Source organism: Mesoplodon densirostris, chromosome 6 (assembly GCF_025265405.1).
Source record: "Mesoplodon densirostris isolate mMesDen1 chromosome 6, mMesDen1 primary haplotype, whole genome shotgun sequence".
Taxonomy (NCBI): Eukaryota; Metazoa; Chordata; class Mammalia; order Artiodactyla; family Ziphiidae; genus Mesoplodon; species Mesoplodon densirostris.
The window spans coordinates 73,993,104-74,281,461 of NC_082666.1; the positions used below are offsets into that span (position 1 = coordinate 73,993,104).

Here is a 288,358-nt window from a genome sequence, read left to right on the forward strand (position 1 = left end):
ATGTTTTAAGCTTGGGGCCACTTTGATTTCACTTTCCTTATTTTGTTAGTTTCTTTCACCCTGGTCTACATTCTGGAGCATTCATGCTTTCATTTATCTCTAGGAACCCACTGCATGTTTCTCAGTCTTATCCAAATCATCATCATCATCAAATAGTTAAAGACCTTCAATATCTCCTCTTGCAGATCTATTTCCATGGGCCCTATGTCAGCCTGAAGAAGGCAATGAGTAATGACTATTTCCAATGTCCTTTCGAGACAGTGAAATGGGCATTAAACTTTGATCACTGAGTGAGCTCTGGGCAAGTAAAAGAAGCTCCAGGGCAGACATTTCTTGTAAATTGTTTGAAATCTGCACATTTTAGCACACTTCCAATGGAAGATGGTGAGTGGCTTTTCCACGGTGTACCCAGATTAAAATGCCAGGAGCAGTTTGACCTGTCCCGTGTCTCACCCTCCGTTCAGTCTCAAACCTGATTTCACATCCTCTACAAAACCTTCAAGTTTTCTCCATAGCGCTTGGCTCTCAGCCTTCTCATAGCATTCATCATTTTTGGCAACAATGAAGAAACACAGACTAGAAACCACCAGAATGTTCCATTAATATGGAACTGCTTAGATAAGTTACGATAACAACATAATGGAATACGTGCAGTGGTTAGGAAGAATGAGGCAGCTCTTTATGCCCTGATATGAATGTTCTTCAAGATAAATTAAGTGAAAAACATGTAGAAGACTTTATATCACTTTGCTACATACAATGCGTGTTAAGAAAAAAATACACAATATTTGAATGACTCTAAGACACCATCCATTGTACATGTATTATTTTATTTATCATTAAGAAAAATTGTTGCCAATCAAAATTATGACAGCGTAGATTAAAAGACATTGTGTCTTTCAAAGATGAAAAAAATGTACGTTTTAGAATTGATAAAATATGACATATTTGTATTGACTTTGCATGTACATGGAATATCTCTCGTTATTATCACATCCTATAGAATTTTGGGGACTGGAGCTGCTCTGCTCAGTGGGCTCCTCTCTATCTAGGCTGTGTTGACCCTAGAACTTTGGATACATGCCCGTGAGCCACTGAAGGAGGCCATAGAGTGGTGTGTTCATGTGCTGGTATCTTTACCTGCTGTGTTGATTTACTTGTCTCTATCTGGTATACCTCCTTTGCACTGATTGCTTGCTGGTTTGGGAGTAAGCAGTGAAACAACTTAGAACCGAGTCCAAGGGTGGAAACAAGAAGAGATACTGTTTTTCACTTGCTCAGCCTTATTAAAAAGGCCAAAGAGTTTGGCACTCAGTGGGTGGTGCGACACCACTTGCTGGAGTGTTCAGCTGGATTGTCTCCTTTTAATAAGATCCCCTGGCGATGGAGGAAGGAGTAGGGGTGGTGGAGTGGGCAGAGAAGGTGCCTGGTTCTAGGGCGGATGCAAACAGGTACTGGGCTTTACTCTCCTTGGTATTTTCCCTTGCAGTAAGCATACGACCCGGTGTGGAATACCCTCAGTATGTTGTGTATAAAATAAAATCATCAAAGGAGAGTTACAGGCTGAAAAGTGGGAATAGACTGAAAGCAATGGAAACTGGCGTTTGACGCCAGGGAAACTCTCCCTATTTTTGGCTGCTTATTAAGGACTCAGATCCTTAGGAAATGTTCCTAGGAAGTCTGGAGAAATTCTGTAGGGTCATATGGGATGATTGAAACTGAAGGAAACTGTGTTCAGAATTAGACATCTCAAGTACACCATGCCCTGCAAATATGGTACAATCCCTTGCTAACACTGTTCTAGGATAAAGAAACCACATTGTGCCTTCTGATGTTCTACTAGGCTAGTCCTTTTCTGGAAGTACACATTTTCCTCAGCTTGCAGTGGGGTTATGTCCTGATAAACCCATTGTAAGCTGAAAATATCATAAGTCGAAAATGCATTTAATACACCTATCCTACTGCACATCCTAGTTTAGCTTAGCCTACCTTAAATGTGCTCAGAACCCTTACATTAGCCTATAGTTAGGCAAAATCATCTAACTAAAGCCTATTTTATAATAAAGTATTGAATAGCTCATGTAATCTATTAAGTACTATACCGAAGGTGGAAAAGAGACTGCTTGTATGGGTACAGAATAATTGTAAGTGTATCAGTTTTTTTGTTTTGTTTTGTTTTTTAGTTTTTTTTTTTTTTTAGTGTATCAGTTTTTACTCTTATGATCTCATGGCTGTCTGGGAGCTATGCTCGCTGCCACTGCCCAGCATCACGAGAGAATCATACCATTTATCACTAGCCTGGGAAAAGATCAAAATTCAAAATTCGAAGTATGGTTTTTACTGAATGCGTATCATTCTCACACTACTGTAAAGATGAAAAATGTTTAAGTCGAACCATCCTAAGTTGGGACCATCTGTAGTATTTATTTATATATGGGGCCCATGCTTGAATCAGTGTGGTATTAAAAGCTCTTAAATGGAGTTCTATTGTTTCTCCAAATAAGCCAGCTTTAAAAATGCTAGAATAAATACAAGTTCTCTGGAATTATTTAAATGTGAGTTATTACTATCAAGGTGTCCCTTTCTGGTGGCTTTTACCCTTGGGGTCACACTCACTCCAAGTGTTCCACATGACAAACCTGATCAACAAGAGTGAAACTGTGGTTTTTCTATTAAACCTCAGTAAACAATCAACTCATAACCTCATCACAGAGAGGCAGTTTATAGCTAGTATCACCTTTATGAGCCAACTTCCACAAGAGCTACCAGGCTTAGAAAATTCTTTAGGAGCCTGGGGTGGAGGATAGTCTTGTGTTGAGATTCTTGCCAGCTTAGGGCAAAGAACTAGGTCTCAGGGCCCTGCAATTCCCAAACTTTGCCTTCTTGGAACATCAAGAGCAATCCTGACTGTATTACAAAGTTCAGTGACAGGGAGAAATATGGGTACTTGGTTTTCTGAAGAAGCCCTTTTCACATGCAATTAAATTAAGGAGCATAAGCATCTCCTTTAAATTCAGAATCTCCTTTAAAAAGGGCTCAAGGGAAAAAAAGGGCAAGATAAAGTAATTTTGTAGGGCCCTTTTTTTTTTTTTTTTGCTGTACGCGGGCCTCTCCCCGTTGTGGCCTCTCCCATTGCGGAGCACAGGCTCCAGACGCGCAGGCTCAGCGGCCATGGCTCACGGGCCCAGCCGCTCCACGGCACGTGGGATCCTCCCGGATCGGGGCACAAACCCGTGTCCCCTGCATCGGCAGGCAGACTCTCAACCACTGTGCCACCAGGGAAGCCCTGCAGGGCCCTTTTTAAAAGGAGAGGATGGAAGTGTTACGAAAATAAGTGCCTAGAAGGCTTAACTGATCAAGCATAAATATGACTGAGAAAGAAAAGCAATCACCTTGAGTTTTTTTAAATTAAAATCCAATATAAATGGAAGGGAAATGTTTTTAGCCGTGACGTAAAGGTAATTCTGCTAATTTGTTTTTAAAAACAGACAAAAAGTGTAAAGTGGGTTTAATGACTTTCTAGAATTATTTATAATGGCATAAAAATCCCAACTGGTATCAACTCAAATATCCATTAGAAGAGCAAATGCAATCTAAATTATGACACACACATACATGGAAACATCATATAGTTACTGGGACGAAGTGAGAGAGTGGCATGGACATATATACACTACCAAATGTAAAATAGCTAGCTAGTGGAAAGCAGCCGCATAGCACAGGGAGATCAGCTCGGTGCTTTGTGACCACCTAGAGGGGTGGGATAGGGAGGGAGACGCAAGAGGGAGGGGATATGGGGATGTATGTATATGTATAGCTGATTCCCTTGGTTATACAGCAGAAACTAACACACCATTGTAAAGCAATTATACTCCAATAAAGATGGTAAAAAAAATGAGTTTCAAAGTGATTATACCATTTTGAATTCCCCCCAGCAAGGTGTGAGTTCTGGTTGCTCCATATCCTTGTTAACACTTCCCATTGTCAATTTTAAAAAGTTTTAGCTATTCTAGTGGGTGTGTAGTGGTATTTCATTGTAGTTTTATTTTGCTTTTCTTTGATGATGAAGAAAATTGAGCACTTTTCATGTGCTTATTGGCCATATATTTTCTTTTGTGGAGAGCCTGTTCAAATCTTTTGCCTAGTTTTTTATTGGACAGTGTCCTTTTAGTGAATTGTAAGAGATCTTTATATATATTCTGGGAACAAGCTCTTTTTCAGATACCTGCTTGCAAATATTTTCTCCTACTCTGTGGCTTGCCTTGTCATTTTCTTAACTATGTTTTTCAAAGAGCAAAGGTTTTTAATTTTAAAGAAATCCATTTTATCAATATTTTCTTTTATGGTTCATGCTTTTTGTGCCCTAAGAAATCTTTGTCTAACCCAAGATCATAAAGATTTTCTCCTATGTTTTCTTTTAGAAATATATTTTAAGTTTGAGATCCATTTCGATTCATTTTGAGTTAACTTTTGTGTATGATATGAGGCAAGGGGTGAGGTTCTTTTTTTTCCCCACAAAGATATCCAGTTGCTATTATTTTCTAAAGTTAAATCCTTACCATATAACCCAGCAATTTCATTCCTCAGTATTCAACTAAGAGGACTGAAAGCATATTCACACAAAATTGTACATCAGTGTTTATAGCAGGCTTATTTATAATACCCAAGAACTAAACAACTCAAATGTCCATCAATTAGTGAACAGATAAATAAACTGTGGGATAGCCATATTATGGACTACTACTCAGTAATGAAAAGTCACAGACTACATATGCAACATGAATAAACCTCAAAAATATTGTAGTACTTGAAAGCAAGCAAACACAAAAGGTTACATAATGTATAATTCCATTTATATGAGATTCTAACAAAGGCAACATGATAGGGACAGAAAGCAGATCAATGGTTGTCCTGAAGCTGGCAGTCAGGGTAAGAAACTGACCGAAAAAGGGTGTGAGAAAACTGTTTAGGGTAAGGAAAATGCTCTATGTCTTGACTGTGGAGTTGTCTACATTACTGTATATAATTGCCAAAACTCTGTGTTTAAAGTGGGAAAATGTTACCGTGTGTTAATCAATCTATGAACAGGAGAAAATGGAAAGGAAGTAAGTTAAAATCTTAAGAGCGATTCTCTCTGGAGAATTGATATTTTTAGCATTCTGTAATGACCTTCTTTAAAAATATCACCTCAGATGCACAGTTCATTGAGCTCTATGACCCTGTTATTTACTGTACAGGAGACATTGATGTGGTGGTGAGCTCTTGGGGCAGGGGAACTGTTCTGCAGTCCTGTGATTTGGTTGCAGTGTTTTAGTGAACCCCTGGGGCTATGACCTTCACGAGTGCTTCTCAGATTTGTTTTTTTCCCCCCTTAAGAGAGACAGGAAGGCTAGTGGGTACTGGAGTTGGGTATTGCCCTTCTTCCACATTGGCAAAATAGTTTCTATTAAGGGCAGGCCTTGTTAAGAAGGCATATTTAGGGGGCTTCCCTGGTGGCGCAGTGGTTGAGAGTCCGCCTGCCAATGCAGGGGACATGGGTTCGTGCCCCGGTCCGGGAAGATCCCACATGCCGCGGAGCAGCTAGGCCCGTGAGCCATGGCCGCTGAGCCTGCGCGTCCGGAGCCTGTGCTCCGCAATGGGGGAGGTCACGGCAGTGGGAGGCCCGCATATCGCAAAAGAAAAAAAAAAAAGGCATATTTAAATATGACTACTTTTCCACTCCCTCCTCTCACAAAGTGAGGGGGAATTTTTCTCCTGTCTGACCAGTGAGAACGTAATAGGATTCCCGGAGGGAAATCTCATGAAAGTGTGGAGGCCCTCCTAAGACTGGACGCCTCTGGCATTTTTAATTCACAAACTTGTCCACACTGAGGCCTCTAGCAATTCGTTAATTACAGACTAGTTTTTCCTAGCCTGGTGGTGGTTACCAAGAGTTTTTTGCTGCTGGCCTTCTGCTCCAGTAGGTCGTGATTCTCTGTATCTGCCCGTCTGTCTCTTCAGTTTGGGGGGCAGCAGTTTACCCTATGACCTCAGGTCTCGGGTGGATCTAGGAAGAGTTGTTGATTTTCAGTTTGTTCAGCTTTTTTCTTGTTGTGTTAATGGGAGAGCTGACTTCCAAGCTCCTTAAATGCTAGACAAGACATTCGAAATCTCAAGCGCTTCTTTCTGCGTGGTGATAGTATCAGTGTTTTTTTGTTTTTTGTTTTTTCTTTCTCTGTACTTTTTGTACCTTTGTACTTTTCTTACTTTCCACATTTTCTACAATGTGCCTATGTTCATTTTGTAAGAAAAATGAAAATAAATGTTCTCCTAACAGAAAAAAATTTAAATGAGTTTAACCTCTGTTGCCTTGGAGGAAAATAAGGCAAGTTGCAGAGAACAGTACAGTACTTAGAAAAGAAAAAAAACAAACTTTCAACCCCTACACAGCTTACTATCTATTGTACGTTAACATGACTTTACAATGCCATTGGCATCATTAGCACGACTTAAATATTACAGGAGAGTCTTGCCCAGGCAAATAACTATTTTTCATTACATGAGCTTCCTGTTCAGACACATCAGCTCTTCCGTAGAAAGCAACACAATTGATAGTTATGCCCTAAGACTCTGATTTCCCCCTCAAAATCCTTTCCTTACTTCTTTCCTAAACTATTATATCATGATCATTACCCTGTCCTAATCAAATTCCCACACTGAAAGACACTTTAAACCTAATTTCAATAAAATCCAACCTTGACTTTCCCTCTCAAATAAACTACCAAAGCTCCATCAAGGTGGTGGTGGTCTCCCTTACCACAGTAAGCAATAAATTCAGCTTCATCTTATTACCAGGTTACACTGTGGGTAGCTGGGGAACTGACATTTGACAGTGTATATCATTCTATGTGAACAGGAAGAAACAGGCAGAAGTAACCACACCAGGCTTTTAAAGCCGATTGCCTGGTAGGGGTGAATTCTAAACTAATTTTTTGTGTGTTATTTCACTGGTTGTGGTGAATACATGTCTATTTTATAATCTTGGAAGAGGAATTTAATTAAGTTTTTACAAGAGAATTAAAAAATGCATATATATGCTGGGGGGACTATGAGTCCATTCTCTTTGAGGTTTATAATCCCACAGGGAGCCTTGCTTCATAACAGTTCTTGGGTTCACAAAGAGGCCTCTTTCAAATGGATAAACAACAGGTCCTACTGTATAGCACAGGGAACTATATTCACTATCCTGTGATAAACCATAATGGAAAAGGATTTGAAAAAGAATGTGTGGGCCTCCCTGGTGGCGCAGTGGTTGAGAGTCCGCCTGCCGATGCAGGGGATACGGGTTCGTGCCCCGATCTGGGAGGATCCCATATGCCGCGGAGCGGCTGGGCCCGTGAGCCATGGCCGCTGGGCCTGCGCGTCCGGAGCCTGTGCTCCGCAACGGGAGAGGCCACAGCAGTGAGAGGCCCGCATACCGCAAAAAGAAAAAGAATGTGTGTGTGTGTGTGTGTGTGTGTGTGTGTATATTACTGTACAGTAGAAACTAACACTACATTGTAAATCAACTATACTTCAATAAAATAAATTAAAACTAAAAAGACAAAGAGACCTCTTTCTAGTTTATATGTTAAAAAAGAAACCAGTGTTTATAAACAGGAAAGTGGTTTTCCCTTAGTCTTGACTTAGTTTTCTTGCTTTATTCAACTTGGAAAATCCTTACTGAAAATGATGCAGAATACAGATACTTTTTTTTTTTTTAAAGAAGATGTTGGGGGTAGGAGTTTATTAACTTATTTATTTTTGCTGTGTTGGGTCTTCGTTTCTGTGCCAGGGCTTTCTCTAGTTGTGGCAAGTGGGGGCCCCTCTTCATCGCGGTGCGCGGGCCTCTCACTATCGTGGCCTCTCGTTTGCGGAGCACAGGCTCCAGATGCGCAAGCTCAGTAGTTGTGGCTCACAGGCCTAGCTGCTCCGTGGCATGTGGGATCCTCCCAGACCAGGGCTCGAACCCATGTCCCCTGCATTAGCAGGCAGATTCTCAACCACTGCGCCACCAGGGAAGCCTCTACAGATACCTTTTGCATAAAGGGCTTAGTCATTTTGAACATATCACTTCCACCCTCTATGAAGCTCAATGTCCTAAACCACACCAATGATGAATACAGCTCACCTGGACATAGATCTAGCAATTCTAGACCTATCGGTCACTGTTTCTCACCCTGCGCCTCATCATTTTTGCTGACCTCTCCCTAAGTACAACAGAGATTGAAACCCTGAGATTTGTAGGACAGTATAAATGAATAAGGACAGAAAATTTACTTTATCTGGTTTGACACAGCTCTTATTTAGTAAATTTTAAGAAGGGGAATATACTTGGCCATTCCTCCAAGATAGCTGTATAGTGAGATTGACTGTTACTATAAAATTTTCATGGGAACTACGTTTATTCATAAGGGGAGAATATGTCTCTACCCTTCTGCTAAGGAGACCAAAAATATTTCCCCCAAGTATTATATACTTATCAGTCTGAATGAAGTTCAAGTTAAGCACAATTGAAGCTTCCTTCCTGGTAACATATATGACAGAAAAGCTGTCTCAGAGAGAAAAAATATTCATCCTTTTCAGTTATCCCCGTTTATGTTGGTTTCACTAGAGTGACAATTGTGTGATGGATGTATTTGCCTGTACCAGTGATCTAAATCAGGATTAGGATCACCGTGGCCTCATACTGTTCCCCAGGAGTGAAATAATGGGGATTAAGAGTCTGATGGGTTTAGCAGGGCTCCTTCAATTTGATCACACATCAGAATCACCTGGAGGGCATTAGTGCTATTCAAGTCAGCTGGATCTCAGTAGCCTTTAGGGTCCAATGACAGCTGAATATAAAGACAAGGTCTTGGTCTTTGTGGAGTGGCTTGTCACCAAGATGAAAGAAGCAGGGTAGCGGAGGAGCCCAGCCAAGAAAACTGGGTCTTAAAGTTCCATTCTCAGCCCCAGAAACCAGAGACCTAAGCCAAGACTCGCTTGTAAGCCTGGCTGGGTCAGCAAGTGCCAAGCAAATGGGTGCCTGGGACTTATCAATAAGATCAGTTCCAGGCCTCACTCACTGGGGAGGTAGGGAGGCTGCATGGAATATGGTTTTTTTGTATGTATGTATGTATTTATGGCTGTGTTGGGTCTTCGTTGCTGCACGTGGGCTTTCTCTAGTTGCGGCGAGTGGGGGCTGCTCTTTGTTGAGGTGCGTGAGCTTCTCGTTGCGGTGGCTTCTCTTGTTGCAAGGCACGGGCTCTAGGCAAGCAGGCTCTAGAGCACAGGCTCCGTAGTTGTGGCTCACGGACTTAGCTGCTCCGTGGCATGTGGGATCTTCCCGGACCAGGGCTCGAACCCATGTCCCCTGAACTGGCAGGTGGATTTTTAACCACTGTGCCCAAGGGAAGCCCCAGAATATGGGTTTTAGAGGCAAAGAAATCTTACTTTCAAATTCTGCTTTGGTACACTGGCCACAGCTATTCAGTCTCTCATTTGCATCATCCTTATTTGTAAAAAGGGAATAAGAACTATACCTTCTTCCCAGGTTTCTTGTAATTAAATATCAGTACATCACCTGATACTCGTAGCTTCCTTCCTCCGTTCCTAGAAAACTGTTGCTCTGGGAAAGGACTAAGCCTACCAGTGGGCTCAGCTACTGGAAATGGACAAGGCAGCTGCCATGACCAGGTTAAAAATAGGCAGATGTGCAGACGCAGGATGGCCTGCTTCTTGCTCACACATGATCACGCTCCCTGCCAGCTCACCACTGTTGTGCAAGCCACCTTCCTGCCTTTCCTTTCTACTAAGGCCAGGGAGAACAACATACCAAAGACAGAGGAAGAGAAATTAGAGAACATCCTTCACACAATAGACATCCTACACCATAAGGACAATGGTTTGGATGGCTTTAGAACAGCAATACCTCTAAGGCTGAGAAGAGATTCCAAGGAGTACATAAAGTATATACAAAATATACAAAAGTAAATACAAAATACAAAAATGGAAGCAGTGAAATAAGACTGTTTCTTTGAACTGATAGCAAGTTATCTCAGTAAGAAAAACTAATGTGGTTTATTCTTCATGGGAGTCTAGAATCCTACTGTGGTCAGCAAACTGTAAACAAACAAGAAGGGAAACTCAACACATTCTGTAATGCTCAGACTAACTGGAAACTCAGACCTGAATTTTTAGGACAAAAGTTTCTCAGGAGGATTGCACACAAAAATTTGTATGGGTCAAATTTCCTTCAAGACTCAAAGAAAGATACACTGGCAATTCCTCTTATTATGAAAGTAAGAATCCCAGAGTTGTCCTTAGACAATTCTAAGAAATGAAGTTTTCACCAATCCATTAGAGATGAGTGAATACTCTTGCATTTTGGTCCATGTCGTCGTCGGGTCCATAAGAAAGAATGTGCCAAGCTTTGGCTAGGCTTCTTTGTAAACTTTTAAAAACAAATGCAAGACAATTTGGGGACAACTGAGGAAATGTGACTATGGATCGTATGTGAGATGCTAGGGAACTATTGTTAATTCCCTTTGGTATGAAAGTAGGACTGTGGTTAGCCAGGAGATGCATTTATTCTTAGGAGATTTGTGCTGAAGTATTTAGGGGTAAAGCGTTAGGATGGTTGTGACTTACTTTCAGATGGTTTAGTTAAGAAACAAGCGGTGGTGCTTTGTGACCACCTAGAGGGGTGGGATAGGGAGGGTGGGAGGGAGAGAGACGCAAGAGGGAAGGGATATGGGAACAGATGTATATGTATAACTGACTCACTTTATTATAAAGCAGAAACTGACACACCATTGGAAAGCAATTATACTCCAATAAAGATGTTAAAAAAAAAAAGTGGGTGGGGTGGGAGGTAGGGAGATTAGTCGTTGTGAATCTTAGTAGGAGGGTATATGGGTATTTACGGAACCAGTCTTTCAACTGAGCACTTTTCAGATCTTTCTAAATCGATATGAACATAGATTTATTCCATGCTAAACAACAGTATAAATCTATATTACCATACATAGGCATACCTCATCTTACTGCGCTTTGCTTTACTGTGCTACTTTGTAGTTACTGTATTTTTCACAAATTGAAGGTCTGTGGCAACCCTGACTCCAGCAAGTATATTGGTGCCATTTTCCAATAGCAGTGGCTCACTTCATGCTTATCATGTTTTGGGTGATGATTGTGATACTTTTTCATTATTATATTTGTTTTGGTGATCTGTGATCTTTGATATTACTACCATGACTCACTGAAGGCTCAGACGATGGTCAGCATTTTTAGTGATAAGGTATATTTTAATGAAGGTATGTACATTGTTTTTTCAGACATAATGCTATTGCACATTTAATAGACTACAGTAGAGTGCAAACCTAACAACTTTACATGCACCGAGAAGCCAAAAAACTCGTGTGACTCACTCTGTTGTGACATTCACTTTGCGGGGCTAGAACTGACCCTGCAATATCTCTGAGGTATACCTGTAGATTTTCTGGCAAGTAAATAGAATTTAAGCCACTAGAAAAGGTTGAGCAGGGGCTTAGTGTGACTCGGTCCATGGCAGCATCTCTCCTGTTGTATAAGTTTAAAAGTCACAAAAGCAATAGACTCCTCTCCCTTGCGACACACCTGCTTCATCTCAGGGGATTCTCTCCGAGTCTTCTTAAATTTTTTTCCTACCACGTGCGCTGCAGCAAGAGCTTGCCCGGCTCTCGGCAGGAGACTGTGACTCAGGCACCAGGGTTTCAGTCCTTTAGAACTCAAAAACCAGAGGCAGTGTTTGTTGAGCTCAGCTGTTATCTCTTTATTAGGAAAGCACCAACACCACATTCTTGGAAATTACTGGAATTTTATTTGCCTCAGGCTTATGACTTGCAACCAAAGACATTGTGCAAAGAAAGCAAAGATTAAGTACACTTGAGGGAGAAGGAGACAATACACATGGGTAACACAGGAGATCAGGTTGACAAAGGAAGCCATCCATTACACTATATAGATTGCAATATTCAATAGCGATTTCAACAAAACTTTTCTTTTAAAATCAAGAGCAAAAAATTAAGCAATGTTTACAGTAGACATAAATCTTATACAATTCAAAAAGCGTTTTTTTCAGATCATAGAGCATAAAATGGAAAAATGTCTATGTAGGTGAAGTCTAACTACTGTACATTTATCGCCTATTAAAGTTGCTTATATGTACCACAGTGTAAAAAAAAAAAAAAAAAAACAATACCGAACAAATAAAAACCTTGAAAATTGCCTGATGAAAAATAAAATAACCAGTGGCTTTTAATGGCTTCTCCTGGTTATCAGTGCTACAAAAAGACAAAAATCTTCTCATCTGAACAGGTGATAAAACCAGGCACAATCAAACCGTTACCAAGACCCACCCATAGAAATATACTATCCACCCACATATTTTCCATCAAAAGCTTTTTTGTTTGTTTTAATCTTTGAGGCCCATTTGGTCACAATATGTTACAAAGATTTGTGTATGAGTGTGTGTTTCTTTACACCATGATATCATATGTTTGTCTGGCACTATCCTAAAGCTAGCTTATAGATGATAATGATATAGAAACAACCCAGTGCCCATATGACAAATGAACTCACTGAGTGGAGATGAGAGAGGGGAGAAGGAGTTCAGTTCTACCAAGAAAAAAATGTCCATACTGATCACTCATCATCAGTCCCACTTGCTTCTGACTGTTCCTAAAAGTAAAAAGATAAAAAAGACAATAAGCCATCAAGAGGTAATGTAGAAAAGAAATGACATTTTGGAAACAGTTAACCCTCCCAGTAAAGAGGCATCAACAGCCTCGATGCTGAAAAGGGGAGCTCCTACTTGGAAATCCCAAAGCCATGCCCGCTGTCTGTGCCAGTGTTTTGCTCTATTGCACTTGGGCGTGGAAAGTTCATGGCTATTGATTTCTAATTTTAGCACTACGTTTTTAGAAAATTCATGGGAGAAAAAAATTCCATGCATTTGCTGTCTACTTAAAGAAAACATAGGATTTTATTTTATTTATTTATTTTAGATGTTGCGGGGTAGGAGTTTGTTCATTTATTTTGCTGTGTTGGGTCTTCGTTTCTGTGCAAGGGCTTTCTCTAGTTGTGGCAAGCGGGGACCACTCTTCATCGTGGTGCGTGGGCCTCTCACACTATCGCGGCCTCTCTTGTTGCAAAGCACAGGCTCCAGACGTGCAGGCTCAGTAGTTGTGGCTCACGGGCCTAGTTGCTCCGCGGCATGTGGGATCTTCCCAGACCAGGGCTCGAACCCGTGTCCCCTGCATTAGCAGGCAGATTCTCAACCACTGCGCCACCAGGGAAGCCCAAAACAAACATAGGATTTTAAATGTATTTGAAGATGCTTGTGTCGAGGGTTAAAGGCTGGGTGGGATAAGAATGCTCAACCTTTTCAACAGACCCAGATAGCAGTATGTTGAAGGAAAATCAAAGTAGCATAAATGCTAACATGGAAAATTAACCTTCCAGAAAGAAAAAAGAAAGGGGTGTGTGGTAGGGAACCTGAGGTCCTCCAGAAAGTGAAAGAAATAGAGGGCCCTTTAAAAGGCACTGTATTAGAAGCTTGTGCCAGCACTGCTACCTTGTGGACCACAGAGTCAGGGACAGTGCACCAGACTGAGTTAATGCTCTCTGGGTCTGAATTCAGCCTCTGCTATTTACTTCCATGACCTGCAGCAAAACACACATAACCTAAGCACTGATTTCTGTAATATGTTGAGAGTGACGTCTGTCTTAGGATGCTAATAGTAATAGGCACTGAACAGGGTACCATCTGGAAAGGTCCTTATGTCAGGGCCTGGCTCCATCAGGGCTCCCTGAATTTTTCAAATATTAAAAATAACACCTCTAAGTACTTAAAGATGCATCTGGGTTTTCCACACGGCACCTGAAATAGCAACTCAAACCCCAAACTAACTGACATCATCCCACTTTTTGTCAGTCTCCCATGGAATCATTATTTCCTCTATATATTGCTGTACCCTAGGCACTGTGCTGGGTGTTATGGATATAAAATATTAAGCAGCCATGGAGAAAACTCCACTGGGAAGGTAAGAAAGGGGAAAAGGAAACTTGATTGAGTAGTTTTTCACTTTTGGAGACTATTAAAAAGGCAATAAACAAAACCCCAAATTCTTTGTTTTAAATCATGCAGCTCAGTTCACATCCCTCAACACCAAATCTTTACATTTTCATTTCTGGGTAATAAAGCAGAGAGTTTGGAACGGACCTGGGAGTATGAGAGGGAAACGGAAGTGGGGAGAGCTTCCCGACTTCAGGCAAGGCAGCCGCACTTACATTTTCATCCTGCTCTTCATCACTGTCAAAATCGCTCACCACAGGTTTGGCTTTTCCTCGATTTGGCCTTTTCTTGCCTTTTCCTTTGTCCCGGCCTTTCTCATCTTTTTTATTGAGCTTGATTTTCACCTTAACAGATTTTGCTACAACAAAACCAAAACACAGAGCCATGAGGAATCACAGGGAAATCTTTTTACAGGTAGAAAAATGATCGCCTACCTGCAGATGACAAACCCAACATCCCGGAGTACCCTGAACATTCTCCACTGATTCAAGCCTTTTCTCCATTGTCCCATCTAGTTATAGGTAGCACCCCTTTCACTTGCAATGTCAATGTCACATGTCTAAGTTTGCACGATAAGCTACACAGTCACCCTAAATGGGCAACAAGAAGGAATGAGGTCCCAGAGGGAAGCTGGGCTGGGTCCTTTCCAGGTCTCCTAATGGATGAACAGGGATCTTCCTAACCAGGACAGTGAGGGCAGCCTTACCTACTGCGTGGAGGGGTGTGGGCATTTTAAAATTTTCACTAAAAGAATATCTTTTTATAATTAATTTTTATTGGAATACAGTTGCTTTACAGTGTTATGTTAGTTTCTACTGTGCAAAGTGAATCAGCTATATGTATACATACACCGCCTCTTTTCTGGATTTCCTTCCCATTTAGGTCACCACAGAGCACTGAGTAGAGTTCTCTGAGCTATACAGTATATACTTTATACATAGTATCAATAGTGTATATATATATCAATCCCAATCTCCCAGTTCATCCCAGCCCCCCCTTCCCCACCTTGGTGTCCATACGTTTGTTCTCTACATCTGTGTCTCTATTTCTGTTTTGCAAATAGGATCATCTATACCATTTTTCTAGATTCCATATATATGTGTTAATATATGATATTTGTTTTTCTCTTTCTGACTTACTTCACTCTGTATGACAGTCTCTAGGTCCATCCACATCTCGCAAATGACCCAATTTCATTCCTTTTTATGACTGAGTAATATTCCATTGAATGGCCATCATTTAAAAAATCTACAAACAATAAATCCTGGAGAGCATGTGGAGAAAAGGGAACCCTCTTGCACTGTTGCTGGGAATGTAAATTGATACAGCCACTATGGAGAACAGTATGGAGGTTCCTTCAAAAACTAAAAATAGAACTACCATATGACCCAGCAGTCCCACTGCTGGGCATATACCCAGAGAAAACCATAATTCCAAAAGACACATGCACCCCAATGTTCACTGCAGCACTATTTACAATAGCCAGGTCACAGAAGCAATGTAAATGTCCATCAACAGAGGAATGGGCATTTTTTTAAACAGAACTTTGACATTAAAAAGTATACATAAGTGTAAAAGGTTAAAAAAAAGCCAATGATTTTACTGTGTAAATAACTTCAGTTGACTTAAAAAGAAAATTCATAGGTGAATATTTTTAACAGTACAGAAAGGTACAAAATGGAAAGTAAAAACAAAACAAATGAATTTGAAAGGTTTCTTTCCCCATCTCTAGTCTCTCACCCTACTGTTCTCTTTCTGGTGATTATTTCCAGAAAAAGAAGTATACCTCCATATTTGAAAATATATGCATCCCTGTGTGTGTATGATTCTCTATTAATAGATGACATAAAATTCCATATATTTCTGTATAGAGAGACATAAAGAATTCAAGTATATACACATACAGAAAGATGGCACCCACTTCCACTCTCACAGGGCTATTCTGAGGATAGAAATAAAAACACATGGAAGAAAAAAGTCAAAGTGTTATACCATAGTTATAGGTGCACCTCCCAAGGTTCACAGAAAATCTGTTCCCTGGCATTGTTCTGGGACAGGTGTCCACAGAACAGCATTTTTAGGGATGGATGATGAAGTGACTGAGAATGAAAGTCTCTCATTCCAACCAGTTTTGTTAGAATATTATGTTTGGTGGGTCTCAAGGAACCTAGAAATAGATATTGTCATGGAGAGAATCAGCTCCAGAAGGAATCTTAGAGATGAGAAATTTCCAGACTTCTTTTGTGAAGGGGAAGGACCCACAAAATGTTTCCAGAAATGAAGTCTTCCATGGAAGTACAGGCTAACAAAAAAGATGAGAGCAGAGATGTTCTGAACTGAAGTGCAGGGGGCAGCATATGCCCTTCCCCCATCCCAAACAGGGCAAAAGGCTGGCAAATCCTAGTGCTCCAAACAGTATTCCTAGTCCAGGCTTCCATATGTCATACCCAAATGTCTACTGCTTAATAAGCTATAAGGTGGGGACTTGAAGAAAAGACTGGGGATGCAAAAGTCTACCTATTAATGGAAATGCATGAAGGTGTGAAAACTTTAAAAATTTAAAAAGTAATTTGGAAAGAAAAAGTGAAATATCTTTATCTTCACAGGTGTGGCTCTTCCTGACACGGGAGTACAGGAAATCCATGGGAGGTGCGAAAGGGCAGAAGGCTGTCAGTAAAGGTAAGAAAATACATCCTCAAGAACATAATCTAAATACTCACTGGAGTGTGAGACGCTCAAAAGCTATCAGGCTTTGTGAGTCAGTGGATATGTCCCTCCAAAAAACCCACCTGAAAGGCTGCCATGGGCAACTAGGCTAATAAACTGGACCATCAGATGGGCCCTTTAAACAGCATCCTAAGGCTTTATGACACCATTACACAGACCTTTGACAAGTTCCAGTTAACCAGGGTGGCAGGCAGAATAGTGATGGCGCCCAGAGAAGTCCATGTCCTAATCCCCAGAACTTGTGAAAATGTTACTTTGCATGGCAAAAGGGATTCCACTGACCTTGAGATGGGGAGATTATCCTAGACTAACCAGGTAGGCTAGGCCCAATCTCATCACACGAGTCCTTCAAAGTGGAAGAAGATGAGGTTCTGATTTAAGAAGGTGACACAAGACCCTGAACTTACCTCTTCCCATGGACACACCGAATCTAAGGTATGTATGGAACAACCTCTGAAAAAGACCTAAAAACTAGCTCAGTGACGCCTACACATTGGACAAATGTGGAAAAACCCACACTGAAGCAAGTAAGAAAGGCAGAAAGGCTGATACATAATCTCATGATAAATGCCATCCTTGGTGCAGTGACCCACAACTGGAAAGGAACTGAAAACCGGAAGCTTTCTCTAGAAGGACTGAAGGTTTGAACCCCACATCAGGCACCCCAACTTTTAAGACTTGCACCTGAGGGATGCCCCCAAAACATCTAGCTTTGAAAACCAACAGGGCTTGTGTCCACAAGACCCACAGGGCTACAGCCAGTTCAGAAATGGCTCGTAAAACTCTCATGCGCAGACTCTCCTGCCCCAGGACCCAGCTGAAAGTCAGCTGATTGAGAGGCACCCAGACTTTACATAAAAGAGGCTTATTTGCTTATCTTAAAGCATCGGCCTATATTTAACCCGTATCTAAGGGCTGACCGTCATCCCTTCCAGAGAACTTGGCAGAGGGGGGATGCTATCTTTGCACTCTCCCTCTGCCATACTCCAGAGCACTAGTGTCTCTTGGAGGGGAGCTTTTACACACGCCCGGTGCCATGGTTTGTGCGAGGGCTGCCCAGGGGATACCTTCAGATTGCCTGGTTCTGGTGGTCAGTGGGACTTAGGCCTGTGGTCCCACTGGACTGTATATTTGCATCCTTTAAAAAGCTGCTGCCTGAGGATCTGGCTTCCCATCAGCCTGAATTTAGGTGTTGAGATCCTCCCTTCTAAGACATGGACTGACAGGTCTTGGTACACCCTCAACTATTGGGAGCCACTCAATGTAGGCTGCTTGGACAATCACAAAGGTGTGAGAGACAAGGAAGAATTAGGGTGTAGGTTGAATGATAAAGTTTTTGTCTCCTACCTGAGGCCACTCCTTCAAGACTGGAAGAGATGGCTGTTTTATCAAATGAGAGAGTCAAGGAAAATAAAGAGAGGAATATGTTCCAAATGAAAGAACAAGATAAAACCTCAGAAAAAAAAGTCTTTAATAAAACCAAGATGAATGGCTTAGCTGATGGACAGAATTAAAAATAATGGTCATAAAGATGCTCACTGAACTTGGGATAAGAATGAATGAAAACACTGAGAACTTCAAAGAGAAAACACAATTAACCCTTGAACAACATGGGGGTTAGGGGCGCCAACCCTCTGTGCAGTCAAAAATCTGTGTGTAACTTTACAGTTGGCCTTCCGTATCTGGGGTTCTGCATCCACAGATTCAACCAACTGCAGATTGTATAGTACTGCTGTATGTATTTATTGAAAAACAGTCTTCCTCCAAGTGGACCCATGCAGTTCAAACCTGTGTTGTTCAATGGCCAACTTTATAAGCAAGTACCAAATAGAAGTCACAGAGCTGAAGAATATGATAACTGAACTGAAAAGTACACTAGAGGGGTACAACAACAGACAAGAGGAAGCAGAAGAAAGATCAGTAAAATCAAAGACAGGGCAGTGAAACTCATCCAATCAGAGCAGCAAAAGAAGGGACTTATGGGACGACATAAAGTGGATCAATATTCACACTGTAGGGCTCCCAGAAAGAGAAGAGAGAGAGAAAGGGGCATAAGACTTATTTGAAGAAATAATGGCTGAAAACTTCCCTCATCTGCAGAAGGAAATACATCCAGATCCAGGAAGAGTCCCAAATAAGAGGGACCCAAAGAGACCTACACTTAGACATACTACAATTAAAATGTCAAAACTTAAAACACAAGAAGAGCACTGTAAAAGCAGCAAAAGAAAAACAAACAACTTGTTACATACAAGGGCAACCCCCCAGAAGACTAGGGGTAGATTTTTAAGCAGAGACTTTGCAGTCCAGAAGTGAGTGGCACAAAACAGTCAAAATACTGAAAGAAGAAAACTTCCAACCAAGAATATTCTACCTGGCAAACATATCATTCAGAATTGAAGGAGACATAAAGAGTTTTCCAGATAACTAAAAGCTAAAGGAGTTCATCAAGAACTCCTGAATTTACAAGAAATGTTAAAGGGACTTACTTCAGTTAAAAAGAAAGGGTACTGGGCTTCCCTGGTGGTGCAGTGGTTGAGAATCTGCCTGCCAATGCAGGGGACACGGGTTCAAGCCCTGGTCTGGGAAGATCCCATGGTCTGGGAAGATCCCATATGCTGCGGAGCAACTAGGCCCGTGAGCCACAATTACTGAGCCTGCGCGTCTGGAGCCTGTGCTCCGCAACAAGAGAGGCCGCAATAGTGAGTGGCCCGCTCACCGCGATGAAGAGTGGCCCCCACTTGCCGCAAATGGAGAAAGCCCTCGCACAGAAACAAGGACCCAACACAGCCATAAATAAATAAATAAATAAATTAATTAATTAAAAAAAAAAAAAAAGAAAAGAAAGGGTACTGATTAGCCGCAAGAAAACACATAAAAGTATAAACCTCACTGGTAAAGTAAATATATATCTAGTGGATTAGTCACTTCTAGAGCCAGACATAAGTAATATAGTTCTTTTTACTACTTTTATCTTTTACTTTAATAATTAGTTAGAGGATACACAAGTATATTCACAAGATAAAAAAATGTAAAATGTGTCATCCAAAACATAAAACAGAGGGAAGGAGTACCAACAAACATAGAGCTTTAGAATACATTCAAACTTAAGTTGTTATCAACTTGAAATAGACTCTTCTAAATATAAGTTATAACATGTAAGCCTCGTGATAACCACAAACCTATAGTAGATACACAAAAGATAAAAAGAAGGGAGTCGAAGTAAACTACTAAAAGAAGGTCATCAAATGACAAAGGAAGATAATAAAAGAAGAAAAACAACTACAAAACAGCCAGAAAACAATGAACAAAATGGCAATAAGTACATATCTATCAATTATTACTTTAAATGTAAATGGACTGAATTCTCCAGTCAACAGACAAAGTGGCTGAATGGTTAAAAAAACAAGACTTATCTATATGCTGCCTACAAGAGACTCATTTCAGCTTTAAAGACACACACACTGCAAGCGAACAGATGCAAAAAGGCAGTCCATGCAAACGGAAACCAAAAGAAAGCTGGGGCAGCTATACTTGCATCAGACAAAAGAGACTTTAAAGACTGTAATAAGAGACAAGGGCATTACATAATAGCAAAGAGTCAATACAAAAAGAGGACCTAACATTTATTAACAACATAGAGGGAGAAATAGACAGCAATACAATAATATTAGGGGACTTTAATACCTTTCTTTCATTAATGGACAGATCATCTAGACAGAAAATCCATATGAAAACACTGGCCTTAAATGACACACTAGACCAGAAGAACTTCATAGTTATATATGGAAGGTTCCATTCAAAAGCAACAGAATACACATTCTTCTCAAGTGCACATGAAACATTCTCCAGGATAGATCATATGTGATGCCTCAAAACCAGGCTTGATAAATTTAAGCAGATTGAACTATCAATAAGCCTTCTCAACCATAATGACATGAAACTAATCAATTACAGGAGGAAAACTGGAAAATTCACACTTAATGTGGAGATTAAACAACGTGCTACTGACCCACCAATGGCTCAACAAGGAAACCAAAAGAGTAAATTAAAAGATACCTTCAGACAAATGAAAATGGAAATCAAACATGCCAAAATTTACAGGATGCAGAAAAGTAACCCTAGAAGTGAAGTTCAGTGATAAATGCCTACATCAAGAAACAAAAATCTCCAATAAAACACCCTAACTTTAGGGCCTCCCTGGTGGCGCAAGTGGTTGAGAGTCCGCCTGCCGATGCAGGGGATACGGGTTCGTGCCCCGGTCTGGGAGGATCCCATATGCCGCGGAGCGGCTGGGCCCGTGAGCCATGGCCGCTGAGCCTGCGCGTCCGGAGCCTGCGCGTCCGGAGCCTGTGCTCCGCAACGGGGGAGGCCACAACAGTGAGAGGCCCGCATACCGCAAAAAAAAAAAAAAAAAAAAAAAAAAACACCCTAACTTTATACTTCAAGGAACTACAAAAAGAAGAACAAATGAAGTCCAAACTTAGTAGATGGAAGGAAACAGCAAAGATCAAACTGGAAACAAACACGCAACCACAAAAAAATAGAGAGTAAAAAGACAATAGAAAAGATCAATGAAACTAAGGGCCGGTTCTTTGAAAATTTTAAAAAGTGGACAAATCTTTAGCTACACTCACCAAGAAGAAAAGAGAGGGGACTCAAATAAAATCACTAATGATAGAGGGGATGTTACAACTGTTATCAGAGAAATGCAAAGAATCACGAGAGACTACTATGAACGATTATGTGCCAACAAATCATACAACCTAGAAAAAAACGGATAAATTTGTAGAACCAGTCAACCTACCAGGACTGCATCACAAAGAAAATAGAAAAAGACCAATTACTAGTAAGGAAATTGAGTCCACAGTCAAAAACCTCCCATTAAACAAAAGTCCAAGACCAGATGGCATCACTGGTGAATTCTGCCAAACATTTAAAGATGAATTAGAATGAATACCTATCCTTTTCAAATTTTTGTCAAAAAACCCCCAAAACCAAACAAAACTGAAGAGGAGGGGACACTTCCAAACTCATTTTACGAGGCTAGCATTATGCTGGTACCAAAACTAGACCAGAAGACTGCAAGCAAAGAAAATTATAGGCCAATATCCCTGATGAACGTAGATGCAAAAATCCGCAACAAAATATTAGCAAACTGAATCCAACAATACATTAAAAGAATCATATACCATGATTAAGTGGGATTTCTTCCAGGGATGCAAGTTGGTTCAACATCAATATATCAATCAATATGATACAACACATTAACAGAATGAAGGCTAAAACTTATAATGATCATCTAAAATGGAACATATGAACTTATTTACAAAACAGAAATAGAGTCACAGATGTAGAAAACAAACGTATGGTTACCAGCGGGGAAAGGGGGTGGAGGGATAAACTGGGAGACTGGGATTGACATATACATGCCATATGATCCAGCAATCCCACTCCTGGGCACATATCTGGAGAAAACCGTAATTATTTGAAAATACACATGTACCCCAATGTTCACTGCAGCACTACTTACAGTAGCCAGGACATGGAAGCAACCTAAATGTCCATCCACAGAGGAATGGATAAAGAAGATGGGGTACATATACACAATGGAATATTACGCAGCCATAAAAAGAATAGAATAATGCCATTTGCAGTGACATGGATGGACCTAGAGATTATCATACTAAGTGAAGTAAGTCAGACAAAGACAAATATCATGATATCGCTTATATGTGGAATCTAAAAAAGGGATACAAATGAACTTATTTACAAAACAGAAACAGACCCACAGACTTAGAAGACAAACTTACAGATACCAAAGAAGAAAAGTGGCAGGGCCGGGGGGTGGGGGCAGTGGGTGGGAAATTAGGAGTTTGGGATTAACACATACACACTACTGTATATAAAACAGATAATCAACAAGGACCTACTGTACAGCACAGGAAGCTCTACTCAGTATTCTGTAATAACCTATATGGGAAAAGAATCTAAAACAATGGATACACTTATAACTGAATCACTTCACTTTACGCATGAAACGAACACAACATTGTAAATCGACTATACTCCAATACAAAATAAACATTTTTAAAAATTAAAAAAAAGGACATTTGCGACAACATGGATGGACCATGAGGGCTTTTATGCTAAGTGAAATAAGTCAGTGAAAGACAGATACTGTATGATCTCACTTATATGTGAAATTAAAAAAGAAAACCACTGAACTCACAGATACAGAAAACAGATAGGGTGGCTGCCAGAGGTGGGGTGGGAAATGGGTGCAGGGAATCCAAAGGTATAAATATCCAGTTATAAAATAAATAAGTCGTGGGGTTTAAGGTACAGCATGGTGAGTATAATTAATAACGCTGTAGTGCATATTTGAAAGTTGCCAAGAGAGTAGATCTTCAAAGTTCCCATCACAGGAAAAAATTTTTTTCTGTGTGTGGTGATGGGTGTTAAGTAGATTGAGGTGTGATCATTTCACAATATAGACATATATCGCATCATTATGCTGTATAACCTAGTATATTATTATATGTCAATTATACCTCAACAACAACAGCAAAAAAATGTGGATGAAGTGGAGGCCGAAGAGAGGGTCAATGAGATGCAACATGAGAAAGAGACACAAGGAAATGGATTCTCCCCTGGAGCCCCGACAAAGGAAGGCAGGCTGGTGACACCTTGGTTTTGGCCCAGAGAGACCCACAGTAAACCCGTGACCTACAGGGCTGTGAGATAATAAATGTAAGTTGTATTGAGGCACTAAGTTTGTGGTAATTTGTTAGAGTGGCTACAGGCTACAGAAAGTTAACATACCAAGTCTCAGGAGAGATTAGAGCAAACGTATCTCAACCGATAGCTGGGATAAGAAGGTAGCTATTTGAAAACAGATTCGAAATCTCGCTCTAAACCAAGGCAACGTTTAGCTAAAATTGTTTTGTAGACTTAAACATCAAATGCTATGATATTAAAACTAGGGAGTAACCATATGAAACTGAAAAAAGTTAAATTAATACTTAAAAGGCAGAATCACTAAAAAGAATAATACTGAGAACAGATGAGGGTATGGGGAAACAGACACGTACGTACACCGCTGACAAAGAAATCAACTCCATTCTGTGCAGCAATATGTATGCGTCAGATTTACAGTGTGTGCAGCAGTGGTTTATGGGTCAGAATTTTCAGGAGAGCATTATTTGGGCTGAGATTACTATGTTTTGGTACACTCATTTAATGGATGTTAATATATGTATTGCTGTATAAAAACAGTCATTGCTATGGGAAAATATTTGTAATAGAAGAACCATGCTACAAAACAGTGTGCTATACTTTTATAAACAAAATATTTATGTATATAAAAAGACTGGAAGGCAACTGGAGTTAAATGTATATTGGATGATGGAATTATACAATTTTCCTTTCTTAAAAATATTTTCCAAGCTGTCTGTACTAAGTATGTAATTAGAAACAAATCTAATAAAAAATGTTAAAGCATATCTAAACTGTTTTACATAGAAGACTAAAAACTACTAGGATTTATTACTTTACGAGGAGGTATGGGGTGAAAACTTAATTAGGTAAGAAGAAATTTTAGACTTTTCAAGGCAGCTGTAACCTTTGATATGATATTTGCCTTGGGTGCAAAGTTTAAGAGGGCACCAAAACTCGGTAATCAAGATAAATACTATTCAGTGCAATGTTTTAAAAACTCAAAACTCACGCCAAACAGAGCCATAATGAATAAAATACCAAGATAAAGACAGGATCAGTATCTGATCCATGATGGACAAAATGGACCACAGTTTGACAATTATCTTCTAAAGCAGTGATTCTCAAAGTGTGGGCCCGGGTCCAGTCACATCAGCATCCCCTGTGAACCTGTTAGAGAGGCTGACTCTCAGACCCTTCCGCAGGCTACTGAATCAGAAACTCAGTGGTGGAGGCCAGCAATCACCCAGGTTAGAGAACCACTGTGCTAGGTTAACAGATAGGTGGTATCAACAGCCATGCTGGTAGAAAATGTGTATTACACTGATTTCCAAAGGCAACGTTCCATATTTGCTGTGAGCCTGGCCATGTGCTAAGTAAGCTCTTCGCATGACTGGGGGCACATTTAGTACTTCAGTTTCACAGAGGAGGAGACTGAGCTCAAGCGGGGTTAAGTATATGACCTGGGGTTGCCCAGCTAGGACACAGAACACTGCAAGACCTGGAGTCCAGATGTGCCTGACTCCAACGTCTGCTCTGTTGGCATCTGTGGAAACAGCGATGCAGGTGGCCAGGGCCAAACCAGTGGAGAAACCACATAGACTCACCCTCTGACTCTGACTCGTCTTCCTCTTCCTCTTCCTCCTCTTCGTTGCTCTCGTCCTCACTCTCTTCTTCTTTGGCGATTTTCTGCCGAGCACTCTTGAACACTGACTGTAAGACGATGGAGTCTTCGTAGATCTAAAGGGTCAAAGTGGCACCTATTAAAAAACCTCAAGTTGAGGGCCCGAGACTCACCGTCGCAGCATGCTCTTTTCTTCCCTGTGCCACACGCCAGCATTATCTTACATGAATGTTAGTAGAAACATCAACGTTATTGTCTATGCCTGCAGGAAAATACCAAACTCAAATCTACAGACATAGTCTTACAGGAAAAGTCCACATGCAGTTGAAATAATTTCAGAGACTGTGTGTGTGTGTTGTGTGTGTGCATGCTTGGGAGGGAAGGGAGGGCTTCAATACGATGCCCTCTCATTTTTGACAGCAAGACCAGTATTTAAAAAAACTATTTCTTATTTAAGTTGTTCCATCAAACACTGTGGTAAAGCAACCTTTTTTAAAAAATGCAATTCTCCTAACAAAATGGAGGCTATTATTTGTTACTGAGTTTATCAGTACCAGCCACTACTTATTGCAATCAGTGCTTTCTCGCTAGTGTATGCACCTATCTGAGCACAGCCCTGTGTAGTTGCTGAGAGAGAGATAAAGTTACAAAATGGTCCGTTTTCTCAAAACACTAAAAATAGAAGTACCACATGATCCAGCAATGCCAATTCTAGATATATACCCAAAGGAACTGAAAGCAGGGTCTTGAAGAGGTACATGCACACCCATGTTTACAGCAGCACTATTCACAGTAGCCAAGAGGTAGAAGCACACCCAATGTCCATCGATAGAGGGATGAAGAAACAAAACGAGGTCTATCCAAACCATGAAGTATTATTCAGCCTTAAAAAGGAAAGAAATCCTGTCGCAGCCTACACTACATGGATGAAATTTGAGGACATGATCCTAGGTGAAATGATAAGCCATTCACAAAAAGACAAACACTGAGTGATTTGCTTCTATGAGCTATCTAGAGGAGTCAAATTCGTACAAATAGAACGTAGAATGGTGTCTGGCAGAATGATTACAGAGTTTTAGTTTTACAGGATGAAAGTGTTGTGGAGATCTGTTGCAGAATAATGAAAATATACTTCACACTACTGAGCTGTACACTTAAAAATGGTGAAGATGATACACTGGGATGGGGCCACTGGGGCAGAATCTGCCAGGGACACTAGAGTTGAGCTGGATCTTTAGGGTGAGGGGGATCGCACCAGGGATCATGAGAAAGGAGATGGCCTTTTCAGAAAAGGAGAGGAGGAGAAAGGTAGGGAGGCAAAAGTAAGAAAGATGCATCCGGGATGGTGCCATTGCCAATTTCCTGGTTATGACACGGGACGACGATGTTACTATCGTGTGACGACGTCAAGGCTCTCTCTGTATTCATGTTCTTTCCTACAACTCTATGTGTATCTGGGGAAGCCGGTGTCATGGACCATGAACCGTTACTGGACCATGAACTGTTTAGGTTGAGGAACAGCAAGAAATGAGGCCAAATAGTTAGTATATGACTTTAGAAAGCAAACTACAGCGACTAAGTTCATTCTAGAATTTAACAGTACATGGGGAAGCTCGAAGCTTGGTGGGCAGTAGATGCACAGGATAAAAAGGTGGTTACACACACACACACACACACAAAAAAAAAGGTGGTTACAGAAAGATAGGCCAGCATCCAGGAGGGCCTTGGAGGGAAGCCAGTCAAGAGGCCATTTGTCACCCCAGTTCAGGGGTGTCGGCAGACAGGGAGGCTGTCTGGGACGGGGTGTATATCACAATGTTGCCACAGTCCTATAAAGAACCCCCAAATCTATCCACAAACTGTAAGTGGTCATTCATAAAAGACTTCCTTGTTGATGCTTATATTTACTCTCTGCATCCTAGTTTTCATCTTAAATTTCTTTGAAAAAGGCTTCTTTCACGACCTATTGTGTTTTGGTCAAAATAATATTTCTATTAACTCCCATTAACTGGAAAGGTATGGTCTGTTCAAGGCACATTCTGAGGAGTCCCATATTCTCCAATTTAGTGACTGGAATTGACATGAAGATAAAAACAAGTCCGATCCGGAAAGAGGCTTGACTCTGCACTGGCTGGGGGACACACTGACCTCTCTTCTTGTTCTTTCTGCCTCAGGGGTATGAGAGCATAGATAGGAAAAGGGGAGTCCTACAAAAGGTGAGTGGAATTGATGTGTAATTAAAGTGAAATTGTCCTCTGCCAACTTAGTTATTTTAATAGTGTCACTTACTTAGACTCTTACACTTGTTAACTACAGAGGAGCAAAGAGAATTGCAAGTGACCTGATGAAAAGCATTTTTGTAACAATTGGAGGCCATGGTTATTTTTTCTATATGTTTTTGGTTTTAAAACAAAACAGCAGTTTCGGCGCCTGATGCAAAGTTTACAATCAGAAAACCCAAGGTAAATAGAACCAAATACACCATCTCTGTAAAGGCAAAAACTGTACCCCTAGCTTTTAAGCATTACATTGTTATTAACTTAAATTCCTCCTCTGATTAAAAGCCAAGCCTTTAAGGGAAGCACAAGTAGGAACTAGCATAGCTATGGTACAAAGGAGCTGGCATTAATTTGAAAATGCCAAAGCCTCAACTGCTTTACACAGGTAGCATGGAAATATAGGCTTTTATTTTTCCTTTTCTTCTGCAGGATAGTAGCGACGGTAGCAAATGAAAAAATTTACTTAAAAGAACAAAGCATGTTTAAGGTTAAACATGTCTCACCTGGGATCCTTCCAAGTTGTACGTCTGAGCATTGTGACAGAGAAGCATGACGTCTTTCTCCAGGTCACCCAGGCTTCGGTACTTATGATTACGGATTCTTTCCTGATGCACATTTTGGATAAAACAGAGGAAAGTGGGGGAGGGTGGTGGTGGAAATACAACAATCATTACTTGGTTAACAAAGCCTGATTTTCCATGTGTCTTCCCAGTAGACAGTCCTGCCAGGGAGGTGGGACTACACAACTCCAGGGGGTGTCATAAACAGTGACCACCCTCCCACGTGTATTCCTTCTTTTAAGGGGGAGTAAGGAGCGTATGATGGGAACCAGGAAGAGCAGTGGGATCGAGGAAGGAGTCTGAAACATTTCAAATAAAATGCAATACAATCAATATGAGCTCTCAGTATATTGATTTCATAACATACATTTAAAGGCACAAGAACATCCCGACCTTTTTAGTGCCAAGCCCTGGATGGGTGTCAGTGGCAGTCAGATAGGTTACCACTGTCAAGTCCTAACTGTAATCATTTCAATGAATTTACACTTCTACTTTATTTACTTAAAAAATAAAGTTCATAAACAAAAGATCTACCTTTATTTTTTTGAAATCCACCGGTTTCCTAATTAATTCATAGTATTCTGGTAATTCTTTTCTTGAAGGTAACTGAATGAAGACTTCACTGAGCTGTCGCCCTGAACTGTAGGGGGGCAGGGAAGAAACGAACAAAAACATAACAGATCATGCACTACAGAGAAGAACTTGTATTTTATTTCAGAAAAATGTCAAAAAAGCAAATGACATCCCATGCATATAAACATGGGGCTCTTCAAATCAAAGAAAATACTACAACTGTATGGGAGATTAATGCCCCCAGTGCTAACTTCAAAATGACATTAGAATACCAGTAGATCTCCACTTCTGTCATACATATGGGAAGGCCACTGTGGATTTCTCTTTCAGAGTGAACCTCTCTTCAGTTTGATACAAATGTTTAAAGTGTCCCATTCCACCCAAAATTCCATTTCTAAATGAGTAGTAATTGAGTTGGTTAAAAAAATACACTGACTTTATTTCCATATCCCTTTGTTTTCAAATCCACTTTATATTCAGAAAATAATGTTAGAATATACTCTGGAAACTCAAATGAAAAGCTTTCGTATGTACCAGGGACTGTCTATCTTTTCAGTCTTACTCCTCTTGGGGCATTTTTCCACACTGTGAACTACACAAACCTTTATGATTATTTGCCAGTGGAACCCCTTCATCTTGCCTAACTTCATTTTGTGTGTATGGAGTCATTTGTGCTGAAAAGAACAAACATATTTAGCAAGTGTGGCTGCCTCACGTTTCTGGGGTCAGTGCTATACCCTCCCCGCAAATTCATGGTAGCTTTACTTGAAAGCACATTTAATAGCAACGAACGCTTAGCATTTTGTAACTTTGAGAAACAGACTATAAAGCAATGTAAGCATTTAACATCACTTAATGTTAGAAGCAGACATGGTCAAAGGAACCAGATATTCATAATTTAGGTTCAGGACCCTAATATCTGACTCAGCCTATCCAGATCAATAACAGCTCGGGAGATACAGTACAGTCATTTTTCACAAAAATCTCCTTCCCCTTATGATGTCATCTCTACTTCCTTTGTGAAGGCAGAAATATTAAAAACAAAACAAAACAAAAAAACCCCCCATAAATCGCTGCCAGGTAAATTCTGGAAGGTGATTCTAGGAGTGTGTGAGAATGCTAGAAGCAGCGGCAGAGGATGAGTGACAATATGCTGTTTTAATCTGTAGTCCCAGTCATATAATTAAAAAATAATCATAATGACACTTATCATAAAAAAGGCATGCGCAGTAACTCAAATGGTTGCCTAGCAACCAGTGGGGAAAATGCTGAAGTGCAAAGGGGCCTGCATAAATTAACCAAAAACCCTGTCAAAGGGATGGGCCAGTTTTTCTGTGATGCTGGGTCAGTGTTTTGTTTTATTTTATTTTTTAATGCATATATGGGCCTCATGAATACTAAAACCAGGGGCCAACACAAGAGGCATAAGAAGACTGCAGTTTAATAGGAAACTGGATTTTAAGATTATCATGGCAAGAACCAAGGTGTTCTCTTCCCCTCTGCCACCCCTACCACCCCACCCCTTCCAGGTTGAGAAATGCATTTATACCGCCATAAACTCTACCATACAGTAATGACAAAAACTGTTTCATCTGCTATCACCTTCAACATAGGGCCACAATCTCTGGTCTGTTTTTCTTTCTCCCATTCTGAGACTTAAATACACAAACATTTCACCAGTCTGTAAATGAATCTCTGAAAGGCCATAAGAGGAATTTATAGACATTCATTTTTCTATTTGTATCAGTGACTTCTTTATAATTAGCATTCTTTATACCCTAGCAACAGAGAGTCAGACCTCTTTGTGATCCTGGATTTAACACCTGACCCTCAATGACATCTTCAGTGTCATTTTCTGCATTGCCAACAGATGGTGTCATTTTTCTATTGACGGATCACAAGTACATCTTCGCTTTGTACACCTGTGATGGACCTACTCTTCATTTCATCTGTGCTACTGGTGAAATAAGAAATAAGCAGTTTGCACTGAGAATGTGATAGAGCTCTTTCCAACGGGGGCAAAATGGCTGAAAACAGTCTTGGTCTGATGTCCTGTTCTTAGGACATAGAAATTCTAGACCCTATAAGGAGACAAGTCCAGAGTTATCTGTGCTCACATAGGAGAGAGCTGAATGTTCTGAGACTCAGGGCCAATACTGTAAAATGACATAAATTTATTCGGTTTTAAAAATAAAGGCTCCGTGGCTTCATATTCCCATCTCACTTCCTTTATTCCCCCTGCTAAGAACCAATGGCCTGAGCTGAAGGAGGACTTGGATGCCACGTAAGGAAGTCTTCTAGTGGTTCCACTGGAACTATCTCCATTCAAACACCTCGGTCTGGATTTCGAAACCTTCCTTGGCTCCTCCTCTCTAAACCCTGACTGTACTGCTGACTTGACTCTTCTGGTCGGAATAGTCTCTCGCCTGTGTACCCCCAAGTACCATGGCCAATCTCCCCTTTATCACAAATTCCAAGTCTCCATGCTTGACCCACCTCTCACTCCACAGTTAGAATGTTCTCTATACTTTTCTCCCTTCAAATATTCCATTATCCACTCAGGATCAAGAACCCTTCCTCCAAAAAAAAAAAAAAAAAAAAAATGGAAGAAGTTTTCCTCAATATTAAACCAACTTTCCTCAATATTAAACAACTCCTGGTACCTGGCTGCTCAGAACTTAATTCTATGCATGCTGTTTTCTTTTTTTCTCTCCTCCACAGAGTGTGGGAACACTTTACATGCAGTCAAAACCCCTCCCCCATCTCTGTCAGAGGGGATAGTTCTGATGGCGACCCTGGGCAGGAAAAGTCAGGTGGTCCTGGAGGACATCCAGCTTTTTTATATAAGCTACAGAATGCGCTGAGGTAGCGGGACCACTTGCTAATGTTGCTACAGTAACTTATTTTTTCCCTAAATTAAAGGTTTAAAAAAAAAGGTAAATAAGAAAAAGGAAGTGAAGCAGCCTGACAGAGATTTGAATTCTTGGCATTTCTTTCTCAAACTTAAGCTGCACAAATGCTTTTTCATTATACCTTTTCAAATACTTGTTTTTCACTGCCAGGAAGTTTTTTTTTTTTTTTTTTTTTTTTAAAGTACAGAACAATGGGCTAATTGTACAATGGTTTGCCAAAGGTGTTCCGTTTCTGTTGAAATGCTTATCCTTACCCCCAAGGTATTTTCCATTATGTCATTTTACACATTTAAGGCCTAAGTATAAATTGTTATTTCAAAGTGTGCTGTCTGCCATGACAAAAGTGATACCTGTCCCCCTCCTCCAAAATGGTCTGATTTCAGACCTATTTCATACAACGATCTATCACAATGAGAAACGTGACCCTGATAAGATGTAGGGTGTTGGGGCCGAGGAGAATAACCTACAATACAAATATACAGGAACCCACTGCACTTAATAGAGTTTACAGGTGCTGGTGGGCAAACACATTTCCTCTCCACAGAGACGAAAGGGCAAAGGGACACCTGGCTATGCTGTCATGGTGTATGTGATGGAAAAGCCCTACATGCCACTACGTTAATGGTGGTTTGCAAACCCTGCATGTCGAGCTTACACACACACACACACACACACGAAATCTGCTTTGCTATGCTTCATCTGGGAACCAATTTTTCTCCCATTACCTCCACAAAACGAATGGCAAGAATTTCACATCTATACTACTGTGACTTTAAAATGATGACTACAGACATTATAAATATCACATAAGTATCAGCTCTACCTTTGATTACAGTTCAGGTAAAGCTGGAAGAGTGCATAAAACTGTAATAGTAGCTTAGAAACCTATTCCTTTAAAATGCTGGCCAGTATGTCTTTCATAATATTGGTTGAGAGTCCTTTTTTGTTGTTGTTTTTTGGCTGCTTTATGATTTGTCTTTTTTACCTGCCAAAGCTGATCTGTTGACAAGAACTCCTAATGGATACTCCTGGAAAAGTGATCTTAACTCAAGCTGACATGGGTTTTGTTTATGTTAGTTAATGAATATAAAAATGTGGTTATCTTGCCTCCTTAAGGAAATGACGTCATGATTTAGAATACCCATTTGTAGTTGGAAACGTTTTACAGAAAATTATTACAGTCCTAAAGGAATCAAACATAGGACATCATTTTGGGGAAAAAACCCCATAAAAATTGGGTCAGCACTGGAGGGCAGTAGGTGAATACGTGTCTTTTTTTCAGGGTCAGATTCCTATAGGGTTTAAAAAATACCATTTCAAGATGCACTTAGACCTGAGTAGCACCCTGCATATCTAGAAAGCCCCCAGAAACCTGAGCCAGTCACAGAATAGGTGTCAGAGTACCCGCACTCTGCATTCTCTGCGGAGGTCTCTCATCTGAGTCTTACTGAGTATTGACTGACAATCCTGACACCTCCTAACAAGCCTGGAAATCTGACTCCCAACTTCTTGAAGCATTAGGATGTAACAGCAGAACAGAATGGGATGTGGGTTGACTTGCTTTTGATATGGGATGGAGAGCTGTAAAAATCACCCCAAGGGTTGTGTTAGGGACTAGGTATCTAATGTGCCTGAGTTACCAACCAAAATGAGGTTACATCAGGTTTATGCAAGGTAAATGCCCCCACGTTAGGAGGCTTAAAGGGCTTGCTCAGCTCAATAAGAAAAGCAGCAAGGCTTTAACAACCGTCCTGAATGTAATCACACTCTGATGTATGGTTTTGCTGTTGGTAATCTACTCTAGGCTGGAATATGGATAAAGATATATATATATTGTATATGGACATGTAAAGATGTTCATCACAGCATTATTTAAAATAATTTAAGGCAGCCAAAATGTTAAACAATGGGGGGAAGAAAATAAGTAATGGAAGGCTAGAATCTAAAATTATGTATTTTTAAAGTATGTGCCTTAAAAAACAGAAAAAAATGCTCATTATGACATTCAATGGGGAAAAAAAAAACCCCGCAGGATATCAAATTGTAAATGCAATACACATTCAACTAGGTTTTTAAAAGGGCAAGAACTAAGGACCAGGAGGAGAAATGCCAGAGAATAAACATTAATAATAAGGTACTCTTGTTCAACAAAATGAAGATTTACAATCTAATGTAATTTGGAACCATACTGTCATCCATAAATAAAGTAGGCCTCAAACACTCTTATGGGTTACCTTCTTTGAAAACATGCTGTAAGTCAAAAATCTAATTTGATTTTTCCCAGAAAAATGTCGTCTGAGGGGCATATGACCGACCTTTATTTACATCACCATAAACAGCACAGTTCATCCACTGGCACCTTTTAACTCTCCCATATAAAGCCAAATAAATAGAATAATAGAACAATAATTCCACAAATTTTTTGTTTACTATATTACAACCAACAGAATCTACTGTATGAAGTTCCTATTTATTCCTTCAGAATTCTCTCACTGAACTTATGACTGCAAATCAGAGGTGATCACCTGGACATGAGATTCAGAGAGTACTGTTATTTACTTGTTTATTTAGACAAGCATTTTGAGGAGATGACTGAGAAGACATCACCTATCACTTGACTTTTTGGAAATACTGACTAGGGAAACCTAGATTCTTCTCTTTTTCTCACTCGACACTTCATCATAGCAGGTAGAGGTACAGAATCCTAACTGTCCACCTGTCTCAATGTGATAGACACATTGGTCACGCCATTTCATCAGCTTTTGTCACCTCATCTTGGAGACCCGGAAGTGACTCAGAGGATGCCTTCCTTTCAAAAGGTAAGGACACACCTTCCCTTCCACTGAATGTTCTGTCCTTTGGTCTTTCCCTGGGTGTCTAACTTCGTAATGTTAAAAAAAGGCTTCAGAGCTTTTGGCTGAATCGTGATCAAACTCAAAATCACAAAGCTTTTGCAGGTAAACAAAATCAAATGTCTCTCCACCTGAGCTGCAAATCCCAAATGCCACTTGGTCAAAGGGGTGTGTGTGTCGTAGCAGGCACCCTGAGTGCTGCTTTTTCCTATAATGGCCGTTTTAGGAAATTCTTAAGGAAGACATATGAGGTGTGATTCTAAAGGAACAAGGCAGATATTTTCCCCATGAATACACAAGAACATTTATGCCCAAATAACTGCCCTCTTTCAGAGCAATCCATTTCTAAATCAAAAGACAGAGAGTGGTTATGAAGAGTTTTTATCAGCCCTGTAAGAAAATCAGTTTTGCTGTTTCCAGCTGGGACTGCTTCCCCTCCCTCAGAGAGAGGTCATTTATGCTGCTTGTCCTGAAGCTTTGAGAGGCAGAGACCCTGGGCTCCTGGGCCAGGCTGATGCTGGAAGCCTCGGGGAGGCTTCCTGGGCCTCAGAAAGCAGATGGACCACATTTATTTGTGGGCTGCCCACCTGCTGTATGTGGGTAAAACTGGCTGAGCATCATTAGTGTGAAGTCACTAGGAGCCAAAGCAGCTTATTCCAGTACACATCTGAAAGTATCAATACTTTTAGGAAGGACAAAATAAAGTTCTAGAATCCACACTTCCCTGAGCTGATTCTCTCTGGACTAAGTGCAACTTCTGAGCTCTTAAGTCAGCATTTCCCAATATGTGCTCCAGGAAACATGAGCTTAATGGATTTTTTAATTAATAGTGTTCCCTGGAAAGGGGGCTTCACTGGTCAGATGAGTTTGGGGAATGCTGGGTTAGACGAAGTTCAGCAAGCTACTTTACACAAAGCTTCCCAGAGCCTCTAACCACGCTGGGACTTCTCCAAGAAGCTCCAGGACGAGAGTTTGAGGACCACACTCTGGGGAAGCGTCACCCTGGACATCAAGTGAGGTTCTGACTTCCCCACGCTGCTAGTACACAAGACAGACTGCCAACCCTGTCGCTGAGCCCTAAGTATCCAAACAGAATCAATGAAGAAAGGCTCTTCGCCTAGAACTAAGATTCTCTAAGTGTATCCACTTGGTCACACTTGTATTTCATGGCAATTTCTCTGTAATCTAATTAAATGCAAAGGGGCTTGAGCCTGAGATCTGGTCACAGCCTCCCTCCTCCACTTAAAGAAATGCCGATTGGGGGCTTCCCTGGTGGCGCAGTGGTTGAGAGTCTGCCTGCCGATGCAGGAGACACGGGTTCGTGCCCTGGTCCGGGAAGATCCCACATGCCGCAGAGCGGCTGGGCCCGTGAGCCATGGCCGCTGAGCCTGCGCGTCCGGAGCCTGTGCTCCGCAGCGGGAGAGGCCACAACAGTGAGAGGCCCACGTACCTCAAAAAAAAAAAAAAAAAAGAAATGCCGAATGTCTGGTGCCGATGTTGCTAAAACTAAAATTTGACTATAAGAGCTTCTTAGCCGGTCCTGAAGGGACAGTCAATACTAACAACATAATCATGACATTAAGGGCTGTTAATAGCCATGGAGGGAATTTAGATTTCCTGGGATGGAGTATGTAGGGCTGGGTACCACATGCCCTTTCTTTTCAGCCACATTTCTGTAAATGTAAATTTCACTTACCACTCAGGACAGAGAACCAGGAGTTATCCTTCAAAAGTTCTCCTCCGTCTCTCACATCTGGTCTGCCCTAAGTCCTGTCAGTCACACCTCTCTCTGAGTACGTGTTCTCTTGCCTTCACCCCCATCGCCATGTCCGATGCTATGCACCTGAGGATCCAGTCGTACTGAGAGACGTGTGGTCTCTAGAAGGGGTGCTGCTCTTCCATACCTCCTCCCTGGCCGCCTACACACATGGGTCTCGGCACCTTGGCTGCCTCCGCCCACCCCCCCAGCTGCTTGGGGGATTTCTACTCCTCCCACAAGCCACCGACCGACTTTGCTTTCCCCCTTCCTACCCTCCCACCTGGCACGTGCACTTGATTCATACCGTAGATGCGCGTTATTGCTTTATGTAACTCTTTCCAACTACGCTTTAAGGCATGTTCCATTTTACTCCCCCCCCCACCCGCCCCCCATTCTCAATACTTACACAGAGACGGACACATAGAAAATCTCAGTGCTTTTGAACATATGGAGGGATTTTTTTTTTAAGAATGTTTAAAAATTAATCATAAGGCAGGCTCTGAACAACGTGTCTTAAACTCGGGTTTCTGGGGAGAAGAAGCGTATGTGACAGTATGGGACCAGACAGACTCCGCAGAGTCCTGAGGAAGCAAACATCAAGCCCCTTCTATGCCTCTGGAAATTGCAGTTTAAATGTGTCTTCGGTAGAAGGATTTACCTGGATCCTAACTACATATGGTCATATCGTCTCCTCAGAAAGCCAAGGCACGACACTGGGGGCTCTTAACACCCTTTAAAGTTATTAATCCACTTTTCACGGTCACATGATTATTCTGATGGAAGAGGGGATATGGGGTGAAGGAGCTTATGCCTGTCCTTGTTCACTGCACTGGGCGTTTAGCCTGTATCGTGCCTTTTAGACCATATCATGCCTTTTAGACCATAAAGCCTCCTTTCTACATGGTTGAGTTGGAAAGACTGACCCTGTTAGTTCATTATTTCAAGCCCCCAAAAGTTAAGTGTTTCTTGTTTCAGTTCCGAAATTCGAATCCAGACTGAGTTCTTTCTTGTAATGGCAAAAACAGAACACCATTCCTGATGACTCTTAGTACACAGCATGGTTTGTGTGTCTGGCTTCCAGGATTGCTCACTGTTTACAATAAGAAATACCCAAAACTGACAGTCCTACCCACCAGTTTCACCTCTGCACAGATATGGGTGGGTACAAATCACCCCACGTTTAATCTCCCTATATAAAAGGGAAGGCCACAACTGGTGATGGTATTTATTCTGAAATACAGGACACAGCTTCAATTCTTTTGCCTCCTGGCCCTAGATTGGATCCTATACTAGTGGGGAAAGAAGTGCCACAAAGGACGTCATTAAGTCAATTGACAAAAGTGGAATATGGATGGCAAAGTACTGTATCGATATTTTTTTTAAAGTACAGGCTGACCAAAAGGGGGAAAGAAATGTTATTCTCAGTATACTACTAACAACGCCTAACCCTGACAAAGCACGCACATCCCTCTTTCCGTCTCAACTATCATCATCTCAGTGTCGCAAAATCTCTAGGAAAAAAACACTTCTGCTTCCCACTCGACAGAAGCAGAGGCACACAAAGGTTAAACAAGCTGCCCGAGGATGCTTAAGACTGTACAGGACAGGTAAGCCCAGAAGTCATGCCTTGAACCCCACCTGGTGCGCAGACCCTCCGCACATGTGACTGACTCCACAACGTCAGACAGGGCAGGCACGCGCACGCGGCACCCCAGGTGCTTCTCAGTAAGCTTCAGAACCAAGAAAGCACGGAGTTAAGTGGCCCGTGGGACGTAAGACAGAAGCTGCGCTGGAAGTGGCGGGGGAAAGCAACAGAAACCCATGGCTGAGTGATGCTGGGGGTACCGTCCTGCTCAGTGGCGGCTCCTGATGCCTTTGTAAGGAGTGCAGTTACAGGATGGACACGCCCAAATTAAAACACAGCACAAAAAACTTCAAAAGCCACGAGACAGGTGTTTGAGAATATCTGTGCCTCCATCTCCCACTCCAAGCAGGGGTGGTCAGGAGGCCACTGGAGAAATTTGCTTCCAAAGGCCGAGTCTTTAGGAATCACTCTGTTTGGTGGACCAAGGGATACCTGTATTTAGAGACCCGGGAATACAAGACAGATCCTGACCTGTTTCCTTCTATTTCCAACTGAGAATTACTGGGCACCTTCTCCACGTTACACCTGTGGTAGAGTAGAAAGAACACTAGAGTCAGAAGACCTGGGTCCTCGTCCCAGCCCGGCTCCTTCCTCTTAGGCTGGTGACCTCGGGTAATTCATCTCACGCTCCAAGCTTCAAGTCTCCTCACCTACCTGCCTTGCCAACCTCGGGGGATTGTTGGGAAGATTACTGGGGACGTTTCCTGCTTCTCCTGAATGCGTAAATACCTGTTACTCTGGTCTCATTTCCCTCCACACGTTTCCACCCGTTGTTCTAGAAGCAGTGGAGGACAGGCAGCGTTTGCTTGCCGGGGGTAGGGGTTGACCTTAGGAATGGAGTAGCTTCAGCCTATGCGAGTCTAGCTTCTCACTTGTGAAATGGGAAAAGTGGTCCCATTCTGAGATGATACTTACCTCGGAAAATGGCTGTGAACCCTAAACGGGATACTGTACTTGGTTACAGCAGCCAGCACACAGAGGGTGCACCGAACCACAGCCTAACTTGGTTTCTGCACACCATCTAGGTAGTCAGCTCTCCTTCCCAGACCTCCATTCTTTTCCAACACATCACCAAGTTAATGATCTTCAACTGGAAATGACAACCGCCACGTGAGGTCTCTGGCCCTTCCTTCTCCAGGCCTCTAGGGAAGCCTCTTCCATTGAGGATTTTGCAACCGCACCGCTGGCGTTCCTTTGCGTGGTGGCAGAGAAGCAGTTGAGACGGGTGTCGCGCCCTGGGAAATCCCTCCACCCCCTCTAGGTCTTACTCCAGGCAAAGACGGTGCCATTGGCATACACAGCCCACGTCTGGCCACTTACACATCCCCCCTCAGAGACCTTACCCACTGTGCCCTGGGAGAGCGGGAGACACTACAGAAGGCGCAAAGCGTAAATCCAGGAGTGGCGAGGTGAAAAGTACAGGCGATATTGGAAAAGCAGAGAATCGGGTGGAACGTCTGACATACAAGGGAGAGTTGCACGTTGGAAGATGAAGTTGGGAAGGTTCTAGGGCCAGGTTGTGGAAGACTATCTTTCCCACGGTAAGAAGTCTGGTCGCTATCGGGTAGGCAATAAGAAGCTACTGAAAGTTCTTAAGTAACCACTGACAAGAGGGGATCCATGAATCAGAGGCAGGAGGAGGAGCAGACAGCATGCAGCCGTCCAAGCATGGCCGGCGATGATGGTAAAGGACCTGACGCAGACAGTGGGTGAGGACACTGAAGCGGTGGGGGGCCTGGGAGAAATGCTGAGGGAAACTCTGTATGTAAGGGTGTGTTAGGAATAAGGCACAGAATTGGGACCACTTTTCTCCCAACACACTGGGGACCCTGAGTTGATGACGGTGTTAACCAAAGGGATACCATAGCTGAAATAGACCGTGTTGTCTCAGAATGTGTAATTGTGAAGACCATTCTGTAGACACGTTACGGGACACACTGCAAATACTTTGGAGAGAGAGGTGGGCATGGTTCTATGATCTGACACTAACAGAGATTACACCTCATCGGGGAAGGAAGGCTCTGATCAAAGGAAATTCCCACAGAATGCTTTCCAACGATTCTGATAAGGAGTATGTGGGGACAGACCTACATGGGTCAGCAATCTGACTGAAAAAAAAAAGTACAAACACAACAAAAAAGCATATTAAAGGATGGTATGGATTTGCCTTTCAAAACGTATGTTACTACAAATCAATTTTAAAAAGACAGTGTGAACACTGGTGTGATTAGTCCATCTTGGATGGAAGACTCAGGATGATGATCACTGAGGGAAAGCCTTCGACATCACAAATACCTAAATACGCTTCAGATACAGCACTTTGGGGAGATAATATTGGCATAAGAAAAGGCAGCTTTTTAAAGTAACAGCCCATCCCTTCTGGAATATGGGTTGACTATATGTGGGCCTTTAAGACAGTACCTCAGCCTTACTCGAAACGAGGGGAATGCTACAAATGACTTTCCATCTGTATATAGGAATTTGTGTACACGAATTAAACAAGTACACTTAGTCCTTAGGTTTGCAGTATGCCCAAGTCCTTAGAAAGGTACTATAATGTAACGGGGTAAAATGCCAGCTCACTTTTCCCAGGTAAATGCAGTGATAGTGATATATATATATATCATATATATATATAAATATATATATATGATATATATCATATATATATATCATATATATAAATATATCTTATATATAAATATATAATAAATAAATAAATAAATAAATATAGATTTCCCCCCCCCAAAAGAGACCATAAACTCAAGATAATGTTATTATATTCTTATATAAGGGGCTCAGGTGACCCCGCCTTCCCTGAATCTCCCAGGCCACCTGCCTGTTCAGTACTATCCGCGCTATCTCCTCTACCACATGGCGAGCTAGTGGAGGTAAGTACCGTGAGTCTTTTTTCACCCTCTGGCCCTCAGGGCTGGAAAGAAGGGGGGAATCATGCAGTGAATATTTCCAGGACCAATGAATGATTTTCTACAATGTGGGGAGAGCTAAGATTCAGAAGATGCGGAGACCTTCCACCATTCCTAGGGAAGTCATCAGTGTGTCTCTTAAAATGAGGGGCAAGAAGAAGACAGCCTAGCCTCCGGGAAGACAGCAGAGCCTGAAAGGCATCAGGTATCAGGGAGGGAGGAGCCGTCTGGCCACCCCGGCCGCCCCACTGTGTGCCAGGGTCAGGCAGGTATCTCCCGCCTCCCCGCTGCTTCCCTTGTCCATCCTCAGAGCTGCACCTGAAGTCCAGACCCTCTGCAGACAGCGGGGCCCATCCGCGCAGGACACTCCTGCTGGTCTTCACACAGCTATCAGAGGGGGAGGAGGTGACGATAACCTCCTCATATTCTGTTTCCAGACACTTCGGGAACATGAACAGACGCTCAGATTTGAAAAGCAAGGCATAATAAATGTTGAACAAAAGCTACTGATAGGAGAGTCGATAGAGCGTATCAAGAAGCTTCAGATGAGTTCAAGTGTCCAGTCGCAAACTAATTACATCCTGAAAGAGTGTGTAGATTGCTTTTGCTAATGATGTTTTAAGAAATCACAGAGAATAGAAATGGAATCAGAAGACTGAATGTCCCACTTTCAAAAGGAGAAGGGAAACTCCAGACGGCTGTGCTTGATGTGGACCCTTGGTCAAAATTTAGAGGCAATTATTCAGATGCCACAGGGCTACAGAGAGAAGATAAATAACATCATTAAGTACCGGTAGGGGGTCCCTTAGAAAAAGCCATGGCAAGCTAACCTCATTTCATCCTTTCGGCAGGGTTTCTAGGTTGATGGATTAGAGAGGCCACAAACACGGTATATCTTGGTTTTAGCTTTTTTTGATAACCTTGAGAAAGGATAGATGAATGTGGGTGACATGATAGCATGGTCATGTGAGTTCACAGACGGTTCATCAACTTTAAAGATTACTGATTAATAAATGCACGTCAACCTTAAGTGATTTTCAGGGGCATGTTAGAGAAGACCTGTCCTTTGCCCTTTAGAAGTTTCTTTGCAATAGCTTATAGAAAATCTTCAGGTGACAACAACTTAGGAAAACAAGTAAACGTGGTTTCGTTTTGTTTTTTAAAAAAAGGCATAAAGTAATCAGTGTTACATCAATAGGCTAGAATGGTGGTACAAAAATCAGTAAGATGAAACTATATAAGAGTAAGTCGATACAGGATAAAAAGAAATCAGAGGTTTAGCTGAAGGCTAACCTTGGCAGCATTCACGTGAGAAAAGAACTGTGTGTATGTTTTGCGGGAGAGGGAGTTTTTCAAGAAGTCGTGTTTTCTACGTGGGTTGACTCTGAGTCAAGGATGGTGAAAAAAGTTAACACGCTCCTGAGTTATGTTAACAGAATTTTGGTGTCCAGAACAGGAGGCTAACCGTCCTGCAATTAGCCGCCATCAGAATACCTCTGGAGTTCTGGGTGCTATGTTTTCAATGGGACACTAAGAAAGTAAAATGTGTCTAAGGGCGGGGCGGGGTTGGGGGGGACCGGGATGGCTGGAAGTCCAGGCATCACTCAGATAGCAAAGTGAGGTGTTACAACCCGAAGGAGAATGTCTTGAGGCAGATACGTTTATGAATATTTTAAAGGACATTTCTCGGAATGAGAACAGATTGACTCTGAAGTTCCAAGCAGAACAAAAGCTAGAAGTCAGAGGGCTGAGTCTGTTTTCATATAGGAAATGCCTGTCGTGTTTAGAGCTGTCCTTTGGTGTCACGAACAGCTTCCTGACACGGTGAGCTAACGCTGGGCATGTTCGCACAAGGTTACATGATGGTCTGCTAGAGGCGATGCAGGGGGACACATCTGGGAAGCTGGACCAGGTAGAGCTAAAACCCCTTCTAACACTAAGAATTCCCGCTAGGAATCTCCCTCCTTATCCAAGTAACTATATATAAGCCATGTCTCTAGACTTGGAATAGCTCCACCAAACCCAGACCCTGCTTTTTCACCATCACCATCTCTTCACAGGGGCAATTTTAAAGGGTCCAGATGCAAATTAGGATGAATCCCTTTTCCAAGAAAAAAAAGATCTTAGGTTAAATATTATATAAAGGGAGAATATAATTTTAAAAGCCTTCTACATAAGCATGCTTAACAAATCAAAACAAAGCCTTCCAATAATACTTCATATCAAGTTTTCTATTTGGAGAAATAAAATGGTGGGAACAGTAACGACAGATCAGTGCTACCTCTAGTAGAGATGACCGCAGAAAAATTTTACATTTGTGAATCACACAGAATTATTGCCTCTAGGAGGGGAGAGGGGGGTCACATTTTTTAAAAGCATCCCCCTAAAAAAATTAAGACTGGCACTGAAAACAAAGGCAATAAATAGACACAAATTATCCTAGTTCTTTTTAAACAATAAAAATACATCTGTCCCAGAATCATGCAAGAACTTTGAGAAAAAAATAAAAACGGTCTCATAAGAGCTAATTAATTCTTATGGATCAGTTAAATATAGATGGCAGTTCTTAATACGCTGCTAATGTACATGACTGTCAGAGCTGTAACATTTGACTGAGGTGATGGGAAGGAGGTTAGTCCAGGTGGTACTTCTTTCACAGGTAGGTTGAGTTACTATATTAGTCACTGACTTTACTGGTGCAAAAATCTCAACACATGGCGAAGTACATTTCTCAGCAGCAATTTCTAAAACCAACCCAAAATATGATGTATCTAATTAAGGCCCTCCTAATTTGAGTACCTCCTACTTGAGCACCAAATTTGGTAAGAGACATAAAAAACATAAACTGAGTAAGTGCTTTTTTTCTAGAGGATCGCTAACACGAAATATACATGAAACATGTAGCAGTGGAGAATTTAGAACATACTTCCCAGAAGTACCTAAACGTGGGCAGTAATAGAATGGGCCTTACCAGGGTACTTTCAGGAAAAGTAAAACAAATAAATAAAACCAGAGAAAGGGGGAAAACAAACAAACGATTCAGTGTCTGCAGGTTGAAATATTTAAATAGTCTCTCCCTATAGTACAAGCAAAGACATGCTCAGTCATCATTCCCAGTGAAGCTGTGTTTTCTGGTTTTGGAAATAACAGTATGAAAGCCGTATGAGCAAGGACATTTTCTTTACAGTGCTCAGAGCTCCATTCACCTACCTGATTTGCTATAAATTGTCTGAAAGGCTGATTATTAATAATTAAACTGTTCAAAGAGCTGTATTAACTCATCAAATCTTCCTAACGCCTCTAGAGGCAGGTACAGTAATCATTCCATTTTGTGGACTAGGAAAACTGAGGATCAGGGAGTTTAAGTAAATTGCCCAGCTGCTCCACAGGTAGTAAATGGTAGAGATAGGATTCAAATGCAGGTAGTTAAACCAAGACAAGAGCTTCAACTACTGTGCTATGCTTAGCTGAGGTTAAAGAGACCTAACTTCATACTACTCTGTATTGGGGGGTGGGTTCTGGAAAAGTCATCAGCCCATAGCCCTGTGCGTCAGGAAATCACAAACCTAAAAGGCTACGGAGCCAGCAGGTGATATAAAGGAGTGAAGTGGGCCAGGTGCGAAAAACACAATGATAAATGGCAACTGACACTCCATATTGGGGGGACGGTAGTGAGCGATGGGGATGGTGGCCGCCTAGAGCAGACAGTCTGCAACGGGTTGGGGTGTGGGTTCCACTCCTACTGTTACTTTAGGGAAGGCTAGGTAGAGTGCTGCCAGATTTTTAGGTTTTTCCAAAAAAGGGGGAAGGGGGGAAACCCTGACGTTTTTATAAGAACTCTCTCCAGCTTTGATGTTTGCTTAAAAAAAAAAAAAAAAAAGGAAAAAAGAAAGAGAAACATGAAATAAAACCATCTGTTGGCAGTACGTGGTCCACTGGCTGGTGACTTCTTTTACACCATTAAAGGAGGAGACAGCCATCACCTGGCATAAGAGGCCTCGCTTCCAAATCTCCAAGGACTTTCTTGGCTCTTCTCAATGTTACAGCAGCCCTAGGCCCACTCAGCAGGTAATGAACACAATGCCTGTTAGATATCAAGGCACACCTGGTCAAAGCCACAGGCATTTTCACTCTCCTGGGACAAAGGCAAAAAGTTAGAGGTATGTGCAGAGTGATACTCTCTGCTTATTTTTCTCTACACCAGGGGCTGATAAAATAAGGTGTTAACTGTCCAACCTGGCTTCCTGGCAACTACTCCTTCTTCCAGCCAATCTACCAGTACAGCTGGGGAGGAACAGAAACGTGACAGAGAGAATTACTGACTCCGGGTTTACAAGGAAGTTTGCGTGTTCACCTGGGCAAAGAATGATCTCATGGCCAAATTTTCCTTCCTAGATTACTATCATTCCCCTGTGCCAATGAACAGCTTATCCAAACCTAATGTAATGGGGATGCCCTTTGTGGCCACTTTAGAATGCTCAAAAAGAATGACTTAAAAAAAAAAAAAAGGAAAATAATAGTGAAAATAGTAAGCAGGGAACCTGAGAGACCTGGTAGGTAGAGAGGAGCAAGAAATTCTGACCCTTCCACACGCATCTGCTCCTATGTCCCTTTCACCATTTCTGAAAAGTCTTTATATTTTCTCTAAGGAGCTATCAGTAAAACCCCATTAAAAGTTTCTTGCTTTTTATACTACTTAATCTTCATGATGAGGTTTTCTTCCTCGTATGAAGACATGCAACTAAAATTACCATGAAGAACTAAAAGCACAACTTATCTGTAGTAAACAATTCCAGTTATATAGAGCAACACCAGTTAATGTCAAGAATTTTTGGTAACGAAAAATTGATTCATGCCACTATGTAACTTAGAGGAAAAAAAATTTCAATTTTTCAACTGAAATGAGATGTCATCTTCCTATTAAAACTGCATCACATGATTACTGAGTAGAATTCAAATCAACCGACCAAAATGTAGCCTAACTAGTTTATCAACTATATAGGGCTGCCTGACACCCTAGAACATCTTTACTTTGGTTTTCAAATAATTGTGTATTGTTTAAAAATGGCCTGGGGATAGTGTCCAGTACAGATTTCTCAAAGTTCACATTGAAAAGTTCCATGAAAAAGAGGGAAATCTGCTGAAAAACCATCCTGTCTAGGTAGGGTTATGAGAAAGAGGGAGATGGCTCGAACAAGTGCTCAGAAATTCAAGTGTCTTGGAAGGAAAGAAGGAACGGTATTTTTGATGGAAGCATCGGTTTGGCTTAAAACAAAGTCCTAGCATGAACATTTACCTTAAATATGTGATACGACTCTTTTTCTCCTCTAACACCTCAATCCAAAGGTATAATTTCACTCTCTTTCCAATCCTTCCACATCAGTGATGGTATTTTGGAAATCCTTAAGAACGCTTCTCCAGCTTAGCTTTTTTTTCCTTTAATTTTGTCATCTAAACGCCTATTTCCAAATACCTTAAATAACACCTGGTAAAATATCACACAAAATATCAAGAGCAGCCTCTCTGAATAGAGTACAAGTTTACTGATACCTCTGGAGCAAAAACCATCAAACAGGAGGTAGAAAGGGCCCGGAACCCAGTGTACACCTTAATAAATCTTGCTCTGCAGGCAGCGTTACCTGTGGTCTTGATGAAGATGATGGAGGTGAAGGAATGAAACGCTCACCTGTCTTTGTAGTTTATCACAGTATCAATGATAGCGTTCATCTGCTTTGTCAGTTTAGGGGGATTTGGTGACAGTTTCTCAGCTGGAGGGCGACCTCTCCTCTTCTTGGCCTTTTCCACATCTTCTTTTGCAGGATCTTTATCCACATTTCTTCGTCTTTTTCGCTTCTTAAGCCGTACTTCCTCTTCCATTTCTTCCAAATTGCCGTCTTCAATGGCCTGTTAATAGGGAACGAAGGAGAAAAATTCAAGACAAGAGAATACGGAAAAGAAAACAATTTACATAAGTAGAATAAAATGAAACTAACAACAACAACAAAAAAGTAAAAGTTAACAGTAATCAGTGAAGTAAGAATTAAAAATAGAAGACCACCATATTGGATAAATGCATCTTTAACCCAAGTCTGTTTCAGGAGCAAAATATGTGAAGGCCCGAAACACTAATAGCAAAGAATGTGACAAATATGAAAAGATCTATATATTTAAGTGTTTGAAGATAACTAAAACCAAATGACATTTCAGCTCAATATAAGAAAAAGACCTTTATTGTCTCATTACTGTAGAAGGTAAAAGGTAAACCAAAAAAAGGGGAGTGAAGAAGAAATTTCCCTAAGACTACATCCTTACAATCATATAAGCTTCGATCTTCTCTTCTTTGAGGTTTAACATCAATTTATTTGTGATTCACAACATAAAATCAAAATTCCATCCAGATTTTCTTCTAAGGTAGCAATTAGTAAACAAGGAAACAGGAAGTACAAAGCCACATTCCTGGGTAAACGCACTTAAATCATCCAGATCAAGAACACACACACAAACAAAAAACACTTTTTTCCAATTACCTGCAAACGCTTGCTTTAAACCAGAGCCAGCAGCACTAATGCAGAGAGATAATAAAATAGCTATAAAAACAACCAGGTATAAAAAGAAACCTGTTCATAAATGGCTAAAAGATCCATGTGACAGACCCAGAAGTTTAAACTTTTTTCCCCCTAGTAAATCTCAAAACTTAAGAAGAATAAAGGGAAAAAAACCCAAAAACAAAAACTGCAAGGAAAAAAACAACAATAGATAAGAGAAAATTTGATCATGGAAAGGAAGATTTTTAAAAAGACCTTGAAATTACATTTTGAGATTGGTTTCTTACACAAAATAACTGATGTTATTTCTTCCTCCTGCCCCTCAATATTGCCTCCAGTATGTCTCGTGGCTGAAAAGAGCTCTAATCATCAGGCAATTACCTTCATTTCTCCACAGCACCAAACATGGCTAATATTTATGATCATGTGAGTATAACAATCAATATAAAGAGTGATTACAGCTCAGACATAATTTCTTTCACTTATGTACAATGCCTTCTGAAAAAGAAAGGTTTTGTGAAGAAAACCTGGTGCAGAACACAAAACAACCTGGCATGTTAAAAATGCCAGTGGGATTAAAAAAAAAAAAAAAAAAAAAAAAAAGGTTTTCTATGCATCTTCCAACGTGCAACCCCAGAGAAGCAACATGCACACAGACAGAATCCTAAAGGGACAGTCTGAGCCTAGGCCTTAATAATCAAAAGACAATTTCCATCACGATCCTACAGTGTTCAGATGATAACCACTATGAAGGAGGCAAGGTCTGATGGGTTATGAGGAAAAAGAAAAAAGAAAAAGAAAAAAAAAAGCTCCACGTTATTTCATTAATATTCATTTGCCTAAAAGCAGGACACCCACTATACAGCTAAACACACTGCAGCTAAAGCGAAAATCAAGAAAAGGAAATTGTCCCGCAAATCTTGGAGGCTGAACATGCTAATAATAAATACAGCATGCAAGGCTGTCAACAGTTAATGGTACTGCTCTCCTCAAGCACCCAGTTACACACAGAAATACGGAGAACACCGGCTTTTGATGTGTTACACACCTACACATGCCTGGGATGTAGTTCTACTGAATCTTCAAGACGGCAACGAAAAAGGATATTTACCTTACCACTATCAGCAGGCCGGCTATCGGAAATCACAGTTAGTGGGGATAAAATTAACAAGCCAGCAAAGCAGCGAGCTGCTAGTCTCTTCATCAGCTGATCAGGAAAAAAAAGAGAGCTGGGGAAAGGCTATGTTTTCATATACAAGTAATTTTATTTTACTGAAAATTTAATACTGAAAGGATTGTGGATACTCAAATCTGCTGTTTCATTCTACCCACTACAAGGCCCGAAGCCTTCCTCCTTCAGCCTGTTTTAATATTGACAACTACTTATCATATTTTTTCCCCCTTATTATTCCAGGCAGCAGAATTAGAGATTTTAGCTCAGGTGGTTTCTGATTCTTACTTGCATTTGAACAATTAAGCCAATAAGAAAACAAATTAATATTCAAATTTATTTTTAAAAAATTAAAACCAGGTATGCTTTTATTTATTTTTTATTTTTGTATTTTAAAGCTCATTTTAGTGCCTTGAAAAAACAGGCTGCATGGTTTTGGAGCAGTCTAAGATGCATTTTTTTTTTTCTTGGATAAAAGACTTTTTCATTAAATGCATGTAAGTAAAAGCAATGTGCATGTTCTCAAATATTTTAATACAGTATGTTATTCTCTTTAAAGAAAATCCCGAACAACTGTGACACTTCACTTTCAGTTTCATGCTGTAAAATTTTTCATTGTTTTTCTTTTCTGTGGGATAAATGATGAGGGGGAAGTTGTGAAAAGAATATTTCTACTTTACCTCCTCCCCCCCTTAATTTTGCAAAAAAGGAACAAAGCATAAGCTTGTGATATTTGGACTTTTCAATCTCTAAATCTGGGAGTAGCTAAGAAGCAAAAACAAATTAAACTGCAAAAAGAACCAGTGAAACGATTTTTATTACAATTGCTAATACGTGCAGATTCTTAGTAAATTTAGGTTTTGGAATCATAAGGAAACACACAAAGTACTGACCATTATTCCCCTTAAATTAAGGTTTTATGCAGGAATGCAGAGAACTACAAAACATCTTCCCTCCTCCCCAAAGACCCCAAACACATCCATATGCAGTGCTTTATGTTCAGGGATTTCTAAGGGTCTTTTTCTAATGGAAATCAATTCACTAAATATTTCCCCGTGCTTTCGCACTTCGAGTGGAGTAAGATTACTCCTGCCTGTAAGTAAAATTATGCATGGAAAATTTTAAACTATTCTCCTCTTTAAAAAATTATTTATTCAACTGGCTTCACTGACACCACTCAGGGCTAGGGGCGAGTGACACACACACAAAACTTGCTACACAATGCTCAAGTACTACCCCACAAAGAATTCCCTTCCAAACCTTTTACCAGCACAATATTGAAATAAATCACAGAAGCAAACCCCCAGTTTCCGACTGGTGACGTGTTGCGCAAGAGTGCGAGCCCTAATTCAACATACAGACGGCTCCCATGCTGAACTGCCTCTAGATTTAATGAAGTGAATAGGAAGGAAGTCGGGGGAAAAAAAGTGTACAAATAAGAAATTAACACTTTCCTTCCCTACCCAAACGGTGAGACACAACTACAGCGAAGTTTGGTGAGGCACTTCTTCCCTTAAAGGCACATGGCACCCATTTGGCTCCCGATGCCACTAAGGAAAAAACCCTTCTGGTGATAAAAATCCCCAGCCAAGTTAAAATAGTTAAGCATATTTCAGCCTGCGTTTTTTCCTGAATGAAGCTGGGAATTACTCCTTCCTCCACTGGATGGCAACCTTCTCCACCCCCACCCCCCTTTTTCTCTTTCTCTTTCAATTTTTTTTTTTTTTTTTTTAAAGAATACATGATCATGACACAGGATGTGCAAGGATGAGATACAGAGTGGCTCTTTCCCCAATGAGTTAAGAAAGCAGCGTGTGTGTGTGTGTGTGTGTGTGTGTGTGTGTGTGTGTGTGTGTAGGTTCTGATAATAAAATGCAGGAGACGGTCGTGCAGGATTAGCTGTTTTAAAGGAAACACTTTGCAGCTCACAGAGCACACAGCAGACCCGGGAATCAGCTGCACGTGGGTCCAGCCGTGCCCCTCTGTCATCCTGACACACACTACATCTTTTAGTGAAAGATGAACAGTCCAGAAAGTGTGCATTATCTTTGCTCTTCTCAACCTGTAGTATAGTGGGGTGCTATTGTATGTAACTCCACAATACCAGGCAGCAGCAGAATGGATCCATGACTATGAATAGGTAAACAGGGACAAGCAAACAAAAGCCACAAGCCAACTCCGGGCGCATTGTTTCACTGTGGTTGTCTTTTCCACTCAGCATCTCCAAATCCACCAAGCAGTGCGGCACAGCCTTTACAGTGGAACAGATCATCTTAAGAAAAAATGAAAGGAGCAATTCGAGAGCAATTCTAGACAATGCATGGGGTATCTCTTGGATATGAAATGTGAAATTTAGTATTCTAAATTTAAATATCTGCCCCCGGACAAGGTCTCTCTTTCCCTCTCACCTCCCCCCGCCCCTCTGGGGGTCCTCCTCCCTTAGGACTCTAATTGGACTCCAGAAGAAGACTAGGGTGCTGCTGGGGGTGAGGGTTACAGAACTGAGGGCTAAGCAGTAAAGACAGGATTGTTGCTAATTACATGTCAATTCCAGTGCTTCCTGCGGACCACTAAACTTGATTTCAGTATTCAGGGAGATTAAACCTCCCTCAAGCCCTGCTAAGACCTGGAAGCAAATAATACAGGTAATGAACCTCCAAACAATCAGAGCAATAGCAGCAGCAACAACAACCAATAAGTGGAATTTTTAAGAAAAATTTAAGATTTCTTGTATGAGAAACTTTCTTATAATAGGAATATTTAACAACAACAAAAAATTGAACGTGGAGCTCTTGATCAAAACGCCACATTATTTTAGTCACTCGGTTTAATAAAGACTGTAGCACTTCCGGATGCAGAATTTCAGACCCACAGCTGAAACTGGACAATTGTTAAGTTTTTGATTATCATGTGAAAATAAAGGGAAGCCTCATGAAAATGGAGTCAGGAGGCCACAAGGGGGAGCCCTCACAAAGCCCCACTCCACAGTCAATTACAGGAAGAACTGTCAATTACAGAGCCCAAGAGAAGAATCATCAACAGGACAGAATCACCAGTTACAGGACCCAACCAGAACAGATGTATGGTTGACCCTTGAACAACATATGGGTTTGAACTGCACGGGTCCACTTACACACTGATTGTTTTCAATAGTAAATATTGTACTACAGCACTACATGATTTGCAGCTGGTTGAATCCCAAGTTGGGTGTAGAGGACCTGCAGGTGCAGAGGGCCGACTATAAATTATACACAGATTTTTTTTTTTTTTTTTTTTTTTTTGCGGTACGCGGGCCTCTCACCGCTGTGGCCTCTCCCGTTGCGGAGCACAGGCTCCGGACGCGCAGGCTCAGCGGCCATGGCTCACGGGCCCAGCCGCTCCGCGCGGCATGTGGGATCTTCCCGGACCAGCGCACGAACCCGCGTCCCCTGCATCGGCAGGCGGACTCTCAACCACTGCACCACCAGGGAAGCCCTATACACAGATTTTTGACTGCTGGTATGGTCAGTGCTCCTAACCCCGGCGTTGCTCAAGGGTCAACTGTACATTGCATCTCCTATAAGGAATCTACTAACCCAGCAACACAGCCAGTGAGAAAACATTATCACTCTGAACTTTCCCTTTTCTCCATGGGAATTTTATTCAAAACAACCCCTCCCAACTTCCTCCTTTTTCTCCATAAAATAACATTCCTCTCCTTTGTTTGTTGGACTTGCCTATGGTTTTTGGTACAGCATGCTTGTCCTGGATAACAATTCTCTGCTATTCCCGAACAAGCTCATTTTTGCTGGTAAAATAATTGTTTTATTTTTGAGGTCAACAATTATCACCCCTCAAAGCAATCTGTTAAACAAGTATGCATAAAATCAAATTTCCAGAGGTGAAATAAGCAGGACATAAAAAGACAAATATTGTACAATTCCATTTACATGAGAAAGGAGAACAGTGGTCCCCAGGGAACAAGTGAATAGGGGTACAGGGAGTGGCTGATTTATGAGTACAGAACTTCAGTTGGAGATGATGAAAAAGTTCTGGAGTGGAGAATGGTGATGGGTGCACAACAATGAGCTTAAATATAAACTTAGAATGGTTAAAATAGTAAATTTTACGTTATGTGTTTTTTACCCCAATAAAAGAGTCCCCGAGAAAGAAACCAAATTCAATATTAAGGAAAAATCCCCAACAACTGCAGGTTCATACACATCCTAACACCTCAACACACAATGCTAGTGAAATCTTGCTAGCTTTCCTTCCAAACTCAAACCTTACAGTATTTCAACAAGAAGCACGTTTGGTCTTGTCCTGGCCAATGACTAGAAGCCTTTTCAAAAATCCTCAATTATTCACTCATTCAATGTTATTAACAAAATATCCATGATGTAAGGAAATACCTGTACACAGACTTTATTCTGTTGTTAACAAATGCCTCAAATACTCAAGAAATGAAACAGCTTAATCTGAAGGCTAAGGATTTTAGCATAGTTAAAAAATTTTTTTTTTTCTTCTGGGGTGCAATTAACTGATGATCATTTGAAAGACCCTCATTTCTTATTTCACTCATTTGTCAGGCAACTGGGATACCAGCTCTCCCTGAGTTGGGGACTGAAATGTACAATGCTGGTCATTAAGGGAAAGCAGATGGAGCCTCAGTTTTACTGAATTTCTGGTACTGAGAGCTTTTCAGTCTCTTGTTTGACAACTTTAGATACTTTTGCAAAAATGACCCAAGGCTCTTTCTTTCCCCACTAATGACATAAGGAAGCCACATAAGGACACCTGGAGGAGGAGGGGAAAAGGGGGACCACACTTTATACAGATGAGACAAAGTAGATTAGCACATATTTCAGGTAAAAGAAATTTGGGGTTGGGAAGAGGAAAAAGTATAGGGACTATAAAAACTATTTCAGCCACAAGACCAACTATGGACCTTTGGGGCAGTATTAAACATAATACTCTATCCAGAGAATGACTTAGATTTAGTGGAGGGAGGCCCCCCAAAACCTTTGGTCCCGTAGACCCTACCACATTACAAACCTAATGTATTAACACCTTTGTTCTTGCGAGTTAGGCACGTGCTATGCTCCAGCCCCCTTGGTGGAATCAACCACAGAACCCAAGAGAGAACTTGGGAGCCTGCAAGAGGTTTAGAGCAACAATGGAGAATTAAAAGAAATACACTTCTGCTTTCTTACCCTGAGACCATACATCCAGTTACTATCAAGTCCTAAGAGCCAGAACTCCACCTGCTTGTTTCTAGATCAGGGCTTCTCTGGGGGGCCTGGGCCACCTGTGTACTTTGAGGTCCTCAGGATACTAAAAAAATGAAGACATGCCAAAAGAAGGTAACAGATTGCAGTATAATGTGAATGCTTACAAACAATAACTTAATGCTCTGAGACAGATAGGTAAAACACAATGATTAGGAGTATAACCTCATTTAGAGATGATGACAAATGCCGAAGCACAAGTCCTGGAGCCAAATAAACAGTGCTCTTCTGGGCTTCCCCGTGACAGGCCGTCCAGGAGGAATGGAGCCCTCACCCAGGCTTACAGGCCACCAGCACAAGACCAATTCTCTCATCTGTAAACCCACCATGGTTAAAGCATTAAATTCAAATGAGACAGGGGTTAAGAGTAGGGTGCTTGTTCTGCTCGAGGCAGATGTCAAGAAGGCCTCCAAGAGCCAGGTTACAAGGGAGGAGGCCACGTAAGTAAAGCAACACAAGAAATCAAGAGCACAGTAGTTTGAGGCCATTTCGTAGAGGAAGGAAAGCACATCAATTTCAATACATGTTAAGATACATGGCATCCTGAATCCTTCTACTATTACCACCATCACCACTGACAGCAAGAGTAGCAGCTAGCACACTGTTCACCGCGTTGCCAGGCACTCCGTGCTCTATACACATTTGCTCATTCGATCCTCACAACACTATGAGATCCTGTTATCCTCCTCATTTTACAGATGAGGGAACTGAGGCACAGAGAGACCAAGCGTACAGGATTCAGAGATACAAACTACTCTGTATAAAATAGGTAAGCAACAAGGATACACTACATACCACAGGGAATTACAGCCATTATCTTGTAGTAACTTTTAGTGGCATACAATCTGTAAAAATACCGAATCACTATGCCGTACACCTGAAATTAATGTAAGATTGTAAATCAACTATACTTCAAATAAAAAATTAAATCAGTCACAGACCCAGGACGTGAAATCTGGAAGTTTGGCTGCATAAACCACACTCTAACTTGGAGGTTATTCTACTTTACAGCACAAAGGATGACTCTGAATCATCAGGAAAAGGCTACATTATGCTTAGGCTTAGGTGAATAACACAAATAAAAACATAACATGGCACATCTCAGGAAGACTTCCAGCAAAGACAGACAGACACACATAACACGCACATGTGCGTGCACACACACACACACACGTATGCAGTCCTTGTTTTGTGTGGAAGTGAGGGACCATACAAATGACCATGCAAGTAGAAACCCAACAAAGTCATTCCGATAATCAATGGGAAAATTATGATCATTCCATGACACTGACAAACTTGTATCAAAGCATTGAGAACTCTTGCTGTGGGTTATGCATGTACAGGGAAATGAAAAACTGTAAAATGAGTATTTAGAACACTAATTCAAAACATTAGAAATATGACATTAAAATGGTAGAAAATGTATCAAGAATATCTGGATAGCACTTGGCTTCTTTTTCTTCTCATCAAATAGCTTAGGATACAGAGCAAGTCTTTTCTAAGCCTTGGCAAATTGCCAGGGATCAGCTTTCACCATTTTATCCTTTGCCCTTTCAATGTCTTGAAATCTCTCAGGTTCCCTTAATGTGAAGTTCTCTCTTTTTTTTGGCTGGTGTCACTTCCTCTGGGACATCTTCATCTTTTTCATCACAACCATTTTCTTCATTATGTCGGTAAGTTCGCCTTCACTAAGTTCTTCTGGCTGAATATCTAGATTCCACTCCAAAGGCCACTTTGTGATCCTACATCTTTCTTCACTTAAGCTCTTGATATGGTTGTCTTCCAAAAAAGATCTGTCTCATCAGCAGTAAACATTTGTGATCATCACAACCTCCTGCCTTAACTCATCTTTGGAACCTGGGTGCAGATTTCACAGTCATGCCCTTATGTGCCCTGGCAGCACCACCAAGCCCACTCAACAATAATCAATTCATGCCCATTTCTGAAACGATGAAAACAGCCTTTACCAGCAGTAGTATGTTCTTCTCCAGTTTCCTTGTAATTACCATTTTCTTTCAATGTGGCAACTAAATTCAACACTTCGGCCTGAGCACTAAGCAAACTGATAGGATTTTTTTATTATTATTGTTATAGTCTTCAATCCAAAGTAAATACTCAAATTCAACCATAAGTGGCTTCATGTTCCTAGTGCAATTTACACTAAAATACGTTAAGGTGACTTTAGCTTGCTTTTTATATTCATGGGGCTTTTCCAGTATGATTTGTATTGCAGTTTCATGAGGACTCCTATGTTCAGCTTGATGTTGCCCTTTTCAAATCTTCTACACACATCCAATTTCACTTCCTGTGTTGTTACTTTCTGCCTCTTTGCTCCACTTCCACATCTGGTGATCAGTTTCCTCTCCTGATTATTTTTGTGGGTTTATCACTGGGACATGAGGAGCCACCACAACCGCATGCTTTGCTGTCTGTAAATGGACTGAACAACAGATGCTCAGTGACCAATCACCAGCACACTTTGGAAAAAGTGATGTGATTGGTCACTGATCCTGATATGCATCTGTTATTTATATAGTGATTTGTGGACTGAAGAGCTAGCAGCAAAGCTTATCATTTACACAGTTAGTATTCCACGGTGTTAGGGGTTGAACTGTGTCCCCCTGCAAAATTCTTATGTTGAGGTCCTAATCCCAAGTACCTCAGAATGTGACTGTATTTGCAGATGGGGCCTTTAAAGAGGTTAACTAAGGTAAAATGAAGTCATCAGGGCAGACCCTAATCCATTCTGACCGGTGTTCTTCTAAGAGGAGTTTAGGACACAGACACACAACCCTGACAATACCTTGATCTCAGACTTATTGCCTCCAGAACTACGAGAAGAGCAATTTCTGTTGTTTAAGCCAACCAGTCTGCGGTCCTTTGTTATGGTAGCCCAAGCAAACTAATACATATGATAACCGAACTTTGTTGTTGGGGGACTGATTTTCTTAACTCTATCACAGTAATGGAAATTTGTACGTGTTGCAATGGGGCAAAGAAAAGATTGCTTGTATGTATATAAAACATCCCTTTGAATAACTGATGGCAGCCTTTATCTTTCATGCCATCCTAGAGTGTAAGGGAAACTATCCTGCCCTCAGCACCTCCTGCCTGGCATTTACGTTCCAAATTAGGCAACTCCTCCCTGCCCTGGTCTCACCCTGTGGGACTGGGAATGGGCCCCTGTTCTCAGGATGGGCTGTCTTTAGGCTTGTGCAGGGCCTGGCTTGAGGGTCTCTGCATAAATGCAAGTGAGAGTGACTGGCTGAGTTAGTTCACTTCCCTTAGGAATTTGAACTACAAATGTGGAAGAGCATTCCACATTGGTGTGAGAGTTGAAGCTGAATGAAGGTCATGAGGTAGCATGTAGGCCTGAGATGTTATTACTATAAACCATGAACAAACAGTAAACAAAAAAGGATAACAGGAAACAAACAGGATATGCAAAGAGTATACTGTGTGAAGGAGAAAGAGTAGCTGGTCCCAAAGAGGCCACAATTCCATAAACACAACGTACACAAGTATCTGGTTAGGCTATATAGATACATGCATATGAACACACATACAGATATGTACACACACATACACATGCACACACACACACATTATGAGAGTGTCAGTAGAGGAATGTCTGGTTCCAGTTAAAGTTGAGAAGCCAACTGGGAGATGTACAATAATTTCAGATTTAGATTTGCTCACGTTGTATCTGTATGGTACTTCTAAGTATACACAAGGCTATTTGTCAAATATGACTGTCCTGCTTTGTTTAATGCCAAGTCAATAAAGCTAAAAATAAAGCTAAAACAGAATTTTGAGACCCAGTTAGCTAAGCAATATACATATGTTGCAAACACAATTGGCAATGCAATAAACTTGAAAATGAATCTCTAGTTTTAAAGCACAAACAAACAAGTACAGAGGTAAATATGACCAGGGTTTACTAGTAAGCACACTTAGCACTATTCTGGCCTTGCGCTGTTTCCATACCTTTGTGGTATCCTAAGCCAGGACTAGCAGTTTTGCTGGGAATCCCCAGCTGAAATCAACATGGGCACAATCAGAGATCCTGACAACAAACACATGGTCAGCAATTTGCATGGGGCAGACAAACACAGGGACGGGTTCTAATGCGCAGTGGCATTCCTATGTAAAAGACATGCCCTAAAATGCATTCCAGAAATAAAGCATCTAGAGAAATTTTACAGGGTGCACACCTGAGTAAATCTGAGGGAAGGGACTTCCCTGGTGGCACAGTGGTTAAGAATCCGCCTGCTAATGCAGGGGACAGGGGTTCGAGCCCTGGTCCGGGAAGATCCCACATGCCGTGGAGCAACTAAGCCCGTGCGCCACAACTACTGAGCTTGCGCTCTAGAGCCCGCGAGCCACAGCTACTGAAGACCATGCGCCTACAGCCCGTGCTCTGCAACAGAGAAGCCACCGCAATGAGAAGCCCGCGCACCGCAATGAAGAGCAGCCCCCACTCGCTGCAACTAGAGAAAGCCGGCACGCAGCAACGAACACCCAACGCCGTCAAAAATAAATAAATAATTGTATAATTATATATAACTACAATTAAAAAAAAAGAAAACCTGGGCTTCCCAGGTTTTGCAGTGGTTGGGAGTCCGCCTGCCGATGCAGGGGATATGTGCCCCGGTCCCGGAGGATCCCACGTGCCGCGGAGCGGCTGGGCCCGTGAACCATGGCCACTGAGCCTGCGCGTCCGGAGCGCTCCGCGGCGGGAGAGGCCGCGGCGGTGAGAGGCCCGCGTACTGCAAAAAAACAGCAACGACAACAAAAAAGAAAATCTGAGGGAAGCCAGAAGGCCCCCTCAATGGACCTCCACTCAAGACTCTACCCACAGCATGGACCTCTGCTCTCTCCACCTGCCTCTGTACCAACACCCAACTGTGTTGCCCAGCATCTTGATGCCAGTTATGCTTGTTATTGGAACTACATAATTCAATTAGATGTTACATAAAATTAAATATAGTTGTGAAAAGAAATAGGGTTCTTATTTCTATAAACAGTGAGTACAATCGAAGATATAAAAGACCAGTTGCTTAAAAACAAATCAAAATACTGCGGAATGTGGCAAGGACTAGACTCCTATAATTTGGGAAGAGCCTGCCCTCAGTTTGCTTTGTTAGTCCTCGGATTCTCCCTCAGGTGAAGGATGGGTTAATTAACTAAACGAGGGGCATCCTTCCATAATGCAAACATGTATCTAATCAGCACAACGTATAACTGACATCTTACAGTTTTGTCATGTATACTGCAATAAAGCTAAAAGTTCTTTTTTTAAAGATTCTCACTCTTGGGCTTCCCTGGTGGCGCAGTGGTTGAGAGTCCGCCTGCCGATACAGGGGACATGGGTTCATGCCCCGCTCCGGGAAGATCCCACATGCCGCGGAGCGGCTGGGCCCGTGAGCCATGGCCGCTGAGCCTGCGCGTCCGGAGCCTGTGCTCCGCAACGGGAGAGGCCACAACAGTGAGAGGCCCGCGTACCACAAAAAAAAAAAAAAAAGATTCTCACTCTTAAAAACAGCAATACTGGAAATCCTAAGTGATACGTAATGTGTGGCACTTATGCAAGATAGACCACCGTATTCTAGTAAGCAGGCTCAGAGGAAACCCCAGCCTTACATAAAAAATGTGGCAAACAGATATACCTTACGTTTTTCATTAAAGTTTTCATCTACATACAAGTGATGTGTCATTTTCTCACCTTAACCAATATTTTCATTGACAGACCGGCTACTGGTTCCGATTATTTCAGTCAAGGCAGCTTCTGCTGTTTTTTTTCCTTTTTGGAATACGGGTCACAAGGAATGTCCTATTAGCTTGCTTGTTCTTTTTCTGGTCATCCAGTCCTTTTCTCCCCTGCACTGAGACGCCACAGCTCCGTTCTGAGTACTTCCTACGTCGTTATGGGCTACACCCCATTGGTCAGATCTTAAATACCCCTTACATCACGTGACCGCCCTATTGCCGTTCTTAAGTTTTCCTCAGTGAATCAATTCAAGTCTCATGCCTAGAGCCTTGGGATCACCAGGCCCTGATCTTCCCCCTGCTGACCTGCCTTCTTTCCTGGTATGGGAACACAGGCAGAACAAGGATCACAAGCCCGGTCCCTCCTCAGAGCATGCTATGCTTCTTCCCGTCTTTGTGATTTCTCACGCTCTGCACCTGGAGTGTCTTTCTCAAACCCTCGTATTCATGATTGTGGTCCCTGCTTCAGTGATCCACTCTCTACTCAGATCTTCTCCAGCTGTGAAAGGTCTTTTTTTTTTTTCCCCCTTAGAGACTATGACTTATTTTTCTCAGTTCCCCTACAGTACTGGGAAGGAAAATTTAGGGAGTATAAGTACAGTCGAACACAAACTCAGCGTTTAGACAGGGTTCCCTGGGAAAACTGCTCCTAGGTATCTACCAGCTTAGTGAATACTACGATTGAGTTCAAGTGTTATTTGTTCTAGATGTTTCTCTGTTAACCCTCAAATACAAAGTTATCAACTCTAGCATCAAACCCTATCTTCCCTACATCCCTCTCTAGTCCTCATCCCACTTCTCACCTTCCCTTTACTATCAACTTCTACAGTCGTCGATACTGACGACTCTCCTTCCTGACCACACAGTAAAATTCCTTTGGCAACCAGGACACTGATATTTTTCAAAAGTTGCCCAAAGTTTCCTGCATCCCATATCCATTAATCTCCTCTAAAGCCTATTTTATTTCTCTTCCATTGCTCCTTACTTAAAATCTCTTTTTCCTTTAAACGCTCCGGTCTTGGGATTTCCTACCTTTTTTCACCACATTTTCCTTCCCTTAAGTAAAGATTCCCCAAGTTTTCCTCAGGCCCTCTTTTTTTTTTTTTTTCATTCTCACTGATTGTAAATAGGCAGTCAGCTGTGGTCAGTCACCCCTTCTGAGTACACAGCAGGCATCACTAATAGGTCTGATGTCCTCATCAGCAACAGGTGAGATGTCTCTTAACGAGCCTGGGAGGACTTGCTGCTGGGGAACTTCCAAACCGCTCTCCTAGAGGGGCTCTGAGACACACCCTGTGAAGGCTCCTAGACGGGGGTGCCTTCTGCCGAGCAGGCTGGACACAGACTCACAATTCTCCGTGTGCCGGGTGCTCTCTGAGCAGCCCCTCACTATTGATGGCCGGTACCTGTGAGGAGGCCCATCCCGTATTCTGGACGTAGAATCTTCCGTGGAGATCCAAACTGCCCCTGGCTTCAAGTGGGACCTCAAGGCACTCAGTTTCAAAAATTCTCTCTCTAGCCTGGCCTTCTCTTTGGAGTAGCCAGCCAGGATTTCCAATATCCTACCCAAAGTCCCAAATTAAATCCGTCACTTTTCTTCCAACAGAACGAATGTTTCATTTCTGGATCCTTCTGTTTCATTGAAGAGCAGTAGCATTCCCTACCCCCACCCCCAATTATCCTGAATTTCTATTTAAAATCTTTAAAATCATCAGTTTCCCTTCTTATAGGCCACGTCCTGTCAGTCACTGCAGTTACCTCTAAAATAGTTCATCAACAGTCATCTCCTTGCCCTTGGTCTCATTTTCCCTTCACAGGGTCAAATATTGTATAACGGCCTCCCTTAAGGGATCTTCCTCATCCTCTCCCTTGGGCCCTTTAAATTCATCCTTTATAATGCAAATGGTTATCTGTTCTCCATTTAAATGGAGGGACACATCACTCATTCTCAGATTTCAGAAATGTTCAGGCTTGCCATCCTTTCTGTGGAAGACAATAAAGCCCAGATTCTTTGGTCATGCAGAGCCTCCACCCTAGTTTTTCTTTTCCACTCCAGTCTCTATAAAAACTCTCAGCTCCCGGGCTTCCCTGGTGGCGCAGTGGTTGAGAGTCCGCCTGCCGATGCAGGGGACACGGGTTCGTGCCCTGGTCCGGGAAGATCCCACATGCCGCGGAGCGGCTGGGCCCGTGAGCCATGGCCGCTGAGCCTGCGCGTCCGGAGCCTGTGCTCCGCAACGGGAGAGGCTGCAGCGGTGAGAGGCCCGCGTGCGGCAAACAAAAAACTCTCAGCTCCCAACACAGGGGCACAGTAGCATGAGTCACATTTCCATGTCTCTTTGTGGCTCCCTTAGCCTGGCACCCTGACCCTCCTGACCCCTCATTCCTATCCAAATCTTGCTCATCTCTTTTCAGAAATGGCTAAAATGCCATTTCATTCATAATACTGTACTTAATCTCTTTCCCCTGTAATTTCACAGTATATTACAGGTACTTTTATTCACTATTTATTTAAATCTGCTTGGTATGAGTTTTGGCTTTGTCTTAAAATATGTCTGAATCTCCTATCGGTCTGAAATCTCTTTTGAAATTTTTTAAAAAGTCATTTAAATAAAAATAGCCTCCCAAGGCATTTAGATTGATGCCTTGCTTACCAGTGGGACCCCAAAATCTTGCTGAAATAAAATTAAGTCTTTACTGTTTACTCTTTTTCCTTCTCAAAATGACAGGGTTTACCAGGGAAGTACATTCTAAGGTCTGGCTTAAAAGATCACCGTTCAGGGAAAGGCTACAGGATTATACAGCGAATTAAACTAAGCCAGATAAATGGGGCAAAATGAAGATTTTTGCGTTTTGTTTGCCCTGCTGCAGCTCACCTCTTTAAACTGCCTCTATTTTAACTGGTAATTATACAATCTTCTGCCTTGATCCAGCTTTGGGTGTTAAATGGTTTAAATAAGATATCCAACCCCACTGGCAGAAAGGACCCTCTAAGCGGGACAAGCCACGAAGATCAACACAACTCACTTAGCTCAGAGGCAGAGCTGTGTGGGCAACTCAAGTGAACAGGTAAAGAAGAGAAAGGGAGGGGCCCTGGGCCCCCTAGAAAAAGGCAACAAGAAGGGTAGAGAAACTGACCTGAGTCCCCAAAAGCCCCGAGCCTGCTGCTGGGTAGAAGGAAGCCCACAAAGGAGGCCTTTTCTCGAGGAGCGGTGGGGCTAACAGCCTTCACGAGGTGCGTCTTACCTCCCGTCCTGGAGGCTGTCTCAACATTCTCCAGCAGCGGGCCCTCCCAGGGTCATCAAGAGATTCACCTGTTGCTGATCTGACTTGAGCTCCTGCACCTTTTCAAGCAGCGGCCGAAATAGCAGGCCAGGAGGAGGTAGATTGAGTGGGTAAAAGGGGCTGTGAACTGGGATGTGATTTGTCTTTTACCAAGCCCCATACTCCCACAGACTTGCCCTGATGTGCATTTTCAAAATCTAAAAGGCAATACATTCAACATTCAATATTAAAAAACAAACTAAATGCTAAATCCCAAAACCATCTTCCAGGCCTATGAGGCTTAGTGCCTCATCTGTAAAATGGGAGAAATAATACCCAGTCCAAGTCTGTAAGGGTATTAAGGTGCGATGTGTATTTACAGCACTCAGCCTAGCACTGTCTGGTACAGAGAAGGGAGAGGATGTACAGGAGCTGAGAGAGAAAGGGTCTGATTTGGCTCAAGAAAAGTCCTGAAAATTCTATGGGAATAAACTTGGATTAAGAACTCAGTCCTAGGGAGGGGTATGGTGTGATGTGAACTGACTTAATGACAGTAAAAAAAAAAAAAAAAAAACAACACCAACTGTGTAACAGGAGAGAGGTGAAAAGTTATCTTTATTTCTTAAAAATTTTTTTTATTGAGGTACAGTTGACATATAACATTATATAGGTTTCAGGTGTACAACATGATGATCCAGCATCTTTATACCTTGCAAAAGGATCACCGCCAATAAGTCCCGTTACCATCCATCACCACACAATGTGAACTTTTAGGGTTTACTCTCTTGGCAACTTTCGAGTGTGCTCTACAGTATTACTGACTATAAGTCACCGTGCTGTATATTCCATCTCCATGACTTAGTTATTTTATAACTGGAAGTTTGTACCTCTTGACTCCCTTCACCCATTTTCACCTACTCCCTAACCTTCCTCCCCTCTGGCAAACATCATTCTGTTCTCGTTTGTTCATTTGTTTTGTTTTTAATTTCCACATATAAATGAAATCTATGGTATGTTTTTCTCTGTATGACTTCTTTCACTTAGCGTAATCCCCTCAAGGTCCATCCATGTTGCTGAAAATGGCAAGATTTCTTTGTTCTTTTTTACAGCTGAGTAGAATTCCATTGCATATACACACCACATTTTCTTTATCCATTCATCCACTGATGGACACTTGGGTTGTTCCCATATCTTGTCTATTGTAAGTAATGCTGCAGTGAACATGGGGGTGCATATTATCTTTTCAAGGTAGTGATTTTGCTTCCTTTGGATAAATACCCAGAAGTGGAGTGGCTAGGTCAAATGGTAGTTTTATTTTGAATTTCCTGAGGAACCTCCATACTGTTTTCCATAGTGGCTGCACCAGTTAACGTTCCCACCAGCAGGAAGGTCCCCTCTTCTCCAAATAACACTTGTTATTTCTTGTCTTTTTGAGAATAGCCATTCTAACAGGTAGAAGTGATGTCACTGTGGTTTTGATTTGCATTTCCTTTATGATGAGACATCTTTTCATATGCCTGTTGGCAATCTGTATGTCTTTTTTGGAAAAATGTCTATTCAGATCGTCTGCCCATTTCTTAATCAGATTTTTTTTGCTATTTTTATAAGTTCTTTATATATTTTGGATATTGACCCCCTGTTGGGTATATAATTTGCAAATATTTTCTCCTATTTAGTAGGTCGTCTTTTCATTCTGTTGATGGTTTCCTTTGCTGTGCAGAAGCTTCTTAGTTCCATGTAGTCCCACTTGTTTATTTTTGTTTTTACTGACTTTTCTTTTGGAGTCAGATACAAAATTCATCACCGATACTGATGTCAGGTAGCTTACTGCCTACGGTTTTTTCTAGGAGTTTTATTGTTTCAGATCTTACATTCAAGTCTTTGATCCATTTGGAGTTAATTTTTTGTGTATGGTATAAGACAGTGGTCTTGTTTTATCCTTCTGCTGTCCAGTTTTCACAACACCATTTATTGAAGAGACCTTCCTTTCTCCATTGTATATTCTTGCCTCCATAGTCATAAATTAATTGGCCATATATACATGGGTTTACTTCTGGGCTCTTTATTCTGTTTCACCGATCTGTGTATCTGTTTTTATGCCAATACCATAACATTTTGATTACTACAGCTTTGTGATACAGTTTGAAATTAGGGAGAGTGATGCCTCCAGATCTGTTCTTCTTTCTCAAGATTACTTTGGCTATTCAGGGTCTTTTATGGTTCCATAAATATTTTAGGATCGTTTGTTCTATTTCTGTGAAAAATGTCATTGGGGGACTTCCCTGGCAGTCCAGTGGTTACGACTCCACGCTTCCAATGCTGGGGGTGCAGGTTCAATCCCTGGTCGGGGAACTAAGATCCCACATGTCGTGTGGCACAGCCAAAAAATAAACAATAACAACAATGTGATTAAACCAGCCAAGATAACTAAATATAATACCACAAAAACTCAAAAAAAAGTCATTGGAATTAATAAGGATTGCACTGAATCTATATATTGCTTTCGGTAATATGGACATTTTAACATGACTAACTCTTCCAATCCATGAGCATGAAATAGAAATTTCCATTTCTTTGTGTCTTCTTCAATTTATTTCACCAGTGACACAGTTTTCAGTGTACAGGTCTTTTACCTCTTTGGTTAAATTTATTCCTATGTATTTTATCATTTTTGATACAATTCTAAGGGGGACTGTTTTCTTAATTTTTCTCTCTGATAATTTGTTGTTGGTGTATAGAAACACAACTGACTTTTGCATACTGTTTTTTTGGTACCCTGTCACTTTACTGAATTCATTTATTACTGCGTTCTCACAGTTTTTTGGTGGAATCGGAAAGCTGTCTTTAAAAGAGAGGGGAAAACAGCCTGTGAAACTTGAAGTGGAGACATAAAAGCCCTGTTTATGAGAAGAAGCAAAAATCGCTATTCTAGTGTGGGAAGGCAAGCCCCCACATGTGCTTTAATGGTCCTACAAAAGAAGTCAGTCCCTTGGCAGTGGGTGCCCAGGAAAACAGGGTGTTCTTAAGACTGAGTGGAAGGACATGCAAATACTACCAACAACAGGCAGGGGCCTGATGGTCATCATGGCTTGGGATTTATTGAAACTCTACAGAAGAGCCAAGCCTCATAACAGGTTAAAAATAATCCTGAACGTAAGGGCACCAAAGTAATCCCTGTCTGTGATTTTACTTGGCTCCTTTTCCAACCTGGGTGTGAAGGTCAATGAGATCACAGGTGATTCTGTTTTCTTTCCCTCCATCTTCCATATTTCTCATTATGCTTTTATGATGGAGAAAATCCCTTCAAATAAACTTTATTTTAAACTTTACTTTTCTTAAAAAATATTAAGCTCCAGGTGTTCTGGGTGCTGACTATAAAAACGCAGAAAGATACAATTCATAAAACTACTAATAAAGTCATTCATTAGATTTATGTAACACGATAAAATGGTGGCAAATAAAACCCCTAAACTGGGTTTGTTAATTCTTTTGCAAAAACACATGTTCATGCCAGGGATTCCCGTGGAATGTTAACAGTGTAATCTGTTAGATGCCATAATATCCTTCCCAGACCTTCCAATAATGTCCCATGACATTAGTGTATTTTTTTTTAATTAAAGTAAATGCAAACAGATTTGGTCTTGATACTTGGGCGAGGAGAGTTGATATGTTTCAATGAACAAAACAGATCCATTTTTAGCAGCTGTTTTGTACTCTGCTTGGTACAAGGGATTAAAAAAAAATGGCAAGGTGGGTAGTTTCTTACTGATGGCAAAGAACTAGAAAATTCTTGGTCTTGGTCTGTACAGAATTGCTGAAGCCCCCAGCTACCTGAGTAGAGAAAGCAGCCCCCGCTGGCAGGTAGGTATTCCCTTCACTGGCTCTACCACGCTGGTATCCTGTCCATCATATACTGTCAGCACACAGGACTCAGCTCAACTATCCAAACGTTACCAACAACCAGTTAGTCCTGTACACTAGATCAGGTACTGAGTCCACCAACATGCTACAGAACCCCTTGTCAGGCTGCATTTTTGAGAGAAAGCCTGGCTAAGAACAAGGAGAAAAATCTCACCCACACCCCTCTGAGTTTTAGTTCCTGGCAGTCGAGTGTCAGTTGGATCCAGACCAGGGCAAACCCACAGAGTCCTTTCTAGGGCCATCAAAGACAAAGCCAAAGGAAAGAAGGGCAGGCAGGAGAGACGGGCTGTGCTCTCTTCCTCACCCCCATCTCTTACTTCATGACTCCAATGTATTGACAAGAAAACAGGCCCAGGGAGGTGAACTGACTTATCCAAGATGTCACACAACCAAACAATAATACATCTGGAACCAGAGCCCTGATATCCTGATGCTCTGAGGCCTGGCATTCCACTAAGTTAGGAGAGGCAAACTATGGAAGAGAACAGAACCACTGGCAGCCTCGGTAAAGCTGAAGTTTTGAGGATATCATTTTAAATAATCTTTGGAAAATATTCTACAAGGCCCAAGGGAAAGATATTTTTAAAAAACGGTGTCGTGCATTAGGAATATACTTTTTACGATGGACTACAACCATAGAGATCTTAAATATTGGATTTCAGTAGGAGTGGCAGAACAAGAATCCAGCTTTGCCTGCAGCAAAGTTTCATGGTCCTGTCTACAATTTCTCATGATTCCGACAGTTCAACATTCTTTAATAGAAAATAAGAAAGGAAGCCACATAAAAGGTACATGGTCTTATACTTAAAATCAGCATTCTCCGTTGGAGGCTCTCTTGTACAAAAATAGAAATGAAAACCCAATTAATTTAGTACTTTCTTTTTCGCCTTTTCATTTTGAGTTAGATTAGATATATTAATCTGGTTTTTGTTGAAAAAGAAATGAGGGTTTAAGCTGGAAGACAGCTGTTGTAAAATCTAGGAGAATTTCCAAGGAATAGCTGGGTTGAAGCAATGGTTGTATTTTTTATGCGTATTTAAACAATCTTCATCAGTGTGTTCTGAAATTAGAACAGAGCCTTCAAACTCTTGAAAAGCTCAAGAGCACTTATGTCAAAACTGCATGCCTTTAGCATTCTTTTAGGTAGGAAATCTTTACATGAAGACACAGATTGTGAATCTAATGGGAAAGAATGCCAGTAATTTCTACCTTGATCCACACTGGTAAACAACAACACAGGATTCTACTGACTTAACCAAAAGGACATGGAGTGCAACCAAACCTTCTCTCCTAGCCCTCGTCTCTGGCTGGTACATTCACTTATTCACAACTATTTATGGAGTGCTTACTATGCATGAGGTACTGTCCCAGTGCTGGGATATGGCAGTGGACTAGACAGGAGAGGTCCCTGGCTTTCCTGGAGCTTAGTACCGATGGAAGAAGCCAATGAGATAACCTTTAGATGGTGGCGAGGGCGATAGAGAAATTAACATAGGTTATGTGACACTTACCGGCAGGGCCTGGCTCTTTCAGCTAGGGTAGTCAGGGAGGGTCTGTCTGGAAAGCGACCATTAGGACAAGGAGACAACCATGGACAATCTGGGAAGGAGCCTTCCTGGAAGTGCACAGGATCACAAAGACAGCCCAGTGCGGCAGCCACCCAGAGAGCAAGAGAAGATGAGATTCGAGGGCCAGGCAGAGGCCAGATGGCCATGGCCTTGGAGACCGTGTTAAAGTGCTTGGATTCAATTATACTTGAGGGAGGCTGCCGGAGGGGTTAATGTGGGGAGCGGCGCTGGGGGTAGGGGGTCATCAGAGATGCTATGTGCTTTGGAAAGTGTCCTCTGACCTCTCTGAATAGCCACCTGAACTGTCCTGAACAAAGAGGAAAGTTATTCTCTAAAACACCAGCAATCTGCAAATGTCACATGCTTCATTCAACTCATCGTTTTGGTACCTAAATCCCCCAATCCCTTTTTCTTTTGTCAAGGTGGATGGGGGATACACTATGCCGTATTTCTCCTCCACTGGAGGCCAAGCAGGGTGGCGAGAAAGCCCGAGGAGTACAGGTGTGGCTGTTAGGGAGGCTCGGGTCTCCCAGAAATAGCCAGGAGATGAACGCCATTGCCGACTGTGTTTGGAGGCCACACCATGTGCCAAAGAGCAGCAGCCCTTCCGTCCTCCAGAGTCTGAGGGTGGGAGGAGGGAAACTCATCAATAACATCCCTGGAGACATGACACTAAAAGTCGAACATGAAGGAGGATGCATGTTGTTTAAACTCTGCTGATTCCTGAACAGTTAAAAGCCCTACCAAAGTTAGTTCATCTCACAATCTTTTAATCTCTATTAACTCCCATCTGCGTACACCTAGAGACCTGCTCTTGACAAGCTCTTTAAGGTGGCTAAGTGTGCAATGTTATCTCTAATAGCATTTCTCAAATCTGGCTCTTAATCGCACTAATAAGGCAGGCCAGCCACGGTGAGGAACACGAGCTTGACAACTAACACCACTCTCCCCATGCATGCACCGCAATGTTCAATAAATGGGCGTTGAATGGAATGTGCTTTTTAACAGCCTCCATCAATGGACCCACTGATCAGAAAGCAGGGGATGATCATTACTAAAAGCACACACAGTAAGAAGGAAAAAGAAACCAGCTTCATGTGATTTCAGAGGTTGTCTTTAGGTAGGTGGAGGAGACCCAGCACGTTAAAGAGAACGCACCTCCACCCCGGATCAAGAGGCCTGACCAAGATCACACACCTAGCTGGCAGCAGGGCAGGGACCCACATACCAGCTTCATGACCGCTAGCCCTGTGCTCCTCCGGCAGCCACGGAGGAGTAGAAAACCAGAATGCAAGGAGTTTATAGCTGAGTGAGTACAGGTTGGAGGGCTTGAGGTGAATAAGCCTGTGGGCATGTCCCATAACATACTCAGCAAAGAAACGTGTCACCCTCCTTAATCCCACTTATGAATGAGGATGGGGGCCTCTTTCTCCACCCCTTTTACTTTTCTTCTGTTGCCCCAAACCTTGCATTTGAGACACACAACAGAACTGTTTTATTTCTTCTTTTCTTATCACCTAGGTTTTTCTCTGAAATAATACTTTTCCCTTACTAGCTATTTTTTGGGTAATCTTTATATACCCAGTTCTGTGTTACACATTTAAACTTCAGAAAATTCTACGAGGAATGAGCTAGTATTTCCCCCATTCTACAAGGAAGCTACGAGAGGTTACACTAGGTACCCAAGGTCACAGGGCAAAATAGGTGGAGCTGGGATTTGAACCCTGGTTCATCAGATTCTAAGGTTTTAATCTCTTATCCACAATCCTAAACTCCCTTGAGAGGTAGACATCAAAGACATAGTTCTGACACCCACCCAGACATGAGCACAGTAACAGTAAAGTCCCCTGCCCTGTCTTTAACTTCTTTAAAAAACTGTACCTTCCCCAAGCCTCACTGGGAGAATGAAGTCATTTCACAATGTAGACCTATATCATAACATCACATGATACACCTTATGTACATACACCTTTTATTTGTCAAAAATAAATAAACTAAAAAAAAAGATTTAATAGCTTTATTGATTAAAAAAAAAAAGGGCTTCTCTGGTGGCACAGTGGTTGAGAGTCCACCTGCCGATGCAGGGGACATGGGTTCGTGCCCCGGTCCGGGAGGATCCCACATGCCGTGGAGCGGCTGGGACCATGAGCCATGGCCACTGAGCCTGCGCGTCTGGAGCCTGTGCTCCGCAACGGGAGAGGCCACAACAGTGAGAGGCCCGCGTACAGCAAAAAAAAAAAAAAAAAAAAAAAAAAGTAAAAAAGTAAAAAAGAACAGAACAGAAAACAAATCTTGATTCAGAAAAGCAGCCACATATATTTCTAAAACCATCTATTTCTATGCAGTGCTTAAAGATAATGTGAACTTATTTGGGCTCCTTAGAATCTGTAAGCCAGATCCATGGTTACTTTAAATGTCTGAGTTAGATTTCAGAGCTGAACCCCAATTTCAAATGGTTAAAAATTTGAGACTAGAATTTCCAGGCATCACTGTTTTAAAAATCAATTGAAACAGGTCTCTCTCCCTTCTCGCCTTTAATATATTTAGTATTTTAGTTGGCCCTCTGAGGATACTTTCTTCTATTCAACTGACCCTACTGAATTTTGACCAAAGGGAACATATCAGGTCCAATCACTGTGAAAACAATCTAGCCAATGGACTTAAGAATAAAATAAAAATTATAGAAAGTTATCGAAATTCTTCTACTACCATCAAATGTTTTTCCCCCAGACAATTCACAACTCTGACCACCGTTAATTAGTTCAATACTTCCTTCCTGAAGTGCTGAAGGACCTTGAATTTGGCAAAACCCAAATCCATTTTCTAGGGCCTTAGCTCTCCCTTGTGTATAAAAACGGAAATGCAGCTTGCTAGCCATTTTGCCCCAGTAAATCTGATGACCCAGGGTGAAGAGCTAAAAAATGCCATTTGGTCAAAGGAAAAGAAAATGAATTTTTATGTCTTTTAACAAAAAGCAAGGAAAGATGATATAAAGTGACAAAGCAAAATACTAAAGGTATTATGCACATTATATTTTAGATAAAGGATCCCCCAAACCCTTGCCCGTATAAAGTGAGGTCTTTTGGGAGAAAAGGACATCTCGAAGAATCACTGATGCTCTCAGCTGTGATTACGGCTAGGAGATTCCAGCCCCTGTCTGGTTTCAGGCTGGATCCAGCCCAAACAGAGGAGACATTATCCCGTTTCAAAGATTTCTAGAGAGAGAAAAATCCTCTTCGTATAGATGAGGAAATATTTTGTTATTTCTCATTGTGCATTTCAACAGAATTTCAAATATTTTGTTTGAAATCCCAACTTCTTTAAACTTTCTCGGTACTTTTTCCAGTTCTTTGTGACTACCTTTCCTTGGATTTCTCTGCCTTTTTCCCTGCGTAGGTTTTAGCACAGGCTGGTGGTAGTGGAAAGCTGACTACGGGACCTCATCCTGTATTTCCAACCTGGTGTTAGGTAGCTTTTCAAGACACACAGGTAAACTCCTGCGTGTTACTCCTGTTACATGTTACTTTACTGATTCCCTCTATTATTATATGGTTCAGGAGTCTCTTACTCTGTTCTCTCCACTTTGAGCTGTGGGAAGGGGAAACCCCAAAAATCCGTTTAGGGGTCAGTAGACCTAACTATGGAGATGTCATTCAGGCACCGAGATTGTGGAAAACTCAGGCTCTTATCTGGTGACAGACTGGTTGAAGGGAAAAACGATGTTCTGTGCTGCCTTTCCTCAAGGTCCCTCTGGAAATCCTGGGGCTTCTAAAACTAGCTGTGTCTATCATGAGATTTAAAGATCTGAGGAAGTGGGTCTTACCCCCATCATTTACATAACATGGTTTGGGACCCAACAGTACAGGGCACTGTAGAAACAGAGCTTATACCATCACCAGGGACTTATAAAGTATACAAAAAGAAGCATCCTCACACTCATACATAAGGACCGCAGTGAGAGACACCAGCAAACAAGAACCTTTCCAAATTACAGTTCTGAGACATCAGATCGACTTTGAAACAAAAGCATATTCCAAAGTTGGTTCCCTCCGTCAGGCTGGCAGTTAAATATTGTACAGAGCACATAATTTAGATTGCATTCCAATTATCTTCAAGTGCTGAAGGGCACGAATCAATCACTTGGCAATTAAATGCTGGGATGTCACTAAATGTTTAGGAAGGGAAGGATTCTGAAGTTGGCAGAAGGACCAAGGACAGGAAGAACAGAAAAACCAGGCATTCCGGAATTCACCCTCCCACTGTTTAGCCTTACAGACGCCCCAGTTTTCCAGAGCTCCTGCCCCAATCATGACTACAATACTAGCAACATCACAGCCCGTGCACACCTGGCTGAAGTTAAACCGAAAACACCTGACCCCTTGGGCTCATCAGATGCCTGCCAATTTAGCTCTACTAATGCTTGCCCTCACACATAAATAAAGATGTTTTTCCAAGAAATTATCAACATGAGCCAATTACTGGTTATGTGCAAATGCACGCACACACACACACACACACACACACACACACACACACACAATACGTAACAGAGCACTGTTAGCACCTTGGGTACCCCATGGGAAACTATAAAATGGTAATGGACATAATACTTTTAAAACCACATTAGTATTCTCTTCCACACTTTCTGAAGGGACCATTCCCTGTTCAGGGGAGTCACCTATTGCCTTGAGGAGGATGAAGATAAAGTGGTAAACAAAGACGACCCCAAAAAGACAAAATGGCAACACTGACTTCCAAAAGAGGATCTGCGAGTCTACCATCAGACAGCAGTCTCAATCAGGCTTCCTTGATGGAGAGGAGTTCCCTCAATTCCAAAGGCTCCTTGGAATCAGGAGGTAAGCCAGGTGGACAGGGATCCCCAGAACTGCTCTAGAAGCCACAGTGAAGAGCACCATGGCTGGGCCACGTGTGTATGGGAAGTTGTTATAAGACAGGAAGGCGAGATAGAGAGCCTTCTGCCCTGGGAGAAAAGGAGTTGAGAGGGAGAGCGGTGAGAGATCAGCCCTGAGGATATTGCTACCTGCAGTATTTGTCAGCCATTGAGCCAGCCCCTCCCATGCAGATGAGACCCCAGTAATAACTCTGCTCAGTGGAGCTTCCTGGTTGGTGAGCACACTGATGTGCCCGGGGGCGGGGTGCCCCCCAATTCCATGAGGAGATGGCAGGGAAACTGTGTGCCCTCCCAGAGATCATCCTATGTCCCTCTTCATTTGGCTGGTCCTCCTGATTTGTATCTTTCATAATAAAACTGTAACCACCAGCAGTGCTTTCCTGACCTTGTGATTCACTGTAGCGAATTCCTGAACCTGAGAGGGTCATGAGAACCCCTGAATTTAGAGCCCATCAATCAGCAGTGCAGGTGGTGCAGGGACGCCCAAAGTGTGGCTGGCATCGGAAGTGAGCCCAGTCTTGTTGGGGAAACTGAGCCCTTTAACTTGTGGGGTCTAACTCTGGGTAGTTCATGCCAGGACTGAATTGCAGTACACCTAGCTGGGGTTGAAATGAATACTCACCCTTCAGGCTCCAAGTCTGGTATATTTGGGGGGGTTGGTGCAGGGAGCAAGAGGTATGAGGCTCTAAAAATATCCAGAGGCACATTTACTATGAAGGCATTAATGAAACATGAGCTTTAGGACTCTCACTTTACAAGCTCCTCCCGAGGCTCTGGGAGGGTCCCTCACTGTGCATGCATATGGTCAGATACTTTGACAGAACTTGCAAAAGTAAGATGTTTCTGTATTGCTTGTTTTAAAGAGCTCCCTGACCCATCCAACCATCATATTCTAGAGGCTTCGCGCTTGACAACCCCCTGCTGGTGAGGCAGCGATTTTTGCAAAAAGGGGCTGAACTCTCTTGCCTGTTCTAGCACAGTGGGTAGAAAGCAACCAAGAGTTTGAAGATTCCCAATGAGGGCACAAAAGAGCTGAGAGCACTGCAAGACCGGAGAGGCTGATAGTCTTCATGGGACTTCAGACTGCAGGGAAGCTGACCACTGGAGACTCGGGCCGGCACCCCAGCACATGTCATCAAAGACGCCAAAAGAATAAGGTGGGACCAGCTGCACGTCAAGACCTCCAGGGACAGAACAGACCAGTAGTCCTGCATTGAGCCCATCAGAGATCCACAGGACAGGATGCCTGCCCCAATGCCATGATGAAACCCTAGCTTCTCCCTCTATCCAGATGCCACCTTGGGGAGGAAGATGGGAAGGAGCTCCGAGGAGAGGAGAGAAGAAGCGCATACAGGGCATGGATGTTGAACTGACTATTCCCAAAAGATGAAGTTCAGGGCTTCCCTGGTGGCGCAGTGGTTGAGAGTCCACCTGCCGATGCAGGGGACACGGGTTCGTGCCCTGGTCCGGGAAGATCCCACATGCTGTGGAGCGGCTGGGCCTGTGAGCCATGGCCGCTGAGCCTGCGTGTCTGGAGCCTGTGCTCCGTAATGGGAGAGGCCACAACAGTGAGAGGCCCACGTACCGCAAAAAAAAAAAAAAAGACGAAGTTCACTTGAGACTGGCGAACACCAAAGAAATTTAGGTTTCCTCAATGGAAACTGGGATTTCAAAACAATTTTTAAAAACCTTAAACAAACAAACAAACTGAGCTGTGTTTAAAATTGTGATCCTCTTCATCTAAAATAACATGAATACAGAACAATTTTTTAAAATCTTCCAACTAAACTGATTGTCTAAAGGACACTGTGGGAATTTTTAGCATACTATGATTATATAATAAAACCTGTTTGTGATGAAACCATAATAAAATTTTCACAGAAAGTGGCCATAGCACTTCAATTCAAGCTAAGTGTTCTGAGGCAGAGACTGCAGCCTCATCACCCAAATCTTACCTTCCTGGGCCCACAGACAGACCACATCTCTCACTCCCCCTTATAGCTAATGTGGCCACATGCCTGAGTTCTAGCCAACGGGATGCGAGCGGAAGTGACAGCGATCCAGGCAGGCCTGGTCCTTAGAACTCAACACGCACCACTCCATGCTGTGCTCCCCACTTCCAGCTCACAGGCACAGGGATGACTAAGCTGGACAGAGACTCTTCAGCCTGGATCCCTGAATGGCCACGTGGAGAACAGTTGCCCCCGCCAGCCAGAAACACCCACCTTGGACTCCTATGTGCGAAACAGAATTCTACTTTTTTGGACAGGCCCACGAATAGGGCGTGTTTAGGTCCATCTGTTGCAGAAGTGAACATTATCCGAGGCTATACTCTTATACATCAATCCAGGGCTATTTCAATCTGGCAGTCGATGGGCACTGACTATTTGCACACAGAAGTCCTAACAAGATCCAGCTTATCAACGCATCAGGAAAGCAAGTATGTTGGCAACTACCAAGAATGCTAGGAAGTTGGATTTGAGCCGTGACAGAAGAACAGGCCAAGAAATTCAAGAGCCCGGGGAAAATGCAATTAGTATTTACTTGTGAAGGCATCACAGAAGTGGGAGCATTTGAGTTGGGCCCTGAAGGATGAGGTGAGTTCCAAAGAAAGAGGAGGGGAGGGGACTTCATTCGAACTGCAAATGAGTCCTCGAACGTTTTATCCAGTGGGAGGTGATGCTAAAGACAGACAAAATATTGTTCTGTTCACCCCAGGGAACAGGATCAGGACCAGAGAGAAGCAGCTACCAGGAAAGAGGATTCGTTCACAGCTGGGGCTGACCATGGAGGGGTCAAAATGCAGACAAAATGCAGTGTCTCCTCTACTGATGGCCAGCCTCTTGGCAGGGGTGCTGCAGAGAATGTGATCTAAGCACGGGGTGGGGAGCTGTTCCATTCAGCTGCCTCCAGCTCTGGGGTTCTATGGGTCTGCGATGCCTCTACCAAGCCAGCTTGGTACAACACTGCCAGGAGAAAGGAGAGAGACTGCAGCCCTGCTACAGCATTTCTCACAGAAGAGTCTGGGCCAACTTCCCTATCAAGGCTGCATTGCCTAGGTTCGCCCACTGTGTTCAGTCATCGGCCGGTGGAGACTATCTCTGCACATCCAGGCCCATGAGAAACCCTTGAATAAAATTTTATTACCACAAAAAGCTTAACAGGCTAGTATTAAACAGGATTTCTGCTGGTGAACAAGAAAGCAAACGACTGCAAGCATCTATTTTGAATGCTTAGGCCAGGAGGCATTCTGCATTAATTGCATGGCCTGGTTAACAGCAAGTTACCAGCTCATACCAAATATGGATGCACATTTTCCAGAAGATTGGATTACAAAAAGCTGTATTACAGTAAAGCTGTACTGAGAACAGTTTCGTCCTTCTTGGGTGACCTGGTATCTTGCAAGGCACCTTAAGGTGAAAACTATGAACATCAATTTCATGGTGTAGTTTTGTAAAATAAACTAGTTTTCCATTTTGATGTGCATGTTATAGACAAAAGGATGTGAATCCAGTGAAGAAACACCACATAGAAAAGAAAGGAAGTCTACTAGATACACAGATACTATCCTAACATGACTGGTAAATTAGAAACTTTCCACTTTCCTCTTATAAGGTTATCATTTCATCTTCACAAGCATTCACTGAGTTTCTACTGTGTGTTAGCATGGTGCTAATCATCAGTGATATAAACTGAATGAAGAAGAGAAAAAATGAGGTATTCTGATCTTGAAAACTTCCTAAGATTCAAAACGTTATTTTTTGAAGAGCATTTGCCACTGATTATTGAAAAAATGATAAATTCAGCTACCTTCTTGCCCAATAAACGAGATTATTTTGCTTGTAGTGTCTGGAGATTATACTTATATAAAGACTGGCTTTAGAATGTTGGCCTAGGTTGTTGTCTCATCTCCTGTAATATTCCAGGTATTCAAATGACTGCTTACATAAAAGAGAAAGGGAAAAGAATTTTCCCAAGCTCATAAATGAATATTAAAGTAAATCTCTTCCCATTACAGAATGGATCTTAACTATACAACTACAACCTCACAACAGTGAAACAAAAGAAATCCATAAAACCATATTCTGAGGCCACTGGAATATCTGGATGCGACAGGAAAACAGTCACACAAAAGTCACATTTCATATTCCATTGCTCAACCATAAGTATGAGCAATGCTTTCTTAGTCTCTTTCTTTTCAGGATACCACAGGCTTCAATCTTTTCGAAATTTAGGTCATGCCTCTCTCATCATACAACATCCTGAGTAAGTCACATCTCAAATGGTGCCAAGACCTGTCCACCTTTGATATCCAATCTCAGAATACTTCCCCCATCGCTTTTTGACCCACCTACCTACTTACAGCCCAGGTCCTAAAATCCATGTTTTACAAAGGTTGCGAACTATATTCCCTTTCAATAAAATGAACAACTCACAAAAACAGCTTCTATTTTGTTTGGTTTTCACCCAACCACACTTATTATTTCCAGCACGCATTTACCGGCGCTGCCTGGAGCGCACATCCCTGATTGTTCTGTCTAACTTGGTACTAAGTCTGCTCCCAATAATGGAAATTACGGCTAAACCTTCAAAGGGAAGATTCACACTGGCCTCAGCACTCACACACGTGGCTCCTAGGAGCATTTTGATATTTCTGTGCTCGAACAGTAGGAGATAACATTCCTCAGTCAAAATGAGAAACTGACATTTTCCAAAGCAGAGAAAACAAAAAACAAAACCCCCAAACTACAGAATACTGTTTCCAAGTGTCAGTAATCCGAGTCCCAGGCCCTAGTCTGCGCTGGCGATGGTCAGATCAGATTGAGCTGACATCGAGCCCCCAAATGCATCAGCGCTCACCGATTCTGTTATTTCTAGCCAGCTGTGTGATCCTGCGGAATCACCTAACCTCTTGGGGCCTCGACTGCTTCGTCTGTAAAACCAAGAGAGTACAAGGGCACCTTCCAGCGCTAATGTTCTTCGGGTCTAGGAAATAACGCAGGTAGAAGAGGCCGCTGTCCTGAATGCTCTCTCTGCGAGACTTGCAAAAGTGAAACTCCGATTACAGACCATGAAATGAGGGGGGGCAATTCAAAAGTCCTCTAAGGCCCCCTTCCACATTTTGATTCTAACTCCGAGAGAGTGAGGCATGGCAAGGCAATCGGTCATAAAACATTAGTGGGTCTCATAGCTCTCATAACCCTGTGTTTCCAAAGGCCAATTCTGCTCTGGCAAAACAATACTTCATTATCCTCCAAGGCCCTGCCTTGACATGCAGAATGACTCCACTGCAAGAGCAGAATGACTTTATCTATGTTCAAGAGGCCCTTCCCCTTCTATGGGCAACTGGTCCCTCTCAAAGAGTTCCAGCCTCAGGCCCCTGGTTTCTCTGAGCCAACAACACTCCACGTAGCAAGAATTCGAGAAAAAGCCACACCTACCCTCAGCCACTGCTTCTCTGTGAGGGCGTCACTGTAGTCCACGTCCCGGCGCTGGCGAGACCCCCTCCCGAAGATCTTCTCCTCCTCTTCTTCACACGTCAGCCGTTCCACCTCGGCGTCATCTTTAATAATCCAGGAGGGCAGCTCATCTTCCTCCATCAAGCGGGGCTTGCGTTTTGGGTTCCGGGCATCCTCCCTCCGCCGGTCCATGTCCATGCGCTGGAGGGATGAACAGAAGTGTCATCAAAGGGAAAGGGGATTCGGTACAGTGTAGACTTGCAGCGCATAAGTCTTCACAAGTCACCTCCTATGGCTGCAGGGTCCCTTCAGCTTCTCCCATGGAGCCTCTGTATCCTGGCTGACTTGTTCTAGCTCATCCCTAAGGCCCAAATCTCTTCCCTTCCCCTGTACCCATCTTTGAAATTTACTTATGCACTTAAAAAAAAACTCTTTAAAAAATTCCTTTTCTTAGTCTATGTGCATGCAAAAGCTTCCCCTTAAGTAATAGTGAGAAAATTCAAATTGGGGATGTATTTTAAAAATGATTACAGCAGGGCTTCCCTGGTGGCGCAGTGGTTGAGAGTCCGCCTGCCGATGCAGGGGTCACGGGTTCGTGCCCCGGTTCGGGAAGATCCCACATGCCGCGGAGCGGCTGGGCCCGTGAGCCATGGCCACTGAGACTGCGCGTCCGGAGCCTGTGCTCCGCAATGGGAGAGGCCACAACAGTGAGAGGCCTGCGTACAGCAAAAATAAATAAATAAATAAATAAATAAATAAAAATAAAAATGATTACAGCAGAAATTGATAGAACACTGTAAATCAACTGTACCGCAATGAAAAAAAATGAGTTAAAAAAAATGAGCCCTGGTGATACAACTCATTGCTGCACTGGCATAGTATTCTTCAAGTATATAAAAGAGAAAGTTCATTAAGAAAATTTCCTGGGCTTCCCTGGTGGCGCAGTGGTTGAGAGTTCGCCTGCCGATGCAGGGGACATGGGTTCGTGCCCCGGTCTGGGAAGATCCCACATGCCGCAGAGCGGCTGGGCCCGTGAGCCATAGCCGCTGAGCCTGCATGTCTGGAGCCTGTGCTCCGCAACGGGAGAGGCCACAACAGTGTGAGGCCCATGTACCGCAAAAAAAAAAAAGAAAATTTCCTTTACCTCAATAGGGTTCATGCTTTTAATTAAAGAGCCAGGAAAAAAAAATCAGCCACCCATTGTCACTATAAAATAGCCACCCTCGGTTGGACTCAAGACATGTGGGCACATAACTGGTTTATTCATCAGTTGGCCATGAATGCACTGAATTTTTAGTGCACCCTGGGCTCTGGGAGAGGAATGTCCCTCAATTCTTTAGCTTTCAAAAAGCTTAGCTCTTATGAAAGTATCATGCCACAGAGTGACAGACCTCAAAGGTAATCTCATCTCAACTGATGTAAGTGAAATGGCTTCCTTTCAACAGCCTTCAAAGTGCCTATTTCCCCACCTCCTGCTTTCTTTTTTTAAAATCCAGTGCGCTAGTAAATAAATTAAGTGCCACATATTTGCCTTTAACCTATAACTAAACAATTTGATGGTTAAAGAAAAACAAATAAAACCTCCACTGAATTGTTATATACATTAGTTATATGTAAATATCACTGGCTAGACCATTTCTACAAGCGAATAGACCATTAACCATCAAATGATTTACCTTTTCCCTCTTTCTTCCTTCAGTTCTACCGTACTGAAACAGGGATTCAACATTAATTTTTTCTTAAGAGCTGAGAGTGGTAACAAAATGTAAATGAAATTTCTATTTAAATCCAAATTCGACCTCTAGAATCTATTTAAAGTTCAAAGTTACTTAAACTATGCTTCAACATTTTTGGAAATCATTGTATTCCCAAGATGGGGTAGGCTTGGAGCATGGTGGAGTCCTATTGGTAGATAAATGTGGCCGCTCTGTTCTGTCATATGCTATAGTTAGCTGGAGAGGCTGCTCTTAATCTTGTCTTCTAATGCTCTGGATTCAGAAATTGGATCCACAAAACCGTCGTAATTAGCTCACAGAGGATGCCTTGTTAACAGCACAATCTAAAGAGGGGCTTCTCAAGGTAACCTCCTAATAGTTATTAGATAGCTATCAAGAAAAATCATTTTTTTGTTACGGCACTACACAGAGATGACAAAATATTGCCATTTCAATTTTTGGTTATACGATTACCATTTCCTATACCGAGGACTTGTAAAATAACTTATGCCATGCATTAGTCCACAATTGAGAAAATAAATCTCTTCTAATACAAAAGAAAATAAATTGCACTTGCTTTTTGTTTTTTCTTTGAGAAAAGACCCCCAAAATTTTTTTGATGCAATTTTTAATAAGCTTGAAGTTCTCATGACTGTATCTCTTCCCAGAGATTGCTGCTTGCAGAAGACCAGTACAAAATTTGAAGTTGATATTCAACTAAGCCTAATTAATTATTCAGATACTACATGAATATGTTTGTCTTAAGACCCAATAACCTTATGCTAACAAGTACGATTACTTTTAAAAGTACTAGTTGCCTTTGTAGGGAGCAGAGCAGCTTGAAAGCTTCACGTCTGTATGTCAGCAAAATGTCTCAGGTATGTATCCTGACCTGTCAAAGATCTCTTTTAGGTAGAATTCATAGGTAATCAGTATAAGAGATAACTTTCTGAAGTCATTTTTTTTTTTTTTTTTTTTGTGGTACGCGGGCCTCTCACCATTGTGGCCTCTCCCATTGCGGAGCACAGGCTCCGGACGCGCAGGCCCAGCGGCCATGGCTCACGGGCCCAGCCGCTCTGCGGCATGTGGGATCCTCCCGGACCAGCGCATGAACCCGTGTCCCCCGCATGGGCAGGCAGACCCTCAACCACTGTGCCACCAGGGAAGCCCTGAAGTCACATTTTTTAAAAGGAGAAAACAAGAAAAATGTTCGAAAGAAAGGTTTTATTTTATTTTATTTTTTTTCCTTTTTGCGGTATGTGGGCCTCTCACTGTTGTGGCCTCTCCCGTTGCGGAGCACAGGCTCCGGATGCGCAGGCCCAGCGGCCATGGCTCACGGGCCCAGCCGCTCCGCGGCATATGGGATCCTCCCAGACCGGGGCACGAACCCGTATCCCCTGCATCGGCAGGCGGACCTTAACCACTTGCGCCACCAGGGAGGCCCGAAAGGTTTTATTTTAAAGAGACTATCTGCTTAATGTGTGTTATTTAACTACAGTGCCTATGATATAAAATCAAATAATACGTCTGTATTACTTTTATATAGGGAGCTAACTTTTTGTTTTTATAACAGTGGATAAAGAGTTTAAATATTCAAACTCCAAATCTAGCTCACATTCCATTCTTGTTTCTCACTACAGTTTTTAATCTGAGTGAACTGGCAAGGATTCAATTTGATTTCCTGCCCCCTGGTGGAGGTGCTAATGAATAGTGAATTGGCCAAAGGCAGCCGGCTGATTAGAAGATTTTAAACAACCGACACAAAGCAAACCAAACCAAAGTGAACTGAAAATCTGTATTATCCAGAAATGAGAAGCCAACCTTTAAGAAACAAGCACAACACTCACAAGATCAAAACGCCTACAGAGAAGTATTCCCTAACCAGCTTCACCTATTCCAAGCCTGATATTCCCAAATTAAAAGAAGGCTGTGCCTTGGCCAGACATCCAATTTTTTTCCCTGAGGCTTTCAATTTCTACAAATACCCAGCCGGAAAGGCAAAAAGGAGAAGTACTCTTTTTCTCTTATTTCAGGACTGCTGATGGAAATCTCCATCTCTGGGCCTAATCTAATTTGTATAATGGCAGACAGCTTATCCCTTCCAAGGGCCTCAAGAGTATCTGAGGCTACAGCAGTGCTGAATTCTTGCCAATCAGTGACCAGCCAAGGAAGCTGAGGGCCTCTTGCCTCGGTGTTCCCTAGTAATCTACATTTTAATAAGTTCCTCAAAGAGAGAAAAGATGTCTATTTCCTACATGTATCTCTAATCTCCCCAAACAGAGAATAATCTATAAAGGTGGTGACGGCGGTATGAGTTAAGAAATTTAGGTTTTATGAACACCTTATGTTGAACATGCTGGTAAAGTCGTTTTTCTGTCATTTCTCTTCAAAATGGCCTTAGCTGGGTAGGAGGGGAAAAAAGTGCACATCCCAGGGTAGGACTTACTCCCATGGCTACCTAAAAGTTTCCAGAGAAAGAATTAAATGTCCTTTATCTTGAACCACTGTGTGTGAGCACAATCATCGTTCCCAAAAGTCACAAAACCACAAAAATAACGTCAGCCTCCATGCAGCTGGGGTTCCCTTCTCAGACTGCCTAGGCTAAAGAGGTGGAAAATGCAAACCCTGTGGGTCCTATTTGGCCCAAAGTCGTATTTTATTTGGCTTGAAGTGTTAAATACTAATAAAAAACTGAATTTAGTTGCAAACATTTTGAAATCCGGAGACCGAATATAAAAACCTCACTTTCTAGCTTCTCTTGAAAATTTGGAATTTCTGGTTACATGGGGCTTGCAGCTCTGTCCCCCACCAAGACAAAGCAACTCCCATTCACTGTTCACCACCATCCACTCACCCCTGTCCACTTGCTTTGCTCGTGCAAATCACCTGTCTGAGACCTGGGGGCTTCAAATTTGGGACCTCTGATTTGGGGGCTCCGCAGCATTCGACCACCAGAGTTACAGTTCACATTTATTTACTCACGCCACGGTCAGGCTAAATGTTCGAAAGATCAGAATGACTGAAGGTACTGGGGGGAGCCTTGCAACTTTATACATCCTGACCTATGCTGACATCCTCACAAGGCCCGAAATTTTGCAAATGCCACCATTCGTTCAATAAATATTTATTAAGCAACAACTACGTACCAGAAACTGTTCTGAGTGCTGCGCACACAGAGATAAATAAATAGCTATAGCAAATGCCTTAAGAACACAGTCAAATGTGACTTCTGAGGGCCTCCCTCACCAGCCAAGGGGGTTGCTCCCTTCCCTACTGACCTTGCGGCAGGCCACACACATAATCAAATTGGGGTTTCAGCAAAATTGCAGATGACTACGTATCTTGGAACGTCAAGGTAGAAACCATGGATGTTCAACGGTCAAATGTCAAGGTTTGGAGACTTCCGGGGAAGATGGCGGAAGAGTAAGACGTGGAGATCACCTTCCTCCCCACAGATACACCAGAAATACAGCTACACGTGGAACAACTACTACAGAACACCCACTGAACGCTGGCAGAAAACCTCAGACCTCCCAAAAGGCAAGAAACTCCCCACGTACCTGGGTAGGGCAAAAGAAAAAAGAATAAACACAGACAAAAAGATAGGGACAGGACCTGCACCAGTGGGAGGGAGCCGTGAAGGAGGAAATGTTTTCACACACTAGAAGCCCCTTCGCGGGCGGAGACTGCAGGCGGCGGAGGGGGGAAAGCTTCCGAGTCTCAAAGGAGAGCACAGCAACAGGGGTGCGGAGGGCAAAGCGGAGAGATTCCCGCACAGAGGATCGGTGCCGACCAACACTCACCAGGCCAAGAGGCTTGTCTGCTCGGCCCCTGGGGCGGGCGGGGCTGGGAGCTGAGGCTCGGGCTTCGGTCGTATTGCAGTGAGAGGACTGGGGATGGCGGCGTGAACACAGCCTGAAGGGGCTAATGCGCCACAGCTAGCCGGAAGGGACTCCGGGAAAAAGTCTGGACCTGCTGAAGAGGCAAGAGACTTTTTCTTCCCTCTTTGTTTCCTGGTGCGCGAGGAGAGGGGATTAAGAGCGCTGCTTAAAGAACCTCCGGAGACGGGCGCAGGCCGCAGCTGAAAGCGCGGACCCCAGAGACAGGCGTGGGACGCTGGGGCTGCTGCTGCTGCCACCAAGAAGCCTGTGTGCGAGCACAGGTCACTCTCCACACCTCCCCTCCCGGGAGCCTGTGCAGCCCGCCACTGCTGGGGTCCCGGGATCCAGGGATGGCTTCCCTGGGAGAACGCACAGCGCGCCTCGGGCTGGTGCAACGTCACGACGCTCTCTGCCGCCGCAGGCTCGCCCCGCGCTCCGTGCCCCTCCCTCCACCCCGGCCTGAGTGAGCCTGTCTCTGAAGCGGCTGCTCCTTTAACCCTGTCCTGTCTGAGCGAAGAACAGACGCCCTCCGGCGACCTACACGCAGAGGCGGGGCCAAATCCAAAGCTGAGACCCGGGAACTGTAAGAACAAAGAAGAGAAAGGGAAATCTCTCCCAGCAGCCTCAGAAGCAGCGGATTAAAGCTCCACAATCAACTTGATGTACCCTGCATCTGTGGAATACATGAATAGACAACGAATCATCCCAAATTGAGGAGACGTGTGGATGAAAGGTTCTTGGTGCTGCAGCCAGGAGTCAGTGCTGTGCCTCTGAGGTGGGAGAGCCAACTTCAGGACACTGGTCCACAAGACACCTCCCACCTCCACATAATATCAAACGGCGAAAATCTTCCAGAGATCTCCATCTCAACACCAGCACCCAGCTTCACTCAACGACCAGCAAGCTACAGTGCTGGACACCCTATGCCAAACAACTAGCAAGACAGGAACACAACCCCGCCCATTAGCAGAGAGGCTGCCTAAAATCATAAAAAGTCCACAGACACCCCAAAACACACCACCAGACGTGGACCTGCCCACAAGAAAGACAAGATCCAGCCACATCCACCAGAACACAGGTACTAGTCCCCTCCACCAGGAAGCCTACACAACCCACTGAACCAACCTTAAGCCACTGGGGACAGACACAAAAAACAACGGGAACTACAAACCTGCAGCCTGCAAAAAGGAGACCCCAAACACAGTAAGATAAGCAAAATGAGAAGACAGAAAAACACACAGCAGGAGAAGGAGCAAGATAAAAACCCACCAGACCTAACAAATGAAGAGGAAATAGGCAGTCTACCTGAAACAGAATTCAGAATAATGACAGTAAACATGATCCAAAATCTTGGAAATAGAATAGACAAAATGCAAGAAATAGTTAACAAGGACCTAGAAGAACTAAAGATGAATCAAGCAACGATTAGAACCACAATAAATGAAATTAAAAATACTCTAGATGGGATCAATAGCAGAATAACTGAGGCAGAAGAATGGATAAGTGACCTGGAAGATAAAATAGTAGAAATAACTACTGCAGAGCAAAATAAAGAAAAAAGATGAAAAGAACAGAGGACAGTCTCAGAGACCTCTGGGACAACATTAAACATTCGAATTATAGGGGTTCCAGAGGAAGCAGAGAAAAAGAAAGGGACTGAGAAATTATTTGAAGAGATGATAGTTGAAAACTTCCCTAATATGGGAAAGGAAATAGTTAATCAAGTCCAGGAGGCACAGAGAGTCCCATACAGAATAAATCCAAGGAGAAATACACCAAGACACATATTAATCAAACTGTCAAAAATTAAATACAAAGAAAACATATTAAAAGCAGCAAGGGAAAAACAACAAATAACACACAAGGGAATCCCCATAAGGTTGACAGCTGATCTTTCAGCAGAAACTCTGCAAGCCAGAAGGGACTGGCAGGACATATTTAAAGTGATGAAGGAGAAAAACCTGCAACCAAGATTACTCTACCCAGCAAGGATCTCATTCAGATTTGATGGAGAAATTAAAACTTTTACAGACAAGCAAAAGCTGAGAGAGTTCAGCACCACCAAACCAGCTTTACAACAAATGCTAAAGGAACTTCTCTAGGCAAGAAACACAACAGAAGGAAAAGACCTACAATAACGAACCCAAAACAATTAAGAAAATGGGAATAGGAACATACATATCGATACTTACCTTAAATGTAAATGGACTAAATGCTCCCACCAAAAGACACAGATTGGCTGAATGGATACAAAAACAAGACCCATATATATGCTGTCTACAAGAGACCCACTTCAGACCTAGAGACACATACAGACTGAAAGTAAGGGGATGCAAAAAGATACTCCATGCAAACGGAAACCAAAAGAAAGCTGGAGTAGCAATTCTCATATCAGACAAAACAGACTTTAAAATAAAGACTACTAGAAGAGACAAAGAAGGACACTACATAATGATCAAGGGATCGATCCAAGAAGAAGATATAACAACTGTAAATATTTATGCACCCAACATAGGAGCACCTCAATACATAAGGATAATACTAACAGCCATAAAAGGGGAAATCGACAGGAACACATTCATAGTAGGGGACTTTAACACCCCACTTTCACCAATGGACAGATCATCCAAAATGAAAATAAATAAGGAAACACAAGCTTTAAATGATACATTAAACACGATGGACTTAATTGATACTTATAGGACATTCCATCCAAAAACAACAGAATACACATTTTTCTCAAGTGCTCATGGAACATTCTCCAGGATAGATCATATCTTGGGTCACAAATCAAGCCTTGGTAAATTTAAGAGAATTGAAATTGTATCAAGTATCTTTTCCGACCACAATGCTATGAGACTAGATATCAATTACAGGAAAAGAGCTGTAAAAAATACAAACACATGGAGGCTAAACAATACAGTACTTAATAACAAAGTGATCACTGAAGAAATCAAAGAGGAAATCAAAAAATACCTAGAAACAAATGACAATGGAGACACGACGACCCAAAACCTATGGGATGTAGCAAAAGCAGTTCTAAGAGGGAAGTTTATAGCAATACAATCCCACCTTAAGAAACAGGAAACATCTCGAATAAACAACCTAACCTTGCACCTAAAGCAATTGAAAGAAGAACAAAAACACCCCAAAGTTAGCAGAAGGAAAGAAATCATAAAAATCAGATCAGGAATAAATGAAAAAGAAATGAAGGAAATGATAGCAAAGATCAATAAAACTAAAAGCTGGTTCTTTGAGAAGATAAACAAAATTGATAAACCATTAGCCAGACTCATCAAGAAAAAAAGGGAGAAGACTCAAATCAATAGAATTAGAAATGAAAAAGGAGAAGTAATAACTGACACTGCAGAAATACAAAAGATCATGAGAGATTACTACAAGCAACTCTATGCCAATAAAATGGACAACCTGGAAGAAATGGACAAATTTTTAGAAATGCACAACCTGCCAAGACTGAATCAGGAAGAAATAGAAAATATGAACAGACCAATCACAAGCACTGAAATTGAAAGTGTGATAAAAAATCTTCCAACAAACAAAAGCCCAGGACCAGATGGCTTCACAGGCGAATTCTATCAAGCATTTAGAGAAGAGCTAACACCTATCCTCCTCAAACTCTTCCAAAATATAGCAGAGGGAGGAACACTCCCAAACTCATTCTACGAGGCCACCATCACCTTGATACCAAAACCAGACAAGGATGTCACAAAGAAAGAAAACTACAGGCCAATATTACTGATGAACATAGATGCAAAAATCCCCAACAAAATACTAGCAAACAGAATCCAACAGCACATTAGAAGGATCACACACCATGATCAAGTGGGGTTTCTTCCAGGAATGCAGGATTCTTCAATATAAGCAAATCAATCAACGTGATACACCATATTAACAAATTGAAGAAGAAAAACCATATGATCATCTCAATAGATGCAGAGAAAGCTTTTGACAAAATTCAACAACCATCTATGATAAAAACCCTGCAGGAAGTAGGCATAGAGGGAACTTTCCTCAACATAATAAAGGCCATATATGACAAACCCACAGCCAACATCGTCCTCAATGGTGAAAAACTGAAACCATTTCCACTAAGATCAGGAACAAGACAAGGTTGCCCACTCTAGCCACTCTTATTCAACATAGTTTTGGAAGTTTTAGCCACAGCAATCAGAGAAGAAAAGGAAATGAAAGGAATCCAAATTGGAAAAGAAGAAGTAAAGCTGTCACTGTTTGCAGATGACATGATACTATACATAGAGAATCCTAGAGATGCTACCAGAAAACTACTAGAGCTAATCAATGAATTTGGTAAAGTAGCAGGATACAAAATTAATGCACAGAAATCTCTGGCATTCCTATACACTAATGATGAAAAATCTGAAAGTGAAATCAAGAAAACACTCCCATTTACCATTGCAACAAAAAGAATAAAATATCTAGGAATACACCTACCTAAGGAGACAAAAGACCTGTATGCAGAAAATTATAAGACACTGATGAAAGAAATTAAAGATGATAGAAATAGATGGAGAGATATACCATGTTCTTGGATTGGAAGAATCAACATTGTGAAAATGACTCTACTACCCAAAGCAATCTACAGATTCAATGCAATCCCTATCAAAGTACCACTGGCATTTTTCACAGAACTAGAACAAAAAATTTCACAATTTGTATGGAAACACAAAGGACCCCGAATAGCCAAAGCAATCTTGAGAACGAAAAATGGAGCTGGAGGAATCAGGCTCCCTGACTTCAGACTATACTACAAAGATACAGTAATCAAGACAGTATGGTACTGGCACAAAAACAGAAAGATAGATCAATGGAACAGGATAGAAAGCCCAGAGATAAACCCAAGCACATATGGTCACCTTATCTTTGATAAAGGAGGCAGGAATGTACAGTGGAGAAAGGACAGCCTCTTCAATAAGTGGTGCTGGGAAAACTGGACAGGGACATGTAAAAGTATGAGATTAGATCACTCCCTAACACCATACACAAAAATAAGCTCAAAATGGATTAAAGACCTAAATGTAAGGCCAGACACTATCAAACTCTTAGAGGAAAACATAGGCAGAACACTCTATGACATAAATCACAGCAAGATCCTTTTTGACCCACCTCCTAGAGAAATGGAAATAAAGACAAAAATAAACACATGGGACCTAATGAAACTTAAAAGCTTTTGCACAGCAAAGGAAACCATAAACAAGACCAAAAGACAACCCTCAGAATGGGAGAAAATATTTGCAAATGAAGCAACTGACAAAGGATTAATCTCCAAAATTTATAAGCAGCTCATGCAGCTCAATAACAAAAAAACAAACAACCCAATCCAAAAATGGGCAGAATACCTAAATAGTCATTTCTCCACAGAAGATATACAGACTGCCAACAAACACATGAAAGGATGCTCAACATCTTTAATCATTAGAGAAATGCAAATCAAAAGTACAATGAGATATCATCTCACACCAGTCAGAATGGCCATCATCAAAAAATCTAGAAACAATAAATGCTGGAGAGGGTGTGGAAAAAGGGAACACTCTTGCACTGCTGGTGGGAATGTGAATTGGTACAGCCAGTATGGAGAACAGTATGGAGGTTCCTTAAAAAACTACAAATAGAACTACCATATGACCCAGCAATCCCACTACTAGGCATATACCCTGAGAAAACCATAATTCAAAAAGAGTCATGTACCAAAATGTTCATTGCAGTCCTATTTACAATAGCCCGGAGATGGAAACAAGCTAAGTGTTCATCATTGGATGAATGGATAAAGAAGATGTGGCACATATATACAATGGAATATTACTCAGCCATAAAAAGAAATGAAATTGAGCTATTTGTAATGAGGTGGATAGACCTAGAGTCTGTCATACAGAGTGAAGTAAGTCAGAAAGAGAAAGACAAATACCGTATGCTAACACATATATATGGAATTTAAGAAGAAAAAAAATGTCATGAAGAACCTAGGGGTAAAACAGGAATAAAGACACAGACCTACTTGAGAATGGACTTGAGGATATGGGGAGGGGTAAGGGTAAGCTGTGACAAAGCGAAAGAGAGGCATGGACATATATACACTACCAAACGTAAGGTAGATAGCTAGTGGGAAGCAGCCGCATAGCACAGGGAGAACAGCTCGGTGCTTTGTGACCACCTGGAGGGGTGGGATAGGGAGGGTGGGAGGGAGGGAGACGCAAGAGGGAGGGGATATGGGGATATAGGTATATGTATAGCTGATTCACTTTGTTATACAGCAGAAACTAACACACCATTGTAAAGCAATTATACTGCAATAAAGATGTAAAAAAAAATGCAAAGGTTCTTTTGCATCTGCTTTGTACCAGTGAAATGCAACCAGTTTTGATCTTTCAGTGAAGTCTACAGCTTGATGCACATCTGGAAGGTTGCTTAAGCAGGCTCTCTTCAACAATAACAAAGGCAGGACTATGTCATTTTAGTTGCTCTCCGCTCCCCTGCCACGCCCCCAGGGGGCATATTTGTTTTGATCCCTAAGGAGACAGCTAGGGAATAGCTGTGAACTCTACCTGGAAGAGCAGGGCAGGTTTCCTGAAGGATGCTGGCCAGGATCAGAAATGAGCTGGAAGTGTGTGTGTGTGTGTGTGTGGGGGGGGTGTCTGTGGTAGGCTGTAGACCACATGGCCTGTCCTGAGGACGCAGCTGCTGCAAAGCCCTAGCCAAACGCTTCCATAGAGAGATGTGGGCCTGGTATTACTGCCCATGTTCAGTTTTCACGAGAAGCCAGAAATCAGGATTCTTTTTGCGTTGGCAACAGATTCGAAATTTTTAAAAAAAGACATGGCATGGGCCAAACAAAATATGTCTGCAGGCTAAAGCCAGGCAATTTGCAGGCTCTGAACTGAAGGAAAGGCCCAGGCTTCACAAATGAAATTTGGCCAGGGCACACAGGCCCCAGACATCTTGTGTTCAACAGAAAAGGAGGGAGAGGAATGAGGCATTTGTTTCCATGATTTTCTGTAACGTTACCATAAAAAGATCAAATTCCTCCTCTCGTCGAGCGATCATTTGGTTCAGAGTCTCATCGTCGGGTACTTCATCTTCTTCCTGCGGTTAGGACCAGAACAGAACAATTTAACAGGCTTCCGGAGAGAGGCTGGACAACTGGGCTGAGGTACTGATAAGTAAGGTGAATCAGTCCTCCAGACCAGTGGGACCCCATTTCTCAAGCCAGAAAGAAAACAGAAGGGTCACTGGGTATAGTACTTGCCATTATTATTTTGCAAGTGATTCAAACCATCTTCCCAGAGCAAAATCTGTTTAGGGAGGAAAGGTGGTGCACTCTCTTAAGACATACTGGTTCTCTCGGGGCAGGGGTGTATCTTGGTTCCCTTTTAGAACAAGTTACTTAATGTCTCCCCACCTCAATGACCTCATCTGTAAACTAGGTGTGACATTTCCTTCACAGAGAAGATGTAGGATTTAAATAAGGAAATCCCCATGAGAAAGGGCCTAATATTAATTCTTTTAATTCTGTTAACCTTATCCCCAACATAAATGCTTATTTTCAAAGCTTTACAAAGGACATGACTATATGAAACTTAATGACAAGGCACAGAGCAAGACCATAAAAATCATATATATATGTGTGTGTGTGTGTCAAATACATAGCCTTTAAAATATGTTTAATATGTATTTCAGTGGGCACTGTTACGCTAATGTTACAGCTGTGGTCATGACAACTCAAAAGGTAGCCATAACAAAACCTCCACAAAACTCTTCTTGATGAAAATAATTTAAATGAGGTAGAGAAAGCAACTACCTAAGGCCTCACATTTTCATTTGACAGTATGTTAGACCAAGGCACCTTATGGCTCTGAAAATTCCTCAGAAACCAACAGTTCTCAAATTTTTTAGAAATGTAATGCTATGATTTTCACACTTTAAAAAAAAGATTCTAAAAGTTGGGCAGATACTACAGAACTTGCCGCCCAAAATTATTTTTATCATATGTTGAGTGAGCTTGTTAAAAATCAAATGGGGAGTTTCAATGTATCAGTAGAGGGACGAAAGGGAAACCCAGAACTTCAAACATCCAATTTCCCAAATCATACGTTCAAAACAAGGCAACCTGTTCTAGAAAGAGTACAAATGGCCTAGCAGCTTAAATGAGATGACTCTGTCTGTTCTCAAGATAATGTCTTGCATACCGTGTCAGAAATTAATGCAATTCAATAAAGTAAAAACTGATGACTCAAGATAATAATTACCTGTGAAAAACTTTCTATGCTAGTTCATCTCTAGATGGAAGGCAATTTGTCTAAACACATTATTACATTTCATCTGACAAAGAAATAGACTAGCTCGGGGTGGGCTGAGACTTCAAGGTACAAAGAATTCGGTTAATGTATCCCCTGGTGAAAAGATGTCCTGCTTTTACCCACCCTAGTCCTAGGGCCACGTTATCCCCTCATCACCTATACAGTGTGGGGCTGGACTTCCCCCAAGCCCAAGATGAAAAGATGCTCTTGTAAACTGGCAAGAAGCCTGTCTACAGTGGCTTGGCCTTCACAGAGAACAAGTGGGCAATAAATCTTCCTGGATTCCTTGTGCCCGAGTGCTCCATGGTCCGTCAACCATGGTGATGGCTGCTGCTGATATTCAGGACCAGAGCCCTTGACTGCAGGCTATCAGTGACCCCAAACATTTTCACATCAGGACACATGCCATCCAGAAAATGATAACATTTGTCTGACACACGGATAGCCTGGAAGGGGTGTGGAGCCCCAGCCAGGCAGCTCACAGCTAGAAGCAACCGGCGCTGGACTGCACTGCAGGCCCCACCTGGTGGCCCGCAAGGTTAGCAGACATTCAGTCCTGTCCAAAATGTCCATAAGACATTTGGTTCACGCCGAAAGGTTCTTGAAATTTGGTCCCATCCAAAACATCCATGAGTATATTTGTTCCCTGACAAGTGGTTTTGGACAGGATCAAATATCGAGGACCCTTTGGTCTGGACCAAATGTCTTATGGATGCTTTGGACAGGACCAAATGTCCTGCAAGGGCCCTAAGGCCTGGGAGGGATCAACATCTCCCTGAGGCTTAGGAAGGTTGGAAAGCTCCAGGCAACCCTACACTCCACCTAAACCAGGTTGGGGACTATCTTCACAAGGCCTACACAAAACAAAATAAGCAAAAACATCGTGGAGACTCCTGGCTGAGTATCAGCTCTGCCCACACCTGCTTGGTGACAGTATGTATCACTCACCCTAGTATTTTATTTTTAAAATTTCCATGTGTGTAAACCAACAAAAAAATCACCTGAAAATCTGATTCTAAATTTGTATCAAATATTTCAATTTTGAGAATCATATCTGTATCAAATATTCAACTTCCAGAATCAGACGTGGTAAATTATTTGAGATCAAAATTTAAAAAATATGCGGGAATGTATGTGCATATGCATTTTTCATCATTTTAGTGAAATCTAATAACTAATCAAACATATAAGACTGACAAGTGAAGAGGTGTAACAGAAAAGTGCTCTTCAATTTGCAAAAAGATTCATTTCAGGATTACTTTAAATATCAAGAACTACTTCACATTTCCACTTATTTCAGAAAAAAAAACTACATGAGATTTTTGAAAGAATTTGGTTTATAATTTATAGAAGATTTCAAAAACATCCTACTTGAGGCAAAATCAAACTACAGTTGACACTTGAACATCTGGGGTTAATCTATGTATATCTTACATGTAAATCGTAAACCGGCCGTCCAATTCCACAGTTCCTCTGCACCCATGGACTCAACCAACTCTGGACCCATGTAGTGCTGTAGTACTTATTATAGAAAAGCATCCACATGAAAGTGGACCCACACAGTTCAAACTGTGTTGTTTAAGGGTCAACTGTATATCTAATACATGCAATGAAAATAGTATTCCACATGACTAGATAAGATAAACCCATTCTTCCACTTATGAACATGGGCACACCAAACCAAATTTGTCCATCCCAAGCCAATTTTATGGTAAGGACTGGCACTGGTATTTTGTACAGTTTCTAGACTACATAAGAACTATGTCTTTAAATCTATTTCAAATCCATCTGGGGATGAAAATTTAGTATAGAATTACTAAGACTGGCAATCTAAAAAAATACAGCTACCCAAAGATCCCCTGAGAGAAACATAATCAATGCATTCTTTGAACAATGTTGGCAAGTAAAAAGAGATTTTGCTTTTTAGCCAATGATTTTCTCAGCCGTTGGTCAGCTCTTACAGGAGCATTTGGAGTGGAGGTTAAGGTCACTCTTTTCCAGTAAAAGTATGACTCAAAGAGCTAAAGACAGCTGTGAGGGCTTATCCTACAAACATACTGAAGTGCTGTGATCCCTGATAAAAAGGCAATAGAGACAAAGGGCTCTGAAGGATGGAGAAAGAAAAGGCAAGGAGTGACCCTTCCAGCTTTGTGTTGTCTCATCTAGCAATTTTGTTCCTGCAAGTGGCCTCTCTGCGGTTCTGCATGTGCCCTACAGAGGGCAGCACCTACAGTACAATCAACCATGCAGGCTGCACCTCCCGGCAGAAACCAGGGAAGCATTGGATGGCCAAGCCTTCAGGTCCCTCTAGCAACTGCTTTTTAGACACTCGTTTGGATGTTTCACAGGCTTTTTGTGCTTGCGATGTAACAAAGCAGCTAATTCATTCATTTTAATTCACGCCACCCCAAGAAATTCTTTAAAGAACAAAGAGGTTCTTCTCAATCTTTGCAAGACACAAGATCACTGATTTCACAGACTTCGCTTTCTGGGATACCTCATTTTCCTCTTCGTGCTCCAGTATGGCTTGCAGGAATGCCCTCCGCTCGTGGCTTGAAGACTTCTGATCAAACATGCCTGCCTGGATCACTTTCTGATCCACATTCAGCTTGTACTTTGCGGCTGCGAGGATCTTTTCCTCCACGCTGTTCACGGTGCAGAGTCTCAGCACGCGGACCTCGTTCTGCTGGCCGATGCGGTGAGCGCGGTCCTGTGCTTGCAGGTCCTGTTTGAGAAAACCACGTGTTTGAGGGCCACTGTGCCTGGATTAGCCTAGCAGACAGGTCACCCACCCAAGAGGGAACTATGGAAGCGTTATTTAACCCACCTTTACTAATGCAAGATTCTGCTTACATTTTCAAAATATACAAGCTACCTTCTTCGGAAAAATTCAAGGTCATTCCTAGTTGAGGGAAACTGGGTTCAAATTAGCCAACTGAAATACATCTCAGGTTTTGAAATCCAGGTCTCAAGATGTGTTTGTGTGTGTGTGTGTGTGTGTGTGTGTGTTTAATCTGCCCCTAGGTTCACCATCAGATTTGTCCCTAACTAAAAAAAAAATTAAATAAATAAAAATAAATTTGGTGTCAGAATTATGACTTGGATATTAGCTAAAACTAACCCTAAGTTGCAAGGTTAAAGGAAGGTGTTAAAGATGATTTTTAAGACATCGCTGAATTATACACACATACATTATACACATAAACACACACTGTTCATACAATGATTACCCATGTAGCAAATTTCCTGGGATCTAATTCCATCAAAGACTCAATCTTTCATTTGGGGAATGAAAAGGATTGCTAGCAGAGTAGTAAACTGGACAACTTTGGGGGGATAGAAATTTAGCACTATGTATCAAAAGTGTTGAAACTGGGTATGGCCCCTGACTCAGAAATTTCGCTTCTTGGGAATGTATCCTACGGGAATAATCATGTATATGCACAAAGACTTACAGTAAGGATGCACCTCTCAGCATTATATATCATTTATAATGGTTTTTTAAAAAAGCAGAATTAAGTAAACATTCAACAATAACAGATTGGTTAAATAAATTACAGTTTTTTACTCTATGTATATACAACATAGTACATTAAAAATTATACTCTCATTTAGAAAACTTAATGATACATCATAAGGCTATAATAAGTGAAAACTACAAGTTATATATGAGTATGTACATTATGATCTTATGTGCATAAATTTATCTATACCAAGAAAAGGCAGGAAGCACAAATACCAAGAAGCTAGTAATGTTTATATCTTCAGGTATTAAGATTATAGGTGTTATTAAATTTTCTTCAGGTTACTTTCATGTGGTTTGGCAATTTTTTTCTGCTTTGAATGTATATTACTCTTATAATAAAAAAAATAAGGTTTTAATGAAATCTTTAAATAAAAACCGTCATAAAGCTATGAAGCAGAGTTACCTAATCTTAAGACTATGCCATAAAAACTTCTTGGTACATCACTTTTGTTCATTCTGGTCCAGGTGATGATCTCTCCAATGCGAATTAGCTGTTTCCATGTGTCCCCCATTAGACCCGTGTACATCTTTAGGGCAAAGGTCTGTCCCCTGCATCCTGCATCCCTGGCACCCTCTTTTGCACAGAGCTGATACCTTGCTACAGCTGTAAGCCCATCATCTTGACCAGATGAGTTTCTTGGTCACCTAGACAGCACAAGGAGACAACAGGCCAAAGTCTGTCCAGGAGACCTGTCTTTGCTGCAGGGACCTTTACAATTAAATGACTAATTAGGCAAAAGGTTTTCCTCAGAAGATATTTGAAGAAGTGACTATAAATATGGGAGAGCTGAACCATGAATACAGCTGGGACTCATCCAAATTAGATTATTTTCCAAAGAGGAGAAAGTGAGGTGGATCATTAAAATCCAAAAGGGGGGGGGGGCGGGGGCCGCGTGGGAACCCTAAACTTCATTTTCTGTTCGAGCCCTGAGCTCAGTCATCTCTCTCCACACATCTTCCCCAGAATGGCTGAGCAGCAGCCACGCTGGCAAGTTCTGTGTCATCAGCCTCCTGATTATTTCCTAGAAAAGGGGTCACACACTGCTTCCAGAATGGGCCCAGTGGTAAATAGTCCAGGCTATCTTGGCCAAGAGCAAACAGTGAGCAACTGTTCTCACCAAGAGGCTGATAATCGTTTTTCTTTCTTTTTCAATTTACATTTTTATACTTTTAAATGTGAGAACCATTCTTTGCTTGTAGGTGGTCCAAACTCAGCTTGCGTGCCAGACTCAGCCCTGGGTGGCAGTTTGCTGACCCCTGTCCTAGAAGATGCTGATAACCCACAAAACACTAAGGTACAGGTGGCGGCAGAATATGCTAGGTGAGGAAGTAGAGGGCATGGACCATCTACCAACAGGGTAACAAGTTCTTGAACCCTTGGGTGCTTACAGCAATTAGTTTTTTGGGGTTTTTTTTGGTGGTGGTGGCAGCAGTGGTGTTTTTTTGGTATGTTTAAGATGACCTATCTAGGGACTTCCCTGGTGGTCCAGTGGTAAAGAGTCTGCCTTCCAATGCAGGGGACGCGGGTTCAATCCCTGGTTGGGGAAATAAGATCCCACGTGCCGCAGGGCAACTAAGCCTGCACACCACAACTACTGAGTTCGTGCGCCTCAACGAGAGAGCCTGCGTGCTGCAAACTACAGAGCCCGCGTGCTCTGGACCCCACGTGCCACAACTAGAGGGAGAAAACCCGCACGCCACAACTAGAGAGAAGCCCGTGGGCCACAACGAAAGATCTCGCATGCCTCAACAAAGGATCCCGCGGGCCGCAACTAAGACCTGACACGGCCAAAATAAACAAACAAGCAAACCCAAAAAACAAAACAAAAAAACCTTAATGTAAGATGATCTATCTATTTGAAAAATAGCAAAAATGACAATTTCTAGGCTGAAGAAGCTTACGCAAGGTAAGACTGTGGGCCCCTAAGCCAAAAATGGGGGGGAGGGATTACGACAAAGAAAGAAGCATTGTAATCACTGAATGGATTATTCACCAATTCTGAGGTCTCAGTGGTCTGAAAGCCCATCATACTGATTTAGGTGTGATTATAGCTGAAGACAAGGACACAGCCTGAGAAAAGGGCCTCCAAAGTAACTGTGTGGTTGACCATTCTGTGATAACAACACAGCCCCAGCTTCATGGGTTAAAATGAATAAAATAAAGTGCCAACCCATGTTTCTCATAGCAGTTTGGGAATGAGCATCCTGATAATCCTGAGGGGTTTTAGTGCTAATTCTACATTCACATGTTCTATCTTTGACTTTAGCAGCGACCTCCAGTTAGCAACTTTAAGGCTTGTATCTTCAATCTGTCAACCTATGTCAAATAAACCCTATTTCATCCATGTGTGTTAATTTTGATTCAACATAATAAAGAATAATTACAGAAAAAGAAATTTTCAATGCATGCTGAAGCCAAGATGCTAAAAAGAACTCTACAACTTTTACTTGGGGGCAACATTTATGCAGGAGTACAGGGTAGAAAGAGCCCAAAGCCAGGGTTCAAACCCAAACCCAGACAGACATGGCTGTGAATCCTGGCTGTGTTTCTGGGCAAGTTAATACTGACGGGTTTCCTTATGTGTAAAATACTTTGAGGATTACCTGAAATGAGGTACGCAAAGTGCCTCATGGTATCTGGTAGAGTCGTCGCTTAATAAAAGTTAGTTCTCCTACCTTTTAAATGAAAAATCAGTGTTCATCTTTATCAGTCTAAGATCACTTATTTCCAAAAATGAAAAAAAAATTTGCCTAAACTAATGGCCATGTTTAAGTGACAGGCATGAAAAAATCTGGTCAGTCTAGTTGACCATATCAGGTGGAAGTGAATCCACCTATGGCAGATATGTATATACCTGCAGAAATATAAGGCCCAGTGTGAGGAATTTATGCTAAATTAGACCAGAGGAAATGTGGGGTTCACAGTTTTATTGCCTAAATTTTAGGTAACATGCAGTGAAAAGTGAACTGTTGGGTATGCATGTAATTAACTTTGATTCTAGAGTTCTGCTTTCACCTACTGGTCATGAAAGTGTATGTGTATGAGAGAAAGAGAGACAGACAGAGAGACAGACAGAGACAGGGAAGCAGAGAGAGACAGAGAGAGACGCATAGATGTCCCAGCATCCTTTCTCATGGTAAACTAGCATTTCCAGAAGCAGCGGTTTCCTTGGTCTCTTAGCATTAGCACTGTACCAATGAAGGTGAACAACTGAGACACCACAGAAATGTTTACCTCAGAAGATAAAATCTAGTGAACTTACCATTCACCTATACACAGGTTACTGTTTCTCAATGAAGATTTAGGCAGCAGCAAGGAGGGTAATCTAAACATCCAACCACACTGAGCATCCCGGGAGGAGGGGAATCACACATTCCTCCCCTAGATATCCAGCCTAGCTCAAGGCCTGTGGCATAACAACCCCTCAGTAAATGTTTGTTGAACAGACACTGAATCACCATGGCAAAAGGAAAACTGCAGGTCTCTCATAGGAATATGAATTCTACCTGGGCTTTGGAATGCAATGTGGGACATAAAAATATATAAGGTATGGGGCTTTCCTGGTGGCGCAGTGGTTGGGAGTCTGCCTGCCGATGCAGGGGACACGGGTTCGTGCCCTGGTCTGGGAAGATCCCACATGCCGCGGAGCGGCTGGGCCCGTAAGCCATGGCCACTGAGCCTGTGCGTCCGGAGCCTGTGCTCCGCAACGGGAGAGGCCACAACAGTGAGAGGCCTGCGTACCGCAAAAAAAAAAAAAAAGAGGCTGGCATAGAGTGAGGATCTAATAAATGTTAGCTGTTTTTTGTTGTTTTTATCTTGGAACATTTTTGATTTATCCTTAACCAAATATGCTTTGCTCAGCGGCAAGCCCGAGAGATGGGGTAGGGGGGTGGGGGGATGGTTTAAAACTAGGCTGAGGGCTTCCCTGATGGCGCAGTGGTTGAACGTCCGCCTGCCGATGCAGGGGACATGGGTTCGTGCCCCGGTCCGGGAAGATCCCACATGCCATGGAGCGGCTGGGCCCGTGAGTCATGGCCGCTGAGCCTGCGCGTCCGGAGCCTGTGCTCCGCAACGGGAGAGGCCACAACAGTGAGAGGCCTGCGTACCGCAAAAAAAAAAAAAAAAACTAGGCAGAAACTTGAGTCTTTGTCCCCCAAACTTGAACTCTTCAAAGGTCCACCAAAGGCGTGTGTAAGATATCTCAATATCTATGTTCCAAGGGAGATAAGAAAACAGCCATAATAATGCGCTGGGCTATTTTCCCTTTGAGGAAATGGTCCACTCGTTCAGAAATGTGCTCTGCCCCATAAATGTACATGAGGGAGGGAACTGCTAGTCTTTCAGTTCCTCTCCAGAAGGAAGGCCTGGGCACCCAAGTCAGAGACATGCACACCTGATGAGGATTCCAGTCGCTGTCAAAGATGACCACGGTATCAGCTGCCTGGAGATTTAAGCCCAGGCCTCCAGCTCTTGTGCTCAGCAAGAAAATGAAATACTGGGATCCAGGTTCGTTGAATTTCTTCAGCAAAGCAGCACGATCTTCAGACTTGGTGGTGCCTGAGGGGATAAGAAAAATAAATTTGACAATTAACTCCTGTCTGAAAATGTCACAGAGCTAGACAAAAAGGCCTACTTCCTTGAGAAACAGACTCAGACTCCTCTTAGTATTGGTGAGGAAATCCCCTAAGGTTTTTGCCCTTTTGAAAGGAACTTTGAACATCTTGCAATTAAAAAAAAAAAAAAAGAGATAGTAAGAGTCTTTTCTCTAATTAAGAAGGAATACTCTGTCTACTACTCATTGTTCCAAAATGTTGAAAAGGGTTTAAACATTCTGACTGGGCATCTGTGAAACTTACATATCCTATAACATTCTTATGTTAACCTAAAACTTGGTGGAAACATTTTCTGAATTTTTTTTTTTTTTTTTGTGGTATGCGGGCGTCTCACTGTTGTGGCCTCTCCCGCTGCGGAGCACAGGCTCCGGACGCGCAGGCTCAGCGGCCACGGCTCACGGGTCCAGCCGCTCCGCGGCATGTGGGATCCTCCCGGACCAGGGCACGAACCCGTGTCCCCTGCATCGGCAGGTGGACCCTCAACCACCGCGCCACCAGGGAAGCCCCCTCTGAATTTATTTTTATGCTTGCGAACACCAAATAATTTAACACACACACACACACACACACACACGTGCCTAAAAGATTGATTATAATGTCTTGAAACCACTTTGCCAATAGGCTTTAGAGTGAGGACTTGTTCATGCCCAAGAGAACAGAAACAAAAGTAAATCTATTTCTACTATATTTTACCATTCAGATGGCTACTGAGCATGATCCGGCTGGTAAAAACATAAAATGTGAATGGAATATTTTTATCCTTGTTAGCAAGACTTGAAGCCAAAATAACTCAAAAAAAAAAAAAAAAGGAATCTCTCAGTTGGTTTCTCATGTTGACATTCTGCTCTGCTGAGTTATAAACTATAACCATCCAAAGCAGCATGTAATACACCTGGCAATGGCTCACCCCATGGTGTCTGAGGAGTCTCCAAAATAGTGAATAAGCAGAGAGTATGGAACCCCAGAGAATGGTACTCACTTTTAGGGCACCAAGTACCCAGACTTGCATCCCAAATCAGCCCCTCAATCACATACAATGTATTTGTAACGTATTTACCTGGCCATTTCATGAACTGCATTGTGGAAAGGAAAAAAAACCTACCATATTCCATCTGAATATATTTCACCAGAAAAGTGTAGCTGCAGAGTTCTGAAAAAGGTCTTAGGCTGTTGGGACATGTATATGTATGTTACATGATAGTCCCTAACCACCTGCTGTACAAATATTATTTCTACATGGCGTTCTTTTTTTAACGATGAAAATATACTGGCAATTTATTTCAGAGGATTAAAACACCTAAGTGACTCCAGCTAATGGAATCAAGTTACTGTGGAGGTTCAAGTTCCCAAACATGGGGAGATCTGTTTTTCATATTAATAAAAATAGTAAGTACCCTCCTGAGGAGGGAAAAAGAACATTCCTGAATACAGCAAACGGGGATTAGAAACAAGGGGCTTTGGGAGTCCCCATTCAATGAAGCAATGTTCTTTAGAGCTCATTCTACTTTCCAAATCAGATTTCAAGTTTTGCAACCTGGTCAAATCCTGCAATGATGAATTGTAAGAATTTAGATTTGGGGGGAGGAACATGAAATGTGTTTTGTTAAATGAGGTTTCAAACACATGGTGCCCTTTTTTCTCTTATTTTCAGAATTGGCTTTCTGAGATCACGATGAACTATCTCTGTTCATGATGCTAATGGAAGACGCGTCTGGTCTATCATGAAACCATTTTGCTACATCATCTGCCCAGGTGCAATGATTTTTTAAAAAAATTCCTCACATAGATGACTGGTTCACATATTTACCCTCTGCCTTAAAGTGAAGGAAAAGCCAAAGAAACAAACAAAAAAAAGCAAACACTTCCAAAATGGGGAAAGAAGGAGTTCCCAGAGATAATGGTATAGTCGTCCCTTTGTACCTATGGATTGTGCATCATCCAGGGATTCAACCAACAGTGGATCAAAAGTATTCCAAATTAAAAAAATTTGAATCAAAAGTACTCCAAATTCCAAATTAAGAATTCCAGAAAGTTCCAAAAAAGCATAATTTGAATTTGCCAAGCACCAGCAACTATTCACATAGCCTTTACATTGTATTAGGTATCATAAGTAATCTAGAGATGATTTAAAGTATATGGGAAGGGGACTTCCCTGGTGGCACAGTGGTTGGGAGTCTGCCTGCCGATGCAGGGGACACGGGTCCGTGCCCTGGTCCGGGAAGATCCCACATGCTGCGGAGCGGCTGGGCCCATGAGCCATGGCCACTGGGCCTGCGCATCCGGAGCCTGTGCTCCGCAACGGGAGAGGCCACAGCAGTGAGAGGCCCGCGTACCGCAAAAAAAAAACAAAAAAAAAACAAGTATATGGGAGGATGTGCATAGATTGATTATATGCAAATACTACACTGGTTTTTTTGTTTGTTTGTTTGTTTGTTTGTTTAATTTTTGGCCATACTGCATGGCATGTGGAATCTTAGTTCCCCGACCAGGGATCAAACCTGAGCCCCCTGCATTGGAAGGCAGAGCCTTAATTACGGGACCGCCGGAGAAGTCCCACTACACTGTTTTATATTAGGGGCTTGAGCATCTGCAGATTCTGGTATTTGTGGGGTTCCTGGAACCAAGTCCCCACCTTGGATACTGAGGGATGAGGGACCAACTGTATCTATTTTCTGACATCAGGGTACAGAAACTGAGCATGTATATACTATGAGGGTAGAAGTTCACTTTTGATCCACTGAATTGAAAAATAATCAGTTAACAATTACATGCATTAAGATATAAATAAAACTAATTAGTGCATATGCCTACTTGGGATGAAATAACCCTAAATGAAAAACAAAGCACTGAAAAACAAAAGGGATATCAAAATTATCTGGTCAAAAGAGTTTTTAGGCCCTATGCCAGACACCTCAAGCAAACAGATGGACCATATTATCTGGTGTGTATTAAAATTGTATACGTAGCTTGGAACTTGACAAATTATAAAGCCAGGAAAAAATAGGATTGAATCACTTTTCATGCAAAGCTATGGCATTTCTTATTACAAGGTTCAGCGTTTGCTGGGTTACCATTTCCATTAGTCAAAGGTTCTCCAAGCCAAGATCTCTGCTGTTCATCAGCAATCGTTGGGACACTGCTCAAGGAGAGTCAAACTACCGTGTCAGGGTTTAGCCCCAGCCAAAGAAATGCTGTTTGTAGGTGGGTACAGGATTTAAAGTGTATCAAGTCCACGTTCTTATAGGCTTTAATGTAGAACATAACCAAGCATACAATTAATAATAAGGGCAACTGTGATGAAAACTGCAGATTTTGCCAGAAGGAACACACTGCCTGGCTTTCATGATTACTCACTTTAACTTAGTTTCAGCTGCTTTTGGAAAATGTTGTCTTCTGGGATGTAACTTCATCACTTGCTCTCACTCAAAAATCATTTCCAGTGAAAACAAAGACTATAATGGAATCGTAGTTAAATCTATTCATGCAACCATAATCTCTGCAGAAAAAAAATCTACTTAACTGTCATCAAATTTTTTTTCCCCTGAGGTCAAAAATCTGGGACATCAAATTCAGCCATGAAAATCTGAAGTCATTTTAACAACTGGGTTAAGGGGGTGCAGTCAGAGGGTGGTACAGCTGGCACTGTGTGTACCAATTTATCCATGTGTATGTCGACTGTTTGCCATCAATTCTCTCCAACCTCAGAACAAATGGCTGCTGTTTCTTCCAGGTAGAAGCCCATGCAGCCTTCTCAATGACATCTTTAACACTTAATGGAACTTGCTTACTTGCCTCCTCCAACCTAACGGTAAGGCCTTTGATGGTAGGATCAGTGAGTAGCACATTCTCTTGAAATGGCCTGGTCATTTTCAATCAACCAACTTACAGTTTTTGAATTCAGTTCAAAATCAGTCTTCAAATGTCTCTAGGAAAGCAACATTTTCAGAGATGGAATAAATCTTGCTGGATTTGCTAAAACTGATTCCAAACGAATTTTGAATCAGAGACATCTAAGTTAGAACTTGATTTCACCATTTGCTTCATGTGTAACCTATGGCAAGTTAACTCATCTCTCTAAACCTCTGTTTTCGCATCTGTTAAGTGGGATCGTATTCGTACCTGGTAAGAAGGGGATAACAGAAGCTTGTTTGTTGAGAAAATTAAATTAATAATGCATATGAAGTGCTTAGCCTGGCATCCCACGTGTAGTAGGTCTTCCATAAACATTAGCTTTTATGACTATTATGATTAATAACAATAAGGACAGCAACCAACAGAATATTAAAGATACTCTCTCGGGACTTCCCTGGTGGCACAGTGGTTAAGAATCCGCCTGCCAATGCAGGGGACACGGGGTCGAGCCCTGCTCCGGGAAGATCCCACATGCCTCGGAGCAACTAAGCCCGTGTGCCACAACTACTGAGCCTGCGCTCTAGAGCCCACGAACCACAACTACTGAAGCCCAGGCGCCTAGAGTCTGAGCTCGGCAACAAGAGAAGCCACCGCAATGAGAAGCCCGTGCACCGCAATGAAGAGTAGTCCCTGCTCACCGCAACTACAGGAAGCCCGTGCACAGCAACGGAGACTCAACGCAGCCAAAACATTTTTAAAAATTAAATAAAAATAGACACTCTCTCAAGCTGGCAAGAACACATTAGAGGGATTTGTTTCAAGGAAATCACTTCTTGCCAGTTTCCCAGACTCGAACATTCCAAGGTCACAGTCCCAAGAGAGCTGAGATTCCAAACGAAATGCCACAGAGTAGTAAACAACAGTTCTACAGGACACCTGTGGGGGGCTGTACATCCAGGGAAAGTAGAGCTGGCTGCTGCCCCCCTCACTCAAGCAGCAGTGAAGGAGGGCTTGCCTTTCAAAGGAAGAATGCTGACGGAAGGCTGAACTTACCCCTCACAGAGAGGGAGGAACCAATGCATCAGGTCAGAAGATGAGACACAAGGCAGATTTGCCAAAAGACAGACTGTGGTTGATGTAACTGTGTCATGAATTTAGAATTAACATTGACTTAACCATTCCTCTGTTTTCAGTGACTTTAAGGAGGAGAGGCAAAAAGACTTTAAAAAAATCAAGTCTGTCAGAGGTATAATTAATTTAAAAGTTAAAAAGGCCCTAAGAGGTACACCATATAGAGAGTTCACTTAAAAACTTAAGTAAGAGGGCTTCCCTGGTGGCGCAGTGGTTGAGAGTCCACCTGCCAATGCAGGGGACGCGGGTTCGTGCCCCGGTCTGGGAAGATCCCACATGCCACGGAGCGGCTAGGCCCGTAAGCCATGGCCGCTGAGCCTGCGCGTCTGGAGCCTGTGCTCCGCAACGGGAGAGGCCACAGCAGTGAGACCCCCGTGTACCACAAAAAAACACCCCCCCCCAAAAAAATAAAAACCTCAAGTAAGAGAACATATGGCAGGTCCGAGGTTGGTAAATATCCAGTTATATCTAATTCATGACAAAAGGGGGAGAAAATGTTGGACTGAAAATAAAACACCACCTTTGAATGGAACATAAACTTTAAATTTCCCATTTGACAATAACTTGAATATTGCATTGGATAAAAGTTGGTATTAGTAACACCATGCAGGAATTCAACACCAGCCTGGCTGTAAATCAGCTCCTATCCCTACTTACTACTCTTTGAAAATGTTACTCCCTCCATAGTGTGAAAATTTTGGTATCTTTAATCTCTGAAATGCTAGAGCTGCCACCCAAATCATATAGCCATTTAGGAAGTATCACTAAATTCATACTGTCTTCCATTCATATTTTCTGACTAATTTTTTAAGGACGTGGTGTTTAAATTTCACTCTTAAAATCAGGCCAATATTCTACATAGTTGGTAAAATCCAGGAAACAGTGAAGCCCTATCTCTTAACGAAGCATGTAGATATGTTCTATTTAGAAAAAGAGAGAAGCTTGAACGATAGATATAATCTTAAATGAACTACAACAGTGTCACTGAAGAAAGGAGTCATAGCCTTTATCCCCTTAAAATATGCCTTCACAGAGAAAGCTGAAGGCTTATCAAAATATTCTGTATGGTGCACAGGTAACAGACAAGGAGAGTGTTTAAATTTTAGGTTACTTTGGTTTATTTTAATTGTGGTACTTATAAGTGATTCTAAGTCCATTTGTATTGGTTTGGATGTGGGATAAACAGCAGCACAAATAATTTCAGCTTATTTTAAGCTGGAGGATATAAAGACTGCTGTCTAGAGAAGCTGCACCCCACCCTGCTAGTTAATTCTTCAAGAATTTTACCCCTCCTTTTGGCTGAGATGGGAATTGGATCTGAGTGCTCATTATCCCTGCACTCTGGGTTGTGTGGCTTCAGAGCCTCATTCCTTACACACTTACCATCAAGGCGCAGGTAAAGGAAGTTCCGAAAAGCAAAGTAATCCTCCATGATGGTCATGAGAGACGTCATCTGGCAGAAAAGCAGCACGCGGTGATTAGTCGCTCTCAATTTTGGCAGAATACGATCAAGTAGCTCAAACTTTCCTGAGGCCCGATACAGCTCAGCCCTGAACCCAAAAATGCAAAACAAGAAGACAGTATTACTGCTGTCTTCTTGAAGGATCCAGTAGAGCTTTGCTTTTCATATAGTGCCTTGTGCATAGTAAACATTTAATAAATAACTACAGAATGAATGAATGGATGAATGAATGAGGGAATGAGTATCCACTCCAAAGCAACTGAGACTACTGCATGGAAAAAATAAAATATATTTCTAGAAAACCCATAAAAAGTATATTATATACTCTAGGTATGATGACAGTTTCTAGAAAGAAAAGGAAACCTAATACTTTGACTCTCTCAACTCTCTCTCCCTCTGTCTTTCCTACACATGCATATATGTATATGTTGTCATTTCCTTAAATCCCTACTTATTAAGTATATAAAATTACTAATTTAGGGCACTTAAGATTCATTGAAATACTTAGTGAGCACCTACTATATGCGAAGCATACTGCTGGGCATGTGTATAAGCAAAATAGAATCCCTGCCTTCCAAATGGGTAATTAACAACTTCTGATAAGTCCTAAAAAGAAAAATAGCAACTATGATTATAGTTGCTAACTATGAGCGCTCATAGCAACATGTGATATCTTCTTTACATTAGAGCAGTGCTTGGACAAACATCAGCCCCTGGACTGCTGTCTGTTTTTGTAAATAAAGTTTTATTGGAACACAGCCAGGCTCACTCATTTCTGTTTGCCTATGGAGTGCTTTCAAGCTACTATGGCAAAGCTGAGCAGGTGCAACAGAGACATTTTGGCCAGCAAAGGTGCAAACATTTGAGATTTGGCCCTTTGCAGAAAAGAATTTGGCAGCCACTGGTTTAGAGCATCAAAGGTGACCCGCTAAAGAGCTAACAGTTTAGCTAAAACCTGAAATAAAGAGCAAAAGGCAGCCAGGTGAAAAAGGTGGGCTTAGGAGTGGAGAGGAGGAGATTCCCGGAAGCGGAAAGAGTATGTGCAAAGGCCCTGAGGAGTAAAAGAGCATGGTGAGTCTAAAGAATTGAAAAAATGGTGTGTGTGGCTTAAGCTTAAGTCGGGGGGCAGAGGGGGATGCTGGGAGATGAGAGCAGAGATGAAGAGGGTGGGAGCGGGGACAGATTCTGTAGGGCTCTATTAGTTTTAGTTTTAAGTGCAACAGAAAGCCAATGATGGTTTTTAAACAGGGGGGTGACGAGATATGACATCTTTTTAAAAGATCACCATGTACACTGTGAAGAATGGATTGGGGAGGGGACACAATCCTGGCTTACATAGAAATTCACATTAAAAATACGATGATAGAGTGCTGTCAGATAGAGAAGAATGTTAGTGAGTTAAAGTAGAGTTTTTCTCCTCCACAAGAAACCACTCTCCTCTTTATCAACAGGGATGTGTCATATTATTAAAACTTAGTTGTAGGGGTGATGTTGGTGGGAAAACTCCCCAGTGCATGTGCAGTCTAGTCTATAATACTGAAACGTATCATTGGTAGTTGATTTTATGACACATAGAACAGACATTTTCAAGTGTAAGTCTTCCCAACATCTATCCCCTTCTCTGAGACTGTCCTCCAAACACCCCCTGAGGCCATGTTTTCAATATGCAACCCTGGCCAACCTGATGGCACCAGGAGTGAACAAAGGACCAAGAGAAAAGGAGAAAAGGAGAAAAGGAAAGATAAAGGAGAGCCTGGTGGCATTGGTTTGGATGGCTTCCAACTCCTGGATCTTAGTCCAGCAACACAGACTGCACTTGGGATCCAAGAATTGACCCCTTTATCCTAATAATAAAAATTTCCCTGGTACCACACAAGCAAAACAGAGACTTTCTATTAATGCAACATTCTGTTTTGTTGTGTTGCAGGCATGCATCTCTTCAATGTCCACTGCGAATGAAAAATTATTTCTTATACAGACCATAGGCTAACAAATTACTGTCAAGGTGTATATATGCATAGCAGATGAGACATTTTCCTCTCATACACGTTCATGTTAAATATCGACTTGAGACTTCATATGGTAAATTTGCTTTGAGCTAAAGCTACACTATTGGTTATAAGAACCCTTTGAAGCTCTGACAACGTTTTTAGAACACTAGGGCACTGTTAAGTCTATTAAAGGAGATCTATGTCCTTTGAATAGCCACTTGCTCAAGGCATGTAGTAATTCATGCCAGTAAAGTAAAAGGGAATGCTGATATCATTTTGGTTAACAACTTCTGTACCCTCTGCTGAGGAGAGAGGAGGGCTGAGGAGGCTGGCAGTATGTATTTGTGTGATAGGAAACACTTCAGAGAGAAAAGTTAGGTAGGACCAACAAACTATGTTTTGGAAGAAAAAAAAATTAAGATTTACCCATTGATGACCCCATTTGAATAGCCCAGGTGTTCAGCAAAGGATTCCTTTAAAAGAGAGAGAAGAAAATGATTCTAAAAAACGGATCTGTAATTATTAACTTAATGATTATCCTATTAGTGAGGTCATCCTATCTATTTCTAGAGCACAGTTAAATAAAATAATGAATAAGTAAGAAAACACTCGTTATACAATGAACCAGAAACCCAAAGTCTTGGAATTCAGACTATAGTTCTGCCAGAAATATATCCCGTAAGTCTGCAAGTCTCTAGACTCTCATACTGAGATGACAGGGCTAGTTCACTCATCAAACAGTGATTAAGTGTTGACTGGCCCAGGGCTGTGGTAGGCAGGTACTGGGAATCTGGAAAAAAATGAAGTAGCTACCCCAAGGAGCTTAGAGTCTAGACTAGAGGAAGAGCTTCCTACAAGCAAATCAAGATTAATATATACACATAAATACACTGTTGGAAATATTTAACAGTAAAAGTAATGATTATTTATGTACTACATACTGTAAACCTTAGTTTGGTGGAATCCTAACATCCCTTCCATACTGTGTTTTTCTGTATTATAAATAAGGCTCTAAACGTATACCACCCCTCAGGTGACCGGCTTCCACTTTTAAAACACAGAACTTAATTACAGAATTCCCTCCTCACTGACTCCGTGGAAGAAATAAGTTGCTGCTCTCCATGTGATTTTCGCATTCCTTCTTTGTGGGAAGGGAGACCATCTGTGGGGAGGAGAGCACGTCACACCTTCACATCAACCACCAGCTGTCTCCCTTCTCTGCTCCCCTTCCTTCCCAGCTCACTGAAGCTTTCCTCCAAGGGGACCAGATCTTCCCTTTGGGCTTTGCTCCCATACATAATCATTTATGGTAGGCCCAGCCCCTCTGGATGCTGCCCTGCCGGCAAAGTTAACGCCAATGGACCTCAGCTAAAAACCCTACCCTGACTCCAAGCCTACCCTTTCGTCTCTACAGGTGCCACTCCTGACTAGAGATTTAGGCCTCATCTGTCTCTCAGATGGTATGTGTTGATAGATGGTGATAAAGTCAGGTAACAGCAGCATTTTAAAAACACTGCTTTCATTTCTCTGGTTTGAAGATCCCCAGGGAGGCAGTGAGCCCAATCCAGAGACCAGGTTTCTAGTATGAAGTAGTATGAACAAAGGGTGTGTAAGCAAACAAAATGAAGACAAAAGCAAAATGCACACACCATCTCTGGTTCACAACTGTGATACCTTTGTAAATAACTGTGGGTCTCATTTCCAGGAATGGGCTCCTGAAAGTTTTTTTTTTTTTTTTTTTTGCAGTACGCGGGCCTCTCACTGTTGTGGCCTCTCCCGTTGCGGAGCACAGGCTCCAGATGCGCAGGCTCAGCGGTCATGGCCCACGGGCCCAGCCGCTCCGTGGCACGTGGGATCTTCCCGGACTGGGGCACGAACCCATGTCCCCTGCATCGGCAGGTGGACTCTCAACCACTGCGCCACCAGGGAAGCCCACTGAAAGTTTTTTACATTAAAAAAATTGCAAATCAAAGTCTGTCTTTCTACTGACTGCTACTTAACATGTCAATGTGCAGGCAAAGGAGGACATGTTACTTAGACTTAGCTTCTTTGATTGCCCCCCCCTCCCCTCCCCAGGTGCTTCAGACAGAAGCTTGACATCCTCTCCCTTCCTGACATGGCCCAGTGTGTCTCAAAGGTTCATTTTGGTACGATAACCAAAATGAAGTTCAGATTGACATCTAATTTTCATAATTTCTAAGTCCTCAAACTCCTCTATACTTTTACACAGTAAATATCTTAAAATTATTTTTAGGAAAAATAAGATGGTGACTAACTCATGGATACCTTACAGCCCATTTATCACATTAGTGGTTTACCAGACACTTCATATGCTATTTTTTTTAAAGTTTATCCTCCTGCCAGTCCTATAATCTGTTACCATCTGATGACAAGTCAAGTAGCTATGAGTGACTTACACCAAGTCACAGTTAAAAGTGACCTGGGGTATAGACTTATTACCACACAGTGGATTCTCCTACTATGCGTCTAAATAGGCTTGTTGATGGGACCTTCCCCCTCCCTCCCTTTCTTCCTTCTTTCTTTTCTTCCTTCCTTCCTTACATCCATCCTTCCTTCCTTTTACTGTTGTTGCTGTTGTCATTTTACTTATATCGAGGGCTTTTTACTCTATAAAGGAAGGGTTGCCTGTCCCTAAGGCAACAACAGTGTCGGGAGTTTTTCTAACTTCCCACCACAGGTGGGATAGGACTCCAGGACAGGGACAGAGGTGCAATATATACTGCCGCCTAACAAGCGCAATTAACAAAAACAAGGAAGAAAAAATTAATCTTCAAAGTCAAGAATATTTCCGACTCATTTCCAGGAATATGCTCCTGAAAGTTAAATTCCTAGAACCTTCTATTTATTTATTTGTTAATAAGCTGGTGCCGACACGGAGCCTGCAGTGACTTGCCCCATGCCTCCTGCTCATCTGTAGTGGAAAGTAAGCAGTGCCCTGGCAAATAATTGCCGCCAGGACCATATGCATCTGCGGCCACATTGAAAAGTGGAGGCTACAATTGTGGCTCCTTTTCCTTCCTGCTCAAGTCAATGGCTCCTACTGGGGTGAAATTGTCAATTTAGGAAACTCATTCACATGTAGCGAACAGGGCAGAATATGTCCTCTCCCCTAAAAATAGCTTCCTAGAGACCAGAGCCTCAGGATAAAAGCCTGTATCTACACTGTCATGCAAGAGGCCAGAAAGGAAAAAATACAAATCTAAGTAACAGACTAAAAAGTCAGTGACTTTTACAGAGAACATCTTCCTGTTCAATGAGTATAAATACATTATTTTAATATTTTTTCACAGAATCCTTCTGAGGAAGCTGGAGGTATTTATCATTATCTTCCATTTCGGAGCTCCCACTAGAACAAGGCAATTCACAGCACCTACCCAAACCCACGTAATGAGCCATAGCTTACAGCATTTTCTCACTACTTGAAACTCCTGGTTATAAAATTCCAGATGCTCAAGGGTCTGGTGCCAATGAGAATCCATAACCAGAAAATTCACGTTTGTTAATTCTGCTCTTCAAGCTATCAGACCATGTTGTTTCAACTTCCAGGCGTTTTAACCCTCTTTTATTTTTTATTAAAAAAATTGTCTGTGTAGTATTAGTAGGAATAGCACAGGAAGGATCAGGGTCACGACAGAGAACGTAGGCTTACCTCAATGTGCTGAAACATATATGGGTGATTGCAGATTTTTCTCAACTGCATGATGGTGTTCATAAGTGTCTTAGCGCCTCCTTTCCCCTAAGAAAAGAGTAGAGAAGAGTGAAAATAGAAGTTATTAATTGATCAGGTATTTCCCATTAAAAAAAAAAATAGGCTTGGGCTTCCCTGGTGGCGCAGTGGTTGGGAGTCCACCTGCTGATGCAGGGGACGCGGGTTCATGCCCTGGTCTGGGAAGATCCCACATGCCGTGGAGCGGCTGGGCCCGTGAGCCATGGCCACTGAGCCTGCATGTCCGGAGCCTGTGCTCCGCAGCGAGAGAGGCCACAACAGTGAGAGGCCCGCGTACCACACACACAAAAAAATAGGCATCTATAGAAACAGCAAAGGGCCATAGGTCTTCTCGGTAACCTACACCGCTTGTGGTCCAAAGTTCCTGTTACTATTACATAGTTGTTTCTGAATTAGATATATCATCTTCCTTGTGACTAACTTATCCTAGAGGAGGGAATTATGCCCCGTGGATGGCTTTGAGAAATAACTGTCTATTCACTAGGATTCACAGCTGTCTAGTCCTTAGAAGCATGGAACAGATGCCCAGGAAATGAAACTGGATTGTGAAACCTTCTATAATGCCACCACACCCTTAGGCAGATATATTCCGTGCAGAACTGACATGAGCATAGCTAACTATTTTGGTGATATGAACACCAAGATGGTGTTCGTTTCTGACTGCTCCTATGCAGTTTGCAGGTAAGAGGCTAAGAGATTTTCTTTGGCAGCAACAATAGCTCCAAGAAAAGCCCAGTAATTTGCTTCAACAAATCAGCATTAGCAGGGATGTTTCCTAGGAGTATCCAGTGTCACAGGCCCAAGACGATACATGACAGCACCTTGAGTTGTAACATCTTCCCCAGCGTACCTTCTTATCTTTCTCCGAACCGTCTGTGAGGAGGATCCCTTTGGCTTGCATATGGCGATACAGAATCTTCTGCAGAGCTGACATGTCACACTTGATCACATATTCAACCTGGGGAAAAAAGAACAGTAAGTAGAGCAGGAGAGAGAAGGTGCCTGTTCTAAGAAGATTGTTGAGACGTGGCTGTTGGTGGCACTCCTGGAACCACAAAGGTATCTCTCTTCCCCGACTCTTGGATTCATGGAGGAGGTGGGGTGGGGTGGTGGTAGTGATGGAGAGGACCACAGTCGTCACTACTAAAGGTACCATTATACTGTAGGGACCTTCAAAAGGCTGTATGTCATTGACCATTGACATTAGGGTCATGTTTTTGGAAATTTCTTGACTTGTTCCATATTTGAGAGAGAGAGAGAGAGAGAGAGAGAGACTGGCAAACTGTTCAAATTCAAAGATGTTCCACACAGAGTATTTTCTTTTCTTTTTTTTAATAGTATTTCCTCTGCTTCCCACCTATACCTCCTTTCCTATGAACAGAACAGTTTTAGGAAAAACAGTGCTTGGCCAATAACCTCTCATTTTGTTTGGAAAACATTTTTAAATGGCCCTAGGTGGCTACCCCCAATACTGATCTGAAAAGGAGATTCATAAGAGCCCTAGGTTGACTATACGTAATTACCCTCTGCTTTGAAGGATGAAAGGATACTACGCTAGTGAGGATAACAAGCAAAGGAGAGAAATTAATCCACAATTGGATGCAACTTTAGGACCATATTCTTTAGAGGCAAGGCCGCATGCGCTTCCATTTTGAAATAACAGAAAAATCCAATTTAAAACAGTGAAAGGGAATTCATGTGCTGGTGGTTTCATACACACCTGCAATACTTCTCGCACACTCCTAATGCACACAATCTGCCTTGGTTATTTCCTATTATTGTTTTTCTTTATTAAAAAAAACCCCAGAATACAAATGTGAAATTTTCATAATAAACATCAGATTAATGCCTAGAAATCTGCAGAATGTGATTAAAAGCAAATCAGCAAGCTGCCTAATGTTTAACAAACTGATTAAAAATGATCAGGTTATTTTCAGCTCTGAGGGCCAGGGCTAAGAGGTCACAGATGAAGAGAAGGTGAATATTCATTCGATTGTTGCTTTAGAAGGAACCTGTCAGGCCAGCCAGAACCGCAATTAATAGCCTTTTGCTACTGGTTTTGATGCACCAAATCAGATTAGAGAAAGGTGGATTCTTCTGCAGCAAAGTTAAGAAAAGCAAGTGACCTGCCATAAACTTGTTTTAGTTTTTAATGACTTTCTTGGCCAGGGTGGAAAAAACATCTCCAAGCTTAATAAATAAGGATGCACTATTAGTACAGGCTTTGTGTTCCACAGACTTGATCCTGCATGTTTTTAAAGCACTTCGACTTTTTCAAGAGCTGTTAACTCTCCAGGATACTTGATCACGGTGTAGAGAAATGTTAAACAACTTCAGACTTTTAACAAGCATAATGATAAAAATGACACCAAGGGCTAGCATTATTGAGTTCTTTCTACGGACCAGGCCCCGTGCGAAAATGCTTTATTTATGTGCCTTCTCCCATTTCACTACACAAGAGCTGTAGGAGAGTTACATTTAGTGGTGTTTGAGTTTTATAGATAAGGAACCTGAGCTTCAGAAAGGTTAAGTGACTGGGTTCAAACGATACAGCTATTTAATGGTGCAGTTAGGATCGAACCAGACTCGACTTCCTTAAGCTCTATGCTAAGGATGACCACGGAGACTTTTAGGTTTCCCAGTTGTGCCCTGATGTTCCTCTTCACCTGGGCCTCCCTGCCAGCCAGCTTGTGCACACTTTCCTGAATGTGGAAAGGAGGGCTGAGGCTTGCTTGTAAGCGCGTTAGGAGATGGAAGAACCAGAATGAGGGACTGGACCCTCAACCTCCTTCCCGTCAGTTAGCTGCGGCTAAGAGCTGGAGGGGAGGGAGTTTGGGAAGCAGGGGACATGCACGATGATGCCATGCAGACAGGGATGTCAAACACCCCCAGAGGGGCCAAGTCAGCAGAGAAGCGAGCTCAACCCTAGAACCTGACGGCTGCTGTAGGAAGGCGATGTTTCCCGCAACCCTCCTCCCAAGCACCATTAGGGGGTACCAGAAGCTAGTTTGATACACATCATCAAAATCACCATCCTAGGGCTTCCCTGGTGGCGCAGTGGTTGAGAGTCCGCCTGCTGATGCAGGGGACACGGGTTCGTGCCCCGGTCCGGGAGGATCCCACCTGCCGTGGAGCAGCTGGGCCCGTGAGCCATGGCCGCTGAGCCTGCGCGTCTGGAGCCTGTGCTCCGCAACGGGAGAGGCCACAACAGTGAGAGGCTCTCGTGCCGCAAAAAAAAAAAAAAAAAAAAAAAATCACCATCCTAAGTTTCACGACTATATTTTATGTTTGCTCCCTGTAACCTCCCAAACAAGCCCAAGCTATGTTGTTTGTCTTTGTACTTTCCCCCAGGCCTGGGGTGAGGGTCCTTAGTCCTAGGGCTTCCTTTCCAAATTTTACTCTCCCCAAGGGCTCTTTGGAAGATCTTCCCCAATCATATCTATCAGCCAAAGTCAATCTTCCTTTTCATTTCCCGCAAAGAAGTGGTCATTAAACTTTTTTGATGGCAGTTCCTTACCAGGAAGACACGCTAAAGCGCCTCTTCCCAATACATGCCCATATATTTAATTATGATTATATGCACGCATGGACATTAATGTCTCAAAACACAAGTTACCTTTAGGACAGGGGTCAGTGTTAAAGGCAGTTGATTTATATCTACATTTCAAGAGGCCAATTTGATGACATCTAAATTTTGGGTTATAATGGGGCTGGTGAAAACCCACACTAGGAACAGGAGAGGTGGCAGGTCTGCCCTTTTCCTACCGTCCATCTGTGCTTACGTTATCCATCTTGTTTTCAACCTGCAATCCTTTGCAGAATCTTTTAAAGCCCTTCATTCATTCTGAGGGCCAGGGGTGTCAGTTTAGTTAAAATGAGATCATCCTAAAATCCTTTTATCTGGATACACAGAAACCCACAATGCTCCCAGTAGGCAGAAGGCGCAGGAACCAGGCTGTGAGCGTGAGCGGATATCTGATGCCCCAGGTGGAGGTGCTCCCCATCACACTCCCGCCTGGGATAACCGACACAGTCTAAGCAAGGTATCTTGACTTTCTGATGTGCATACATACCACACGGGTACCAGTGTCCATCTGTATGTTAAATTAATAAAGCTTATTTTATTTATTTTTTTTTTTGCGGTACGCGGGCCTCTCACTGTTGTGGCCTCTCCCGCCGCGGAGCACAGGCTCCAGACATGCAGGCGCAGCGGCCATGGCTCACGGGCCCAGCCGCTCTGCGGCATGTGGGATCTTCCCAGGCCCGGGCACGAACCCATGTCCCCTGCATCGGCAGGCAGACTCTCAACCACTGCGCCACCAGGGAAGCCCAATTTTTTTTTTTTATTTTTAAGAGAAAAAGTAATATAAATGGAAGCTCTAAAATCTTCTTCCCCCACCTCAATGGATTACTAGTAAGCACCCCCCCCACATACCCACGTGCACCCACCATGTGCTCTGGGGACCCCTGTCCTAAAGCACTTGAATGCCTGGATCCTTCCTCCTGATGGTGTGGATGATGCTGCCTTTCATTGTCATGCCATTGTTCAGTGACATCTCACACCATGCCTCCAATTTCTGGTACAGCTCCTGCACCTTCCAGCCCCGCCCGAGGGCAGTGCAGTGCACAGAGCAAGCCATCAGAGCTATGCATTGAGAAAAGGGCAGACTGAAGAATTCTAAAGTAGACATGCAGCCTGACAGTGGCAAGGCGAGGAAAGTCTCTGTAATCATCACGCCATCTCAAACTCTGCTGGGTCTGGGTCACCTCCAAAAAACACGATGGTCCCTGATTAGAGCATGAATTTGAAAGTTCCTCAAAATATGCTGGTGTTGCAGGAAATAAAATCTATGACTCTTTAACAGGGATGATTTTCCCAACAAGTTAGGCTTATGAGAGCCATTGGGACTATTATTTTCAAATTATATGTAAAATTGGAGTGTCAGCCTCAGGGACATGACAGTTATCTCCTAAGACTCCTTATGTTAGTAATGATCAAATTGGTCCCTTCAGGGAGCTAAATTGGGTGGTTATATTGGCCCAGACTCTCCTCCCATATAACTCTGTAAAAGTTTTCAACCTTTATCCATAGTTTCTCCCTAAACACTATTCCTCACTTATCACTTCCCTTCCAAAAGGAGGTATTATTAGATCAATAAATCCAGACTACTATGTGTGATATATTACCACTTTGTGAACTGAGATTTCCAAGATTAAATTTATGAAAGTCCCAGGTTTTAGAGTCTATGGCAAGAGAGGAACAAAGTGATGATTAATTACATCAAGCATTCTAAATTTTTATATAATGAATATAAAAGCTGCCCATCTAAACAATGCTTTTTTGTGGTTTTATACAGATTATATCAAAATCAGGGTCGATTTTAGGTAGGTCAACCTCTAGTTAATCTCAGACATTGTACACATATTTTAGCATATTTAGACCCAGACACACACACACACATACATACAGCCAATAGCAAGTACAGCTGGTTCTTGATTATACAAAGGAGAAAGTCAGCACAGACAACCTCAAATGGGAGCTAAATCGAAAAATCAATTTTTCTTTAGCTTAAGTTAGGTTTTATGTAATCCCTTTTCCATGAATTGCCCTTCTTCCGTGAGTATAAGGAATGGATCTTATGCCAGCAGCTTGGTGGTGGTGTTGGGAGGGGCCTGGAGACAGTATATTCTCTTGCTCATTAGGTGTTTCATTAGACTCATTAAGTCATTAAATACTCGTTGATTAAAACTAATTTTTATTAAATACTCATTCATTAAAACTAATTTTTCTGTGAAGTAGAACTGCATTTATCAAACTGTGGCCCTTATATGCCTGCTTTGGTTTCATCTGAGGAAATACAGACTCCTGAGGTCACTCCCACTATAAGAAACAGAATTACTGGGGCTAGGGCTGGTACTTTGTATTTTTAAGAGTTTTTCTATCTGAAAACTCAACAATAAGAAAAGAAATAATTGGGAAAAAATAGGCAAAAGATTTAAGCACCACTTCATCAAAGAAGACACATGAATGCCAAATGAGCACATGAAGACGAGTCACAAGATATCAGCACACAATTATTGAAACGGCCAACAGTGTTAAAAACTGAAAATATCAAGTATTGAGGAGAATGTGGAGGAACTGGAATGCTCATACATTGCTGGTGGGACTACAAAATGGTTCAGACTCCACAGAAAACCATTCGGAAGTTTCTTATAAAGTTATGTGTACACTTACCATATGACCAAGCAAGCCCACTCCTAGATATTTACTAAAATGAAATGAAAACCTATATTCACACAAAAACCTATACACAAATGTTCATAGACTTATTCATAACCATCAAAAACTAGAAACAACCCAAATTTCCTTCGGTTAAATGGATAAACAAACTCTGGTGCATCAATAATATAGAATATTATTCAACAATAAAAATGAACCAATTAATGATACATCCAACACCTTGGATGTATCTCAAATTCATTACACTAAATGAAAAACCAGATGCAAAAGGTCTGATGAGACACATTGTCTGATTCCTTTCATACAACATTCTGGAACAGGCAAAACTACAGGGATGGAGAACAAATTAGTGGTTGCATGAGGCTAAGGGTAGAGGGAGAGTTTGTCTAAAACGTGAGAGCACTAGGAAATTTTTGGTCGGGGGGACTGGGAGACAGAATTGTTCTGTATTTTGACTGTGGGTAGAGTTAACATAGCTGTGTATTTGTCAAAACTCAGAACTATACACCAAAAAGAGTGAATTTTATTATACGTAAATTAAAAAATAAAATGGAAATCCACTTCCCTGATTCTTTTTCATGAAAACATTTGAGCATCACTTCTATAAAATATTTAGCCTTTTCCTGCCATCAGCCACAATTCCTTTCTAGATTCCTTATACAGCCTGAGAAAGACATATATGTTGTTTGTGGCTACAAGCAGATGGTGGCAGAAGAAAGCTCCTTACCCCCAAGGATGACACTTAAATGGCCAATTTTCCCCAGATTAAAAAAATCCTAACAAGGTAGAAAGAGCAAAGAGTGAAAACTGGCCAAACCACACCAATAACAGCTACATACACATGCCAAGTCATTAGTTCCCCTACTCACCATGAAAAGGTTATGGGGACAGAGATGGGGCAGGAACACAGAAAGTGCCAGGACCAGAGAACAGTGAGAAAGAACTTGAAGTGAATAGGGAAGCAGAACCAGAAGTCAGCAATAGAAACGGCAGTGTGAGTAGAAAGTAAGGACTCTGGTGGTAGCAGTTGTCACCAGTTGAGCCCTTACCACGTGCCAGGCATAGTGTTATGAGTACTGCATCCATTCAATCCTCTTCTGTGAAGCAGGTATTGTCTATTTTCCAGTTCATTGATGAGAACACTGACACCCACTGGGTTAAGAGACTTGCCCAAGCTCACATAGCTAGTATGAGACGGAGAATGCAGTGGGCAGAGCCCATGACTTCCAGTCCACCAAGTTGCCTCCAGGTAAAGGTAGCTTATCCACAGATAATTCAGTCATACCTCGAAGACAGTGCGGGTTCAGTTCCAGACCAGCAAAAGAAAGGGAATATGGTAATAAAGCTAGTCACAAGAATTTTTTGGTTTCCTAGCACATATAACTTATGTTTACACCATACTATAGTCTATTAAGTGTGCAAAGCACTATCTAAAAAAATTGGACATACCTTAATCAAAAATACTTTATTGCTAAAAAATGCTAACTATCATCTGAGACGTCAGTGGGTCATAATCTTTTTGCAATGGTACATCAAAGATCACTGATCACAGATCACCATAACACATAAAACAATCATGAAAAGGCTTGAAATATTGAGAGAATTACCAAAACGTGACACAGAGACATGAAATTAGCATATGCCGAAAAATGGTGTTGACAGACTTGCTCAACGCAGGGTTGCCACAAACCTTCAATTTGGGGGGAAAAACATGGTATCTATGAAGGGCAATGAAGCAAAGTGCAACAAAATGAGGTATGCCTGTATATCACACACAGGGTGTTTAACATACCTCCAATATAAAAATCTGGATATTAAACAGTACGTGTGTACTTTATGTCGAAACATGAGCTTGAAAATCTAATCTTAGTTTTTTTAAATTTATCAATACTCAGGAAGTTTTCTTGTGAAAAGAGCTGTGAAATAAATATTTTAGTAAAGCAAAGAATCCCTCTGTGATATAACCAATCACCCCATAATCCTTATGCTGCAAAAGTTTGGATTTTAATACAATGGATTTTCTTAAAACAGGGCATACTTTCAACTTGTAATGTGTTTTTTAAATATCTATCTATATTAGCCATTCAGGACTGGCTAATACAGAGTAATGAGTAACAAGATTAAGAAGTTTTATGGAATGAATAAATGAAGAATTTCAGTTAATTGCCTTTTATTTTATAGCTCTTCTAAAGAAACAAAAGGAAGTATGGGACAAATTAAAATCTTTAACATTCCATCTCTATAACTTGCAGGATCTCAGTAACATTCAAGGCAGCCACATGACCACTGTACCCATTCCCCAGCTTATTCTGTAACTAAAGTCCATACTGAATAGAAAGGGGGTTACCCAAAGATGCCAAGACCACACGAAGTCAAACAAATATCAACAGCATTCAATCCCTAAGATGCATTCACCAAAATAAAATACTTAGATATTTAGGTTTTTGCTGGGATAAGCATGGTATAAGAACCATGTTAATATTTAATTTTTTTCCAACTGCTAATGAATAGGGCCTTAGGGATCAAAATTCTCTCTTAGCAAAGTGATCAACTTTGGATACTATCTTGCCAATCCCACTTAAAACTGAGCAGGATGAACCAATCTGTTCAAAAAATAGAGTCATTACACAGAAAAACACAATGATGCAAAACACACATTTCACAACTGGCTCCCCTAAAGAGAAAACTCACATCAAGCTATCTCATGCAACAAACAGTGCACACTGCCAAACAATCTATCTTTAAGAGAATGAAACGTAGAACTCCAGTGTGTGCGGTTCCAAAACATGATCAAAAACATATTAAACCAATACCCAAATCCAACCCAAAAATGTGGAGCTAAGGGCTTAAAAGACATTCTAAAGCACTGAAAAATCAGTGTCCAAAAAGTAATCTGAAAAATATTTCTTAAAATGCTCACAGGAACTTAAATTAGATGATGCGTCTGTAATTTGCAGGAACCCTATTTTTCACTTACTATCAGAACCGTGACATCCCAAGCATCCAATATTAAACACATTACTGGGAAACCTGGCAAATGCTTACCAGGTCCCTTGATAATGATACAAGCCCCAAACTCAAAGGCTTAGTTGGCTCAAAGCAGAACATTTCTACGGCGCCCGCAAGAGCAAACTCGACGAGGTTAGTAAAAAGAAAAAATCTAAAGTTAAAACAGAATGTTAATTCATGTAATGTTAAGTGAATGTAAGTTAAAGCTAAAATGTAATGAGACTCAATGAATTTGGTTATTTTTTTAAATCTGCCCCCAAACTTTTGGAAACCAAGATGAAATGCTAAAATTTCCCTTCTCTCTCTACACTAAATCCCCTAGCTTCCATCTAACAAAAAAGATCCTTTAAGATATTTCCCAGTTACCTGGAACTAAAATACAAGCCTGCTGTTTCCGAAACACAAGTTCAGGGGCAGGTACTCCAAATATATTGGCAGAGGAAGAAACCACAACTTCTGAATTTGCAACATACTTTTTCTGGAAGCTGGGATTCAACTTCTTTCTTCAGTCTCCTCAGTAAAAATGGTCTCAACACCTTATGCAGACGCCTGATGATCAATATAGTTTCTTCTTCATTTAAGTCCACCTATAAGAGAAACTTAGATGAATTTGATCTTTTTTTTTAAAAAAAGATCTTTCATGCAATGACTCTTTGTTCCATTTATTATTGGTTTCAATATATGATTGAAATTTTATGTGCATTAAGGCTAGGTTTATATCCATCATGTACACCTCAGAATGCTGTTCCCATCTTCCTACCAGGTGGTAACAGAACAGCCTCTGAATGGGTATCTTGGTCTGAATGCTGAGTTTTGTAGAAAACGGCCCAGAGCCATCAGTTTTAGATCAGGAGTGTTAACAGCTCAGAATTTTATGGGATATGATTGCAGTAAAGGCTGACTAAAGGCTGAGGTAGAACACGAGTAAAAGGGCAATAGTTAATGTGTTCTTCCTTCAACCTGAAGCATTAAGTTAGGCTCTTAACTTTGATTGTCTCAGATGCAGAAACATACCAAGGGAACAGGGCCTGAACCTGAAAAGAAGAACAAGAGTGGATCCCGATTACGTTGGTGGGTTTCTAAGCCCCTCTACCTGCATCCTCCTTTGCTCAGCTCTGATCTTGTTCAAGTTCAGTCCTGTTTATATATAAATCCTTCGCTTTCTCTTTCACCTTCCTCTATTCACCTCTAGGGGGCAGAGCTGATTGACGTTACCTTCTCCCAATGGGCAAGCCAATGAATTCCTAACAAAAGGTTATAATGTACCTGTAACATCTCAAAATTAAAGGGCCAAATAGTTCCAACATAAATTTCCCTAAAGCATTTTAAGTGGCTTTTCATTCCTATAGTGGAAGGAATGATAATAAGAAATTTGAAAATGGCTACTCCAGGGTTTGAGGAGTATTTATATACACACAAGACTGAGGCTTACACTAAAACCTGAAAACAATGTGTAAAGAAAATTAGTATAAACCAGTTCGGTTTTACATACAAACTCTTAATGTGGAAATGGTTTAAAGGGAAGCCCAAGTTTATGACAAGGAAATATTTCTTTTTAAGGTTTATATTCGGTTGGTTGAGTTGTGGTTCAATAGATTGAACAAATATCTCTGCATTTATCCTCCTTGTGGCCTGTAGCAGTTAAGCATTCCACCAGCCATGAACACCCTCTGTTGGCCTGGTTAACACACTGGCAAAAGACAATGGGATTAGGACACCCTAGATCCTAGATCTTACATCCATTATTAGATCCATTTTCTTTGGATGGAAAAATATCCCTGGAGTGAGAACATATACATCCACTGAGTGGCTTCCTGATACTTTACAACACTGTAAACCACCCTATGGGTTTTCTGTGGCTCTAGTGTTCTCAGCTTTAGGTCTTTTCATTTCATTTCATTGTCATGCAGTGGGAAAAATAAAAGTTAGGCCAGTACCCTTTCTCCAGTCATGGCAAACGGAGCATTAAACCACTGCTCAAATGTGCTGCAGCTCTTAAAAATTGTGGGAAGGAGGAAGTTGAGGAGGGCCCAGAGTTCCGGGAGCTTATTCTGCAGGGGGGTCCCGGTCAAGAGGATCCTTCTGGGGGCCACGTAGTGAGTGTTCAGGACCTGAGTCAGCTTGCAGTGGTGATTCTTCATTCGGTGGCCTTCGTCCACTATCATATATTTCCACCGAATCTATAACACAAGAGGAAGGACCAACATGCGGTGAACAAGGGAAAACACAACTACTTCCAAGAGGCAACTGGTGATGTGGAAAACCAAAGAACTCATGCTTGGTAAAAGCTATGACATGAGATTCCTTAGCATAAAAGAATCTTAACAGTCTATTTCCCATACCTGACAGATCATCGTGTACTATGTAGTAATGGAATGGAATAACAGAATGTGATTCCAAATTACCCTTTCACAAAGACAGAAACTTGGGCCCAGAATGAAATGATTGGGCCAGGATTAGCTCCTGTGTCTCCCCATCCAATACTCCTTCTATTAATGTTATGTCATGACAGCTATGCCAGATTTAATGGCTCTGTTACCTCTGCTCATAGTAAGTACAGAATACAGCTCCTCAACTGAAGCAGAGGTTAATGACTGATTTCTCCAAGATGGCGTCAGCAGGCACCTGCAGAGGAAGTACTCTGGCTTCATGCCCTTTTTCTATTGCCTTGGCTGACTACTACCTTCAGAGTTTGGCTCATGTTTTTTTTTAATTTTTTTTAAATTTGAATTTACTTGCTAACATTTAAAAGTTGGAACATTTCACATAAAAATCTGGACATCCAGCTTCTTTTAAAACGTTAGAAGATCTGGCAACCCGGACTCTCTTAGTTCATACATACTCCTTACCTGCCAGGTCTAGGACCCCGATTTCAAGATGTCTAAAATGAAAGGATAGACTTACTGGCAGAGAGGGCAGTGCTAAAATAGCATTCCTCTGTTTATGCCAAAGCTTCAGAATTAAACACAATATATTCCACCAGCATAACTATCACTTCAAAAATAAAAAATGTGACCATATGACACCATCTTCCTTCCTAAGTCTACACACAGTCCCCTTCCCCTCTCACAGTTGACCCTTCAGCCCTCTCCAAGGTCACTGTTTCTCAAAGTGAGAACAATGAGGAATATCCCACTAAGCCTATCCATTCCCCACAAAACAGTGGCAATGGCCAAGAAAAGCATCTGGTGCTCAGATGTCCCTGGATCCCGCTGCAAAGCTCTTAGAGAGGAGGGAGACGGCAAAGTGTTCTATAAAGTCCTTGCCTTCCTCATTAGAAGCACCAGTAAAGGAATAAAATCATCAGTCAGGCTGGGATGTTCGGGTAAAAGAAACTCCCAGAGTTTTTTTATTTTTATCCTTCCTCTGCTACCTCTAAGAAAACTGCTTAAGAATGATTAAAGTTGTACGATCAATTGTCCCAAAGTTACCAATAGCGTGAAAAGAGGCCAGGAGATAAAAATGTATTTAAATCAATATTCTAAATCTACTTCCCTGCCTAATTTAGCTTGTGAAATAATAAACAAGGAATCAGAGGCCTATGATTTTGCTATCGGGTCTACTACTAATTAGGTCTTCCACTCAGAAAAAAAATTACTACCCCTTTCTAGAGCTTCATTTCTCCAGTGACAAACAAAAGCAATACACCTCGTTACCAGGTGTCTCCGATGAATTTTGAAATACACATGCAGAAGACATGATATGATTTTTCTTTAAAGGATCTCAAATGTACAAACACATTCCCACAGTTATATTGAAAACACGTCATTCCTGACACTGCCAAATTCATCTTGGAGGATGAGGAAGAGGAACACAGCATTGTGGCTGGTGCCATCTCAATGATTAAACAAACCTCCCCTGGGAGCCCATTTCCTTTATGTTATTTCCTAGGATGCCATGAACGGAACTCTCTGTTCCCAGAGCAAAGGTTTAATGCAGAGATAGAACAGACCCCAGAAATAGTGATTCTGTTCATTTCTGGCCATAACTTAGTTTCAGATTATAGTGCTTTCAAAACACCACAGGGTAAAAGAAATTACTAAAGCAAAAAAAAATTAAGTTTTCATGCTTCCTCTATGACAGAAACTATTCCCATCATTCTACATGAATATATTAGGAGACAAGATGATATAAATGGAAAAAAAATTCTATTTTTTGGCTAAAGGACAACTTAGGACATACAAATTAGCAGACATGTAGGTCACAGGTAGAAAACGACTCTTTCCCAGCTCCAAATAAATAGTCACAGAAAGAGCCCAGAGTAATTCAAACAATGATAGCCCATTATTTCACCAGGAAAAACATAAAACAGGAATAGCACAAAAACTGCAGCTTGGATAAACGCTCATATGGAGAAGACCATATGGAGAAATGCCTACTCATCTCTGCAGAGACAAAGACACAAGAGAAATGAAGTTACGCTGCTGACAATATCCCAGGGCAACAAAAACAATTATTTCTTCCATAAGCACGACGTTCAGGGCTGTTGGAGAGAAAAAAAGAGTTGAAGGAACCCAGGTGAATTCTTTTTTTTTTTTTTTTTTTTTTGCAGTACGCGGGCCTCCCACTGCTGTGGCCTCTCCCGTTGCAGAGCACAGGCTCCGGACGCGCGGGCTCAGCGGCCATGGCTCACGGGCCCAGCCGCTCCACGGCATGTGGGATCTTCCCGGACCGGGGCACGAACCCGTGTCCCCTGCATCTGCAGGCGGACCCTCAACCGCTGCGCCACCAGGGAAGCCCCCATGTGAATTCTTTTAAGAGATGTAAGCCCATAAACTATGATAGAATAGGGTAGGTTAAGAGTCCCAGGATCAGTGACATACAACAACAACTAAAATAAAACACAAAAACCCCCAGCATACATAAAATGAAAAAGGCATGATCAAAGTATATCTGACTGAAAAAGAGAGAGAGACCAGCCATCTAACGAGCAAATTATACTAGTGAGTATAATTTGGGGAATACTTTACACTCCAGTTGTGATGGTCCATAATTAGAAATAAGAGAATTTTTTTAAAATTTATTTTTATTTTTTATTTATTTATTTTATTAGTTTCTGCTTTATAACAAAGTGAATCAGTCATACATATACATCTGTTCCCACATCCCTTCCCTCCTGCGTCTCCCTCCCTCCCACCCTCCCCATCCCACCCCTCCAGGCGGTCACAAAGCACCGAGCTGATCTCCCTGTGCTCTGCGGCTGCTTCCCACTAGCTAGCTATTTTACGTTTGGTAGTATATATATGTCCATGCCTCTCAGAAATAAGAGAATTTTTTTAAACATACCTTTGCAAGAATGTGCTTGTCTTTTATAATGTACTCATAAGTAGTCAGGAGGACATTGAATTTGCCACTCCGTAACTGGGGGACAAGGGAGCGACGCATGGCAGGGGTGCCCTGAATGGGAAGAAAATACAGATGTATATTACCCGATGGAAGGAGGCGTGCGTTGTCTCTCACTACTCATAGCTTAATGGAGCCCAGGCACGTGACTAAGGACTGCACATACATGCAATTATCATATACAGATCCATTATCCAGGAAGAAAGTGCTTGGCAAAATTGCTCACACGTCTGGACACTTTTCAGACCTTTATGGAGAAGCTTTCCCACTGCAGACCGAGGGAAGGGGTGGGGGAAAGAAAAGGAAATTATGGTGACCCCAAGGTAGCAGAGAACCCGCTGCTCCGCTGAAAGGCTCCATTTCTACAGGAGCATCCAGCAGGCGCCTGGGCGCCCGGGTAACTGCCTAACTTTGCAGGAACAGTGGGCATGGCAGCAGCACGCGGGATGTGTGGTATTTGTCATTTGTATTACTCGCATCAGAAACCTCGCAATATGATAATTAACAATTTTCTTCTGCATTTCACTATCTGAAAGTAATTATGGTTTATTACAGTAATCTTCTTGGGATGATTAACTCTCACTGTTTAGTACATGATGTACATGACAAAACTTTACAACCAGATACAGTTCACAGATGTGCATAGGGAATGAAGAAAACAGGGTCTATATATAAATGTGGAAAAGCAGAAAATAAATACAGGATTCCAAACCTTGTAAGAAATTTTCACCACGGAAGGAGCCCATTTGTCAAATTCATACGTCCAGTTAGATAGAGTCCTACAGAACAAAAGAAAACAAAATACAGAGAGACATTTGTATAAAACTCTGTGATTAAAAAAATGTTCTTACTCACTTTTAGGCCTCACCTTGAAAAGGGCTAGAGAATATAAAATTTCTCAACTGCATATTCATTTTAAAGGTGTGGAAATAAGAGATAAGTTAGAAATAAGCTGCCACAAAGCATGACAAGTTTGTTGGTGGGTTCACACTAAATCTCATAAGAGAAAAAAAATTAAAGAATGCATGAACATAGAGGGCAAAAAACATCTTAATACTGAAAAACAGCAATTACCAGAGTGATTTGGGGACTCTAGAAACAGCCATATAAAGTTCAGAGAAAAGCTGAGTCAGGAAAAAGAAATGACAAAAGCACATGAAAATACTAAATAAATCTGTCAAGAGGGGGCAGGGGAGAAATATTAATGCCTTCAAAGGCAAAATCCCTGAAAGCATCAGTGTAATATATGAGTCAGAACATGCAAAACATAGATAAAAACCAAAATATATGTTCAAGATGTAGATAATACGGAAAGGGTGTCTAAGTTCCATGGATTCAAATAATATGGATTAAAGAGGTCTGCAAATAACTCTCATTTAAACAAAATTTGAAGGAAATACTAAAACAGAATATTTTTTCTCAAGGCCCAAGCCTGTAATTAGCACCGAGATCTAGAAAAGGATCTCAGTGAACAGAACTGCAACCTCCCACCCCCAGTCAGAGACACACTCCCATCCAAGGAGGGCGGCTTTGAACAGGTATCCCTTCCCTCAGGGGTATCCGCTAAAGACCCACAAGGAGCCATGCAGTGGGCGAGGCGCTGGGAATTTAACGGAGAACAGTGAAGACCCATCCTTACAAAGCGACAAAGTCACTGCAGATAAACTGCGAGTACTGAGGGCGGTTTAATGCAAAATTCATAGTTATGATTTTGATTTAGATTCTGCTTTAAGAGGGACACTAAAGGAAGATTTAAGAATATATAATTTTTGAATATATATAACCTTTTGGAAATGGAAAAAGAAAAAAATCAAAGAAATCTTAAAAAAAATCAAAACCTTTCAGCCTCATGAGCCACTTTAGGCGTGATGAAGAATGAGACCCACTGCACCGTGTGCAGGCTGTGTAGACCACAATGCTAAGGGCTGAAAAAAAATCACTTCATCCTGTGCTTATGTAGCCAATCAAAGGGTGGGAAGTGGGGTGGGAAAAGAAAACCTAAATCTGGATTATATGCTCTTGATAATCCCACTACAGGCTACAATTCTGCCTTAAGGGAAAAACCAGGACAAACTATGAATAGGGCAAGCTCCAACATAAAGAAAGATAACTGCAGAATAAATGGCTTTACTTACGAAAGGGGAACAATGATGAGATAGGGGCCATTGAGTCTTTTGTGCTCCATCAGGTAAGTGATGAGTGCAATGGTCTGTATGGTCTTTCCCAGCCCCATTTCATCAGCTAAGATTCCGTTCAAATTGTTATTATACAGAGAAACCATCCATTCCAGGCCCTGGAGCTGAAATGAAGAGTAATTGCTTCAATTATCCAAGATCTGCACAGGTAATTAATACTAATACAACGCAAGTGAGGCTGCGACTTCTTAACTCCTTGGTGCTGTACGTTGGATTTCCCACAGTAGGAAAGTAGGGGAAGCACCAACACAAAGAGAATTTCATATATGAGCCTGTAATCACCCCTGGAGCTTGGCAGGTGCTGAGTGCTAATCAGATTTAGAAATGATAGGCTGGAGCATACTGGGGGTACTTTAAGCAGCTTTGCTGTTCATCCCTACTTAGCATTTCACAGTACATGACATTCTAGAATTATTATAAATGAAGAAAACCCAAACGAAAATCCATTCCAACCACTCCAAGAACAAAAAGCCACCATGAGGATTAAAGAAAAACAAACCAGAAGGCAGGTTTGGCACGAAGATCACAGGTCATTAGAAACAGCCTTCTCGGTGTTGGAGAGCCTCCCGGCCCCCCGGGGTGGGATCCCCTCAAGCGAGGAAGCAGAGTGACCAGGGAGCCAGGGGCACCTGCTGGGCCCACAGGAGGGCACTTCTTGGTGGAGAAAGCTCCCAGGCATCACATGGAAACTTTGCAATGTAAGGGCTCCCCAAGGGCAGCTGACTGCCTGGAAACATGTTCAACATATTTTTAAAGTACAAAAGCACAGCACCAGAGACACAGCTTTGGATTTCCATGTTAAACACAAGAAAGTCTGGGTGAAAATACAACATTGTTCAACTTGTCTCTCCAACCACTAATTCCCTTCCACCACCATATCACAGATTCTGGTTTAAGTGATAGGATCATCTCTCTCTCTCTCTCTCTCTCTCTCTCTCTCTCTCTCTCTCTCTCTCTATATATATATATATATATATATATATATATATACACACATACATATGTTTACTATCTATCTATCTATTTATCTATATGTATATAATTGCTAAAGTCAATTTAGCTTGCTAATGAAGTTATGCTTAGGGAAATGTTAATTTTAATTTGGTTTATGTAAAAACAAAGCAAGTGATTCTTTTACTTTCAATATTTGTTAAATGGACCATGCAAGGAGCTATAGCAGATGGAAACCTAGGTATGTAATATGCATGCCTCCCTTCAGAAGCTTGCGGTCAAAGAGGAGCCGATAAGCCATTCACGCACCAAGATGTGGTTGGCAGTGACAATGTCGTACATATAAAATTGTATGGGCCAGAATTTTTCTTGGGAAGAGTACTGCAATGGTTTGAAGAAATACTTGGATAAGCCACTTAGGGTGCCTCATACCACGCAAGACTCCGAATCATCCTAAAGGTTTTTGCAAAAGAGCAGCAACACCAAGAAATGAGTGGAACAGAAAGAGGTCCCACGGGGATGCACAAAAGACATAGGGGCAAAAGGGGAATGCCAGGAACTCTTAATGGTGGGTGGGAGGAGATGCACACCTGCAACATGATCCCGAGAGCACCAGACCTTTAGGAATAGTCAACTAAGTGCCAGAAACATTTGGACACTCAGTGGTAGTGGATTTTTTTTTTTTTTTAATGAAAATCGGCAAAGGGGCTGAATTTTGCATCTGTCTTAATCCCAGATAAAACAGAAGCAGACACTGGCAGCAGAGGGGACTAGAAATTCACAAAAATAGTGGGACGTGATTTGGACTTTCCTAGACCATGGAATTGGAGGGGTTGGGTACTGAGCCAAGCTTACGTGGCTTTCCAGGAAGCAGCAGGAAGGCCTCAGCTGTGTCAAGGTTAAGTAACTATTTTCAATACAAAAACTTGTCAAGGAGCAAGACGATAGAAAGCCTACTCATGGATAGAGTGATCCGGGAAGGCTTTGAGCCACAATTTCAGTTGGTCTGTGAGAAATAAAAAAGATTTCATCAGGTAGATATGGATGGTCAGAGACCAGGAAGAAGAAACTCGGTGAAGCAAAAACCCGGAGGCGGGCAGAGTAAGGTATGTTCAGGAAACCTACAGCAGCCCAGTAGAGGAAGAAGGCCACACAATTCACATATGGAAGTAGGAGGAGGTAGGTTTGAGAAGACAGTGGTAAAGAATGCTTTCAAAGGTGCTGGATGGCAGGAGGAAATCAGTGTAGCGCTAAAAGGTATTCACGAATAATCTAACGATGCACCTGCCATATACAGACATACAAGAGTTCAGTAGAACCAACTACAAGTTAACATCTATGTCAGGTAGGCCAAATCAGATGAAAACAACTTTTAACTTCATGAAAGTAGCATGGTCTTTGGAGAAAACATGAGCTTACTACAGCCAGAGCAATGGTTCTCAAAGTGTGCTCCAGGGACTCCTGATCACCTTTTCAGGTGATCCACAAGGTCAAAATGATTTTCTTATTAACATTAAGGTATTATGTGCCTTTTATATTGTGTTGACATTTGCACGGATGATGCAAAAGCAGTAGTGGGTGTAAACTGCTGGCACTTTAACACAAATCAAGGCAGTACTGTAGTAGTAGCCTCTGTATCCTTCACCCTGATACAATGGCAGCCAACATAGTGTCACGTTTTAGGAGTTTAGTGGATCCAAGTTCAAAGAGTTTGAGAACTGTTGGCCTAAAGCATATACTTCCTAAAGTATATTCCAAAGGTCCCTAATTTCACAGGATGTGAACAGGTATATGATATATGAAAAGAAAGTTTGGTAGTCAGAGAAATTTGGGAAATACAAAGGTAAAGATATTTCACTGCAGGATGCTGATATACAGTTATAGTTTACACATTTACTTTTGCAGAGCCCATGCGTGTGTTGACGCACACCATGGATTACCAAGAAGGGTCATTGCTAGAGTGCCCAGATGTCTGGTTGGCTCGGGAAGTCCTGGGTAACACCTATGATCAGTAATAAGGGCCACTGTTCGTTCTCATAAGTATACAAGTTTGGAATAGTAAATTATACCGTAATCCAAGTTCTAGCTGATAGTATTTCCCATATTTATTTAACCACAGAACCTATTTTTCCCTTTCTTTTGGAGGTCTATCTCATGGGAGAAATGTTCCAAGGAATACACTTTGGGAAACACTGTGAAGTAGAAGGAGGTAAAAGACAGGAGCTGACCTCATTCCAGACAGGTCAAATGAAACACACGTTATGCTTACAGCGTAGTTTTCATCAAAGCAGGGATGCTCACCACTCTATTGTGTCTTAAAAAAAAAAGCACGTAAATGTAGTAGATAGCGACTCCTAGGTAGCTGAATCCATAGTGTTAAACTACAGACACCACTGACATTTTTGAAGAAATACATACTTCATTGACTTCAAAAAAGAGGCACAGATGTTCCCTACACTCATAGAATGTGGCTGGGTTTTCCATTCTGAAGAGATCCATGGTAAAGGGGTTCCAAAAGTTAACCCAGGATTTCTGAAAACACAATCCATCCCAAAGCCATAGAGGAGAAAATGGGTACGCTCTACAGAAGATGGTAAAATGGAACACTCTAAAACAAGAATTACGGGCACAGTGGAGAGAATCGCCATATTAGAAGCAATGCGACCCCAAATGTTTGCCATGGTCAACTCTCTGCAGCAATGGGCATGTGCACAACGTACTCTAATCAAAATTAGGTAACAGACTGAGACCTGCCAAGAAAACACACACCATGCCAGTTACCTGATAATGCTTCAGGGTCCCATTGATGAGGAGGGCCGACTGCTTCTCCACCCTCTCCGAGATAGCGTGGGCCACCGTGTAGTAGGACTGGGAACCCCTGGCACTGTACTGCATGCTGTACTCATCGTCCACGTCTTGCTTGGCTGTCCTGGGCCAGAGAAAGTGGAGAGTCACACACAGAGAAGTTGGTGCATGAATGGAGAGCCGAAAACAGCTGCAGGAAGTAGAGCTTTATTCATCACCTACTTCATGCCTGGCAGCTAAAACATATTATCTGTAATCCTCGTGAAAAGCAAGCAGGGTAGATGTTGTTGTTACCATCCCCACTTCATGCCTGCGGAGAACTTCAGGTTGAGAGAGGTTCACGAATTTGCCCAGGTCACATGAAAGGTGGTGGCATCAGGATCTGAATGCAGGCCCGCTCGACCTCAAGTGACTGCTATGAGCATGAATCGTACACCTGCAGTGCAGGTTCACACTTTGCCAGTGAAGCTGTCCTAGGCCCTTGAAGTACAAAGATAAATCCTATCCACAGAACACTGCCTAAAACTTGGAAGACAGGTGAGAGGGGGGCCAAAGGTGACATTAAAGAGACAGGAAAGAGGAGAGGTCGTCTTCCATCTTCTATGCCTTGTTAACCGACTACTGAGTTATTCTACAGGCAGTGAGGGGCCATTGAGGGGGGTCTGGAAAATCTTCAGTGAAGAAACTGGAGCAGATGAATAAAAGAAAGGTTCCTCAAGTGGGCACATAGCCCTGGAATAAAAGGAGAAAATATTAGAATGTCTATTTCTGCTTTTTTAAAAAAAATCTCATCACTTTAAAATGTTCTATTTTGCATAGTGTTTTGCCACAGTTTTCTTGCAGCACTAGAGCTACACAGGCAAAGAGCTGGGTAGGGCTTCCCTGGTGGCGCAGTGGTTGAGAATCCGCCTGCCAATGCAGGGGACACGGGTTCGAGCCCTGGTCTGGGAAGATCCCACATGTCGTGGAGCAACTAGGCCCGTGAGCCACAACTACTGAGCCTGCGTGTCTGGAGCCTGTGCTCCGCAACAAGAGAGGCCGTGACAGTGAGAGGCCCGCGCACCGCGATGAAGAGTGGCCCCCGCTTGCCGCAACTAGAGAAAGCCCTCGCACAGAAACGAAGACCCAGCATAGTCAAAAATAAATAAATTAATTAATAAAAAGAAAAGAGCTGGGTAGGGGAGTCAGTAGCTGAGCAGCTACTGCAATGAGGGCGTTTCTCACTTGGGGTTCTGGGCGGGTGTTGGCGCCATTAAGGAAGGCGGGAAAGGCAGCCAGCTGGAGGGGCAGGTTCCACGACGGACGGAAGCGCGTGACACACCAAGAGCCCAGGAGCGAGGAAGTCATGAAGTGGGGGAGGGTGCAAGGGGGGAGCTGAGCAGTGGGACAGTCTGGTGGCCTCTGACAGCGGCGTTTCGGGTGGAGCACGGGCGTGAGGTCGGCTTCCTTCCTTAGACAAACTTCTCTAAAAGAAAATCCATAAAGCGCAACCCTCACGAAATGCATCTGCAAGAGACAAAACTCTGAGAGACACATACTCGATGATCTGCTTAGCGTCCTTCTCGGAAACCTCTTCGCTGTTTGGATCCAGAAGTATCTTCTCTTCAGTTTCCTGCCTACTGGACTCTTCCTCTTCATCCTGGGGAAGGAACGAAGATATGGGGGTGATTCCGTTTTAACGAGGGAATCCCTAGGCTTGGCGATTTCTGAGAAGAGAGTGAAGAGTATTCTACTTCACAAGTGAGGTGCACGCAACTGAGGGGGGACGTAAACTTAACCCTTACTTGCACCAGGCAATACCTACCTCTCCATCGCTGTTTACACCACTGAATGAAAGAACACAAGGAACCCTCTGAGGATCCCCTGGAACCCTTGCTCCCAAGAATAAATGTGTAAAAATCATGCCGGAAAGATGGATATTTATCATTATTTGGTCATCAGAGAGTCCTGTAGACCGTATCTGCTCTGGCTAACTTAGTGACCTTCTATACCCTTCTCTCCAAAGCCAACTGAAGGGATCTTAGTATTGTCCTTTTCTCTGATGATGCCAGCGGGCCTTGGATGGTCCCACATGTCTTCACAGTGGAGAGACTGGAGCTTGTAAGCACATGGCCTTCTGTGTGTGCTTTCTGTGGCCACTTCACAGCCCACAGGTCTGTCTATTTAGATTAAAACTGTCAATAACATGGCAAAGGATTCATCACCTCCCCACCTCTCCACTGTGTACTCCGTTCTGCTGGCCTGTTGAAAAGCTTCACTAAATATTCATAATGCCCACTACTACCCACTGGTGTTGAAGGCTGAATCTTTCCAGATAATCCAGGAGAATTTCCTTTAAAACGAGGCTTAAAGAGAACCATGCTTTTCCATCAGGCTTGAAAGAAACAATACAAACTGACATGATAGTAATGTTTTAAATCAAACCTATGACCACAGATCACTGAGCCACAAGGGGTAAACTGAGGAGCTGGCACAGCTCTTTCACATCCAGGTGAGCACCGAGAGGGGACATGACTCGCCATGAGATGGGGACCTGGTCTCCGGACCCCCAGGTCAGAGTTCACTCTAGTCCCAGCTCTCTGGAGCTGTCTGCAGTTGCCAGTCTCAGGAGGGCACCTGTGGGTTGAGCAGCCTTCTTTACCTCATCTCTGTCCCTCCCTGGCTCTCAGACTCAATGAGAAGATTCTTCCAACGGATCATTTATGGGCCCATTCATCCGAGTAAACAAGAGACATTTTAAAAATTGATTTTTTAAGTTTCAAGTAAGTCAGAGAAAGAGTAGCCTATTAAAAAAAAAAAAGCAAAAAAAAGCATGCCTCCAAAAGTATTTGCTTGTTAACAGCATACTTTTTTTCTAAAAAAAAAAAAAAAAAAAAAAAGTTACTTCTATTATCTTTCCTCTTTGCAAAAGCAGTAAGTGTCCATGGTAGATTAATTTAGAAAACACAGGCCCACAAAACAGAAGAAAATAACAACGGTCTTAAAATTCTGGTGAGCTGCTATGGGTAAGGCTGCTCTGCTCTGGCCATGGCATTCTTTGAACCAAGATTCCCCTACACTGGTAAACACCAGATTTAATGACTATACGCTAAAAATGCTCTAATAAAGAAGATAAACATCTTTTAATCCTTCTATTTGTAATTGTTAAGGATTTTAAAGTTGATCTGAAAGATACCTTTATTATTCCTTAATTTCTATTAAAAGTACCCAAGATTACCATTTTAGGTTCTGGATATACTGAGTATTCCTTCCAAAAGACTGAGAAATGTGGCTAACAAGTATATCCAAAGAATTCAAGCAAGAATCACATTTAAAGAAAAAACCCAAGAGGATCAATAAACCCATTAAACCAAGTGCATGTTGCCCTTTTGGTCTAAGTTTCCAGACTTACAGCTTCAAACAGGCCCAAGGACTAAAGAACTTCAGACATTTTTAGGCTGTTAACCCTCAGCGTAAATGACTTAGAAGCATGGAATTGCCTTTCCCAAAGTAATCCATCTCCAATTTTCCTCAGAAGACCTTTCTACCATCTCCAATTTAATGCTAGCTTCTCTCTTCTTGGTTTCAAATAAATTTAGAATTCACCAAGCTTCCACATTCTCCAGGAGCCCCTGAGAAGTCACTGTGCTACTAGGCATGCACCAGCAAAGCTCTGTCAAACCCTCAGCCCCAGCTGTCACCCGATGGCCAAAACTGGAGGACGAAGAGATAGAAGGACACAGGTGCTTCCCCGTGAACTTTCCAGCCGATGAACTCCAAACAGAGATATACGTACCTCCTCCTCATAATCAGAATCACTCTCTTCACTGTCCGATCTAGGGGCAACTTCGTAACTACAAGAAAAGGAGTGGGGAGGAAGAGGAGGCTTAGCTTTTTAAATCATAAAACTGTGTGTGTGCGTGTGTGTGTGTTTATACACAAATATATGGCACATTCTATGTACAAATGCAGGTAATAACTTTAAGCAGTTCAGCAAAGGTCATGCTATTTTAGTTCCCAGATTCTACAAGGACCACGGAAACCTAAAAGAGTCAAAGAACACCAATAATTCTGCTTTAGTGCCATACCCAGGATTCATTTCCAACCAGGCATCCAGCTGACTTGCTTTGGGTGCTTCTGGGCCAAACAGGACCTTGCCGGTTTCTGTGTGAGTCACTTTGACAGGGAGGTCACTCATCTGGCTGCTCTCATCTATGGGCTAGAAAGGAGAAAAGACATAACACCGCTTCGTGTTAAGACATTCTCCCAATTCTGTGCTGAATGTTTCTCGGCCTTTTGGCTGCCCAGCATTTGAAACCCTTTCCCGCGACTAGAAATTTCATCACCTGATGAGTCCTGGTGGGAAGTGGGAGGTCACCTCCTACCAAAGAAACTGAAAACACCGGCCTCCCTTGCAGCAAAGGAACTGGCACAAGACCTAAGCTCCACCAGCTGGGTGCATTCACCAAGGCTCTGAATTAGTACCTAGAAGGAAGCGGGGGCCAACAGGCACACTGGTAGGAGGGCAGACAACAGTAGCAGCAGTGCCAGTGCAGTGGTATTGGCTGTGCCCACTCCCGAGGCCGGCCATGTCCTCACTAAGCAGCTGTAGGGTACACTGCGGTAACATATCACTGAAATAACAGTGCAGTCCTCAGTCAGCTTCTCCAGGCTTCCAGAGTTCCGATGACTCACCCGATATCCAATTAACATGTTCCCTTCTTACTTAAATCAGGCAGAGGTGATTTTTGTCATTTGCAGCTAAGAACCCCCAACCCCCAAATAATCCCCTCCAGATAAGGACTACTGCGAAGTCATGGTTTCAGAGAGAATCATGGAAAAAAGGAAAAGGTACTGTAACTTGTATCATCTCATTATGGCTGGTTTGGCTTCTGCAGAAACAATGTCATTTATCCAAAACCAAACCACCAGGTACCAAGCCCAACCATGGGGACCTGTGATAAAGCAAAAGGCTCTGCTCATTGGAAATCCGGCAAATTGACCAAGTCTGAGCTGAAGTTCGTTATTAGACTCTCAACGAAATATGGCTTGCTCAGAAAATTAAGAGAATAAGTGAAACTGCAGAGGCTGTGCTTAACCTACTTCAGAGAATAGTTTAAAAAGGCCTAAAAATGGAGTAATCCTATGCAAATGAATGTTACTGATTACAGGGTGACTGTACTTCTAGGAGCAGGCCCCCAGGTGAGACGTTTAGGCAACCCATTAATTCCAAAGAATTTTTCCTAAGTTATTCTCATTTGGAGTTAAATTAAAATGATAGGAAAAGCAGTATACTGTAGGTTATCTTCTAATATCTTATAGGAAATGACCACCTCTTTCCCCCAAAATATTGATTCTTTCCCCCTTCTCCCTTAACAAAGCACTGTCAGAATAAGAAACAATATATTAGCAATTATCCACAAAAACAACCTTAAAAAAAAGAATGCTTACTCCAGACATTTTTTCCTTTTATGTGTGCTGAGGCAATGGTTGTGAACACCGTTATGTTGCATGTCAAGACAACGCTTCTTCCTTATTAACGTAGGTCATCTACATGCTCACGTGATAAAGTAGGAAATCTACCATTCACTACCATCTCCCTTGGAAAAATCATATCCCATTATCTTGAACTATTATAATACAGCTTGTTTTATTGTTTGTGTCATGCCTCAAAGAAAACTGGAAATCACTGTAGCTGGAATTAGAACTTAGGCAAAAACACTGAATGAGCACAGCAGAATGTAATCAGAACATTATTTCAAAACAAACCAGGTAAGACATCTACTTTGCCCACTTCAGCAAACAGAAAACACATGTGTTAAGATTTGAAAAAAAAAGTGTATGTCACAGGCCCGAGATCAGGAGCTTATTTCCCAGGAGATAACATGAGATAAGAGAGCTATCACACTAACACGTTAAATCTCTCCCTGTGTGCTTGTTAGTTACAGACTGATGTGAGGCATGCTTAAGTAAGGGTGGGTTTTTACAAATTAGTGTTGTTCCTAAGTGCTCTAATATATAGTATTCTTCCCCCATAACAGCCCACTGAATGTTTCTTACACGTTAAGACATTTATCCTGATCTCTTCTTTCCTTGTGATGAATTATAGTGGTTAAGTAACATTTATTTTTCAAGAGATTTCTGCACAGAATAGTGGTTTCAACCTTTTTCCTGCCACCAGGCTGTTCACATTCATAATACTTCTCATGTGCACTGCGATTCCAGAAGGGGAAGAGGCAACCCTCCACCACCCCAATCCTCCAGGCAGATTAATCAGAATCTGTGAAAGGAGAGGGAAGTTTGAAACAAACGCCATTCCCATCCCGCTCCGGGGGGGATGCCTGCTCGTGTGAATCACTGGCAGAGAACTTTTGAGTTTTCAGAGAAAAAAACATCCAATAAATCAATCATTGCATTCTCGTGATTCAGAATATTGGAAATACTAGGAAATATAATTTAGAAATACGCCGATGAATCTACAAAGAGAAGCTATAGGGTAAGCCTACAGAAAATGGCAAAAAAATAAGCTACCAAATACGCAAATTGTTTGGCTTACAGAGTTATGAAATTTCAAAGTAAATGAAGGAAACTGGGTCATATTTTCTGCTTCTGTATCATCGACGGGGAAAATGTAATTATAGAATCACTTAAGATTTTTACACATTCTGTATATTCATAAACACATGCTTATATGTGCTCAGACAATTTCTGGAGTGGTACATAAGAAACTTAGTATCAGTTGATTGCCAGTCTGAGATGGAAGATTACTTTTCAGTGTACCCTTTCATACTATTCTAATTTTCTACCATGCTAATGTACTACTATTTTTACTTAAAAATGAATAGCAGAGAGAAACCATATGATCATCTCAATAGATGCAGAAAAAGCTTTTGACAAAATTCAACACCCATTTATGATCAAAAAAACCTCCTGAAAGTAGGCATAGAGGGAACTTTCCTCAACATAATAAAGGCCATATATGGCAAACCCACAGCCAACATCGTTCTCACTGGTGAGCAACTGAAACCATTTCCCCTAAGATCAGGAACAAGACAAGGTTGTCCACTCTCACCACTATTACTCAACATAGTTTTAGAAGTTTTAGCCACAGCAATCAGAGAAGAAAAAGAAATGAAAGGAATCCAAATCGGAAAAGAAGAGGTAAAGTTGTCACTGTTTGCACATAACATGATACTATACATAGAAAATCCTAAAGATGCTACCAGAAAACTACTAGAGCTTATCAATGAATTTGGTAAAGTAGCAGGATACAAAATTAATGCACAGAAATCTTTTGCATTCCTATACATTAATGATGAAAAATCTGAAAGAGAAATTAAGGAAACACTCCCACTTACCACTGCAACAAAAAGAATAAAATATCTAGGAATAAAGCTACCTAAGGAGACAAAAGACCTGTATGCAGAAAACTATCAGACACTGATGAAAGAAATTAAAGATGATACAAACAGATGGAGAGATGTACCACATTCCTGGATTGGAAGAATCAACATTGTGAAAATGACTATACTTCCCAAAGCAATCTACAGATTCAATGCAATCCCTACCAAAGTACCACTGGCATTTTTCACAGAACTAGAACAAAAAATTTCACAATTTTTATGGAAACACAAAAGACCCCGAATAGCCAAAGCAATCTTGAGAAAGAAAAACAGAGCTGGAGGAATCAGGCTCCCTGACTTCAGACTATACTACAAAGCTACAGTAATTAAGACAGTATGGTACTGGCACAAAAACAGAAAGACAGATCAATGGAACAGGATAGAAAGCCCAGAGATAAACCCATGCACATGTGGTCACCTTATTTTTGATAAAGGAGGCAAGAATATACAACGGAGAAAAGACAGCCTCTTCAATAAGTGGTGCTGGGAAAACTGGACAGCTACATATAAAAGAATGAAATTAGAATGCTCCCTAACACCATACACAAAAATAAACTCAAAATGGATTAAAGACCTAAATGTAAGGTCAGACACTATCAAACTCTTCGAGGAAAACATAGGTAGAACACTCTATGACATAAATCAGACCAAGATCCTTTTCGACCCACCTCCTAGAGAAATTGGAAATAAAACCAAAAATAAACAAATGGGACCTAATGAAACTGAAAAGCTTTTTGCACAGCTAAGGAAACCATAAACAAGACCAAAAGACAACCCTCAGAATGGGAGAAAATAGTTGCAAATGAAGCAACTGACAAAGGATTAATCTCCAAAATTTACAAGCAGCCCATGCAACTCAATATCAAAAAAACAAACAACCTAATCCAAAAATGGGCAGAAGACCTAAATAGACATTTCTCCAAAGAAGACAGACAGATGGCCAACAAACACATGAAAGAATGCTTAACATCACTAATCATTAGAGAAATGTAAATCAAAACTACAATGAGGTATCACCTCACACTGGTCAGAATGGTCATCATCAAAAAATCTACAAACGATAAATGCTGGAGAGGGTGTAGAGAAAAGGGAACCCTCTTGCACTGTTGATGGGAATGTAAATTGATACAGCCGCTATGGAGAACAGTATGGAGGTTCCTTAAAAAACTACAAATAGAACTACCATACGACCCAGCAATCCCACTACTGGGCATATACCCTGAGAAAACCATAATTCAAAAAGAGTCACGTACCACAATGTTCACTGCAGCTCTATTTACAATAGCCAGGACATGGAAGCAACCTAAGTGTCCATCAACAGATAAATGGATAAAGAAGATGTGGCACATATATACAATGGAATATTACTCAGCCATAAAAAGAAATGAAATTGAGTTATTTGTAGTGAGGTGGATGGACCTAGAATCTGTCATACAGAGTGAAGTCAGTCAGAAAGAGATAAAGAAATACCGTATGCTAACACATACATATGCAATCTAAGAAAAAAAATGGTCATGAAGAACCTAGGGGCAAGACACAGACCTACTTGAGAATGGACTTGAAGATATGGGGAGGGGGAAGGGTAAGCTGGGACAAAGTGAGAGAGTGGCATGGACATATATACACTACCAAATGTAAAATAGATAGCTAGTGGGAAGCAGCCACATAACACAGGGAGATCAGCTCGGTGCTTTGTGACCACCTAGAGGGGTGGGATAGGGAGGGTGGGAGGGAGATGCAAGAGGGAGGAGATATGGGGATATATGTATACGTCTAGCTAATTCACTTTGTTGTAAAGCAGAAACTGATACACCATTGTAAAGCAATTATACTCCAATAAAGATGTTTAAAAAAATGAATAGCAGAGTACAAAATAAAAGCAGTATACACAGAGAATGGTGCAGCAAGGTATGGCAGGGTATCATTCAACAGAACACAGCAGAAATGGATGCAAAATCCCTTACCTCTCCATCTGGTCCCAGGGCAGACTCCTCTCCCTCCGCATTCTCTTCAGCCTTCTGCAAAACAATGTCAAATGTTACATGTAAACCAAGAAAGTGGGTACAGGAAGGACCTCATGGCTACCTGGTGGTATAAAACAGTAATTCATTACTGCTTATCATCATCCAACAAAGCTTAGGAATTAATGCCTTTTCTTTGTGTTTCTCTTCACTCTCTGAGACAACACAAACTGTGTACTTTATTGGCAACTTGCAGGGAGGCAGTGAAAGCCAGGTGTGACTCAGGCCTGGCCCACTAGAGATGGGTGGACTGTGTCTTCCTGGACCCCAACAGCTCAAGATGCGGCAGCATCGGGACAGAGGTCAGAATCCCAAATGTCCTTGTGTCTGGCACTATGAAGACAAATCCTGACGTAATCAGCTCAATTTTCCCATTCCCTTAGCAAGTTTTCTAAAAATGTCCCCTCAAGAATGAATTCTGAACCGTTCCTGGGTTATAAAAATACAAAATCATACAAAATTCTGTGAGTTCTCTGAATTTTTATCATTCTACCTAATTGGCTTTCATAATATACAGTATTTCCACAGTGGGTATATGGGGAAATTTGATGCAGATACTGTGATCTCATGAAAAATTCTGTCATCTTCCATTTCTTAAATACTCCAATATCTTAGCCCATTAACCTTTATGTGCCTCAAAGGCAGCCTAAATGAAAAGCTAGGATTATGTCACATTTTGTACATACCCAAGAGAGACAGAGAGAGCCTCATCTGCAAGACAAAATAGTCTAAAATTTCTCACATTTATAACGACCTTTTCGACAAGTGAAATCCTTAACATCACCTTTACAGAATCCTTATTTTAAAGTTATTCTGTGTGGTGTCATTAGAAGAAAAACAAATAAACTTTAGTCATTTCCTTTATCAAGACATTTAAGAAAATGAGCTTTCCTCCCCTGGGCTCTTTAGTTAATTAAAAATATACATAATGATACAGAATCAATATTAACTCCACTTTGTTTACTTAAGGCATTGACTGTGTAATACATTTTTGCTTCCCATGAAAACAACTCAGTTGTCTCTTGACAAAACAGCTTTTACAGAAAATGTTTAGTGGTGAAAATCCAGCCTTTTGTCCATACTGAGGAAGGGCAATTCCCGTAAATGTCTGAAATTTTAAAGTTGTTTGATAATTTTCTTGCAAAAAATACACGTATATAAGTATGCCAAAGCACAAGGCATAAAAAAATGTAGCACTTCTACCAAAGAGTAGGAAATGAAATGCTCTCCTTGGTTATGATTTCCCAAGAATTTAATTTTCTATTTATGCCACCCCAAACTGAAAATATTTACAAGCTCAAAAGAAATGACCATCATGGAAAAGCATCCCTATGTCTGGGCTAGGGATCCAGAGAACAATGGCAGAAAGGCTCAGAAAAGGGACCATCCCTGCTACCAGCCTCCCTGAAGATCTCATTTTTGGAATTCTCAGGCGCTATATTCAGGCAACTCTTTTAATTAATGGGAGAAAGTCAATTAATCCCACCATTCTTTCCATACAAATCAGAAATTAGCTACAAATTTGGCCAACAAAGAAAATCAGATGAGACCATGAATAAGCCAATTTCCAATATCTAGCTAGTGGAACTGGATCACTGTTTCAATGAATAGTACATTAAAAAGCTTGAAGGACCATAAATAACAGAATCAAAACTATTCTAAAGAATACTCTTCTGTGAATATGCTGTAGACTAGATAGGGTGCTATCTAAAAACTGCCTCATAATCGGGCCTTTCCATTACTTAAATTCCTCTAAACTAATTTTTAAATTTCTACCTGGTATCAAATTTGAGAAGCAATGTACTATCAGACTTAAGAAAGTTGGCTCTGGAATTAGATGAACTGCGTTTGAATGCCAGCTCTGTCACTAAGTGCAAGAGTACTTAGCTGTGTGATCTCGAGCAAGTCTCTGTGCCTTGGTTCCCTCTTCTGTAAAATAGGGACAGTAGTGGTCCCTACCTCATAGGGCTGCTGCAGGACTGGATCACTATTTCAATATGTACAATCCAATGTTACATGCAATATCCACTGAGAGTGTCAATTTCCACAATGTAAAAGAATCAATGATAGTCCGAGGGCTATTCTTTTATGTCTATATAAAACTGGCTATAGCACTGTCTGAAAACTGCTTCATAAGGTTACAAAGTCAGGGATTTCTGTCTGTTTTGTTCACTCATGTATTCCCAAATCTACAAGGGGTCCTGGCACTTAAAAGGCACTAAATAAATATTTGAAGGATGAATGAATGAATGCACCAAGAACAACACTTTCCACTTAGCATACATGCAATCAATTAACATTATTTTAATTAGGTGACAATATATGTGCAAGTCATAAAAGAGTTAAGTGCACACACACACGTTCCTCACTGAACTGGTGCTCTTTGAGACTTCCCTTGCGTGCCCTGTACTTATACCCAGTTCGGCTATGTTATTCTAGGAGGTGGAAGCCAGATGGCAGTCTACTCTACAGCAAGAGGTGTCAAGTTCTCCCATCATGCTTTGAATTCCTCCAGTTTGGGGACAATCTCTGGTTGGTATGCTTTCAGAAATCCATATTCTCACATCAAACTAGTGCTTAACCCTCAATTCTCTTCCCCTGCCAAAATTCCCTTTGTGTACTGCTCAAGATCAACTCCAAACAGGCTGTGACCGGTACTACGATATTGGAGTAGCCTGGGACAGACTCTGAGCACCTGGTGGGATGGCCTGCAGCTGATGTGGCCACGGCTGCCTGAGAGAGTTTCATATACAGTGAATCTGTAGCACGTGACTGCAAACACATCCTATCAATGTTGCCGGCTGATGCCTGAGCTTATTTCCACTGATTAAAACAAACACAAAAAAACAAAACCGACTGCAATTCATCCACTAATCAGGAATAAGGAACTCTGTACTGGCTTCTTCCTATCCACAAAAAGTTGAGAACTAATTACCCTCGTGGCGGGGAGGGAGGAATGTAATTATGGAATCGGATGTGAAGCAAATTACTGCTAACGAAAGACAATTTGGCTTCCCGGTTAAGGCCAATGTCAATTCATATCCTTCCTTTTGGAATGTTCATGAACAAAGCTATGTGCACAGCTATCCACTTTCCTTGCAGAGGCTGTATAAAATAATCAACAACACGGTGAGGAGGAAAAGGAACCCCCAAACATGAAAACACTGTGGAAGCTGAATTCAAGAAAATGGGCCTCACTGGGGTACTTTATGCAGAATACCACAACACAGGACACAAACAGCCTCACTCTGTAAAGAAAACAGCTTTGTACCAAATATTTTACAATCTATATGATAAAGTGAACACAGTTTATCCCCCAGCAGGTGTTGTTATAATATGCTGAAACTTCATTCAAATATGTTGGCATCTTAAAGACTCACTCTGCTTTGAGGGAAACCTAAGATTTTCAGAAACCACTTGGGTTACTTCTACTGTCACTTAAGAGGACCTGTGAGCATTAAGATAGGTGATCAGGCAATAAAAAAATACCCAAGAATATCAAATTAACAGGCAATTGCACATTACTTAAGTTGTGCCTTGCAGAGAAAACCAATTCCAACATTTTGACTCAAGTAACCGGTCAATCCAGTTAAGCTGGACTTTGATCCAAATTTCTGGTTTCACCCATTTTGACACTGAACTTATCAAATAAATCTAACCATCATGGCATTGTGTTCACCTACCTTTACAATAGTCACTACACTCAAATGCCCAGAATTGCCTTAGAACCTTTCTTTCACCTACAAAAATCTCCTTGTGGAGGAAAACTGCAATACGCTAAATCATCTTTGGGGAAAAGAGATAAAAGAATTGAGAAGGACTGGAGAGTAACTCAAATTTAAAATAAATGCCTCAGTAACATTACTACTTTGCATTTGATGCTCTTTTCACTGAAAATTATACCAAGGGGCTTTTCTCTAATTGTTGGCGATCTAAAAGAAAAAGAAAAACATATTTCCTATCACTATATTGATCAATACACTATGCCAGAAAGGTCCCCCCTCCAAAACGTCACAGATTCACGAATAACAGTGCTTGATGAGACAAAAAGAGAAAAGAATAAGTTTCAGAAAGAAAGACCATGATGAAAAAGACATTTGACACAGCACTCCCCCATGGATCCTCTATGTTCTCATTAGCATCATGGGTTTCCAAGAAATGTCACAATAAATACCAAGGGTGTAGTTCTGTTGGTATACACCCCAGTGAAAGATTTGGGGGAAGGGGATTAAATACTTTATACTTTATTTTTTGCCTGAAGTCAATAGCTGGGGAAGCTGAACCTCTTAAATGACCAGACTTTTCAGCAGTAGGTGTGTGGGCTAGGGGGCTGGCATGGGCTCCCAACCACAGCTTAAGGAAAGACATACCCTAAAACTCTGTAAGAAATACCTTATTGTTTGGATATTACAGGCCAAATAATTAGAAAATTCTCTTTGTAGGATCTGAGGAGGAAGAGGGAAGCAGAGTCTGCCAAAAATAAGAAATCCTCATTTCCCACTGCAGGCCTCCACAGCCAAGGAGCCTGTCGTTGTCCTAAAAGACATTCTACCTGATAATATCTAATTGATCCTCACCTAGAAAAAAATGGTGGCCATTTATTTTCTCAACACCACAGAGAACATACAGTAAGGGGAAAAAGAAGATTTTATTTTCAGAAAAACCTATAACCACATTTCAACAATCATGATCCTACATCTATACCACAGAATTGATTGAGAAAATAACTAATATTTACTGAGCACTTACTATGTCCCAGGGAGCATTCTAAGTGCTTTAGATAAACTTTCCTATGTGATCCTCACAACAAATCTAGGCTACAGGTCCTGTTCCTATCACCTTCTTACAGATCAAGAGACTGAAGCACTGGGTAATAGATCTCTTAACGAAATATCCTACAAGGGAATAACAGCAAATTAGTGTTCTATGTTTTCTTATGCAGTTATGAATTTAAGAGATTGCGTACCAATGTGCTTTAGACAGTAGTCCAATTTCGTAAGTTAGCACGTTCAATCCTATTTGTATACAATGCCATTTCAACCTGGAGTCCCCCAGTAGATATAAGAGAACTCGCATGGCAGAGGACGGAGACCTCCAGGTCATGCTAAGTACCCAGAACAGTGTATTCACCTTGTCACACTGCAGGGACTGCTGTCACCTAATCAGATATTTCAATACTTGAAAAATTATTCCTCCTCTAACACTTAAGTAGATACATCGAGCTTATTTCTTTTTCTTCCACTTCAAGGACATTAATGGAAGGCCAGGTAGAGATCGAGAAGTTTCAGAATGATTTATAAATGTATACTTCATAGAAGAGGCTCTAATGGTGAGAGGAGAAAAACTAAGCAAGGTCCTGAGAGGTTAAAGGAAACCCACTCTATTATTCACTAACACCAAGTAAACCTGATCAACTCCCCAAGAAAGAAAAAGGCCTTCTCTGTTACACCACGGCAATTCCTTAAAAAAATGATACACTAGTTTAACACTGAGTAAAAAAGTAGCCCTTTTCCAATTAAACTGCAAGGTCCACCATACTTATCTTTGACGGCACAGTTCCTGAAGTTCCTTGTATCTTGTCCTACAAGTGTTGCCACCAGTTCAATGGTATTAGTTCACTGAGTAAAGAAGCTTTCTCAAAACAAAGATTTAGGAATGCCTTACTTAATTAGAAAAAAAAAGCAAAACAAAACCTGCAGATAGGTACAGCATGATATTCACTTCTATGGGAAATGCTGAAACGGACAGCACAGAATTTTTAAGTGTCCACATGCAGGTTCCCTCCCTGACAGAGAAGCTGGAACAAACAATTCTCAATCATTCACTCTAATGGAGGGAAGAAGAACTCCAGGTAATCCAGAGTGTCAAATAATCAGCTTTTGAAAGCATCCATTTTCTTTGCACTTGAATTAAGGTACATCTAAAATTGGGTAACTCACTCTGAACTAAGTCTTAAAACCCCGTGAGACAGTTTTCAGGAAGGTCTAGGAAAGAGCCCAGTTTCTTTTTGTCCTTTCTTTATCCGAGGTCTCCCAGCAAGATGGCCCAGGAAGGAGATATGGCCTGATCTCCTTGGTCCTGCTGAGGGCAGGGGGAGCTCAGATGCGAGGCATCCTGAGAGCATGCCAGGGAAGAGGGAGAGGGCTGCTAATAAACTAATAATTCTGCACAGGGCTTCCCTGGTGGCGCAGTGGTTGAGAGTCCGCCTGCCGATGCAGGGGACGCGGGTTCGTGCCCCGGTCCGGGAGGATCCCACGTGCCGCGGAGCGGCTGGGCCCGTGAGCCATGGCCGCTGAGCCTGCGCGTCCGGAGCCTGTGCCCCGCAACGGGAGGGGCCACGGCAGTGAGAGGCCCACGTACCACAAAAAAAAAAATAATAATAATAATTCTGCACATTCCATCATGTGAGCTCATCAGTGGAAGATGCCCAGAGACAGCCACCAGGCAGACTGGAGTCGCTTGGGTACCTGTTATTCGTTTGCCAGGAAACCAGGCCCCAGTTTTACTCCCCACCTTCCTTCACAGCATTCATTACAGTTTATAATTATATACCTGGGTGCACATTTGATTAATGTCTGTCTCTCTCTCTAATTAATTAAGAGGGCAAGAGTGCTTTTCCTCACCACTTGCACTCTCTCTCCCCCAGCATCTAGCACCCTGCCTAGATCATAGTAAGTGTTCAGTTAATATTTGCAGAGCAAATACATGAAACAGAAAGAATAAGTGCTATTAGCAAACCTGAAAGCAGGAGTTTGGAGGTAGAGAGTCAACCTACAGATGATGCAGTGTTGGCAGCATCATGAAAAATACTGACAGGTTCCTGCTCTGTACAGATTAACATAAAAACAAAGGCATAATCATTACAACTCAATTATGTATCTTTCTTTGCCTGTGATGATATAACAATCTAATACTATTGCAGCAGTCCATTAATTAAAAGCCAGAAGCTCATATCTGAGCCATTAGCTTTTAATCACAAAGAAACACAGACTACGAACGGTAGTACTAAAAACACTAACAGTGACCTTTTTGTGACAGTCTCTGCAAAATATGCCTCAGGATCAGGAAAAACTAAAATGGCCGTTTCATGGGGTCCACCTATGGAATATGACAATTGTTATCTGCTTGCCGTGTGCCAACTTTAAGTCAGAAATTGGGAGCCGGAATTTTGCAAAGTCTATAACGCGACCTTGACAAGAAAATGAGGTATTCCTCACCAAAGAAATGTCGAAATGCAAGCCCTGACTCATCCCTTGTTCACCTTCACAATTAAGGGAAGCTATCTTATACTAAAGAAATCAGGTGCAGAAGGCGCCTTTTCAATCACTTATTCCTCCTCCTTAATTATGAAACAGGTATGAGAATTCAGGAGCCATGAAATTAATTATTTTTTGAAAAACATTTTGTTCAATTATTCAGTGCAGAAAAGAAATGATTAAATGCTACCAATCCTCAATCTTCACAATTCTAACGAAGACTTCCTGTTGATGTTTATACCTCGGCCAATCAGAATTGACCGTGAAAACAAAATATCCACCGAGAACTGTATTAGCAGACTACTTAAGCTTCAAAGAGGCTCTATATTTACAGGTCTTCAAAGGGAAGCAGGTTACCCTTGAATTGAGATATAGTATCTGCAGAGTAGAGATTCTAAATCTTACCCTTCGTTTCTCATGATAAATTGGATTATTTTACATAAGACTATCTACTGTTTTCTGTAATGACCTAAAACCCTGACTTGCACATTTACCTTAGTGTAAAACCGGGGCAGCTGAACTGAGCCAACAATCTTGGCATCGCTGTCTGTCCAAAGAAACAGGCTGAAATATGTTCTAAAAGTATCCCAAAGCTATCTCTGCCATCTTCCTCTGGCTCCTTTCAATCTGAACACAGCATTTTCGCCTTCATTTTCACTCCAGTTTCTTAACTCAGCAGTCCCCTGCCTCGCTGGCATGGCACTTGAGCAAACATTTCTTTGTGTCCATGGTTTTCCTTTTTCTACCGACCGTGTGTACTTAGTTTCCGAATGCTGTGTGAAACAGCGGAAATACGAACCAAATATACATCCTGTCCCTCGTGCCGCCATCTCCAAAATGTTGCCTAGTACACCTAGTACATCAACCCATGTATATCAGCAACGTTTGCAATATAATCATCTAAGTCTCCCATTAGTGTAGTAGGAAGTATTCATTAAAGGGCAAGATGTGCCTAAAACTGGTCGGCGACCACACGTTCCCCAGCTCAGCCACAGCCACTCAGGTGCTCACCTTCCTCTTCCTCCTCCTCTTCTTCTTCTCTTTGGCCGCCTGGGCTTGCTTGTGCTCCCACACCAGGTTAGTCAAGTTGGCCACATACTCATCGGTCTGCTGCAAAAGGTACGCTAAACGCCTATCTTTCTTTTGATCGATCAGTTTTCTATAGCCCTCTTCATCTTCAGCCTATTAAGGAAAGAAGAGCGTGATCAGAACATAATAAAAGTTTGCAGATGACACCTTTTTCCCTCCCCTTGATGGTCTGAACTTCGGTGGTCCGCGCAGCAAACTGAATGATTCCAGCCGCCCGAGTTCTCGCACCCTGTCTGGGACTGGGGAACACACGGAGGTACGATGCCTACGTCCCGGGACACCAGAGTTCACGGCAAGGTCAACACACATAACTATTTATGTGGTGTGATCAAGCACTCTGATCCAACTTTTCATTCTTTTGTGTTTCTTTAACTGCGCAAAAAGTGTTAAAATTTGAGGATTCACCATCTGAAACTTATTCTTAACTTTATATTTTGGAAAGTGTCAAATATAATCAAAAGTAGAGAAGGTAGTATAATCTCTCATATAACCAACACCAAGCAATAAAAATTAACTCCCCATGACTCCCGTTTGTTTCGCTGCAGCCCTTCCCCCACCTCCTCCCTGCAATCCCAAACTGGATTGTCCTGAAGCAAATTCCAGACATAATTGCTTTTCATTCATAAATATTTCAATAAGTACTTCTAGAGGCAAGGAACTGAATTAGGTTTTGAACAAATAACTTCTATTTCTTTTTTTTTTTTCAAATAACTTCTTATACTTAAAAGCATTACAAGGACTTCCCTGGTGGCGCAGTGGTTAAGAATCCACCTGCCACCGCAGGGGACACTGGTTCGAGCCCTGGTCTGGGAAGATCCCACATGCCGCGGAGCAACTTAGCCCGTGTGCCTCAACTACTGAAGCCCGCGCGCCTAGAGCCCGTGCTCCACAACAAGAGAAGCCACCGCAATGAGAAGCCCGGGCACCGCAACGAAGAGTAGCCCCCACTCACCGCAACTAGAGAAAGCCCGCACTCAGCCACGAAGACCCAATGCAGCCAAAAATAAATAAATAAATGAACTTATAAAAAATGTGGTTGATTGGGAGGGATTTTGGTCACAGGTCAGCACTGCATCATGGGCCCAGATGACTGGAGACAAGTCATTAGCACCTGAAGCCTGACAGGGCTGAGCCATAAAACAGACACAGTACTTCCCACTTCTACCTCCTGTTAAGCAATATTAGGAGGTTAAATGGAATAAAAACTGGTGCACTCTGGGTCATTTCCAGAGAAATCTTTTTATACATCCCAATAAAAGGACATCTCAAAAATATCTTCCTCACATGATGCAGGATAAAAGGAACACGCTGCAAAATCTTTAAGAGGCAGCTCCTTACAGAGAAGCTTAGGTTTTTCAGTCCAGGGGTGTCCCTCCAGCATTTGCCCGAGTAACAGCAGCCTCATCACTCCGTCTGGCTGCTGTCTTGCCCCATGGATGAGCATGAACCTCAAATGCTATTATAACTGTAATTGCTTTTGGTTATGGTTGATCTCACTTGAAGAAAGCATGATAAAAAAAAACACTTCAGTGTCTCTGTTATCTGTATATTCCATCATTTAATTGCAAAAATTAATGATTTGCAAATGCCTAATCATTAGTGTCAAGCCAATCTGTTACTGAAGTTCTAATATAGTTTCACTTCAGTTGGATCAGACAAATTTGACTGCTCCCTGCTCAAATACTATAAAATGGTCTCCCCAGCTAGTTAGCCATCTCTTGGTCCCCTCCCTCCCAAAAAACGAGAGGGAGGCAGGAGAAGGTGGTAAGATTTAGTAGACCCCGGACACAGAGCCTTTTAAAATATGGTGTTCACTCTCCGAAATCCAAAAAAATTAATGACAAAAAAACGCAGACTGTAATACCAGCCAGGAAGACTATGTCATTTGGAATTTTCCAGGGACATAATTATGGGTTGAGGCTAATGATTTTATCTTCATCCAATACCCAGGCATTACATCCCAGATAGAATTTGCAGGTCTCCTATCAGTATACGTTACACACGCTTTTCTAAAATCCACGGTGTGCTCTGAGGTCCGATTCCAAAAGTAAATGGCCAATAAACTCAAATACGCAGGCCAATGATATAAACCAATTCCTTCTGTGTTTATATATCCATTAAAAAGTAACAGTGGAAATGACCCATGAATAGCCTTTGACAATAACACGGCTATAATCAAAAAAGCAACATTTCAAAATTAACCTAAAAACCACTTTTTAAACTGTTAGAGAAAAATTTCTGCCAAAATTTTGAAGCACCAGCAGCTTCAAAAAAAGAGAATTTCTTAGATTCCAAGACATAACTTCATGAGATATTCATTCAAAACGACTTGTGTCATTAGTCTCAAAGAGGCAATGCTTTAAAAAGAACTGCCGTTTCCATCCTTCCAGGTCTGGTGATCAAAACTCCTGCAAAATATAGTACCTGCCTTTATGTAAAAAGCTATCATCTGGGGCTTCCCTGGTGGCGCAGTGGTTCAGAGTCCACCTGCCGATGCAGGGGACACGGGTTCGTGCCCTGGTCCGGGAAGATCCCACATGCTGCGCAGCGGCTGGGCCTGTGAGCCATGGCCGCTGGGCCTGCGCGTCCGGAGCCTGTGCTCCGCAGCGGGAGAGGCCATAACAGTGAGAGGCCCGCGCGCGCGCAAAAAAAAAAAAAAGCTATCATCTGAATAACAGTGCCACCCTAGGACATGGAAACACTATACTCATCAGTGGTAGCCCTAGATTTGTGGCACTGCACTGTCTAGGAAAGGGACGATATTTTTACTCCATCCCTGTGAAGTTCAAAGGAATGGATTAGTATATTTGATAAGCAGCTTTTACTCTCTCCTTCTACCACAGCATGTTTAACATTCTCAGCGCAGATGGCTGTGAGGGGAGCATGTTCCTGGGTTCCTGTAGGCAGGCCCCTTACCATCAATCTCCGCATTCTCTCCTTTTCGATCCGCTCGGTCTCCTTCTTCTGCTCCCTTTCAGTGTTGGCGTGCCAAGTGGCCACTGCTTTGGAAAGCTTCTGGATCTTCCCGGCCACAGACCGATGGTACTCCTTAAAATCTTTTGCATGTTGCAAAATACTGTTCAGGTATTCCTAAGGGATCCAAAGCGGGGAGAAGAGAAGGCTTAAAATTCAGTTCCCAACGTCATTTGAGGTTTCATCATAGTCCAGGGAAACTCTGTGTATTGAACAGCCATGGGGGACTAGAACCTATTTTAGGACAGGTGCCCTGGTGTGTCTCCATAGCTGAGGTGTGGGCTATGTGGTGGTGGGAAAGATGACCTCTCAAAGTTTGTTTTGGTGCCAGCCGGTGGAAGAGAAGCCTCCCCGGCCTGGAGGGTGTGGCCACATGAAAATGGAAAGATCAAAGGTTGAGAGAGACCTACAAAACAGTGATGATAAAATTTAAAGCAAATCACTCCCAGATAAACCTCAGGGAGATGGGTGTTTCCACTGAGAAGCGTGTTACAAAAGTAGTGTTTCTTCTGCTCTCACTTAAATACCTTAGAATTGTCCCTCAAAAAAAGTTTTATAGGAAGCTAAAATTGCCATACATCTTTTGTATCCACTTTTTAAATAAAGAAGGGGAAACTTAGAACCTTATTTACACTTAAGTCCAACACTTTTCAAAACAAGACTTAATCAAGGCACTAAATTAAGCATAGAAAAACAAATAAAATTCACGGGATTACAACACGAGATCAAATCCTACATCAAAATATTTCCAAATCCTTAGAAAGGAATGTTTTAAAATATCTGCCCCTGTGAAACCTTCAACTGGGCCCTTGAAAAGCCCAGGATACTATATTTGTATCTGTGATAAAAATAACTGTTTGCCCTCTTCTTTCCAAGTTCCCTCTTCCCCAGGACTTTGTTCTAGGAAACCCGCCTGTGCCTACCCAGTCAGCAGCATCCCATGGGGTTATGAATATGACACCTGATTGGAATTCAGGAAGCAGGGTCCCCCCCACCCCCTTATCCTGTACTGACCGTTCGCGTGTCCTTGCGGAGGTCACCTACCACTCTGGCTGGGCCTAGGTTTCCTCATCTATGAAATGGTGTGGTTGGACTACGTAAGCTCCCAGGATCCTTTCTGTGATGTCCCCACTGCCCGCAGTTGTCCATTTTTCAGTGGTTCTGACTCCGCCCAGTTTCTTGGTTAGCACCTCTGTCAACGGCGGGGCACCCAGAGCCCAGGCCCAAGTACCTGGTGCTTCTGCCGACGCTTCCTCTCCTGCTCGATCTTCTGCTGCTTCTCCAGCTTCTCCGTCATGCGGGCTTCCCTCAGGGTCTGGCGCTTGCTCCGTTTGTATGCTTTGGAGTTGAGGGCCGTCTCCAGGGTCGTGTCCCGTCGCATGCAGGCCACTACCTCCTGTCTCAGCTGTCAAGAGGGGAGCAGTTAGAACAACTCCCCAAACGGAGGCCAGACCCCCGTCGTCCCCTGCCCTCCATTTAGTGGAGCCGAATGGTGACTCCCTGAGTTTCTCCATCACAGCTGGCCTTTTAGTAAACAAAGGGACTACATCATGCTGAATGTGCATGGTATTTTCAAAGATGCTCTAAGTTTTCTTTCCAAAAAATTCAGAGAGGAAGCAAGTACGGCACTGTTAACAGTAAAGAAAATAAATAAGTGAGTAGAGGATGTCTTGGCTTTTAAATAAATTGATTCACTCTATTTAATTATCCTAATGATATTAATTAGTTAGTAAGCTTTTTACATTTTTTTACTTCATTTTAAGTGCCATGCTAACTTTCTCTTTGCGCTTAAGGACTAACGTGAACAATGCTGGGCAAAAAAGAATAGAAGAATTACTTCCTGCTCATGTGAAGTAGCTGCAGATATGCAAACAGTGCTAATTCATCATCTCATGTAAAAGACAGGAAATACTAGTTTGGGCTTCCTCCCACTCCTAATAATGATATTCTTTGCAAGATACTTAATTTTTTTTTTTTACTGTATTATGGACTTCTTTTAGATCAGAAATACAGTATTTCATTCATATTGTATGTTACGTGGTGGTAAAAGGTGGGGGGTGGAAACATGCACTGAAATAGCAATTCGACCTAATCTGAAATCAGCATCTATTACAGCTAATTTTATTGGAAAACTTCACAGATAACAGATTTTTCAATAATATGAAGCAAAAATCAGAAACCAATCAGAATCCAGCATAGTGAAGCTAATTTGAATCTAATCTTATTCCCGAAAATACTCATTTAACAAAATTTTATTAAACAGCTTATCAAGGCATTTTATGAAGTTACCTGTAAGAAAGAAGCAAATGGAGCAAAGAAAGTTTTTTCTTTTTTTTCTCTTTCCTTTCTTTTTTTGTTTTTAATTTAAGCTCTAATCTACTCTCACAAACCTACGGTCAAGTAGCTGCCAGCCACCACGATGCCCCTCTTGTGATATTATAACCAACAAGGCAAAACGTATTTCCAAGTTCATATGACAATAGCAAGAGGGTTGGCCTTGTGATTTTACTCACTCACATCCTCCAATAGACCAAGTCATGTAATTCAGTACTTCCAAACTACTTTCAGTCATTAATTATTCATCCTGCATGCCCCGAGACCTTCACCAAACAAGCCCGTCTGACTGGCAAGGAAGCATTCCTTTTCCCCTTTGGCTAAATGCCGCTGTGTGACGACCAGGAGACCTGAAGCTTTGGGGTCCAGAAGGCAAAACTCGCCAAAGTAAAAATTAGCTCTGCTTCATTCCACTAGTCTCCTACTGATTTAGCAATTATAAAAGAGATTGCTATGCTAGCCTTTCTTAATCAGTGACTACTAAGACCATAGCAAGAACAATAGATACTAATTCACTGGTAAGTCAAATATGGGGGTCTGATGTGATGAAATGCTCCAAAAGTACGTGTTGACGAATAATCAACAGTTACACACCAGTTTTATGTATTTCTATAAACAATGAGCTATTAATTTAGTTGAGTGGCTTTCGTATTTGTTAAAATGATTTTCATGGTCACGGCTAGGATTTTACATTTCTCTTTACAAAGAAGCTCTGATCTATCACCTTCCTGTTTTTCTTTGAAACCATAAAGGCAAACATGAGCTATCCCATCTATTCTCAAGGTTTCATCTACAGTAACAAAATGCCGTAACTCTGACTTTGGAAACCATAATATGGAAGAAAAAAATGTCTCTGATGTACAGAAGAGAAAACTAGAATAATAAGCAGTTAGTCTTCATTACTTTTAGCTCTGTGCTGCTGGTCGAAAAGATACAGTCTTTTACTAAGTTTATATCTTTATAACAATATTGAACGACTTAAGGAAACACACAGATCACACTCTGGAACAATTATATTTATTTCCTGCACCTCAGATGTGCTGGGGAAAAGGTATTACCTGACGCTGGAAATTGAGTAACCGAAGTGCTTTCAGTTCCACGGTTGCTTTGGTTCGTAAATCTGGTGGCAAAGAGCCAGGGAGATTTTCCAGTTCCTGTATCCTATGGGCTATGCGAGCCTGAAGTCTAACGGAGATAATAAAATGGGGGAGGGGGAAAGTGGAAATATACATTACAGTCTGGTCTTAAATGATAGACAACAACCTTAGGTTTAAGTTCACCTTCCAGATACTGACGGCCGATTTCTGATACCCAACTAGATTATCTGATGTTAAACAGAGAAAAGCTATCTTTGCATTAATGCAGACAGGTGCTATATTACTTAACACTTTGGCCTTCTTCACAGCCTCTCTCTAACAGCCAGGAAGGAAGGCTCAGAATACATCTAGGAGGAAAGTCAAGCCCCATGGCTCCCTCCAAAGAGAGAGAGAAAATGAGACGGGAAAATTTGACTTGCTCCCGAACGCCTGGCCAGCCAGAGTGCAGAGCTGAGACAACGGAGTTCTCTTTCTAACTTCTAGTTCTGTCCTAAGGCAACGGGGCCATTTGCCCTCCTTGCCAAGATGCTGACGATGACAGCCAGTAAAGCTGAGTGAACAAGAGCAGTTTTAGGTGCTGAGGTCACAGAAACCAGCCAACCCAAAACATTCAGAGAGAGAGAGAGCGTGCTACTGGCCACAACCATTTCCTCTGCAAGCAGTGCTTGCTTGAGAAAAGAAAAGGCAAATTAGGCATTTTTAAAAATCAGGTTTGGAGCAGCAGTAGATAGTAAACAGCTTTTAAAAACTAAAAGTTTCCAGAAAAGGACTGTCAGGGAGTCTCATTCTGGGCATCATCAAAAAATAGAACTATAGGTACTTCCTCACAATAGTGGCAGAATAGAAAATAAAAGACTTGCTACTTTATTCATTTGGGATACTATTACTGTTAGTCATAGAAACTGGTTTTAGGGTTCACCTGGATCCTACTCTTACAAATAATTACATGCCATCTAAATCTATTTTTAGAATGACCTCCCCCGAATTTGGGGCAAAACTATCTTGGAATAGATTTCGACGAAGAAAGAACAGTAAAAGGTAGTAAGTTAAACTAAACTAATAGTAACTACACTAAGTTAGGTGCATTTAAAGCACAATTTAATTGTCTCTCTCTCTCTCTCTCTCTCTCACACACTCACACACACACACACACACCTCTACAAGGTAAATGCACCATTTTATTGAAGAGAAAACTGAAGTTCAGACATATTAAGAAACATGTGGACTTCACAGAGCCAGTAAAGGAGAGAGCCGAGGCTGGAACCCTCACTGGCCTGACACAAACACCACTGCAACGATACTGCAGATAATTAAAATATACTTCCTAACTGCAAACTCCCTTGGAACTCAACTATAAAAATTGATAAAGATTCTGTTAAAAATTAATATTATGCTTTTTTCAACCTTTATGATGCTGTCTGTTGATATGAAAAAGTAAAACCGTCTGCAATTTAGATGCTGCAAAATATCTTAATAGTTCATATAGCCCAAATATCAAAATGAGGGCGTTTTAAAAAACTTAAGAGTAGTTTGCTTTGGTAGAGAAATAAAATATCATCTTTTTCAAAACTTTAAAAATGATAGGGTAATGCATCATTTTTCATTGACTTCATTGACAATAATATTCTGATAGATTCCTCTTTTATTTGGTATATATGTGTTATGAATTCTGATTTACTAAATGATTTATCGTCATAATGTGTTATTACTAATATTATTGTTATTGTGTGTTATTTCAACTACGCATACCAACACAAACAATAGTACTTTTAAATGGTTTAACCATGCAACAGACTAAAAATGTGTTAGTGCAAGCAACAACAATAAACTTTCATCAATTTATTCTCTTGATTAAATTGTTCAGACTCTCCCAACTTTTTTCCACATTCCTTTTACTATTGATACTCATGGGATTCTCATCGCAGTTTAAAATTTTTCTTTGTATGAAACAAACCTTTACTTTCTTTATCCAATTCAATTTCTTAAAATACGCACATAACCAAAAATTCCCAAATACAGCAACAGGTGATGGATCTTAACAATTAGGATATTAAGAGAAAAATCTATTACAGATTCTTCTCAAATACATAATTTAAAGGGAAAAAAACTAAACCAAGATAATTTTACTTGTGTAGCGTTAAGGCCATACTAAAGGAAATTTAGATACTACAGCAGGGTGAGATGGTTATTCTGCTTCCTTGGTTCTAGATTTATTGCAGACCCTTTTCATTTGACTATCCCAGAACTCAAACTATCCCTTGGTATTGTGTTTTACTCTGTTTGACAAAGTGGGTCAGGTGCTACATTAGAAAAATGGCTGCTTTTTCCTTAATCATCTAAAGGACTATGGAACTAGGCCTAAATAAATAATCTTAGGACAACCGGGCTGACCGTGTAGAGACTAAATCACACTGAACCAGGAGGGGGGTAGTTGGAGAGCGGAGAGGAGAAGTAGGGAGGTGGGGAGGTGCGGAGTCGGGTAGATGGAGCCTTGGCTGACTTGGGCATGGGAGGGGGTGAGGGGTTGGGAGGGGGGCACTTCTTCCTGAAATGACTGCTTCCCCAAAGGGCCTAGTAATTTGTCAGTGAATTTCAGATTCCCCAGCACAAAAGAATCTTTCTTTTATGAAAGGGAGGCAAGAAGTTCAAAGTGCAAACGTGCAAACTATAGGAGAATAGGAAGGGTAGATTTCAAAGTAAAATTGTATGCATTCGATTCAGCACACGGTGTGTGTGTGGGGGGAGTAGCAAAGGTACAGGAGGGGCTTCTTTTTACGTAGAGAATGTTATCTGTGTGTGTGTGGTGGTTAATAGAAATCTTCATTTTAAATAACGTGCCTCTCCAGACAATTTCATCTTCCCATCAGTGGGATTCAGCAGGTAGCCCGATAAGGAGATTCAGGATTCTAAACTTCCCGAAACAACAACAGATGTAATACTGCATAACTGCGGGAGACTCATTTAGGGTCCTCACGGGTACAGAAAATTGAAGCAGAATTAGGTCGCTCAGGTTTTTCATACAGATTGAACAGTAAATCAAGAGGGCTTACTGTTCTGACAAGAAAAAGAGTTCCATTAAAGGCGACAGATATTTGTTCAGGTCCAGAGGAGAAGTTTATGATTCCTGTAGGAGAGTTATTTGAACAGAAAATGACACTGGTACATTTTGTTCCTTCCAGGAGCTGAGTGACACTTTTTTAAAAAGCGAGAGAGGGAGACTGACTTTTGGCAACTCTGCTGATGAAGTGGCTCTTGGTGATTTCTAAGAAGGAATTCTCAGGGCTGTAATGGAGACCAGGGCAGGACAAAAAACACGGTAAGGGACTATGCTGGCTTCCTGAGGCAAGGAGGCTATACTACTGTTTTCATACTAAATTCTGACTTGATACCAAAGAGGGCTCACATAATTCAAAGATGCTCTTCTGATATAAACTCCTTTCAAGGTGAAATATATTTCTTTCTCATGCAAACATCTGTGTAATTTACATGCTAACATGATAATTTGTGGAGCACTTCTGACCAACCCTCTGATCCTAGATGGAAGAACTGAAGTTAGGCACATTGACAGGGCCAAAAAAGCATGCCAAAACACAAAAAAAAAAAAAAAAAAAAAAAAATCACTGACACTTACTACAGAGAAAAGCAGTACAGTTCCATCATGAGAAAAAGATGGTCTAAAAGAAAGGATCCAATTTAAATGAGAACAAAATGTTTTTAACTGAAGAACTTGTATAGATCTGAGGCAAAGTGTTCATATGCAGAAACTTATTTATGCTATTACTGAAAAAAGAAGATCAATTTGTCAAAATTCTGATTTTATGAGGAACAAGAAAAAGCAGCCAGGTGACTTAAAAGTAAAAAAAATTAAGATTCTGACAATTTACTTTCAATTTTCATAGACAAGGTAAGTGATATTACAACAGTCAAAGAAACGAACATCTGTTAAAGAATTTCTGACAGGTGATTTTTGCTGAAACCAAGTTTATGAAATTATAAAAGAGACTTTTTTAAAGACCTTGCTCAAATCCTCAATCAGGAGACAAAGATACACTGGACTCTTCCTATCAGTGCTAAATGGAAGTAAGCCGTTCCCTCAAAGAGGGGCAGGAGGAAAAGAGTTTTTTAGCTGTCTTTTACAAGTGCCTAAGGGACTTAATCTAACCCTTTTTAAGGGATAAATATAACTAATCTCTGCAGCTGGACAATTTATCTTCATATAGGCAGAAGCCAGCTACTGCTCTATAACTGAAGAAGACAAAAGATGCCCCTACAAAACCCTGCCAGTGTAAACCTTAGCTTCTTCTCAAGATGGCCACGGGAAACTTCAGGCCAAAAGACCCACCAACTTTTTGAACCCAGGCTTGCCAAATCAATCACTTCAAAAGCCAGGCGGCTTAACAAAAGAGGAGACATTTATCAAGTAATAATAATAAAATGAAAAATAGCCATTCCACCACCTTCTGCAATGCTTATCATTTAAAAGATACTGATAGATACTTTTTTTTTAATTGACACAGGTGTGGAGGACAAAAGCTTTCCACACACTGGAATAGGCTAAATAGTACCAATTAATACTGAATACTTTGGGAGACCATCCATTAAGATCATTTTCAAAAAAAGTGCTAAACTGAGCTCATTACAAGAAAGGCCTGCAAATACAATTCTGGTAAAAATGAAAAAAGAAGGTTTAGGAGTCAGTAAGCATGTACACGCACACGCACACACACACACACACACACACACACACACAACATAGGATGAATAAGGGGGAAAAAATCCGGATGTATTTCTAGGTATAGTGTCTGTGTTATGAGGGTAGTTCACGTGATTTAACAAAGGGACTGGTAGCTCTGTACCTGCAAGGTGGGAAAAAAAATTAGCTCTTAGGAAGTCAGAATTTCAGAGTAACCAAACGATACCCCTCTATCTCATTTACTGTCTTAAAAAAAAAAGACTTTTGACTTTTTTATTCAATAGCAACATAAAGGACTGCATATGAATACAGTTTTTCTGCCCCAGATGAGTACACAGTGCTAGTATTTGACTTTTATACCACACTGCGATTATTCACCCAACAAATCTGCCTATCAACACTGAAATATCAATTGATGATGGGTATCTAGCTCTCTAGGGATATGTGAAAAGCTGAAAACAGAAACATAAAAGCTCTTAATTGAGGATTAGTAATAGCAGTGAGAATAAAGTTATACTCTTCATCCAAAAAGGTACACACATTGAATGGCAAGTTACTGTGATTTCTTTCAAAATAACTCTTAAAGCTGGTAACTTAGTATTTTAATATAATAACAGACAAGTCACGTGTTTTCCAATAAAGAGTAAGGTAATGTTTTTAAAGGGCTCCTAGACATTATTTACTAACGTTCCCTATAATTTTTAAACCCTAATTGTCTTTTACCTTAAATCATACTTGGGAAATAATAATAATAGCTAATATGTATAGAAAGTCCTTGTATCATTTTATCTTCTCCCTACAAAAGATACTATAATACCCTCTTTTAACACAGGAGGAAACTGAGTCACAGAAAAACGATGTAACTTGAGGAAGGCAACACAGCTAGTTAGTGGCAGAGCATGCTTTCTGGCTAACTCCCAAAACCGTGATCTTCGTTTCATCTTATCTTGACTCAGTACTTACTGGACTCTCTTTTTGGTTGACATTAACCATGTACATCAAGGATCTGCTAACTACAGCCTGTGAGCCAAACCCTGCCCATAGCCTGTTCTCATAAATCAAGTTTTACTGGAACACAGCCAACACGGCTGCTTTCACACCATCAGGGCAGAGCTGAGTAGTTATGACAGAAACTCTAGGGCCCTTTACAGAAAAGGTTTGCCAATCCCTGATTTAGATAAATGTGCCAAATCAGGTGAAAATGAAGTTTTTGGAGTAAGAGTTTAAATAGGGACCCCATGTGAAGACACTTACATAGGGCCTAGCCCAAAAGCTAGCCCAAGCCACAGACCAACAAATGCATGAACTCAATCAAAGAAGACATGATATCGTGCTACTGAAGTACCGCTTTAGTATCACTAGATGTGTCATTAACCTGAAGGTTAGGCCAACAGAACACTCAACATCTAAGCCACTTACAGTCACCATTCAAGGACAGACTGACAAACCAGAAGGAAACTGCATAATCTAAGTGTGGGCTGGCGGCCTTCTTGGACCTTTAGGAACTCTGGGCTGGACTTTTGATCTTGGCATGTCATAGGGGTGCATAAAAGTTTTCTCACTGAATGAGTGAAAAGCACAGTCCTGGGAACCTAGAACCCCCAGAAGAGGGTCCTCACCCCCACCCCAGTGGCAAAGAAACTCTTCTCTTGAGACTTTGTTCTAAAATCATTCTCAAGCCTGAGTCTTGGCCTCTGCAATTTCCCTTAGGCCTTCCCCTGGTCCCACAGAAAAGAACGACCACAACACCAGGAGACACCGGACCCCCTAGGCTGGGTGGTACCTGCCAGAACACAGCATCTTACCCCCGGGGCAGGTGCATTACCTGTACTCCCGCTCCTGCAGAATCTCCACGGGGTCCAGGCCCTGTGGTTTCTGGATGGGGCTGATCCGGCTCTGCTTCTGCTGCAGCTGCAGGATGGGCGAGGGCTGCCCCGGGGTTGGCTGTGGCACTGAGGGCCCGGGCACGGCGGCCGCGGGCGGCGGCGCTGCTGCAGGGGGTGCGGGCGAGGGCCGGCCGCTGGGCGCGGGCACCGGCAGCTTCTGTGGGGGGCTCGGGCCGCTCAGCTCCGGCCCCGGGCCTGCGGGACAAGAGCGACATGGGCAGCTCGGGAGGAAAGGCACCCCGTGCCCGTACCCGGCCTGCCCACTGCCCCCTGGGAGCCCGGCGATGGGGACAAGTAAAGGTCTCATGAGAAGAAAGCAGGAGGGAAGGGAGGAAAATGAGGAAGGCGGGAGGGGAAAGGAAAGGGGAAAAAGAAAGGAAAAAGAAGCTGGTATCTATCCCAAAGGGAAATGGCCCAAACATGACTCTTAGGTAAGAAACTGATTAAGGAAGGGACAGCCAGCTTTTAGTGTAGGTCTACAGCGGGTTTTTAAAAATAATTCCAGGTGCATTCAGGGTTCTGAAAAAGCAAGGGAGTCACCCACCAGTCGGATGCAATTTGGGTGTGGTCCCAAAATCACGTTTCACAAACTACACCACAAGCCCCCTCCATCCCAATGTGGAAGAGCCCTGCTGTTAGAACCCATGCTTTACAAGTACAGGCAGCAGCTCGCCAGTCCTCTGACGTGAACTAAAAGGGGCACGCATTTTCCCTAAATGACCTATAAACTGTATTTCAGGCTTCATCAGTGCATCTAGGGAACTTTAATTTTTTACTACATATTAGAAGATATTTCTGAAAACATTCAGTGAAGGGGGCAAAAAGAATCTGCTCATTCCACGTAAGAAAACTTAGCAAATATTAAGATTCAAGAGAGCATTTTTCTCATGTTATCAGAATAAAGGGATACGTAATCATTAAGCTTATCAAAATGCACTTAAGTTAATTTAAAGCAATTTCCCACATTAAACTTCAGGAGTTTAAATTGATTGCTAGGTCTGGACCTAAAATAAGAAGTGTTCCATCTTTCCTCTTAGGTGAATTTTTACTTACTTCAAAGTTATAAATAAAATTAGTGATGCTACCAGAGGGGTTAGTAAATTAAAAAAAAAAAAATCTCAGTAAGCAGATGTTAAAACCTCTCATGGGCATTCTTCCAAGTGTTTTCTATATCTTTCTGGAGAAATATTAAAATTATTAAACGGTAACAAAACTAATCATCTCTATACTTCAGAGCGACTTAATAATTCACCATACAAAGACATACATTATGAAAAAGTAGACACATTTATTCAATTTCCAGCAAACACCAGTTAGAAGTGGGCTTAAATGACAATGCAAGGATAGCAAACATTCTGACAGGAGGAATCGGAAGAGTTAGAGGAAAGTGCTTAGGAAACTACAGTGTGTGTGAGTGTGAGTATATATGTGTGTGTGTGTAGTGTTGTTGGTCTTTTGTTCACTTCCTTCTGAAATTAGGTAAAACTTTCCCAAAGACCTAGGGCTAGTTAAGACTTCTTGAGGTAATCTGTAGCCCTTGTTCTAGGACTGATGAAAAGTTCTGGAGGGAAAAATGCATTTCTGTTTTTTTTGTTTTACGCCCTGTAGATATACTATTATAATAAAGAGATTCTTTTCAGCTAAGTACCTTCTGATTTTTTTTTCTGAATGGGAGGTCTTTTACATAATGCATAGCTTTTCATAATATTTCAGATTTAGTTTCTTTCATCCATATGTAAGAAACCAATTTCTAAACATTAAATCTTAAGGTTGTTAAGCATTGGAATGAGATATGGAGAGACATTTTTTATTATATTTTCCCTCGAGGCCTTTAAAACAGGCTAGATATTTTTAATCTGGGTTGCTTGAGCCAAAAGAGAGGAGATAGAGATTTCTAACAATTACTTTAATTCTCTGTGATTCTATGAATTTCCTTAATAAGCTCAAGAAGCTGGGAGTTAAAAATATTTGAAGAATTTGTATGAGCATACCAAATAATAGATTTAATACACTGAAGCCCTTTAATAAAAAGAAAATCTGGGTCTTACTGATAAGATTAATATCATACTAATTACCCTAAATTCAGTTCTCAAAGCGTTTTTCCTCCTTTCAAAGTTTAAATAAGTCATCAATAAAAGCCATACCAGTGCAATAGTGTACACATTTCACTTACTCTGGGCATTTTCTTCTTTAGCATTATGGCTTGTAAATACTTATGCAGAAGTGTATGCCAACTCCTCAAGGTATATTCATGTCTTTTTTTTTTTTTTTTTTTTTTTTTTTGTGGTACGCGGGCCTCTCACTGTTGTGGCCTCTCCCGTTGCGGAGCACAGGCTCTGGATGCACAGGCCCAGCGGCCATGGCTCACGGGCCCAGCCGCTCCGCGGCACGTGGGATCTTCCCGGACCGGGGTGCGAACCCGTGTCCCCTGCATTGGCAGGCGGACTTTCAACCACTGCGCCACCAGGGAAGCCCTCAAGTCATTATTTTTAAAACCATACGATCAAAGGCACGTATCCAGAGCATGTCTGATATCCCTGGTTCCAAATCTAGCCATTTTCGGCCCATCACTGTGAACTAGATCTGATGCATACACATAGCTAGGCTTCTTTAATCCATTAATACAGAGACATCCTTATGTGGTTGAAGGACCCTTAAAATTGAGAAGCCAGAGAGACCCAAACGTGGACTTGGATATTCAAATCTCCAATTCCAAAAGGACTACAACTCCAAAAGATACAAAGTGCACCTTGTCTCTTTCCAAAATAACTTATAAGTTTCACCTCCGGGTTGTGTGAGCCTCAGCAAGTTACTTAGCCCCTGGTGCCTCAGTCTCCTCGTCAGTAGAGTGGGGATAGTAACAGTACAGTACTCACCTCACAGGGTGGTAGTGAGGATTCAGTGAGACAGTGTGGCTCTGTGCCCAACCCTCAGCTCTGGTCATTTTTACTGCCACCAAGGACACCAAGGTAAAGAAGCCTAGTTTAATCACTCAGCTTTTCAGAAAAGCTCCACAGCAAAAGAAAGGCTTTCAAGGAAATTTGGTGCTGTATTAGCCGGCAGATTTGGAAGTGCACTCTTCTAGAGCAAACTTCAAAATGTTTCCACAGTTTAATACAACTCAGCACAAACACTCAGATAAGTCGGTTTGCCATGTGCTTCCTGCTAATCCCCCATCAGTCACAAGCAAACTCCTTCCTAACTAAAAATTGCAAGTTCATTTACTGCCTGGGTCTATTTTATCCTCCCTCCAACAGATTATATAAAAACTTCTCTTTACAGAGGCTAGGGGACTGAATGCAGCTTGCTGCAATTAGACGTGCCCAGAACACAACTACCTAACCATGTGGTGTTCTGCCTGTCCTTCAGGGAGTTGAGTTGCCTGAATGGATTTTCTCTGTATCAACAGAAAGCATCTTGACAACAGACACTCATGGTCTGCAGAATGATAAGAACTCATGCCCTGATATCTTCAGATGGAGGACAAATTACATTCTTTAGCTTATCTCCTATTCCCTCGCCAATATAAACAAGTTAGGCTTAATTGTCAGAGGTACAAAATGTGTCTGTTTTCCCATCAGTCCTCACTTTAGAAGTCAAGGTAGGTATACGCCCTGACTCTCCTGAGGGGTGTCCCACTGCAGCTAAGTGTTGGGGGGAGGGATCTTTATTAGATGCCTGAATTTAAGAAACAGGTAAACAAACTTATTAAATTACCTAAGTCTCACATGTACAGAATTTCTGTACAGAGTTCCCACTTTACCTTCTGCACAGAAGGATGTTCATGCAAATAACAGTCTGTGCCTTAGACAAGGATTTAAATGGTTTCCAGAGGTTGAAAAAAATAAATGTAATAATGATGCTTAAATGAAGCATACGAAGAAATTTTAGATAACTAAAAAAAGGAGAGGGGGAAGTAGGAGAGGGACAAGCACTGAAAAAAATTAGCAATAAACCTCTCACTTTCTACCATGAAGGCTTCCCTACCCACTGCAAAAAAACCCCAAAACTTTTCGGTTCCTATTTTGAATTTTGCTTTAGTCTCTAAAAAGAAAAATGAATCAAAATTAAAAGAAAAACGCTGGGTTTGATTTGAGTGGAGCCCATAGCAGGCAAGGACCAGAGTTATTTATTTGTTCAGTGCACACTTCCGCCAGTCAAACTGTAATTCTCTGGTGGTGGCACTTTTGGTGAATGATAACTTTGGAGTAGGTTTGAGGAAGATCACCCCAGCCAAAAAGGTTCTCTTCACACATGAATGACACTGGCAAATGGGACAAAAGAAAAATGGAATCACAGCTACCACCAGAGAAGCTGACATACTTAAATTGATTTTTTCCTGAAATATTAGCAGAGGCATTTAGTTAAGAAAAGGAGGGTGATAAACAATTAATACAAGTAATACTAACTTAAAAAACCTTTTTTTTTGGGTCTTACTTGAACTTGTCCGAAATACCAATGCAAAAAAAAAAGTGTCTTTGTCAAGTAAGGTCATCATCTCCCTGTGAAATCTGAGATTTGGGGACAAGATCAGCAATGTAACCTCCCCCTCCCAGTGGCAGGAATGAGTCTGCTCTATTTGAAGAAAGTATCCTCTTTCCTCCTTTATCCATAGCCTCTTTGCCCACTCTGGCACTATCTGCCCAAATATTTTCATTTCTAATGAAGCCTGACTGCTAGAAATACAAAAGACAAGAGCAGTGAGTAACAAAAAACAAGTTCCCCCTAATGACAGGACCCTGGCGAGGGAAGATGTACACATTGGGTAAAAAAAAAAAAAAAAAAAAATGGAGCCCTCTTCTCTGGAAATGATCCAGAAAATGCACCCAGGATTGTGTTGGTTAGGATGTGAAGTATTGGTTATATACAAGTGTCCGGATAACTGAAAATCCATCCTTTAAGTTTTACTACGTCATCTGATCTCACTATGGTGACTTTGGCTGAAAGGGTTTCTCAAACGAATCACTTAGCTTGCTGCTTTCTTGAACAATACCCTGGAAACTTTTCCTATTGTGCGTAGGTCATTTTTTTTTTTTTTTTTTTTTTTGCTGTTCGCGGGCCTCTCACTGTTGTGGCCTCTCCCGCTGCGGAGCACAGGCTCCGGCCGCGCAGGCTCAGCGGCCATGGCTCACGGGCCCAGCCACTCCGCGGCATGCGGGATCCTCCCGGACCGGGGCACGAACCCGCGTCCCCTGCATCGGCAGGCGGACTCCCAACCACTGTGCCACCAGGGAAGCCCCGTAGGTCAGTTTTAAAAATAACAAGGCTTGCTGAGGTCCATGATGAGGGGATACCCCAGGACAAGCTGCGATGCATGGGGAAGTGTGCCTGTATGACACAGTCCCTCACAATTACCTTTTGGGAGGCACAGATTTCGCTCCTTCCACCTTAAACTACCAACAATCTGACTGTGACCATTCAGCCTCTACTGGGAACTCCTTTAGTTAATGCTCCTCATATACTGAGATGCAGGATATCAAGGTCACCAATGTTGCTGACACCGTGTCTAGAGTATGAAGAAAAAGGCTCTCTGGGAGGAGCAGAGATCCTTTTCCTTCCTATGCACAGGAGTGAAATGCCCGCACTTGGTACACAGAGCTTGGGAAAGAGCCTTTCCCTTGTCATGAGCCTACTGGTCATGAAGGAGCCAGGATGGGGAAGGGGGTAAGGCCATGGGCTCTCCAGTCAGACTGCAGGCGTTGAATCCTGACTCACCATACCCCAGATGGGCCACACGTGCCAGGTACTTATTACTGAGCGTGGAGTACAAGGTAAGCTAGCAGGCACTCAGTAAGCACAAGCTACACACGTGCGTAGACATACATACATTTTTGCTTCTCTCTGGCTGCATTCCTGAGAGCTAGTTTTTGCAGTTTTAAAGCCTCTGAACACACTTGAGTGTTCAAACTACCATTTCATGCATGGTTTTCCTGTACAACATTTTCCATCTCTGATTTTGGGTCCCATGGGATCCTCCACCTACCAGAGCACTGTGGTTAACACACCGAAACCTAGAGATGCTGCGATACTTTCTTGCTCTTTAAAAAACCATGCCTAAGGCTCCACCTACAATTAACAAGATGAGTTTATCCTTCTAGTAGGCAACTCCTAAGAGTTTCCTCTACCAGAAAAGAAACATTTACAAACTCAGAAGGTAGAATAATAATAATAAAAAAATAATCTGAACTCCTTCCCTTTGTCTAAGTCCCAAAACCTAAGAAGAAGACCAATATCCCAAACTAGTTGCAATGATCAGCTGTCAGGGCCTGCCCAAATGAGAGGGAACCATTCACAGGAAAGGGTGTCAATGACAAGGAAGCACCCTGGAATTCAAATTCCCTAAGATTCAAATTCTCTGGAATGCAAAGCTGTTGTAGAATAGAACCATAAACTCTGTGCTTATCTAGTTGCTAACCAAAACCTTCCCAGAGAAAACAACATTCATGGAAGATCATCCTAGAGCCCCTTGGAGCTCTGAATTCTATCAGTGGGATCAAGCCAGACCACCAGAAGGTCGTACAAAGGACTACCTCATCTCAACCCATTATATAATGTCATAGCTTCAGATCTGATGCCAGGGCACATGGGAAATAGGCCATGTGGATTCTGTTACTCTCTTTGTTATGAACAAATGTTACCACTGCCTCTACCATGCAGTGCCCCTTACAATAATAATAACAATAATTTAAAAAAGAGTTCCCACCTGGGAAAGCTACTTTATACTCTCATGCTAGAAAAGATTCTGTGTCCACTGAGAAACTGGTAAGCAACTTCCTTCCGAGTGGTGAATATCAGGCACCTGACCCTGTCTCCTTTCCTGACTGCCAGGAAACTCGAGTCACCTTGGAAGCTCAAATGCAGCAGCCATGAGAGCTCCTGTAGGCCCCCACACTGCCAACCTCCCTAACCTTGATTTCTACTTCCCTTTGTCTCTGATTTTCTACTTGGTAATTCCTTTACCGCAGGGATGCTTCTTTGGAAGCCTCCCCAGATGCTTTTCACAAAAAGGGATAGGCGTAAATAAATAAATAAATAGACAGACACGAAATAGCCCAAGGAGAGCAGATTCGAGACGTGCGTGTTGGCAACGGAACGCACGGGGTGTAGGGGTTCCTAACCCGGGGTGTGTGTAGACGGGCTTCCAACAAACCTCGCACCGCTTGAAAGAGAACGCGAAATCACGGGGCTTTTTGCTTACAGCCACAGCTTGTGCCAGAGTCTGCAAAGTTCAAGAAGCACTGCTCTAGGACGTAGGCAGAGGAGACCAAGAAGCGTGGCCAACTAAGTGAAGCAGAGACAAGGGAGCCAGGGAGGTGCAACAGAAGGCTACGTCAGCCCTGGGCTGCTACCACCAGCCTAGCACTTCTGTGCAGTTGGCAGTCCTTCTCTTCCGAGTTGGACCCGCACGTTATTCATTTGGTCACCTATGAACCTACCAGATGGCCTGCTGTAGTTGACAAGGGCCTGCTGCTGCGGCGGTGGTTGCAGCTGCGGCTGTGGTGGCGGCTGGGGCTGAGGCACCGCCTGCTGCTGTTGCTGCACGCCCGGCAACGTCCTTTTCCCCTGGACCGCGAGCTGCAGCGTTTCCGGGAGGGGCTGGCCCCGGGCCAGCATTTTGTAAGCTAAAATCTGAGCTCGCAGCTGATGCAGCTGGACGGGACTGAAAGGCGAGGGCCCCCTGTTGGGCTGGCTCATCGCCTGCGGGTCGCCTGGGATGAGGGTCCCTGGCTGGCTTGGTGGCATCTGCGGTGCGGTTGGGCCACTTCCCGATATAGGGCTGGAGACGTGCTCGGGGGCTCCCAGCGGAGACGGGTGCGGCGACATGTAGCCTGGAATGAAACACAAGAGGAGGGGTCACAGGCTGCCCCCCGCGACCCTGAAGGAGAAGCATTCCCGAACGTTTTGATAATTTTCTAGAACAGCACTGATGGACAGACATCAAAAGCATAGGTAACTTAATAATTATGGGCTTTTATGTAACTTAAACTTATATATATCAAATGTATATATAATTTAAAGAAACAGGCAAAAGTAATTTTAATAATATATCATTTAAATCGACATACCCTAAATATTATCATTTCAAAGTATAACAATTATTAAAGAGAGATTTTACGTTCTTTTCTTCCTATTCAGTTACGACGCTGTCTCCACTGGGACTAACCACATCTCAAGTGATGGACAGCCATATGTGTCCTAGAAAGTAAACTGGTAGTGGCTGTTGTACACCTAAAGGAAGGGCACCAGGGGACAGTATTATACGTTAAAAGTAGTCCGACCTGCAGAACAGAACCTGAAGGTGTCTGCTCTGTCGTAGTGGGGAATGAGTCTCTCATGGGGATATTACCTGGTTTATTATAATGCACTTTATGAATAATTTGCCATGGTTGAGGGCCTCCACTGTTGTAGGCACTAAGCAAGGCATTGTACATACTATTTTAGCTGAGTTCTCCCTGGAAACAGAGACTGATGGAAGGATTGAGTGGAGCTGATTTATCTGGAAGGCACAAGGGCACTGGCAGGGTTGTGGAAAGGTGCTACGTGGAAGGGATGGTAGCCAGTAATGGGTGCATGATTAAGCCAGTTGCTGTAGTGGGTACCTGAAGATTAATCTCATGCACAAGTTCTGGGATAAAAGGCACATAACTAAAATTATGCCTCCAAATTATCCCAGGGAAGGAGCTGGGGTATTTACACTCCATCACTGGTCATTGGTTATGACTCTGGGGATCATTAGTCCCCGGGGACTTTGCCATGTGTGAGTAAGGTGGACTCAAGTAGACTGAAGGTGAGATGGTAGCCTGGCCAGTGGATATAAGGCTGGTGGGAGCACAGAAATGGTAAGAAGAATCAGAGGGAAGTGAGTGGAGTATACATGTTTCCTATAGTCCTCACCACATCCCCAGAAGATAGGTACTGTCACCTCATTTTTTATTTTTATTTTTTATTTTTTATTTTTATTTTTTTTTTCTTTTTGCGGTATGCGGGCCTCTCACTGTTGTGGCCTCTCCCGTTGCGGAGCACAGGCTCCGGATGCGCAGGCCCAGCGGCCATGGCTCACGGGCCCAGCCGCTCCGCGGCATATGGGATCCTCCCAGACCGGGGCACGAACCCGTATCCCCTGCATCGGCAGGCGGACTCTTAACCACTGCGCCACCAGGGAGGCCCTGTCACCTCATTTTTTAAAGTGAGGAAAGGGAGTCTCAAGCGAGTTAGCGAGTTACCCCAGGTCACACAATCAGATCTTGGTAGCTCCAAGATTCAAACCAAGGTTTGTTTGATCCCAAGGCGTATGCTCTTTCCATGGTCTAATATTAATTTGGTTTTATAAAAATAAATTAAAGGCTTGAACATTTCAAAAATCTTCTAGAACCATTTACAATACAATATAAAAATGAGAGTAATCTGCTTCGGTTACAAGAGATCTAAATGGGAAATTTAAGAATACTTTACTTAAGAAAGAAAAGTCAAAATGCACAAAAATTTCAAGGAACTTATTTCAAGAGATGAACTGTACAGCCTGGACAAAGAATCCCTAGAAAAACACACGACTGAGCATTGCTGAAGTTCAATCCAAGAGAGGACAGAGTGGCCTACTGTAATCCAAAAGGTTATCTTCAATTCAAACTGAGTGCTAATTCATCAACTCAAAGGTGTCCTAAGACCCAAGTAAAATATTAAAGGTCTTTGCCTTTAATAAATGCACCTGCATCACACTTATTTCAAAGGTCATCACATAGGAGTTTATTAGGCATCTGCTGTGTGTTTGAACCCTTGTCAAATGTGAGCCAAGACAGCTCTATGCATCTATGTGGAATCACAGCGGCCCGGGAATATCTGACCCACATTGCCTGGGGACTCATCATCATCATCCACGAGACTAGAGAAAATAAAGGATACAGTTACTTTTACCTCAAATTGCCATTTGGAGAGGAAAACAAATTTAGCCTGATCCTCTAAGACAAGAGTAGGTTTTGTTCTATCAACTGGTGAGTTGTAGAACTCCATTCAGAGTAATCCTGCCCTGAAGAGGAATGGAAAAACTGCTAACTCATTCCCCAAATCCCTACTCTATAAGGGAGCACAAAAATCACGCAGCCATTAGGATTCTAGTTGGTCATAAAAGTTAGCCAAGAAAAATGCCCCTGAAATCAGCCTGCAAGACAAGCAGAAATTTAAATCCCAGGATGTTGTTATTTATAACAATAAACATTTAGAGAATAGCGATAACATACACTTAACTTCCTCATTAACATTCTTCCTTCTTAATGAGGCTAACATTCACCTCCTATTTGTAATGCTGGTGCAAAATGGTAGTTTGTTCATTAGGAAAGCACCTTCCTAACACCTTTTTGACCAACCCTGCATCTACCACTGGAGGAAAAACTTCCTACTACAGTTACTGACATTTTCATGGTAGAAGGGATACAACCAGGTGTTAAAATGGGTCATGTCTCCTGCCTTCTGGTCCATCCTCCTTCCTGAGGGCATCATCAATTATAGTTTACCCATGATAAATCACAGGATGCCTAATACAACAGACCAGAACATTAGAAGATCCAATCTAAATGCAACTGTGTAACGCTGTTCATCAAATCGCTCTTTTCAGCTATGAACTCCTGGCAAGGCAAAGTTACGAAGATGAGACAGTTACATTAAGTAAAATAGTTCATTTTACCTCACATTTGCTAAGAAACTAAGAGTGGAATAAAAACCATTTTCCAGAATTAATCAATACAACAAAATTCTCCCTCAAATGTGGAAAGAAGAAGAAACTGGGGGTGGGAAAATTTGTTGCCTAGAATTTATAGGGGATGTTAATAGAATCATTCTATCACAGTATGACATTAAAAATGTGACAGTGTTTCAGCTAAAGAGAGAGAGATTTCTTTTTTTTAATGACATGACTTGCATTCCATACAACTTCAGGAAAATCAGAATCTAAATGATACAACATAACGTATTTTCATAATTATCTTTAGTTGAGATAACAGTGAAGAAATTGCCTGAGAGTGAAATACCTTTGTCTGTAGGATGACTGCGTTGATGCAGAATCTGCTCTTTTTGGAAATCTGGTTTGATTTGCTCATTTAAAAAAAAAGTAGTCAAAAACTGGCAGTTTTCCTTCCCTCATCTTCAAGGGCCATTATCTCCCTAGTTTCACCTTGCCTCAGAGAGAGGCAATCACCTCTCTCCTTTTAATAAACTTGAATTTTTAAGTGCCAATTTTATATGAATTTTCTCTTCACACACACACATACAAACATTAAATATTATATACTTGCTTTTAAAGGCTTTTTCTAGCCAATGGACTAAAAATAAACAACGTTATCATTGGGACCATAAGGTACACAATTCAGTATTTATTGAAGGAAATGATTTTGCTTCTCAACCAATACCTTAAAATAACCTAATATGTTGCTAGGTAGTTAAAGCTGGCAGTTTTCCGATCAATACCACACCTCTCTGTACCTGTGTGTTTATAAATAGTTTCCTACGATGGGGTTTTTAAAGATATATGCTATTATGGAGTCTGAATTCTTTTTACATAATTATATAGAATAAGACTGCATTATACCAATACTACTTTATTCAAAGACATATTTTAAATAACTAATTCCCCAGCTTACAAGGCACTTTACTATTATAGCGAAAAATATTCCGTGCTAGTTCTGATTCCATTTAACTTAATGAAGACTTCTGCATTCCAAAGTAACTATAACTTACAGAAATTATATAAAAATTAAGATCTATTAAAAAGCATTGACTTTTGAATACATAAATTCACTTCTCTACCTACTTGAACAAAATTTACTAAGTTTCCAATTATGTGCTAGACATTGTGCCAAGTATTGGAGATTCCAGGAAAAATCATCATTCTAGAAGTTGAAGAAAGGAACTGAGCTATGAAAGAAATTTTAAGATACGTAAAAGTAAAAATGCTCACTTATGATTCACGCATTTCAAGTGTTTTTCTTTGGAGTCTTCCTAGGGCCCCACTACTAGAGGTACTGCAAAGCCGGGAGCAGACAGAGACACCTCTAGCTCTGAGAATCACTGAATATAACTCATCTATACCTCCCAGGTATTAGATCTACATTAGCTCTATGAACACACCTGGCTCTTTAGAATTTAAATGACAGGTGGGCTGCCCTGGTGGCGCAGTGGTTGAGAGTCCGCCTGCCGATGCACGGGACACGGGTTCATGCCCCGACCCGGGAAGATCCCACATGCCGCAGAGTGGCTGGGCCCGTGAGCCATGGCCGCTGAGCCTGCGCGTCCGGAGCCTGTGCTCCGCAATGGGAGAGGCCACAACAGTGAGAGGCCCGCGTACCGCAAGAAAAAAAGAAAAAAAAAACAAAACTGTCCGAATATTAGTAAAGATGCACTCCTATGCCTCCATGACCTGCTTTTATATAAATATATATATATATGTATTTAAAAGCAAATACATTTCTCTAAACCCTCACAGTCAAAAATCTTCCCTTGGGTTGATGGATGTCTGATCATGGATGGAGAAAAAAACTCACATACATTAAATTACAAAAAAGTATATACAACAACACATAAAGCATAAACTTGGAATTAAAATATCAACACATTAATTAGTGCTGGACTAATCATGCCCTTGGCATGTTGAAATGTCCATATAATGATTCTGAAAAGAGGTTATATTGCATCCAAAAGACTTCGAGGTATCTTTATTAATTAATTAATTAATTAATTAATTAATTTGGCTGCATTGGGTCTCCGTTGCTGCTCGCGGGCTTTGTCTAGTTGTGGCGAGCAGGAGCTACCCTTCATTGCGGTACACAGGCTTCTCATTGCAGTGGCTTCTCTTGGTGCGGAGCACGGGCTCATGGCGTGTGGGCTCATTAGTCGTGGCTCGCGGGCTCAGTAGTTGTGGCTCACGGGCTCAGTAGTTGTGGCTCACGGGCTTAGTTGCTCTGTGGCATGTGGGATCCTCTAGGACCAGAGCTCGAACCCGTGTCCCCTGCATTGGCCAGGCGTATTCTTAACCACTGCACTACCAGGGAAGCCCCTGAGATATCTTTAATATGCCTTCAATAATGAGGAGAAAAGGCACCCAGGAGAAGAGAAATCTACCATATATCGATTTGGCCATTATTGTGGGTTGAACTGTGTCCTCTACAAAGAAATGTTGAAACCCTAACCCCTGGTACCTGTGAATGTGACCTTATTTGGAAACAGGATCTTTGCAGATGTAATCAAGTGAAGATGAGGTCACACTGGATTAGGGTAGACTCTAATCCAATGACTGATGTCCTTATAGGAAGAGGGAACTCTGGACAGACACACAGGCAAAATGTCATGTGGAGAGCAAGACAGAGATTGGAATGACAGATCTACAAGCCAAGGAATGTCAAATATTGCTGGCAACCACCAGAAGCTAGAAAGAGGCAAAGAAGGATTCTTCCTTAAAAACTTCAGAGAGACCACAGCCCTGCTAATACCTTGATTTCAGACTTCTGGCCGCCGGAACTTTGAGAGAATACATTTCTATTGTTTTAAGCTACCCAGCTTGTGGTAATTTGTTACGGCAGCCCTAAGAGACTAAGAGAGACAACCACCAGCAATGACAGGTTATTCCACGGCCAGAAAAAGCCACCTTACAAAGTAGGAGTGTACAATTCAAGGGACACGGGTGGCTCATCTTACCTTCACATCTATGCTGTTGTTAGGAGGCAGACCTGGAGTCTCCTTCTGGCCCTGTCACTTACCGGATGTGCAAACTTAAGAAAACAAAGTAAATTCTCTGAGCTTTAGCCTCTCCATCTATAAAACTGGGGTAATATAATTTATCTCACAAGATCAGGGTAAAGATTCTGCATGGAGTACACAAAGCACTTTGCAGAGTGCTTGGACACATGGTGGCCAGTAAAACTACTAGGATTTTGCAAAGAGAATTGCCCACATCAACCATAAAGTTACGCTGGTGGGGATAAGGGGAGATTTCTACAGGGAAAAGAAGCCAGCTGGATTCCACCCTCCTTCAACATGTCCTCTGGAAGTCATAATTAAAATAACCAATAGGAAAGATGAAAGACTGTGGTATAGAGCCAAAATCAGGTATGTAGCAGACACAAACCTTGGCTGTGTTGGTCCATCGGACTCTGGGGAGGGCCCATTCCTGGGTGAGGCGGTCGCATCGCGGTGCCCTTCATGGATCCACAATGGATATCTTCCACAACCCCCTTGTCGTGCATACCATCAATGGGCTGAAACATTTACAGAATATCAGTCAGATGTCTCTTTAAGGCACAATATTTCTATCCGGTGTTTTAAGACCCCTTCCTAAAAAGTCTTCAACATTGTGGCGCAATCATCTATTACCCATATGATAGTCATATATTTTGACATTTATTTTACATATATTACTATTTACATAGATTTCATAGATGGGACAAAAAATAAAATAAAAAAGACTACACCAATAGGATCAGCAAAACTACCTGTGAAGTCAAAAGTTAAGGCTTTAACCCCGAATAGCCAAAGCAATCTTGAGAACGAAAAATGGAGCTGGAGGAATCAGGCTCCCTGACTTCAGACTATACTACAAAGCTACAGTAATCAAGACAGTATGGTACTGGCACAAAAACAGAAAGATAGATCAATGGAACAGGATAGAAAGCCCAGAGATAAACCCACGGACATATGGTCACCTTATCTTTGATAAAGGAGGCAGGAATGTACAGTGGAGAAAGGACAGTCTCTTCAATAAGTGGTGCTGGGAAAACTGGACAGGGACATGTAAAAGTATGAGATTAGATCACTCCCTAACACCATACACAAAAATTAGCTCAAAATGGATTAAAGACCTAAATGTAAGGCCAGACACTATCAAACTCCTAGAGGAAAACATAGGCAGAACACTCTATGACATAAATCACAGCAAGATCCTTTTTGACCCACCTCCTAGAGAAATGGAAATAAAGACAAAAATAAACACATGGGACCTAATGAAACTTCAAAGCTTTTGCACAGCAAAGGAAACCATAAACAAGACCAAAAGACAACCCTCAGAATGGGAGAAAATATTTGCAAATGAAGCAACTGACAAAGGATTAATCTCCAAAATTTATAAGCAGCTCATGCAGCTCAATAGCAACAAAACAAACAACCCAATCCAAAAATGGGCAGAAGACCTAAATAGACATTTCTCCACAGAAGATATACAGACAGCCAACAAACACATGAAAGGATGCTCAACATCTTTACTCATTAGAGAAATGCAAATCAAAACTACAATGAGATATCATCTCACACCAGTCAGAATGGCCATCATCAAAAAATCTAGAAACAATAAATGCTGGAGAGGGTGTGGAAAAAAGGGAACACTCTTGCACTGCTGGTGGGAATGTGAATTGGTACAGCCACTATGGAGAACAGTATGGAGGTTCCTTAAAAAACTACAAATAGAACTACCATATGACCCAGCAATCCCACTACTGGGCATATACCCTGAGAAAACCATAATTCAAAAAGAGACATGTACCAAAATGTTCATAGCAGCCCTATTTACAATAGCCCGGAGATGGAAACAACCTAAGTGTCCATCATCGGATGAATGGATAAAGAAGATGTGGCACATATATACAATGGAATATTACTCAGCCATAAAAAGAAATGAAATTGAGCTATTTGTAATGAGGTGGATGGACCTAGAGTCTGTCATACAGAGTGAAGTAAGTCAGAAAAAGAAAGACAAATACTGTATGCTGACACATATATATGGAATTTAAAAAAAAATGTCATCAAGAACATAGGGGTAAGACAGGAATAAAGACACAGACCTACTAGAGCATGGACTTGAGGATATGGGGAGGGGGAAGGGTAAGCTGTGACAAAGTGAAAGAGCGGCATGGACATATATACACTACCAAACGTAAGGTAGATAGCTAGTGGGAAGCAGCCGCATAGCACAGGGAGATCAGCTCGGTTCTTTGTGACCGCCTGGAGGGGTGGGATAGGGAGGGTGGGAGGGAGACGCAAAAGGGAGGGGATATGGGAACATATGTATATGTATAACTGATTAAATTTGTAAAATAAATAAAAAAAAAAAAAATTAAAAAAAAAAAAAAAAAAAAAAAAAAAAAGTTAAGGCTTTAAACAGTTGAAATTTTTTTGGTCATGCCAAAACCTGCAAATAAAAATGAAGTTCTGTTCACAAGGTAGACAAATAGAAACTATTCTTCCATACCCTCTTACGTAAGTCCTGAAACCTGCCGTAGGTTGAAGCTAGTCCAAAGTCTGAATGAAGGAAGGAAGACTCTTTGAAACGTCTGTGATGATCTATTTTTTGGTAACTTTTTTTCATCAGAGGGGAAGGAACCATGGAAAGTTTAAAAGTTGAAATCAGAAAGTTCCAAGGCAGTTGGGAAAAGAGGGACAGACAGGGTACAGCGGTGAATGGGGGTAAATACTGAACGGGAAAGAGGGTGAAACAGATGAAGCTATACTACAGAGGGAGGAAGACAGAAAAAGGTTAAAGGCAGAGTTTGGAAAAAAATAAAGAACACAGGGGCTGGAAACAGGACTTGAGGCCTTGTACACAACAGACACACAATAAATAGCCATTGAATTGACGCTAATCCAATCCAGAATTGGGCAATGGAGCATGTGTTTGAGAAAGGAAAAGTCTATTCCTCCCCAAACTGGAATAGCAATTTTCAAAGCAGCCTGAAAGGAATATTTCCAGGAGTTTATAGAAACCAAATGACTTCAAGCAAGAAAGTATGAGTGTTTGCAGTTTTGGAGAAAGGAAAGTTAATTTCTGCAGAGTCAAAAGCATGCACTTGAAAAGAGGAGAAATTTACCATAAAGAGGATGTTCAGAAGAAAAATGGGAAGAATGTGGTATAAAGAGTGTCTCTGAGTCTGTTAAATAGTAATAATAGAGAGGAAATCAAAGCAACACAGCAGATGTATTTAGGCCACTTGTTTATTTATTTCCAGTAATGTTGAAAAGCAAAAAGCTGAAGCTCAGAGGGAGACGGAGGAGAAAGACAAGGAATAAAGCTGCCTATAAAAAGATTCTCAGAAAGTGAAGGCATCTGGTCAGCAGGTGTGAACTCCAGGCACTTCACCATGTCCTCACCCAGGGAATTATCTGAGGGACTGCAGGCTGAGGAAAAGCAGGATGAGAAAATGCAAAACTTGCAGAATGAGAGCAAAACAAAACAAAAAAGAGCATTGATGGGGGCAGAGAAGAGGAGAAAATGTGACAGAGATGCTAGATAATGAAACAGAAGGGATCAGAAGATATACACTTATACATAAAAACAACCCAGGGCAAAAACATAACATTAAGCCAATACACTCATGCATACCTTTAACTTTTAAATGCTTAAGTAATAATAGAGGTGAGCTAAATATTTTCCTTCAAATCTTTCATTTTGGACGTGAAACATCCTTAAACCCTTCTGAAATTATTTAACCCGCTTGGACTAAGGTTAACAAGTGACAGATCTGGTCTATAATATACTTCCCAAATTAAAATGAACACAAGATGATTTAGTGACTTCGATATGTCTATATGTTCAATATGTCTCCTAAAGAATGTGATATGGAACACAAGCAACTTTATTTCTTTACATACCTGACAAGCTAAAAATGTGCTTAAAAGAAATCAGAAAAGCAGGGAGAGAACTTGGGGATATTATAGGGCTATCCATGATATGTTGTTAAATGAAAAAGATGTTGTTTCAGAGTAATTAACAGTGATGATATGATGCTATTATGGTAAAAGGAAAAAATTTTAAATCATACCTGAATATGCATACCTGTGCTTAGATGGTATTTTTACTGAAGATGGAGAAAAGTAAGGTGTAAAAAGCATATATAATAAGCTGTTACCGGGGGTGAACCACTTCTTTTATTTATGTCAATATGGTTTTACTTTTCAAAATAAGCATATATTAATTTTCTGATTTGAAAATCATCAAATAATATAACTTGCAAAACATGAATCTTCCCTTCTGGGCTGCAATGCCTTACCTTAAAACTGACCTCCAGGGACTTCCCTGGTGGTGCAGTGGTTAAGAATCCGCCTGCCAATGCAGGGGACACAGTTCGAGCCCTGGTCTGGGAAGATCCCACATGCCGCGGAGCAACTAAGCCCGTGCGCTACAACTACTGAGCCTGTGCCTAGAGCCCGCGAGCCACAGCTACTGAGCCCATGTGCCACAGCTACTGAAGCCCACGCACCTAGAGTCCGTGCTCCACAACAAGAGAAGCCGCTGCAACGAGAAGCCCGTGCATCGCAACGAAGAGTAGCCCCTGCTCACCGCAACCAGAGAAAGCCCGTGTGCAGCAACGAAGACCCAATGCAGCCAAAAATTAAAAAAAACAAAAACAAAAACAACCAAACTGACCTCCAGTCTTACACAATTAAAGGGAAGACTTGCTCTTTTCTGCAGTAACCTTTCCGTTTCAAACCAGTATCTCCCACAGCTTGCCTGCTTAACATCAGGAGGCATCTCCACCACCCTGTCCACCTGTGATGTCACCCGGAAAAGATGTAAAACCTCTACACATCTCTTCAGGCCTGACCTTCAGGTAATACACAATGGTCCCATAGATTTTCTTTGGCTACCGCTACCTCTCAAAGCACATTGTCACAGAGGATCTTGTTTGCTTTCTCAAAAGGCCATTCTCTCTTCTTTGCATCTCCTGCAAAGGCATAATGCCCACGTCATACTGTTATGCTTATCCCAACAGCAACAACCCGAATCTCATAAATGGAAGATTATTATAACCTTCGTCCAGAAACAAACAACTGGCCATGAGCTCTGCAAAATCAGAGCCCTCTTCCAAAACCAGAATAAAGCCACTTTACAGACAGAGAGCAAAGTGCATTTTTAGGAATTCCCTAAAAACTACTTTATTCCAATCAAACCTTTTTTGAAAAAATCCTTTAGGAAAGGACTCATTTTCCTTTTACTCTTTGGGACCTACGGGATCTTTTTAGGGAAGAATAATTTTCAATACGTTCATTCATGGATGATATACGGTACTTAACATACATAGTTGGAAAAAAAGCAAGACTTATTCACTAATATACTTATTTGCCAAGCCAAAATACCTGCAACCCACAATTCATAGGATCTGTCAGAACTGCATATTGTAGGACTTCCCTGGTGGTCCAGTGGTTAAGACACCATGCTTCCAATAATGCAGAGGGCATGGGTTTGATCTCTGGTCAGGGAAGCTCCACATGCCACATGGCGTGGCTCAAAAATAAAAATAAAAAAAGAGAGAGAGGGAGAGAGAGCTGCATATTGTAGCTAACACTTTTTAAAAAGCCAAGATCAGATCTTCCTGACTGGTGCAACATCTGTAACAATAAAAGAGCCTTAGAATGTATGTTTTCAATAATGTACAAGATAAGAGAAAGACCTAGCTTGATTCTCTTGTAAACAATAGTAGAAAAAAGAGAGGGGGGTTATCAGTGATTACTAGCCATCCGTGACTCAGAAGACAAGACTGGATGGGAGAATGAACTCTTACCTTATGCATTTGATGCATGCCTTCCTGCGGGAAGTCAGCAGACCCCATCGACGGCATAGGGTGTGAGACACTTGGAGGCCCAGGACTTGGCCCCATCATACTGTGGACGGAACCTGGGGATGGTCCAGGTCCTGGACTGGGCCCAAGAATTGGTCCAGGAGAGGGTCCCGGCCCTGGCGAAGGCCCTGGGTGGGGCATCGCACCAGGGTCTGTGGGTGTGGACATCTACTTCTCCTGACTCTGCCAGTCAGTACAGTGATACTGAGTTGGAAAGAAGAGAAAGGAATGTTTTAAACATGATGTTAAGATCAGAATAAAACAGTTGTTAGTATTAGATGGTGCCATTTCTGTAACAAACATCAAACAGAACTGCCCTGTCTAGCCCGGATGTTTGAGAGAGTGTGATATATATCCATCTGCCCTAGTCTTTATGAAGACCACTTATTTAAAATGATTCCCCGGAAAGATATAAATCATCTGAGATCCAAAAAAAGGCTCACTGGAGAAACTCAAATTTAAGACATAAGGAGAATTCTAAACAAGCTTAAAATTTATTACTGAAGTCAACAGATGCTCTCCATTACTTGGGCACCTTACAAGTTGTTAACCCCACAAAGCCATTAAAATATAAACCTCCTAAAGAAATACCCAACCAAGACCCATTTGCATAAGTCAATCAGCATTCAAACTTCACAGAATTCTAGAGAGTTAAAAGGGGGAGAAAGTACAATTTCATAAATTGAGGATGAAAGGGAATTGCCAATCACGGGAAAAGAAGAGGTTAATGGCAGTCAGACAAATATGGGTTCACACAGCCGCATATGCAATGACGCACAGAGACTAAAATGCGATGGTACGTGTAAAGCCATAGCTCTGTGCCTGGCACAACAAGCAGCCTCTCTTACGGAGCATTACTCCCTGGCCCCGCCACCTCCACTCCAGCAGAAACGAACAGAAGGGCAGGTTAAGATGTGGTCCTACCGCCAGGCAATTAATTAAAGACCACGTGGACAGTGGAGGGCAGGGATTCATCCCAGGCCTCTCTGGGGTCCAAGACTCACAAGAGACATCCACCATGGCTCCTGGATCGGGGCCCACCAGAGACGTGGTATGAAAATTCCGGTTCTCCAGCAAAGCGGTATTCCATCACCCATGTGCCAAGACTTCTTGGCAACCCCACCGGGGAACTGCCTCATGGGGTGGGTACGAATGAATCTTGGATATCAACCAAAATGAGTAAATAAGCTGTTTTCTGAATTTTGATGGAGATGAATGATCCCAGAGTAGTCATGGTGATATATTATGTCATCTGGGGGCACACACCTGTACACACAAAACCTCTTCTGATGCCGATCTCACAGAATCCTAAGTGGACCTGCTTACCCACTGATTAGTGGCAGGGAAGAAATTAGACCCTAGGGGCCCGGTCACCCACAGCAGGGCTCTTTCCATAGTGAAATGAGAGGTTAGAGGGAAAATTAAATGAAAAAACCAAAAAACCCACGTTACTTCCATTCTTAGGTAACTACCGTCACCTCTCGAGGAATCTCTAGAATGTGAGGGCCATGAGGGTGAGGTCTTGCTCTTCTTCGCTCCTGTATCCCCAGCACCTCCAACCAGCATGGAGTAAGTGCTCAGAAAAGATCTGAATGAAGTGTAGACAAAGTTGCAAGGGCAAACTATTAATAGAGTCAATTATTAAAAAATAAAAAAATTAAGAGAGCAATCAGGATTTGAGGTATGTTCAAACAAAGAAATCTGAAAAGTGGAGGCAAGAATTTGGCCAGTCTGAAAAATGAATTAGGGCTAAAACAGGAAGGGATGAAAGGCTGCTTTGGAATGATTAGAAGCAAGGGATCACTCAAACTGCTTTGCTGATACAAGATGGAACTAAGAGAACACAGTTCAAGTGATTTCTAAAACAACAGGGAAGCTTGGACAGTAAGTTATAGCCTGAATTCACTAGAGGGCCAAATGTTATTATTTATTCTTTGTGATTAACAAAGCAGGCGGAAGTAACCTTTTCTTTTTTTTTTTTTTTTTTGCATTCCACCCCCTCACATATACACACACCCACCCATGTTCAGTCAGCATTTTAAATTTAGGACGCTGACGTCAATTCAGGGGTACTACAAGTTAAAATGTTCTTTCATGTATATCAGCAAACTAATAAACCCCTTTATTTTTTAGTGAATAAAAGGAAATTGCTTACTTCCTGTTATGATTTACCTTGAAATTGGCTTCAATGGCTATGATGGCAAGATACCACAAGTTTGAACAATGAAGATACAAATGCTCAGTCTGCCTGGTAGTCCTACTTTTCATGTTTTATATTTTAATATCTATTATCCCAAAATACCAACGACTTTCTGTGCATATAATGACTTTCATCTGGGAGTCTCGTAGAATGTTGTAATTAATTGTATGCAGTCCCACAGAAACGCTCATCGTTTTTTCTTATAGGAAACTACTAAAAACTTCTTAGGGGGAAAACATATGAGACAGGAAATGGAAGAATATGGCCATAAAGAGGAATGTTAATATAGGAATGTGTTATATAGGAAACTTTTTCGAACGAAGAGACCCTTTAGGAGCATGCACTTAATGAATGTGTCCGTGAAACAGCAGAGATGAACAAACAAGAAGCCAGCTCAGAGAAACAGCACAGTTTAACAAAGGAGCAAACTTGCCCCATCCCGCACAGCTAAGGGATCTGGACTACCGCACAACTTGAATGGGACCCTCTGGCTTCTGACTGGGAGCCCAGAGACTTTGGGTTCTACCCACCTCAAGGCTGCCACCAACCCCGGGGTTCCCGGGCAAAGCGTGTTTTTTTTTCTGGGGTTTCTCAGCTTCCTCTGGGCTTGGAATCGAAGCATCTCAAGGCTCCCTGCCTCTGCCTATCCAGGACTTGCAGCATCTCCCGATTCCTCCAACCTAATGTGTGGGCGTGCTCATCAGTGAACCTCCAGGGCAGGACCCGGGCTGTCCCAGGATTCACGCCACGGCACCATCACCCAAGCGTATCAAAGAGGAGCACCTCTCGGAGACGAGGCCACAGTCCTGGCCTCCCATTCCTTCCTCTTCATTTCTGGTGGCAACTTCACGGTGCAGCTCCAAGACACAATTAAACTTTCCCACAGCGTAAAGCAGTTCAGGGGTGTAAATTACAAAGAGGTGCGAGTCTCAAGCAGAGGTGCAGGTCATTATTAAGTCCCTGTGGTTAAGGGTGAAAGTCCAGTATTGGCCAACTCAGCTTCCCCTCACCCACCCTCCTGGTCTCCCTAGGAATCCAAACCCCTTTCTTTTTTTCTTCCAGGCACCAATTAAGTGATACAGATGGGGTGGGGACAGTGGGGACAGGCACAGGGCGGATGGGGGAGAGGCGATGGCTCCAGTAACCTTGAGAGGGCAGGAGTGCCAGGTCTCTCCGCAAGATAACACTCAAAATCTATTTTTATTTTGTGTTGGGGGGCGGGGCGGGGTGGGGAAGTTTTACATTGTCACCAAAAAGAACGGCCCGTTCCATAATTACATGGCCAATATAAGGAAGAAAACGTGTCTGTGTGTAAGGAGGTTAAGCACACAGACCTCCCCGTACCCCGGCACTGCCAGGCCCCTCTCCTCCCCTCAACGCTTCCCTCCACCTCACACCAGCACTCCCTGAGGGCCAGGCCGCTGTGTTCTTAGCCAAGAATTTTTCAGCAGTACACCCTGTCTTTTTTTGTCCTGACCCTGCCTTTACAACCGGGGAGTGTGCGCTTTTTAAAAATAAAAGTCGTTGGAGCTTCCCACAACTCCAACCACTGTAGACATCCTCCCTCAGCCCGAATTCCCTTCCTCTCCCCTTTGCAGAAAGCCCCAGCACACCCATCTGCATATTAAAAGGAGTTCAACTTCATGGAATTTTAAGGGTCACCAGTCCCACCATGACAACCAGGACAGAACGTCTACCGTCCTGTCTCGCTCCAATCAGCTGAAAGATCCCCACACTTGCGGTAATACTTCAACACAACCCCATGTGCTTCAGAATCATTTCAGGGGCTTGACTTGAGGACACATTTGGTCACGTCCCCATTTAAAAGAGGAGGGCAGGAAGGGACCACAGAGCTCGCCCAAAGTCACATCTGTGAGTAGAGCTTTTTATCTCTTGACTCCCGGCCCAATACCGAGTCACGGCACCATCAGGCAAGCCAGGCCGTCCACCAGTGTGGAGAGCTGTCACTCCGGCTGAGCAATGATGCACAGGAGTGCGAAGCGGAGGATGCAGAAGCAAAGACGGAAACAATGGGAGATGTCGCGAGGATTGGGATTTGGCTGTGATCCTGTGTGAATGTACGAAGGGACAGAGAAGTGAAGAAAAGCCCTCAAGAGAATATGAGGCAGAGACAATGTTATGAGCTTAAGAGGTCGGCGATGTTTAATCAAAGATCCAGAGGACCTGCTTTACGCATCTGTTCCCAACTGTCCTGGCTCTCCCCTGGGCATAAGGCATGGAGGATGTACAAAAATGACCAGAGGGCTTACCCAGGGCTCTGCAAGTCTGACAGGGAAACAGGACTTATCCATAAATAGCAGTGAGAAAAAAAAAAAAGAACATGCAAGTTCCTGCAAGACCAGAAGGCGTATAGCTAGAGTGTCCACTGTAGACACGGGCAGGAGAGAGGACTTAGAGCTTGGAGGGCGGAGGCAAGAAAAGGGAATTAAGGGAGGCTTCCTGGAGAAAGGGGCATTTCTGCTAGGCCTTGCAGGAAAAATAGATAATAAATAAATGTTTCCTAGCAACTTTGGTTTTCCAGTCACAGAAAGAGTTTGGGGGGAAGCACAACCACCTGCACTAGACAACACCTCTTAAATAAATCTGCACGAAACGTAATAAGGAAGCGTGGGGGTGATCTCGGCTCTCCAGCAGACCTTTATCTCTTCTGCATTTACAGAAAGACTTTGGGGTACAGGTCGAAGGTGGAATATGAGAAATAAAAGTTAGGCCCAGTTCACATCCCTAAGAATAACTGTTGTTTTAAAGTTTTCTGGCTGTTATGGAGAACGATTAAGGCTCAGGAGATAGTTAAGATAAGAGTTCTTTTTATGTCTGTTTGCTGATTCAGACTGTCTGCCGTGACCCTGAAGGTTTTCTCTGTAGCTTTCTCTATAAATGAGTTGGGAATTCCCCCCACAAGAAGTGGCAACATCTCTAGAACTGGAACACAAGGGCTGCTGTTCTTGATGGGGGAGTAGAGAGTAGGTAAGAACAGCAAGGAAGATAAAAGAAATAAATCTACCAGAAGTTTCTTTCTCAGAGGCCAAGGTTGTCTGGATAGGTGGTGAAATATACCCAAAGCCCTCATGCTTCTTGGTCTGAGACGTGCAACTTTAAACAGTGCGCGAAATGATTTGTGCCACAGATAAAAACCACACTGTACTTAGAGTGAACATTCTACGTGGCTGGCCTGAAACTCGAGAAAAGCATGGAAAACATCTTTCTCGTTGTCATTCCTGGCAGTTTACCATTCAAAGTCGAGGTTGTTTTAAAAAGTGGTTGGATGAAAAGTGTGCTGTGTTTGCTGGGCTTCTGAGAACTCCGCATCACTGAGTCAAGGAAAGGCATTAGGATGCAAGCTGCTGCCCTCACTTGGAATAAAAAGCCTTGGGACCGTCCCTGCCCAGAGTCAGACCTGGCAGGGGCTCCAAGGCAGATCAGTGCAGGACAATAGAGAAAACAAACTTCAGGGGCCAATTACAGCCCCGTGAGCCCCAGGCACTGCCTTAACAGGAACCTGGCTCTTGACATTATCACCCTAGACATACCATGAGCTGCCTTCCCAGAAGAGTCTACCTGTGATGCAATTCCATGACCTCTTTGGTAAGGACAGTCAATGTTTCCACAAAGGAAAAATTCTTTTAAGCAGGGTGTTTACGAGAAAACCCAAAGTACTAGAAGCTCTTCAACAAAAAAGCACTCCGGCAGAGCATCCCTCTAACCCAAAATCCATGTCCACTGGTAGTTACAAAGGTAATCACGGACAACTATCACTTCTTAAATTCAGTTGAACCCAAACTGCTAGGTGATTGGTCAAAACCAAAACAGACAAACCAACAAAAACTAATAGCAAAGCGTGACACCCTGAAATTAATTCCTGTGTATTTACACATACACCCATCCTTCCTAGGTTCTGTTAGGCCCCTTTGCAAGGCAACCTCATTTGGAATGCTGATAAGAATCAATGATGGCCACTTTCGTCTCTGTCTGCTAAGATAATTTTATTTATACACTAAACATGTAAGAGTCTGAAATACATACTGTAAGAACTTTTTCTGGCTGAGATGGCACACGTTGACTTAGCAGTAAAACTTGACCATTATATGCTGAATGAACCCCAGCAGACCAGTGAGATGCCCCACTTTCTCCGACTTTCACAGCAGCAACAAAAATTCAAGCACGAACCCTTCAAGTTCACTGCAATTAAAATGAATAATGGCCATTTACAGTGTTAATCTGCCATTAAAAAATAAATCACCACGTAGTTTATTTGACCTCTGAATTTCAAGTTCTCTTTTACAAAACAGGCATAATAGTAGTCAGCTACCTCAATTTTGATATGAAGCAAATAAAGTATTACATATGAAAACACCTTGTGAGCTATCGTATAAAAATGTATGTTATCACGAGGATCCTTCTAAAGGCTTCAATTCCCACCCTGGACTTGAATTCACAATCTGCTAGACTAATCTAACATACTTTTTGTTCATGAATTCCCTTGCTCCAAACTTCTGAGAGAAACCTCCAACACACGTTGGATAAAACATTCATGCTTTAGCCTGGAAATCAAGTCTTTCTACCTTCTCCAACTTTTATCTTTTGAAAATTCTTCCCAACTGGAACCTCTTGCCCTGGGCAACCAGGTCAAAATTGGTCCATTGGTCTTCTCACAGTTTCTTTAGGCTCGGGCCCTGTGATCTCAGGACTTTCTCCTGATCTCATACGATCAGCACCCACCACCCCACCCCTGCCCTCCTCTGGCCACAATCGTCCTCCATCTTGAAGACTTTATCTACCCCATGCACTCAAGAGAGCCCATCCTGATCTCTCCCTGTATCAAGTGGTCTGTGAGGTGTACAATTTGCTATTCATACGTGTTCAGGCATGTTCTTTATAAGACATAAATTCTCGACTGCAGATCATTCATTTTTTTACGGATTTATAGACTTTGCTTAATAGCATTTTAGTGCATGTTAAGAATCCAGCACAACAGCAAACGGCAAAAGAGTTGCAAATATTTGCAAAGCTATTACATGCCCAGCTTTCCTCACCAACATTCAATTTCCAAGTTCAATGACTTAACTCCCAGTAGGATGGTAAAAACTGGACAATACAACCTCAAGCAGGTAAAGAAATACAGTCATTCTAAACAAGAAAACACAATCCTAACACAAACTGATAGAGAACTTCCCTTGGACTTCTGTTAACCTGTAAGATAACATATCCCAATGCTTTTTGGTCAAAGATTTTTCTGCTGTTTTTAAGTAACTTTAATTCCACAATTTTGAATTCAGTTTAAACAAACAAACAAACAAAAAGAGAGGGGGGGAGTTATATTTAATGGGTTTTAAACTTGAAATTTATTTCAATTTCTATGAATTCCATTCATCAATTTACAAAAGGGTCAGCCCATATTTCAATTAGGTCAGTTTCTAAAAAGTTTCTAAAATATTAGTGCTTGCAGAGAGGTAGATGATATATTGGCAGAAGACTGATGCTTAATATATGTGGAACCTAGAAAAATGGTACAGATGAACCGGTTTGCAGGGCAGAAATTGAGACATAGGTGTAGAGAACAAACGTATGGACACCAAGGGGGGAAAGCGGCGGGGGGTAGTGGTGGTGTGATGAATTGGGAGATTGGGATTGACATGTATACACTGATGTGTATAAAATGGATGACTAATAAGAACCTGCTGTATAAAAATATAAATAAAATTCAAAAAAAAAAACGAAGACTGATGCTTATACACCACCTAAAATTACACAGAATTCTGTCATCTTTTCAAAAGTATAAAATTATACAGGCATATTCCCTGATGGTAACTGAATGTTCTGAAAGCCTTATATCTAATAAAACATTACAATTCATAGTCGGCTTCAGTTACATAATAATGTATCATGAAGTCCAGAAAGGCACCACTTATGTAAATATTTCAGTCAAAAATCCTGTATTTCATATCTAAAGCAGCATTCTAAATGAGTGAATTACTTACTTATTCTCTCATAATTAAAATTAAATAATGTTTATATCCAACATTCAAAAGAGTCAACTATTTAGCTCCTGAATTTCATCAGCTGTGTTATATGTTTTGCTAAAGTATAATTATTCAAGTATCTTTGACTGTATCTTTAAAATCTCTAATATATCTAAAACACTTTCCAAAAAAGTGCTATATTAATATGAGGGGGAAAAGTAATAATAAACAGTAATAAAGTTGTGAAGTTTTCCAAACCCAGGTTGCAGGATCCCATTTAACTTGGTGATAAATATCTTAGGCAAATAAATATGCTATGTTTCATAATGACTCTGGCAGAACTAAGTTTTAGAGTTCTATATTCCCTGGAAAATATAGTCATGACTTTCTATGTAGAAAAAATAAACACCCCAGGGTTTCCTAAATACTCTACCAAATAACCTACCACCACCTGTATTTTCTATTCCCAACTACTTATAGAATGATCCATGACTTTATTAACTGGCTAGAGATTAAAGTTCCATAAACAAATGCTTCCAAAGATGACAGAAAATTCAGCATCCTCTATTGTTCAAAAAACAAACTACAGGACACATGTAAGAAAAAGGAGCAATTGAGATGATCATTCTTTTATAGAAAAAAGTGACCCCCCAAAAAAAAAAAATCAGAAGCAGCTCCCCAAAACGGCTTTTCACATCAGGGAAATTTTCTCATCCATTCACCAGAAATACTGCAGAAGAAAAATGTGGCTCATTCACGTAGAGTTTTCTAAGGCCACTCATGGTCAGCAACAAATTGTCCATGACTTCCCTTAAAATCATCTTGACCAGAAACAGTGTGAATCAAAACTTCTGGTGGCTAAATCAGGTCTGATCAACCCAGCCTCAATATGCTAGTGCTGGGAAACACTCCTTAGCATTATATTTGTGACAGTTCAGTTGTTCTCATGGCACCATGTCAATATGTCATAAATAGTGACTTAGTATTTCTCTGGAGTATCGAAAAGCTGCTGACCTAGGAGAGTTTGACAAAGGCCTTGTTTACAAAGGAAGACTGCTAAAGGGGAAAAAAAGCCAACATGAAAACCCTAGAGGATGGTACCACTTTTATAATATATGAAAGTCTTCTCTTCTATGGTCTTGTTCCAATACATAATAAGCCCTCAAACTGAAATGTCAAAATATTACCGGAATATAAGGGGTATCACGATGATCTCCTAGAAGTGTATGGTATGTGCTTTCATGCTCGCCTGTAAAATAACTTATCTTAAACTTAATCAAAGAAAAAAGGTTTCAATAATTATTTCTTCACCAAAGTGGTACTTTCTGGTTATAGTGTCAGAAATATTTTAAACAGAACCCAAACATTAACAATATGACAAGTGCAGAGGCACTTTTTTTTTTTTTTTTTTTGGTCAATTCCAAGCCTCAGGTGTTGGTCAAAGCACTTTTTAAGAAACTTGACGAGAAATGCTCAAAAACCACTTTAAAAAAACGAACAAAAGAAAAGATCTAAGGCTGCTTTGAACACACTCTGGTGGTGAATATTTTCTGTGAAACCCCACAGTGCAGCCAGTCCCCGAGCTGGGATGTAACTGATGTCACTCAGGAGAGAAAAGCTGCATGTAAGGAAGCACCCCCTCACCTCTGACAATTCTTCAAGGGTTCTGATACCCCAAACTCCTGATTTATTTTACAGTGTTCTTCAACAATATGGCTTCTCTCTTGAATGCCCCCAACAAGGTAGAGGGGCGGCTGTCTAGAGGTTTGGTTTTTTATTTCAGGTCACATCCATAAATATCTTTTGTACCTAATAGGCATCTCCAAATCCCCTCTTTCCAGCAGCAAACATTCCAGTTGTCAGGGAGCTTAAAAAAAAAAAGTCCAGGAGAATAAAAGGGCAATTAGATTCCTAAAAGAGAAAGTGTGTTCTATTTGCATAACAATTCACCAATTTGGATTCAAACCTGCCACACCTCTTAACACTTCACCAGTGAGCTAGAAGTAGGCTAGAAGCCTAGCAAGTCTAGTGTAGGCAAACAAGACTGGGGTAGTGGTCCCCCAAAAAACTGGTGGAAGATATCACGGAAGCATTTGAATGTGCATATAAGTCTACACGCACATATAACACAGGACATGGCTTTTATTTCAGTACAGCTCTCAGAGGTTTCTGAGTCTTACTTACATGGTTAGACAGGAATTTTCTTCCACTCAGTACTCAAGCAACAATCTTTCTGTTCCTACAAGCATTCTCTTCCAACAGCCAGGTGTAAATTAAAAAGTCTTTTGAAATGGAAGTTTAAATTTGAACTCTGCTATTGGTAATGCATAGACGTTAAAAATAACCATTCAGTGCGGTAGACAAACGTGTATCCTTAATGTCTTCCTTATGCTCTAACATCACACATAGTTAGGAACACAGCCTACCTAATAACCAGGAGATAAGGATGACACCTCTCCATAAAAATACCGACCCGGGTCGCTTTGCTTTTTCAAAAGCACCAACTTCTGTCAGGTTAAGGAGGAGAAAAGAAAGAAAGAAAGAAAAGGGACAACCTTGCAAAACTCTCCAAAAAGTTATATAAACAAAGGAGGGGGGAAGCCCAGTATGGGCTTTGCACCCATGTGCTACTAAAGTTACATAACACCCGCTGCAGACATTAAAGAAGGAATGGATTCGGCACAACAGCCCCACTTCCCTCGACTCCCCAGCCTGTCTCCTGCTCTTAAAAAATCCAAACGCCTGGCAGGACCAAGTGGACGACTCTGAATATTTATTTTATTGTTGGAGTAAATACTGCGAGAGTTGGAGGCACGTTTAGGCCCTAAGTTTGCATGTGCAATGGCCCCACGGCGCAGCGACTCCACTCCCCAGACCCTGAGAAGAATTGACAAGGGACAGCAGCCAGCAAGGCCTTCTTCTTCCCCTCGCGGTGCCTCCCGCTGGAAAGTTTTCCACGCGATCGATCGGAGGGTCGGGAGCCGGCTTCCCCGCCTGCCTGACTTTGCAGGCGCGGCGAGCCGGGAGACCGGAGGGGGCCGGCAGGGAAAGAGCTGGAAAGCTCTGCACAGGGCGGGCGGCGGCGGCGGCGCAGAATCCTTACCTGGGGGACACGGAACAAAAACAGGCGCGGGGCTCGCCGAGCCTGCAGTGGCAGCGCGGCCGGCGGCCCGGAGCGAGTCTTCCCCGCCCGAGCCCTAGGCCGGCGCCAGAGTCCGCAGCCCGGCCCCGGCCGCCGCTGCCGCTTCCTCCCTCGCGCGCGTCATGTCACGGCGATCAAACATGTCTGTGTGCGCTTCGCTGCTGTGACTTCCTGATTCTCTGCCGCTCGCGCGCGCACACTCACACTCACAGCCAGCCACACGCACACGCCACCCCGCCCCAGCCCCCGCCACCAAATCTCGCCTTGTCCTCCCCCGGCTCCCGGGCAGGGCGCGGGCAGGACCGGCTGCCCGCGCCGCTGCTCGCGACGCACCGGCCCCGGCGCGCACTCACGCACTCACACTCCCGCGCAGCCACACTAGCGCCGGCCCCGAGGGCGCCGAGACGCGAGCTGCGGGAGCTCGCCGCCCCCTCCCACCCTCCCTCCCTACTTAGCCTCCCAGCCAAACTTTTTTTTTTTCTGCCTGATCCACGTCCAACTTCCCTCCGCCCCCCCCCCCCACCTCCACCCCCCAGCAGTCCGGCCAGCCCCTTGCTCACCAGGATCCGCTGCAAACTGCAACCCGGATAAAAATAATAATGCAATCCAGGCGGCGGAGGCGGGGGCGAGCGCGCAGACACTGGCGGGAGGCGATTTCCCCGCGTGTACCGGAAACCGGCCGAGCGCCGGGACGCGGGAGCGGGTGTCCCCCCGGAGCCGCACCGCTGCGCCCCGCCCCGCGCGGTGCAACTGCGCCCAGGCTGCGAGGCCTCGGTGTGCGCCCGCAAACGGAGGGCGACTAGGGGCTGGCGCGCCGGACTGGTTATTTGGGGAAGTGCATCGCGACACCTTTGCAGATGGCATGGCCGTGTTTTGCAAAACAAACGGGGGAAGGGAAGACGGCTAGATGGAGGGGGGAAGCAGAGGAAGGAGTAAACCAGGTTGGGATGGGAATAAAGCAAACTCGAAAGCAAGGAGTGAGAAGGAAGAGGTGCGTGTCATCGTTGGGGGGAAGTCTCCCTCCCGGTCACCCCGCCTCCCGCCCTCGCCAGCCTCCCCATTCCCCCCCCTCCCCCCGCAGCCCTTCCCCTTCTCCGGCGAACGCCACGGCCGCTGCCCGGGTGCGCGCGGGTCCTGTTTGTGACAGTCAGGCAGAGAGGATTATCCGGATCATGGCCTCCCCGGCCCGCAGCCACGGTGGCTCCCCTAGCACCCGGATGATCGCGGGCGACCCACGCCCGCGGTTTCCGCAGCTCGAGCTAGGGGAAGACGCAAAGCAAAAGAAAACAAACCCGGGAAGGGGGAGGGCAGGGTAACTGAGCCCGGCAGGCACCTCCGACCTCCTTCTTCGGGACCTCCTCCCTCCCTCCCAGCAGTGCGGCCCGGGCCGGACACCCCGAACTTCAACACCCGAGCCCGCGCGGCCGTCAGGTACCATGGGCAGGGACGTCCGCAGTGCCCCGGGCGCAGCAGCAACCCCCCCCCCGGAGCCCCTTTGCCTAAAGGCCTGCCTACCGGTCAGCGCCCCCATCCCGGCCCGAGGGAACGCGCGAAGTGGAGGTGACACCTCCGACGCCGCACGCACCGGCCCCGCGGCGTCGGCTGCCGCCGCTTCGGCGCGCCAGCTTAGGCTTCTCCCGCCGCGATCGGCTTGCGTCTCCGCAGCCGGAGCCCTTTAAACAAGTCCCAGGGAAGCGGGTGGCAGCCGCGTTCGTTGGCGCCCCGCAGCCAGCCCGGGCTCCTCGCCCTCCTCTCCCGCTCGCCTTCCAACTCTTCCGGGGAAGACTGCTCTGGAAGAACTGTCGCGTTTCCATCCTCCTTCCCGGTCCTCCTGCCAACCCCCCACCACCCTAGCTTTTATGGGAATGGGGGGATTGCAACCTTACCGAGTGTGTGTGTGTTGAAACCTGGAGTTGGCAGAGCATCGCTGAGTGCCTACCTAGGGTCAAGGCTGTGGTTTGTTGGGATGTTCCTCCCCTTGCCTCCTTGAAGTAGTCTTTATTACTGTTATTATTAGAACAGCAAGGTTCGGCTGAAACTTTCCGGTTTCTCCCACCGCCTCGCGGGAGCTGCTGTTAGAGCATTCCACCTGAGGCCCGCAGGGAGGAGGCGGGCTTTTTTTGTTGTTGTAGCGATTGGCCCGCCTGTTTGTTTTGGTCTCCGTGCATGCACAATAAATAATAATTAGGATAATAATGAATAATCCCCGGCGAAAGCGGCGCGGTGCCGGAGGGGTTTGTGCCGCGGCTGCAGCCCGGAGGCCGGAGGGAGGGGAAAGAGGAGAAAGGAGTTGTAAGTTATATTTACCTTGTTCGCGAGGAGTGTGCTGGCTGAATCTCTTCCCTCTGTGAGTCACCCAGAGTACAGAAACAGAGGGAGAGAGGACTAGATTATGAATATGACTTCATTGATGACAGCCATCCCCTCCTCTTCCTAAACTCCGGCTCCGCCCCGCGTCCCACCCTAACCGCCTCCACCGGCGCCGGAAGGCGCGCCGCAGTTGGCCCCGTGCGCCGCTCTTCCCTGCCCGCCTGGGCGCGGGTTGGCGGGACGTGCCTGTCACTCGCCCCGCTCAGCGACTCCCGAAGCTCGGAGGGGAGGAGGGGGCGGTGTGCAAGAATGTGGATCGAGACAGCTCTACTGTATGCGTGGATCCGTGTGTGTCTGCAAGGCGCCGGCTCTCTGGCCGTGTTTGTTCGTGGAACAGAGAAACTGCGCAGGACGCAGAAAGCCCGGAGACCTGATGGAGTTGGGCGCCCGTTATCCCTTCCCGGCGGTCTTCCAGGGCCGCTGCCGGGCTCCTCTCGGGAGGCTGGGAAGCGGAGGAGGCAAAGCGAAAGGGAGGGCAGCCGTAGTAATAGCGCGTAGTAGTTTGGGGTTATGTGAAGAAGATGCTGGAATTTAACTGCGCCTCCGCCTGCCAGAGCGAGCCTGCAGAGGGAAAGGGAGGGGACGAGGGGAGGGCTCCGAGTGGCACCAAAGCTGTTTGTGGCACAGCGTTGACCATGAGAAAAAACAGGCATCGACGTGCTGCCCGAAACTTTTTCTCCCCTACCCCGCCCCACCCCCCAAGGCTGTAATTATAAATCTCCCTTTCTCCCCCCGTAAAAAAGAAGGCGGGCACAAAGAACATTCCTGCCAAATCTGTCTCTTTTCTAAAGAACTGCAAGCTTCCAAATGCCAGTGAGGGAAAAACAGCTGGGAGGCTGAACGCCTTATAAATAAATAAACCCGCCCTAACCCCTTGTGGACTAGACACAGCACTTTAACCTTACCTCACCTGTCATCTTCGTGTAAAATATATACAAAAAATAGGGGAAAACAACCTCGTGGGGGCGGGGAGGGAGGGTCAGGGGGCAGTTGAAGCATGGAATCTGCTTTTGATTTAAGAAGGGTAATAAATCTCTTTTTCTCTCCTGTCCGAAGTCTCTTCGCCTCCACCCCACGTTTAAGACCAGTTAAGGCTACAAACAGCCAACTGCTGGCACTTGGCGGTTTTGAGACCTCTTGTTCCCAATTTCCTTGAAATACAGCACTTCGGCTGGACGAATAGGTCAGTGTTTGCAGAGACAGTTTTATTTTTAGTTTTACGAAGTGTGAAAGAATGTTAGGAGATTTTAAATCAGGGGCCTATTATTTTAGCCTCAGATGAATGTAGGTGCTTGACTCTTAAAATTAAAACTGTTCCTATATGGTAGTGTTATGAAAAGTATGATTTATCCCTTATTTTGTAATGTAATAGCTTAAATTAGTCATGCAAAGTGCACTGTGACTATTTGGTTGAGGAGTTTTCCCCCCTAGAGTAAAATCCTATTTTAACACCATTTTACTGTTGCAAAATTGCCTCTATTTGAGCAACTGGGTCTGAAATACAGTTCTAGGACGCTTAAAAAAACTATGCAGTGGATACACTGAAGACAAGAAGCTGTGGAAAGAACACTGCTGCAACGTGCTGCATGTGGTCATTAAGTGGCAAGAATTGTTTATGTTGCTGGTCCATTGCTGGTGGAAGAAGAGTCTGCAAGGGCACCATTTTCAGGTGGCTGGGAGTGTCAAGGGTCATGCACCCTGCAGTTTTCTAAGGCTTTGCTACTTGCTTGTTAACCTGAGCTTCATAATTTTCTGTCTATCCCAAAGTAAACCTCAAGACAACAAAAGATTACACATCTAAAAGAAGTAGAATATAGTATGCCCTGAAGAATCTATTGTAATAACTTGTTTTTCTGCCTGAGGATATGCCAGTATAACTATTAATTAGGTGAGAAATCTTAAACAAAATGAGTAATGTAGTAAAAAGTATAACTTCCAACTGCCTAATAAATTACAACTAATAATATAGCCAGATAACCTAGTTGTCTATAAAAGGGCTTTAACTAATGGTGATGCTTAATACTTTAGGTAATATAAGGTTTTAATTTGGGCGAGGGGGGGGGTTTAATCTGTTTCCCTGCACGCCAACCTCACATGCCAATTTTCAGAAACTGATGACTTCATCTTTATTCCCTTGTGAATAAGTGCCCTTTATCCCTTTAAGATTCCACCTTCACCTGCCATAACAAATTTCAAAAAGAGGACGATCATCTTAGTGAGACACTAGAGGAAGAGACTAGCCATTCCTTCTGGCATTTTGTCAGATGGAAAGTAAAGAAGAAAACACTCCCTTTGTTACATGTGTATATTCTTCAGTTCATACAAAATTTTGATGCAGTACTTGGATTGGTATCCATGCATTATATGCACAACTGTGGGTATGGAAAAATAAAATCCTTCACTGGGAGCAGAGATTAAATATAGATATTACATCTCCCTTTCCCTTCACACTGGTCTAAGGAAGCACCACCTTCTCCCTTCAGGTCTTTCCTCTGAAGAATCGTCTTGTTTGTAGCTTGCACCACAGCAAGTAGGAATTTTATAAAATAAAGCCTACGTTCAGGAAAAATGAAAAGGCAGTGCCATTCACTCAGTACAAAAAGAAGATTGTAGAACATATAGTGTGAGTTTCATCTCCGAAGGAAAGCAAAATTTAACAATAGCTATTAAGGAGGAAAATAAATAATAGGATTCTTTTGTTTTGCAGAAAATCACACAAAAGCAAATAGGGTTGGAGTCTAGAAGGACTCCAGGAAGCTGCACAGGATGCTAGGTTCACATGAAGCTTTTCCTTTTGGACTTTGATGAGTCATAATGTGTTCTCTGAACTTGCTTTTCTCTTTCTAGTTTGGCATTAAGGGAGAGAAGTCATTTTTTCATGTCTGTATGGCCGCGTTCACTTGTTATGTAAGTCGGCCGTGGTTGATGTCTTGTATAGAGTAGATTTGGGGTTTGAAAATTGACATCTAGCTACAATACCCCCCCACCCCAAATTCCATGCACAAAGCCAGGAGACTTCTAGTTTCACTCGGCAAACTGTTCGTGCTGGCTGAAATGTGGCCTAGCTTCAAACAGGAGCAAGTAAGCCCATTTAAGGAATGAGGACTTGATCTATGGTAATGAGAACTAAACTTTGACAAAGTGAATCAACCGACATTTAATTTAGTGAAGAGTTTAGAATTAGCCAGTCGATTTATTACTGAAATAAACACTCCTCTCTCTCCTTTTTTCTAATCATGAGTCAATAAATTTAGTTTCTCCACAACCAGTCCTCCAAAACACCACCCCACTTCTCTTTGGAATCATACCATTCTCTAGGTTAAAAGCCTCTGTCTGTTCCCAATCCATTCTATAATAAATTTCAGACCTCTTAGCATATCAGCCAAGGCTGTGCATGGACAGCTCTCTGCCAGCCTTATGGATCTTATGGATCCAAACGCTTGAGCTCAGGAAACCTGGTTTACCTGCTGGCTCCTAAAGGGCCATACTGGATACATTACTTCCCTCTCAGTGAAATGCAAGTTCCCAACCCACATCCTCCAAAGCTCAGCTCATAGCCCAGGTACCTTCCAGTGGTCCTCCTTGCCCTCTCTGCCCTCCCCAGGCAAAGGAAACCACTAGACCTCCTCTGCCCCTTTAGCAATCGGTGTGTACCAAATAGCACTTGTTACTTTGATGCAATTATTTGTTTGGTATCCTCCGCTAGATGGTTAGTGCCTGGAGGGTGTCGAGCAAGTTCAGTTCATCTTTGGAACCTCAGCAATTAGCAGATGCCTAGAACATTGTATGTTGTGTAAAAAAATTATTTGTTGTTGAATGAAAGAATGAGAGATATATATTAAAATGATCTAACATCTAGAATTTAGCAGGTAATTAGCTAAGTTCTTAGCTATTGGTAATTATGCTACTGAACAAGATTACTAAGTGTTCAGAATCTTTTTCTTTTTTTTTGTTTTTGCGGTACGTGGGCCTCTCACTGTTGTGGCCTCTCCCGTTGCAGAGCACAGGCTCCGGACGCGCAAGCCCAGCGGCCATGGCTCACAGGCCCAGCCGCTCCGCGGCACGTGGGATCTTCCTGGACCGGGGCACGAACCCGTGTCCCCTGCATCGGCAGGCGGACTCTCAACCACTGCGCCACCAGGGAAGCCCCAAGAGTTCAGAATCTTTATTTTTCTAAGCTGAAAAGGCTGATATGTTTTTGGTGTTTGTTTTGTTTTGTTTTGTTTTGGGGGTGAGGGGGTAGGTGGGAGGTAAGGAGAAGCTACAGCTCTTGCTATCATATAAAGAGCATTGAGAGGAGGTTTTGTTTGCTTTTTAAATTAGGCTAGGAATCACATGAGTACATACGTGGCAACTGTGAAATAGAGTAGTAATAATCATAATAGCAGCTCCCTTTTATTTCTCCTTAAATCATACGCTAGTATCTGCTGGTATAGATACTTTTACATATGCCATTTAATCCATTTAAACCTATGAGATATGTGGTATTATCCCTATTTTACAGATGAAGAAACTGAGAGGCAGTAAGTAATTTGCCTAAGGCAGGCCTCTCCCAAGTGGAGTGAGCAAGGTGATTCATTGTGATTTGCAAAGAACATTAGAAATTTTATTTCTTTTTCCTTTAATGATTTCGTTTAATGATCTTTTTCCTTTAATGATTAAAAAAAATGTAATGTCCAAAAAAGAAAAAAAGAGCTTTGTAAATGTTTATTATACTCATTTACCCTAGCACCTTTACATGGTCCCAAGTAAACTGGTCACATACCAAATATTGTATCTGAGGATACTTAACAGAAGAGAAGGGCCACAGGCAGAGGGTAACGGTGGCGCCCCCCTCTGGTTCTTTCGCTTTCAAGGCCTTGACATTGCCTGAAGTTTACAGTTTCCACAGATTATGTTATTTAGTTTTAACCAGTCAACCCTCATATTTGAAAAACAAGTGGCTTTAAAAGATTCCTTCAAAGAGGGCTTCCCTGGTGGCACAGTGGTTGAGAGTCCGCCTGCCGATGCGGGGGACACGGGTTCGTGCCCCGGTCCGGGAAGATCCCACATGCCGCGCAGCGGCTGGGCCCGTGAGCCATGGCCGCTGAGCCTGCACGTCCGGAGCCTGTGTTCTGAAACGGGAGAGGCCACAACAGTGAGAGGCCTGAGTACCGCAAAAAAAAAAAAAAAAAAAAAAGATTCCTTCAAAGAAATTGAAGACTGAGATAAATCCGATAATGCAAGGATCAAATCAGAATCAAATCTGCCACTCTAACCCCTAAGAGCTCTTTGCCAGCCACGCTGAGAAGTGAAAACAGTGACGGTCTAGGTACATCTGACAAGAAATAGGTCAAAACATTCACAGTTATACAAGAATACTTGAAATTTAGATATATGTTAACCATCAATAATGATGAATTCTGACCTAAGCATATATTTTGCCTTGAGATGTTAGCTAGTGACTCTATGACAGAATCATGATTAGCAAGATATTTAAATGTTTTCTATCATTTCACTCTCATTCTTTTATAGCTTCTGTTTTGTGTGTTTTTTAATGCACTTGATATATTAATACTGAACACGTGTATTATGAATAAATATACATAACTCCCGCTCTATCTATTGTTTTTTCCCCCCTTTTTTAACTGCAAGAAGAATGTGATCAGACAACTTGGAGATGACTAAATGATGAAGTCAGAATTTTTAACCCAACTTGATAAAACTCCAGACTTAGATCTACATTGCTCATGTAAAAACTGCCCAATAACTTGTCATAAATGCAAAGTTCTAACCCATTATGGGGCAGGAGGAGGGTGGAATATAAATGATCTTTAGAGCATTTGAGAATCCCTTGAAAACTGTGTTTGAAATTTCGTGCTCATGCTAATGTGCACTTTCTACGGAGAGAGTCCATACATTTCATCAGATTCTCAAAGGGATTTTTCTCAAAGTGGGTAAGAATTACTGATACAGAGGCGTCAGCAGCATCAATGACCTAGAATAATTTTCTGGTAAGAAATTAATCTTTCTCATAACTTTTATAAAACTAAGTGTGTACATTTCATATGTTCAAACATGTCTATCCTTAAAAAAACTTTATAGAACTCAATATTTCTCTACATAATTCAAATGCATCCTAACTGCCCAAAGGCAGGATAATTTCATTCTGAAGGATTTTCTCAATAATACTCCATTATATATTGTTGACTCGACAAGAAAGGATTTTATAAATGTTGTCATCAACATGTCTTTGAGGCTTTGACACATCTCTGGGCAGTTGTACATTAGGAATCAGAACATGAAATCATGGTCTAAAATTTTGTTATTGTCATAAATTGTTCGAATATTTTAACTTTTGTTTCGCAGGCCACTGTCCTTACTTCCCTTTGATGGGTACTGTGTTTCTCTGAGTGATAATGTGCTTGTGTACCAATGTGACACTGTATCTCATCTCCAAGCCCCTCAACCAAATGCCACGGTAGCAGAATATGCTGTATCCATCTCACATGCTGTTTTATTAGATTTTATTGCAGCCTTTTACTTTTAGACCACCTTCAGCTGCTACAGGCCTTATCTTTTCAGTTACCATTCACTGCCTTTTATTTGTGTGCAACCGTTTTCCAGCTTGACCTGCATTACGTCACCCACCAGATTCTTACTTCAAGTTCAGTACACAGAAGCACAATCTTCTGTTTTCTTATTTCAGTCACTTTCCTATATTTGAAGTTCTATATAAATTCAAGACAGGAGTAGAAAATAAGCCAGGAACATATAAAAACAGAAATAATGACTAAAATTACCTTAGATGACTCTTTAAAGAATTTGAGATAAATAATCTGCTTTGAGGGGGAAAAAAAAGTTGATCTCTCCACAGGTAGGGATAAAATAGATCCCACACAATATGGCTTTATTTTAGTTTTCAATGATATTACCAGCCAGAAAGTGATGAATATATAAAACAAGTATAAAGAGTTTAGTGAAAGGGTTGTAAGCATCTGGATTTTGCATGGGGCAAGGTTTAATGCTGGGCAGGAAGCTTTTATCTTCCCTTCAGATAAACTCAGATGAACAGTCAGTGACTTCAATGAGGGTTGGACATAAAGGGAACACTCGCATTTGGTCTGGGGTCATGTATATTCATTTGCTTATCTTATCAGAGACATTGTGATATCTGCTGGAATGTTACTATTTTGAAGACTATTAGTGGCCTTTTGGTAATAGACTTTCCTTAAATATGGGAGAAAATAAGGGATTTGCTGATTAAAAAACATCATAACATACAACATTTTTTGTCTGTTTAATACTTAGGACTTAGGGTTTGGGGATATGTCTGACTGTTAAAGAAGTTGACACTTCACACTTTTCCTATATTTTGTCGAACTACTTAAAAAATATATCTATCTGTCAGGGGCTTTTGCCTTTAAGTGACACCTCATTTTATGCTGTGATTTATTTACTGACAATAATGACTGTAACCACCATTACCTGATATTCTGCAGGTCCATAGCCCCTATCAATGCTGATTATTTTCCTAAGAGCTTGAGACCAGAAGGCTGAGCTACTATTTCTAATACTAACATAATAATTACTCATCAACTGAGGAAAATAAATAGTGAGAACATAATTTAATGATAATAATAATCTAGATAATCATTAATGATTAACCATTATTTAATATTAATTAAATATTAATTAATCAACAATTCATTAATGTTAATCATTCGATAAATAATGACTAATCTTTCAAACAGCCTACAAACACTAATATCACTGGTCACATGAGCTGTCACAAACTATATACCAATGTCTGACTTCGGATGCTAACACTATAACTTCTTACAGTAGTCCCTGGTTTAAAAAATACATACCAATCTCAGAACCTCTGGTTCCATGCACAAAGTAAGCATAATATACTAGAACACATGACTGAATGGCCTGCTCATGGCCACCCACAAAGATTAGAATCTTGGTCTCCTCACTCCCAGTCAGGGTACCTTCTACTATACTACATTGTTTCCCTTTTTAAAAGAAAAAAAAGTCTCCTAGTTCATGTTCTTGAGATCAGTAATAGCCATCAAAACCCAACTGTAGAAATAAGCCTGGCACAACCCGGCATGCTGTCAAATTTATTTTCCTAGACTGTGGCTTTCCAACTGTTTTAACAACTACTCTCAGTATGAAATGTATTATATATCACGACCCAATATACACATACTTAGGTACATAGTGAATTGTATCAGTCAGGGGCCAACTAGGAAAATCGAGGAATTTAATTCAGGAAATTGGTACACAGGTAATGGAAGAGCTGAGAAGTCAAATAATGAATTGAGAGTAGCAACAGTAAGAAGTCACTATTACCCCTAAACTGGGGGAGACAAGGGATGAGGCAGAATTAACAGAGCCCAGAGACCAGGGTGTTCTTATAAAATCTGAAACCATCATGGCTCTCAGTTAGGGCCCTGGTGAAGAGACAGCTGTTGCTAGAGATGTAGGCAGAAGCATCTATGGCTCACAAAACAGTGTCAAGTGTTGACCGCTCCCCCAAATTTCTATCCCGTATCTCCAGCTGCCCCAAAGCCATCGAAGTGGTTTCCCTTTCTCTTACTAAGTCTAAAGCATAAGTCATCATTTCAACTAAAATTACTATCCTCTTCAAGCACCTCTTTTTCTTTCAATTTTTTAAATTTAGTGCAGCTTTTGTAATGACAAACTATGATCACATTAGCAAAATTTTGATTAAAGAAAAAAACCCCAGAATTCCACCAGCTGGACCCAATCTCTTAGAATTAAGTTGCCAGTCTTCCTAGTCTTTCCTATATGTTTTTGTACCCTTGTAATCACAGTCTGTAATTCTAGTAGTATCTTGCTTACAATTCAAATTATTCCATAGGATTTTTCTTGTTGAAAAAGCTTTTGCAATAGATTATTGTTTTACTGTTATCTCTGTTTCCAGTAATTTTCTCCACCAGTTCATTCTACACACGTGGCTAACTTTAATCTTATTCATGGCACTACTTTACCCATCTTTTGTATGCTTAAGAACCTTGGGTGATTCCTCATTGTTCAAAAAAATGAAGTCCAGGCTCCTTAGTCAAGCTCAAAGGCCCTTCCTTAAACAGGGAATCCATGTTTAAGGATTAATCCATCCTTTCCAGCCTCATCATCTATTATAGAACCTTTCCTTAGGCCAAATGGTACCACTTATTATTCCACACGGAAATGTAATTTTCCCAGTGCCTTCCTTCAAACCATTCTTCCTGCCTATAATATCCATGTTCCCTTTGACGCTTCCTTTAGCCCAGGTGCTATTTCCTCCCCGCAAAAGGGTTCTCCAGCTGACCCACCCACTGTGGTTACTCTCTTCTCTCTTTTTAACAATTTGTACTTGTTACTTGAGCCACCCGTTGGACAAGCTCTAGGACCATATCTTCTACCTCTCTGTGTCCTCAGAGCTCAGCACAAAGGGCATACTCAATAAATATTTATTAATGATGATGATGAGACCACTGTCAGCACAGCTGTTCTGCTTTCTAAGATAATGAGGAAAGCAGTACAGGAGCATTAGTGAGAAAATGCACTGTGGTCCTCCTTAAATGCTGCCAAAAGTCCTAAGAGATTTACAAAAGTTCTACTCCAATTGCAAAGACATAAACTTTGGAAGGAAGAAAGGAGGGAGGGAGGGAGGGAGGAAGGAAGGGAGGGAGGGAGGGGATAATCAAGGACTATTTTGCATTTTCACATAATCTGTTTCATTTACGATACAGCCGAGATAAATGTGAAACATTCTTAGATTGTAACATCTCTATTAGAAACTGTCTTGAGACTCAAGACGGCTTAAACAGTAGATCATAGAAGATTCCAAATTAGAGCCCTAGGCTTTGTAAATCCAGCCTATGCATTTTAGTCCTATCATAAGCAGTTTGGTACGATGGTTAAAGTTTGGGCTCCCAAGTGGTGCAACTACTAGTTGCATGACCATGGAAAATTTACCTTTTTTTGGGCCCAGTTTTCCCAGCTGTGAAAGAAGGACAATAGCAGTAGTACTCTAGAAAATGTTGAAAAACTCACTCTCCCCTCAAAAGCCCTGATTTGTAATATATGTCGATTTCCAAGGTATAAATATTCCCACAATGGATGATTTCAAGCTGCTAATAGGCTCACAAGATTCCTGAAAATTCAACAATGGACTCTTTCAGGGTACCTTCCTTACAGGGTTGTTGTGAAGATTATGAGTTAATACATAAAAGCACTTAAAACTGGCCCTGGTATATCATATGCTTAGTTTGATGAATATTAGCTATTTTTTTAATGTTAGCTATTTTTATCATACCATTTTAGTTTGCCTTCTTCCATGGAAATGGAGGATAGAAATAGCAAGTACTATTGAAAAAAGCAGTTGCCATGATTTTAGTTCATTTCATCCTCTTCCTAATCACATGTTTTATGTTCACTACTGCCAAGCAGCCCCATTGACTTATTTGAATTTCTTTCCTTTTCCTTAATTCATCTTTTTTTTGGGGAGCATTCTAAGAATCAGAGGACTGGCTAAAAGCCACATACCAGGAAAGAAAAGTGTTATAAAAAGTAAGGATAATCCCAGCTGAATAATTTCCCCTGAATAATAATCATTTTAAGAAAGGCTTAAGTAACTACTCAAACAACTAGATATGAAAGTTTATTCAGATACAATTACTTATTGCCCATTTTTGGGGGGGATATGAATTGTACTTCACCTAGCCTCTTTTCAAAATAATTTTATTCCCTGGTGTTCTTCCTGACACAAAACAAATAAGAATTTTTTATTAAAAAGAATCCCAAAATATATGACTCTGAACGGTAAGACTTTCTGCTTTTTTATTTCTATCAGTACTCCCATGACTTCTACTTATAAAATATCTGCTTACAAATATTGTAATTTTCAGGGTGTTTCATCAGAACTACTACTCAGGCAATAAATATTTGCTACCTATAGAAAACAGGGTGTTTTTCCATCTTTAAACCAAAAATTGACTAGCCAACTACTCAGTTCCTCAGCTGGAACCCCCAGGTCCCAGCATTTTTCTCTAGAATGTTTTCCTTTCTTGCTCAGCTGTTCTGTCACTCCTCGGTTTTTTTGTTTTTTGTTTTTTTTTGGCTGTGCCATGCGGGATCTTAGTTCCCTGACCAGGGATCGAACCCATGTCACTTGCACTGGAAGCACAGAGTCCTTACCACTGGACCACCAGGGAAATCCCTGTCACCCCTCTCTTTTACAAATTCTGAATTCTTCATTTTCTTCTCCCACTCAGGAAATGGTTTCTAATTTTACTTTTGCAAATTTTATTCCCTTTTCAGTTATTTTCTCCATTGTTCCTTTCCTCCTGTTGCTATTATTTTGTTACTTCTTTCCTGAATGCCACACCTAAAGTCCTCTTCAACCGTTAGGGGATTTTCAGATTATGAAGAGCCTCCTTTTGCTGTCGGAGGAACACAGGAGACCACGAAACACTGAGGCTACAATCCCATGCGAATGGCTGCTTGAATTCTCCCTATTTTGAGAAAATGGAAGTCTCTCCCCATCTTTTTCCTACCCTTTCTCCTCTTTCCCTGCCCTGGCTCTGGCAACTGCCCTTCTACTTTTGGTCGCTTTGAAGGGGACTGCTCTTATCAGGTGGAATCATACAATATTTGTCTTTGATGAATGGCTGATTTCACTTAGCATAATGTCCTCAAGATTCATCCATGTTGAATCATTTAACAGGATTTCCTTCCTTTTCAAAGCTGAATGATATTCCATTGTATGTACATACCACATTTTGTTTATTTGTTCATCCATTGATGGACACTTGGGTTGCTTCTGCTTTTGGGCTTCCAAATAATTCTATGAAAATTGGTCTGTTCCAGTTCCTGATTTCAACTCTTCCGGATTAGCAGTGGAATTGCTGGATCATATGGTGATTCTAATTTTAATTTATTTTAGGAACCACAATACTGTTTTCCATAACAGTATGCTTTTCTTTGTACACCATTTTACCTTCCCACTAGCAGTGCACAAGGATTCCAACTTCTCCACATCCTTACTAGCACTTGTTAGTTTCTGGGGTTTTAAGTTTTTGATAGTAGTCATCCTATCTTCATTAAAAGCATGTATGCTATTAAACAAAAAGCTAAGAATAATTTCTGTCATACACCACCTTGATCCCATGTTCATAATTTTCAAAATCCCTTGAATTCCGGTTGTTGCTATTAATCTCATTTTTGCTCTAAAATATAGGACTTTGTTTCCAGGATGAGACCAGAGACTGCAGAATCTGCTTAAACTCTGCAGCATCCTTGTTAATAGGTCTCTCTTTCTCTCCACGTTTTTTACAGTGAAAGCTATCTTGCAGGACCTCCAAGCTTGGTAAATCCCTCTCTCCAGCTTGAAGTCAGTAGCCCATTTCTCCCTGAACTACAATTAACCTACTTATGGCTGACATTTCCGTTTCCTTCTTGTCAGCTTTATTAAGATGTAACGTACACTTAAGTGTAAAATTCAATGAGTTTTGACAAACCTCTACAGTATTGAAACCACCACAACAATCATAATATAGAACATTTTTAAGGGTTTCTATTTGACCTCTCTGCATTAATTAAACAAATAGAAAACTGGAGTGTGTATGAACAACCGTTAGCTGTATTGGTTATGAACAATACTACTCCCACATTCGTATCCTTACTTACAATCTTTGTCTCCTTTCTTACTACTGCTAAAAGATTCTTTAGTATACAAAAGGGAGATAGGAAAGCTGTGGAGAGAAGAGGAAAGGAGAGGACAAGAAAGGAGAGGAAACGGTATGTTTACTCTAAGTTGACATATTTCAATAAGCTTAATCCTAGACTATTAGCACATGATTACTGGGTTTTCTTCCACCTGTAGTAAATGGCTATATCTCTGTGATGTGAATAATTGTTTTCCATTGAATACTTTTGGCCCCTATTCTGTGTCTATAGGCTTGTAAGTTTCCTCCCTCCCTTCCTTCCTTCCTTCCCTCCCTCTTCCTTTCCTTTCCTTTTGTTTCTTTTCAGAAATGCTACTCTCTGAAATGTAGTTACTTACTTCTTCCTTATCAGTAATCTATGTTGAAATTTCATTTCTTAATGACTTTACATTTATATTGGTCCCATCACATTCACTTTTTTTTCCTGGATTTTGATTTTGTGTTCAACAAACACATTGTTCAGCACTTATTCTGGGCAGGGTATTCATTTCTTCTTCTAGAAACTTCATTTCACATCCAACAAACTCTTTACTGAGCATTTACTGTGTATAGGGCAAGTTTTCATCTTATATTTCTTTGGGTTCAACTAGAAACTAAGTTTTTCCTTTTCCTATTATCTGGGATGGCTTTCCCTGTATCCAGTTCACAACTGTTTGTAGCATTTGTTAACGTTTCCCCCTACACAAATAACATTGTGTCCTTTAATCCAGGCACTGCTTGGCATTTGTCAGATTTTTTCCCCAGCTTTTCTAAAAGCATATTAATAGCCTTCATGCACTTGAAATTTTGCTTTAAGTATTTTATTTAGAGGTCCTTTAAGTTACCTTGGTTTATATATTTAAAGACTTTTATTTTAAATCTGTCAGTCTAATTATAAATAAATTCCATCCTGGCACTCCTGAAGCTTAGATTTGGGACCCAACCCGAACACTAAAATAATGCCTTTAAGTAAAGTCTATTCTAATAATTGGGTCTGTAATATCTAGTTGCCCCTGAAATCCCAGCAGTTCTTTGCATCCAGTAGGTGAGGTGGTGGTTGATAATATTTGGAATTATAGAATTTTAGAATGCAAAAGAACTGTAGGGAAATAAAGCACAGGGCTAAATTATTTTATGACTTTGAATTTGGCAGTGATTTCTTAGATATGACATGAAAAGCATAAGAAACAAAACCAAGAAATGGACAAACTCAAACTCATCAAGACTTAAAACTTTGTATTTCAAAGGCACTATCAAGAAAGTAAAAAGACAGTTGAAGGATAGGAGAAAATACCTGCAAATCATATATCTGATAAGGTCTAATATCCTGGATACATAAAGAACTCTTACAACCCAACAACAAAAAGACAAACAACCCAATCAAAAAACGGGCAAAGGCCTTGAATAGACATTTCTCCAAGGAAGATATATGTGACCAACAAGGACATGAAAAGATACTCAACATCATTAGCCATTAGGGAAATGCAAATCAAAGTCACACTGAGATACCACTTCACACTGACCAGGATGGCTATAATAGTAATTTTAAAAATTTAAATAACAGAAAATAATAATAAAAACACAATAATCAAAAACAAAACAGAAAATGAGGATGTGGAAAAATAATTGGAACCCTCATATGTTGCTGATAGGAATGTAGAATGGTGCAACCTCTGTGGAAAACCATTTGGTAGTTCTTCAATATGCTGAACATACAGTTATATGACCCAGCAATTACATTCCTAAGTATATACACAAAAGAATTGAAAGCAGGTATTCAAATAGAAACTTGTACATGAAAGTTTGTAGCAGCACTATTCACAATAGTGAAAAGGTAGAAGCAATCCAAATGTCTATCAACAGATGAATGGATAAAGAAAATGTGATATATCTACACAAAGGGATATTATTCAGCCATAAAAATGAGGTACTGATCCATGTTATCACATGGATAAACCTTGAAAACATATGCTAAGTGAAAGAGGCCAAAAAAAAGGCCACATACGATGTCATTCCATTTATTTGAACTGTCCAGTATAGGAAAATCTATAGAGACAGAAGGCAGATTCATGATTTCCAGGGGCTGGGGACAGGGGAGAGCGGGGAGTGACTGCTTAATGGATATGGGGTTTCCTTTGGGGGTGATGAAATGCTCTGAAACTAGGTAGTGATGATGACTGCACAGCATGGCGAATGTAATAAATACCACTGAATTATACACTTTAAAATGGTTAAAATGGTGCCTTCCACGTTATGTGAATTTTATCTCAATTCAGAAAAACTTATTGATGAATGTGTTATTCACTACCCATGTGTTAGGTGTAGTAGATGTAGGGTTGATTAAGATACGGCTTCACTTTCTGGCCTTTGAGGTCCTCAAGGGACTGTCAAGTAAAGTAATACAGAATGAAGGTGTGGGCTCTAACACATACAGAGGCTGCTAGGGGACCAGGTGATGACAGTGATACCAGTGGTAGGGCTTTCCACACGAAGGCAGAGAGTCTTGGAGGACTGACTGATTGATTCAAAGTGTGTGAGTGTCCCCTTTGTGCCTGCTCCTATACTAGGCTGGGTGTTCAATGATGGACAACAACAGAGCCTATCCATCCCTCCTGGAACTTGCACTTGGGGCAAAGGCAGATATAAATTATAAACCCCTGCTGACTGAGGTAGGTGCTACAAAGAAGAGGAACAGTCTTCTATGAAAGTGCAGAATAAAAACTTGACCTAGACCAGAGATGAGGGAAGGCCTCCTTCTGAAAGTAACCTTTAAGCTGGGATCTGTGGAATGAGTAGGAAAGGGGAGCAAGAGAGACCAGCATGGGGAGTTAGGTTAGGACTCAGTGCTTTCACTGCTGAGGGCCTAGGTTCAATCCCTGGTCGGGGAGCTAACATCCCACAAGCGGTGCGGCGTGGCCAAAAGAGAGAGAGAGAGAGAGAGAGAGAGAGAGAGAGAGAGAGAGAGAGAGAGACCAGCATGTGCAAAACCTATGGCAACGGCAGGAGGAAACAGGACGTTAAAGGGCATGAAAGAAGGTTGCTGTGGTTGGAATAAGCTGCCTAAATGGGAGGTGAGACTGGAGAGACAAGCAGGGTCTGGGAGGGCTTCCTATACAGGCCCTGACAAAGATTATGTTCTTTATCCTAAGCGTGATAGGAAGGGGGCAGAGAGGGTATGGGGTATGGTTACCTCCATCCTGGCAGTCAAGAATGGACCAGAGGCGGGAAGAATAGATGTGGAGTGGAGACTAGTTAGGAAGCTACTGTGATTGTCCAGGGACGAGATGATGGGGCTTGCAGTTTGGAGACAGATACAGAAAAGCAGAGCTAGCCCTACAGAACAGGGGTGGAGTTAGGAAGGGAAAGGGGAAGACTGGCTCAGGCCCAATGACACCATGCACTAAGGCGTGGAGGCACTAAAGCGTGAAGCAGAAGCTGTATGTGGCGTACCAGAGGAGGTCACTATGGCAGAATCCATGGAAAGGTGTAGGTGCAAGGGGGTGTTTTTTTTTTTTTTCTTTTTTTTTTTTTTTGCGGTACGCGGGCCTCTCACTGTCGTGGCCTCTCCCGTTGCGGAGCACAGGCTCCAGACGCGCAAGCTCATGTATGTGAGCCTGTTTCTGAGATCAGATCAACTGATAATCAGTCATGACCCGTGGCACATACACAACCCCAGTGTCTTCTCCCATACGGTCTCACGGATGCTTGCCAGTTTAAGGGCCATGGCATGAAACAAATGAAAAGATGCCACAGGAGTGGAGTCTCTGACAACATTTTGCTTTCAAAATTTACCCCCCATTTTGATGTGATATTGTCACCCAACTAAACTATAAGTTCTTTAAGAAGAGGGGTCACAACCTTACCTGCTGTTTCATGTCCTTTTTGCTCTACTTGCCGCAAAGGGTCTTAATAAATAGTTGAATAAATAAGTACATAAATTAAAAAGGCTTATTTCTCAGCACACCTGCCACACTACTAACATTAAGAGGAAGAATACACACACATGAAGGAATTATGGAACTCTGAAGCCCTCACTGGTGAATGTGCTGTTGTCCCAGCTACCTTTTTTTTTTTTTTTTTTTTTTTTGTGGTACGCGGGCCTCACTGTTGTAGCCTCTCCCGTTGCGGAGCACAGGCTCCGGACGTGCAGGCTCAGCAGCCATGGCTCACGGGCCCAGCCACTCCGCGGCATGTGGGATCTTCCCGGACTGGGGCACGAACCCGTGTCCCCTGCATCGGCAGGCGGACTCTCAACCACTGCACCACCAGGGAAGCCCCCAGCTACCTTATGAGAAAAAATGTTGTCCTTATTCTGCTCATACTGCATAAGAACATGTCATCTTTCTCACCAAGGTGTGCTGGTCTTGATCAGTGTTCCACTGTCAAATGTGTTGTATGTGCAAGGTGGGGTAGACTAGTATGTGATTTATATGTCTGAAAAATACTACCTCAGGCTCAAAACACCTATGAAGAGACTATTACAGCACCATCCGAATGACAGGGATGCAAAAGATTTCCTTGAACTTTTCATTCAAATTGTGCCAACTGCATCTCGAGTGTTTTGCAACAAAATGAAGGATTTCCTTTTTTTCTCCCAGTGGACTTGGCTCGTCTGAAATGAATTCAATTCATCAGACCTCTTATCTTCAAGGACATAAGCAGATCCCACTGGAAGATCTGGTTCTGAGACCCTTTGCTCAGAAAAACTTTAGTCTCAGAAAACTTTAGTTAAGATGTAAGTCCCAAAAGGCAAGACTTTGAACATATTGGAGTTAGGGAGAAAGCAATTAGACTAGTAATTCAGAGCTTAGGACTTGCATTACCAGTGTTTAAAGATTAATAAAGGCTTTAACAAAGAACGATTAGATAGGGGCTTCCCTGGTGGTGCCGTGGTTAGGAATCTGCCTGCTGATGCAGGGGGCAGGGGTTCAAGCCCTGGTCCGGGAAGATCCCACATGCCGCAGAGCAACTAAGCCTGTGCGCCACAACTACTGGGCCTGCACTCTAGAGCCTGCGAGCCACAACTACTGAAGCCCACGTGCCACAACTACTGAAACCCGTGCGCCTAGAGCCCATGCTCCGCAACAAGAGAAGCCACCACAAAAAGAAGCCCACACACAGCAACAAAGACCCAACGCAGCCAAAAAGAAAATAAATAAATAAATAAATACATTTTTTAAAAAAGAACAATTAGATAAAGTCTTAGAAAGAAATCAGAGAAAAAAAAAGTTCATTAGATATGTGAAGATTAAATAGTCTCTAAGTATGTGTGTGTGTGTGTGTGTGTGTGTGTTTATGTACACTTCTTAGCAGGTTTGGTGTTCTAATTATGACACAAAAATATAGAAGAAAGGTCGCACAATTTCTTTTAGAATTAGTTGGTGCCATCTAAGAGACAAACTCTAATCTCTTCCCATGGCAAAATCTAGTAGAGCTATAGCATTATTATTTCCCTCCTTAGACTATTTTGAAGCTAGCTGTCCATCCTGTTACTGATTTAGTAGATGGAAATGGGAGCACATGCTGGGGATAAGCAAGAGGGGAGTAAGAAGGAAAAACAAGGCTCAAAGAACACATGGGGTTGCATGGAGCACTGTCACGCTGGAATTCTCCATCTGCCTCAGATCCATTCTCTACTCTTCTGTGCCTTGCTCTGTGCCCCAAAGGAGGATGATGTTCCTGGACTGTATTAGTAAGCTCACTTGTCTTCTGTCTTCCAACTGATACCAGAGGGAACTCAGCCATCAGCAGGGATTCTGGGGATGAGGGATAGTGAGGTCGGGGTGTCCATTCCCTTGTTGAACATCTCATTGGCTGCATGCCTCCACCTCAGGCCACAGTTATTTTGGGTGCGTGTGTGTGTGGGGGGGTGAAGGGTGAGGGGGCAATGGGAGGCGTCATCTTCTGTGGCTACTTTCCTGGGTTCTGAGATCTGCTCTCAGGTCTACATGTACTAATGGTCCTCTACTACTGCTGACCCGGGATGCTTCACTAGACTCTGTTGATTCCCCTGAGCCCTGCCCATACCTTTGTAAGGGTCCCTCCATTAACAGGCCCCAGGTTCCATCTGCATGTACCGTCAGCTTCTCACTGGAAACCTTGACTGATACAATTGTCTCCTATGCAAATGAAGCACTAAACTCTGACAAGATGATCCTGGAAAATCCCAAGGAGATAGGGTAACAATTTTCACTGACATTTTTCTTTGGCCTGTGTAGTGAAAAACTGAATGGATGTAATGTAATCTGTAGCTAATTATTGACGGGATAATGCTCCCTTAGGGCTCACTCTCCTCTGGTAGACCCAGCTCCCCAATAACTGTAAACAAAACTATGAAACTACTTTGTGAATTAAGTTGTGAACATCTTAAGTTTGAGATGCCTGAGGGGATAGCCTAGTGGCAATACTTTCTGGAAACAGTGAGTTCCACATAGTAGGAGGTATTTAAGCAGAAGCTGGAAAAGCAATGGATTGGTGGTTGACCTTTATGATTTTAAGGTCTTTTCCAATGTGTACTTTTATGATTCTTGGATTTATGCTATAATGGTCTGTCACCACAAATTTATTATGAAAATGTTGACTACTAAGATGGGTACTTTAATATAATGATACATGAACAGTATATACAAAGATAGACTTTTAAGCACAAAAAGCTTAAAGAGAATTCCTCTTCAGCATGACATGGTGAAAATCCTGGTATCTGGAGACCGATAAACCTCTATTTCAATCCTTGCTCTCAATGAAAAGCCATGTGTCCTATGGAAGCTACCTAACATTTCAGTTTCTCACACCTTTCTCAATAGAGCAATGATAGGAATTCACTGAGATAACGCCTAGGACAAATTTAGGTACTCAATAAGTGTTAGTTCTCTTTGCCTCACTATCACCATTAAACTGTTCTTCCTATTACACCAATTTATGGTGCTAAGGTAAATAAGAATGCATTTAAGATTTCTTTTTTTAAGGAATGAAATAGTGCCATTTGCAGCAACATGAGGGACCAAAAGATTATCATACTAAGTAAGTCAGATAGAGAAAGACAAATATCACTTATATGTGGAATCTAAAAAAAAAATGATACAAATGAATTTATTTACAAAACAGAATCAGACTCACAGACGTAAACAAACTTATGGTTACTAAAGGGGAAAGGGTGGGGAAGGGATAAATTAGGAGTTTGGGATTAGCAGATACAAACCACGATACGTAAAATAAACATCAAGATCCTACTGCATAGCACAGGGAACTATATTCAGTATCTTATAATAATTTATGATGGAAAAGAATCTGAAAAAAGTATATATATATATATATATATATATATATATATATATAAAACACTGAATCACTTTGCTTTACACCTGAAACTAACACAACATTGTAAATCAACTATACTTCCATTAAAAAATGTTTCAAAAGTAAGCATGCAACCTAACAAAAAATAAAATTGAAAATAAAAAAAAAAATTTTTAAATAAAAAAAAAAGAATTTGGTTTTTAGTTGAAAACCACAATCAAAGTAATGACCAAGACCTCCACTTTAACATCTCCCAACTCTGAGGGCACAGTGTTCCATGCTACAGAGAATACATTGTATAAGAAAGTCTTCCCCAGAAGAGCTGGTATTTAAATATACTAGTAAACAAATTCTACTGATACACTGCTTTCCACCTCTAGCCATTTTGCTTGGAGACTCACAACAACCTTATAAGCGAGGCATTATTATCTTCACTTATAAAGAGACTAATTTACAAAGGGCAGAAAATCACTCATCATCCTAGAGGAAGTGGTCTTTTCACTGACTCATTTAGACATTTCACCAGGTTGGGGATTTTGATTAAAAAATCAAAAAATGTTTAAACTGTAAAAAGTAAACAACACACAGGAGCATAGATGAGCGATATGAGTGGAGCCAAATCATCTCTAAATACAGTCAGGAATTTCTAGAGCAAGAACACCTCCCTGGCCTGGGGTAGTGAGGCCATGAGAGAAACAGGTAGCTGAGAGGTTAAGAGCACAGGCTCAGGAAACTCAATCAAATCCTGCTACTTTCACATTTAACTTGTGTCACTTTGGACAAGCTATTCAGCCTTTCCATGCTTCAGTTTCCTTACCTGCAAAATGGAGGTAACACTAGAACCTACGCATGGGGGTTTTGTGAAGTTTAAATGAGATCATCCAGTTAAAGTACGTGGTATAACCCCTACTTCAGAGAAAGTGTTTCATAAATACAGCTATTACTATTGCAAGACAAAGCAACGGCGTCTTAGTGGAGAGCTGATTTGCCTAGAGCCAAAGAGCTGCTTAGTGACAAAGCAGGAACTTGAGGCCAGATCCTGTCCAGGGTCCTTTTGTTATAACTGCACCACAGCTTAATTAGCTTTTGAAACATGGGTGATAAGAATTTCAGCTAAAAGAGAGAATAAGAGCTAGACGGCCTGCTATCTGCAATCGATGTTGATTTTCCAGGAAGCAGACACATCACAAGCATCTATGCAGAAAAACATAAATAAATCAAATTCCTTCAGAATGTTCTTGTCTTCTTCCTGTGCATGGGACTGCCTCACAGTTGAACCCCTTATAACACGGTTCTTTGGTGATTTGAGTGACCAAATCTCCTTACGTATCAAAAGGCACAGGCTTACAACACACTTGGCTCTTCCTGTGACTAATGCTGCAGTGAGGCCCCAGCATAGACAGTTCTGGCAGGCCAGAAATGGATGCGGAGATTAAAGAACTAAAGTAAAGCCTGCAATCATCTCTGAGACTACCTATGCCTGGTTTTATACACATGCCTTAGCTATTTTGAGTCACTAGGGAGATATCACTCCCAGCCTCAATTCAGAAAGCCTTCTGTTGGTCACATGTTGTAACCAGGAGAGCAGCAGCCCTACTACCAGCTACTATAATGTCCTTGGCTAATAAGCACAGGCTCCATCACAATGCAGTAAGGCTGAATGAATTTGGGCAGTCAAGACTTAAATCATAATGAAACTTTAAACAAAACTGAGCTTAACATGATTCTTCAGGCTTTTCCCCACTCAGACTACTTCTGCTAGAAGCATTTGTTGTTCTTTGCTTCTTAAAGTCACTTCGTGTAATCCCAGTCAATTCCAGCAAGCACAAGTTGACCCCAAATTTTTTTTTTTTTTTTTTTTTTTTTTTTTTTTAGCGGTACGCGGGCCTCTCACCGTTGTGGCCTCTCCCGTTGCGGAGCACAGGCTCCGGACGTGCAGGCTCAGTGGCCATGGCTCACGGGCCCAGCCGCTCTGCGGCATGTGGGATCTTCCCAGACCAGGGCACGAACCCGTGTCCCCTGCATCGGCATGTGGACTCTCAACCACTGCGCCACCAGGGAAGCCCGACCCCAGATCTTTATTGGGCTCTTGCAGCACCATTTTCCTGACTTTTCTTGGAATAAAAGTAGGGCCTCCCTAGGTTTAGAAAGTGCTTTTCTGGTTAATGAGAACTGCACAGTTTTATTCCTAATTACGATAGTCCCTCTTGTAGTGTCATGATTCTAGGAGAGATTGGAAAGTTTGCATCCTTAAATGCCACGCCAGCTAAACAGTGGTAGTGTATATTAAAATCCGAGGAGTTACAATAATATCCTATTGAATTCTTTAAGACCAGTAGAGAGATCCCCACACAGGTTGTCTGCAGATTCTCAGAGAGTAATAGATGAGGATATTTCAATCCAACGTGTCTGAGCTGGGACAGAGTGGCCAGGGCTGCAGGTGGGGAAATTCGTGTATTAGAGAACCAGGGAGATGCCTGTCTCAGCCCTACCAGTTTGAGAAATCTATTCATTCTTCTCTTAAAGAGTATGGTGACATCTCCCTGCTTCTCTGTTAAGCATGAAGAATTTAAAACTAACTCATTTAGAGGGCCTTGCTTAGATCAGATGTCTGGATTTTAGCCTATTTGTATGGTGTTGATAAGGATGTTTTCAAGTATGTAACCCAGCAACACTACTGTGCTGATTTTTGAGTCCTTTTGGGGAAGTTCTGCATATTTAGCTTGTATCCCTCTAGTTGGTTCCTCTCTGTTTTGATTTCATCCCAGTTACTTAACTTCACCCTTAAAACCAGGAGGAATTTGGAAACGACTTTTGTCTTTTAGGAAATGTGTACCTGCCATATCATCAACAGTGACAAAAGATTGAAGGTAAAATTGAGAGTCTCAAAAGATTGAGAGTCCCTTCCCCTACCTTAGGTTGCCTTCCATGCTAATTCAGGCAAGACATTTTTAGGAAGAGGTCAGCGTGTAGGACAGATTCTAGCTTGATTCCCAGGATTGCTGCATGCATCACCTTTGAGTCTCAACTTCCACATCTGTAAAATAGGGCAATATAGTCAATCCTTGGGTCTCTCTGAGAATCTTGAGATAACACATACAGGGCACTGAGCTGGGTACACCAGGAAGTGTTTGTTATGTAATAGCTGCCGTTCCCTTTTCCTCCAAGATGATCAGATGAAACGCAAGCCAGCTGAGGAAAGGAAATTTGCAAGAGAAACCTCAAAAATTGTTATCCAGCAAACATGTTCTTCTTGGGTAAGGAACTGGAGAAAATTGGAGAAATTTCTAAATATGAAACTTCTTTCATGTCATTAACCTTAGACCTCTCAGACGAGAGGCGCCAAGACCATTCTACATAAGGAATATATAATCAAGCAGGAGATTAGCATTTGCCTACTTACCACCAGGGGACAATATCAGGCTGTAATTATTGTGCAGTGCTGCTACGAAATGCTGGGCTGGGTGATGGCAGACCCAAAAAGAGGTATGTGACAGTTCCTTCCAAGAGGGGGTGTAATGTAATGGAAATAACACTGCTCCTTGACTCCACATTTGGTTACCTACTAACTAATCAAACATCTCTAACTCCTAGTTTTCTTTGATTTATTTTACCTGTAAAAATAGGCAATGATACTTTCTATTTCCTCACAGGACTATTTAGAGTAGAGCTCCTCAAACTTCCAAGTGTGTAAAAAACACCCGGGGGTCTTGGTAAAATGCATAGTCTGATTCAGTAGGCTGGGGGCAGAGCATGGGATTCTACATTTCTAGCAACTTCTGGGAGATGCTGCTGCTCCTGGGCTGTGGACCACACTTGGAGAAGCAAGGGTTTTAGAGGACTGTATGACATGTTATACCCATAAAAGGACATGTAAACCCTTGGGTACAGCAGGTGGAAGGTGGTGCCATTAGCAGCAGCATTATTCATATACTCTACTGAGAAATCTGACTTTCACATCTTTCCATTCTACGTTGTTTTTTTCAGTGTTTCTAGCAGCACCTATATTCAGAATTAATTTTTTTAGTGTGATTAAGGACACATGGGAATGAGCCATGCCTGGTACAACATAGGTCCTAAAGGAAGAAAAGGAGAGATGAAGGGAGAAAATCTAGAAGTACATTGTGTTTTAGGGGTAGAAGTGGTTGTCTCCTTTTGTGATAGAAAGAACGGAAGCAGCCGGCTGGCATTTTGCATCAAGTATTTAGGGATAGCAGTAAGTGAAGACAGATTAGTCAAATGTGTTTACATTGATGATAGAGACATTTAGGGATGCTACTGTGGATAGATGTGACTTGATAAATTTCTAGAAACTACTTGTGATGCTTCATCTGTCTATATGGCTGTATCTACTCATAGGCCTCTGGAGGAGAGACAAAAAGAGAATTTTTTTAATTTTTTTATACAGCAGGTTCTTTTTTTTTAAATAAATGTATGTATGTATTTATTTATTTTTGGCTGTGATGGGTCTTCGTTGCTGTGCACAAGCTTTCTTTAGTTGTGGCGAGTGGGGGCTACTCTTTGTTGCGGTGCGTGGGCTTCTCATTGTCGTGGCTTCTTGTTGTGGAGCACGGGCTCTAGGCGCGCAGGTTTCAGTAGTTGTGGCACGTGGGCTCAGTAGTTGTGGCTTGCGGGCTCTAGAGCTCAGGCTCAGTAGTTGTAGCGCACGGGCTTAGTTGCTCCGCGGCATGTGGGATCTTCCCAGGCCAGGGCTCGAACCCAAGTGCCTTGCATGGGCAGTCAGATTCTTAACCACTATACAGCAGGTTCTTATCAGTTATCTATTTGATACATATTAGTGTATATATGTCAATCCCAATCTCCCACTTCATCCCACCACCACCCCCCACCACCACCCCTTCCACTTTCCCCCTTGGTGACCTTACGTTTGTTCTCTACATCTGTGTGTCTATTTCTGCCCTGCAAACTGATTCATCTGTACCACTTTTCTAGATTCCACATATATGCATTAATATACGATATTTGTTTTTCTCTTTCTGACTTACTTCACTCTGTATCACGGTCTCTAGATCCATCCACATCTCTACAAATCTCCCAATTTTGTTCCTTTTTATGGCTGAGCAATATTCCATTGTATATATGTACCTCATCTTCTTTATCCATTCATCTGTCGATGGGCATTTAGGTTGCTTCCATGACCTGGCTATTGTAAATAGTGGTGCAATGAACATTGGGGTGCATGTGTCTTTTTGAATTGTGGCTTTCTCAGGTTATATGCCTAGGACTGGGATTGCTGGGTCATATGGTAATTCTATTTTTAGTTTTTTAAGGAACCTCCATACTGTTCTCCATAGTGGCTGTATCAATTTACATTCCCACCAACAGTTCAACAGGGTTCGCTTTTCTCCACACCCTCTCCAGGATTTGTTGTTTGTAGATTTTCTGATGACGCCCATTGTAACTGGTGTGAGGTGATACCTCATTGTAGTTTTGATTTGCATTTCTCTAGTAATTAGTGATGTTGAGCAGCTTTTCATGTGCTTCTTGGCCATCTGTATGTCTTCTTTGGAGAAATGTCTATTTAGGTCTTCTGCCCATTTTTGGATTGGGTTGCCTGTTTTTTTTAATATTAAGCTGCATGAGCTGTTTATATATTTTGGAGATAAATCCTTTGTCCATTGATCCATTTGCAAATATTTTCTCCCATTCTCAGGGTTGCCTTTTCGTCTTATTTGTAGTCTCCTTTGCTTTGCAAAAGCTTTTAAGTTTCATTAGGTCCCATTTGTTTATTTTTCTTTTTATTTCCATTACTCTAGGAGATGGATCAAAAAGATCTTGCTGTGATTTATGTCAAAGAGTGTTCTTCCTATATTTTCCTCTAAGAGTTTTATAGTGTCCAGTCTTACATTTAGGTCTCTAATCCATTTTGAGTTTATTTTTGTGTATGGTGCTAGAGAGTGTTCTAATTTCATTCTTTTACATGTAGCTGTCCAGTTTTCCCAGCACCACTTATTGAAGAGACTGTCTTTTCTTCATTGTATATCCTTGCCTCCTTTGTCATAGATTAGTTGACCATAGGTGTGTGGGTTTATCTCTGGGCTTTCTATCCTGTTCCATTGATCTATATTTCTGTTTTTGTGCCAGTACCATATTGTCTTGATTATTGTAGCTTTGTAGTATAATCTGAAGTCAGGGAATCTGATTCCTCCAGCTCCATTTTTTTCCTGCAAGACTGTTTTGGTTATTCGGGGCCTTTCGTGTTTCCATATAAATTTTAAGATTTTTTGTTCTAGTTCTGTAAAAAATGCCACTGGTAATTTGATAGGGATTGTATTGAATCTGTAGATTGCTTTGTGTAGTATAGTCATGTTCACAATATTGATTCTTCCAATCCAAGAACATGGTTTATCTCTCCATCTGTTTGTGTCATCTTTGATTTCTTTCATCAGTGTCTTACAGTTTTCTGAGTACAGGTCTTTTACCTCCTTACGTAGGTTTATTCCTAGGTATTTTATTCTTTTTGTTACAATGGTGAATGGGATTGTTTCCTTAATTTTTCTTTCTGATTTTTGTTGTTAGTGTATAGGAATTCAAGAGACTTCTGTGCATTAATTTTGTATCCTGCAACTTTACCATATTCATTGATTAGCTCTAGTAGTTTTCTGGTAGCATCTTTAGGATTCTCTATGTATAATATCATGTCATCTGCAAACAGTGACAGTTTTACTTCTTCTTTTCTAATTTGTATTCCTTTTATTTCTTTTCCTTCTCTGATTGCCATGGCTAGGACTTCCAAAGCTATGTTGAATAATAGTGGCAAGAGTGTGCATCCTTGTCTTGTTCCTGATCTTAGAGGAAATGCTTTCAGTTTTTCACCATTGGGAATGATGTTTGCTGTGGCTTTGTCATATATGGCCCTTATTATGTTGAGGTAGGTTCCCTCTATGTCCACTTTCTCGGGAGTTTTTAATCATAAATAGGTGTTGAATTTCGTCAAAAGCTTTTTCTGCATCTATTGAAATGATCATATGGTTTTTCTTCTTCAATTTGTTAATATGGTGTATCACATTGATTGACTTGCATATATTGAAGAATCCTTGCATCCCTGGGATAAATCCCACTTGATCATGGTGTATGATCCTTTTCATGTGTTGTTGGATTATGTTTGCTAGTATTTTGTTGAGGATTTTTTGCATCTATATTCTTCAGTGATATTGGTCTGTAATTTTCTTTTTTTGTAGTATCTTTGTCTGGTTTTGGTATCAGGGTGATGGTGGCCACATAGAATGAGTTTGGGAGTGTTCCTTCCTCTGCAATTTTTTGGAAGAGATTGAGAAGGATGGGTGTTAGCTCTTCTTTAAATGTTTGATAGAATTCACCTGTGAAGCCATCTGGTCCTGGACTTTTTTTTGTTGGAGGATTTTAAATCACAGTTTCAATTTCATTACTTGTGATTGGTCTGTTCATACTTTCTATTTCTTCCTGGTTCAGTCTGGGAACGTTATACCTTTCTAAGAATTTGTCCATTTCTTCCAGGTTATCCATTTTATTGGCATAGAGTTGCTTGTGGTAGTCTCTTATGAAGCTTTATATTTCTGTGCTGTCCATTGTAACTTCCCCTTTTTCATTTCTAATTTTATTGATATTAGTCCTCTCCCTCTTTTTCTTGATGAGTCAGGCTAAAGGTTTATCAATTTTGTTTATCTTCTCAAAGAACCAGCTTTTAGTTATATTGATCTTTGCTATTGTTTTCTTTGTTTCTATTTCATTTATTTCTGCTCCGATCTTTATGATTCCTTTCCTTCTACTAACTTTGGGTTTTGTTTGTTCTTATTTCTCTAGTTCCTTTAGGTGTAAGGTTAGATTGTTTATTTGAGATTTTTCTTGTTTCTTGAGGTAGGCTTGTGTTACTATAAGCTTCCCTCTTAGAACTGCTTCTGCTGCATCCCACAGGTTTTGGATAGTCATGTTTTTGTTGTCATTTGTCTCTAGGTATTTTTTGATTTCCTCTTTGATTTCTTCAGTGATCTCTTGGTTATTTAGTAATGTATTGTTTAGCCTCCATGTGTTTGTGTCTTTTATGTTTTTTTCTCTGTAATTGATTTCTAATCTCATAGCGTTGTGGTCAGAAAAGATGCTTGATATGATTTCAATTTTCTTAAATTTACCGAGGGTTGATTTGTGACCCCAGATGTGATCTATCCTGGAGAATGTTCCATGTGCACTTGAGAAGAAAGTGTAATGTGCTGGTTTTGGATGGAATGTCCTATAAATATCAAGTACATCTATCTGGTCTACTGTGTCATTTAAAGCTTGTGTTTCCTTATTAATTTTCTGCCTGGATGATCTGTCCATTGGTGTAAGTGAGATGTTAAAGTCCCCCACTGTTACTGTGTTACTGTCGATTTCCTCTGTTATAGCTGTTAGCCTTATGTATTGAGGTGTTCCTATGTTGGGTGCATACATATTTATAATAGTTATATCTTCTTCTTGGACTGATCTTGGACTTGACCCCTTGATCATTATGTAGTGTCCTTCCTTGTCTCTTGTAACATTCTTTACTTTAAAGTCTATTTTATCTGATATGAGTATTGCTACTCCAGCCTTTTTTTGATTTCCATTTGCATGGAATATCTTTTTCAATTCCTTTACTTTCAGTCTGTATGTGTCCCTATGTCTGAAATGGGTGTCTTGTAGACAGCATATATATGGGTCTTGCTTTTGTATACATTCAGCGGGCCTGTGTCTTTTGGTTGGAGCATTTAATCCATTCACGTTTAAGGTAATTATTGATATGTATGTTCCTATTACCATTTTCTTGATTGTTATGGGTTGGTTTTTGTAGGTCCTTTTCTTCTCTTGTGTTTCCCACTTAGAGAAGTTCCTTTAGCATTTGTTGTAAAGCTGGTTCGGTGGTGCTGAATTCTCTTAGCTTTTGCTTGTCTGTAAAACTTTTGATTTCTCTGTCGAATCTGAATGAGATCCTTGCCGGGTAGAGTAATCTTGGTTGTAGGTTCTTCCCTTTCATCACTTTAGATATATCATGCCACCCCATTCTGGCTTGTAGAGTTTCTGCTGAGAAATCAGCTGTTAACCTTATGGGAGTTCCCTTGTATGTTATTTGTTGTTTTTCCCTTGTTGCTTTCCATAATTTTTCTTTGTCTTTAATTTTTGTCAATTTGATTACTATGTGTCTTGGCATATTTATCCTTGGGTTTATCCTGCCTGGGACTCTCTGTGTTTCCTGGACTTGGGTGGCTATTTCCTTTCCCACGTTAGGGAAGTTTTTGACTATAATCTCTTCAAATATTTTCTCGGGTCCTTTCTCTCTCTCTTCTCCTTCTGGGACCCCTATAATGTGAATATTGGTGCATTTAATGTTGTCCCAGAGGTCTCTTAGGCTGTCTTCATTTCTTTTCATTGTTTTTTCTTTATTCTGTTCCATGGCAGTGAATTCCACCATTCTATTTTCCAGGTCACTTATCTATTCTTCTGCCTCAGTTATTCTGCTATTGATTCCTTCTAGTGTAGTTTTCATTTCAGTTATTGTATTGTTCATCTCTGTTTGTTTGTTCTTTAATTCTTCTAGGTCTTTGTTAAACATTTCTTGCTTCTTCTCAATCTTTGACGTCCATTCTTTTTCTGAGGTCCTGAGTCATCTTCACTATTGTTATTCTGAATTCTTTTTCTGGAAGGTTGCCTATCTCCACTTCATTTAGTTGTTTTTCTGGGGTTTTATCTTGTTCCTTCATCTGGTACAAAGTCCTCTGCCTTTTCATTTTGTGTATCTTTCTGTGAATGTGGTTTTTGTTCCACAGGCTTCAGAATTGTAGTTCTTTTTGCTTCTGCTGTCTGCCTTCGACAGATTTTTTTTTGGTCAAACGACATTACTGTTACGTCTCATCTAAGACCACAGATCTTATGTGTAAGTGAACAGCATGCAGTGTGTACAGAACATGAGCTTGAAGGTTTTCTTACTTATTTTGTTATCCTATGTGTTCACCACTCAGACACAAGCTAACTGAGGGGACTTTTGTCTGCTTTGTTCACTACTGAATTCCAGCAAATGGAATTACGTCTGCATGGAGCAGGTGTGCAGCAAGTACTGGTTGAAGGAATGACAAAATAGTGAGGATGTGAGTAGACAAATTCTTTTCCTGATGAACTTTAGAGAAGAGACTGCCATTTTAAACTTATAGAGGACATCTCTAGATTTCTAAGAACCATATCTAATGTCTCATTATTTAACTCCTTTTCTTCCAAATAAATAACTTTCTCTTTCTTACTAAAGATGGCACCCAAAATAATACACTGTCCAAGATTTAAGGAATATTTATTGAACAGTGAACATAAAAGGACACCTTGGGGCTTCCCTGGTGGTGCAGTGGTTGAGAATCTGCCTGCTAATGCAGGGGACATGGGTTCGAGCCCTGGTCTGGGAAGATCCCACATGCCGCAGAGCAACTAGGCCCCTGAGCCACAACTACTGAGCCTGTGCGTCTGGATCCTGTGTTCTGCAACAAGAGAGGCCACGATAGTGAGAGGCCCGTGCACCGCAATGAAGAGTGGCCCCTGCTTGCCACAACTAGAGAAAGCCCTCGCACAGAAACAAAGACCCAACACAACCCTAAGTAAATAAATAAATTTAAAAAAATAATGAAAAAAAAGGACACCTTTTTTCTGTATCCTTCCAAAAACAGGGTCCTCATGGAGCCGCCCAGAGGTTTCCTGGAGAATTACCTGTATCAGAGCTTCCTGGAGTATAGAAAGTAATTTCTGAGTCACTCAGGGACCTCTTTCTCCTAGTCTTGGTGACTAGGAAGCCACAGAAACAGAATTGGGGAAGGCAGCTAGTTGTTCTGCGGGTAATCAGGAGAATAACTTTGATGGATCCTAATCTGTCTTTCACAAACCTTCTGGACCAAGGGGGGACTTACAGCATCTCCTGAGGCAGAGAGATGTGACAGGAAATGCCAGTCCCTAACCTGAGGTTCCCTAGGGCTGTGCTCGTTGGGTCCCAGTAAAGGCCCAATTGAAAGAATGCTTCTCTCCTATCCTATGGACCAGCTATTCTGGGATGCCTTAGAGTTGGGGCCTTTAGATTGGGAGCTACTGAGATGACCATGTTTTACTGCCTTAACCCTTCAAAGGTGGCACTGACAGTATCTAACAGAGCACAGTGTCATGGTGATCTGAGCTTGGAAGTGGGTTAGTGAGAGCTGAGCTCCAGCTTGTGAATCCTATTTTCAATCTTCATGCAGTTTTAAGATTTAGCCCAATTTCCAGACTATCCCCTACCCAGGCTTGAAAATGGCTTTATTTCACACTTTGCGGCAGGAGGTAAGTGGGTTTCTGTGTGAAAGTGATGGTGCCAAAGACATTTACGAACATTAAAAAATGTCTGAACATGGCTTCAAGCCACTCAGCCTGTTTCTCATCCCGCACTGTGCCTTGCAGAGCGTATGCAAGTTCAGAGCTCCCTTTGAAATCAGTGGCGGTTATGAGCTTGGAGCAACTCTGTGGGGCTCTGAGCAATATAATAAATGAGGCCCTTTGAAGACTAACCATTGTACTTGGACTCTTTTTGTGCTTCTGACACTGCTTTCTCAGGGATGGTCTGTAATGGTGGGAGTAGCCCACCAACACACGCCCTCTGGTTTTCAGCTTTTGGCCTGAAAGAGGGAAGGGGGACAAGGACCTGGGTCCTCGTATTTCCTTAAAGAACCAGCCTAAACCCTTTTGCTATCCTTTTGATATCAACACCTGGGATAAAGCATCCCACACCCATATCCCCTGAGTGAAAACAAAACAAAAGCTATTTTTTCATCTGCAAGTACTTACTGGTCCATGCAACAACAAAAACAGCAACAAGAACACTAAGAAAAATAAAACAAAAACAAAAACAAATCTATTAGCAGGCAGGAGATAAAGTAGACTTATTTGTACATCGGGGGTTTCACAGATTACATTTAGCTGAAAGCAGAGAATTAAATCTGGGATAGTTTCTACGTTTCCCTGATGACATTATAGGCTAAATTGATATTCTGACACCAAGATGAAATTTCTTAAATATTCTTAAAAGATAAGTAAAGCTTTCTGTTTTGACTTATGCCTAAATATTCCTAAAAGGCTAGTATACGTATTTCAAATGCTTATGTTCAGTAAGAAAAATACATTCAGGTTACCTTTAAACATATTTAAGAAGAATTATTGAATTCTTTGGTCCAATTTTTCAGGTACAAGTTTGAATGGCTATTTGAATGTCACTTCTTGTGCTAGATACAGAATCAACTAATTTTTGTTGAGCACCTTTTTGATTTCTCACAACCACACTGTGAGACCAATACTGTAAACTCTACTTAGCAGATGAAAGAACCAAGGCCAGAGTTCCAATGGCAAAAAGAGCTAGTAAGTAGCAGAGCTGTATCCAAAGTCAGTTCCTTTGACTCCCAAGTCCAGCCCTCATCCTCTCCAAAACTGTAACCGCTTCTCAAACTACAGTAATCCGCCCCCTCTGCAAATAAAATAATATGTTGTTTATTTATAATGAGAAGTATTTGAGCTAATATTGAATTAGGGTGAAGTCCCTGTAGGGGCCGATCAAGAATGGTTCTAAAAAAGTAAATATCAGGTGAAATGGACTCCAAGAAAACTTGCATTTCTGAATGCAAATGTGGGATAAGAAAGTTCCAAGTCCCTTTTCTCATCTTTGCAACTTTTCCTAAAACATGGACCAAAACAGATAGAATTATAGTTATTGACTGGTGTAAGACCTCCTTGAATTCACTTTCTTATGTTCTGCCTCATTCTAAAACTGTGATAGGTGGATATCAGAGAAGAAATAAGTGAAGTATGGGTAAAGAAAAAAAGGGAAAAAATAATATTAAGTGGAGACCGGAGGTAAATTAATACATGCAAATGCATGCCACACTGAGAATGAAGACAAAACACAGAACCAAAACCAAAAAAGAGCAGTTGGAAGATAATAATCATAACAACAACAAAGCTGGCTAATACGAAGTGAGTACTTTTATGATTTGCCAGACACAGTGTTAAACACTTTTACATTGATTGTTTCGCTTCATTCTCACTGCAGCCTTATAAAGTAGGTATGAATATTTCGTTATTTTACAGATGAGGAAATTGAGGCACAGAGAAGTTAAAAGGCTCAAGGTCAACCAGCTAACAGATGATGGATTCTAGATGTGAACCCAAGCATTCTGATGTCAAGACCAGGCTCTTGACCATTCCTAGCTTTATACCAAGTGAACACATTGTTGTTACTCGTGAAAACCCAACTGTCTCCTGGCATCTGGGTTTAGAGGAAATGACTCTTTGTGTCCTCCTGAGTGGAACATGAATGGGTTTGAGGCTGCTCTTTCTCAGCATCCCCTGGGGTGCTAACAACGCAGGTAGGCCTATGGCTGTTTGTCATTGAGTCCCCCCAAGGAAGCTGAGGCCCGAAGTCAAAATGCAATTCAGTAAAAGCCAATAAGAGGGGCCAGAGCAATACGGTTCAACTATTTAATTTGGATGGTTTACCTTTATCTTGAGGTATAATTCCAAACCACCTGGAGAGATGGATGGACTTCATGTCCTTCAGGCAAACCCCTCAGAGCCTCCTCAGCTGTAAACATTTCTTGAGCACTGCTCTGCTGGAGGAAGAAGAAAAATCACAACCATATAGAACAGAGGCCATAAATCTGGAGTAAAACTAATCTCGGTTGTTCCCGCAATGTTTCTCAGCAGTCCTATTACATGTGCTTCTCCCGTTTCCCTGGGCTGCGATTCGAAACCTTCACCACTCTTCAAAGCTTTCAATTGTCTCTCTTTGGGATGACCTTGTTTCTAAGCTAGGGACTAGCAGCTACCAAGAGTGGCTTTTTTTCATTTTTCCACCCATTTTCCCATGAGCCAACCTGCATCTGCATCCATCCCTTCCTTGTCCTCATCTCTAGCGAAAAAACAGTTTTCTTATCAAAGGCAACTCCATCCACTGGTGCAGTGGATATTATTCCACCCTGCCTTCCTAGGAAATTTGCTTTATCGATAATGTCTTTTTCTTACCTTCAATGCTCTATTGGTTGTTTCCTTTAGCATAAAAATATGGTCATCCCTCTCATTTAGAAAACAAACAAATAAAAAAAAACCATTTAATGGCCATTTGTTAAAGCATCCTCATGCTTCTCTCTTTGATGGCTATTCTTTTACAAAGTGCAACCTAGATTTATTCTCTCTGAATTCACAGCACTCTGTATCTTTGGTCCACTCTAACCTGGCTCTCCCCCATATCCCTGCACTGAGACTGTCCTGTGCACTTACTCGCCCAATGGAATAAGCATGGTTAGTTCTCATCTTACATGGCTTGTCCTGCTGACTATTCTCATGTTCTTGGAAGTTCTGGCTTTGCCTCCCATGACATCTCTCTCTCTCTCTCTCTCCTCATTTACCTCTGCACTGCTGACTCCTTTGTTTTGGTGCCTTGATTGGTTTCTACTTCTCCACCCCTTCTTAAAAATAAGTATTTTCTTTTCTCACTTTAGTCACTTTTGGGAGGATCTTGTCCCTACCACAGTTGATTCTGAGCCCTAGTCCCATGTCTCCAAACTGTTTTCAAAATCATTCCACCTGGACATTCCACAGGCACTGCAAACTCAGTACACCCAGAACTAAACTAAACTAAACGTCCTCTCTGCTTTCATGCTCATCCCTAGACACTCCACAAAACCTGCGCTCTGCCCTATATGTTGTATATTAATGAATTATAGACCCTTTCTCCAGTTTCCCAAGCCTATATTCTGGAAGCCTTTGACTTCCTTCTCACATTCCAAACAATGTATTTTATTTATTCTTCTCTTTGCGTATCTCTCATCACTAATGGGACCACCAGTCTATTTGAGTAGGTCCATCAACTCCCTTAACCACCACAATACAACTCTTGACATTTGCTCAGTTTCCAGAAATTCCCATTTTCAATCCCCCTTCTGTCGTAGCCCCAGAGTTCAAATACAAACATTTGATTATGTTATTCCCTTGCTTACAATTGATCATCGGCCTCTCATGACTCACAACATATACTTTAAAATTGTCTGTCTACCCGGAAAATACTTATTCATGTTTCTTCTTCCTCTGGGAGGTTTTCCAGGACAGAGTTAAATGCATTATCTTAATCTGCCATTCAACTTTGTGGATCACCCAGTTTAGCAAATCTCATTGTATTTGCTTGTTTGCAAGTCTGATTCTTCATTTGTTTAAATGCCTTGAGAGCAGGACCTTGCTTTCTCAACTTTGTATGCATAGCATGTAGTATACTAGTAGGCGCTCAATAAACATTTAGTGAATGAAGGAAATGTATATATTTTTGAAAGGTATATCATTCAAATAATGGGAAAAAATTTGCCTGTGGAATCTCAAAGCATGCCCTGCCAAAATTAAAATTAGGAATACCCACTTCGTTACACATACAACTTGAGACAGACTGGAATGCATTCTGACCACAATTTATGCTATAATAAGAATGTGTTTGCCAAACACTACTAGAACATGTATACATTTTTCAGATCTCTAGATCATGGTTGTGAATATCCTTGACCAGGAGGGTCTAACTACTTCAATGAATTAGCTGAAGTAGGTGTTGGGAAAGGGATTGGATGAGGCCTGTGCATATGCTCTGCTGAGACACTCTCCTTCAAGAAGATGGGTTTCAATGGATACAACCTAAATGTCCATGGACAGATGAATGGATAAAGAAGATGTGGTATATATATACGATGGAATACTACTTAGCCATAAAAAAGAACAAAATAATGCCATTTGCAGCAACATGGATACAACTAGAGATTATCATACTAAGTGAAGTCAGTCAGAAAGAGAAAGACAAATACCATATGATACCACTTATATGTGGAATCTAAGATATGGCACAAATGAACCTATCTACAAAACAGAAACAGACTCACAGACATAGAGATCAGATTTGTGGTTGCCAAGAGGGAGGGAGGGAGGGAGGGAGAGGGAGGGACTGGGAACTTGGGGTTGGTAGATGCAAACTATTACATTTAGAATGAATAAACAACAGGTCCTACTGTATAGCACAGGGAACTATATCCAAACTCTGGGGATAAACCATAATGGAAAAGAATATTTAAAAGAATGTCTATATGTATAAAACTGAGTCACTTTGCTGTACAACAGACATTGGCATAACACTGTAAATCAACTATACTTCAATAAAAAAAAAAGAAAAAGATAGGTTTCAGTATTTCTGATAATAGATCCCTCAGCTCTCATGGACTCTTCAGACCCTCATCTGAGATTCATCATATGACAAGGCCAAGGATACATGGGCCTCTTTAAACTATTACAGTCTTCCCCCCCTGGCCTCAGCGTATATGAACAAGGAATATTTTGTGGAGTATTGTTTTTCAAGGTGATTTGTCACACTTCTTCTATGAACTTTCTTTTTCATTTCTCTCACCCCCAATAAGAGACCAATAGTCAGTCACTTCCATATAATAATTGTCTCTTCCTCTCATGGGGAATATATATACAGAAAATATTATATATTGAGCAATCAAAAATTGTTAAGATTTTGTTATATTTATTTGTTTTCTTTTTTAGATTACACATATAAGTGAAAACAAACAGTATTTGTCTTTCTCTGTATGGCTTATTTCACTAAGAATAAGTGAAATAAGCATAAGCATAGCCTCCAGGTCCATCCATGTTGTTGCAATTGGCAAATTTTATTCTTTTTTTTCCCTGACTGAGTAATGTTCCATTGCATATATTTACCATATCTTCTTTATCCATTCATCTGTTAATGGACATTTAGGTTGCTTCCATACCCTGACTGTAACAAAACAGAAACAGACTCATAGTTACAGAGAGCCAACAAGTAACCAGTAGGGAGAGGGGTGAGGGGAAGGACAAGATAGGGGTGGGGGATTAAAAGGTACAGACTACTAGGTATAAAATAAATAAGATGCAAGGATGTAATGTACAGCACAGGGAATATAGCCAATATTTTATAATAACCTTAAATGGAGTATAATCTATAAAATTATCAAATTATCATGTTGTATACCTGAAACTAACATAACATTGTAAGTCAACTGTACTTAAACAAACAAACAAACTGTTGTTTTGAACCCGCATGCTGAATGCAGATGTCTGGGCACTGACACCCATTTACAAAATGGGAAACCGGAGGCCAATCTCCTCCCCGTCTCTCATCCTTTGTGTCCTATTTGACTCTGAGGTTTATATTTCAGGAAAAAAGAACCTCTAACCTAATCTGGCTATGTAGGGTCTTTTAGCTTAATCCTATGGAAACACAGCTCTCACATAGTTTGTCACTTTAATCAATATACAATTAACACTATTAGAGGATTATTGGCTGATATCTTCATCTTTGCCACATTCTTTTTTTTTTTTTTTTTTTTTTTCTTTTTGCGGTATGTGGGCCTCTCACTGTTGTGGCCTCTCCCGTTGCGGAGCACAGGCTCCGGATGCGCAGGCCCAGCGGCCATGGCTCACGGGCCCAGCCGCTCCGCGGCATATGGGATCCTCCCAGACCGGGGCACGAACCCGCATCCCCTGCATCGGCAGGCGGACTCTCAACCACTGCGCCACCAGGGAGGCCCTGCCACATTCTTTTAAATTGATTTAATGGCGGATTAAGCTAGGCCTAGAGCATGATTTATTTATTTGACCTTTGTTCTGGCCTACATTAAAATTTATATTTTCATGGCCAGCCTGTATTTTAATCATTAAACTAATTTCCTTTCTTTTTAACCCTTGAAAGAAAAGAAAATTATTCCTTTTGAATCAAAAGAGAATCATAAAAAAAAAAGAGAGAGAGAGAGAGTCATGGGATAAAAGGATGTAAGCAGCAGGAAAAGAGGAAAGAAAGCAGATTGTCAATGGTTCAAAGTGAGAATTGTGCATTATGGCAACTAGTGCTCATGGGTTGAGACTAAAATTTTTTTTTTTTTTTTTTTTTTTGAGGTACGCGGGCCTCTCACTGTTGTGACCTCTCCCGCTGCGGAGCACATGCTCCGGACGCGCAGGCCCAGTGGCCATGGCTCACGGGCCCAGCCGTTCCGCAGCATGTGGGATCCTCCCGGATCGGGGCACGAACCCGTGTCCCCTGCATCGGCAGGTGGACTCTCAACCACTGCACCACCAGGGAAGCCCTAAAATTTTTTTTTTAAGTTTTAAAAAGATGCTAACCTTTCTGGCTAATTAGTGCTATGAAGAATCAGTACTACAACTGGCAAGACCAAATAAGGTATGCCTTTTTACCTGCTTTACAAGGTCATTGTAAAAATTAAATGTGGTAACATATATGAAAGCAATTTGCCAATTATAAAGTTCTCCATGAACATGTAGTATTACCTGAGCAGCCATTTCTTAGGGACCATCAACCTTTGGGTCACTAATTTCCATTGTGGCTACATGGGCTTTCAGCCAATGACTTTCGGGGAGCACTAGCCTTGATGGCACTTCAGAGTTTGCTCCCATAAGAATACCAAATATACCACCTGCAGAGTATTTTATTTGCTTTAAAGGCCAAGGATCTTTTTCTTATTTAAAAAAATGCAAAAGACTTTCTGTTTTTGAAACAATAAGTGGCACTGACATCTCTCAAGATTGAAAGCTCTATTGTCTCATTTTAAGCACCCCTTATTATTAGGAAAGGATGTTGTTGGCAAGAATGAATAATCAGGTAACTCTTTGTGGGCACATTTTATTCAGGTCCCAAGGGGAACGTGCAATTGTAACATCTCCTTGGATTATTTCACAAACATATGGCAAATGCAGCACCTGAGCCAGATGTATGAGCATATTATACTAGGTCTGTTTTAACTTAAAACTGTGAAACACATCAGATGGTGAAGTTATTTTGGTCATGAACATCCATCATGGAAATAGTATAGAGGCATCTTTTTTTTATTGTCCCTTTTACTTGGACTGGAAATAATCAAGAACAAAATAGCTTGGAAATCATCTCCTGCAGTGGAAGATTCCAGGTAAAGTTCAAGACCTAATGAAGTATATGGTCTGGATTTAAATGGGTCTCAGACATCTCCATATAGTTTAGTAATGCCTATTACAAATATTCACTGCTGGCCAATCTGGAATCTAAACTCAACAATGATTATTTTCAATTCTCTTTTTCTCATCTTGTGTTTTCACTCCTCTGGAGATGCATATGGGAAGACTAATATGGAATTTAAAAAAATAACGAGAATACATTCTCTACCGATTCAGTAGGGAGTTTTTGTGTTTTTCTTTTAGCCTATTTTATTATAACAACACTGGCTGTTTATTTTACTAAAGAGTCATCATCTGGTACTGGCTTCTTGGAATCATAGTTATCTAAGCAGAAATGCCCATCCCATTTGCTGGTGGGAACACCACATTTCAGAATGAATAATTTTTAATCTGAGTTACTTATGTTTCAGAATTAAAAGATATAGATGCCATTGGACTCCCAAATGTACAGTGTTGTGCTTGGTCTGATGGGAAAATAAAGAATACACAGGCATGGGCAACAATATTTTCCCTTCAGTACATACATGCAAATTCCATTAACATTAATGAGCGCTCTGCATGTGTACTGAAGAGGATGTGAACCAAGTCACAATGGAATCTATTTTTTTTTTAAGACTTGCATCATATTCCTGAGCTTTTCCTGAGAAAGGGAAATACACAGTGCTGAGACAATGTAAACAGTATGGTGACAGTGGCACCAGAGAAAAAGTACTTACTTTTTATAGCCAGTACAGCATAGAGCAGAGATTTTGAGGTTGAATTACCACAGCTGGCAAATGTTGAAGCCGACAATAGAGGTCCACAGAGTCTTGGATATTCTGCCTTTGTGTTGCATCAAAATAAGGAGACAAAATATTTATGAACTTAATTCTGCCTCTCAATTCTTTCCCCCTTTGAAATGGCAATTCTCTGCGTGATAATACGTAGAGAGATGCAGTTCAGATGTGTTCCTAGCCAATGTGATATTCCATAAATGTGGTGCACCTGTGTTTTCTTGGTCACCCTGCTGCCACTGGGGTACCTTAAAGCATTCTCTCTCAAATAAGTAAGAGGCAGGGGTGGCAGTGTGGGGAGAGGGGTTATGGTCTCCCCTCTCCTCTGTGTTTCTAATTTCTTCTCATTTCAAAAGCCTTGGAACCTATGTTTAATGTCAGGTTAAGATGTCAGGTTTATCCCAGTCCAGAGATGTTGACAAATCCCCATATGGGCCTGCGGTGGCTCTGTATGCCCTCATATTCTACCTATCTCACAGGGATGCAGCTATATTTATAATACACACTTCTAATATTGCAGAACTGCTAGGGTCAAGGCATTCTGAGCCTCACGTATCAGCCAAACAGCCCCACAAAACTGAGCTTCACGCAGAGGCCCCCTTCGTAAAGTTGCTAACCCAACATCCTCTCTCAAGGACCAAGAGGGACCCTAGTGTATGAATGACCCTCCGCCTAGCAAGCCCAACACTCTGATTAGTCTGAGAAATGGACTTTTAGTGCTGGGAGAAACCACAACAAGCAAAACAAGATGACTGGCCATGAAGACAGACAACCAACCAGAAATACTGATTCTGTGCCCTTACCTTCCTTTCCCCCACTGAAGATTTAGACTTGTGGCAGTAAAAGCAATAATATTCTGACCTTAAAGGGCTGAGGTTGTGTTGCCACTGGCTGTTGAAAGAATCATTCCTCAGCAGCAGCGGGACCACTGGCCCCAGCATCAGCCGCAGGGGCGGCAACCACAAACACTGGAGTTCAGTCATACTGGCATCGGATTCTGGAAAGGGGAGGGCAGGGAAGGAGGGAGTCTATTGGCCTAAAAAGCTGAAACATCTGCTGGAGTTATTAACAGCTTTTTGGCTGAGTTCAGCAGCAGGGCACCTTGTGGTTGATAGATTCTTCTCTCAGCAATTCAAAACAATGCAGTTAAAGCAAATTTCTCATTTTCAGAGCGCAGCTTAATGAGGCATACAGTATTTTAAAAATAGTCACACTTAAAATGGTCAAGAGCGGTGACTGCAATCAGTGGTTACCATCGGTCCTCCGTGGCGTTGTTAACTTTGCCAGGGTGATGGCGTAACATGGATTTTTCCAAAGACCACGTCGCTCATGGTTAACTCACTTTGGAGGAATTTACATTATTGATGAAGTTTATGCAGATTATCCTACAGTGTAAATATTGGCAAACTGGATCAAAATCACTTAGAGGGCTTGTGGCTCTCCCTTCCCAAAAGTGTGCATTAAACCTTTTTAGGCTCAGAAGTCCAATTCCAGGAAAGGTTCTGAGGGGCCAGATTTTGAAGCTGAAGTAAAACTGAAGATGTGGAAACAGCTTGGGCTGGAAGAGCCCTGGGCTGGAAGGCAGGGGCCGAGGGTTCTAGCCCTAGTCCTTGTTCTAAGTGGCCGTGTGAGTCATGGGGGGTCATTTCATCTTTATGCCCCCATTTCTTCCTGAACAAAAGGATGGAGTCTATTAAGCCTATTTGTATGTCTCCAAATGTTTCCATCCAGTTCTGCCATCCTGGGAACGGTGGCATTCAAATGCAATTTGAAAGTGTTCCTCTTATGAAATTCCTGAATTGTAACGAAGTTGAGACTGTTTGCCAATGCCTTTTTGCATTAGCACATGACACTCTGTGCGGTATTTGGGTCAGGGCATCAGGCAAACAAACTGTAACATTAAATATAGCTCTGGGCTTCCCTAGTGGCGCAGCGGTTGAGGGTCCGCCTGCCGATGCAGGGGACACGGGTTCGTGCCCCAGTCCGGGAAGATCCCACATGCTGCGGAGCGGCTGGGCTCGTGAGCCATGGCCGCTGAGCCTGCGCGTCCGGAGCCTGTGCTCCGCAATGGGAGAGGCCACAACACTGAGAGGCCCGCGTACCTCAAAAAAAAAAAAGAAAAAAAAAATATATATAGCTCCGTCAGTCACTTCAAGTGAAGGCACCATACGTTGTAACAGATGCGGGCAAAGTACAACCAAGCCCAGCTGGATTTCCTAGCCTGTTCGCTTAGGTGACAGTGTCCAGCCCAAGGAAGGGTCACGCACAACTCTGGGTCCTACTCACCCAGCCTGCTAACTTCGGCAGAAGGAAGGGGGCGATGAGGGAGAGACAAGGCTGACCACTGGTGGGCCAGCATCTGTGATGATGCTGAAGTCTGCCCTATCCCTCTTTCATCATTTGCCCCTGTGCCCAGCACACGATAGGAGAGAGAGATTGGCCAAGTCTCTGTTTCCTTAAGCATACTGATGATCTGACCCTTCATTGCAGAGGGGAATGAAGAAAGGACTGCACCCGCACCGCCCCCCCCACCGCCCCTTCCTGCATTCTGATCCAGGAATCTCTAGGGACAGAGACAGTATTTTTATCCATGCAACAATTATCCTGGGGCTTCCCTGGTGGCGCAGTGGTTGAGAGTCTGCCTGCCGATGCAGGGGACACGGGTTCATGCCCCGGCCCGGGAAGATCCCACATGCCGCGGAGTGGCTGGGCCCGTGAGCTGTGGCCGCTGAGCCTGTGCATCTGGAGCCTGTGCTCTGCAATGGGAGAGGCCACAACAGTGAGAGGCCTGTGTACCTCAAAAAAAAAAAAAAAAAAAAAAAAAAAAAGAATTATCCTGGTTGGTTCTAAGATACATATACACCCTGACAGGCAAGGGTCTCATGAACGTGCGGGTGCTTCTGGCCTCTGTAACCAGCTTCTGTCATTGAGGCTGAGGGCACATGGTCCAACCCTAATAGGTCTGTCTGGTCCACAACCTCAGGTTGCACCCAAGCCTGCTGAGAGCATGGTCCAAGTAAAGTGAGTGAAAATGAACAGAAGCCTTTCCACACTGCCCAGCAGGGTTCACATGGCGAGGTCCTTGTTTCCTGACTAAACTTAAAGGAAAACCTTCCCAGTGTCCAGGGCCCTGTGTCCTGCAGATGAAGGAGAAGAGGACCCTCAAATTCTCTGCTGCAGAACCCACTCGGGCAGTACCAGCCTTGACTTTTAGGTGGAACAGTGTACCTATCAAAGGAAACCTCATACCTCTGCAGAGAGAAAGGATAGCTGGGAGATGTTTCTGATGGCAACTTGGGGCCTTTGTTGCCATTGAAAACCCAGCTGATGTCAAGCCTCATTCCTGGGGGGACCAGCCGACGTGCTTTTCTGAGGCTGGCTATTGCCGGAGGAGGCTTGCCCATTGATAACCACCAACACCTAGAACCTTGTGTGGCCAGCTCCAAGCACCTTGCTGAGAGCCTCTGTTTTGGGGGATAGCAATCCCAGGTCAGACCCTTAGACTCTCACAGGGGCATCTTACGTGCCCCGTGGCTCTGTGGCACAGGTGCCCCACAGTGTTCCTGTGTCACATGGACCCTGTCACCTTGTGCAATACTAAGGGGGCTACCTGTGGGTCTGATGCAGGGGATGCTGGCCCAGGCAGTCCTGTGTGAGCAGAGCATATGTCCCCCAAGCTCCTGTGTGAAGCTTGGAGAGTTCATACCTGAACACTTCTATTGAGAGACAGATGAGATGGGGAAGGAAGATCCAGCCACTGCTGAAAAGACAGTGACCAAGATTTCGGGGTAAATGGGATGCCCAGCTCCTGAATCCAGTGCTAGTGAACTTGGGGGTTACAGACTCTCTGAAGGTCCACACATCCCATGTGGCTTGTTCAGCAGTTCCCTACTGAAGCCTGGGGACTTGGGTTGGGACAGGAGACTGTCTGCAGCTCCCACCCAACGGGCTGTCAAATGGGTTCCCACAGCTACAGGGTGGCCTTACGCTGGCCTTCAACAGACTCTTGAAGAGAACAATGAAATAAGGTTGATGGGAAATAAATATCAATGGATTACTCCCCTCCCCCACATACCAGCAGATCTATGCAAAGGCAAGTGTAGACATGCCCTCATATCTTGTATCACCTAGAGCATGGTTGTTGATTGGCTGGAAAATATGTGTGTGTGTGAGTTTTAAGCACAGTATCACCTGTCATGTCAGGGCATGCTATAAAAAAATAGCAAATATTTTTTGTACTGCTGAATAAAAAGTGGTAGTATCCTACTTGAACCCTGCCACACTTGACCATTGTCATATTAAAACAATTCTAATTCAGACTCAAAGGGCATGTGTATTGTTTAGTAAAATTAAGAAATAGAAATTAGGAAATCCATGGGCTGTGTTTATTTTGGCCTCTAAGCCAATAGTTAATTTTGAGTAAGTTGCACAACCTGTACATAATAATTTGCCTTTTCCCAAAATAAAGTCAGACTAAGTATCATTATCACTTACTGGTAAAATATAAGGCATCGTTCTTTTACAGAATGTGGAAATTTAGGGGTTTAATAATAATTGAATTACAGCCTAATATCTTACAATTGGTAGAATTGTTCTTCTATAATCTGAAATAAATCTTGTAATAATTTGTTACTTAAATGAAGGGTGTTTCTTTTAGTGGTGCTACACAGATGAAAGGTAAAGGAGATAATGCAATCTCAGTATTCCACAGCAAAGCAACTATATCCTCATAGCATCCAAAGGACAATAGGGGTCATCAGGTCTAATCTCAGTGTTAAATGAAGAGAGAGGCTTAGAGAGGTTGAGCACTTGTCCATGGCTACACAGGGAAGTTTCTTTACAGCATACTCCATTTCTCAGTATAGCTGTAATGACAAAACCAAACTCCCTTACAAGATACATTATCAAAGATAGAGTAAGTAATCTAAGATAGGACTCTAATCACATTCTCTTTCTCTTTCACATATTCCCAATACCTTTCTTTTACAGAAGAGTATCTACTCTATGGTCCAAAAGGAGTGAAAAATTTTGCCCCTAAAATCCTCCAGTGGAAAGTCTGTATTGATATCTAAGACTCACCTTTATCAATTCACCAGTGAATAAATAAGTATTTTGATGTACTGAAATACATAAGAATATAAGTTAGCACCAACTGTAAGGAAGGGATTCTGGGGAAGAGATACCAATATTGGTGAGTACTCTTTATGTTCCAGACACCTTGCTATGAGGATTTTAAAGTATTTGATTTATTTTAATATCTTCACCCTGTAAAGTAGGTACTCTTACAGATAAAGACACTGGGGCCCAGAGAGGGGAAGAACATTCCCTAATGTTACTTACATGGTAAAGACAGGATTTAATTTCAGGCTACCCTAACTTGACCTCTTTATTTACCCATATGTGCAACATATATGCAGACGGATATACAAAGGAACACACATAGTAAGTGATGGGCATTACAGATAATACGCATCATGACACTTCGGAGGAGAGATCATTGATACCCCCCAGAATGAATCAATGATGAATCCTGTCGATTAGAGTGGTCAGGAAACTGGCTGCACTGAGAGTGGGATGAACTATGTCTTGAGGAATGGGCAGGTTTTGATAGGTAGATATGACAGGGCAAGACATTTTATTTTGGGAAAATAGATCCTAGCAGGGGATGCATAGTAAAGAGGCATGAGTAGATCATCTTGGCTAAAAGGAAGGTTTCTTTTGATAAGTCATGAAACGAGATCAGAAGAAGCTTGGGTTTGGACGCTTCAAAAATTCAATGCCAGGGTAAAGGGTTTGGATTTAATACTTTTGGTAAGAGTAGACTGAAAAAAAAAAGTTACTTGGAGATAGATTAGAGAACCAGAGGAAGGAGACAGGGAGAGTTTTTCAGATTTCACTATGACTGTCCAGGCGGTGGTAATGCTGATGGTAGCGATATAATGAAAATAGACGAAAAGGAACTTACAAGATAAAGTAAGCACTGTTCCAAGGAGATGTGGTGACTGACTGTAAATCATTTCAGATATTATTCCAGGTGGAAGGACCTGGAATAATAAAGGTTGTCCAATTTGTTTTGCTTAAGATTCACTTGCTGACTGCTCAGTTGTCAAAAGCTTGCTGTACACTTGCTTCTGTTCTGTTCTCTGGAGATATAACAAGTGAACCAGATAGCTATACACTGTACTGCTAGGGCACTTGCCTTCTAGTGGATGATCCGAGGGCTGTGGCTTAGGTTGACAGGAGTTGGAGGTGGGGGGGAACCTCACAAGGGAGAATCAGTTTTGTTAAGAAGATAATTAGTTGGAGGTGAGATTAAGGTAGCCCAGGTTAAAATGTAGATGAGGCAGGTGATAATAAAGTATCTTAGTAGGGAGATCAGAGTTAGAAAGAGAAATTAGAAAGCCCTATGGGAGGGCCTCCCTGGTGGCGCAGTGGTTGAGAGTCCGCCTGCCGATGCAGGGGATACGGGTTCGTGCCCCGGTCTGGGAGGATCCCATATGCCGCGGAGCGGCTGGGTCCGTGAGCCATGGCCTCTGGGCCTGCGCATCCGGAGCCTGTGCTCCGCAACGGGAGAGGCCACAACAGTGAGAGGCCCGCATACTGCAAAAAGAAAAGAAAAAAAAAAAAAAAAAAGAAGAAAAAAAAAGAAAGCCCTATGGGAGAAGTAATCAGGTATCAAATCATTTCCAAATTATGAACTGCTCTCTTCACAATGACTATATACATGCCCTCTGACTCTGCTGTTATCATTAGTTTTATCCCATCTTCTGAACCCACATTTCTTTCGTGCACTTTTTGGTGTCACTAAATTTTTGCCTATCAAGGAAATGTAAGATTTGAATAATTCTATTCGTTTGTAGCACAGGAAGATATCCAATTATGTTTGACTGCTTTAGGAGAGTTATGAAATATTTTTATTCCATGAAATTCTTTAGGGCAGTGATTCTCAAAATTTAATGTGCACATAAATCACCTTTGGATCATGTTAAAATGCAGCTTCAGATTCTGTATATCTGGGATGGGGCCCGCAGTTCTGCAGTTCTAAATTCCTAGGTGCTGCTGCTACTGGTTGTCCTCAGATCTAACCTTGAAGGCCTGGCATCATTGTTTTATTAAATCTCACATTGCCCTCTGCCATTGATGATATTGAAAACTACCGTTCGCGTCTTGTAGGTATAAACATATTAGGACAAAGATGATAAAACCATAGGAACTTAAACTTTGTGGGAGAAAAGGCATGTACAAATTTTGCTATATAGCCAAGAATAAGAGATCAATGACCAAAAAGAAGGGCAGACATGTTACAGGAAGTGACTTCCAAATTGGCTGGTCCAAGAAAGTTTCACAGAAAAGAAGGCTTTTGAGCAGTTCAGGATTATGGAGGAATAGAAGGAGAGGAAAAAAATAATCAGAGTTAGAAGATAACATCAGTGTCATATTATTTTGATTATTATAGATTTGTAACACATTTTGATAATCTTAATGCAAAGCCACCCCTCATTATTCTGATCTCTCAAAATATTTTGTTTGTTGTTTTGTTTTGATTTTATGTGAGCCTGAGATCATCATTAAGTTTCAAGAAAAAATGTATTGAGAACGATCGAATTTCATTAAGTTTAAGGATTATTTGAGGAGGTATTGCCATATCTCTAATGTTAAGTCTTTCTGTTGTTATGTTTCTCCATTTATTATAGTCATTATGCTCTTCAGTAGAAGTTTACAGTTTTCTGGAAATAGTTTCCTTTTTGAGCAGATTTTTTCTTAGCTATTATATGTATTTTTTGCTTATTGTTATTAATGATTTGGAGACTCTTACTTTTGCATGCCTAGTATTACCTTTGCTTTTGGGAAAAATACCCTCTAGTTAGGAACTATCTTTTCTTCAACTTGTATATCCAAGCATTATAACTACTACAGTTTATTTCCCTATTACAGGGAATCAGTGATTTCTGATACATAGGAAAAACTCCTGGAGTTTGTATACTTAACATATACATTTATTTCATATATAATAAGCTTACTAAGCTTTATTACTTTCAAAAGATTTTTTTGAGCTTTTCACATAAATAATGACATCTTAAGATTGCCATAATAAATTTCTCATTCATACTTCATTTATTTTTCTTACCTAACTGCATTGGCTAGAACTGCATATAATGCTTAATCAAAATATTAATGTGAATAACTTTGTCTTCTGTTTTGTTTTGTCTTCTGTGGTTTTATATCTACATCAATGTTAATAAGTCATTATTTTATCTTCTCTATCAAGTTAGCTTCGTATTTGTGTTCAATTTTGATTAAAAAAACAATAATTCTGGATCACATTGGTCCTTAATGACTCAACTTTTCGAGTCCTGAGTTCTAGTTTTGCTTCTTCTCTTGAATTTTTCAGGACAAACATATGGGTGGCATTTGAATTTTAGCCCTCAGATTTCTGAGATTTTTACATACACATTAAAAAACATGTAAAGGTATAAAATTATTGGGTCTCAACTTTTCTTATAAAGAATCTTTAAATAGTTGCTCCACTGATGCTGCCCTTTACAGCAGTATGAGGCTGGGATGAGTTTGTTTCTTTGTAGAATAATCATTTTCCCCCTACCTGAATGGCAGAGAGATTTAGTGCCATCTCTCTCTGGTCTCAAATCAAAAGATGTCCAGAAAAGGACACATTAGCTAAGTTGCAGTTAGGTCCTCAGGCCTGGGCACTTCCATGGAACTTGGTGTGATGATACATTGCATTATCCAGGTAGCTCCTGCTTTCCCCAAGCATGCTTGGGTATTGGTATGTTTATAGAAACAGATAGGGACCTAAAAGTCTGCCTGGTGGTGGGTAAGATAAAGGGAAGAGGCACAATCTGAGCTATACCTTGAGATATGATAAGTTTCCCAGGCCAAGGAATGGTAGATGGAAACAATTCACTTAAAGAAACAGCATGAGTGCATAGCACAGAGATGGAAAAGCAGGCCGTTTCATATAAGTAATCCAGAGGGTACATGGAGGGAATAGCTGGAGCTGAGGCTGGCAAGTAGGATGGGCCAGTTGCAGCAATACCTTAAGAAAAATGGGTGTTATTCTGGGGAAACCAAACCAAATGAGGAATCATTAAAACTGAAAAAATATCATCAGACCTGTGTTTCAGATTTATTACACTGGTGGTCCACAAAGAATTTGAGGGCAGGCCATTTGGAAGCCTAGATGAGAAATGAAGATCTGGAGTTGGGCAATGGAAATGGATCAGGGACAAATGAAGAACATGGTTTGGTGTCTGAATTGACAAGAGATGTAAGAAATGTGGAGGCTGAGTGAGACAGAGGAACCAAGATGACTCCTGTTTTTCAGGAGTATACAGAAGCTTTCCAGGAGACAGTTGTAAATAGGAAGTCTCCAGGTTAGGAGAAAACTCTGGGCTGGTGAAATAGAACTGGGCACGTGTAAATGGGAGACAGTGAGGTTATTCAGAGAGATTATGAAAGGTGGAGCAAGAAGTGAAAGTTGAGGCCAAACGCCACAAAGAAATTGGATGAGTCAAGGGCTGAAAACATGCTTAGGATTTGCAAGATAAGAAATTATTAGCAACCACTGTTTGCAGACTTTCAGTTCAGTTGCAGTAGAAGCCAAGTAACAAAGATTTTGGGAGAAATTAGGAAAGAGGCCTTGTGTTCTTCTAGAAGCCAGAGGCAAAGGGAAAAGAGAAGTGTGTAGGTAGCTGATGTAGAGTTAAGAATTTTGTTTACTTGATTTTTAAGGATGGAACTGAGGAAGCAAGTCCTCAAATTAAGTTGGGCTTATCCTGAATCTCCAAGTTATTTTTTATTATATTTCCTTAACTGAACCATAGGATCTGCCTACATTTCTACTAATTTATCTTTTCTTCTTTATTTATCTTTTATCTTCTAAATATCTACATTTTATCAAGAAAGTTGTTCAATTGTATTTTAACACTTTGCATCTTACTGATCCTACTTGATAGGGAAAACCAGAATTTCCCTGAAATCTGTAACCTAGAATTGGAAGACATCTTGGATCAATTTGTCTAAACTACTCTCCCAAAGTTGTAATTCCCTTTCAGCATCCTTAACATATTTCTAGTGATAGTAAACTGCTACTTCAAAGGGAAGCCAATCACTTTGGTTGGACATACCATATCTAACAGCATGTCTGTGTAAATTCAGCTGGGATATGCTTAGCTGCAAGCAATAGATGATTCTAGTTCAAAACTGTTTCAACAAAGATGAAAATATATTATTTCATCTAATAGGAAGTTCTCAAGTAGGCAAGTTTCAGAGTTTGTAAAATCAGTGCTTCAACACAGTATCAAAACCCCGGATTTTTCCATCTTTTTATTCTTGTATCCTTAGTGTATCAGCTTAGCCCCCCTCATCATCACAAGATAGCTACCAGTACTCTGGGCATCACATGCAATCATTAGATGTCTAGCAGAATGAAACAGCACATACCCTGTTTAATATTTTTTTGTTGTTATTGAGGATACCTTTTTCAAAAGCCCTCAGGAGACTTCTACCTCAGCATCACATAATAGCAAAGAATGTGGACAATGAGCTACATGGCCTGGGTTCGTATTCTAGTTCTTATTTCCTACTTCCTTAGGCAAGTACTTTTAGCCTCTCTAGCTCTCAGTTTTCTGAGCTGCAAAAGTTACTCACAAAACCTACCTCGTAGGGTTGTTGTTAGAAATAGCATTAATATATATAAAGTACTTGGAAAAGTGCCTGGTGTGCAATAAGTGCTAAGTGTTCATTATTATGCATTCAACAATCCTAATTGAGCTACAGGCCCATCTCTTAATTAGTCACTGGAAAAGGAATGGGGTTACTATGATTGGCTTTGAAAGCTTAATATTTATCCTTGAAATGTGGGCTAAAGATGTGCATCTATATACAGATATATGAATAAAACTTGGGCTCTATTGACAGGGAAAGGAGAAGACGGCTCTTGGGGAGGCAACCAGTAGTGTTGACCACACAGTGCACAACTTGCTATTTGTTTTCATTCTATTCATTATCAGTTTGCAGACTTTGGTAACGTTGGGGAAAGGAATTGGAGGGAAAGACAATATCATGCTGAATATATATTAGTGATATACTGAAATACATTCTAAGTAGATTCATGCTTGAATCCTACTAAGTGAAACCTGAAAATATATATTTAAAATACCTAACGATTAGTTACAACATCATCCCAAACAGCAGTTTAAAAGAACTTATATTTTTACATCAATTTGCAAAGCTGTATTTACCTACCTTTTCTCATTTAATTCTCACAGCAACTAGGTGATATATGAAGGATCGGTACAATTACCATCTTGCGGACGATGAAACTGAGGCTCTTTGAAATCTACTGGGGGACTTCCCTGGTGGCACAGTGGTTAAGACTCCCTGTTCCCAATGCAGGAGGCCTGGGTTCTGTCCCTGGTCAGGGAACTAGATCCCACATGTATGCTGCGACTAAAAGTTCGCGTGCCACAGCTAAGGAGTCCATGTGCTGCAGCTAAGGAGACTGTGAGCCACAATTAAGGAGTCGGCAAGCTGCAACTAAAGACCCCATGAGCCACAACTAAGGAGCCTGCCTGCTGCAACTAAGACCTGGTGCAACCAAATAAATAAATAAATAAATAAATAAATAAAATATTTTAAAAAAGAAATAAAACATTTTTTAAAAAGTAAGAATTTAGAAATCTAGTGGGAGGTTTTTTTAAAAAAATAAATTTATTTATTTATTTATTTTTGGCTGCATTGGGTCGTCAGTGCTGCACGCGGGCTTTCTCTAGTGTGGCGAGCAGGGGCTACTCTTGGTTGTGGTGTGCAGGCTTGTCATTGCGGTGGCTTCTCTTGTTGTGGAGCACGGGCCTCTAGGTGTGCGGGCTTCAGTAGTTGCGGCTTGCGGGCTCTAGAGCACAGGCTCAGTAGTTGTGGCACACGGGCTTAGTCGCTCTGCGGCACGTGGGATCTTCCCGGACAAGGGCTTGAACCCGTGTCCCCTGCATTGGCAGGCGGATTCTTAACCACTGTGCCACCAGTGAAGTCATAGTGGGAACTTTGGATACAGAGGTAAGAAGTAGCAGAATTCACACTTAAATTCCGATCACCCATGTCCTAGTAAGAAGTCTTTCTCCTCTATCAGTGCCTTTCTTATACAATAAAGACATTGTGAAATGCTTTCTTCAGTCACAATTAGCAGTGGCTCACTCCAATCTTTCAGCCAAAAATTAAATATAATATGCCAAGTATATGCCAGAATATGTGAGCACAGAGCTGGCCATGACACTTTTAGCACCATTTATTCTCAGAGACGTGAACACACACATTTACGTGTCACTATTCTATGGAGGGTTATCTGGAATCTTTTATTATTATGAACATTCTTTCTTCAAGTGCTCAGTGTTAATTGCTAACTTCTAATTTTTTAAAAAACCAAAATTGGCACTGGGCTGTTTGGAAATCTGATTTCAGAGAATATGATCTATGAGAAAGCTTTTCACAAAAAGAACTGATCACCTAAGAAAACAGTTTCATCCCAGAAAGGTAAAATTTGGATAAACCTTCATTTAAAGCCATGTAAAATTGCCAGTCACTTACATCTCTTCTTTAAAAAAAAAATCTTCATAATCAATGGAATGGGGTGGTTAGTGACCTTTCAAAAACTTTAATTATGATTTTATTAGAAAGTGTTGTATGTTTTATAAGACTGCCGTAATCATTGTTACTGACATCATGATATGCTCATTGTTTCTGCCAGAGACTCCAGCTGGGGCCCCTGCCCCCTGGACACCTGGTTAAATGCTTCTGCACCCCATTTCCATGGTTTGTGACAGCCCAGAGGGCTCCTTGTGATTTCTAGATATTTCTAGAACTCACCCTTTTATGATTTTCTTTGCCTCTATGCTCCAAGATCCAACATTATTGAGGGTCTGCTCCAAATGAATCAGGTATGAGGGCCCAGGCTCTTCACTGGTTTCTAAAACAACAAAAAGAAAAATAAAACCCAAATCATTCACTCTTAACATTTCATGAATTAAATAACCCTGCTGAGGATTTGGGCATTCACAGGGTCAGGCTACACTGAGAATCATGCAGATTCCCACTGTCAATTCCTGTCTGGAAAAAGTGGAATACTATTCCTCCCTTCCCAGACACACCAGATCTCACCCCCAAGGTCCCACATTCTCACTTTTTATTTCTGGGCACTGGTCAGGGTATTTTCTCTTACTCTTCTTTTTCTAGGAGGAAATCAGGTATCAACGGCTAGTATCAAACAGTATTTTCCCATTTCTTTACATTTGTAATTCACCTTGTCTAGTATCTGAACCATAGCTTAAAGTATAAACATATTATTAAAAGTTTACTTGGCCCAAATTTTCTCCCATTCTTTTCCCAGGTGAAACCGTACATTAGACCAGAGGTTGGCAAACTTTGGCCTGAGGGTCAAATCTGGCCACACCCATTTGTTACCATTTTTTTTTTTTGGCTTCCTTTTTAAAAAAATTCTATTTTATATTGGAGTATAGTTGATTAACAGTGTTGTGTTAGCTTCAAGTGTACAGCAAAGTGATTCAGTTATACATATATCTATTCCTTTTCAAATTCTTTCCCCATATAGATTATTACAAAATACTGAGTAGAGTTCCCTGTGCTATACAGGAGGTTCTTGCTGATTATTTTATATACAGTGTGTACATGTTAATCCCAACCTCCTAATTTATCCCTCCCCCCCACCTTTCCCCTTTGGTAACCATAAGTTTGTTTTCTATGTCTGTGCATCTGTTTCTGTTTTGTAAATAAGTTCATTTATATCATTTTTCTAAATTCCACATATATGAGATATCATATGATATTTGTCTTTGTCTGTCTGACTTACTTCTCTTAGTATGATAATCTCTAGGTCCCTCTAAGGCTGGTTTCACACTCATTAAAACTGTCGAGTTGAATAGTTGCGACAGAGACCCTGAAGTCCACTAAGCTGAAAATATTTATGATCTGGCCCTTTACAGAAGAAGTTTGCCTTAGTTGATTTAGGTAAGTCTGTTAGCGGTACTTTACCTGTACCTAAGGCTTTACTGTTCACAAAATTTTCATACACTATTTATCTTGATCCTCTAGCACCTCTGGAGGAGATGCTATTCTCCTCATTTTACAATGAGAAAATTGGAAAGTGCTTAGCCCATGATCACACTGGTAGTATGTGAAAGAGTTGGGATTAGTACAAATTCATCTGTTCACACCCTCCAAAGGTTGCCCTGTGGCAAGTAGGGGAACCAATCTGCCATCGAAAGAGGAGAGACCCACTTATCTTTCAGCTCCCGTGGTTGAAGAGGGGTCATTTTTGTTTGGCCCTACTCCATTTGCTCCTGAATTCTTGAGGTAAACTTGCTGGCTCAGTCCCCCTCCCCTAATCTATTAGTTGGGTAGGAGAATCTAAAATGGAGATGAAACAACTGCAGATTATTTCTTTTTAACTCTGCACCCATCTGGAGCAGGATTAGAAGGCATGGAAATGCCCCAGAGTCCAAGAGCTAGACGTGGATGCAGAGGTACCTCAGAGCCCAGCTGCTGCTTTGGCTTGGTTCTGCCCCTGGTTGAGACTGTTGGCTTGGCCTTCTCACTCTGAATTCAGTGCTCTTTCCACTATATTAAGCATACTGCTGAGTAATGATGGCACAAATGAATGATGATAATTTCATTAGGAAAACACAAAAGAAGAGATGAAATTTTGGTTTCCCAAAGTGGCCATTATCAATTCCTTCCCTCTTTGTAGTTGCGTGATGCTCCTCACATCAAGTGGGTGACACAGTCTAATTCTTTTCCGCTTGAATATGGGGACAGGTTTGAAGTGGAAGTGCCATGCTGGGACTTCTGACACTAGGGTATAAGAGGTTGGCAGCCTCTGCTTGGGTCTCTTGGAAGGCTCACTCTGAGATACTCTCTCTCAGGAACTAGCTGTCATGCTGTGAGAAATGAAAGCCACATAAGAGAGGCTGTGGACAGGTGTTCTAGTCCAAGTCCCCAGCTCATCTCTCAACCAACAGCCAGCATCAATGTCCAGCCATGTGAGAGCTCCATATTGGAGAGTCAATCCACTGGAGGCTTCGGATGACTGCCTGAGACATCTCGAGCAGGAGGTACCCAGACAACCCATAAAATTGTGGAAGTTAACACATTATTGTTTCAAGCCACCACATTTTTCATAGTCCTTTGCAGCTATAGATAACCAAAAAATGTTTAGGAATAAAAAGATAATTTAGTCATATATAAGAAAAATGAACATATTTTATGAAATCAGTCAAATCAACCAAGGAATCCATTGTCCAACTACAATCAGAAAAAAAAAATCCCCTAAAGTTAATGTGACAAAACAAGGTTTCGGATTCCTTTTGCCTCTTTTACTCCTTTGGGGGAAGGGTTGGGGATGTGAGTACAGGTGAGGAAGGAGAGGTCTGCAGGAGGGAAGAGGTTCTTTTAGAATAATAATGTCTCAAGGTCATGTTCATTGTTAGCAAGAGAAAGTTTTCTCTTGTAGAGACTTCAGGCATCAGAATCTTACCTTACTCCTCAGGAAAATTAAAGAGGTATAGAACAAAAATTTCAAAACACCTCCCCAGGACAGAACCAAGAATGAGGATCTCTAAAACTTTGACTTAGAGAAGTAGGTCCTTGCTTGGGGGAAGGACTAAGGGGTAGAGGAGAGAAGAGGAATTTTGGAGAGACTCCAGGAACTCGAGCTCGTGGGTTTCCATCTGAGGCTGGCTGTGTATGCCCTGAAAGGCTGTCTTACAGGAAGAGAGAATAAATATTTTGTTCTATCTGCTGTTCTTCATGTATACTCCCAACTGGCTAATAAAAATAAGACCGTCTATGCACATCACAGTGAATTGGGTCCACACTATGATCTCATTAGTGTCTGGATTTGAATGAACTTGTTTTCCTCACAGAAAGAAGGGTGTCCATCTTGTGGAATGAGGGGCCACTGAAAATGTCTTCCTTCGACTTTAGAAGAAACAAGGAAGTCCCAACACTGTTTACTGAGTTTTGAAAATGATGTGTGTGTGTGTGTGCATGTGCAAGAACAAAGTCAATCCCCTGGAAAGATAAGTTTCAGCCTTTCTTTCTTCAACATTTCCCACCCTCACTGCAAGCTTGTTGCTTTTACTTTCTCTTTCTCCCTCCCTCTTCATGCTCGGTACGCGATTCACCCATCCAAATGTAGTCTGCACTTTCTACCCAACTCTGCACAGGAAAGCTGATTTACAAGAACTTTATCAATGGACTCCCCTGCCCTCCAGCTCTGGTTGAGACCAGCCAATGGGGAGCCCTGGAAACAGACTGAAGGGAGGGGAAAAAGTGAGATCAGGATATTTATTCCCCTTTCTCTCTGCAGAGTCACCTTGGGCCAATGATGTCCCTTGTCTAAAGCTCTGAGCTCCCCTCATGACAGCCCTCAATGTATGATTCTCTCATTTTGGGTCCCAGGAAGCACTCCCTACCCTCCTTTCTTGGATCTAGGTCTGATAACAGCTGTGCTTTCATCATCCCAGAGTGCTGCACTAACCCTTGTGGCTTCCCCACAACTCTGTAAATAGTCTCTTCATTAAATTTCATGAAATGATCCTAATTTGAGCACGCCATCTATTCCCTACTGAGAACCTGACAGAGTTCTACACTATTGGTTATTTACATTTTAATATAAATTTGCTCAAGGTTTTTCTCTACACTGTTTTTGATTTTAAGTCCAACCATAGCACACCAGAAGAGCTTTGGTGCCTAGGAATTTCAAGGATAAACAATCAGATGGAGTTTGCTTTGGTGGGAGAGGAAAGGGCAAGAAAATTTAAATCTGACCCTCATGAATCACACCCAAAAGGAGTCTTCCACTTCGAACACTAATTACATATAGTACCCTGCCCCTTACTTCCGTTAAAGCATTAGGTTAGGTGAGGGTGGACAGCTAGTTCCCTTCTTCCTGTTGCACTTGAGATGGAAGATGAATACATGGAGATGCAGGGGCTGGAGGAGGGATGGAGGTGGATTGGGTAGGGCACACACCAAGACAAATCTTTTCTCTTCTGTGATTGTGCTAAGATCAGCCATTACTCTAACACACAGCATCTAGAGGTGGAAAATACAGGCTTACAATGTGATTTCTGCCTTCTCTGTCATAATTCTTTTAAACAATTTTTAAAATTTAAGTATAGTTAATTTACAATGTTGTGTTAGTGTCAGGTGTACAGCAAAGTGATTCAATATACATGTATAGATATATACAGATATATCTATTCTTCTGTTGTAACTCTGTTTGTTTTTTTGTTTTGTTTTGTTTTTTTGTGCTATGCGGGCCTCTCACTGTTGTGGCCTCTCCCGTCGCGGAGCACAGGCTCCGGACGCGCAGGCTCAGCGGCCATGGCTCACAGGCCTAGCCGCTCCGTGGCATGTGGGATCTTCCCGGACCGGGGCACGAACCCGTGTCCCCTGCATCGGCAGGCGGACTCTCAACCACTGCGCCACCAGGGAAGCCCCATAACTCTGTTAGTTTTAAAAGCACTGTGTTCTCACAAAATTTGGGTGATGTTGGTGATGCTGTTAAAGCTTATCCTGAATAATTTCTGAGTTTTTCAGTTGAAGACCACCTCAGCAGTTAACAGGAAAGACAGATATTTGATCACATTGGTCACTGTTCTTCCAAAGTCTCCAGTGGCCCTCTATTGCTTCAGGTGCAACGTCGAACCTTAGCCTGGCATTCAAATTCCCATCATCTGGATCTAGGCTTTCTTGTCAGCCTTATTCCTATTCCTAGCCCCTCTTCCATCTCTTGTCCCATTATTCTTCCATGGAGATTAATCTTTAGCCAAATCAAGCAACTCCATCGTTTCCAAGCGTGCTGCAAAGTTCCCACCTTGTACGTGGTCCACCTCAGGGCTTTTGCTGAGCTTTTCTGCCAGCTCAGTCCGTTCCTTTACACACCCAGCCCTCCCACTGGCTAGTAAGCTCTTGGAGGAAAGGGCGCTTGATTTTTTCATTTTGTGCCTCTCTCCTGCACAGCACGTGTACCTTGCACATTCTAAGTATCCTGAAAAGAGCTTGTGGAGTACATTAAAATAGCTGATCCAAATGGCAACTTTTCAGGAACTGTTTCTGATTTTCTTTGTTTGAGAAGAACAGGCAAAGTGAAGGCTCAGAAATGAGAGACATACGCAGCAAGGGTTCTGTATTGTAGGACAATCCTTAACTCTTCTCTCTCAAAGCAACATCTATTTGTCTATCAAGAGATTCATCTCCATCTCTCTGGGAGACCACATTCATGCACACCTCTAAGGATAGGGATTCAGTCTAGATGAAAAAGAAATCTTCAGTATTGCCATTTGCTGGCGGTAAGTGCTCATTAAATGCAGACTCCACTGAAGATTGATAATGTGTAAGCTTTCAAGGTGTTGTCAGGCGGAGGACACTTTCTTTCATAGTTTCCCCATATTTACCTAGGTAAAGAAGTAAGACAGTTGGATCCAGGAGAAAGCCAGAAAACGGAGAGATAGAATTGAAAGTTTAAACCATTTTCTTTTTCTGATTGAAAAATGTACTCTTCTGGTGTTTGATGTTCCAAAGAGATTCCTTCAGCAAGGAGTTAAGGTTAGATGTGGCCCAGTGCCTAGCAAGGTCCAGTGGGAGGCCAGAGGAAGGCAGTGGATGAAGCAGTGCGGAAAATGTTAGTTCCAAACTTTAGTCGTTCCCCAGGATGGGCCCCAGCTCTAACATTTACCCTGTGCCTTATAATAGCATTTGGGGAATCATTAAAAGCTTTTGGTATCACTGTTTTAATTAAGAGTGAAAGTCCTACATGGGCCAGACACACTGAGACTCTGTTACGAGTGGTCACTAGGGAGAAATGGAATGCCAAGTAAATGCAGGCTCTTGGCTGCAGAGTCCTAGAACCCCTTATTTAAAGCATGTTTGGAAAGATTACTTCATCTAGCCAGGACAGTGAACTTGGTACACTAAAATGAGAGGTGGGATGTTCTCTGGAAATCTGTATCTGTATCCATATCTGTAACATTTCTGTCCATTGAAATACTGGAAAACATAGCCACATGATAAAAGAGTTTACATTTCTTGATAAAGATTGCAAAAGTGTGCTGACATTGGATATGTGAAAAGCTAGACTTAAATCTTAGAATATGACTTATGACAGCATGTGCCACATTTGGAGCCTTAATTTTTTTTTTTTTTTTTCCTGTATGAGGGCCTCTCACTGTTGTGGCCTCTCCCGTTGCGGAGCACAGGCTCCGGACGCGCAGGCTCAGCGGCCATGGCTCACGGGCCCAGCCACTCCGCGGCATGTGGGATCTTTCCGGACCGGGACACGAACCTGTGTCCCCTGCATTGGCAGGCGGACTCTCAACCACTGCGCCACCAGGGAAGCCCGAGCCTTAATTTTTTTTTTTTTTTTTTTTTTTGCGGTATGTGGGCCGCTCACTGTTGTGGCCTCTCCCGTTGCGGAGCACAGGCTCCGGATGCGCAGGCTCAACGGCCATGCAGAGCCTTAATTTTTAAGCTTCATCCTCAGATCCCTTGCTTATGTAATATACGTGAAATGCCGATATCTTCTTTCAGGATTGTGCAACTGATTGCTTTATTGACAAACGGTACTTTGAAAGTATACTTTCTTCAGGTTATTCTACCTCTCCTCACCTTTTATGATAAACAAAGCAACACTTTTTTCAAATCCCTCCCCTCATTCATTATAATATACAATTGCTGAATGACCAGATTCTGTAGCCCAACTCCACTCTTTCAGCTTTGGAGGGGATCCAGGGATATTTACTTTAAGTACAGTGGAATCTGACTATAATAAAATACTGTATGTGAAACATTTCCCAATAACTGCTTACACTAGGATGCTATGTACTTAGCCATTACCAATCTACCCAGGGTACACTATATCAGAGAAAACACTAAACTTTAACTGTTTCCTCCTTTGGGAATCTGAGAGATCACTTTGCACAGATTAATGTGTTATATATTCTATGCTCTGTAAAAATGGCACTTGAATACAGATTTTAGTATGCTTGCCCGTTGTCGATAGCTATGCCACAAAGACAGGGATACAAACACAAACATGTGATTGTTCTACATATATTAAGAGAACACATTGGCATGCTAAAAAAAAAAAAAAGTAATTTACATACAACTTTGCACGGCCCAGCAGTACCACGTTCAGGAAATACCTCCAGAGCTGCAGACACTAGTGTGTTAATGCCTTTGATTACTTTCATATGGTACACTTGGAACTGTTAAAACACAGCTGCCACACATCAGAAGGTACTAGAAACAATCTGTTGGACAATACAACAAAATGGCAGTAAATGAATTTCAGAAATACCCCATGCTAGTTACTAGGGGATGATTTACATAAAAAAGGAAAAAAAGCAAAAATTTAAAAAGTGCCAAACACATCAGGAAATGTCCCCAAAAGTCAGTGGTCTTTTTGGTCTTAAATATCTCTTCAAGATATCCCTCTGCTATATGCTTAGTGGAAAAAAAATATGTATAAACAACCCCCAATATTGGTTAATATACTCTTTTTCCCCTCAAGATTATTTCGTTTGCTAATAGCAAAACTTGACAGTTTTGGAGGACCAATTATTATCCAAAGGTAGAAAAATCACCTTGCTGGGACAAATCTCAGGGGCTGCACTGGTTTCTATCCCCAGCTTCTAAGTGTTGTGACAGCTAATCTAATGTAGGCAGTTACCTATTCTATTCTTAAAATTTTCCAATGAAGATGATTCAGCAGCGTGTCTTAGAAGCTCATCTGGTGTCAAACTAACCACCTAAAAGGACTTGGAAAATATTAGACAGCAATCCCAGTGGGTATACAAAGTTGCTAAAACACAAGACAGGAACTTGAATTCTGCCTGAAACGGAGTCTCCTGTTACAAATATCTTTAAAGCAGGCACAGTTTTGATGATCAGAGTTTCCTCAAAGTATACAGACGGCTTTAGTGCTCTTATAGAGTAGAAGGTTATCCTACGCACTGCTGATAGATCACAAATTCTCATTAGTGATGTGTCATTTTTTTTTTTTTTTTTGCGGTACGCGGGCCTCTCACTGTTGTGGTCTCTCCCGTTGCGGAGCACAGGCTCCGGACGTGCAGGCTCAGCGCCCATGGCTCACGGGCCCAGCCACTCCGCGGCATGTGGGATCCTCCCAGACCGGGGCACAAACCCGTGTCCCCTGAATCGGCAGGCGGACTCTCAACCACTGCGCCACCAGGGAAGCCCGTGATGTGTCATTTTAACAGCACTGGGTTAGCACTGGCAAATTCCAAACAGTAGAGACATCTGATGCTCTAGCAAGTATTGATGTGTGGAAACTGTTAGTGTACAAAGATGTTAGAGGCATGAATTTGAAAATGATCTGTCAACGCATATAAGCAAATTATATACTAAGTTTGAAGCAGAAGTTTTCCTGGTTCTCATTTACCTAGAAAATGAGTAAGATAAAGAGTCTAGAGATACTGTTTTTCATGTTGACCTGTAGTGAGTAATTTCCAACCCCCACCATTGCAGAGAAATTGCCAATGAATGTTTAAAATTAATTGATTCAACAATTCTTAAGCAGTACTTACTATATGCTAGGGAATGCACCTGGGAATAAGACAGACAAATGTCTTGAACTTTGGGGTACCTACATTTTGTTGGAGAGAGACAGGCAATAGACAAGTAACTAAAAAAAAAAAACAAAAACCAAACAAGATAATTTCAGCTAATGATAAGTGTCAGGGAAGAGATATGGGAACGTATGTATATGTATAACTGATTCATTTTGTTATAAAGCAGAAATTAACACACCATTGTAAAGCTATTATACTCCAATAAAGATGTAAAAAAAACCCCAAAAACAAAAAACATAAAACTACGTAATGTGAGAATGTGTCTATGGGTGGAGAGAAAGCCTCTCTGAGGAAGAGGAATTTAAGCTGAGATCTGAATGACAAGAAGAAGCCAACTTTGCAAAGCCTTGAGGGAGAACTTTCCAGAGAGAGGAAACAGCAAATGCAAAAACCCTCAGGTAGAGCAGGCTTGGCATGTTCAGGGGACAAATAAGGCCAGTGAGGAGTGAGGCCTGTTCATGACGGGAATGATGCATCTTTATTTAAGCGGTCTGCATATTTTTGGATTTTAGAGTTTGAGCTCAAAAAGGTAATAAACCGTTTTTAGATACTGGAAACCATTTCTGATGATGGATATAATAGGTTTTGCCTCTTCTCCCAATTGTCAGAGAATACATGTGTTTTCTCAGAAGTAAGATCTATTATCCCCTGGGTTTTGCTGGCTCTTGCTGTGGCCTGTGAATGCTGGATGCCAGGCTTTTACGAAGTCTCCACCTTCCTGTGCAGTCATCTCTGGAGGTCCAAGGTCACATATGCTCACAAATAAACCCGTCCCTTACCATGAGGCTCTGTGATCACCTTCTCCTACAGTCGTGGCTGCTTCTATGGGTACTGCCCCATCTGCTGGCCCTACTGAGCCCCTAGGCCTGAGGTCACCTCTGCTGGGTATGGCTCCTCCACTGCCTTGGGACAGCACCAGCACCTTCAAAAGGCACCAAAGACCTGCACGTCCACAACCCCCTGGAACATGCCTTAAATGCCAGGGATTTCTACAAAGTAGGGAGGAATGCCCCCTTTTGTGACACTGCCCTGGTTAGGGGCTCACAAACACGGCTACTTGTGACCACTGTCTTACAGTTCAGTGACAGTCCTTTCAAGTCCTACTGACAATGCCACCAGTTTCCGGTCCCCCTACCACCGGCTTCAGACTCCTACACCTGTGCATGGGGTTCTAGCCAGGAGAGCAAATGCAATGGGGATCAGCACTCTGCTCTCAGAACTATTCCTCTCCCCTAACTGTAGATGCTTGGTGTCCAGCTCCCTGTTCCCCTATATTCATCTCTATCTTTGGAGTCATTCAAATATGAGTTTCATAAGCCCATTCTTTCCAATTTCCCCATATGCCAGAGCCCCAGTAGTAGACATAACTTTGTCTCAGTTTGCTACCCTCCGCCCCTCCCTGTGTATCCATGTTATCTCTGTCCAAGTCTCTTTCTCCCCTGGGTTCAACTGCCAGGGTCGCTCTCACGGTGGAACCCAGCAATGCACGAGCTTGCCCTTTGCTTAGATCCCTGGAGCAGCTTATGGCAGCCAGGATACCTGAGGATCTTTTAGCCTCTCCTGTGAGGAGATGACCTCCATCAATTTCAGGATCTTTTCTGGGCCTGCAATAATGTTTTTCAGTCACGGATATGACATTTTCTGGTTCTAAAAAGTTATTTTCTGGGCCTTTTGTGTCCTTTACGACTGGCAGCTGTTTGGGGCTGCAAAACAGTGCTATGCATATACTGTCGGGCCAGATGGAAGGGCTAATTCCCCAGGCTATTGCTCCAGCCACACATTCTTTATGCTTCAGTTCAAGCGAAGCCTCTGGCTCAGACCTCCAAAAGCACATCCTTCCAGATTTATTCCTGGTACTTAACATGAGGTACATTCCATGAACTCCCCCTCACAGCGTGTCAGGTCCTGGTGGGCTGGGCCATAGGGTGGTGCATTTTGTGCAATGCACAAATGCATGGAGGGGTGGGCAGCTGGTCCCTGCCTGGCAAGCTGTGTCCCGGTGAGGGGCTGTCAGCCCGAAAAAGGTGTGTCTCCTTGCCAATCAGCTACTCAGAGAGGCTGCCGTTTTTTGTAATTTGCACAAAGACACTGTGCTGCCCTGACAGGTGTTGGTAGGCGTGGTTTATTTCTGCATCCTAATTGTATCATCTGGGAGCTGGCCTAGAGTTTCCATTGTCTTTGTTCTCCCAACAGTTCTCGCTAATTCCCAGAGATGACACAGACCATCCCCATGTGTCTTAAAAGAGCTTATCATCCAAGGAGCCGGGGTGGCTCCTACTTCAAGTACCCAGGATGGTATCCGAATTCTCCAATGCAAGAGATCTTCATGCTGGCACCTCAGCCCAAGAAGTGGGCGCTCTTGTGGTCCCACAACTAGAATGGGGAGCATTTTCACATGCCCTTCAGAAACTCTATTGAAATGATCAGGATGTCTTTTTTTTTTTTTTTTTTTTTTTTTGCGGTACGCGGGCTTCTCACTGTTGTGGCCTCTCCCGTTGCGGAGCACAGGCTCTGGACACGCAGGCTCAGTGGCCATGGCTCACGGGCCTAGCCGCTCCGCGGCATGTGGGATCCTCCCGGACCGGGGCACGAACCCGTGTCCCCTGCATTGGCAGGCGGACTCTCAACCACCGCGCCACCAGGGAAGCCCCCACAATGACTTTTCTTTGAGGAAGTAACCCAATGACCGGCACAATCCATGAACATTGATATGCACCTCCATGGCATCAACCGCCTAGCAGCTTGGTGAGAAAGTGCTCTTGGCTTGGTGCGAGTTATATCTGCGTCAGGAATCTTCTAACAAGACAGGAAAAGATGCAACTCTTTTTGATAAGCTCGTCACCACCCACTAAGGCAAAATTCTAGCAAGTTCTTCCCTTGCCCCCAAAGTTTTCAGAATCTTAGGTAGTATATCCAATGATTCAGAAGTCAGTCAAGTTAGTTACCATGCTTCACCTTTGTTTTTGTTTTTCTGATACGACTCTCTAGGTCCTGCACTTGGTGTGTGGACCACGTCTGATCTCTACCACTACCTCTTCCACTAGATATGCATACATTTCTGCCCAGACCAATTGCCTTACCAGGGGGACCATGGCCTCTGATGGGCCCAACTGCCGCTGCTTTGGCAGGCTACCACCTCCATGGTTCCTCCTCCACCAATGCTCAAGTACCCATGAGATGCCACAACTGTACAGAATCCCCTTGTGAAATGCGGGGGAACTGGTGTTTTTCTTTTTCTTAGACTTCTGTTACACTAAGGGTCCCCAAAGCAGTAACACATGTGCTCTAACATCTTAGAATGGATTTCCTGAGCAGCCCTATCATTTTCACTTATATTATCCCAACTCGCCTCAGGACTCAGACATAGGGTAGAGGACTAGGCCAGGAGCTAATCCAAGTGACAGATGCTCTGATGTATTCATAATCACCCCTCCCTGGCTCTGTTCCTGACTGAGCTTGTGTTTGGTTCTCTGTTCCATTCGGATGAGGTCTGCCTAGGAAGCTCCTTAGCTCATCATACAAATCAACTTACGGCAGGCCCACCTTGCCTGTTTGCCATACTCACAAACCTTCCCCCTCCCTGAGTCCCAAGTACATATATTTTCCAATAGTGATTAGGTCATATATGTGTATGTGTGTGTATATATATATATATATATATTTTTTTTCTTTTGCCATCACTCTGTTCAGTTGTTTTGTAAGAGAATTTGAAACATTAAACCACTTTGGCAATTTCTTAAGTGGCAAAATATATTAACGAAATATTCCATCAGTAAGCCTCTTCCACATCCTATTAATGTAGTAATGTCTCAAAAGGTTATAATTAGGATTAATTTACTTGATGGTTAATGAGGTTATCATGAATCAAAAATGTGGAGTAAAACGTTAGTATACTTCATTTGTATTCCAGAATATGTATAGTGGATGAGACAGTAAAACATCTCAATTTAAATGTAAGTTGTAATTGTTTCAAGAAACTTAAACTCTATTATCATTTATTGATAGTGGTGAATGTACCATGGTTCTCACTTGGACATTTTGTACAGGTGCATATGTGTGGGTTTCTGTGTCTAAGCTTCAGAGAACTTTAACCACACCCTTCAAAAAAATAAAGCATTCTGAGGTTTTCTACGTTATAGAAGGGCTGTTAAATGAGAGAGGTGATCTAGAAAGGCTTCAGTGCTTGTGTTATTGGAGAAAACGTTTAATGGATTGATAGATAGGTGACAGGGTTAGAGCAATGGTTCCCAACGTTTTTTAAAAGTATTCTTTATCCGACTCCAAGATTGCTGCCAATTTGAGCACATATACAAGTTTTCCTTTCAATGTATAAAACAGATACCCAGTGATGTGGTGGAAAATGTTTAACAACTGGCTCTCCAGGAAGGAGGCATGGTGGGGAAGGGCAGATTTGTAGTGTGTGTGTGTGTGTGTGTGTGTGTGTGTGTGTGTGTGTGTGTGTGTCTATTTACATGGTGTAAATATTCCCATCATCTGGGATTTCAAGCTGCCAGCATTATGTCTCTGCACATGGAGCTGAAAGAGATTTGCAGGAGGATGCAATTATACAGTCTTTTAACCTCACAGGTACAAGGGGCATCACAAACCTCAAAAGCAGAGGTAAGAGATAATGTAATAAACTAATAAGAAAGTGATGAGTTTTGAATATTAACTACCTATGCTTTTAATATAAGTGATTTAATTATGAGTTGATTTAACGGAATTTGAACAAGGGCTGTGTTTAACAAGCAGCTCACAAAATGCTTGAAAGTTTAACAACCAACTCTTGAGAACTGGTCCTAGATGACTTCGGCACACCACCACGTATACCCGAACGCTCAGGACTTGTAAGACCCGACTTTAGAAACAGGAAGGGCACAGACAATGTACCGTGCCACTTTGTACCACTAACACTGGCAAATAGAGGTACTCCATCATTTGTGGAATGTGCCAGAGTGGCCTTTTGTTAATAAAATCTCAATTAATTAGAATTCTTTAAGAAACCTCTCAGTTAACTAGGTTTTCCTTTCATTTTTAAGAAAGAGAAATGAGTTGTAATGTTGATTTAGTGCCTGCTCAAAAAGGTTTCTAAGTCAATATATCAATTAATTTTTTAAAAATATTTATCTCAAAGAAGGCTTAGACGTTGACATTCCTATGTACCAGGAAAAAATAAACAAACAAACAAAATAAAACAAAAGATAAAAGTGCAAACCTCAGTCAGGGAAGTTGTCTGGACAGCATGTTCTGAATCAGCAGCTCTGCCCTGTCCTGGCTGGACTGAGAATGGTCCCCTGTTCCAGGTGGCCTGTCTCCAGTTTGCCAGCAGACGAGTTGGGCCTGCCACGAAGGGCTCTTCCCAAACAGATGTGCAAGTGCTCGGCTGAGGCAATCACATCCCTTCCCTCAGGGATTTGAACTGCAGGAAAGAAAGAATTCGTCCAGTTAGTGATGAGAGGTGAAGTTAAAAAGAGGTCATGAGGCAACACCTGGGCCAGGTAACTTATAAGTAGAAATCATGAGTAAGCAGAGGACGAGAGTGCTGTGCTAAGTAACGAAGGAGACATTCTCTAAGAGGGAAAAATGATCAGCTTGTCCCCAATTAGCCTAAATCCTCATCAGCTGGCCAGTTCCAGACCATGTGCAATCCCTTTAATAAACCAGGCTAAAAATTGGGATACATAGTGCTCCCTGTATCATAGGTAGAATCATAACTGTACGTTAAAAGGCACTGAATTCAGTCCTAGTATTAAGTTTTTGCTGGTATTTATTGTGTAGATCCTTATTAATGCTGAGCAGAAGAATAGACAAATGTTTTCAATGGGAACTTCATAAATGAGGCAGAACATGCTTCACATGGCCATTTCTTAGATTAATTCTTAACTTTAATAGCCTTGTATTATTAAATAATTCAGAGAAGACATTTTACTGGGAACTAAGTGTTCATGGTTCAGGTATGCAGCTTTTCGAGAATTCAACCTCAAATAAAAGTCAGAGAATCTTTGAGTCTCCTTCACATATGTTATCAAAGGCAACTGTGTGACAAAATTCTAAGTCAGATTTCCTATTTCTCACATCTTCTATAGCCTGAGCTAGGATTCAACACAATTATTGTTGTTTTTCTGGTGATAACACCTAAGCAAGGTACTACCTTAAAAGAAAATGTCAAAAACGTAATATTTCCGTAGATTCCTGTAACATGCAAGGTAATTTTGTTTATGGTCTCCCATGGGAGCCTCTTAACTTTAGGAGATAGGCAGGCATTATAATCCCCATTTGTCAAGTGAGAACACTGAGGCTCAGAGAGAAGGTACCTTAATTTTTATTACACAGAATATGGGAGTTGGGACTTCAACCCTAGTAATGATAAGAATGATAGCTAAGATTTACTGAGCCATAACCATGTGTCAGGTACTGTGGTAAGCTTATTATTATTCCCATTTTATGGATGAGAAAACTGAGAGCTCTCTTAGCCCAAGTTGCTATCGAATGAAGAGGTAAAGTTTTAAAAATGCTGATCTTAAAATTTATACGTGTCTTGGGGAGCTTTGAGTGAGTTAGTAGTTGAAAGTTAGAGAGTTAGGGAATAAAGAAAGCTAGTTGCATAGGGCCTGGAGGCAGAACACCAAGGTGGGTTAGTTCAGGTAGGGACAGGGAGTCCCAGAGACACGTTATCTACCAGAGTCAGGCCACTTAGGAGTGACTGGAGAATGGGAACCTACCATTTCTCCAGACTGAGAAAATACTTCCGAAAAAGGAGAACTGCTAAGGTTCCCTTAGGTACAGGGTACAGAGTGGTACAGGGTGGAACCCGGGGAAGAGAGATGCAGCAACCCGGACTTTAGGAAGCTATGTGTATGGTGCCTTTACCCCCAGATTGAGAGAATATCTCCTGGTTTTCCGGAATGCATAGGCTCTCCCCTAGGGCTGTTGAAAAGACTGAGTGAACCAGATATTCAGCCAAATAGAGGACAAGTAGGAAGAGCCAGTTACTGAATTAGACTGAGATATTGGAGTGTCAATGATTATTTTGTCTTTGCTATAAAACTATCCATCTGATTACAGCTTGGACCTTCAAGACTTGCTTACACTTCAAGAATTTAACCTCAGGCCCTACGTGACTACATGTTGCAGAAAATTCCCTTGACTAGTGGCAGTTAGAGTCACTAGCAGTGAATTCTGCTAGTAACTAGCAGTGTCTTCTGTTTTGGGATACCTGAACTGGCTTCATCATTCCCTAAAAAGAACACACAACAAGATGACTTTCTAAGGCATTTGGGTCAACCAAGCATTTGTTGTAATGAAAGACATCCTGGGGCTTCACAAACGTTAAGTTTGGAATCACCTCTATATCATTTCCAGAAACCTACCTATATCCTTTCGCTCCCACGGCTACGATCTTTTAGACTGCGAGACCAGCATAATCTTATACCTGAATTTCAGCAATCGTTTTGTGACACGTGGAGTTCCTCAGGCTTCCTGCCACCCCCCTCCTCATTGTCTCTCATGGATTTCCCCGTCTCAAGGCTTCAGCTACACGAAGGAACTACATCCCCATCTGCAGGCCCAGGTCTCTCACGGGATCTGACTTCACATCTGCCAATTGACCATGCTCCCTTGCATAGCCCACTAGCATCTCCAACTCAATATGCTTAAGACGGGGCTATTATCTTCCTATTCCCTTTGCCTAAACCGACTGCTCAAACATGCAAGATTTGGGTCACTGCCTTTGTCTTGCACAAGCCAGAAGTCTTGGGTGTTACCTTCCAGTCTTCTCTCTCCCTCACTGGTATAATGACTTAGTATGACCGGACTTCATAGGTCCATGCCCACCTCTTCAGGCTAATGCACTCTCTAAATGGCAACAAGAAGGAGCTTTCTAACAATGCAGATCTGCTCACATCCTTCCTCCAGTATAAAAACTTCTTCATTGCTTCCTATGCTTTCAGGATAAAATAACAACTCCTTAGAGTGATAAGAGGTCCTTGTGCATGTGCTGCCTGCTATTGCTTTCCTCCCAGCCTAACTTCCCATCACCTCCATACCTTTAACTCTTTCTGTGTGCTGCTCAGCTCAGCTGCTTCTGAAAGCTGCTCCTTTCTGTGCCTGAGCCTTTGCTCTTGTCGTTTCCTTTGCTAGCACCTATCAGCATCACCTGTCACTTCTTTGACTCATATTATCTTTCAAGTCCCAGCTTAGATGTTGCCTCATCCAGAAACCCTTCCTTGATTCTACAGACTGGAGCAGGCATTCATTCTGTGAGCATACACCGTTAGTACTTACTATACAGGCTGCTGAGATTGAATCTTTTTCCTCCTTCACTGGGCTGTAAATACCTTAAGGCAGGTACTTGTTTATTCCCAATTGCAAAGCAGTGCTTAGTACAGTGTCTGACACAGGGTTGATATTCCCGTTGTTTATACTATGAACACTGTATCCAAAATACCTACCTATTGATTGAATAACGACATCAATATAAATTCAGTGAGTAAATGAAGCCTTATTTTAGGTTTCCCAAATGCATTCTACTAATATGAAGGGAGTTGAGAACTGTTGCATATCTTCTTGTAATCTTTTGTCCCAGAGGCATTTTAATGGAAATTTGAGTCATTCTTTTCAAATTCACTTCCATTTACTTTACAAAATGACTTCAGCACCTGTCTCATTCTCTCTTTCCATACCATTTTTAGAGGTTTTAACATTTCTGTTAATAACTTGGTTCAGACTCAGCCTCAGGCCTCAACCACACCAGCTGCCCATACCAGAGACAACAAAACTACGCAAAACTGTTGCACGTTTGAGATCTGAAATTCTGACCTTTTCCCTCGGAAACACCACCTCCATTTCTTCCATTCTCTCACCACCAGAGTCAGCATGTCAAATGCCTTCTGGCTCCTTGAAGCTTTCCAGAGTGCGGAATCTAGATCACCTGTTGAATCACCTTGCTTCTCTGGGATGGACCTTGCAGCCAGCCATTTCAATGATATGTTTGCTATCAAATCCAAATCCCTCATTCTCCTTATACTGTTTCATTCATCCATTATGAATGACTTCCAAGAGGGCTTTGTCTTCTCACATCCTCAGACTGCTGCAAGCTGCTGCAGAAAATAATGAAAACATGCTGATTAGGTCAGTAAACATTTTGTGTAATCTCATCAGCTGGACCTTAACAGAACCAAGCACAATAAAAAAGAATCTCTCTGATTCATCGTGTTGTTTACACCCTATCGAACCCATCACAGCTGCTCCAAACCCTCTCCCCTCTTTAAGTCCCCAGCAGAGGACTTTCCTGACTTTGTTAGAGAACTTTGTCCACAAAGCCATTAGAATCATTGGGCTAGATTTCCACTTATCACCCTTCCTGGTCTAAAATCCTACCAATGGAAGAAGCCAAGCCGTTGGGAAGAGAGGTTCCAGGAAAGAGATGGAAGCTGAACCTGACTGAGAGTAAGAGGACTCCTTTCCTGAAAATGAGAGAAAAGGACAGAGATAGAAAGGGAAAACATGGGGAAATATGGAAAGAATTTGATGTAGAAAAGAGTTGAGTTTAGATAGTAGACATCCAATGTCCTCACTTTCTCCAAAGAGATTTATTTGATAGAAAGATTCTTGGAGTGGCCATTGGAAGACTTGTTACTTCATTTCATTTTGCCTCAATATCTCCCTCACCTAAACAAAAGAGTTGAACCTGGCCTCTAAGATGTCCTCTAGCACTAACATCCTAGGATTCAAGCAGAACTTCTGAGCATCACAAAGGTTCTCCAAAGAGGTGTGTAGGTAGGTGGTACAAAAGATGTTGGGAATGTGTAAGGGCATTTTGTGGTTATGCAATGACAGAGATGCCTCCTTGGCAATTAGTGAAAGGGAATTGACAATGTGCAGGATCTACTTCCACAAGAAAGCATTGTCCCCTCCCCTCAGAAATGCTGATGGAACCTCTTCACACTACTGCAATCACATTGTAGAAATTCCCAAGACAGGGATCATTCATTCCACTTTTTGAGATCTCCTGGCAGTGACTCTTTGGGACCAGCTGAGTTTGTACTAGGTGATCAATAAAGGCTTATGAAAAAAATTCCGTGTCCTTGCAAAGTTGTATATAATGTGAATTTTTGTAACTCTACTGATGATGTCCCATTGACATACATTTTAATTTCAGAGGCGCTTTATCTTTGCTTCTGATTGACTTTTAATTGGCAGTGAGTCCTAACACAGAGAGAGAGCTCAGTTATTAAAATGGAACCCTGCAGGGAATCCATTTGTAAAGCAATAAATCCTTTTATAGTGTGAATAATCACCCATTAATTGATCTGGTTTGTAAATTTGAATTTTCAGATGCTACATTTTTTTTCCCCTTAAATGTGGGCACAACTATGGTCTCCTCATTATAACCTTAGAGTTCAAGAAGGGTCCAACATGGATGACAGTTTTTCTATTTTACAACTGAGCCCTTTTTAGTGACTTCCAGGCTTTCCCTTCAGCTAATTCCTTTTATAGGAAATCTTGAACAATTCTATCTAAATAATGATTTGTTGCTTGTGAAACTATTGGTGTGCTCACTTTTTTAAAAAAAAAATACATTAGAGAAACTATTTGTCTCCAGGGATCTCTAGGCAACTTGCAGATTTAAAAATCCTCTTCATTCCTAGAGGGTTTCCCTTAATATAGAAAGGTTCTATTCCACCTTTTACCATTTATGAAATGGAGTCACAGAATGGCCAGCAGAACACAACTACACAAGTGTCTGTGGCTGAGATGACAACAGAATTCAGATCACCTCACCTCTTATTAAAGAATGCATCGCGACTACAGAATATTTTCTGAGTCCTGAGGAACTGTATTGAGGATGGCTTTCTGGGACTGACAGGATACTGTTCTGAGAAATGGTCACTTCAGTGAGTCACCTCGGAGTGGTCCAGGTGTCTGTCTGTATGGCTGATTCTAACAAATTCCATCCCTAGCCTATTTTCTAGAAATGAACTCCATTACATTATGTTTTCCATCGGTAAACCCAAGCTTGATAATATTCCGTCCTGCTGCTTTGGGTATTATAACAGTTCATGCAGAAAGTACTGGATTAGCCTCATCACAGATGATGATGGGGGACATAAATGTGCACAGAATATTATTACCAATAATTATAGAGGGAATATTTATCCTAGTGTTCAATCCATGATGCTCACAGTGTAGGTTATAACAAAAAGAATCTCAGATGGTTTGAAGATACCTGTTTCTGAAGTAATAGTACCATAGGGGTCTTGGGTAACATTAATTAACATTTAGCATAACTACAGGAGGGTTTTTTATTTAAGGTTGCTATGGTACACTTTTTTCCCTGTTTCTATTTCAGCTTTTTTTCTGCCCCTTTCAGATTGACACGGGCATCATTCTCTATAATATATTTTCCTTCTATTATTCTGTCCTTGACTTATTAATCCATCATTTTACTTGGATGGATTAAAGTTTCTCTAATGTATTTTAAAAAATGTTTTCAAATGTTAGATATGAGCTGTGATATTTCTCTTGGCTGGCAAAATAAATGGGATGTGAATATTCACTCAGAATGCATCTTTCTTATGTTCTTTTATGTCTCCAAGAGAAACCTGGGAGACATGCCTCCTTCTGACTTCATTCTCCTCTGACTAACCCCCTCCCTATAGATAACATAGCATGATCCTGAAAGCTGGTTAATTATTTCCCCATCCAGATGGGAGGGGGAAGCAAGGAGGGAACATAGAGGTTTATCAGAAAAACAGAAGTGATGTTACATCAGCACAGAAGCCTCTCCACCCAAAGAGAGTGGATTACAAGCTAGAAAGAGACAATAACATTAAAAGCAATATTTCTGTCATGAGGCCTTCTCAGAGCTGTGAAACTAACCTGCTTGTATTTTTTTTTCCTACAGCCCATAAAAGGGATCACAGCCAGAAAATACAAATCCCATAGGCTGCTATTATGCTGATGACAGTGAAGAAAGGGGGAAAATTGTTTCATTGCTGAATTGCAGATATAATTATGATATTTTATATATTTTGCAGTCTGTACCAAAGAGTTGTATTAATATCTTCTATGCCCTATAGCGGGAGAGAAGTTAGCACCTTAATGCATGGCATTCAGGCTCTGATTTTGCTAAGACTGAATCCCTCTGGCTATTTACTAATATGAATTTTGTAGTTAAAGGAAAATTCAGAAGCAGGTGATAATGGTTGCGTCTCTTGCAGGACCAGCTGATTCATACAAATCATTTGTACCAGCACAGGGAATGATGCTAATTGCACTTGGACAATGTGTCTTTCACTGCCAAGATCTGCAGCCCAAGTCTAACTGCTTACTTCAGCCAAAGATGGATACAATGGGGCGTTGAGAAAAATTTAAATACGTAGCCGTAGTTCACAGGAGATATGTGTGCGAGTCAATTTGTGGGGCTTGCAAATCAATGCAATTATGACGAAGCAGTTGAAACTCCTGTTAGTGAGGTCATCTGACAGTCAAGTATTTGTGTGTTGGAAAAAGATGTAAAAAGGAAAACAAAAACAAAAACCATCTATCATTACTTTCAAATGTAGCTCAGACCACATGGCTGGGGTTGGTGATCCAGTCCATACCTTATATTAAGAATTAAGGGGCTTCCCTGGTGGCACAGTGGTTGAGAGTCCGCCTGCTGATGCAGGGGACACGGATTCGTGCCCCAGTCTGGGAAGATCCCACATGCCGCGGAGCGGCTGGGCCCGTGAGCCATGGCCGCTGAGCCTGCGTGTCTGGAGCCTGTGGTCCACAACGGGAGAGGCCACAACAGTGAGAGGCCCGCATACCGCTAAAAAAAAAAAAAAGAATTAAGTATTCCTGGTGAACAGTGAGCCAATAAATAAACAACATTTTGGGAGATGCAGAATAGACAGGGAAATAAAATGTATAGTAATGAAATATTCATAACCTTGCATTTTATGGACCTCAAACACTAGTTCCATGATCTACACTATTTCTGTAGGCAGTAGTATGGTATCTGCTGAACAATAATAAAGATGGCATTAGAATGTTACTGCCTCAGCGTCATGGAGAAGGGAGGATTAATCAGTATTGTACAGAAGCTGTAAACTTGAGTAAGTAGAAGCACATACAGGTAGTTGTGCTACACTACACACTTCATGGCTGGCCCATGGAAATGGAGGAGATGAGAAATACAGTCATTATGAAAATGATGAGTGTCAGCACTCAGCTTCATGGAAATACCCATATTACTCTCCCAGTCTGTGGTTGCTCAGGGGCGCTGGTACCGACCAGCTGCTGCCAAGAAAATGTCATGGTTATGACTGCACATTAAGAGTCACCTGTCCAAAAGATCTCGGCCCACCTGACTCCTAAACTCAAAATGCTGTAGTATTCTGAGCTTGGTAGTCTCCTTACGTAGGAGACAGGAGGGTCTGTCTGCTTTTGCCCTTTGGCCCTCTTTGCCCTTTGCCTACTTGTCCTCCAGCTCCAGGCAGGAGGGACATGGAACTGCAGATGAAAACCTGGGGGCAATAGGCAAACAGCCAGACCATCTTGCTTCAAAGACTATTGTGAATATTCCTAATACATACCTGTCTCTCCATTAGAGAGCTGACCTCAAACCTCTGGTATTTATCTTGTCCCAGGTTTCAGGGGCACAACTGTGTGGTCAACCCGGTCAGATCTTCTGCTCCTGAGACCTCCTCAGCAGAGCCATTTGCTTCCATTTTTACTGAGGGATTAAATAAATACTCACTGGATGCTGAGTATGCCCTTTGCTGAGATGAAATTATAGTAACGAAACATGGCAATGCTCCCTGAAAACTACCAGGTTATCTTTGCATTTTTCTCATGTCTTTCACACTTGGAAGAACCCCGTTGGTCACTGGGACCCTGTTCTCTAGCCTCTTCCTCTTTGAAATGAACAAAATTAATTAGCCTCAACATGCCTCTAAAGCATGAGCCCGATACTCAGAATATATCCACTAAATTTCCTATGGTGCAAACTCTAATGATTTTCATTAAAATTTTAGCATCTATATTTTGATATTTACCTTGTTATGGTAAAGTCACCATTTCTTTCATCTGCCTTAATGAGACAACACCGGAAGCCAAATTTCCTTCAGTTATATATTGGGATTTTGATGAAAATGACTTAGCATGCCTGTATTTCTTTTTAGACTTATGGGATATACTTACTGTTTCGGGCCTGAAGGCGCACTTACAAAATTTTTTGAGTGAAGAAGTGATCTGTTCCAGAGAGAGGCAGAAGCTATACTCATATTGGTGATAAATATGCATAATTAACAAATTAACTATGAAGGTTGGGGACTAAATTGTTTTTACCCTTTGCTCAATCCTCTGTTTTCATCGCTCAGAACTGGAAGGATAGGATGAGCAAAGAGTAACGAGAGTAGGTTCTCAGGAAATGCTGAAGAAATGAATCAATGAATTCCACAGTCCTGGTGAAACTTTCTTGCCCCTACAGGTGATGAAGTTGGCTGTCATCTTGTCACAGAGAAATTAGTTCAAGATGGGATATATTGTTGTCATGAGTGACTTAGTAGGAATATTGAACTTAATTTTTTTTTTTTTTTTTGCGGTACACGGGCCTCTCACTGTTGTGGCCTCTCCCGTTGAGGAGCACAAGCTCCGGACGCGCAGGCTCAGCGGCCATGGCTCACGGGCCCAGCCGATCCGCGGCATGTGGGATCTTCCCGGACCGGGGCACGAACCCGTGTCCCCTGCTTCGGCAGGTGGACCCTCAACCACTGCGCCACCAGGGAAGCCCTGAACTTAATTTAAATGCAGTGTTTTATTGGATCTCCTGGAAGGATACTTTCTTCCAGGACATCCCTCTTTTTCATCATCCTTGTGTCTGCCTCTTCTGTGTGCTGGAAGATTCTTTCACTTGGAATCTTCAAGCATATTCTCCTCTGTCACCTACTGAGGAGCACAGGTGGATGAGGAAGTCTTTGCTCAATTCCAGTGGTATTTTTTTAGAATTTTCCTATCGTGTGTGTGTTTATCACATATATTTTATACACATGCATCTCATACAAAAGATTAAAAAGGTAATACAAAAGAATAACAAGGTAATAAACTAAAGTTCTGTGATGCCGTTGCCTGATTCAGAGCCTTTTAAAAGAAGAAAAGCTTAGGATATTCTGCACTTTTAGAATCATCGGGGTCAGATGATTCTAAAGTGCTTTGTAGACATTCACAATGCTCAAAGATTAAAAATGATGGAGGGTAAATACATCATTGAAAGTAATGACAGAATCCATCGCCTACCTTGGGAAACAAATGAGATGAGTTATCTCATTACTTATGAAAAGCAACCATTGGTGAATCATGAGTATTGCATGAAACATGGAATCTTCCTTTGGGCTGTAGACTTGGTTCTGAACCCATCAAGCTGGACAGATGGTCCTAGCCACACAATCCTGCTAACCTGTTCATTCAGGCTTTTATACTCCCTGCAAATATTCCCTAAAACAGTCCTCAAAACGGGTGTACTGTATTCTAAAACCTAATAACAGTAGCTTCCCAAGTGAAATTTTAAAGATAGTAAGTTGCAAACTCTACCTTTCCCTTTTCTTTCCCCTCCTGCGGGCATCCTTGTAAATGTCTCACTCTATAAGATTTTGGTCTAAGTTGGATAAAACGTTCCTTCCCAGGGTTCTCTATTTGTTAATAGAAAAAGAGCTGAATTGTTGCCACTGAACTTGCTGTGAAGTGCTTTGACTTCAGGTGAGCTCACATTCAGCTTAGCACGGCAGTGCTGTGATTTGGGTCATAATTAAAAGATTTTACTACAGAAAATGACTGTGCTGTTTGTACATTCCTTTCATGTCCTTGAGGAAGAACAACATCAATCATTTATTTGCCTTTTATATGATTTTTTTAAAGGCAGCATAGTGAAATAGAAAAAAAAGCCAAAGCCAGAAGAGATAGACCTAGCTTCGAATCCTGGCTCTGGCAACTGGGAACTCTGTGACTTGGGCAGATGACTTAACATTGTTGAGCCTTAGTTTCTTCAATGGTGCAATGGGCCAGGCAGGGTTCCTACTGATTAAATTAAATAATATATGTGAAACATCTGATATTTTGTAGGCATTTATTTAATGCTGTATATCATTGTTATGTCCTCTATTCCTCCCTTCTCCATTTCTATATCCTTCAATATTGCATTCCTCTGTGAAATGGTGTGATTCTGCCAGACTCTAAACTACCTGCTAAGAAGTTATGAGAATGAATGACACCAGTGAGCTCAATTCCTTTTCAGTCATGGAATAGTGAAAGGATTCCCCAACCATGCAGCACTTTCCATTTGTCCACAAAAATGTCTCCTCTCTATGACCGATTCCAACACTTTGCTCCTATCCCTATTTGAGCCACAATTTAAGTAAATACTGTATCGCAGTCTGTGGATTAGATGACTCTGTCCAGCAGATTTGAAGCTCCTTGAGGGAGGCTCAGCTTTGTTTTTCTCCACAGATAATACCAGATATATTTATTGACTTTGATAGAGAATGCAATAAGGTGCTCTCATGGACTTGGAAGAGGAAAGAAAATTCATCCTAAATCACCCTCCAATTCTGCTTGGCAGGGGAACACTGTTCAATCCAAAGATATAATCTTCATCATGGCACTTTAAGAAAGAGAAAATGGTCCCCATCCTTCTGCTCACATTAGGAGGCACCTCAAGGAAATTCCCTGGGGTTCCCTACTTACCCACCTCCCTAAGGATGCTGGAGGGGATGTATTTTCCAATTCCTTTTTTCCCACCTGAAATACTACCTTCAGCAAAACCAGGAAAAAAAGAAAGGCAACTAGGGCTTCTATGTCTAATTATAGGTTTTATAAGATTTATACATGGCCTTTGAAGGGATGGTAAAGAAAAACAATTGCCATCACAAGCTGTGGTGAAGATATGATACAAGCAGACTGTGTTCTTTCAAAGACCTTTGTAAAGAGATCGTGGGGATGTGATCGTGCAGCCATGCTCTTTCTGTAGAGGAAGAGAATGATCGCAGTTTTTGCTTTTGGTGAAACTGGGAAATCAGGCTCTTACTAGTGAGGTTCCCCAATCTCTCTCCTTTTAGGTATAGTTTTACAGTTTCCTCATTTGTAGGGTAAGGAAAATGATAGAACCCACCTCATGGGTTGTTGTGAGGAATGAATGTGTTATTATAGGCAAAGCATTTCGATAAATGTCCTGGCACAGAGCAGAAACTCAAATACAGTTAGCTAAAAAGCAATAACAAAACCTTCTAAACCCATTTGTAGGTACCTCTGTGTGCCGGGTACATTTAGTTGGGTAGTGGGCATTAAAATGAATGGGAGGTTACTGGTCTTGAAACTCTCATTCTAGTAGGAGGAAAGATGTGTAAGCAAATAATTATGGTGGAGCATTTGCAAAGTGGTGCACAATCATTTCTGGTGGGATAGGAATTTGGGAGCAGTTTTCTAGAGAGGGTAATAACTGTGTGGGGCTTTGAAAGAGTAGTTAGTGTGTTCTAGGCAGAGAATGGGCAGGGGACAAGAGTGGTTCCTTGAAGAAGCAACAGCAGAGCAAACCTGGATAGATGAAGGGACATTGTATTCTGCAACAGCAGCTGCTCTGACATCAGTTGAGTAGAGGCAGTGTCCTAACCGAGTAGGACCCTATGGGGCCTTCTCAGAACAGGATGCCTCCCACCCCTGCTAAATGTCCTCCGCCTGCTTCTTGCCTGTAGAAAAACTTTAGCTTCCTAGGCCTTCCCTGAGTTCCAAAGAGTAAATTTAATCAGAGAAGTGAGAAAATGCAGAAAGAAAGGAAAACAGTCAAGCAAGACAAAATAATAATAGTTTAGCCATTAACAGAGTCAAGGACTTTTAGTTCCTCCTCAAGGGCTATAGATAATACTCTGAGCCATGTCCTTTGAGCTGTTTTGCAGTTATTGAAACCCCCACCAGGTGGAAGAAGTTAACCATATGCTGATCACAAGCATGTGGACCCCAGACTGGTTGGAACCAGAAGGTTGATGATGTTGGCTCCTGATTTCCTCATCGCCAACCTATCAGAAGAATGTCCGTGACCTGATCACACACCCCATAACCCCCCTCCCTCATCCTGTCTTTAAAAACCTTTCCCTGAAGGCCTTCAGGGAGTTTGGGCCCTTTAAGCACTAGCTACCTGGACTCCTTGCTTGGTGCCCTGCAATAAACACTGCATTTTCCTTCACCACTACTGACTGTCAGTAGATTGGCTTTACTGCACTAGGGCAAGTGGACCCAAGCTTGGTTCAGTAACAGTGTGGCTAGGGCAGGGGTGAAGGATGCAGAAAGTTTAGGCTGGAGATAGATAGGTGGCAATGCCTGCATCTTTCGTGCTAGACCTCATCAGTGGTGGGTTTCCCTAAGAGGCTTCCAAGACAGGAGGTGTCATGATCACATAATTAAGCACTCCTTATTGTATTCATGTTTCATTTAAACACTCAGGGAGAAACCATCATAGCTAAGAATTGTAACTAACATAGACGTGGGGGGTTTGTGGTCAAATTCCCCTCGTGCTACTAATAATTATCCCGTTGACTTGATCCTACAGCTTAGAATCTCTGAACCTCATTTTCGTCAGGGTTTTTGGGAGATCTGAATGAGATAATATATGCCAACACTTTGTGAAAGATAAAGGAACAGGGAAACATGCCATATGAATTGATAAGTCTACTTTAAATCCTTTAGGGATAAGGAAGGCATGAATTAAATTGAACATCATGGTCCCTCTTACCATCCCAATGACAGAGGGCTGCATCCTTCAGAGAAATGATGGGGCCAATGTTTCATGCCTTCCTGCAAGAAAGGAGGTATGGCCAGGACAGGGAAAAGGCTGAAGGACTATAAAGCTGAATGGTCTTGCCTTCTGAGGATGTGGGATTTTCTCTAACCTCTATTTCTTCATCTTCCTTTAGAGATGACACCTACTGTGCAGGTGCTATTGATATTGCTAGGCCTGGAGCTGATCTACATGCCAGGCAGCGTGGGACCATGGCTAAGAGGGCTGTCTTAGAGTCAGACAAGTAGGTTTGACTTCTAGCTTATTTGGTGAATATCCTTAATTTAGCTAATCTAAGTCTCACCTTGCCCATCTGTAAAATGGAGAAAATAGTAATACCTATTTCATCGGACTGTTGTCCAGATTAACTGTGGTCACATAGCACAGTGCCTGGTTCATAGTGAGCACCCAGTAAATTTGTCATTGAATATACAAATTAAAACAACTGAAATCTGAATTGTTCTTTAGTGATATAACCCCAGTCCCCAATTAGTAAAAGGCACACTAGACTTGTAAACTTAAACATATGCAGCTCCAAAGCTCCCATTGTTTCCTCCTATACGATGCCGCCTCTCCTCATATGTCATGGACCGCAACACAAAAGTACAGCACTGGGAGAAAAATGAGGAACTGAAAGTGAGCAGAGGTGATATTTCTAGATTGTCTGTCAAGTTTAGCAAAATGTGTAAAAGTAAACAAGCAGTACTAAGACCTGACGCTGAGTTGCCTGTTTAAAATTCTTCCGTTTTAATACTCTAATCTGTTATTAGCAGCGGATAAGAAAACACTCATTTAAAAAACTGTATAAGATTTTTTTTACCCGGATGCATTTCTTTTTATACCTCTGATGCAATGTACATAGTATAAATAAGTAATGTAATCAAGTTTATCTTTGGAAGAAAAAGTTAATAATCTTACTGGAGAGTTGGAAATAAATGGTGCTCTTACTGCATTTATTTCAAATCACACAAATCAAACCACCTCAAACTGAAACTACGTACCAACTGAATATTTTGAATTCCTCTGTGACCCTTCTTACCTTCCCAGTTGCCCTGGACACGCAAAAGCACCTGGGAGGAGAAGCTGCATGGGATGGGTTCAAGAGCGAGTAGGAACCCTCACATCTGCTTTGGGACTTCAGAAGTCACCAGCACCCATGGACTTGCAGTGGTGGTTGGGGGCTGAGGACCCCAGGTGGTTGGCTTCAGCATCCAGGGGCCAAGAATGGATTATACCACTCAGGTCAGTGGTGACAAATGGTTGACAAACCACCACAACTGGATGATAAAAGGAAACTCACTGGGTTTGTGAGTCTGTAAAAAAGTGAGTGAATTGTGTATAAGGGAGGAGAGAGGAGACAGTCAGAAACCAAGCAGAGAGGGGAAAGGGAGACATAATGGGCAAGAATAGAGAGGAAACAGAGGCAATGTGGGTCCCCGTGGGCCTCTGCTGGGTCCTACTACTGGGAGAGTTTCCAGAGGTCATGATCAGGTACCTGTGACTCTGATGACACATCCACAGTCTTTACCCCCAGATGAGTTTTCCCCCCCATATCCCAGATTCTGTGCCTCGTTTTCCACACTGGGAAACTACGATTGCTAAACCAGAGGAAGCTGGAGGGGCCCTTTCAGCTCTGAGCTCTGTGTGCCTCATCATTTCCCATTCTGAATGAGGGCTCAGCTCTTCCCACGAGCTCTGAATCTCTTCTCCTCCTGCCTTCTCTTTCACCCACTGCCCCTCCCTCTAATACTTTCAATGTCTCTCTTTCTCTAACAGCACTTTCTTCCCAGTCTTTAAAAACATGCAAGTCTCTCCAACAAAACAAACACACTCGAAAACACGTTACTTCAAGTCTACCCTACGTACCCCACGTGCCTCCACCCTTCCTTTGGGAAGTCTTCTGAGACACACATTTCCCGTCCCCTAAAGAAAGACCCCCTCCCCTTCAGCTGAGTTAAGGGTCCCTCCCTGTGTTCCCACAGCACTCTGTGCATCCCTGCATCATAGCATTTTCACATGGTATCATCATGGGCTGTCTTCTCTCCTCTCTCCCACGACTGGTCCATAAGTTAATTCAGGAACAGGGATGTATCTTTCAGCTCTGTATTCCTGTGCTTATCACTATGCCTAAGGCTTAGAAGATGCTAAGTGTACTAAAAGTTTTGTTGCATACTTGTTGTAATAGTCAGGATTCTTTGAGGAATGCAATTATGAAGACTGAGAATTTTCAAGATCTACAGTCAGCAAGCTGGAGACTCAGAAGAGCTGATGGAATAGTTCCAATCCAAGTCCAGGGGTTCTGAGAACCAGGAGAGCCAACAGTGTAAGTTCCAGTCTGAGTCTGAGTCCGAAGGGTAGGAGAGGCCTGATGTTCCAGCTTGAAGACGGGCAGAGAGAGAGAATTCTCTCTTATTTGGCCTTTTTGTTCTATCCAGGCCTTCCAAGGATTGGATGAGGCCTGCCCACACTGGGGAGGGCAATCTCCTTTACTCGGTCTACTGATTCAAATGCTGAATTGGTAGAACCCGTCCCATAGACAAACCCAGAACAGTGTTTAACCTTGGGGTCCAGCCAAGTTGACATCAGGTGTGTCCACCATATTTTTCAATTCCCATGGCAGGTTCTATCTTCTTCAGGAAAACATTAGCATCACAGATTTCAGAAGTTCCTCCCTTCTCCAATTTCCTCCAGTGCATGTTATCTACACTGTATACTATAAGACCCGATGACAGCTCTCTTCTACTCTTCTGTGTTTCATGAGCAAGCAGAGTGCTTTATAAAATGGTAACTCCTTGAAGGGAATTAATTACCATGTGACATACTTCTACCACGCTCTTCATAGTACTTGATTTGGAGCTGGAACAGAGGAGGCAATCCAAAAATAGTTATTCAACTGTATAAAATTGAAATGTAATATATATGATGAATGAGGTATCATGTATTGAAGATATTGTATCAGACTGCTGGTTACCAATCCAAAATCCATTCTCCTCCTTTAATGAGAAATAGAACGTGTACAATTTTGGGGTGTAGCAATATGTCGGAGCCTCATACCAGGAACTGTAAAGGGTGCAGTAAAAGAGATGTGGTAATTACCGCAAGGAGCTTACAATTCTAGTAAAGAACTCTGCTTGCTCCTGGAACCAGAAAAATAGAAGAAGGCTATAGTTGGGTATTAGATCCTGTAGAGTAGACAAAAGCATTAGAGGAGCTTGGAGAAGGGAGAGACCGCTGCATGCTCTGGTGCTAATGTTTTCCCAGCTTCCTTTGAAGCTACAGGTGATCATGTGATTACATTCTGGCCATTGAGATGCAAGCAGACTACTGTATGAAATTGCCAAGGATGCCTCTTAAAGGGAGGTGACTCAGCTGGGTGCTGTATGGGTTTTCCTTTCCCTTTTCCTCCTTTGATTTCTGGGATCCCAGACAAGATGCTGGTGCACCTGCAGCTTGAGGATGGAAACTATGTGCTAAGAATGATAAAGCAGAAAGAGAAGAAGTCTTGAGTCCTGATATCTTTGTAGTGCTGTTCTACCAGCCCTGGACTGCTCAGTTCTGGCTGCCTTTTACATGAAAGGATAGGATTGTGGTTTCAAACCTCTTTTATTTTGGTTCTCTATTTTATGCAGTAGAACATAACCCTAGCTGAAACAGATAAAAATTAACACTTACAAAAGAAGTGAAGTACTGTCTGAAGTAAAGGCAAATATTCTTTCAGTTTTAAAAAAAGGCATTTTTACTAATATCCAAGGTATAAGTGAACTATTACCATCAAATATATTTGGTATTACTAATATAAAATATTATTCTATTTATTCCTTCCCCCTCCCCATAATGATGACTCCCTCAGTGATGTGGGCTGTAGCCTGTCATCCATGCAAGGACAATTTTCCTATAAATTAGAGAAAAAGGAAAAAAACCTTGTAAATCATCTCTCTCACTTAACTTGCCCATTGTCCTCTCTCTGCATGAAACCCATAGGTTGCCAAAGAAAATAGCTGGTAGAAATGCAGCAGGAAGAATAACGTGGTTTTGAAATGAGGCGAGAATAAGTGAAATTAGTGTAACAGCAGACCTTACTTTTTTTTTTGTCCTACTTCACAAACTTAAAATTGGGGAAATTGATGAGAGGAGTCTCTGTTTTAAATAAGAGCAAGACAGGGACATAGCTTTCTGAGGATCACATTAAATGTGGTGGAAAGGGAAGGGGATGTGGATGATAAATAAAAAAATCCCCCCCTTCTGTCTATCTCCCCCAATATAACACATCAGGTCAACTTAAGGGGTCATTTTCTAGTCCTAGGGTGTGGCACTTTTAGAGAAAAGTCCAACTCTTTGGGTCTTTGATAATTTTAAAAAGGTGTTCAGAACACGGGCATTGAAGTAATGTCTTGTAATTCTCAAGTTCTGCAATTTTCCCTCAAGAAGGGTTGGGCTTAATTAACCAAACTGAATCTTTGGTGATGAGACAAATTCTAAAGCAAACACCAGTAGGATTTAGAAATCAAGTAAACCTATTTTATAATAAAACAAAATAGCTCAGACCAAAGGTGGAGCTTATCATGAGCAGCCCGGGTGGAGCTAACAAATAGTATGTTACCAACATGAAGAAAGGATGGCAACAAAATCTGAAGGGTTCGCTTTCAGGGTTCCTCACTCACATGGCTGGCTAGTCAGCGCTGGCCACTGTCTGGAGGCTCAGCTCGACTGGAGGCTGGGAGCCTTGGTTCTCTCCACAGCCTGGTTGGGATTCTTCAGAACGGAGGGGCTGGGCTCCAGGAGTGGCGTTCCAAGAAAGCTGGGCGGCAGTGCATGGCGCTTTGATGCTCTAACCTCACATAGGTCACATAGCTCCACTTCTACCGTACTCTCTACTTAAGACAGTGACAAAGGTTCACCCAGACTCAAGGGGAGGGGACAGAGACCCTGCCACTCCATGGGAGAAATGTCAAGCCACACTGTAAGAAGGGCATGTGGATGGGAGATGTTGTTGGAGCCATCTTGGGAAAATACGGACTACCACGGTAGGAAAAGCAAGTTCGCAGTAGGAAAAGGGGAACTGTTCCAATCACCTAATCAGCCTGAGACCAATCTACCAACTATTAGCTCTTATAATACCTGGGAAAGCCCCAGGAGGTGAACTTCTACCCTCGTGCCCATTAACATTATGAGCTGTCCAGAAGTCACTGGGTTCATAAAACTTTATGAAATCAAGAGTCAAGTACTAATTTCCAGGCACCAGCACTTTCAATAAACACCTCATAGTCATTTCACCTTTACTAAGAATGAGGTGGCCTTGGGAAAGTTGCTTTCTTCTCTACCCCATTCACCGAGAGGAAGAGCAATCCCAAACCCAGGTTGTCATGGCAGTGGGCTTCCACCTCAATACCTTCCTCCCACAGTACCTGGGGCCTGGCGAGGCACGCAGTGCATGCTGGGAGCTGGCCTTTGGACAGACATCACCTCTTCTATTGTCAGGGAGACATATGTTATTACTGTGGTAAATAACCGTAAGCCAAGTTGTCCTAGCCTGTGGGTGCCAATGAGGTCACATGAACAACAATAAATCAGATTTCATTGGTTAATGTCCTCATTCGGTGTCGGACCTCGGTGAGTATTTCGTGGGTTTGCGGGGGTTATCTCATCTGTGTTTACCAGTCGCCAATTGCCTGGTTACCTTTTGCTCCAGGCCCTCCTGGTTGATGTTTCCTGCCTGTGAAAGCATCCAAAAGTAGGCATCTCCTCACTGTTACTGGTGCCAGCAAGGGTCCTGGCATCTGTACTCAGGGCCAAGGCAGAAGTGGGGACTCAGCAGCCCTCGTGGAGCAAAGGACGTGCTGGGTTTGGGGCAGAGATGGAGAGAGGGTTTCCTGCCCCACCTCCACCCCACCAGCTCCCAGCTCCAGGCCTCACTTTGTTATCTGGGTACTTGAGTACCCACGTGAGCCCTGGTGTCTCACAGAGCCCCTTGTGACAACAGTCTCTTCAACCTTTGCAAACAACCTGTCTCGCCACAGGGCTCAGATGAAAATTCAGGGAAACCAACTCCTTAAAAAATAGATGCCAGTAGGCTGCCTGCCCCACCAAGTCATTTGACATTTCCAGACATGCCTGATTCCCAGCTGAGAAGACAAATTAGGTTCAAATTCGAATCCCTGCTATATTACTAATGCGCACAGAGCACCGCAGTGCTTTCTCCTGAATCGACTCTGAGAGGTAGGTAGGACAGACCTTATTATGGTTTCCATTTTTCATAGGAAGAAATGAATTCTTTGTGGAAATAAACAAGGAGCCTGAAGTGAAACAATAATTAAGATTCAGATGGAGCCTAGGAATGGGGGTCTTTGAACAGCAAATCTGGAACTCTCTTTGGAGTCACTTCATGGTGACACGTCACTAAGCTTGGCCTGGGTGCTTGAGGCAGTTAGATGCATTTTCCTCTCTGTGCTCACAGCACATTGGTCTGTTGTTGCATTTGTCATGTTTTATGGCACCACTTTAAATGTCATTCTTCCCGGGCTTCCCTGGTGGTGCAGTGGCTAAGAATCTGCCCGCCAACGCAGGGGACACGGGTTCGATCCCTGGCCCAGGAAGATCCCACATGCCGTGGAGCAGCAAAGCCCATGTGCCACAACTACTGAGCCCTGTGCTCTAGAGCCCACGAGCCACAACTATTCATCCCGCGTGCCACAACTACTGAAGCCGGTGCACCTAGAGCCTGTGCTCCGCAACGAGAGAAGCCACTGCTCGCAGCAACCAGAGAAAAGCCCACACGCAGCGACAGAGACCCAATGCAGCCAAAACTAAAATAAATAAATTTATAAATGTCATTCTTCCCCACTAAATGCCTCTCTGCCAGCAGAGTGCCTGGCATGGAAAAGGCGCTTGATAAACATATAAGGTGGAATGCATATCATCAATTGCTTAATATTTCTGAAGTGGAGGTGACCCCCTCCCACCCCAGAGAGGGGTTGGAAGTGTGGCACAGTTTTGGTTGTCACAATATTGGGGAGTGATGCTTCTAGCCTTGATCGACCAGGGCCAGGGCATATGGCACATTCTGCCTCCTGTCAGAGAGTCCTACACAGGCAGTACTCTGCCCCGCATGCCATGAGCCCCTCCTTTGAAAATAAGAACAAGGAAGTTCAAATGCAGGGATGTCCTGAGGCCTCTTATGGCTTCGGGCTTCACTGAGGAACACCTTGCGACCTTCTCTTTGAGTTTCAGAGTTGAATAGGGGCTGTGCTATATACCCATCTCATGTTGTGATTTAATGAGATAACATATGTCAAGAGCCTGATAGAGTGCTTGGCCTGTGGCAGGCAGACAAGCGATTTGAGCTCCTTTCCAGTGTGCTTCTGGGTAACAAGAACACTTACTTATATGTACTTCAACGTATTGGTCTGGCCTATGGTTTGACTCAACAGAAAGGGGTTTCGTAGGCAGGTCTTATGTCCCAGAATCTGGTCTCGTGACATACAGAAAACACGGTGGGAAGCACATCGCTGAATTGGAATGGGGATTCACTGAAATAAATTTGTGAAGTTTCGAAAGATCAGTGCCTGGCACTTAGCAGTGTCTTGAGAAATGGTTGACTGGATGAGCAGACAGCAGAGGTCCAAGAATCAGTGCTCTTGCTTAGATATTAAGGCAGCATTGATCAAACCATATTCTCTCTCCTTAGCAAAATCGAGTGAGATTTCTTCCCCTTATCCTCTATTTCCTGCAAATTGAACAGATTTCCTACAGAGGAAACACTTCTTGACTTCCCTTTCCATTCCCACCACAGCAGGTAAGGGAAGCTTGGGGCAAAAACACATATGATTCACCTGCTTCACTGAGTCCCTTTGTATTCTTCCATTTCCCACTGGTGAGTGTATTTACTTTCCACCTGCTTCTTATTAGAAAAAAAAATGTAATAGCAACATTAAAAAATGTTGATAAAAATAGAAAAACCATAATCTACCCTATCACAACTCCTGTAAAAGTTGCCTTCCAATGCTCTTCTGTAAGAATATTTTATAAAATTCCTATTCTAATGCACATACTGTTTTGATTTCTACTATGTCAATTTATATTATATATTTTCCATGTGTATATGTAAGCTGCATAATTATAATGTTTAATGACAGCAAAATTTTCCATAGCTTAATACACCATCCCATCCTATTGGATACTGAGGTTGTTCTCACCAGGCAGTATTGCACTAAGTACTTACAGTTTTTCAGTGTTGCTAAAATATTTCATAGAATAAATTCCTGGTATTTTAGATAGAGTCAAAACAGTGTCAACATTATGACTCTTGTTCTGTATTTCCTTATTACATTCCAAAAAAGTTGTACCAATTTATGATGCCTTTAGAAGTATATAAGAATCTAATTTCATTGCAGCCTTGGACTGTATCATTTAAAAAAAATTTAGTAGGTGTAAAATGATACTAATGATACTTGATTTGCTTTATTTGATTATCAAGTATGATTAATTTTCCATACATTTTATTTTCTCTTTATATTTCCTCTTTTGTGACTATTCACATGACCAACCTTCCCCCAAACTCAGTCAAGTATAGCAAAATAAAAAGTATACTGGGTTAGCTGTGGAACTGCTAACTCCATGGTTTTTTAACTTAACTTCTTTCTGCCCAACACATCTCATCTTTCTCTGAAGGGGACTGACTGGCTTATCTCTGATTCTTTCCAGCTCCAAATTTAAATGACTCTAAGCATTCTAAATGAAACAGACCAAACCCAACTCTGTATAGCATCATAAAGTGTTGTATCTGTAATTAGCATAGGTAAATACCTGGAATTTAACACTGGGTGTCTGGAATTCTTAAAAGATTCTAGGGAGGGACTTGCCTGGTGGCACAGTGGTTAAGAATCTGCCTGCCGCTGCAGGGGACACGGTTTTGAGCCCTGGTCCGGGAAGATCCCACATGCCGCAGAGCAACTAACCCCGTGCGCCACAGCTACTGAGCCCTGTGCTCTAGAGCCCACGAGCCATGACTATTGAGCCCGTGTGCCACAACTACTGAAGCCCGTGCACCTAGAGCCCGTGCTCTACAACAAGAGAAGCCACCGCAATGAGAAGCCCATGCACTGCAACGAAGAGTAGCCCCCGCTCGCTGCAACTAGAGAAAGCCCACGCGCAGCAACAAAGACCCGATGCAACCATAAATAAATAAATAAATAAAAAAGATTCCATGGAATCTCATAATTTCTGAGCAGCATGTGAAGATAAATAGGGGATTCTTCATTTATTCATTTACTCATTTATTCAACAGATGTTTAGAGAGGACCTGGAATACGCTAGGCTCCACAATAGATGCTTGGCAGATAAAGATGAAGAGGATGTAGTCCCAGGGGAGCTATGGTCAAGCAGAGGAGGGAATTACAATGATAAGGGCTGAAGAGGGCAGCATGGAGAGTGTCCATTTAAGAAGCCTTCACAGAAGACAGGACATTTGAGCCTGGACTTGAAAGGTGAACAGGATTTTACCAAAAGAGGGATGGAGAAATTGGGGTGGAGAGGAAACCCTAGGCATAGAGGGAATAGGATGTAAAAGGCTTGAAGTTGAGCAATGATAACTGGATACTGAGAAGCTAAATTTCTGGAATATATGGTGTGTTAGGCAGAAACAGAGCTGGGCAGATAAATTGGGGTTAGATTTTATGCCAAGCCAAGGAGTCTGGTTTTTATCTTCTGGGAAGCTTGCGTACAGAAGGGAGACAGGGGAGGTTTATAAGCAAGGGAGTGACATGACCAGAGCTGTTCTTCTTAATTTTTAAGATCACTTCTAGGAAATTCCCAAGAACCGTTAATGTTTACTCATCTCAAAGTTAGGATTAATTGTGTGAACTTGGGGAGTCTATGTTTTGAGGCCTTAACCATTTTGCAGTTAACACACAGTTGACGGCTCTCCCTCTACTTGCCTATGACTATCTGATATCTGAAAAGTTGGGAAGCACAGAATAAACTTATTTTTAAACAGTATGTTAGCTGTATTTTTAAGGAATATGCATAATGTTTTCCTTCAAACTCCAGACATCTTTTCAGGTGGAGCACCTCTACATTTAAAGCAATGGGGGTTCAACTGTGGATTGGAAAAAAGTATAATAAATACAGTGTCCCAACTTGGATAATAAATGATATGGTCCCCTTACCTAGTCTGGGGCATCACAGGTCTGTGGCAGAGGGAAAGAAAACATGGTGGAGCTGCAGGATGGCTCTTACAGCTTCTGCTCAGAGGCAGCACATGTTACTTCTGCTCATATTTCATCAGTCAAAGCCAGCCACAAGCTTGCTGAGTCCTGACTTCAATATGCTTCCTCCTGAGAAAGACACTGAAAGTCACTCGGACAGCCACCTAAATATGGATAGACTGTACGCTGATGCAATACATACATCGGTATCAACATCTAGATATAGATCTCAATTATTAAGAAGGGTCTTAATTAGTTTTTGAACAATGAAATCAGGACCAGTCATTTTCCATTTGCTCTTGGCTACATCACATCAATTTGCTGGCCTTGCTCTGTATTTCAGAGTGCTGACCCTTGTAAAATATGTCCCTCGAGCTTCCTTGACTTTGTTTAGGTTTGTTCAGTAGTAGGGTCTGGCTGGAGACTGGAGGATGTGAGGAGAGGAGAAGTGAGGGTATTTCTCCCTTTTCTTTCTCTGCTCCTGGCAGCATCCTTGGCCACTGC

The 288,358-nt window shown here is 41.9% G+C and overlaps 1 protein-coding gene across 9 annotated transcripts; it reads right to left on the reverse strand.

Moving 5' to 3' along the window:
- Positions 1-11,484: 11,484 nt before the first annotated feature.
- Positions 11,485-197,429, reverse strand: SMARCA2 (SWI/SNF related, matrix associated, actin dependent regulator of chromatin, subfamily a, member 2). Of its 9 annotated transcripts, XM_060102244.1 has the most exons (35): positions 197,309-197,429; positions 189,923-190,078; positions 183,622-183,882; positions 178,203-178,332; positions 171,529-171,921; positions 164,032-164,287; positions 157,475-157,601; positions 155,314-155,487; positions 154,026-154,199; positions 151,032-151,202; positions 142,708-142,761; positions 137,429-137,559; positions 137,137-137,194; positions 134,900-135,000; positions 133,338-133,485; positions 129,546-129,709; positions 128,123-128,189; positions 127,354-127,464; positions 124,005-124,247; positions 122,541-122,654; positions 113,668-113,775; positions 112,740-112,826; positions 109,496-109,542; positions 107,000-107,166; positions 100,414-100,577; positions 94,991-95,218; positions 91,202-91,279; positions 78,547-78,765; positions 46,378-46,595; positions 38,236-38,289; positions 28,558-28,663; positions 27,967-28,068; positions 25,168-25,300; positions 14,332-14,474; positions 11,485-12,720 (listed from the first exon to the last, which is right to left on the reverse strand). In XM_060102244.1, the coding sequence occupies exons 3-35, from the start codon at positions 183,844-183,846 to the stop codon at positions 12,685-12,687; spliced, it is 4,731 nt and encodes a 1,576-aa protein (XP_059958227.1). In that variant the 5' UTR covers positions 183,847-183,882; positions 189,923-190,078; positions 197,309-197,429; the 3' UTR covers positions 11,485-12,684. The 9 variants fall into 9 exon arrangements, with proteins under 9 accessions (XP_059958227.1, XP_059958223.1, XP_059958229.1 ...); XM_060102240.1 differs by lacking the exon at positions 189,923-190,078; XM_060102246.1 differs by lacking the exons at positions 189,923-190,078; positions 197,309-197,429 and adding an exon at positions 196,888-197,013.
- Positions 197,430-288,358: the final 90,929 nt, after the last annotated feature.

Excerpts from the sequence above, each read along its gene's own strand:
- SMARCA2 (XM_060102240.1), bottom strand. The coding sequence starts at position 183,846 with ATGTCCACACCCACAGACCCTGGTGCGATGCCCCACCCAGGGCCTTCG. Across the intron at positions 135,001-137,136 it reads ATTCTGATTATGAGGAGGAG|GATGAAGAGGAAGAGTCCAG; the intron begins GTACGTATATCT and ends TTCCTTCCCCAG. Across the intron at positions 109,543-112,739 it reads ATATGTTTCAGCACATTGAG|GAATCCTTTGCTGAACACCT; the intron begins GTAAGCCTACGT and ends TCTCTTTTAAAG.